Source organism: Chelonia mydas, chromosome 25 (assembly GCF_015237465.2).
Source record: "Chelonia mydas isolate rCheMyd1 chromosome 25, rCheMyd1.pri.v2, whole genome shotgun sequence".
NCBI classification, from domain to species: domain Eukaryota; kingdom Metazoa; phylum Chordata; order Testudines; family Cheloniidae; genus Chelonia; species Chelonia mydas.
This window is the reverse complement of record NC_057858.1, coordinates 236,655-525,012: the sequence shown is the minus strand read 5'-3', so window position 1 is coordinate 525,012 and position 288,358 is coordinate 236,655. Positions and strand designations below refer to the sequence as shown.

The 288,358-nt window shown below is 47.3% G+C and overlaps 3 protein-coding genes and 1 long non-coding RNA gene across 10 annotated transcripts; 2 read left to right on the top strand and 2 right to left on the bottom strand.

The window, feature by feature from the left end:
• Positions 1-79,218: 79,218 nt before the first annotated feature.
• On the top strand, positions 79,219-177,320 carry LMNB2 (lamin B2). 3 transcript variants are annotated; one of them, XM_037886006.2, is made up of 12 exons: positions 79,219-79,543; positions 104,071-104,207; positions 142,610-142,766; positions 143,405-143,530; positions 145,506-145,676; positions 160,437-160,562; positions 161,279-161,499; positions 161,967-162,264; positions 162,843-162,950; positions 163,695-163,814; positions 165,580-165,678; positions 169,783-177,320. In XM_037886006.2, exons 1-12 carry the CDS (start codon positions 79,343-79,345, stop codon positions 169,822-169,824), a joined length of 1,806 nt encoding a protein of 601 aa, XP_037741934.1. In that variant the 5' UTR covers positions 79,219-79,342; the 3' UTR covers positions 169,825-177,320. The 3 variants fall into 3 exon arrangements, with proteins under 3 accessions (XP_037741934.1, XP_037741935.1, XP_043391886.1); XM_043535951.1 differs by lacking the exons at positions 79,219-79,543; positions 104,071-104,207 and adding an exon at positions 132,082-132,427; XM_037886007.2 differs by lacking the exons at positions 165,580-165,678; positions 169,783-177,320 and having other exon boundaries at positions 162,843-163,001; positions 163,695-163,821.
• LOC119564481 lies at positions 111,413-177,870 on the bottom strand. Of its 5 annotated transcripts, none has more exons than XR_005223384.2 (6): positions 174,872-174,997; positions 161,766-162,222; positions 161,201-161,479; positions 153,996-154,074; positions 121,343-121,424; positions 111,413-115,894 (listed from the first exon to the last, which is right to left on the bottom strand). It is a non-coding gene; the product is annotated as an uncharacterized LOC119564481 (long non-coding RNA). The 5 variants fall into 5 exon arrangements; XR_005223383.2 differs by lacking the exons at positions 111,413-115,894; positions 121,343-121,424 and adding exons at positions 143,530-144,007; positions 177,329-177,870; XR_005223386.2 differs by lacking the exons at positions 111,413-115,894; positions 121,343-121,424 and adding exons at positions 143,530-144,007; positions 163,669-163,828 and having other exon boundaries at positions 174,872-175,008.
• A 2,626-nt stretch (positions 177,871-180,496) lies between these two features.
• TIMM13 (translocase of inner mitochondrial membrane 13) lies at positions 180,497-183,676 on the top strand. The gene is made up of 3 exons (XM_037886008.2): positions 180,497-180,779; positions 181,483-181,551; positions 183,390-183,676. Exons 1-3 carry the CDS (start codon positions 180,522-180,524, stop codon positions 183,486-183,488), a joined length of 426 nt encoding a protein of 141 aa, XP_037741936.2. The 5' UTR covers positions 180,497-180,521; the 3' UTR covers positions 183,489-183,676.
• Positions 183,677-186,843: 3,167 nt separating this feature from the next.
• Positions 186,844-260,707, bottom strand: TMPRSS9 (transmembrane serine protease 9). The gene is made up of 19 exons (XM_043535950.1): positions 260,628-260,707; positions 227,796-227,966; positions 226,223-226,350; positions 225,332-225,399; positions 224,554-224,765; positions 221,977-222,018; positions 221,325-221,438; positions 205,823-205,994; positions 204,851-205,125; positions 203,301-203,437; positions 200,814-201,136; positions 199,670-199,873; positions 197,808-198,079; positions 195,525-195,661; positions 193,790-194,159; positions 191,997-192,168; positions 191,352-191,617; positions 188,336-188,472; positions 186,844-187,848 (listed from the first exon to the last, which is right to left on the bottom strand). Exons 2-19 carry the CDS (start codon positions 227,938-227,940, stop codon positions 187,687-187,689), a joined length of 3,336 nt encoding a protein of 1,111 aa, XP_043391885.1. The 5' UTR covers positions 227,941-227,966; positions 260,628-260,707; the 3' UTR covers positions 186,844-187,686.
• Between the last annotated feature and the right edge of the window lie 27,651 nt (positions 260,708-288,358).

The following is a 288,358-nucleotide window of genomic DNA, read 5'->3' as shown; positions in this document are numbered from 1 at the left end:
TGGTTAGTCTCTAAGGTGCCACTAGCACTCCTTTTCTTTTAGTCTGAAAGATGTTTCTTTTATTTGCATTAGTCACTTTAGTTAGTGGATTAAGGACATCATGAAGAGATGAATGGGATCAGCAGATCTGAAATGAATTAAAAACAAATTTCACTCAAGGAAACTGAATCAACATCCAGTGAAGACAATGTACCAAGTTTTTCTTTCAATGATACATGTGCAGCTCCTATTAACGTCCCTGGGATTGCATGAGTGTGAGAAGAATTTTTCCCAATAAGCAATAGATCTTGGGAAAATGAAATTTCTCCCTCATATATCAGGCTTCCGAGGAATCATCTTGGTATATAAAAACATACCATTTAAAGGGTCAAATTGTGATATCCTTACTCAAGTTCTAAGTTAGGCAAAACTCCCATTGACATCAATGAGAATTTTCTCTAAAGGGTTGTCTGTATGGGGACACTTAGGAAAGTTAATCTGAATTAACTAAAGGTGTAAATTTAAAGTGGATTAGTTAAACTGCATTAAACCTACACGGGGAACAAATATTTAACAATGAGCTTTTCAGTCTAGCAGAGAAAGGTATAACATGGTGTGATGGGATCCCTGGAGTACAACCTGGAACTAGGGTACCACTGCGCCCCCTTAACTCTCCAGCCTGGACTGCCTCTCATAATGCTTTGCTAGTGACAAAGCAGCAAACCCCTCCAGATGCTCTTATCACTTAGCCGCCAGCATACAGAGACACACCTAGCCAAATTGCATGAATGCTCTCTAAGCCACTCATGAACTATATAGAGGCAAATACCAGCAAATCCCCCCAGCCGCCAGCCTTGCACCCCAGCAATGTACCATTTTACACTGCTCAAGACCATTACAAGCTCATTAATTAGTTCACCACTTCATCAAAGGGTAGCGGACATGCACCTGCGTTTGTACTCTGAGCAGATTCCCCAGGAACTTTAGACAAACTCACCGATAAGGATAAAACATTAAAATAAGTTTATTAGCTACAGAAAGATCGATATTAAGTGATTATAAGTGGTAGGCATAAAGGTTAGAGATACATACCAAAGAAAATAAAAAGTAAACACACATTCTAAATCCTAAACTTTCAGACTAAGCACAATTTGAATCGAACAGCTTTTCTCACCCCACTGGACATTGCTGGCAGGTTACAGTTCTTAATACACAGGCTGAATTTCCTTCTCAGCCCGGGACCAGTCTCCTCAGTTCAAAGCCTTTGTCTTTCCAGCATTCTTGTTGCATTCAGGGGAGGAGAGAGGTGGTCTCACGCTGTCCCTTATTTTATATTCTCAATTCATGTCTCAGGAAAGATACTGGCCCAGCCACGTCCTGGTGGGCCTTGCTGAGTCACAGAGTTGAACAATTCCCATTGTGTGGTGCTTGCACAACTGCCTCTTACGGAATTGTAAATCTCTTGTTTGTGTCACCCTTCTGCCCACCAGAGTTGGCAGCAACAAGGGCCGGGTTCAATATCTAGGGGATCCATTCCAATAACACAATGCAAAACCGGCTCGAGCCCCCACCCAGTGACCTGGAACAAATATATACCACCCCCGCTGGGCGCCTCCAAAAGGCAATACTTCCCCTCTCACAAGCACCTAGTCTGAGTGTAGCAAAAAGCCTTTTAATAACAGAGAGAAACCATGTGGCATTATGTTGGGGAAACACCACCAACAGGATTCATAACACAACCCATGAGCAAAAAACCCATCCCAAGCAAATTGGGGCATGCCCTTTCCCTTTGGTTCTTGAGTCCAGCAACCCCAAATCACCTAAAGTCCCAAAAGTCCAGTGGCCCAAAAGTCTCTGTCCCTGGTCAGGGCAGCCCCAGAGTTCAAAAGTTTATCTGCAGAGCTTTACCTCCCAACCTGGGTGGAGATGGGGGGGGGAGGGGGAGAAGAGGTAAGGGGGCACCTTACATGATCTGAAACTGACTACCCCACAGCTCCATAGGGCTCCGCTCCGCCAGCCAGTCCACAAACTGCTCCGCTCAGCGTTCCACAGGCAGCTCCTGCTGTCCCATGAACTGTTCCACCAGCCGGTCCACAAGCCGCTCCAGCCGTCCCGCAAACTGCTCCACAATATATCGTCAGGCTCCCCCACTACTTAACACAGCACTCAGTGATTTCAGCTCTTAGTCAGTTTTTAGCTCTTTTGTGATTTCAGCTTGTAGTAGGGGAGCCTTAGCGCTGGTGCACCTTAGCCCAAAGTGAACTCAGCTCAGCAGCCTGTAACTAGACTCCTAATGGAATCAACATTAGCTCTGATATGCCACAGTGGAGAAAGGAAGAAGTGCAATGAGCATGTAAAGCCCTCACCAGGAGGCCCATGCCACCAAGTATAAATACCTGTCCCCAACCACTCTCAATTCACAGAGTTTTGGAACCCATGACCCTTGCCTAGCGAGTGCTACTTAGTTGATGGCGAGTCCCTCCATCATAACAAAAGGCCCAGTACCGTTCCAAGCACAGTTCCCATAATCAGGGTAATAACAATTTATTCTTCCTGCCCCAATAACAGAGACACTGGGGATCCCACAGCAGCCAAAGTGCCATGTTTGTCTTTCTTCCACAGGACAGAAGTGACTTTGTCTGTACAAAGTGCAAGCTGGTCTCCATATTGGAAGAGAAGATTGAAGGTCTGGAGCAACAGATAACAACCCTGCGTTGCATACGAGAAACTGAGGATTTTCTGGACAAAAGTCAGGATATGCTTCTACGGGCACAAAGCTCTAAAAATTTAGAGCAGGTTGCACAGCGGAGCCAAGAGGCCAGTGAAGAGGCTTGGCAACATGTGACCTCCAGAAGAAGAAGGGGGGATGTCCGGGTTTCAGCAACGCAGACACAGGTAACTAACCGCTTTCATGTTCTCTCCACAGGTACTAATGCGGAGAGTGGACCAGATGATACGTCTGAGGGAAGGGAGCAGAAGGAGACTCCGCTGGTTGGAAGGCATGAGATGCACTGTCCTGAGATGGGGGGTTCCACGACCACCACTCCCAAGAGAAGGAGGCGGGTGGTGGTGGTCGGGGACTCTCTCCTCCGGGGGATTGAGTCATCTATCTGCCACCCTGACCGGGAAAACCGAGAAGTCTGCTGCTTGCCAGGGGCTAAGATTCGTGATGTGACGGAGAGACTGCTGAGACTCATCAAGCCCTCGGATCGCTACCCCTTCCTGCTTCTCCACGTGGGCACCAATGATACTGCCAAGAATGACCTTGAGCGGATCACTGCGGACTACATGGCTCTGGGAAGAAGGATAAAGGAGTTTGAGGCGCAAGTGGTGTTCTCGTCCATCCTCCCCGTGGAAGGAAAAGGACGGGGCAGGGACAGTCGGATCGTGGAAGTCAACGAATGGCTACGCAGGTGGTGTCGGAGAGAAGGCTTTGGATTCTTTGACCATGGGATGGTGTTCCATGAAGGAGGAGTGCTGGGGAGAGACGGGCTCCATCTTACGAAGAGAGGGAAGAGCATCTTTGCGAGCAGGCTGGCTAACCTAGTGAGGAGGGCTTTAAACTAGGTTCACCGGGGGAAGGAGACCAAAGCCCTGAGGTAAGTGGGAAAGCGGGATACCGGGAGGAAACACAGGCAGGAACGTCTGTGAGGGGCGGGCTCCTGCCTCATACTGAGAAGGAGGGGCGATCAGCAGGTTATCTCAAGTGCTTGTATACAAATGCACAAAGCCTTGGAAACAAGCAGGGAGAACTGGAGGTCCTGGTGATGTCAAGGAATTATGACGTGATTGGAATAACAGAGACTTGGTGGGATAACTCACATGACTGGAGTACTGTCATGGATGGTTATAAACTGTTCAGGAAGGACAGGCAGGGCAGAAAAGGTGGGGGAGTAGCACTGTATGTAAGGGAGCAGTATGACTGCTCAGAGCTCCGGTACGAAACTGCAGAAAAACCTGAGTGTCTATGGATTAAGTTTAGAAGTGTGAGCAACAAGAGTGATGTAGTGGTGGGAGTCTGCTATAGACCACCGGACCAGGGGGATGAGGTGGATGAGGCTTTCTTCCGGCAACTCGCAGAAGCTACTAGATCGCACGCCCTGGTTCTCATGGGTGACTTTAATTTTCCTGATATTTGCTGGGAGAGCAATACAGCGGTGCATAGACAATCCAGGAAGTTTTTGGAAAGCGTAGGGGACAATTTCCTGGTGCAAGTGCTAGACGAGCCAACTGGGGGGAGCTTTTCTTGACCTGCTGCTCACAAACAGGGAAGAATTAGTGGGGGAAGCAAAAGTGGACGGGAATCTGGGAGGCAGTGACCATGAGTTGGTTGAGTTCAGGATCCTGACGCAGGGAAGAAAGGTAAGCAGCAGGATACGGACCCTGGACTTCAGGAAAGCAGACTGTGACTCCCTCAGGGAGCGTATGGGTAGGATCCCCTGGGGGACTAACATGAAGGGGAAAGGAGTCCAGGAGAGCTGGCTGTATTTCAAGGAATCCCTGTTGAGGTTACAGGGACAAACCATCCCGATGAGTCGAAAGAATAGTAAATATGGCAGGCGACCAGCTTGGCTTAACGGTGAAATCCTAGCGGATCTTAAACATAAAAAAGAAGCTTACAAGAAGTGGAAGGTTGGACATATGACCAGGGAAGAGTATAAAAATATTGCTCGGGCATGTAGGAATGAAGCCAAATCGCACCTGGAGCTGCAGCTAGCAAGAGATGTCAAGAGTAACAAGAAGGGTTTCTTCAGGTATGTTGGCAACGAGAAGAAAGCCAAGGAAAGTTTGGGCCCCTTACTGAATGAGGGAGGCAACCTAGTGACAGAGGATGTGGAAAAAGCTAATGTACTCAATGCTTTTTTTGCCTCTGTTTTCACTAACAAGGACAGCTCCCAGACTGCTGCGCTGGGCATCACAACATGGGGAGTAGATGGCCAGCCCTCTGTGGAGAAAGTGGTGGTTAGGGACTATTTAGAAAAGCTGGACGTGCACAAGTCCATGGGGCCGGACGAGTTGCATCCGAGAGTGCTAAAGGAATTGTCGGATGTGATTGCAGAGCCATTGGCCATTATCTTTGAAAACTCGTGGCGAACGGGGAAAGTCTCAGATGACTGGAAAAAGGCTAATGTAGTGCCAATCTTTAAAAAAGGGAAGAAGGAGGATCCTGGGAACTACAGGCCAGTCAGCCTCACCTCAGTCCCTGGAAAAATCATGGAGCAGGTCCTCAAGGAATCAATCCTGAAGCACTTACACGAGAGGAAAGTGATCAGGAACAGTCAGCATGGATTCACCAAGGGTAGGTCATGCCTAACTAATCTAATAGCCTTCTATGATGAGATTACTGATTCTGTGGATGAAGGGAAAGCAGTGGATGTATTGTTTCTTGACTTTAGCAAAGCTTTTGACACGGTCTCCCACAGTATTCTTGTCAGCAAGTTAAAGAAGTATGGGCTGGTTGAATGCACTATAAGGTGGGTAGAAAGTTGGCTAGATTGTCGGGCTCAACGGGTAGTGATCAATGGCTCCATGTCTAGTTGGCAGCCGGTGTCAAGTGGAGTGCCCCAGGGGTCGGTCCTGGGGCCGGTTTTGTTCAATATCTTCATAAATGATCTGGAGGATGGTGTGGATTGCACTCTCAGCAAATTTGCAGATGATACTAAACTGGGAGGAGTGGTAGATACGCTGGAGGGCAGGGATAGGATACAGAGGGACCTAGACAAATTGGAGGATTGGGCCAAAAGAAACCTGATGCGGTTCAATAAGGATAAGTGCAGGGTCCTGCACTTAGGACGGAAGAACCCAATGCACAGCTACAGACTAGGGACCGAATGGCTAGGCAGCAGTTCTGCGGAAAAGGACCTAGGGGTTACAGTGGACGAGAAGCTGGATATGAGTCAGCAGTGTGCCCTTGTTGCCAAGAAAGCCAATGGCATTTTGGGATGTATAAGTAGGGGCATAGCGAGCAGATCGAGGGACGTGATCGTTCCCCTCTATTCGACATTGGTGAGGCCTCATCTGGAGTACTGTGTCCAGTTTTGGGCCCCACACTACAAGAAGGACGTGGATAAATTGGAGAGAGTCCAGCGAAGGGCAACAAAAATGATTAGGGGTCTGGAACACATGACTTATGAGGAGAGGCTGAGGGAACTGGGATTGTTTAGTCTGCGGAAGAGAAGAATGAGGGGGGATTTGATAGCTGCTTTCAACTACCTGAGAGGTGGTTCCAGAGAGGATGGTTCTAGACTATTCTCAGTGGTAGAAGAGGACAGGACAAGGAGTAATGGTCTCAAGTTGCAGTGGGGGAGGTTTAGGTTGGATATTAGGAAAAACTTTTTCACTAGGAGGGTGGTGAAACACTGGAATGCGTTACCTAGGGAGGTGGTAGAATCTCCTTCCTTGGAAGTTTTTAAGGTCAGGCTTGACAAAGCCCTGGCTGGGATGATTTGATTGGGGACTGGTCCTGCTTTGAGCAGGGGGTTGGACTAGATGACCTCCTGAGGTCCCTTCCAACCCTGATATTCTATGATTCAAAGTGACCATTTGGGCAGCTATGGCCTCATTCTAGGCGGGGTGGGTGTGCCTATGCAAATGAGATCAGCCCCTGAAGTTCTTTTCCACAACTTGCCACACCTCACCACCAGATGTCAGGGTGGAGCTCATCCTGACTCTGCTTACATCTACAATTTCCCTGGGACCTTGTATGGTAACAGTGAAAGGTGACACAGAAACAGCACTCATAGTGAGGTTCCCCCCTACCTGCTGAAATCACTAAGAGCTGGGTTAAGTGAGGGAACTCGGAATGTGATCTTGTTTTAGCAGAGAGTGGTGGCAGCAGGATGGCAGCCAGTAGCAGCAGAAAGAGAGAGGCCACAACAGCAGAGACATGGATCAATGCCTCCCCAGGGGTGAGAGGTGAAGCCCCTGAATGCACCTCTGAATTCTGGGTCTTTGCTAACCAAGGACAGTCAACTATGAGTAGTGTGCAGCAGGAGGGGAGTGATGTGTTAAAGGGACATTCATTCCTCCCACTGCAAGGTGGGAAACTGAGGCAAAGGACTCTGCCCAGCACACTGTGAGATCTGGTGTGCTTATGCTCACATGCTTGTGAATGTGGTTATGGTGTTTTCCCAAGTTAATGCTGGGTTCCCTTCCCCTTTTAATAAAAGTTCTCTTTTGTTATACACAGACTCAGTGCTTGTGAGTGGGGAAGTATTGCCTCTTAGAGGCACCCAGGGGTGGTAGTTAGTTTTCCCAGATTAGTGAGTGGGGGCTCAAGCCAGTTCTCTTTCTATGGGGACTGAGCAAACCTTGGCTGAGTGTTGCAGGGTCCCTGGGCTGGAACCCAGAGTAGCGGGTGGGCTCGGGTTCCCCTACCAGCCACTGATGGAGTGGCATTGCCTAGACAGTGGATCCAGTGAGACTCTATACCCCGAAAGGGTAAACCACACAGTGACCTGGCTGGAGGGCCAGGTCATGAAGAGGAGGCTGCAGAGAGAGCACAAGAAAAAAGCTGAACCTGGAAAAGAGCTAATCCCCAGCGCAGAGAGGAGGAGACACCACCTGTGGTGAGTACCCCATGACAGAGTCATTCTTCTTTCTTAGATCTCACCCTGCACTCTAGTCCTGGCTGCATCCACACTTGCTTCTTTGAAAAACTGCCATTGTTCTGCTATGCTCTCCATCAGTGATGCATCCGATGAAGTGAGCTGTAGTTCATGAAAGCTTATGCTCAAATAAATTGGTTAGTCTCTAAGGTGCCACAAGTCCACCTTTTCTTTTTGCGAATACAGACTAACACGGCTGCTACTCTGAAATCGGTGTCTCTAACTCTTCAGATCTATTGAAATCGGGCTTCAAGCTTTGGCTGCGCAGCAGTGGGCTCCATCCCCCAGCCAAAGGGCTACGGGTTTACCAGCCCCATCATCGCCCCGGCCCCTGCTGCTTCCCCCGGCCCTTCACCCATCCACCCCATCACACCAGACCCCCGCTGCCTCCCTACCCACTTCCCCATCCAAGGCTTAATATGTTCCCTCAGGTTACCAGGGCTGAGTAAGTCTGCTGTGAAAAGTGATATTTGTACGTCTGTTAATATCACTTTTCACTGCCTCCCGGCCAGCTAACAAGTCTGCTGCTGTGAAAAGTGATATTAGAAGATTAGGGTTGAAGAGACCTCAGGAGGTCATCCAGTCCAGCCCCCTGTAACGATGTAACGATGCTGCCCTTGGTGGGACCCAACGGAGAGTGCCAATTCAGGACAAATTGCTTCAAGCAGGGCAGTTACAGCCCCAGGCTGGGGTTCCTTTGCACACCAAGGCAAACAAAATGGGCCAATCAGAGAAGACTTCGGTTTTACCCCGCTGGCTTCAAGCAATTCCCTTAGACACCCCAGTTCCCCAGTATCTCCACCAGCGCCACTCGTTATGGGGACGAATGGTTATGAAAACCAATGCCCCAGTAAAAGAAAAAGGTTCTCTCGATCCTAGAGGACCAAGCCCCAGACCCAGGTCACTATACAAATCAGATCTTACTCACAAATCACACTGTTGCCCATCCTTTAGAATCTAAAATCTACAGGTTTATTCATAAAAAGAAAGAAATAGAACTGAGAGCTGGAATTGGTTAAATGGAATCAATTACACACAGTAATGGCAAAGTTCTTGGTTCAGGCTTGTAGCATTGGTGGAATAAACTGGAGGTTCAAATCAAGTCTCTGGAGTACATCCACAGCTAGGATGGGTCATTCAATCCTATGTTCAGAGCTTCAGTTTGCAGCAAGGTTCCTCCAGAGGCAAGAAGCAGGATTGAAGACAAAATGGAGGAGATACAGCAGCTTTTTATATTCTTTCTCTTGTGGGTGGAAACCCCTTGGTTCTCCTGTGCAAGATCATAGCAAAATGGAGTTTGGAGCCACATGGGCAAGTCACATGTCCATGCATGACTCAGTTCTTTACAGGCCGACGCCATTGTTTACATGTTAGTTTGAACGTTCCCAGGAAATCTCAGATGTGGATTGGCATCCCCCAGGTCCATTGTCCATTAAGTGTTTCCTGATTGGGCACTTACTGAGAATAGTCCCTTCTCAAGAAGCTGACCAGATGCTTTGCTGAGGCTACTTAGAATCAAAACATATTAAGATACAAGTACGTAGCCAATATTCATAACTTCAACTACAAAATGATACACACATACAGATAGCATAATTATAATCAGCAAATCATAATCTTTCCATAGACACCTTACACGACAACCTTTGTACAATATTTGCTGCAAATATATAACAGTGGTTGCAATAATGATCTATACGGTTACAGTTTATGTCAATAACATCACACCTGCTCAAAGCAGGACCAACTTCAACTAAATCATCCCCGCCAAGGCTTTGTCAAGCCAGGCCTTAAAAACTTCTAAAGATGGAGATTCCAGCACCTCCCTAGGGAACCCATTCCAGTGCTTCACCACCCTTCAAGTGAAATAGTTTTTCCTAATATCCAACTTAGACCTCCCCCACTGCAACTTAAGACCACTGCTTCTTGTTCTGTCATCTGCCACCACTGAGAACAGCCAAGCTTCATCCTCTTTGGAACCCCCCTTCAGGTAGTTGAAGGCTGCTATCAAATCCCCCCTCACTCTTCTCTTCTGCGGACGAAATAAGCCCAGTTCCCTCAGCCTCTCCTCATAAGTCATGTGCCCCAGCCCCCTGATCATTTTTGTTGCCCTCTGCTGGACTCTCTCCAATTTGTCCACATCCTTTCTGGAGAGGGGGGCTCAAAACTGGACGCAATACCACACTACAAGAAGGATGTGGAAAAATTGGAAAACATCCAGTGGAGGGCAACAAAAATGATTAGGGGACTGGAACACATGAGTTATGTGGAGAGGCTGAGGGAACTGGGATTATTTAGTCTGCGGAAGAGAAGAATGAGCGGGGATTTGATAGCTGGTTTCAACTACCTGAAAGGGGGTTCCAGAGAGGATGGATCTAGACTGTTCTCAGTGGTAGCAGATGACAAAACAAGGAGTAATGGTCTCAAGTTGCAGTGGGGGAGGTTTAGGTTGGATATTAGGAAAAACTTTTTCACTAGGAGGGTGGTGAAACACTGGAATGCGTTACCTAGGGAGGTGGTGGAATCTCCTTCCTTAGAAGTTTTTAAGGTCAGGCTTGACAAAGCCCTGGCTGGGATGATTTAGTTGGGGATTGGTCCTGCTTTGAGCACGGGGTTGGACTAGATGACCTTCTGAGGTCCCTTCCAACCCTGATATTCTATGATTCACCAGTGCCGAATAGAAGGGAATAATCACTTCCCTCGATCTGCTGGCAATGCTCCTACTAATGCAGCCCAATATGCTGTTAGCCTTCTTGGCAACAAGGGCACACTGTTGACTCATATCCAGCTTCTCATCCACTGTAATCCCCAGGTCCTTTTCTGCGGAAATGCCGCTTAGCCAGTCGGTCCCCAGCCTGTAGCGGTGCATGGGATTCTTCTGTCCTAAGTGCAGGACTCTGCACTTGTCCTTGTTGAACCTCATCAGATTTCTTTTGGCCCAATCCTCCAATTTGTCTATGTCACTCTGGACCCTATCCCTACCCTCCTGTGTATCTACCTCTCCCGCCAGCTTAGTGTCATCTGCGAACTTGCTGAGGGTGCAATTCATCCCATCATTCAGATCATTAATGAAGATGTTGAACAAAACCGGCCCCAGGACTGACCCCAGGGCGCTCCGCTTGATACAGGCTGCCAACTAGACATCGAGCCGTTGAGCACTACCTGTTGATCCTGACGATCTAGCCAGCTTTCTATCCACTTTATAGTCCATTCATCCAACCCTTCTTCCCATTTTTAAAGATGGGAAATATATTTGTCTTTTTCCAATCATCTGGGACCTTCCCCGATTGCCATGAGTTTTCAAAGATAATGGCCAATGGCTCTGCAATCACATCAGCCAACTCCCTCAGCACCCTCGGATGCATTAGATCTAGACCCATGGACTTATGCATGACCAGCTTTTCTAAATAGTCCTTAACCTGTTCTTTCACCACAGAGGGCTGCTCACCTCCTCCCCATTCTGTGCTGCCCAGTGCAGCAGTCTGGGAGCTGACCTTGTCTGACAATTCTTCTTTTTGTGGCCAATTTTCTCACAGGATCAGCATTTCACTGAACTGGTTCCTTTGTTTTTTTAATTTTTTGCCAATTTGCTTTGTTTCACAAACCAAATTTCTCAGTTTGTCTAATTGTTCAATATGGTCATAAACCTGATTGAAACACCGCCCCGGCCCCAAACTTTCATCCTACGGATTAGCCACAGAGCTGCACTTACCGTGCTCATGGTGATCATCTTCCATCTTCCTCACTGGCAGCAGCTGCTTCCCCTTTTGGTGCACTGCCGCAAGAAAAGATTCAAGCCCTCTGTAGCAAATACCACAGACTCTCGGAGTGTCTCTAGCCTCCTTTCTTCTGATCTTGAGTTGCAAGTCCAAGTCCAGCTGAGCATCCATAAATTGGGGCATTGCCAGTGTAGCCTGGATGGCCTCAGTGGTCTCTGGATATGGCAGGCACACTTCTTTCCCTCTCTGTCTAGCTCTCAACTGTGCCTAGTCAGCTCAGATTGATGACTAGCTGCAAATTGCATGTCAAGGGCTTGTACCAGGTCTAGATAACTTAGTCTCTTTTCTGGGAGTAAGTTCTGCAGCACTGCCAGAGCTGGACCACCCGAACTTGCTGCTAGTAACACCCCTTTCTGTCCATCTTCCCAACCATTCATTTGAGCTATAACATTAAAAACTGAGCCAAATAAGCCTCCCAGGGAGTTTTTGCATAACTGGAGCTGGAACAGCCCAACCTCTCCCCTCTGCACTGGGATACAAGCAGGGTAGAAAACTTGTAAATGTCTAGTTTACCCAAGTCCTTTGGCTGGCTCAGTTTCTCATGCAGGTGGCTACCTTCCATTGTGATCTGTGACCCTTTGATTTCCTTCTGGAGATGAATTTTCAGCTCCTTAAACCCTTGCTGTAACTCACGTCAGTAAGCTAGTTCCAAGTTGGCTAACGCTTGCCTGGTCTTTGTTAGGGGTTTATTCCTTCACCCGCTTCCTTCCCTGGTCCTTCTCGCATGAACAGAGAGCAACAATACCCGAAGTCCAAAGGTGCAAACAATTCGATGTTTATTGGGGTGAACTTCCAGCAAGCATGATTCCAGTTTCCTTCCTTAGTGTCCTCCTTCCCAGCTGTGACACCACAGAGCCTTACACCTGTGTCCTTGTTCCCATTCCTGCCCTTAGCCAAACATGATTCCAATTTCCTTACCCACATTCCCTGTTCCCATTTTCCCCACACCCACCCATCCACCCACTTCCTGATTGACTGCAGGCTATATAGTAAAACTTGAGTTCTGCTTTGCTATACCTTAACCAATCATTTTCCTGAAATTTAACTAACCAATCCTAACATATTGTAACATGATTATGTAACCAATTATATCCCACCACCTTAATTAGTTTACACCCAGCAAAATTAATTATATAGCAGACAGGAACAATCACAGAACCAGACAGAGATTATACAGACAAACAATAGCAAAGTGGGAACTATAATGACAAGACAATACAGAAGTGAGGATTTCACATCCCAGCTATTGATAAGTGAGTTCTTGCCAGACAAGATGCTATCAAACTAAGTTTCCTTTTACTAGGCACTAGTACTAGTTTCTAGGCACTTCCCTTTCTCTGGAGGTGATAGGAATACAATCCTGTCCCGATAGTGCCTAACAGCCCAATAGCACCTTCTTTCAATGTGACTAGTTTGGAATGTGAGGATCTGACCGTTCGCTTCCTAGCTTATGGCTGCCTCTGCTGCTTAGCCAAAGGCCTTAGCCTAAGAACAGGGCCTCAGACTGTCACAGTAAGAGAAGGCCCTTACACCAGCAGACAGTGATTCTGATTCTTTCTTTTATACCTCTAGAACTAGCCAAGTGATAAGAATACACCTAAATTCTTAAAGTACAGGCCTTTGCAGACAGGCCTGAATATCTATATCCTAACACTCCACCCCTTTTTTTTTCTTTTGGGATCCTCCTGCCCAGGTATCCCTGGAAAAGCTTAGGACATATGGCGACACATTTCCTGATAGGGCCAGGCATCAAGATGGAAGGTGTCGATATTCCATTTGTCCCACTGCCCCTTATGTAGTATAGTGTGATAAGAATACACCTAAATTCTTAAAGTACAGGCCTTTGCAGACAGGCCTGAATATCTATATCCTAACAGTCTTCACTGGTTCAAGGGAAAACTTCTGCTCTATGGCAGTTAAGTTGCCAGTCATCTCTTTGTTCTGTCTTACCCTTCCAGCCTAGAAGCTTTGCAGCTGGGCCTCCCAGCGTGTATGAACTTCGTAGTTTGTTGCTCCAAAGGAGATTTGACCTCCACCTTCAGCCCTTTCTGAGAATCCTCCAGATGCTTCTTGATTTCCTTTCAGGTCTTGTTTTAAATTATTTTGTCCATCTTTGATTTCTGCAAGCCTCGCCATCACTGCACATCTCGGTTCATGAGGAATGCCAGCTCACCATTGCTCTCCTTAGAAGCTGGATCCTGCTCCTGACGCCAGCGTTGCCCCTTTCTGACCAGAGTGGCCAATCAAATTTCAGGGCCCTGGGGATGTTCCACTTGGAAGTAAAAAATGATGGCGACTGGGATTTTCTTTGATGCAATTATGATGAATGTGGGAATTTTGCTAATGTTTTTAAGATTCCTGTGTGCATCTCAGTTTCTCTCTAGGCTTTGCATTGCTGTGTACTAGAGGCAAAGAGAAGGGATGCGGCGTTTGACTCATGTAGCCGGCTGGCTGGGGACGAGAGTCAATAATTAAAGGCTCGTTTACACTTGAAATACGACAGCAGTATGGCCGCAGCACAGAAGCAGCACCACTGCAGTGCTTCCGTGTGGACACTACCCGTGCTGCTGGGAGGGGCTCTCCCACCTCCCCAAGAGTCGACAGCTCGGTCAAGGGGAGAATTCTTCCCCTGACCTAGCGCTGTCTGCACAGGGCCTTAGGGCAGCTTAGTTACACAGCTCAGAGGTGGTATCCCAGGAAGCAAACCGCCACCGTTCCACCTACTGCCTGGGTGTGGTTTTTGCAATGCAGGGTGGGGCAGAAAATAGTCGCGCAGGGGTTACTGGGAGAAAGGGATCAACTTCCCATCATGCAATTTCTCCTTCCCAAAATACCAGGGCCGTCCTTAGGCATACGCAGCATACGTGGCTGCGTAGAGCACCCTCGCTGGCTGCAGCTGGAATCCTCTCCTCTCTGGCCCTCCCCCACGCTGGGCCGGCGGGCTTCCCCCGACCTCAGCCCTGCCCCCTCCCTCCCTCCCCGCTCAGCCGCCTGGCGGAGGGCCCAGTCTCTGGTTCTGCTGCCCCAGCCCCGGGGAGCCCAGACCGACGTGGCCGGTCACTGGCGGCGTGGCGGCCCGGCCCACCGCGGCCCAGCCCCTGCCTGCCTGTCCCACTTCTTCTCTGGTGGGGGCTGGGCCAGAGCCAGGACAGGAGGAACAAAACTTCCCGTGAGTCAGTGGGGGATGGGAGCCAGGCCAAGCGGGAAGGGAGGGAGATGGGGACTTAAAGTGACAGTGTGCTCACTGTCTCTCACACTTCCCTAACACACACACAGAGTCTCTCTCACACACAGACTGGGTCTCACACCCACATACACTCCTTCTCTTGTCTGCCAGAAGCAAGGAGTCTGCACAGCTCTGCACTGCTGTCATGACCATTGCAAGCACAGGATACACTTTCCTCCGGTATTTGCAGAGCCACAAGAAGAACCACGGGGCACATGACGATTTCCTGGTGGTGAGTTTGCTGTGGGACACGAATCAATTCAAGGTTGTTGGTGGCATTCACAGAGCAGCTGCAGAGGGTGGAGCGCTGCATCTGGGCCGGAGAAGCAAGCACCGGCCGGAGGGAGCGCCGGGTAAGGGGCCGGCCGGAGGGAGCGCCGGGTAAGGCGGGTCTGGGATGACGAGCAGCAGCTACAGAACTTTCAGAGGCACCAGGCCACGCTCCTGGAGCCGTGCGCAGAGCTCGCTCAGCCCCCCAGTGCAGAGACACCGGAACGAGAGCTGCAGCGACAGTGAAGAAGCGAGTGACGATCACAGGGTGGAAACTTGCAATGCCGGATTGCTACCGGTCAGTGGGAAGTAATTTTGGAGTGGGAAAATCCACTGTGTGGGTGGTTGTCATGCAAGTGTGCAGGGCCATTAATTGTCTCCTGACACTCAGGACTGTGACTCTTGGCAACATGCAGGACCATAGATGGATTTGCACCTCTGGGATTCCTGAACTGCGGTGGAGCAATAGATCGTGCTATGACAGACCCAGAGCAGTGGGGTGCGGGAGTCTGGCCACTGGATGAACAGGTTTCTGTTCCCTGAGTGACCAGAGCAGGGGCTGCCCTAGAGCAATCAGGAACCTGCCAGAACCAATTCAGACAGGCAAGCTCATCAAGACACCTGGAGCCAATTAAGAACTTTCTAGATTTAATTATGGCAGGCAGGCTAATCAGGACACCTGGTTTAAAAAGGACCTCCCATAAGTTAGTAGGGGGGTGTGCCAGGAGTAGGAAGTGAGAAGGTGATCACTACCTTTTGTAGTGATAATCAAGGTGGGCCATTTCCAGCAGTTAACAGGAACGTCCGAGGAGCCGGGGGGAGGGGGGGGAATAGTTTTACTTTGTGTAATGACACATCCACTCCCAGTCTCTATTCAAGCCTAAGTTAATTGTATCCAGTTTGCAAATTAATTCCAATTCAGCAGTCTCTCGTTGGAGTCTGTTTTTGAAGCCTTTTTGTTCTAATATTGCGACCTTTAGGTCTGAAATCGAGTGACCAGAGAGATAGAAGTGTTCTCCGACTGGTTTATGAATGTTATAATTCTTGACATCTGATTTGTGTCCATTTATTCTTTTATGTAGAGACTGTCCAGTTTGCCCAATGTACATGGCAGAGGGGCATTGCTGGCACATGATGGCATATATCACATTGGTGGATGTGCAGGTGAACGAGCCTCTGATAGTGTGGCTGATCTTATTAGGCCCTGTGATGGTGTCCCCTGAATAGATATGTGGGCACAGTTGGCAACGGGCTTTGTTGCAAGGATAGGTTCCTGGGTTAGTGGTTCTGTTGTGTGGTATGTGGTTGCTGGTGAGTATTTGCTTCAGGTTGGGGGGCTGTCTGTAGGCAAGGACTGGCCTGTCTCCCAAGATTTCTGAGAGTGATGGGTCGTCCTTCAGGATAGGTTGTAGATCCTTGATGATGCGTTGGAGAGGTTTTAGTTGGGGGCTGAAGGTGACGGCTAGTGGCGTTCTGTTATTATCTTTATTGGACCTGTCCCGTAGTAGGTGACTTCTGGGTACTTTTCTGGTTCTGTCAATTTGTTTCTTCACTTCAGCAGGTGGGTATTGTAGTTGTAAGAATGCTTGATAGAGATCTTGTAGGTGTTTGTCTCTGTCTGAGGGGTTGGAGCAAATGCGGTTGTATCACAGAGCTTGGCTGTAGACAATGGATCGTGTGGTGTGGTCTGGGTGAAAGCTGGAGGCATGTAAGTAGGAATAGTGGTCAGTAGGTTTCCGGTATAGGGTGGTGTTTATGTGACCATCGCTTATTAGCACCGTAGTGTCCAGGAAGTGGATCTCTTGTGTGGACTGGTCCAGGCTGAGGTTGATGGTGGGATGGAAATTGTTGAAATCATGGTGGAATTCCTCAAGGGCTTCTTTTCCATGGGTCCAGATGATGAAAATGTCATCAATGTAGCGCAAGTAGAGTAGGGGCGTTAGGGGACGAGAGCTGAGGAAGCGTTGTTCTAAGTCAGCCATAAAAATGTTGACATACTGTGGGGCCATGCGAGTACCCATAGCTGTGCCGCTGATTTGAAGGTATACATTGTCCCCAAATGTGAAATAGTTATGGGTGAGGACAAAGTCACAAAGTTCAGCCACCAGATTTGCCGTGACATTATCGGGGATACTGTTCCTGAAGGCTTGTAGTCCATCTTTGTGTGGAATGTTGGTGTAGAGGGCTTCTACATCCATAGTGGCCAAGATGGTGTTATCAGGAAGATCACCGATGGATTATAGTTTCCTCAGGAAGTCAGTGGTGTCTCGAAGACATCTGGGAGTGCTGGTAGCGTAGGGCCTGAGGAGGGAGTCTACATAGCCAGACAATCCTGCTGTCAGGGTGCCAATGCCTGAGATGATGGGGCGTCCAGGATTTCCAGGTTTATGGATCTTGGGTAGCAGATAGAATACCCCAGGTTGGGGTTCCAGGGGTGTGTCTGTGCGGATTTGTTCTTGTGCTTTTTCAGGGAGTTTCTTGAGCAAATGCTGTAGTTTCTTTTGGTAACCCTCAGTGGGATCAGAGGGTAATGGCTTGTAGAAAGTGGTGTTGGAGAACTGCCGAGCAGCCTTTTGTTCATATTCCGACCTATTCATGATGACAACAGCACCTCCTTTGTCAGCCTTTTTGATTATGATGTCAGAGTTGTTTCTGAGGCTGTGGATGGCATTGTGTTCTGCACGGCTGAGGTTGTGGGGCAAGAGATGCTGCTTTTCCACAATTTCAGCCCGTGCACGTCGGCAGAAGCACTCTATGTAGAGGTCCAGTCTGTTGTTTTGACCTTCAGGAGGAGTCCACCTAGAATCCTTCTTTTTGTAGTGTTGATAGGAAGGTCTCTGTGGATTAGTATGTTGTTCAGAGGTGTGTTGGAAATATTCCTTGAGTCGGAGACGTTGAAAATAGGATTCTAGGTCACCACAGAACTGTATCACGTTCGTGGGGGTGGAGGGGCAGAAGGAGAGGCCCGGAGATAGGACAGATTCTTCTGCTGGGCTAAGAGTATAGTTGGATAGATTGACAATATTGCTGGGTGGGTTAAGGGAACCATTGCTGTGGCCCCTTGTGGCATGTAGTAGTTTAGATAGTTTAGTGTCCTTTTCTTTTGTAGAGAAGCAAAGTGTGTGTTGTAAATGGCTTGTCTAGTTTTTGTAAAGTCCAGCCACGAGGAAGTTTGTGTGGAAGGTTGTTTTTTTATGAGAGTATCCAGTTTTGAGAGCTCATTCTTAATCTTTCCCTGTTTGCTGTAAAGGAGGTTGATCAGGTGGTTCCACAGTTTCTTTGAGAGCGTGTGGCACAAGCTGTCAGCACAGTCTGTGTGGTATGTAGATTGTAATGGATTTTTTATCTTCAGTCCTTTGGTACGATGTCCATCTGTTTGCATTTGGAAAGGAAGATGATGTCTGTCTATATCTGTACAAGTTTTTTCATGAAGTTGATAGATTTCCACTCCATACGGCTAAATGCAGTGCCTTGCATAACGACATAGGGGCATAGGGGCCCTGATCCACAAAGGTACTTAGGTGCCTAAACCCAGGACTTCAAGATGGCTAAGTCCCAGTTTTAAGCTCCTCTGTAATCCACAAAACTGCCGAACACTATGGGCACCGAACCTCACTCCGCACCTAAGTGGTAAAGGTAAACTTAGGTATACTATTTATCTAGAGTGGAACAGTCACAGAGGGGGAGGTGGGAGCGAGAGAGTCTGTAGTCCAGTTGTTAGGGCACGCACTGGGGAGGTGGGAGACCCAGGGTCCAGTACCTTGCTCCAGTCCAGAGTGAAACAGCTTCAGCATGAGAGACTGAGGGTCCCCCATCAGAATAGCCCAGTGGCTAGAGCAGCCTGCTGAGCTGTGGGAGGCCCCTGTTGAAAGCCTTTTGTTAGGGGGCTTATTCCTTCACCCACTTACTTCCCTGGTCCTTCTCGCATGAACAGAGAGCAACAATACCCGAAGTCCAAAGGTGTAAACAATTCGATGTTTATTGGGGTGAACTTCCAGCAAGCATGATTCCAGTTTCCTTCCTTAGTGTCCCCCTTCCCAGCTCTGACACCACAGGGCCTTACACCTGTGTCCCTGTTCCCATTCCTGCCCTCAGCCAAACATGATTCCAATTTCCGCCCACACACACTCACTCACTTCCTGATTGACTGCAGACTATATAGTAAAACTTGAGTTCTGCTTAGCTATACCTTAACCAGTCATTTTCCTGAAATTTAATTAACCAATCCTAACATATTGTAACATGATTATTTAACCAATTATATCCCACCACCTTAATTAGTTTACACCCAGCAAAATTAATTATACAGCAGACAGAAACAATCAGAGAACCAGACAGAGATTATACAGACAAACAATGGGGAAATAGGGACTACAGTGATAGAACAAACACAGAAATGAGGATTTCACATCCCAGCTATTGATAAGTGAGTTCTTGCCAGACAGGATGCTATCAAACTAAGTTTCCTTTTACATTTTCTAGGCACTTCCCTTTTTCTGGAGGAGACAGGTATTATCAGGACAGGATTGTATTCCTAACAGCCCAATAGCACCTTCTTTCAATGTGACTAGTTTGGAATGTGAGGAGGTGACCGGTGGCTTCCCAGTTTATGGCTGCCTCTGCTGCTTAGCCAAAGGCCTTAGCCTAAGCACAGGGCCTCAGACTATCACAGTAAGAGAAGGACCTTACACTGGCAGACAGTGATTTTGATTCTCTCTTTTATACCTCTAACGAGCCAAGTGATAAGAATACACCTAAATTCTTAGAGTATAGGCCTTTACAGACAGGCCTGAATAGCTATATCCTTACACTCCACCCCTTTTTTTTTTTCTTTTGGGATCCTCCTGCCGAGGTATCCCTGGAAAAGCATAGGACATATGGCAAGACATTTCCTGATAGGGCCAGGCATCAAGGTGGAAGGTGTCGATATTCCATTTGTCCCACTGCCCCTTGTTTAGTATAGTGCCCTGCACCTTCTCTCGTACGGGGATACCACACCTATTCCAATTAATGTTCCAGGCTTCCCATTAGAGTGGGCCCGAGAAGGTTGGGTCTGGGTTGTCTAATACACTGCAGGGTTTGGAAGGCTTATTACTTATAGGTTATCTCCATATGCAACGTAACACAAGTACAGTTAACAATAGAAAATCCACAGCAACACTGAGTCCTGACCACTGCAGTATGGTCCAACATCCGAGACACCCCCAAAACACTGCCTCTCCTCCATTGACAGGGTCACGATCTTATGTGTCCAGTTGCTAGCAGTTGCAACAAGCTGCCCCTGCAGGTTTTGCTTGCTTTTGTCCATATCGTAAGTCCATTGAACGTTCACAGAGAAATGGGATATTGTCCAAACCAACGTGACCACTTGGTATGGAATCAGGCAGCATGCCCTGGTTTGATTATTCACAGCAATAAGATTCACAGATCCATTTGTGCACCAAAGTCCAGATAGCAGCATGTAGATGTGTGTAGTTTGGTTATGGGCTGGTGTAATTGTGCCCCCAGTAATATGTACATTCTCAGCAAAACCCCTCATACACAGTACACACAATTGTCCACCCCTTGCATAGGCCATTGATCCTGCTCCTCTATTGTCATAGGAGAGGGGCACATCCAAACATCTGCTGTTGATTTACACTATTTTACACACCCCTCCATTGATTCCCAGTGAGCTCCTCCCCTTCTCATTATTTCCATAGGGCTTATGGGGACCACCTTAATTGCCATTCCATTTCCAGGTACCACGGTAGCTATTACACAGGTGCTGGCCTCCTAGTTGAGTATTTTGCATTCCCATACACATCTCCCCGCCAAGGTCAGCCTTTTGAAGCCATCCCCCACCCACATCATGAGATTTTCTGTTCATTAAAACACAACAGTGCTAACAACACGGCAAACACCACAGACAAACACAAAACACAGATCCATGGTATTGTGGGTTATTTTTCCGCTGGCGCCAGCTTGCTTGTAGAGTGTTTGAAAAACAAAAGAAACAATTTCCACCCCCCTGGTGGGGACAGATTATTTCTTAATAAATAATAATAATATCACTTTCTTTTACAAATTTCCTTGCTAATTGCAGGAAAAACAGAAGAATTACCTCCAGGCTATCCTTATTTTGTTCTATAGTCAGGCTAGTGAATTATCCCACTCACTGGTCATTTATGAAATTCATGAGGTGGTGTACCTCAGTTTACCCTCTTGTTCAATAGACCATGTTTGCAATAGTTTCTCTGCTGTACCAAGCTTTAAGTTTATTCTCAGGTAATAGCTGAGACACAGTTTCAGATTTTAGCACTGTACACATCCTGGGAAAATGCACATTCCTTCCATATAGTTTAACCTCCATAACATTATATTAGCCATATTAATTTTACACAAGGTGTAACTGCCTCCCCCATGCCCACAAAGTTTTCATGCACACCCACCAAAGCAACAATCTGATCCCCCAGAGCCACCCCAAGGCTCAGTGTTCCCATCATTCCTCCCCTTTTCCTTTTCTTTTACCTGTGCACACACACAAAATTCTCTTTTGCCTAACATCCCTCGCACTGTGATTACTCTTTTACACAACTGTACCCCGATTACACTTCCATCTTGTACAACTAGACACAACCAGGGGCAGCCAAGTTAAGTTCCAATAGAAACCCCTTACATCCTTTAGTGATTTTGATTACATTACCCAATAGTCAAATAATTTTGATCAGATTCTCTCTCCGCCTGCTGCCTGCAGCAGTCCCCTATAGACCATTTCTGTGGGAAAAGGGCCCATTTTCCCTCAGAATAGCTGTAAAGGCTTCTGGGGACAGAAGCATAGTGGTGGTATGACCCCCTTGGATAATTTAATTACCAAGCTTCCATCCAATGTGACTGCACAGAGTTGCACACACAGTTACATTGATATAACTGGGTTTTATCATTAAACAAAAACTTCCATCTTGTAATACCACAACGGTTACCTTTTACCATTTCCACAACTCCCAAGTGTTCACTTTCCTGCAAACCCTGTATTATCAATTTTTGCAAAAGCTATTTGTAACTTTTCACTCACTTACTTACTCCTACATTTAGTTCCTTAAGGTGGTGCAATTTGTCTGTAACAACTTAGCCACCAACTACAATTATTGCCACACAGCTGCCGTAACCTGTGCTGCCTCGACCTTGAGACTGCTCAAAGAGGCCGTAAAACATTTGTCTCCATGGATGCCCATGGAACTTTTACTCCAAACATTCCAGTGGAATACAGCAGACCTCCATCATACTTTGTCCAAAATAACCAAAAACATCTCACATAAAGTATCCAAAGTACCCTCCATTAAAACTTCAGAAAAACAAAAGTGTGTGGAAAGGCAGGGGGGGAGGTGGAAAGAAACCAATTAAGCCTGTCAGGTCAGTTTAAAGTATAGGCTACCAGCAGCAAATTAAGTAAACCGAGAAAAAGAAGAAGGAAAAGAAGAAAAGGACATAGTTAGCTCTGAGCCAAGAGTAGGCTCCCTGGGTTGAAACAGTTGGGAACCCTTATCCTCAGGTTCTCATTCTGGCTCTGGAAGAAGAGTGGGGATTGTTACCTGCTCCTACAAACACTGCCATTTTGCACTTTGAAAATTTTTTTTTCCTCTCCACTCCCACAGGACCAAGTCCCAGCTCCAGTCTCTAAAGGTAGTCTGTTAACTCTGCTTTTGACTTTAAACCCTGTTGTGCCAAATCATCTTAAACTACCCCTAACTGATTTACAACCCTTCAGCAGCCCTTGCTGAAGCAGCACCAAACTTGAAAGATTCCTGGCAGCTTCCCATAATGCTGCCCTTACTTCAAACCTCTCACAAGCAGACTGAAATGCCTCCTTTCCCTGGAAGGCATCCAGTCCCCATGGGCAGGGACCTTCTTCCACTACCCATATACCAAGGAGGGTGGGCTCCTCAGCCACCCCCATCCCTCTGTGTCCCCTAACACTTCCTCCATTTCCTTTTTAATCTCATCCCAGGTTGACCCCAGCACCTGGTATGGGCCCTGGTTCTTCCTTATCCATTTAATCAAAAAATCCTTTACCCTGGCTTGCCAGAACCCACAACTACCATCACGAGAGTTCGCGATACCCCCTCCAAGCAGCTGCACGGACTGTTGGGGAGAGGGACTTACAGGCTGCCACTCACCTATCTGATGCGATGCATCCGAGTCACGGCACTAAGATGTTAGGGGGCTTATTCCTTCACCCACTTACTTCCCTGGTCCTTCTCGCATGAACAGAGAGCAACAATACCCGAAGTCCAAAGGTGCAAACAATTCGATGTTTACTGGGGTGAACTTCCAGCAAGTATGATTCCAGTTTCCTTCCTTAGTGTCCCCCTTCCCAGCTCTGACACCACAGGGCCTTACACCTGTGTCCCTGTTCCCATTCCTGCCCTTAGCCAAACATGATTCCAATTTCCCCACCCCCATTCACTGTTCCCATTCCCCACCCCCACTCCCTAATTGACTACAGACTATATAGTAAAACTTGAGTTCTGCTTAGCTATACCTTAACCAGTCATTTTCCTGAAATTTAACTAACCAGTCCTAACATATTCTAATGTGATTAGTTAACCAATTATATCCCACCACCTTAATTAGTTTACACCCAGCAAAATTAATTATACAGCAGACAGAAACAATCAGAGAACCAGACAGAGATTATACAGGCAAACAATGGGGAAATAGGGACTACAGTGATAGAACAAACACAGAAATGAGGATTTCACATCCCAGCTATTGATGAGTGAGTTCTTGCCAGACAGGATGCTATCAAACTAAGTTTCCTTTTACATTTTCTAGGCACTTCCCTTTCCCTGGAGGTGATAGGCACTATCAGGACAGGATTGTATTCCTAACAGCCCAATAGCACCTTCTTTCAATGAGACTAGTTTGGAATGTGAGGAGGTGACTGGTCGCTTCCCAGCTTATGGCTGCCTCTGCTGCTTAGCCAAAGGTCTTAGCCTAAGCACAGGGCCTCAGACTGTCACAGTAAGAGAAGGACCTTACGCTGGCAGAAAGTGATTTTGATTTTCTTTTATACCTCTATAACTAGCCAAGTGATAAGAATACACCTAAATTCTTAGAGTACAGGCCTTTACAGACAGGCCTGAATATCTATATCCTAACACCTTTCCCCCACTCAGCTCGAGGCAGGAATTGAACGTGGGTCTCCCACAGCCCAGGTGAGCCTTCTAACCACTGGGCTAAAAGCTATAAGATGGGTGGTGGCTCTTCCTCTGTCCACTCTTCAGAAATCTAAGTACAGTAGAACCCTGTTTATCCAACCCTCCATTATTTGTAGGGCCCAACCAAATTCAGTCCATTTTGATCAATTTCATGGTCATAGGATTTTTAAAAAATCATAAATTTCATGATTTCAGCTATTTAAATATGAAATTGAATGGTGTTGTAATCGTAGGGGTCCTGACCCAAAAAGGAGTTGTGGGTGGCCACAGGGTTATTGTAGGGGGGGTTGCCGCACTGCTACCCTTCTGGCTGCTGCTGGCGGCGGCGCTGCCTTCGGAGCTGGGCGGCTGGAGAGCGGCGGCTGCTGGTCGGGAGCCCGGCTCTGAAGGCAGAGCCGCCGCCAGCAGCAGCGCAGATATAGGGATGGCCTGGGATGGTCTGGTATTGCCACCCTTGCTTCTGCGCTGCTGCCCGCAGAGCTGGACCCTCGGTCAGCAGCCGCCACTCTCTGGCCGCCCAGCTCTGGGGGCAGCGCAGAAGTAGGCGTGGAAATACCGTGACCTCCCCTACGGCTACCTTTTGGGTCAGGAACGCCATTTGAGAAACACTGGTCTCCCCCATGAAATCTGATCTTTTGTATGCTTTTACCCTATACTATCAGATTTCATGGGGGAAGACCAGATTTCACAGTCCGTGACATGTTTTTCATGGCCGTGAATTTGTTAGGGCCCTAATTATTTGGCTCTCCTTATTAACTGAATAACCAGAGCACAGAAGTCCAGAAGAAGGCAGTCCCTCCTGTGACTGCTAGATGGCACTGCAGCCTCACACTTTCCCATTATCTGGATAATCAGAATTTTTGACTATCCGATCTGGCCCCAGTCCCAATTAGATCAGATAAATGGGGTTCTGCTATATATTACATCAACGGTTTACCTTTGTCAACCAAATTCGTAATCCTGAAAAAAGATATTAAGCTAGTTTGACATGATCTGTTTTTTGTTTTTTTGTTTTTTTCCTCCTCTGTCCATTTTATGTGGAGGGAGGCAGGCACCTAACTCGTTCTCATAAGAAACAGGCACCTAAGCTGCTGGACTCCTGGACAGGAGTTTGCATTTGGGGATTGCTAAGCAGACGTTGGTCTCTATCTCCATGGGGGTGCAGGGCTTAGCACACCCCTCCTGCTTGCTGGCATCTTCCATTGGCTACCTTAGGTGGCTCCCCACCTCGCATGCTGTGGATCGCATTCTAAAGCACCTATTCACTGTATCAGAAACCTGCCTGCCAACTCAGGCTTTATGGATCACAGTGGTGTGCTGGTGATTTGCTAGGTACCTAAAAGTTAGGCACCGAGACACTGAGCCTTGCGGCTCCTATGTCCTTTTGTGGAGTTGGGCCAGAACTCATTTGCAAGTACAAAAAAGCAGGCTCATTGGTGGGTACAGAGTGCACCTCCAACACGAAGGACAGGCTTCAGCCCATCTGAATACATACCCCTTAGATATCTGCAAGGGCAATACAGTCCTCACAATGAGCATTCACAAAAATGTACACCAGTGTCTGAACCTGACTGTACTCCCCTGCTCAAAGTCCAGAAAGCTTGTGGGACAAGTGACCCACAGATTTTGTCAGGATTTGAAAGCCTAGCAGCTGAGCCCAGTATTCATGATTATGCTATTGAGAACAGCATCACTTGCAAGCAAACCTAGGCCAGATATGTTCCATTTGGCAGCTTAAAAATAGAAGCAGCCAGACAAACTCACTGTGAAGGTAATATGGGAGTCTCAGGAAGTTAGTGCAGATCCTCATGTTATAAATTACACATTTGAAGATTATTCTGATCACCTAGGAAATGTTACACAGAGAACTACACCATAAGCAATTCAACACATCAGCTTATCACTTGGAGGGTTGAAGAGGACTTTTCTGCTCCCTATCTGAATCCCTCATGTGCCCAGTCAGGGGCATTATGTGGATTTAACCTTCACCTGAAGCACTGGGTACTGGCTATTGCCAAGGCAGACTAGCAGACCAGGGAAACTCAATCCTGCTATCCTTAGCCGAAGAAAACTTCCCCTGACTTTGATGAGAGTTGCTTGAATAAGCACAGCAAAGATCTGGCTCTAGGTGGTCCAGTGATTTGATCTGGTATGGAATGAAGCTCTCAGCCTAGCACCTCTGCTGAATATTTACGGTTACATTGTGTCAAGTATTGGGGGGGGGGCGGGGGAGAGGGGTAGCCATGTTAGTCTGTATCCACAAAAACAAGGAGAAGTCCGGTGGCACCTTTAAAGACTAACAGATTTATTTGGGCATAAGCTTTCGTGGGTAAAAACCCCACTTCTTCAGATGCATGGAGTGAAAATTACAGATGCAGACATAAATATACTGACACACGAAGAGAAGGGAGTTACCTTACAAGTGGAGAACCGGTATTGACAGGGCCAATTCAATCAGGGTGGATGTGGTCCACTCCCAATAATTCATGCATCTGAAGAAGTGGGTTTTTTACCCATGAAAGTTTATGCCCAAATAAATCTGTTAGTCTTTAAGGTGCCACCGGACTCCTCGTTGTTTTTACGATTACATTCTGTATCACGTAGGTTGTAAGCTCTCTGACCCGAGGTAGGTGCTGTTTTCTTCATTACCAGTTTGTTCAGTGCCTAGAACAGTGGGGCCCCAATCCTTGACTGGGGTTCCTGTGTGCTACCAAAATAGATCTAATAAATAATGATTAAAAGTAAAGCAGCGGGAGTCCAGACTGCAGACCAGTGGTCTGATACAGCCCTGCAGTTATTGATGCAAGGGTCTCAGAAGTTCATTTGTAGGTGCTCAGCGTGCTATATATGTAATCCTGTATTACTGTTCTCAATCAACCACAGAAAAGGGGACTCGGTCGCTCCTATATAATGCCACCTGTATGAAGTGTGACTGCAGGATGTAACATGAGCTGTTTGAAGACAGAGAAGCTGTCTGCGTGCGTATATATGTTTATACAAACGTCATGTTGGGGATTTTTCCTGAATATTGGCCTTTTATCTACCCTACACCCATGTGGATGATTTCAAAGCTGCCCTTAACCTCCTTGCAAGCTCCTCAGTGTATGAGTAGACTCAGCAATACACAACAAAAGGGAATTTTTACATGCTGACAGACACTATTACTGTTTTATTACACCACTTTCTCCAACTCAGATCTCACATGCTAAGCAGGGTCAAGCAGAGATTTACTTTAGATAGAACTTTTCACATGCAGAGCTCTAAGCACTCTGAAAAAGGTAAGTGTAATTACACCCATTTTACAGGTGCAGAAAATGGAAGCACAGAAGGATTAAGGTTCAAATATTCTAAAGATGCTTCTAATTTTACATCACAGCATCTCATCAGAGCACCCGAATCCTCGCTGCCTTTGAAACCGCTGAGTGACTTAGCCACAGGTATCAGAGTAACAGCCGTGTTAGTCTGTATTCGCAAAAAGAAAAGGAGGACTTGTGGCACCTTAGAGACTAACCAATTTATTTGAGCATGAGCTTTCGTGAGCTACAGCTCACTTCATCGGATGCATACTGTATGAATCCTATGAAGTGAGCTGTAGCTCACGAAAGCTCATGCTCAAATAAATTGGTTAGTCTCTAAGGTGCCACAAGTCCTCCTTTTCTTTTAGCCACAGGTAGTTAGCAAATCTCTGGCTGGGTTATTGATGCCCAGAGCAGTGCTCTAGCCACCGCACCAGCTTTCCAAGGAAAAGCAATAATGTCCAGGAAGTGGTGTTGGTGATTCAGTAGGAGACATCACTCATATACAGCCACTGATCCAGCATGGGGGTGAGGTGGGGGGGAGGCTGAGGAAGGCTGTGCTGCTCTTTTGGATGAGCCATACACATGAAGTCTGAGCCATTTGTGGCCACTGAAGATCCCATGCCACTTTGTATAAAGGCCTGTCCTCTCTGCAGTTACCGCTGGTGATCAGCACCCAGCTTAGCCTAGCCTGGCGTGAGGCAGCGCACTGCTGCGCCCTACCAACCAGACTTACTGCAGCCCAGATCCTTCAAGCTACTTGGGTGTCTCTGTAGAAGTTTTGGTGCTTACAACCACCCATTAGGCGCTGCTGACATTTTCAAAGCTGCCACTCAGCTGCCACCTGCCCCCAGTGCCCAAGTCCCCTGGGCACCTATGTTCCTGTTGCTCAGCTTTGCAGAGCTGCTAATCCTTGATGCCCCCCGGCCATGACTCACAAGCTGCTAGGAGCCCTAGCTTAAGCCAAAGCCCTGGTGGCCCCAGGTGGGGTTCTTACACTTGGCAGGGTGACACCGATCTTGGCAGCAGAGCTAATCCTAAGGTGTGCTCATTGATGGGTGGAGAGGGTGTGTGGGGTCAGAAAAGCACCTGCAGAAAAGACACCTGAGGGCACAGGGGAACATAGGTTGATATGAGAGAGGTAGCGAGCGTCACCAGGTAACCTGCAGAAGAGCTCTGTGGAGCTCAAAAGCTTGTCTCTATCACCAACAGAAGCTGGTCCAATAAAAGATATTCCTGTCTCTCTAATAGCCGGAGACCAACATGGCTACAATACTGCCAGCAGGAGATGGTTTTGTCTGGGGGGACTTCCTAACTAGCTGCCTTGGTTTGGTGCCTAACTCCAGAAAAGGGTTTGCTGCTGAGGGACACAAGTGACAGGAGGTGCCTGTCTCCGGCCCAGCAGCTGCTTAGGCACCTGTGCCCCCCACTTCTCCTTAGCATCTCCCATGAGCTAGCCTAGGTAGCTCCCTGCTCAGCATGCTGGCTCCTGCACAGCTCTTCCTTAGGCACCTATCTCTCCTGCTGCATTGTATAAGGAACCTGGCCACCTACCGTGGGGCTGAGAATTGCACTGGGCAGCAGGGCACCTAGGGGTTAGGCAGTGCAATACTCAACAGAACAACGCCTCGCTATCCTTAAGGCTTCGGACCTGCATCTTCACTGGCACTGCATCCCCCATGTGCGTCACGAGGATTGCTGGGGGAACTCCTAGATGCCTTTGTGCTGCAGTGAGATGACCCTGAGGATGGATCTAGACCAGGGGTCTCAAACTCCCAGCCCGCGGGACATCTGCGGTCCGAGAACCTCCCCAATATGACCCGCGGGGCTCCAGCAATTTTGGGGCCGGGTCTCTCCCTTGGCCCTGCCTACTGCCCCCGGGCGCTCCCCCCACACCTCCCAATGGTGATTTACAATGGCCCGGGGCCCCGTCCACCACTGGCAGCGCAGCAGAGCTGACCGGCTTCTGCCTGCTCGCTCCACATGGCTACCAGCCCCTCCCTGCAGCCCCGGGGTGGGGTGGAGCTGTGCCTCCGTGCGCCGCCCCCGCCCCGAATGCCCCTGTGGCCAATGGGAAGCTGCGGGGGCAGTGCCTGGGGACAGTAGCGCGTGGGGGCCCCAGGTAAGCACTGCATCCCCCACCACCTTCCAGAGCCTGCACCCCCACCCCCTCCCCACATACCCCCTCCCACCCCCAAACTCCCTCCCAGAGCCTGCACCCCCTCCCCACAGCCCCCAAACTCCCTCCCAGAGCCTGCACCCCCTCCCCACACACCCCAGCCCCCAAACTCCCTCCCAGAACCTACAACCCAACCCCCTTCTCCTGCATCCCCACCCCCTGCCCCAGCCCAGAGCCTGCAGCCAGCACCCAAACTCCATCCCAGAGCCTGCACCCTCAGACCCCCTCCCCCACCCAAACTCCCTCCCAAAGCCCAACCTCTCACCCCTTCTGCACCCAAACTCCCTCCCAGAGCCTTAGGCAAGTGGGGGGTGGAGTTTTGGGGCAGAGTTTTGGGCGGGCAGGTTCTGGGTGGCATGAGTGACATTATTGGCCTGCTGGGAGGATTTGAGGATTGGCACTGGCCCTAAGGTAAATAGAGTTTGAGACCCCTGATCTAGACTGTTCTCAGTGGGAGCAGATGACAGAACAAGGAGTAATGGTCTCAAGTTGCAGTGGGGGAGGTTTAGGTTGGATATTAGGAAAAACATTTTCACTAGGAGGATGGTGAAGTGGTGGAATGGGTTACCTAGGGAGGTGGTGGAATCTGCATCCTTAGACGTTTTTAAGGTCAGACTTGACAAAGCCCTGGCTGGGATGATTGAGTTGGGGATTGGTCCTGCTTTGAGCAGGGGGTTGGAGTAGGTGACCTCCTGAGGTCCCTTCCAACCCTGATATTCTATGATTCTATGACCTGCTCTAGGATGTGTTTTACAGTGTGTTGTGGGAGAACTTGTCTGTCCTTCTGGGCACAAGGGGGAATTGAGGGAAAGTGTGATGTTTGGGGGACACCCAGACTGGAAAGGGGTTCTGTAACTTCGGGGTGCCTTGGAGCTATGTGGCTCTGGCTCAGAGCTCTGATACCGGTAGCCAGCCCACAAGCACAAGGTCTCACCCTGGCTCTCACCAGCCTAGTTACTCCTGGCAGGGTGACCCCAACAGCCCTTTCAGACCCAAGTCTTCCTAAATCTGTCCTCCCTGAGCTCTGAACAGCCAGACACCAGGCCTGGTCCCCTCTGGTTCATCACCCAGAAGGAGTGAAACCTGTCTCCAGTTCTCAGCTCACTGCATCACACACCTTCTCCTTAGGCTGCCACCTTGACGTGGTGGAGAAATTTGCATATACGATGCTTAAGAGCGATGCCTTCTGGAGTCCTGTACTCCTGGTAGGGTCCCCCATGGTGGTAAGGTCAAGGGCAAGGTACCAGACAAAGTGCAGCCCAGCACAACACAACTCATTATAAGGGATAGTGCTTGGGGTGTGCTATAGACCGCCGGGATCTAATTTGGATATGGATAGAGCCCTTTTTAATGTTTTTAATAAAGTAAATACTAATGGAAACTGTGTGATCATGGGAGACTTTAACTTTCCAGATATAGACTGGAGGACGAGTGCTAGTAATTATAATAGGGCTCAGATTTTCCTAGATGTGATAGCTGATGGATTCCTTCATCAAGTAGTTGATGAACCAACTAGAGGGGATGCCATTTTAGATTTGGTTTTGGTGAGTAGTGAGGACCTCATAGAAGACATGGTCGTAGGGGATAATCTTGGTTCAAGTGACCATGAGCTAATTCAGTTCAAACTGAACGGAAGGATTAACAAAAATAAATCTGCAACTAGGGTTTTTGATTTCAAAAAGGCTGACTTTCAAAAATTAAGGAAATTAGTTAGGCAAGTGGATTGGTCTGAAGAACTTATGGATCTAAAGGCAGAGGAGGCCTGGGATTACTTTAAATCAAAGCTGCAGAAGCTATCGGAAGCCTGCATCCCAAGAAAGGGGAAAAAATTCATAGGCAGGAGTTGTAGACCAAGCTGGATGAGCAAGCATCTCAGAGAGGTGATTAAGAAAAAGCAGAAAGCATACAGGGAGTGGAAGATGGGAGGGATCAGCAAGAAAAGCTACCTTATTGAGGTCAGAACATGTAGGGATAAAGTGAGACAGGCTAAAAGTCAAGTAGAGTTGGACCTTGCAAAGGGAATTAAAACCAATAGTAAAAGGTTCTATAGCCATATAAATAAGAAGAAAACAAAGAAAGAAGAAGTGGGACCGCTAAACACTGAGGATGGAGTGGAGGTTAACGATAATCTAGGCATGGCCCAATATCTAAACAAATACTTTGCCTCAGTCTTTACTAAGGCTAAAGAGGATCTTAGGGATAATGGTAGCATGACAAATGGGAATGAGGATATGGAGGTAGATAATACCATATCTGAGGTAGAAGCGAAACTCGAACAGCTTCATGGGACTAAATCAGGGGGCCCAGATAATCTTCATCCAAGAATATTAAAGGAATTGGCACCCAAAATTGCAAGCCCATTAGCAAGAATTTGTAATGAATCTGTCAACTCAGGGGTTGTACCGTTTGATTGGAGAATTGCTAACATAGTTCCTATTTTTAAGAAAGGGAAAAAAAGTGATCCGGATAACTACTGGCCTGTTAGCTTGACATCTGTAGTATGCAAGGTCTTGGAAAAAATTTTGAAGGAGAAAGTAGTTAAGGACATTGAAGTCAATGGTAAATGGGACAAAATACAACATGGTTTTACAAAAGGTAGATCGTGCCAAACCAACCTGCTCTCCTTCTTTGAGAAAAGAAAAGGAGTACTTGTGGCACCTTAGAGACTAACCAGTTTATTTGAGCATGAGCTTTCGTGAGCTACAGCTCACTTCATCGGATGTGAGCTGTAGCTCACGAAAGCTCATGCTCAAATAAACTGGTTAGTCTCTAAGGTGCCACAAGTACTCCTTTTCTTTTTACGAATACAGACTAACACGGCTGTTACTCTGAAACCGTTCTTTGAGAAAGTAACAGATTTTTTAGACAAAGGAAACGCAGTGGATCTAATTTACCTAGATTTCAGTAAGGCATTTCATACCGTGCCACATGGGGAATTATTAATTAAATTGGAAAAGATGGGGATCAATATGAACATTGAAAGGTGGATAAGGAATTGGTTGAAGGGGAGACTACAATGGGTCCTACTGAAAGGTGAACTGTCAGGCTGGAGGGAGGTTAGCAGTGGAGTTCCTCAAGGATCAGTTTTGGGACCAATCTTATTTAATCTTTTTATTACTGACCTCGGCACAAAAAGTGGGAGTGTGCTAATAAAGTTTGCGGGTGATACAAAGCTGGGAGATATTGCCAATTTAGAGAAGAACTGGGATATCATACAGGAGGATCTGGATGACCTTGTAAACTGGAGTAATAGTAATAGGATAAAATTTAATAGTGAGAAGTGTAAGGTTATGCATTTAGGGATTAATAACAAGAATTTTAGTTATAAGCTGGGGACGCATCAATTAGAAGTAACAGAGGAGGAAAAGGACCTTGGAGTACTGGTTAATCATAGGATGACTATGAGCTGCCAATGTGATGTGGCTGTGAAAAAAGCTAATGCGGTCTTGGGATGCATCAGGGGAGGTATTTCCAGTAGGGATAAGGAGGTTTTAGTATCGTTATACAAGGCACTGGTGAGACCTCACCTGGAATACTGTGTGCAGTTCTGGTCTCCCATGTTTAAGAAGGATGAATTCAAACTGGAACAGGTATAGAGAAGGGCTACTAGGATGATCCGAGGAATGGAAAACTTGTCTTATGAAAGGAGACTCAAGGAGCTTGGCTTGTTTAGCCTAACTAAAAGAAGGTTGAGGGGAGATATGATTGCTCTCTATAAATATATCAGAGGGATAAATACTGGAGAGGGAGAGGAAATATTTAAACTCAGTCCCAATGTGGACACAAGAACAAATGGATATAAACTGGCCACCAGGAAGTTTAGACTTGAAATTAGACGAAGGTTTCTAACCATCAGAGGAGTGAAGTTTTGGAATAGCCTTCCAAGGGAAGCAGTGGGGGCAAAAGATCTGGCTTTAAGATTAAACTCTATAAGTTTATGGAGGAGATGGTATCATGGGATAATATGATTTTGGTAATTAATTGATCTTTAAATATTCATCGTAAATAGGCCTAATGGCCTGTGATGGGATATTAGATGGGGTGGGATCTGAGTTACCTAGGAAAGAATTTTCTGTAGTATCTGGCTGGTGAACCTTGCCCATATGCTCAGGGTTCAGCTGATCGCCGTATTTGGGGTCGGGAAGGAATTTTCCTCCAGGGCAGATTGGAAGAGGCTCTGGAGGTTTTTCGCCTTCCTCTGTAGCATGGGGCACAGGTCACTTGCCGGAGGATTCTCTGCTCCTTGAAGTCTTTAAACCACGATTTGAGGACTTCAGTAGCTCAGACATAGGTGAGGTTTTTCGCAGGAGTGGGTGGGTGAGATTCCGTGACCTGCGTTGTGCAGGAGGTCGGACTAGATGATCACAATGGTCCCTTCTGACCTAAATATCTATGAATCTAAGACCTCAACGGCAGAAAGGGCAGATGAAGCAGAAGCTTCGGCTGCGAAGGCGGACGAGGGCTGAATTGAGGAGAAACCGCCCGGTCATCTTGGACCTTCTTGCCACCAGGCACAGGGGTCTCTTCTGCCAAGATTTGTGTGGCTGCTGCTGTGCATCATCTCCCCCACATTAAACTACTCATGCGCAGGCTTCTTTCACAGGAAGAACTTTTTCCCCACTCCTGCCCATAAAAGTCCTGTGGCGATGGGCGAATGGCAACAGGGATAGGTGAAGTGATCACCAGGAGTCCCTAGTTACAGACCCACATGCAGGCAATGATTGCAAGATGGTCATCATGTGCCCCTGGACTGGGATGGGGGGCATTTTCGGCAGCACCGGTCACAACTGAGCAGGCCTTTATAGGAACCCCTCTGCTCACCCCATACAGGGAAGAGGCTAGAAAAGGTGTCCCAAACATAGGCTATCCCACCGTACCTGACTGGAGAACCGTGTCCAGTGGGATGACTCCCAATGTGGTCGAAAAACAAAAAATGTTTCCTGCAACTTGGAATGTCCATACCCTGCTAGATGGATCAAAAAGTGAAAGACCCAAATGCAGAACAGCAATTGTTGCCTGAGAACTCTCAAGGTACAACATCAACATTGCTGCTCTCAGCAAAACAAGATGTGCAGATGAAGGCCACTTGAGGGAAGAGGGCAGCGGTTACACTTTCTTCTGGAAAGGAAAACCAGCAAGCAACAGGCGAATACACAGTGTTGGCTTTGCAATCAAAAACCTTCTAGTCAACCGCCTGACTGAGCTCCCCGTCGGCATCAACGAGCGCCTTATGACCCTCCACATCCAACTGGTCAATAAGTCATTTGCCACAGTGCTTATACACCAACTCTTGATGCTGAAGAAGAACAGAAAGAATCCTTCTACACTGACCTTGATAAAATTTTGTCATCCATTCCAAAAACAGATAAGATAATCCTTTAAGGGGATTTCAACGCAAGAGTTAGCTGAGATTCTAATGTAAGGAGTAGCACCGTTGGAAAGGAAGGAGTGGGCAAGACCAATTCCAATGGCCTCCTTCTACTCAGCCAATGTGCAGAGCATGACCTTGTGATCACAATCTTCAGACAAAGCAACAAGTACAAAACAACTTGGCAACACTCCCCCTCAAAACAGTGGCACCTCCTAGACTACCCCAATGTAAGAACACAGGGTCGTAGAGATGTCCAAATCACCCGTGTCATGAGAGGAGCTGATGACTGCTGGACTGACCACCGCCTCGTGAGGTCCGTCATGTCCATCAGGATTGCACCGAAACACAGAAAGCAATACAGATCACACAGATGGCAACACAACATCCAAATACTTCAATCCTCGGTGCACCAAGAGAACTTTCAAACACTCCCCAGTGAAAAACTGGCCATATGCACACCTGGAAATGACAACACAAGTGTCAAAGAAGTCTGTGAAGCCCTAAAACAGACCATCCATGTGGTTTGCGAGGAATCCATTGACCTTGCTACCTGCTGCCATCAGGACTGTTTGACAACAACAACATTGACATTACAGCCCTTTTGGACCAGAAGAGAAAAGCTTTCTGTGACTGGCAAAACCAACCACTATCCAGTCAGAAGCAGAGCTCTTTCCATCCCCTAAAAGCTGAAGTTCAAAGGAGGATCTGAGAAATCAAAAACAAATGGTGGGACAAAGCAAAAGAAATCCAAACATTCGCTGACAGACATGATATGCGGAGCTTTTTTTGTGAGACAAAGACCCTGTATGGCAGGGGTCTCAAACTCCCAGCCCGTGGGCCATCTGTGGCCCGAGACATCGCCAATGTGGCCCATGGGGCTCCAGCAATTTTGGGACTGGGTCTCTCCCTTGGCCCCGCCTGCCACCCACGGGCGCCCCCCCCCCCCCCCCCCCGCGCGTCCGGCAGCACAGCAGAGCTGACCGGCTTCTGCCTGCTCCACGTGGCTGCCGGCCCCTCCCTGCGGCCCCGGGGTGGGGTGGAGCTGTGCCTCCGTGCACTGCCCCCACACCGAGCACCCCTGAGGCCAATGGGAAGCTGTGGGGGAGGTGCCTGGGGGCAGCAGCACGCGAAGGTCCCCTGGCCCACCCCGCCTTGGAGCCCCAGGTAAGCGCCGCGCTCCCCCACCCCCTCCCAGAGTCTGCACCCTCACCCTCTCCCCACATACCCCTCCCACCCCCAAACTCTCTCCCAGAGCCTGCACCCCCTTCCCACAGCCCCCAAACTCCCTCCCAGAGTCTGCACCCCCTCCCCACACACCCCCATTCCCCAAACTCCACCCAGAGCCTGCACCCCAATCCCCTACCCCAGACCTCCTCCCCCACCCAAACTCCCTCCCAGAGCCTTAGCCAGCTGGGGGGCGGAGTTTTGGGGGGCGGAGTTTTGAGGGCATGAGTGACATTATTGGCCCGCTGGGAGGATTAGAGGACTGGCACTGGTTCTAAGGTAAAATGAGTTTGAGACCCCTGCTGTATGGACTAAGCTCATGTGGCCTCACACCTCTGAGCTCCGAAGATGGTAGTGCCCTTCTTAAAGATAACGAATCCACCGAAGAGCACCGTGGAAGGAACATGACCAGGGCCGGATTAAGACCTTTAGCGGCCCTAAGCACTGAAAAGATTATGGTGCCACCCCATATGCAATTCAAAATAAAAACAATACTATACTGTAACATAAAATTTTATTTTTCGAAATGACACAAAACTTACATGTATGCTGAAATTAAAATAGCTTCTTTCTAGATTTTCTGATTGCAGAATTCTGGATAAGTTCATTGATGAAGTATGTCCGCTTCCATACACAATAGAATCAAGTCTGTCCTGACACATTGTTGTTCTCGGAGGGTTTTTTATTCTTTTCAGCTGAGAAAAAGAGCGTTCTGCGGAGCAGTTAGTAATCATCAGTGTTAGAAAAATATGTAGTGCGATCTGTACATTTGGAGATACACATTGTATTCCATCTTTCAATATTGTGTCATGAAGATCAATGTGACTGAATTTCATTTTTTCTGTTTCATTAAACTTTGCGCACATATAACAGTGGAACTGCCATGCTTCTCCACAGAGATTCATGTTCAAGTCAACAGGGTATGAGTCAACTAGCTTTTGGGAACCTTGTGAATGTTGTTCGTCAGATAAGTGGTCTGCTAATGATTGACAGAGGTCTGCACATGTTTTTGAATCCAATTCTTTTTCTTGGAGAGCTTGACTTGTGTGGTAAAAGTGTTATAAAATTTCATTCCACATGGTCAACATTACTACAAACTCTAGTTCTTGCATCTTGTTTGCAATGTATTCTGTCTCTCGTATAGTTTCTCCCTTTTGTGATTGGTCTTCTGCTATACTTTCTAATGCATCCAGAATCTTTGAGTAGGACTCCAGAATTGCACTTTTTGCCACTGCATGTGCCTCCCAGCGAGTATTAGAAAGAGATTTCAACACACGATCATTGCCCAAATATGTTTTAAGAACTGCCCATCCGTGTGCTGAGACAGAGAAAAATGTATAAAGTAACTGGACTGTTGAGAAAAAACTTACTTGCCACAGCACCCAGATGTCCACCCCCCCTTGGAGTACAAACCCAAAATTGTATGAAATTTGCCTCTTCCCTCAATGTGGAGGAGGGTGTTCACAACTTCTTGCCCCTTAGTTAGAAATCACATAAACTGGGTTATATTGTAAACCAGAAATAAATTTATTAACTATAACAGGTGTATTTTAAGTAGTTAAGGAGGTAGCATACAGAACAAGGCAGATTACTAAGAAAATAAAACAGAGCACAAAAACTAAACTTAATACACTAAAGAAACTGATTCCATGTAAGTTCTCACCCTAAATGTGGTTCTAAAAATCTTCTTCACAGGCCAGACGCCCTTCCAGCCTGGATTCAGTTCTTTCCTGCAGTTCAGTCTTGGCTATTTCCAGCAGTCATCTTGGGTGGGGTAGTAGGGGAGAACTCATGATCAGGATTACCTCACTCCCCCCCCTTAAATAGGATTTGCATAACGTGGGAGTCCTTTGTTTCCCTAGTTTGACCCCCCTTCCCTTACAGTGGAAAGTTACAAGAAGTCCCAGGTAATGTTTTAGAATCAGGTGACCAGACCACCGGATTCTGTAGGGCCCCTGTAGCCATTCTTCACAAGCTGACTGTAACAAATCGCTGACTCACTGGCACGGCACCTCCTGATGGTTGTCCGGGAATTAGCTCTGTCCTAGCCGTGGAGCGCCCTCTGCAGTTGGTGTCCCGCCCGTTGCTCTGCTCTTCGGTGCTGTCTGGGACCCGTGTTGCTCCCTGGCTTGCGGCATCCTCTTCTGGACAAGCCCTTCGGCTGTGCCCCTGTGCTGTTCTCCCCCATTCCGGGGGTGTATCAGCAGTCCTCAGTCTGCACCTGCCTTCGTGGCCAACCGCAGCCCCAAAATCTAGCCCCTTGCCTCAGTGGCAAGCCAGTCTGTATCGGGCCATGCTCTTCCATGGCCAGGTGCAGTGTAAGGGGGGAGGGAGGGACCCAGGCCCCCCCACTACTCTGGGTCCTGGCTCAGGGACTCTCTGGCAGCAGCCATGTCCCGCCCTCCTTCTCTCCCCTCTACTGTTTGCGCTCCCTGGGCCACTTCCGTTTGGCCCTAGCACCTTCTCGGCCCTTTCTTTCAGGGGCCTCAGCCTGGCGGGTGTCAGGCTGGAGCTTTCCCTCTGCTCCCCTGAGCCTGCCCAGCACTGCTCTATCTAAGGTGCTATGCCTGGGAGCCAGTCCTCCTCCCTTGATTGTCATGGAGAGACTCCTGTCTCCTCTGCTTTGCAGCCTTTATATAAAGCCCAGGCTGGCCCTGACCGGCTGCTTCTGAGCCTTCTCTGATTGGCTGGGTTCTGCACAGCCGCTCCAAGGGCTGCTATTAACCCTTTGTCTGCCAAAGTGGGGCAACTGCCCCACTACACTGACCCACAGGTTCACAGGAAGACTAAGCTCTTTTACAGTCCATTGTCTCTTGCTGATGGGCCATCAGCACTGTCGGCCTTTTTCATTGTTGTACCTGAAGTGTTAGCAGGGGGCGTCACACAAAGTAGCATAGTTGAAATACAGATACATAGTCAATATTTCTAATTTCAGATACAGAAATGATAGAGGCATACAGATAGGATAATCGCATTCAGTAAATCATAACCTTTTCAATGATATCTCACATGAGCCATCTTATATAAAGTATATCTCAGTTTATGTCATATTCATATCATAAGCATATTTTCATAAAGAATATGGAATGATAGATCACACTTTTGTCATCCGAACTGGTGTAAAACAAGGATGTATACTGGCACCCACCCTTTTCTCCATTTTCTTAGCAGCCATGAAAACATTAACCCAAGACCGTCTACCACAGGGCATTGGCATCCAATATTGGATTGACGGCAACCTCTTCAACCTTTCTCATCTCCGTGCCAGAACTAAAATAATAGCAGCAACAATAACTCGAACTCCAGTATGCAGATGATTGTGCTGTAGTCGCACATTCAAAGGAGGATCTTCAAACAGCCCTTAATTGCTTCTCTGAAGCTTACAAAAGCCTAGGGTTAACTCTGAACATTGGCAAAACAAAAGTTCTCCACCAGCCATCCCTCGGTCAATCATCAGAACTAGCGAGGAAGATCTACATCGACAAAAAAGAACTGGAAAATGTAGAATACTTTGCCTACCTTGGCATCCATCTCTCATGGAGGGCAGACATAGACATCAAGATTCAGCACGGAATTTGCTATGCCAGCCTTGCCTTTGGCAGACTGTCTCGTCGGGTGTTCAACAATCACAACATCAGAACACATAGTAGACTTTTAGTTTATAAAACAGTGGTAATCCCAACTCTCTTCTATGGCTGTGAGACTTGGGTGACCTACAGAAAACATCTGAAAAACCTGGAACGCCAGCACCAACACTTTCTCTGAAAGATCCTCAACATAAAGAGGGAGGATCATCGCACTAATGTTAGTGTCCTCACAGAGGCCAGCATCTTCAGCGTTGAGGCCCTGATTATCCAGGACCAGCTGAGGTGGAGCAGGAACTGTGTGTGCATATCTGATATACAACTGCTGTACACCCAACTCACCAAGGGAGAAAGGAAATGGGGAGGCCAAAAGAAACGCTTTAAAGATACCCTCAAGATAACCATCAAGAGATGTGGCATTGACACCACACACTGGGAGACAGCAGTCCAGGAGAGGGATAACTGGCCAAGACTTGTCAGGGAGGGAACGTCCACTTCTGAGGAAAATCACCTTGCCCTGGTCACAGAAAAACTTCAGAAAAGAAAGGAAAGACAACTGTCACACAGCAATCATGGTACAACCCTGTCTTCCAACACCACCTGCAACATCTGCTAACAAGCCTGTGGCTCAAGGATCGGACTCCTCAGTCACCAAAGGACCCTGAAAAATAAAACCTGTGAAAGAGATCATCCTCGACCTCGAGGGATTGCCGACAACACAGCACACACCATTTGCACAATAGAGACCTGCTTGGGGTAAAAATAAACAAAAAATGTATTTAATAGAAAAGCCCCAGATTCAAGGATAGTGAGGGAAAGCCACCCAGACAAGTTACACAGAAAAGAAAAAGATGTAACCTCAATTCCGTACATTCAGCAAGGTCCTGTAAGCCAGGGCTGCATTGAACCTCCCTGCAAACAAAGGGCCTGGCAGATGGCATGGAGAGGGACAGAGACAGCAGGAGAAAATGAAGAAAGGCCCAGGAGTCCCAGCAGAAAAAGGAGAGGGAGATGCACCAGGACACAATGGGGCTTCTCAGGAAGCAAACACAGATGCTGCAGACTCTAGTTGACTGACAGGTCCAACAGTCACGGATTCACCACCTTTTGCAGTCCTCAGAGAACTTTATGGGGGCATTTCCCTACACTCCCCAACATTCACTGGGACATCATGGATTGCATCCTTACCCTGTCCCTCCACCCTGGGGGACAGCCACAGCTTCACCTACACTGACCTGTTGGAGCCATGGTTGGTGTCTGTGTAGCCAAAATACAGAGAAATGTTATTTTGTTATTAGCTGCCTTTCTCATTTTAAAGTTTTGTTCCATTAAATTATGTTAGAAATTAGTACTGTAATGTCCTTTGTTATTTGCACATTGAGTTCTTTTGCACTGTTGTCTCACTCAATAAAGTACTATTGTTTGAAAATAAACGCATCTTTATTAGTTCCTCATACATATTGCAGAATGTATAGTGGTACTCAAAACACCCAGTACATGTAAATGTACTGCACCACAGAACTCATATGTTCAACAAAACACCCAGTTATAGACTCATAGATTTTAAAGCGAGAAGGGGCCATTGTGATTATCTAGTCTGACCTCCTGCACATTGCAGGCTCCAGAATCTCACCCATCCACTCCTGAAATAGACCCCTAACCTCTGGCTCTGTTACTGAAGTCCTCAAATCATGATTTAAAGACGTCAAATTACAGAGAATCCACCATGCACACTAGTTTAGATCTGCAAGAGACCCATGCCCCATGCTGCAGACAAAGGCAAAAAGCCCCCAGGGTCTCTGCCAACCTGACCTGGGGAAAATTCCTTCCCAACCCCAATTGCATGTGGGTAAGACCCAGTCAGACACCTGGAAAAGAATTCTCTGTAGTAACTCAGAGCGCACCCCATCTAGTGTCCCATCTCTAGGAGTTGGAGACTTTTGCTACTAGCAGTCACCGATGGGCCACATGCTACTGTAGGCAGAATCCCATCTTACCATCCCCTCCATAAACTTATCAAGCTCAGTATTGAAGCCAGTTAGGGTTTTTGCCTCCACTTCTTCCCTTGGGAGGCTGTTCCAGAACTTCACTCCTCTGATGGTTAGAAACCATCATCTAATTTCAAGCCTAAACAGGTTGATGGCCAGTTTATATCCATTTGTTCTTGTGTCAAAACTGGTGCTTAACTTAAATAACTCCTCTCCCTCCCTGATATTTATCCCTCTGATGTATTTATACAGAGCGATCATATCTCCCCTCAGCCTGGACCCTGTGATCGACCAATACACGCAGGTTTTTCTCCTTCTCTGTCACTTCAAACTGATACATCCCCAGCTTATAGCTAAAATTCTGGTTGTTAGTCCCTAAGTGCATGACCTTGCACTTTGCACTATTAAATTTCATTCCATTTCTATTACTCTAATTTTCAAGGTCATTCAGATCTTCTTGTATGATATTCCGAGCCTCCTCTGTATTGGCAATATCTCTCAACTTCGTGTCATCTGCAAATTTTATTAGCACACTCCCACTTTTTGTGCCAAGGTTGTTAATGAAAATGTTAAATAAGATTGGTTCCAAGGCCGATCCCCGAGGAATTCCACCATTAACCTCCCTCCAGCCTGACAGTTCAACTTTCAGAATGATGTGTTGTAGTCTCCCCTTTAACCAGTTCCTTATCCATCTTTCAGTTCTCATATTAATCCCTACCTTCTCCAATTTAACTAATAATTTCACATGTGGAACTGTATCAAATCCCTTATTGAAAACCAGATAGATTAGATCTACTGCATTTCCTATGTAAAAAAAAACAGTTATCTTCTCAAAGGAGATCAGGTTGATCCGGCATGATTTACATTTTGTAAAACCATGTTGTATTTTATCCCAGTTTACTATGTCCTTAAATACTTTCTCTTTCAAAATTTGTTTCAAGACCTTGTATATTACTGAGGTCAAATTAACTGACCTGTAGTTTCCTGGATCACTTTTTTTCCCTTTCTTAAAAATAGGAACTATATTAGCAATTCTGCAGTGATAGGGTACAACTCCTGAGTTTAAAGATTCATTAAAAATCTTTGTTATTGGGCTTACCATTTCATGAATAGGCGCCGACTCAGTGGATGCTCTGGGGCACCCACAGGGAAAAATTGGTACTGGCAGCCAAGCTCCCCACCCCAGCTCACCTCACCTCCGCCTCCTCCCCTGAGTGTGTTGCGTCCCTGCTTCTCCTCCCAGTGCTTGCCGCCACAAAACAGCTGTTTTGAGGCGTAATAAGCTCTGGGAGGGAAGGGGAGGAGCGGGAATGCGGCGCGCTCAGGGGAGAAGGTGGGGAAGAGGCGGGGCCGGGGTGGGGATTTGGGGAAGGGGTGGGAATAGGAGCAGGGAGGGGGCAGAGTTGGGACGGGGACTTTGGGGAAGGGGTTGGAATTGGGGGGCGCAGGGGTGGGAGGGGGCAGGGCAGAGCACCCACCAGCACCCGCAGAAGTCGGCACCTATGATTTCGTATACCAGTTCCTTTAATATTCTTGGATGGAGTTTATCCGGTTTCATCCCAATAAGTTGTCTGAGTTTGAATTCCACCTAAGATGTGGTAATTTCTACTTTCATATCCTCATTTCTATTAGCCACACTGCCACTGCCATAGACTCATAGAATCATAGAATATCAGGATTGGAAGGGACCTCTGGAGGTCATCTAGTCCAACCCCCTGCTCAAAGCAGGACCGATCCCCAATTAAATCATCCCAGCCAGGGCTTTGTCAAGCCTGACCTTAAAAACTTCAAAGGAAGGAGATTCCACCACCCTCCTAGTGAAAAAGTTTTTCCTAATATCCAACCTACACCTCCCCCACTGCAACTTGAGACCATTACTCCTTGTCCTGTCCCTCAGCTCCTCATTACTTTTATTAAAAAGTGAGGCAAAGTATTTATTTAGGTGTTGGGCCATGCCTAGATTATCTATAATCTTCGCCCCATCTTCAGTCTCTAGGAGTCCAACTTCTTCTTTCCTTGTTTTCGTTTTATTTATATCAGTATAGAACATTTTACTGTTGGTTTTAATCTCCTTTGCAAGGTCCAACTCTGCTCGGCTTTTGGCAGTTCTCACTTTTTCCCTACACGTTCTGACTTCCAAGTGGTAGCTTTCCTTCCTGATCCATCCCATCGTCCACTCTTGTAGGCTTTCTGCTTTCTCTTAATCACCTGTTTAAAATGCTTGCTCATCAAATTTGGTTTGCAACCCTTCCTTATGAATGTTTTCCTCTTGCTTGGGAGGCAGGCTCTAGCTAGCTTCTGCAAGTTTGACTTAAAGTAATTCCAAGTCTCCTCCACATTCAGATCCTTGAGTTCTTCTATCCTGTTCACTTCCCTAAGTGATTTATGAAAGTTTGCCCCTAGTTGCAGATCTATTTTTGTCTATCCTTCAATTTAGTTTAAATTGAATTAGCTCATGCCCTTTAGGATCAGTTCTTCTATGAAGTCCTCACTACTCACTAATACCAAATCTAAAATGGCATCACCTCATGTTGATTCAGTGACTATTTGGTGAAGAAATCTGTCCGTTTTCTCATCCAGGAATATCTGGACCCTACCATTATTAATAGCATTTGTCCTCCAATCTATACCTGGGAAATTAAAGTCTCCCATAATCACACAATTCCCAGTAGTATTTATTTAATTAAAAACATTAAAGAGGTCTCTATCCATACCAGATTGGATCCTGGTGGTCTGTAGCATACCCCAAGCACTAGCCCACTGGAGCCTCTGTTGGCTTTCTTCCTCAAAGTGATTTTGACCAAAAACAGATTCTGTTTTATCCATTCCATCACTTCTAATTTCTTTACAGTTTACCTCCTCATTAATATACAGAGCTTCTCCACCACCTTTACTTCTGTCTTTCCCAAATAGCACATACCTTCAATATCTGTACTCCAGCCATGACTACTATTCCACCATGTTTCTGTTATCCCTCTAATATCTGGTTTCATTTCCTACATCAGTGATTCTAATTGCTCCATTTTGCATTGGTGTACAGACATCTTAGTTGCTTCTGCTTGGCTTCACCCAGATTCCTCACCCAGTCATTTTACTGCCAGTATCGCCTACCTGACTGTTAGTGTCTTTGGTATCAGCACTATATTTCCTCTTAATGTCCATTCTCGCACCCACTGCTGTTACTTTCCCCATTGCTGTATCCTCTTTTACTTGATTTTCCTCCCTCTCAATATTACAGTCAGGCGAGGAGATTACATGAGCATCTCCCAAACGTTTTCCCTGAATTCCTAATTTAAAGCTCTTTTAATCAGTTCTGCCAATCTGCACTGCTGAATTCTATTTCCTTCCCTACTCAGGTGAAGTCCATCCCATGAGGTTCTGTCCGTGAATGCCTCCCAGTGGTCAAACATAGAATCATAGAGTATCAGGGTTGGAAGGGACATCAGGAGGTCATCTAGTCCAACCCCCTGCTCAAACCAGGACCAATCCCCAGTTTTTGCCCCCGATCCCTAAATGGCCCCTTCAAGGATTGGACTCACAACCCTGGGTTTAGCAGGCTAATCCTCCCAAAAGCCCGCTTTATAGTGTTGGATCATATTAAAGAAGTTCTGTATTAAAATCACAAATGAGTTTGATTCCCCATAGTTTCAATTCCAGGGTATTACTAATTAAGAGGTCTCTTGGTTTTTGGTACTGTTTCTCTCCCTCTATGTGTGAAACTTGCAAGCTGCTAATTGTGTTAGTACATTCTAAGACAGAGTCTGTTCTCAAAGCAATTCTTTGTAATAACAACTACTCACACAGAGAGAGTCAAAGCAATACTCTGTAACAGCAGAAACAGCACCCAGAGAGTCCCCGCCCTTTTGTTGTATTCATCTTGCTTTGTTAAGAATTGTGATTTAAAATAGAGATAGAGGATGTATGTGGATGGATGCTTGGTGTGGATAATAACTGAATGATCAGGGAGGTGCCAGCCTAAGAATCTAGTGTCCATCGGCTGAAGAAGGCGTCAAGTGGAAATAACCAGAGGACCCCCGGAGGGCAGACTGGAATCCATCCAACAGCCTCAAGAATGGGAGAACCAAAGAACAAGATAACATCTAGCAGCACGGAGCCGTCAGGAATGTGCCATCTGCTGATTGATTCAGCAACAGCATGATGAAGCAATTCCCATAGACTGGCATAGGAAGAAATTCCTATAAAAATGGATTCTAGAAAGTGAGAACTTTGGGGTCTGATTCTGCAAACCAACTTCCAGGAGCATCAGATGTGCATCTGACAAGGCCCTGCTCCCTCCTCATGTCCAGGCCACCTGGCCAGTGGCTTGCCATGAGCAGCTTTAAGGCTGGTAACTATGATAACAACCTTGCAGAACCTGTGTGTGTGTGTGTGTGTGTGTGTGTGTGAATAAATATGAGATTGAATGGAATGTTATAGCTATAACTAACAGCTTACTATGATTCTTTCTGTATTCACAATAAATGTGGCATTTTGCCTTTTCCCCTTTAATAAGATCCTGCTGGTTTTTATTTTATTGGTATAACAATAGCACCACTGCCTGAGCTATCTATTGATTATCATAATCTTGTTTTGCCTTCATTCTCCTCCTCCAGGGACAGGTAGAATCCCACTGAAGATCACCTGAGCCTCCATTTCCTTAAGCATCTTCTCTAGCCTGGCATAGTCTTCCTGGATGTGTTCCAGTGAGAATCTAGCTGTGTCATTTGTTCCCATGTGAAGAACAATCAGTGGATTCTTTCCTGCTCCCATTAGGACCCTCTTCAGTCTCAGGTCCAGATCCTGTATCTTAGCTCCTGGTAGATAGCTCACCCCTCTGTTCTCTGGATCAGCTCTGGTGACAGACCTTTCAGTTTTTCTTAGTAGGGAGTCCCCAGTCATATAGACCTGCCTCTTCCTGGTGGTGATGAGATTCTCCAGCCTTCTTCCTGTCCGTTCAGGCTGCAAGTCCTCTTGTCTTTTGTTCTCACTTGCAATCTTCTGTGAGTCATCCTCTATCCTCCTGGGGCTCCAAACTCTGGCTATCTCCATTGACTCTTCCCCTCTTCTTGTAGAGATAGCCGCTCTTCTCTTCCTCCTGGCCCTCCCACCTTCTGTTAGTGGCTGCTGTGCCACTTCTTCATTTTCCAACTCAGCAAACCTGCTCCTGAGCTCTGTTTCTCCTTCACTAGCCAGTCTTTTCCTCTGCCTGGTTCTTGTAGTCACGGGATTCCAGTGGCCCCTTTCCTCACCCAGAAACATATGTACATATGTGTAAACATACAGCAAGCACCACATAATTCAGACGTTAATTAAAAGACACAGTTACATTTCTAAAGGTACACCAAGCACTACCCAATTCCTAACAGCCCACAAACCTTCAGGGCCAGATTGCAGTCGAGCACAGCAGATTACTGTGGCTGACGGTTAAAGTGCAGTTTCAAAGACTCCCTCACACTGCGTTCTTGTAATGGCCTTTATATCTAGCTTTTAAAACCCAGCAGACAGCTGCTCCACCTCTGCCCTGCACCCCAGTAGCAACTTTTTCTCCTTTGCCTCACAGAAATTCTGCGGGACACAACAGGCAGCTATAATGATTGGGATATTTTTCTCATAGAGATCCAGTCTAGTGAGTAAGCATCTCCAGCATCCCTTCAATCGACCAAAAGTACATTCAACTGTCATTCTGCACCTGCTGAGCCAGTAGGTGAATCCTTCCGTTTTGCTGTTATGGTGACTAGTGTACAGTTTCATGAGTCAGGGGAGCAAGGTGTAGGCTGGGTCCCCCAGAATACTACTGGCATTTCAATATCACCAATGATCATAGAACCATAGAAGATTAGGGCTGGAGGAGACCTCAAGTGGTCATCTAGTCCAACCCCCTGCTCAAAGCAGGACCAACCCCAACTAAATCATCCCAGCCAGGGCTTTGTCAAGCCGGGCTTTAAAAACCTCTAAGGATGGAGATTCTACCACCTTCCTAGGGAACCCATTCCAGTGCTTCACCACCCTCCTAGTGAAATAGTTTTTCCGAATATCCAACCTAGACCTCCCGTACCTGCAACTGGAGACCATTGCTCCTTGTTCTGTCATCTGCCCCCACGGAGAATAGCCTAGCTCCATCCTCTTTGGAACCCCCCTTTGGGTAGTTGAAGGCTGCTATCAAATCATCCCTCACTCTTCTCTTCTGCAGACAAATGAAGGCCAGTTCCCTCAGCCTCTCCTCGTAAGTCATGTGCCCCAGCCCCCTGATCATTTTCGTTGCCCTCCACTGGACTATCCCCAATTTGTCCACATCCTTTCTGTACTGGGAGGGAAGGGGCTGGGGGGGGGCAAAAACTGGACGCAATACTCCAGATGTGGCCTCACCAGTGCCAAATAGAGGGGAATAATCACTCCCCTCTATCTGCTGGCAATGCTCCTACTAATGCAGCCCAATATGCTGTGAGCCTTCGGGGCAATAAGGGCACACTGTTGACTCATATCCAGCTTCTCGTCCACTGTAACCCCTAGGTCCTTTTCTGCAGAACTGCTGCCGAGCCATTCGGTCCTTAGTCTGTAGCGGTGCATGGGATTCTTCCTTCCTAAGTGCAGAACTCTGCACTTGTCCTTGTTGAACCTCATCAGATTTCTTTTGGCTCAATCCTCCAATTTGTCTAGGTCACTCTGGACCCTATCCCTATCCTCCAGCTTATCTAACTCTCCCCCACCTTAGTGTCATCCGCAAACTTGCTAAGGATGCAATCCATCCCATCCTCGGATCATTAATGAAGATGTTGAACAAAACCGGCTCCAGGACCGATCCCTGGGGCACTCCGCTTGATACTGCTTCAGGTCCAGTAAAGAATAGAGACAATTGTATGTTATTATTATTGAGTCTGCAAAAAAACCCCTACATAAATAAATTACTATGATTTGGACATGTATATGTGCATATTTAGTTGTTTTTCCTAAAGTTAATTAAGTATTTTAGGAAAAATTGTCATAGCGGCCACCAACCACTTAGAGGAAATGTCCGGGATTTTTGCAGAGCAGATGTTGCAGCTCAGAAAGAGCTGTCTTCACGTCCAGAATGGTCCCTCCACTGCAGCCACAGCTGCCAGATCCTGCCCACCCAGGCCCCAGCTCCCAGCCCTGGAGAGGGGGAGAGGCAGGGAGGCGTTGATGGATGGATGACGCTGCGTCCAGGGCCTGCACCAGCTGCCCTGCCACCGTTATAGGGAGCAACACTGCTCCCCATCTCAAGATTGAAGTTGCAGGTTCCCCTTCCAGCACCCCCAGGTACCTCTCCCAGTACACACACATTCCTCCAGCCCCCCTCAAATACCCCTTTCAGCATCCCCCAAATACCCCCCTCAAGCACCCCTCAAATATCCCCTCCTAGAACACACACTCCTCCAGCACCCCACCAAATATCCCCACACAGTACACATACACCCTTCCAGCACCATATCCTATCCAACATTCCCCAACTGTGCCCCCCTTCCAACTCGCCCCTCCCTTCCGGCAGTATCCTCTTTTTGGGAACCTGAAAGATGGTAACTCTACCTTAGGCACTTTTGAAAATTGCAATATGCACCTATCTTTATCTTAGGCACCTAAATACCTTTGAAAATCTCACCTGAAACCACTGCATAGGAGCCCAAAACTCATTCCAGCAATGATGGAAGTAATGAGCATTAAGACCCAGGTCCATAAATGCGCTTAGGTGCCTACACCTCAGATTTAGGCACCTAAATCCCAGTTTTAGGCACCACTGCAATCCATAAAACTCCTGCAGCTGAATCCTGTAGGTGTCTAAACTCACTTGGTGCCTAAGTTTTCAAGGTAAAAGTTCCCTAAGTGCCTACGTTTCTGCCTCTAGGCATATGCACTTCTGCCTTATTGTAGGCGTCCAGATGCCTATCTCCTGCCTAGGGACAATCCATGAGCCAGGAGATGCTAGGTGGAGGAGCATCTATCTCACCAGCAGGCCCTGATCAAGCAGGCATGCTTACAGGCTGCCTGCTGGATCAGGCCCCATTCAAAAGCTGGCTCGAGGAGGACAAGAGAGAGGTAATAGTGCCCCTGTTATAGCTTGTAACCTACTGTTAGCACCCCCCACCCCACACACACACACGTGGAAGACCAGGTTCAAGTCCCCCTTCAGCTGAGCTCTAACCACTAGGCTAAAAGTTATAAGGTGTGCAGCACCACCAGCTCCGGCTGTTTCATGTGCAGTGTGTCAGGCACGTAACTCATTCTCCCAAGAAATGACTTAGGTACTGCAGCTGCCTGACTCTAGGAGAGGGGATCACAAGCAGAGATTGGTGCCTTGCTGCAGCCCAGATTTAGGTACATATCTCTGTGACAGAGGCATGGCTTGGAAACACCCTTCTTATCAGCATCTCCCATTGGCTAGTTTAGGTGGGTCCCCAGCTAGTGTGTTGGCTTTTGTGGATCTCATTCATAGGAGCTAACCTTCCCTATTTATTGCATAGGGAGCCTAGGCACCTAGCTCAGGCTTTAGGGACTGCTGTGCTATTCCTGTGATTTTCTAGGTACCTAAAACTTGACATTGTGACTCCTAAGTTCCTTTGTGGATCCAGGCCTAATCCTGTATTTTATTACCTCATTTCAAATACAGTTATACTTAACCTAAATGCACAGGAATAAGCTTGCATCACCTGTATATTCAGCTGCAGTATGATGCTGTGATAAAGTGATACCATGATATTCTCAAGGCTGGGTAGTTTGATCTTTTCTGAAATTCTAGATGACAATTTAAAACAATGGGAAGTTCAAGCAAAGGACATGAACGTATTGTAATCACACAGTACCATTAAATGCGTTTTCTTATTTGGAAACTTTCAGTATCGTCAATATAAAAATAATTTGTGGGGAAAAAGGCAAATTCACTAAAATCCTAAAGTGCTAATTAAATTTAACTGCACAATTTCAATTAAAGCTCTATTAAAATAATGCTATCAACACCATCACCTCATTGAAATCTTCAGATTAGGGAGGTAAAAATGCCTCACAGAAAACAAGGAAAGACATTTTATCTGAAAGGAATTTTGCAGTCCATACAGTATGTAATTTTACAGGGAGGTTTCACCTCTCAATAATTTCCATAAAACCAGGATCATTGTTGCTCAGACGTGGTCCACGCGAGGAACTTACGTTGGTATAACTATGTTGCTCAAGGGTATGGAAAATCGACACCCCTGAGTAAGGTAGTTATACCGACCTAACCCACAGTGTGGACAGCACTCTGTCAATGGGAGGGCTTCTCCCGTCGACATAGCTGCGGCCTGTCAGGAGGTGGAGTACCTACGCTGGCAAAGGAAGTTCACCCATTGGTGTAGGCAATGTCTTCACTAAGAGCTACAGCAGCACAGCTACACAGGTGCAGCTGCAGGGCTATAAGTGTAGACAAGCTTTCAGAGCTCTCTCCTGCCAACAAACAGTGGCTACACTGCACAGTGTAGACATAGCCTGAAAGCACTACGGCATACTCACCCACGCCCAACCCCTGAACTGAACCCAAGATTCCTGCATCTCAACATTGCTTTGTTGTCCAGCAAATAGCTGTGAATCCCCATAGCAAGGTTTGTGTTTTACGGTACCTGCCTTTAGTGGCTGGTCCACAAAGAAGATAACAGCCTACTGCTGCTACTTGTTACTCAGTGAGCTCAAGTGATAGAGGTCTGTGCTGTGAATCTAAAATTTCCAGCCTTGGTGACACCCTATCTGGGTGTCAATGTGACTGATGGAATGGAATTTCTGTTTTTTTTTAGTTTGTGCTTTTAAAAACTTAGGAAATTGGGCAGCCTGAATTCTGGCGTTTCCTAACTTTTGTGTGCTTGACTGTGCAAGTCTAATGTTTTAGAGTAGTTTTTGCCCAATGTAATATCTATCTACCCTAGGTACTTATCTGTCCCCCCTCACTGTGTATCTGTGCACCTCACAGTCTCAAATGTGTTTATCCTCACAACACCCCGTGAAGTGGAAAAGTGCCGTGATCCCCATTTTAGAGATGGGGAACTGAGGCACAGTGATGCTATGTGAATTACCTAAAGTGACACACAAAGTCTGTGGCAGAGCAGGGAACTGCACGCAGGTCTCAGACTAGCGCTATATGTTTCTCAAATGTGGCCACCAGGGGCTTTTCTTGCAGCCACAGCCTCCTGCGCGGTGACTGAGGGGTGGGAGCAAAGCAGCGGCTCCATCCCTGGAGCTGCAAGAAGGGGTTGGGCCCTGCCATCCTCTGCAGCCAGAAACACCGGAGGAGCAAGCAGCCAGTGAGCTCTCCACCTTCCCTGGGACAGTGGGGCTCTGGCTTCTGGCTTCAGCCCTAGGGTGGCGGGTGGGAGGCTCCAGCTGGGGAGCAGCAGGTCCTGGTCATGGACTCTGACCATGGGGCCTTTGGCTTCGGCTGCACATCAGTGGGCTCCATCTCCCAGCCAATGGGCTTCGGGTTCACCAGCCCCATCATCGCCCCTGCCCCCGCTGCCGCCCCCGGCCCTTCACACATTGTGTAAGCTGGGGTCTGAATGAGCTCTCCCCTGACATCCACTGATGAACTGGGGGAAAACACGTCAGGAACAGACCATATTTGCATAGAGACGCGACTCTGCCTATGTGATAAGCAGACAGAGCTGCTTTGCCAGAGTGATAAATTTTGGCTGTTTTGGGTTAAAATTCACTTTAATCTTGAATGCAGAGGTAATGATATGTTATTACCCTTCTTGTAGGATTAAAGGACAGCAGAAATGTACTTAATATGCCCTACCGGAGGGGGTAATCCTAACTTTAACTTCACTCACTAAGCAGGGGGTACCGATGCCAAATCCAAGTAAAATTCAGAGGGACTGGGGACACGCATTCCTTCCTGCTGTTGTGGATGCTATTTGACACTCTTTTGATCTAGGGATAGTGCTGCAGTAAAAGACAAGGCAGAGGCTGCAGCCATAGTAGAGATTCCCTACTACCTGGTAAAATCATTAAGAGCTGGACTAAGTGGTAGTACCTCAGAACATGGTATTACAGCTAGATGCACCCAGGAGAACCAATGGCCTGGTGTTTCAGATACTCACCTAGGCAGTGGGAGATGCAGGGTCTAAATCCAGCAGGGCAGGGATTTGAAAACAAGTCTCTCACGTCACAGGTGAGTGCCTGAATGGCTGGGCCATTCGGTGCCCTGAGATGGACAGACCCAGCCAGCTCCCAGAATTCCTGTTCTGATCACCCCCTTGGCCAGCTTTTGTGCTCCTACCACACCTACCAGACCCGGCTCACAGACGAGCTGGAGAGATGGCTAGTTTGCAAATCCTGCCAGAGTTTAGCTGACAGCTAGGGGCGGAGCAGCTTGGCGGGGCCAGGACTGAGGCAGTTTTGGGCATGTCAGCTGGCTGAAGCTTAGGCACCTCCAGGGTTAGATGGCAGCTGATGTCCTCAGAATTTACTTGTGGCCTGGGCTCAATGGCCCCTCCTGCTTGGTTGATGGCAGTGAGCAGCGGCAAAGGAGGCAATGATGGTGGCAAGCAGCAGCAGAGTCATTGCTTGACCCCACCCCTAAAGGAGTGGGTGTTGAACCCACATAAATACCCCGCTGGTACTTCGCTGACTTCAGGCAACCAGCTATGGGTGCAGCGGAGCAGAGTGAAAGGGCAGTGGCGTATTAAAGGGACATGTGTCCATCGGACTTTCACACCGGAAGGTGGGAAATTAAGGCAAGGGATGCTGCCCAAGATACTGTGGGGCAGGTGATTACTTCTCACATGCATACTTTCAAATCGTATTTGTGCTGTTTTCCCAAATTAATGCTGGGTTCCCTATCCCTTTTAATAAAAGTTTTCCTTTTTTACACACAGACTCAGCACTTGCAAGTAGGAGGTATAGCCTCTTAGAGGTGGCTACGGGTGGTGGTTAGTTTTCCGAGACTTATTGGTGGGAGCTGTTTTGTAATGTTAAGAGGAACCCCTAGCTATTGAACCTTGCACTTGTTGCTGCCAACACCACCTGGCAGAAGGGTTAAAATTGCCTTTGAACGCAGAACCCTTCTGTAATGGTGACATTCCTTTTGCATGTTCCTATATGACCACAAGCACTCTTTTCAGTTCGGTGTTGACTTTTAATATTCTAACCAAGCCAGTTCAAAAGATATGGCTCCGCTGTGACTCTTGTCCCAGGATGAAATCATAAGCAGCTCGGTTGGGCTTGGATTTGTTAGAAAGAGGTGAAGGAAAAGGCAGACTACAAATCCCACAGTGCTTTGGGCTCTTCACTCAAGTGGAGGCTTGCCCATACACCATCTGTCAGCCCAAGGCGGCGAGCCACACCAGGGGAGGGCCCATTGGCTGCTGGAAGCCACTTCCTTCCACATTGTTTTCAGCTGATCCTTTGGATTTGAAGCACAATGCAGTTTTTGAATTTTGGCGCCTGTCTGAATCTGCAAACTAACAGCTGCTGGCCCAGCTCCAGAGCCCAGCCACACCCCTCTCGCTGGGGTGAGTCAGTGTCTGCGTGCAAGTATTGTTTCAAGTCTGCCTTTGCCTTCACCAGTTAAAGCAGTGAACTCTTGTCAGCACCAAGCTGTGCACTTATGATGTACTTCTTGTCTCTGCCAGCATTCGTGGTTCCCAACACCAGCAACACACCAGCAAATAGTTGGAAGATCGGTACCAAGACAGTTTTAGAATCAACTACAATATGATTTTTAGGAATGCAGAAAAGCCCCCGTCTAACACTTTTTCTTCTGTTTATCTTATATCCTCCTTCCTGCTCTGCCATTAAACCCCTCATGCATGGTGTCTTGTGAACTCATTTAAACCCTTCCCTCCATCATTTTTACTGGTAACTTAATCCTAATGTTCATCCCCTTTGCTTGAAGCACCTCAGCCCCAGCTCCCCTACTCTGACTTGCCCCAGTTTTAGATGATGTCCCTAGTGTATCACAATGTCAGAGTTCTGGAAGATTTTTCCTTGACAGTTTAATCAATCCCCTTCAATATACAGAAAACTTCTACTATATCGCCACAAAACCTCCCCTTGTCCCACATCAACTTCCTTCAACCTTCCTCACAACGTATAGATTCATAGCAACCATGGTGATCACCTAGTCTGACCTCCTGTATGACACAGGCCAGAGACCTGCCCCAAAATAGTTCCTAGAGCAGAGCTTTTAGGAAAAAAAATCCAATCTTGGTTTTAAAATTGTCCGGGAAGGAAAATCCACTACGACCCTTGGTCAATTGTTCCAGTGGTTACTCTCTCTCAGCATTAAAAGTTTACGCCCCTATTTCCAGTCTTAATTTGTCTAGCTTCAACTTCCAGACGTTGGATCGTGTTAGACCTTTTTCTGCTAGAGTGAAGAGCCCATATTCAAATATATATTCCCCCGTAGATACTTACAGACGGTAACCAAGTCACTCCTTAACCTTCTCTTTGTTAACTAGATTGAGCTCTTTGAGGCTCTCACTGTAAGTATGGATATGATTTAGTAAAATTAGGCAAAATTCATGGAGCAGTCATGTTAAAAATATACAAAATCGGGATACGGTCACAGTGGAGTCCAAGCTCCGCCGTGGGGGGGCCCAAGCCGAAGAAGTAATGGAAATCTTTGACTCCCATGCCCAAATCATATCCTTAACTATAAGGCATGTTTTCTAATCTTTTAATCCTTCTCATGGCTCTTCTCTGAACCCTCTCCAGTTTATCATCATCCTTCTTGAACTGTGGACACCAGAACTGGACACGGTATTCCACCAGTGGTCACACCAGTGCCCAATATAACATTTCTACTCCTAATCGAGATCCTGCCCTTTATGCATCCCAGGATTGCATTAGCTCTTGTGGCCACAGCGTTGCAGTGGGAGCTCATACACCATGTTCGAGGTTGGGGCTCCCCTGAGTCCTTCCTAGACCTACTTCAGGTTGTTTATAATGTCCTCTGGCAGTTTGTAGCATATGAGGTGTTCACCAAACAAACAAAAGAAAGGTCCTTTTCTCTCACTTTCCCTTACGAGAGAGGGGAATCAGAGTGAAAGAAAAGAAAGGCAAAGGTGGCCTGTCTCTGAGGCAGTCTGTTTTGGAGTCAGCCCTTTGGGGCTTGGCTTATCAGCTGGTCTGTTGTCTTTAAGAAGGGTCTACCTCCAGCCCCTCCTCTTGTGGCACCCTGCTTTACAGCTGGTCCATTCAGTTTCAGGATCATGAGGCCTGCGACTGTCTCCCTCTTGGCTGATCTGTCTCCGTAGTCAGCAGCCTCTGAGGTGTATCAGTCACTGTCTTCTTCCTGGTTCACCGCCCCTTCCAGTGGCAGGTTTTCCCTTTTTAAGCTCCGCTCCCCCGTTCCAGGCAGCACAGGCCTTACAGATGAACCTTGTTAGTGCTGAACGAGCCCAGAAGAGCTCATTAGTCTCTTCGCTACCAGAATGTGGGTGTGCCCCTTCACACACCATGACCCCATTGGTGGCAGGTGTAAAAGGCCAGGACAGGCTGAGCCTCCCCTGGCAGAGCTGCCGCCGACTCTGCTGCCGGACTTGTGGGCCGTGGTGGTCCCGCCTCTTTCCCTCCCTGCTGGAAATGGGCTTCCGTGGGAAGTTTTTGCTTATTTATTATGTGCCATGCAGGTTCCCAGGCGGCTGAAGAGGCGGTATCTGCTACTCAGCTTCCCGGGTCCCTTGGACTCCCCAGGGAGATTACTGATGAACCCAGGAAGCTGAGTTGCAGACACCACCTCCTCAGCTGCCCGGCGAGGGGGGCCGAGGAGCCTGGGGCGGGGTGGGGCCTGGGGCGGAGTGGGCATGCAATGTGGGCGGGGCCAGGGGCGGAACAGGCGGGATGGGGAGCTAGCCTCCTCCGGGGGAAGCTTCACCCGCTGCCCATACACGACCCCCAAACCTTTTTCAAAGGCACTGCTTCCCGGGATAGTTCCCCACCCTATAAGTATGGCCAATGTTCTTTGTTCTTAGATGGATACATTTACATGTAGCTGTATTAAAACATATATTGTTTGCTTGCGCCCAGTTTCCCCAGTGATCCAGATCGCTCTCTAGCAGTGACCTGTCCTCTTCATTATTTGCCACCCCCCAATTGTTGGGTCATCTGCAAACTTTATCAATGATGATTTTCTGTTTTCTTCCAGATCATTGATAAGACTGTTAACTAGCAAAGGGCCAAGGAATAATCTCTGCAAGACCCCACTGGAAACTCAGCTCCATGATGATTCCCCATTTATAATTACATTTTGAGACCCATCTGTTAGCCAGTTTTTAATCCATTTAAAGTATTCCATGATAATTGTATAGACTCTGATGGTCTTAATATAGACTTTAAGATCTGATATTGTCTACATTATCTTACACAGCCCTGTGACAGGGCAGGGTCACACGTCTGTCTCTTCTCAAGCAACATATGTCTCGGAGACCTTCTTCTGGTCAAATACCTCATGATTTATTTCACTGTGTTCTCCCAGCCCACATACAAACCTGTGCAGCTCTGTATTTACAGTATCATGCATTCCTGAGCTCAATCAGCCAAGAAGAGGGAGACGGATAGTACTTTGCCCCTGAAAGATCTCTCCTGACTCTGAAAAGCTTACCAGTCTCTCGTTTCCCCCCTGAGCACTTACTTCCTCTGCCTTTCCGACTTCTTGAGTAATGGGAAAATTAGCCTTTTGGGCTCTTGTCAGCCCATCCCAATCATAGGATGATAGAAGACTAGGAAGAGACCTCAGGAGGTCATCTACTCCAACCCCCCTGCTCAAAGCACGACAAACTAAATCATCCCATCCAGGGCTCTGTCAAGCTGGGCCTTAAAAACTTCTAAGGATGGAGATTCCACCACCTCCTGAGGATACCCATTCCAGTGCTCCACCACCCTCCTAGTGAAATATATTTCCTAATATCCAACCTAGACCTCCCCCACTGCAACTTGAGACCGTTGTTCCTTGTTCTGTCAACTGCCCCCACTGAGAACAGCCTAGCTCCATCATTTTTGGAACCCCCCTTCAGGTAGTTGAAGGCTGCTATCAAATCCCCCCTCACTCTTCTCTTTTGCAGACTAAATAAGCCCAGTTCCCTCAGCCGCTCCTCGTAAGTCATGTGCCCCAGCCCCCTAATCATTTTCGTTGTCCTCCGCTGGACTCGCTCCAATTTGTCCACATCCTTTCTGGAGTGGGGGCCCCAAAACTGGACGCAGTACTCCAGATGTGGCCTCACCAGGGCCACATAGAGGGGAATAATCACTTCCCTTGATCCACTGGCAATGCTCCTTCTAATGCAGCCCAATATGCCGTGAGCCTTCGGGGCAATAAGGGCACACTGTTGACTCATATCCAGCTTTTCATCCACTGTAATCTCCAGGTCCTTTTCTGCCAAACTGCCGCTTAGTCAGTTGGTCCCCAGCCTGTAGCAGTGCATGGGATTCTTCTATCCTAAGTGCAGGACTCTGCACTTGGCCTTCTTGAACATCATCAGATTTCTTTTGGCCCAATTCTCCAATCAGTCGAAGTCACTCTGGATCCTATCCCTATCCTCCAGAGTATCTACCTCTCCAGTTTAGTGTCATCTGCGAACTTGCTGAGGGTGCAATCCATAGAATCATAGACTATCAGGGTTGGAAGGGACCTCAGGAGGTCATCTAGTCCAACCCCCTGCTCAAAGCAGGACCAATCCCCAGTTTTTGCCCCAGATCCCTAAATGGCCCCCTCAGGGATTGAACTCAGAACCCTGGGTTTAGCAGGCCAATGCTCAAACCACTGAGCTATGCCTCCATCCCATCATCCAGATCATTAATGAAGATGTTGAACAAAACAGGCCCCAGGACCGACCCCTGGGGCACTCCACTTGATACTGCCTGCCAACTAGACATCAAGCCATTGATCATTACCCGTTGAGCCCGATGATCTAGCCAGCTTTCTATCCACCTTATAATCCATTCATCCAATCCATACTTCTTTAACTTGCTGGCAAGAATACTGTGGGAGACCATATCAAAAGCTTTGCTAAAGTTAAGGCACATCATGTCCACCGCTTTCCCCATATCCACAGGGCCAGTTGTCTCATCATAGAAGGCAATCAGGTTGGTCAGGCATGACTTGCCCTTGGTGAATCCATGTTGACTGTTCCTGATTACCTTCCTCTCCTCCAAGTGCTTCAAAATGGATTCCTTGAGGACCTGCTCCATGATTTTGCCGGGGTCTGAAGTGAGGCTGTAGTTCCCCGGGTTCTCTTTCTTCCCTTTTTTAAATATGAGCACTATATTAGCCTTTTTCCAATCATCTGGGACCTCCCCCGACCACCATGAATTTTCAGAGATAATGGCCAATGGCTCTGCAATCACATCAGCCAACTCCCTCAGCACCCTCGGATGCATTGCATCCGGCCCCATGGACTTGTGCTTGCCCAGCTTTTCTAAATAGTCCTTAACCTGTTCTTTCACCACTGAGGGCTGCTTACCCCTGATAATCCGCTGGTCAGGAAAGAATGTCCCTGCTTGCAGCTTTCTGAGCAGTCCTGTGTTCTTAGTGATGCAAGCATCATGCACCTTGTCTGACCAGCCCGTGTTGATACTGGTGAAACTTCTCCTCACCTGTGATCCACCAATGTGTGCATAATCATAGAAAAGTCGCCCTTTCTGTTGATGTATTCAGTGGCAAGGTGCTCTGGTGCCAATATAGGTTTGTGTGTGTTGCCTCTTGCTCCACCACAGTTCAGAGATCCTATTGCTGCAAGTCCATCCACTATGTCCTGCACATTGCCAAGAGTGACAGTCCTGTGTAGCAGGGGATGAGTAATGGCTCTACACACTTGCTGTCAGGGAGCACAGGTCTTGAACTTTGCCCCAGGGCTCTTTGGAGCTAGAACGTTCCCACCTGCCAACTAGTGATCCACTAACAGTTGTCAGAATAGGAGCTCGCCTCCTGGGCACCTGTGCTCTCCTGCCCAGCCCCAACTGCAGCATTCCCATGCTGACCCGCCTCTGAGCACCACCCTGTGCCAGCTCGGAGGATGCTTTTCAGCCGGGAGGGGAAAGGACTGCCTGGCAGGTGCTCCTGTGCTTCCAGCGCTGGTAGCTACGCCCCTTGTGGAGGTGGTTTTTGAGAGCGCTGGGAGAGCTCTCCCCCAGCTCCGTGCTGCGACCACACAAGGCACGTTAAAGCACTGCCGCAGTAGCGGTTTAGCATTGCCAGTGCAGACTAACCCTGAGTAACAATGACCACTGCAAGCTTCCAGAATGTGGTTGTGACTTGCTTCTCAGCTGTCAGGGCAGCTCGCATTCTGGTGTCCCTGCGCGGAGAGCTGGGGCGAGCACAATGCACAGATCCAGGAACGTGGTCTTGCGCATCCAAGAGTTCTGCAGCCACTGCTTGATATCCCAGACCTGCATGACAATGAGATCCCACCAGCCAGTGCTCCTTTCTCAGACCCAGAAGTGCTGCTCCACCATTTGTAGCTGCTCTGTGAACACCACCAATGTTTTTTTCACTATCTCTCTCAGCAAACTGTCCTCCAAGAAATCATCATATCCCCCACTGTTACAGTTCTTCCTATGGGTCTGCTAATACTGGAGGATCATTTGTCCTGTATTTGCAATGTTCATGAGAACAGAGCAGAGCTCTGAGGACTCCAGGGTTCTGTCAGAGACGGCAGATACTGAAAAGTGTTGCATACGTTTGTGGGGTTTAAAAAAAGGCACAAAAAATCTGGGATCAGAATGGCATTATTGGATGGAGAATGATGCATTCAGGGAACTTGATCCCTAGCTCATTTCTACCCTCCAACACATTGTGAAAACTTTCCCAAAGGCTTTGCACTGGATGTTGCCATATGCCACAGTGGTGCACTGCACATTGCATTGACACCAGCGCTCCTGGTGTGTACGAGCTGTGCTGATCCAAACAGCCAAGTGTGCGTGCCCCGTGCGATCTACTAACAGTGGCAGCTGTACACTGACAAAACTTGCATCAACCAAAACTTGTAGTATAGACGTGGCCATAGCTGTGTTTGCACTGTATACTCTACACTAGACAGCTGGTAGGAGAAGAACGTTCCTGCCTTTAGGAACTCCAGCACTTCCAGTTTCTCTCAGTAAAAATACATTTTCTGTAAAACAAATTCTGGTTTGAGCCTCCTTTACCTTTCAGAGTGGTGCTCTTTGCCAAAGGCTTCTGCTGACCCCTCAATCAGCACCTCGTGGAGTCGGCTTTTCTTTAACAGAATAAACTGAACTCTTTCCTCTTCCTCTGGTGAAACGTTGACAGAGACCTTAGGTCAGCCTGGGCAGGCACAAGGTGCATAACAGGCCACTGCAGCTGCTGAAGAAAAAATGTAAACAGCTCCATGGTGATGGGCATTGTGCCAACAGCACTTGGTCTGCAGATTTGAAAATAAGGCGCCAAATGTGTTTTTGAAAGAATACAGAGTTTGTTTGCACTGCTGTTGGGACCACTGCCAAAGTTTTATGTAGTATTAGTATGGGACTATGTTCAAGACAGCTCCCCTCCAAAACACTGCAGCTAGGCAGCAATGATCTCAGTGATTGCTACAGCAGGCTCTAAAGCTTGGACTAGGGAGGACTAATAAAGGGAGCTTCATGAATTCAGAGATTTAATCAGCAATCCCCTTCCTCTACTAATACTGAACATGTGGCCGTCAGAGTCCAACAAATACCAAACAGATTATTAGTTCTGCTGGGGTGCACCCTACTGAAGATTGGTGAAACCTGAAACTCTGCACGTTATTAAGAACTCAACAATGATCATTCAGTCATGTTTGTACTAGGGGGTATGAACCCAGAAGCCAAGTGTGCAGACTATTCCTCTAATGGGCCAAACTGGAACAGCCAGTCTCAAAGCCCAGAATTATGGAGAAAGTTTGGATCTGGATTCTGAACCCTCAAATTCGAGAGAGTGCAGAGCTGGGGTTTGGTTCTGCCCACTATAGAGATAGGTCATTTGGATTCAGATCTGGAGTATGAGTTGAGGATTCTGCCCATTATATTAATTTAGTTCGATTAAACACACCCCAAATACACCAGTCTCAGATTCCTTATGGTCCTCTGTGGATTAAAGACACAAGGCTGGATTTTCTCATCAGCTACAGCCCCTTTGCGCCACTCAGCAGCACAAAGGGGCTGGATTCTGGCCATAAATGCACACTGGAAAATGCCCCTTGTGCAGGGAAACTCCCCATTGGCATAAGGCATCAAAAGTAGCAAAGACAACTCCTGTGCCACCTCCCTACAGCTCCCTCTCTCCTTTGTATCCAAGTGCAGCGGAGAGTGGGCGCACAAGCTATAACCAATATACCCATTGCAAACCAATCCTACCTCGCTACAGACAGGCACTAATATGCACATTCAATTACAGCACCAAATCCCCTCCCAGGAAGACCTGCGCCACCCACCATCTCCCTCCACAAAAGCCCACTCACAAAGGTAGAGGAGCTGGCGACTGAAATAAGGTGAGTGTGATTCACATTTAAAAACAATCCGAATTTTTTTTTCAAAATACTGAAACCCCAAAAAGCTTCAGTTTTTGTTTTCCCCTTTTTTAGATGCAACATGGAAAAAAAGAAAAGAAAGAGAAAAAACCCAGACCCAGACCCAGAATTTGAATGTTGGGTTTGGTTTAGGCCCCTCTCATTTACAAAGTCTCACTTGCTGCCACAGCCCCCTGCAAGGGCTTTTTGAACTTTGGGGCGCTATCAATATAACTAGAATGAAACACTGCCCTGTGTCAGAATTTCAAACGGCACAAATTCTGGGTTTGTTGGGAGCAGAAGTGCTGGCTTTTAATTAAAACTTACATGAAGAACCATGCCACCTCCCTACAGCTCTCCCTCTCCTTTGTATCCAAGTGCAGTGGAGAGTTGGGCGCACAAGCTATAACCAGTATACCCCTTGCAAACCGTATGGAGTGGAAATCTATCAACTTCATGAAAAAACTCGTACAGATACAGACAGACATCATCTTCCTTTCCAAATGCAAACAGATGGACATCATACCAAAAGGACTGAAGGTAAAAAATCCATTACAATCTACATACCACACAGACTATGCTGACAGCTTGTGCTACACGCTCTCAAAGAAACTGTGGAACCACCTGATCAACCTCCTCTACAGCAAACAGGGAAAGATTAAGAATGAGCTCTCAAAACTGGATCCTCTCATAAAAAACCAACCTTCCACACAAACTTCCTCGTGGCTGGACTTTACTAAAACTAGACAAGCCATTTACAACGCACACTTTGCTTCTCTACAAAAGAAAAAGGACACTAAATTATCTAAACTACTACATGCCACAAGGGGCCACAGCAATTGTTCCCTTAACCCACCCAGCAATATTGTTAATCTATCCAACTATACTCTTAGCCCAGCAGAAGAATCTGTCCTATCTCGGGGCCTCTCCTTCTGCCCCTTCACCCCCACGAACATGATACAGTTCTGTGGTGACCTAGAATCCTATTTTCAACGTCTCCGACTCAAGGAATATTTCCAACACACCTCTGAACAACATACTAATCCACAGAGACCTTCCTACCAACACTACAAAAAGAAGGATTCTAGGTGGACTCCTCCTGAAGGTCGAAACAGCAGACTGGACTTCTACATAGAGTACTTCCGCCGACGTGCACGGGCTGAAATTGTGGAAAAGCAGCATCACTTGCTCCATAACCTCAGACGTGCAGAACACAATACCATCCACGGCCTCAGAAACAACTCTGACATCATAATCAAAAAGGCTGACAAAGGAGGTGCTGTTGTCATCATGAATAGGTCGGAATATGAACAAAAGGCTGCTCGGCAGTTCTCCAACACCACTTTCTACAAGCCATTACCCTCTGATCCCACTGAGGGTTACCAAAAGAAACTACAGCATTTGCTCAAGAAACTCCCTGAAAAAGCACAAGAACAAATCCGCACAGACACACCCCTGGAACCCCAACCTGGGGTATTCTATCTGCTACCCAAGATCCATAAACCTGGAAATCCTGGGCGCCCCATCATCTCAGGCATTGGCACCCTGACAGCAGGATTGTCTGGTTATGTAGATTCCCTCCTCAGGCCCTACGCTACCAGCACTCCCAGCTATCTTCGAGACACCACTGACTTCCTGAGGAAACGACAATCCATCGGTGATCTTCCTGAAAACACCATCCTGGCCACTATGGATGTAGAAGCCCTCTACACCAACATTCCACACAGAGATGGACTACAAGCCATCAGGAACTGTATCCCCGATAATGTCACAGCAAACCTAGTGGCTGAACTTTGTGACTTTGTCCTCACCCATAACTATTTTACATTTGGAGACAAATTATACCTTCAAATCAGCGGCACTGCTATGGGTACCCGCATGGCCCCACAGTATGCCAACATTTTTATGGCTGACTTAGAACAACGCTTCCTCAGCTCTCGTCCCCTAACGCCCCTACTCTACTTGCGCTACATTGATGACATCTTAATCATCTGGACCCATGGAAAAGAAGCCCTTGAGGAATTCCAACATGATTTCAACAATTTCCATCCCACCATCAACCTCAGCCTGGACCAGTCCACACAAGAGATCCACTTCCTGGACACTACAGTGCTAATAAGCGATGGTCACATAAACGCCACCCTATACCAGAAACCTACTGACCGCTATTCCTACCTACATGCCTCCAGCTTTCACCCAGACCACACCACACGATCCATTGTCTACAGCCAAGCTCTACGATACAACTGCATTTGCTCCAACCCCTCAGACAGAGACAAACACCTACAAGATCTCTATCAAGCATTCTTACAACTACAGTACCCACCTGCTGAAGTGAAGAAACAGATTGACAGAGCCAGAAGAGTACCCAGAAGTCACCTACTACAGGACTGGCCCAACAAAGAAAATAACAGAACGCAACTAGCGGTCACCTTCAGCCCCCAACTAAAACCTCTCCAACGCGTTATCAAGGATCTACAACCTATCCTGAAGGACAACCCATCACTCTCAGAAATCTTGGGAGACAGGCCAGTCCTTGCCTACAGACAGCCCCCCAACCTGAAGCAAATATTCACCAGCAACCACACACCACACAACAGAACCACTAACCCAGGAACCTATCCTTGCAACAAAGCCCGTTGCCAACTGTGTCCACGTATCTATTCAGGGGACACCATCACAGGGCCTAATAACATCAGCCACACTATCAGAGGCTCGTTCACCTCCACATCTACCAATGTGATATATGCCATCATGTGCCAGCAATGCCCCTCTGCCATGTACATTGGTCAAACTGGACAGTCTCTACGTATAATAAGAATAAATGGACACAAATCAGATGTCAAGAATTATAACATTCATAAACCAGTCGGAGAACACTTCAATCTCTCTGGTCACTCGATTTCTGATCTAAAAGTGACTATTCTTCAACAAAAAAACTTCGAAAACAGATTCCAATGAGAGACTGCTGAATTGGAATTAATTTGCAAATTGGATAAAATTAACTTAGGCTTGAATAGAGACTGGGAGTGGTTGAGTCATTATACAAAGTAAAACTATTTCCCCTTGTTTATTCCTCCCCTCCCTCACCCCACTGTTCCTCAGACGTTCTTGTTAACTCCTGGAAATGTGCTGGAAATGGCCCACCTTGATTATCACTTCAAAAGATTTTCTCTCCCCCCACCCCACTCTCTTGCTGGTAATAGCTCATCTTAAGTGATCACTCTCCTTACAATGTGTATGATAAACACCCATTTTTTCATGGTCTGTGTGTATATAAATCTCCTCACTGTATTTTCCACTTTATGCATCCGAAGAAGTGAGCTGTAGCTCACGAAAGCTTATGCTCCAATAAATTGGTTAGTCTCTAAGGTGCCACAAGTACTCCTTTTCTTCATGCCAGTGAAGTCAGTTTAGATTTTCCCGGACCCCGTCATAGTCCTGTTGTTATGCAGTGTGTCTGCGCTTAATGAGCCTATGATGGCAAAATCCAGCCATTTATATTCCACTCAAACCTGCTGTACCCTGCATACTAGCTGCCTTTTGGTTTAGATGGGAAGGCATTTCATTTCTATGGCAGATGAGGACTAATTACTGGGACCCAGGAAAGTTCCTTCCTTTCTGCAGTACTGTTGAGATAGCTCGTTTTGGCACACAGTTCTCTGATGTTTGTGACTGCACCTTCTGAGTGACTCACTCAGCAGGCAAGTGCAGCCAATTCAAATTCTGGCCAAGACACTGACTGGTGTGTGCTGTGTTGAACCCACAGCTCCACCTTCCTCTGTTTCTCTGTGGCCGGATGTGGAATTCAGTTCCTGACAGAAATGTTTTTATAGAATTCTAATTTCTTTCAGCTGGTACCAGGCTAGAACCAGAGGCCTCTCCAATTTCAGAACAAAAGGATCCCAATACCCTGCTAATGGGAAGCACTTGCTTTTGTGCTGGAAGAAGCCAGGAATTCCAAACACAGATTAAAATTCTCCTCTCCAGTCAGCTCTTCCCCCCCACCCCACATGGATCTATTGTGTATTCTGCCCTCATCCTGTACAAAATTCCCATGAACTGCGTGCTGATTCTGCAATAGAGAGATATTAACCCTTCTGCTTCAGGGTACCAGCCAACCCAGTGATAGAAAGAAACATTTCCTGTAGGCAGGGTATTCCACAATGTCCACCACTGGGTTTCTTGTACCTTCCTCTGAAACGTTTGGTACTGGCCATGGTCAGACACAGGATTCTGGACAGGATGGACCACTCTGGTATGGCAATTCCTGTGTTCCACAGGCCACCTTGCAGATATGAGATCTGTAGTTCTGTGATGATATAGACTCATAGAATCATAGAATATCAGGGTTGGAAGAGACCTCAGGAGGTCATCTAGTCCAACCCCCTGCTCAAAGCAGGACCAATCCCCAACTAAACTTTGCCATAAGTTTCAAGAAGCCCCAGGCATGAAGAGTCTGGTTAGAGTACTGAGGGAAAGCCACTTGGCAAAGAATTCGTGGGTCTGACACACATCTCATCCTGTCCCAAACAGGCCCTTGTTTTACAGACAGTATCCAACCTGTATTGGTCTATTCCCCCAAATATGCACTGCGTTCCCCTCTGTTCCTTGGCTCTAGGCCTCCCCACAGCATCCAAGGAAAAGCTAGTCCAGTGGTCCCCAACCTTTCTGTTGCTACAGTATATTCATGCTCCCAGAAGAGTGTGGCAGGCGCCGGATGACCAGCCACCGAAAAGCAGCGTCATCAGGAAGCGTCGCCACTGAAATGCCACCAAGAAGCAGTGGCATTTCAGCAGCGACGCTTCTTGCCGTTGCCGCTTCTGGGCGCATTTCAGCAGTTGGTTGTCGGGCGGCCATGCTCCTTGGCGGCAGGTTGTCTGGCGGAAGCGCTCCCTTGTCAGTAGGCAGGCACATATAAATGCCCCGGAGGGTGCCATGGCGCCTGCGGGCACCGCGTTGGGGATCACTGAGCTAGTCCATGGTGCTTGGTACCTTACTCAGCTTCCTCCCCTCACATTTATTTACAGGGACATTCTCACCCCTCTTGATGCTGGGTCCCAGGAGCTTTGGGTTCTATTCTGTCCTTTGTTATTTAGAGTCCCAAGACAAAGCCTGCTCCCACTTCCTCATGTGAGTGCAGAAGTCCCAAACACTGAAGAACTTATGGGAACAGGATATAGGGAGTCCACAAAGGGGGTCTGCAACTCCTGCATTGCCTAGTGCTGCCCGCTGCAGGCTGGCTGTGTGCTGTGTGGTGCTGTGTGCTGCAGGCTGGGTTTGTGTAATGTGCTCTACACTGTGTGCTGCAGGCTGGGTTTGTGCAGTGTGGTGCTGTGTGCTGCAGGCTGGGTTTGTGTAATGTGGTGCTGTACACTGTGTGTTGCACTGTTCTGCAGGCTGGGTTTATGCAGTGGGGTGCAGTGTGGTGGTGTGCACTGCTGGCTGGGTTTGTGCAGTGTGGTGCTGTACACTGCTGGCTGGGTTTGTGAAATGTGGTACAGTGTGTTGCCGCTGGGTTTGTGCACTGTGGTACTATGCGCTGCAGGCTGGCTGTGTGCAGCATAAGAACGGCCGTACTGGGTCAGACCAATGGTCCATCCAGCCCAGTCTCCTGTCTTCTGACAGTGGCCAATACCAGGTGCCCCAGAGGGAATGAACAGAACAGGTAATCACCAAGTGATCCATCCTCTGTCGCCCATTCCCAGCTTTTGGCAAACAGAGGCTATGGACATCATCACTGCCCATCCTGGCTAATAGTCATTGATGGACCTATCCTCCGTGAACTTATCTAGTTCTTTTTTGAACCCTGTTATAGTCTTGGCCTTCACAACATCCTCTGGCAAGGAGTTCCACAGGTTGACTGTGTGTTGTGTGAAGAAATACTTCCTTTGTTTGTTTCACACCTGCTGTCTATTAATTTCATTTCGTGACCCCTGGTTCTTGTGTTATGAGGAGGAGTAAATAACACTTCCTTATTACTTTCTCCACTCCCAACATGATTTTATAGACCTCAATCATATCCCCCTTTAGTCGTCTTTTTCCAAGCTGAAAAGTCCCAGTCTTATTAATTTCCTCATATGACAGTCGTTCCATACCCCACATCATTTTGTTCTCCTTTACTGAACCTTTTCCAATTCCAATTTATCTTTTTTTGAGATGGGGCGATCACATCTGCATGCAGTATTCAAAATGTGGGGCGTACCATGGATTTATCTAGAGGCAATATGATATTTTCTGTCTTATTATCTATCCTTTTCTTAATGATTCCCAACATTCTGTTTGCTTTTTTGACTGCCGCTGCACACTGAGTGGATGTTTTCAGAGAGGAGGGTGCAACAGGGGAGGCCTCCTGATTCTTACTGAGAAAGTAGGGCAATCAGCTAGTTATCTTAGCTGCCTGTTCACGAACGCAAGAAGCCTGGGAAACAAGCAGGAAGAATTGGAAGTCCTGGCACAGTCAAGGAACTATGATATGATTGGAATAACAGAGACTTGGTGCGGTAACTCACATGACTGGAACACTATCATGGTTGGGTATAAACTGTTAAGGAAGAACAGGCAAGGGAGGAAAGGTGTAGGAGTTGCGCTGTATGTAAGAGAGCAGTATGATTGCTCAGAGCTCCAGTATGAAACTGGGGAAAAGCCTGTTGAGAGTCTTGGGTTAAGTTTAGAGGTGAGAGCAACCAGAGTGATGTCATGGTGGGTGTTTGCTATAGACCACCAGACCAGGAGGATGAGGTAGACGAGGCTTTCTTCGGACAGCTAACAGAGGTTTCCAGATCAAATGCCCTCGTTCTCATGGGGGACTTCAATTACCCTGACATCTGCTGGGAGAGCAATACAGCAGTGCACAGTCCAGGAAGTTTTTGGAGATCATTGGGGACAACTTCCTGGTCCAAGTGCTGGAGGAACCAACTAGGGGCCATGCTCCTCTTTTGACCTGCTGATCACAAATAGGGAAGAATTGGTAGGGGAAGTAGAAGAGGGTGGCAACCTGGGTAGCGGTGACCATGGAGATGGTTGAGTTCAGGATCCTGACAAAAGGAAGAAAGGAGAGCAGCAGAATATGGATCCTGGACTTCAGAAAAGCAGACTTTGACTCCCTTAGGGAACTGATGGACAGAATCCCCTGGGAGGCTAATATGAGGGGGAAAGGAGTCCAGGAGAGCTGGCTCTATTTTAAAGACGCCTTATTAAGGGCACAGGAACAAACCATCCCGATGTGCAGAAAGAATAGCAAATATGGCAGGCAACCAGCTTGGCTTCACAGAGAAATCTTCGGTGAGCTTAAACAAAAAAAGGAAGCTTACATAAAGTGGAAACTTGGACAGATGCCTAGGAAGGAGTATAAAAATATTGTTTGAGCATGCAGGGGTGTAATCAATAAGGCCAAAGTACAAATGGAGTTGCAGATAGCAAGGTATGTGAAGGGTAACAAGAAGGGTTTCCAAAGGTATGTTAGCAACAAGAAGAAGGTCAGAGAAAGTATGGGACCCTTACTGAATGAGGGAGGCAACCTAGTGACAGATGATGTGGAAAAAGCTGAAGTACTCAATGATTTTTTTGCCTCGGTCTTCACAGAGAAGGTCACCTCCCAGACTGCTGCACTGGGCAGCATGGTATGGGGAGTAGGTAAGCAGCCCTCAGTGGTGAAAGAACAGGTTAAGGACTATTTAGAAAAGCTGGGCAAGCACAAGTCCATGGGGCCGGATGCAATGCATCCAAGGGTGCTGAGGGAGTTGGCTGATGTGATTGCAGAGCCATTGGCCATTATCTCTGAAAATCCATGGCGGTCGGGGGAGGTCCCAGACGATAGGAAAAAGGCAAATATAGTGCTCATATTTAAAAAAGGGAAGAAAGAAAACCCGGGGAACTACAGCCTCACTTCAGACCCCGGCAAAATCATGGAGCAGGTCCTCAAGGAATCCATTTTGAAGCACTTGGAGGAGAGGAAGGTAATCAGGAACAGTCAACATGGATTCACCAAGGGCAAGTCATGCCTGACCAACCTGATTGCCTTCTATGATGAGATAATTGGCCCTGTGGATATGGGGAAAGCGGTGGACATGATGTGCCTTAACTTTAGCAAAGCTTTTGATATGGTCTCCCACAGTATTCTTGCCAGCAAGTTAAAGAAGTATGGATTGGATGAATGGATTATAAGGTGGATAGAAAGGTGGCTAGATCATCGGGCTCAACGGGTAATGATCAATGGCTTGATGTCTAGTTGGCAGGCAGTATCAAGTGGAGTGCCCCAGGGGTCGGTCCTGGGGCCGGTTTTGTTCAACATCTTCATTAATGATCTGGATGATGGGATGGAGGCATAGCTCAGTGGTTTGAGCACTGGCCTGCTAAACCCAGGGTTGTGAGTTCAATCCCTGAGGGGGCCATTTAGGGATCTGGGGCAAAAATTGGGGATTGGTCCTGCTTTGAGCAGGGGGTTGGACTAGATGACCTCCTGAGGTCCCTTCCAACCCTGATAGTCTATGATTCTATGGGTTGCACCCTCAGCAAGTTCGTGGATGACACTAAACTGGAGAGGTAGATACTTTGGAGGATAGGGATAGGGTCCAGAGTGACTTTGACTGATTGGAGAATTGGGCCAAAAGAAATCTGATGAGGTTCAAGAAGGCCAAGTGCAGAGTCCTGCACTTAGGATAGAAGAATCCCATGCACTGCTACAGGCTGGGGACCAACTGACTAAGCGGCAGTTTGGCAGAAAAGGACCTGGAGATTACAGTGGATGAAAAGCTGGATATGAGTCAACAGTGTGCCCTTATTGCCTCGAAGGCTCACGGCATATTGGGCTGCATTAGAAGGAGCATTGCCAGTGGATCAAGGGAAGTGATTATTCCCCTCTATGTGGCCCTGGTGAGGCCACATCTGGAATACTGCATCCAGTTTTGGGGCCCCCACTCCAGAAAGGATGTGGACAAATTGGAGCGAGTCCAGCGGAGGACAACAAAAATGATTAGAGGGCTAGGGCACATGACTTACGAGGAGTGGCTGAGGGAACTGGGCTTATTTAGTCTGCAAAAGAGAAGAGTGAGGGGGGATTTGATAGCAGCCTTCAACTACCTGAAGGGGGGGTTCCAAAAATGATGGAGCTAGGCTGTTCTCAGTGGGGGCAGATGACAGAACAAGGAACAACGGTCTCAAGTTGCAGTGGGGGAGGTCTAGGTTGGATATTAGGAAATATATTTCACTAGGAGGGTGGTGGAGCACTGGAATGGATATCCTCAGGAGGCTGTGGAATCTCCATCCTTAGAAGTTTTTAAGGCCCAGCTTGACAGAGCCCTGGATGGGATGATTTAGTTTGTCGTGCTTTGAGCAGGGGGTTGGAGTAGATGACCTCCTGAGGTCTCTTCCTAGTCTTCTATCATCCTATGATTGGGATGGGCTGACGAGAGCCCAAAAGGCTAATTTTCCCATTACTCAAGAAGTCGGAAAGGCAGAGGAAGTAAGTGCTCAGGGAGGAAACGAGAGACTGGTAAGCTTTTCAGAATCAGGTGAGATCTTTCAGGGGCGAAGTACTATCCGTCTCCCTCTTCTTGGCTGATTGAGCTCAGGAATGCATGATACTGTAAATACAGAGCTGCACAGGTTTGTATGTGGGCTGGGAGAACACAGTGAAATAAATCATGAGGTATTTGACCAGAAGAAGGTCTCCGAGAGATTTGTTGCTTGAGAAGAGACAGATCTGTGACTCTGCCCTGTCACAGGGCTGTGTAAGATAATGTAGACAATATCAGATCTTAAAGTCTATATTAAGACCATCAGAGTCTATACAATTATCATGGAATACTTTAAATGGATTAAAAACAGGCTAACAGATGGGTCTCAAAATGTAATCATAAATGGGGAATCATCATGGAGCCGAGTTTCCAGTGGGGTCTTGCAGAGATTATTCCTTGGCCCTTTGCTAGTTAACAGTCTTATCAATGATCTGGAAGTAAACAGAAAATCATCATTGATAAAGTTTGCAGATGACCCAACAATTGGGGGGTGGCAAATAATGAAGAGGACAGGTCACTGCTAGAGAGCGATCTGGATCACTGGGGAAACTGGGCGCAAGCAAACAATATATGTTTTAATACAGCTACATGTAAATGTATCCATCTAGGAACAAAGAACATTGGCCATACTTATAGGGTGGGGAACTATCCCGGGAAGCAGTGCCTTTGAAAAAGGTTTGGGGGTCGTGTATGGGCAGCGGGTGAAGCTTCCCCCGGAGGAGGCTAGCTCCCCATCCCGCCTGTTCCGCCTCTGGCCTCGCCCACATTGCATGCCCACTCCGCCCCAGGCCCCGCTCCTCCCCAGGCTCCTCGGCCCCCCTCGCCGGGCGGCTGAGGAGGTGGTGTCTGCAACTCAGCTTCCTGGGTTCATCAGTAATCTCCCTGGGGAGTCCAAGGGACCCGGGAAGCTGAGTAGCAGATACCGCCTCTTCAGCCGCCTGGGAACCTGCATGGCACATAATAAATAAGCAAAAACTTCCCACGGAAGCCCATTTCCAGCAGGGAGGGAAAGAGGTGGGACCACCACGGCCCACAAGTCCGGCAGCAGAGTCGGCGGCAGCTCTGCCAGGGGAGGCTCAGCCTGTCCTGGCCTTTTACACCTGCCACCAATGGGGTCATGGTGTGTGAAGGGGCACACTCACATTCTGGTAGCGAAGAGACTAATGAGCTCTTCTGGGCTCGTTCAGCACTAACAAGGTTCATCTGTAAGGCCTGTGCTGCCTGGAACGGGGGAGCGGAGCTTAGAAAGGGAAAACCTGCCACAGGAAGGGACGGTGAACCAAGAAGAAGACAGTGACTGATACACCTCAGAGGCTGCTGACTACGGAGACAGATCAGCCAAGAGGGAGACAGTCGCAAGCCTCATGATCCTGAAACTGAACGGACCAGCTGTAAAGCAGGGTGACACAAGAGGAGCGGCTGGAGGTAGACCCTTCTTAAAGACAACAGACCAGCTGATAAGCCAAGCCCCAAAGGGCTGACTCCAAAACAGACTGCCTCAGAGACAGGCCACCTTTGCCTTTCTTTTCTTTCACTCTGATTCCCCTCTCTCGTAAGGGAAAGTGAGAGAAAAGGACCTTTCTTTTGTTTGTTTGGTGAACCCCTCATATGCTACAAATTGCCGGAGGACATTATAAACAACCTGAAGTAGGTCTAGGAAGGACTCAGGGGAGCCCCAACCTCGAACATGGTGTATGAGCTCCCACTGCAATGCTGTGGCCACAAGAGCTAATGCAATCCTGGGATGCATAAAGGGCAGGATCTCGATTAGGAGTAGAAATGTTATATTGGGCACTGGTGTGACCACTGGTGGAATACCGTGTCCAGTTCTGGTGTCCACAGTTCAAGAAGGATGATGATAAACTGGAGAGGGTTCAGAGAAGAGCCATGAGAAGGATTAAAAGATTAGAAAACATGCCTTATAGTTAAGGATATGATTTGGGCACGGGAGTCAAAGATTTCCATTACTTCTTCGGCTTGGCCCCCCCCACGGCGGAGCTTGGACTCCACTGTGCCAGCACCCCGATTTTGTATATTTTTAACATGACTGCTCCGTGAATTTTGCCTAATTTTACTAAATCATATCCATACTTACAGTGAGAGCCTCAAAGAGCTCAATCTAGTTAACAAAGAGAAGGTTAAGGAGTGACTTGGTTACCGTCTGTAAGTATCTACGGGGGAATATATATTTGAATATGGGCTCTTCACTCTAGCAGAAAAAGGTCTAACACGATCCAACGTCTGGAAGTTGAAGCTAGACAAATTAAGACTGGAAATAGGGGTGTAAACTTTTAATGCTGAGAGAGAGTAACCACTGGAACAACTGACCAAGGGTCATAGTGGATTTTCCTTCCCTGACAATTTTAAAACCAAGATTGGATTTTTTTTCCTAAAAGCTCTGCTCTAGGAACTATTTTGGGGCAGGTCTCTGGCCTGTGTCATACAGGAGGTCAGACTAGGTGATCACCATGGTTGCTATGAATCTATACGTTGTGAGGAAGGTTGAAGGAAGTTGATGTGGGACAAGGGGAGGTTTTGTGGCGATATAGTAGAAGTTTTCTGTATTTTGAAGGGGATTGATTAAACTGTCAAAGAAAAATCTTCCAGAACTCTGACATTGTGATACACTAGGGACATCATCTAAAACTGGGGCAAGTCAGAGTAGGGGAGCTGGGGCTGAGGTGCTTCAAGCAAAGGGGATGAACATTAGGATTAAGTTACCAGTAAAAATGATGGAGGGAAGGGTTTAAATGAGTTCACAAGACACCATGCATGAGGGGTTTAATGGCAGAGCAGGAAGGAGGATATAAGATAAACAGAAGAAAAAGTGTTAGACGGGGGCTTTTCTGCATTCCTAAAAATCATATTGTAGTTGATTCTAAAACTGTCTTGGTACCGATCTTCCAACTATTTGCTGGTGTGTTGCTGGTGTTGGGAACCACGAATGCTGGCAGAGACAAGAAGTACATCATAAGTGCACAGCTTGGTGCTGACAAGAGTTCACTGCTTTAACTGGTGAAGGCAAAGGCAGACTTGAAACAATACTTGCACGCAGACACTGACTCACCCCAGCGAGAGAGGTGTGGCTGGGCTCTGGAGCTGGGCCAGCAGCTGTTAGTTTGCAGATTCAGACAGGCGCCAAAATTCAAAAACTGCATTGTGCTTCAAATCCAAAGGATCAGCTGAAAACAATGTGGAAGGAAGTGGCTTCCAGCAGCCAATGGGCCCTCCCCTGGTGTGGCTCACCGCCTTGGGCTGACAGATGGTGTATGGGCAAGCCTCCACTTGAGTGAAGAGCCCAAAGCACTGTGGGATTTGTAGTCTGCCTTTTCCTTCACCTCTTTCTAACAAATCCAAGCCCAACCGAGCTGCTTATGATTTCATCCTGGGACAAGAGTCACAGCGGAGCCATATCTTTTGAACTGGCTTGGTTAGAATATTAAAAGTCAACACCGAACTGAAAAGAGTGCTTGTGGTCATATAGGAACATGCAAAAGGAATGTCACCATTACAGAAGGGTTCTGCGTTCAAAGGCAATTTTAACCCTTCTGCCAGGTGGTGTTGGCAGCAACAAGTGTAAGGTTCAATAGCTAGGGGTTCCTCTTAACATTAGAAAACAGCTCCCACCAATAAGTCTCGGAAAACTAACCACCACCCGTAGCCACCTCTGAGAGTCTATACTTCCTACTTGCAAGTGCTGAGTCTGTGTATAAAAAAGGAAACCTTTTATTAAAAGGGATAGGGAATCCAGCATTAATTTGGGAAAACAGCACAAATACGATTCGAAAGTAAGCATGTGAGAAGTAATCACCTGCCCCACAGTATCTTGGGCAGCGTCCCTTGCCTTAATTTCCCACCTTCCGGTGTGAAAGTCCGATGGACACATGTTCCTTTAATACGCCACTGCCCTTTCACTCTGCTCCGCTGCACCCACAGCTGGTTGCCTGAAGTCAGCGAAGTACCAGCGGGGTATTTATGTGGGTTCAACACCCACTCCTTTAGGGGTGGGGTCAAGCAATGACTCTGCTGCTGCTTGCCACCATCATTGCCTCCTTTGCCGCTGCTCACTGCCATCAACCAAGCAGGAGGGGCCATTGAGCCCAGGCCACAAGTAAATTCTGAGGACATCAGCTGCCATCTAACCCTGGAGGTGCCTAAGCTTCAGCCAGCTGACATGCCCAAAACTGCCTCAGTCCTGGCCCCGCCAAGCTGCTCCGCCCCTAGCTGTCAGCTAAACTCTGGCAGGATTTGCAAACTAGCCATCTCTCCAGCTCGTCTGTGAGCCGGGTCTGGTAGGTGTGGTAGGAGCACAAAAGCTGGCCAAGGGGGTGATCAGAACAGGAATTCTGGGAGCTGGCTGGGTCTGTCCATCTCAGAGCACCGAATGGCCCAGCCATTCAGGCACTCACCTGTGACGTGAGAGACTTGTTTTCAAATCCCTGCCCTGCTGGATTTAGACCCTGCATCTCCCACTTCCTAGGTGAGTATCTGAAACACCAGGCCATTGGTTCTCCTCGGTGCGTCTAGCTGTAATACCATGTTCTGAGGTACTACCACTTAGTCCAGCTCTTAATGATTTTACCAGGTAGTAGGGAATCTCTACTGTGGCTGCAGCCTCTGCTTTGTCTTTTACTGCAGCACTATCCCTAGATCAAAAGAGTGTCAAATAGCATCCACAACAGCAGGAAGGAACGCGTGTCCCCAGTCCCTCTGAATTTTACTTGGATTTGGCATCGGTACCCCCTGCTTAGTGAGTGAAGTTAAAGTTAGGATTACCCCCTCCGGTAGGGCATATTAAGTACATTTCTGCTGTCCTTTAATCCTACAAGAAGGGTAATAACATATCATTACCTCTGCATTCAAGATTAAAGTGAATTTTAACCCAAAACAGCCAAAATTTATCACTCTGGCAAAGCAGCTCTGTCTGCTTATCACATAGGCAGAGTCGCGTCTCTATGCAAATATGGTCTGTTCCTGACGTGTTTTCCCCCAGTTCATCAGTGGATGTCAGGGGAGAGCTCATTCAGACCCCAGCTTACACAATGTGTGAAGGGCCGGGGGCGGCAGCGGGGGCAGGGGCGATGATGGGGCTGGTGAACCCGAAGCCCATTGGCTGGGAGATGGAGCCCACTGATGTGCAGCCGAAGCCAAAGGCCCCATGGTCAGAGTCCATGACCAGGACCTGCTGCTCCCCGGCTGGAGCCTCCCACCCGCCACCCTAGGGCTGAAGCCAGAAGCCAGAGCCCCACTGTCCCAGGGAAGGTGGAGAGCTCACTGGCTGCTTGCTCCTCCGGTGTTTCTGGCTGCAGAGGATGGCAGGGCCCAACCCCTTCTTGCAGCTCCAGGGATGGAGCCGCTGCTTTGCCCCCACCCCTCAGTCACCGCGCAGGAGGCTGTGGCTGCAAGAAAAGCCCCTGGTGGCCACATTTGAGAAACATATAGCGCTAGTCTGAGACCTGCGTGCAGTTCCCTGCTCTGTCACAGACTTTGTGTGTCACTTTGGGTAATTCACATAGCATCACTGTGCCTCAGTTCCCCATCTCTAAAATGGGGATCACGGCACTTTTCCACTTCACGGGGTGTTGTGAGGATAAACACATTTGAGACTGTGAGGTGCACAGATACACAGTGAGGGGGGACAGATAAGTACCTAGGGTAGATGGATATTACATTGGGCAAAAACTACTCTAAAACATTAGACTTGCACAGTCAAGCACACAACAGTTAGGAAACGCCAGAATTCAGGCTGCCCAATTTCCTAAGTTTTTAAAAGCACAAACTAAAAAAAACAGAAATTCCATTCCATCAGTCACATTGACACCCAGATAGGGTGTCACCAAGGCTGGAAATTTTAGATTCACAGCACAGACCTCTATCACTCGAGCTCACTGAGTAATGAGTAGCAGCAGTAGGCTGTTATCCTCTTTGTGGACCAGCCACTAAAGGCAGGTACCGTAAGACACAAACCTTGCTATGGGGATTCATAGCTATTTGCTGGACAACAAAGCAATGTTGAGATGCAGGAATCCTGGGTTCAGTTCAGGGGTTTGGCGTGGGTGAGTACGCTGTAGTGCTTTCAGGCTATGTCTACACTGTGCAGTGTAGCCACTGTTTGTTGGCAGGAGAGAGCTCTCTTGAGGACACAAAACTTCCACCCCCAACGAACGGCGTTAGGGTTGTAAAGCACTGTTCACACAGGCACTTGTTATGGACAAAACTTTTGTCTTTTGGGGTGTGTGTTTTTTTTAATACCTCTGAATAACTAAAGTTTTGTCTTTCACTTGCCAGTGTAGACAAAGCCTTAGAGGCTAGACCTTTATAGGGGTTCCCAGAACTGTCAGCCACTCTGTTACCCCACTCAGCCTAGGAAGTGAGAACTTTGCTGTTCAGATAGTTTATTCAGACAGTTAAAGTTTGGCAAAGTTATAAGCAACTGAAAACAGGGCCTTATAATGGAACTTTTTAGGCACCCTTAACCATAGGTTCACTACCTATAAATGACATATTGTGAGACTTGAAATAAAATCATGAGAATTGGCAGCACTATACCATCTTTAACGGATTTGTTCTACAGAGTGTGTAGGGTGTTTGAGTATTGAATTATTTGTATATGAGATCTCTCTTCTCCATCTCCCTCTCTCAAGCCCTGGTCAAACAGGGCTGAATTTACAAAAAATGCTTAATTGACATACACTCTGTGCTGTGGTGGCTGCTCACCTATTTGGTAGCTATTGGTGAATCTTCAGATACAAAAACAGAGAGTTCGCATTTCAGAAGAAGCCCAGCATGGATGGTTCCAAGCACAGCGAAGTGCTTCAGTTTTGCCAGGTGAAAAACAATGGATGCCTCCTGGAAATGTTTGATAGACATTTGATTTGGCTAAATCTGCTTATTTGTATCTTTATTTTTCTTCCAGTTTTTTACTACATGCAAACAAGGAGCCTGACTACGCCGCTGACTCTGCGGCCAGGCTTTTAGCAGCCCCACCGTGGTTCTGAGGCTAACCGCGGCAAAGCTGTGAGCAGCACAAGGAGAGTGGTTTTCGGTTGTGGGACCCATGGCTGGAAAGCCGCAGTATGGTGCACGCTGTCAGGCTTGCAGCCCCCTCGCGTCCCTCTTGTAGCCTAAGGGGGACTCCTGGACTCCCTAGCCCTAGGCTGCTAAGGCGGCCTCAGAGGGGTCAGCCTGCCTCATGAAGCGGCTTTTCACTTTTAGTCGGGTAAAAGGACACTCCACGGTGCACCCCCGCCGACTCCTGTCCGGGCCTGAGGAGCTGTGTGGGTGGGGACAGGAGGCTCCGCCCCTTGGCCAGGGCCAGGGCACCTCCCCTCGCAGCCTTGTACGCGGGAAATAAGGGCTGACAGATCCTGCGCGGAGTCGGACGCAGGGTTGTTGGCATCGGGCCACAAAATGGAGGCCAGGTTGTGACTACAATCCCCAGCATGCTCTGCGGTAGGGGTTCCCGCCATCCTCGATTCCCCGCCCCCTTCGGCCGCTCCCAGAGCCCAGCCGCCGGCGGCCATCTTGGTGCGGAGACTTCATTTCCCAGGTGGCGCCGCGCAGCGGGGAGGCGGTGGCCTCCGCCATCTTGCTGTTCCCTCCCTCAGTGCGGCTGGATTGAATGAGCCCGCCGCTTGCTCGTCCCGCGAAGCGAGAGCCATGTCGGGCACCCCGAGCCGCGCCGCCCCCGGCGGGACCCCGCTCTCCCCCGCCCGCATCTCCCGGTTGCAGGAGAAGGAGGATCTGCGGCAGCTCAATGACCGCCTGGCCGTCTACATCGACCGGGTGCGGGCGCTGGAGCTGGAGAACGACCGTTTACTGCTGAAGATCTCCGAGAAGGAGGAGGTCACCACCCGGGAGGTAGCGTGAGGAGTGGGACGTGGGGGCCGCCGGGACCCGCCCGCCCTCCTTGGAGCCCGGCTGGCGGGGGCTTACCGGAGTGAGGGGCCGGGGGTCTCTGATCTGTCATCCCGCTGGACTGGGGTGGCCCGCCGGGGACACTGGGCGCTGGGGGTGGTCTCGAAAGACGGATACGAGAGAGAGATTGCGGCAGTTCTGGGCGCCGCTTGCCTCAGTGAGGGGTAGGCTGCACCCCGCCTGTGGGGGTCTCGCCTGGCGCGGCATCGCGGGGGGGGTGTGGCTGTGGCGGGGCTGCCCGGAGGGGTCTCGCCTGGCGCGGCATCGCGGGGGGAGTGGGGGGGCTGTGGCGGGGCTGCCCGGAGGGGTCTCGCCTGGCGCGGCATCGCGGGGGGGGTGGGGGGGCTGTGGCGGGGCTGCCCGGAGGGGTCTCGCCGGGCGCGGCATCGCGGGGGGGGAGTGGGGGGGGCTGTGGCGGGGCTGCCCGGAGGGGTCTCGCCTGGCGCGGCATCGCGAGGGGGGGGGGGGGGCCGGCTGTGGCGGGACTGTGTATTGCCTGTTACCCTAGCCTTACATGTTGCATTTGTTTGATGGAGTTGATGAGAAAGTTCATTCCCTCTTGCTTGTTGAAGTCTTTCAAATACCTTTAAATTGTAGTAATAGAGATTTGGGCTCTAGTTATGCGATGGTCCTATTTGTGATCTCAATAGGGAAGATTTTTGTTAACAGAATGGGAGCCGTGTTAGTTTGTATCAGCAAAAACTATGAGGAGTCCTTGTGGCACCTTAGAGCCTAATAAATTTATTTGAGCATAAGTTTTTGTGGGCTAAAACCCACTTGTTTTTGTTAACAGAAGTGTCTCTAAAACTACTTATGGGAGCTGATCAGATACAATGGTCATGGGTGTGACTAAGAACCCAGCTAGATCAGTGAATAATTGCAAAGTACTCTGTAGTGTGTAACTCGTGAGACAGGGTCGGGCCAGATGGCTATAGGAGAGTAATTTTTTTTTGAAGTAAAAAAGGTATTTTTTTATTTGCATAACACACTTACACATTGCATATGCTGTTTTGTTTTGTAACACAGCAACCAATCACAATTGTTTTCTCATTAGCTTCTGGGGAGGGAAGTGTTCAAGCTTGCCTGGGCCCAGAGCGGGGGGCTTCCTCGACTCTCATGGTCTTCCACCTTCCGAGTTACCTGGTGGTCCAGAGCGAGGGGGCTTCATCGACTCTCAAGGTCTGCCACCCCCTCGAGTTACCTGGTGTCACGCCCGAGTGTCACCAACAATTTCCTCCTCTGAAAGCACCCAACAAAAGGGGCAGGCTGTGGGGTGGACAACCCGGGGGGGGGGGGGGGCATGTGCACCCAGGTGTGAAAAGACCCCTCTAAGGTGGTGGTTTCTGCAGCAGCAATGGCTGGGGCTGGGGTCCCTTACTCTCTTCCCCCAATCAAAGGGTCAAAACAAAGGGAGCCGGACGGGGACACCGAGCAGAGAGCTTCGGACAGCGCCCACCGCTCCTCAAGCATCAAGGGAGTTGGTGGACTCCGCCCGGATACGTGAACGGACTGAGGATCAGAAAACGGCCCCACAGTCACAGGAAACTCCATCGGCCAACCTTCTCTCTCTGGTTTTATAGATGGCCGTTTTAGCCAGGGCCAGGAGGAGGTTAACTAGGAGATCCCGCGACTTTGTGAGGCCACGGATGGGGAGTGCATAAATGCAACCAAAAACGTAATAAAAGATTTGTGAAGAGCCAGAACAGGGGCTGCAGCCTGGCACACTCCAGATATATGTGCGCCAGGGTTTCCCTCACACTGCAAAAGGGACAAGTATCTGGGATGGAGTTGAACCGTGCCAAGTACGTGCCCGTGCTCTCAGCTCCGTGAAGGAACCGCTAACTAATGTCCCCAACGGGCCTCGGAACCAAGGTGGAATATAGGCTGGCCCACCGGGGCTGCTCACCCTCCAAAGGTGGCAGAAGGTCTCGCCACTTTGTGTTGGGGCGGGACACTAGGGTGAGGGCGTGAAGGGTGTGGAGCATGAGCGTGTATAGATGTTTCCTTGGCGTGGTTTGGAGGCATACCGGCCGTAGTTCATGCAGCTGGCTCGCCGTAAAGGAATGGGGGGGTCGATTGGGTCTACGGGGCAGGGGTCCAATTAAAAGGTCCGGTGGGCCTGGGGTAGAGGGTGGGCGGGGCGTGCTCTTGAGCAGGACCCAATCGAGGTAAGCTCTAGCAGCGGGCGGCAATGCGGCCTTCACCTCCTGAAGTATGCGCCGGGGGATATGAGGTCTGGAGAGCTCCATGCGCCGAGCGAGCGTCAGGGGATCCAGCCAGTCTCCCCGGTCGTAGTCCAGGAGGTCTCTGACTCTCGTGACTTCTGCCAGGACCAAGCTCTGGCGCATTGAGCGGGACTCTGCCACCTGCACACGGAGCTGGGGGTTGTGTAGCAGGGGCTCCGTGAGGAGATCTGCTCCCTCGGTGGCCGCCACGGACCTGGTCGTTAAAAACAGTTTCCAAGTCCGGAGGAGGTCCTGGTAGAAGACCGGCAGCCCAGAGAGGTCTTGCGGAAGACCTCCCGGACAGAGATAAAAGAGCTGCCGGTCATATCGGAGCCCTCGGATGCAGCGCAGGATGGCGTGCGCCAGTGTGCTCCACGGCGAACTGCCTGCACCATGAAGCAGCCTCTGTCGGGCCTGGAGGCGGAAGACGCGGACCTGAGTGTGCAGACACTTCAGGCCCTGTCCTCCTTCCTTCAGGGGTAGATGAAGAATCCCTACAGGGGCCCAGTGCGTTCCTGACCAAAAGAACCCCAGAATCGATGTCTGGAGGTTGGTCAGGAAACCCGGGGCCGGGACCAGGGTGTTCAGCCGGTACCAGAGCATGGACAGGAATAGTTGATTAAGCACCAGTGCTCTCCCTCGGAGGGAGAGACATCGGAGTAGTCCCGTCCATTTCCGGAGCCGCTCTATCACCCCGCCTCTAAATTTTCCCAGTTCTCCGGCGGAGAGGGATGCGTGGCAGAAAGGTAAACGCCAAGGTAGAGCAGCAGACCCGCGCTCCACCGGACGGTCTGAAGCATGGGTGGGAGGGAGCTCGCCTGCCGCCAGTCTCCTACCGCCAAGACAGAGCTCTTGACCCAGTTGACCCGGGCGGAGGAGGCTGCCGAATAGATGGCCAAGTCGCCCGGGTCCTGGACCATGAGGAGCACATCATCAGCGTACGCAGACAGGACCAGCCGCAGCTCCGGCTCCCGCAGCACTAACCCTGTCAACCTCCTGCGGAGGAGACAGAGGAAGGGCTCAATCGCCTGAGCGTACAGCTGGCCCGAGAGGGGGCACCCCTGCCGTACTACTCGCCCGAAGTTGACCGGTTCAGTCAGGGTCCAGTTGAGCTTAACCAGATGCTCTGCAGAAGCGTACATCACCCGGAGAAAACCCACAAACTGGGGTCCGAAGCCAAACGGCTGCAGAGTGCTCAGGAGGTACCCGTGGTCCACCCTATCGAAAGCCTTCTCCTGATCTAGGGACAGGAGGGCGAACGACGGGTGTAGAGACGGTCTGAGTTCCAAAAGGTCCTGAACCAGAAATAGGTTATCAAAGATACTGCGGTCCAGGACGGTGTAGGTCTGGTCTGGGTGGATCACGTCCACCATCACGGACCCTAGCCGCAGCGAGATTGCTTTCTCTACGATTTTGTAGTCCGCGCTGAGGAGCAAGACGGGACACCAATTTCGTAAATCGCGGAGGTCCCCCTTCTACGGCAGTAAGGCGAGCACAGGTCGCCTGCGCGAAAGAGGGAGGACCCCGCTCTGCAGAGACTCAGCCCAGATGGTGACTAGATCTGGGCCGAGGACGTCCCAAAACACGCGGTAGAGCTCCACGGTCAGCCCGTCCATGCCTGGAGACTTATTAGTGGGCATACGACGGAGGGCTTCCCAGAACTCGGCCAGGGTGAGAGGCAACTCTAGCCTGTCTGGGTTGCTCACTCTGACCGTAGGGAGCTGCTCCCAGAGCACTCTGCAAGCACCAGGGTTGATCGGATCCGGGGAGAAAAAACTTGCGTAGAAGGCTCGGGCCCTCCCGCACATCTCCACCAGTTCCGTGAGGGGGGTGCCATCTTCTCCCAGGAGGCAGGTGACGTATTTCTTGGTCCCGCTCGTTTTCTCCAGGGCATAGAAGAAGCAGGAGCTGCGATCCATCTCCCGAAGGAGGCGGATGCGGGATCGAACAAAGGTGCCCCGGGCCCGATGGGCTTCTCCCGGCACGCTCCGCAGAGGAGCGGGTCCTCGGGGTTGGCGGCCAGACATCTCTCCAGCTCTAAGACCTCCCGTTCCAACTGATCTATCACCGCATTTCTCCGTCGGCTGGTGCCCCGGGTGTAGTCGCGGCAGAAAAGCCTGGCACGCACCTTCCCCCGGTCCCACCACCGCCGCGCCGAGGGAAAGGCACGCTGCTGCCCTCGCCAGGCCGGCCAGAATTCCCGGAAGGACTCCACGAAGCCCTCATCCTCCAACAGGCTGTTGTTAAAATGCCAATAGGCTGGCCCTGGCCTCTCCGCACAGAGGGAGGCTGTCACGGTGGCTAGATGATGGTCAGAAAATGAGGCCAGCCGAATGCTGGAGGTGTGGGCTCGTGAGAGATGGAAGCGTGATAAATAAATGCGGTCCAACCGGAAGTGGCTCGACCGATGGGCTTCCACCTGGACAAAGGTGAACGTGGAAGTGTCATCCAGGTGGTGGTCGTGCCAGATGTCTACTAGGGAGTGATGTTCGACTGTCTCCCGGAGGGTGTCCGCGGCGGCCGGGCTCCGCTCGGTCCCCAAGCGGTCCTGTTCCTTGAGGGTGGTATTAAAGTCCCCTCCTAGGACCAGGCACTCGTGAGAATCTAAGGCGCCGAGGAAGGCGGACACCTGCTGATAGAATCGTAGCTGCTCTGGGCCCAATGTCGGGGCATAGACGTTAACGAGGTTAACCATGAGCCCCTCCATACGGACCCGGAGATGCAGCAGGCAACCCGGCACGGCCTCGGCGACCCCTAGCACCTCGGGCCGTAGGTCAGGGGAGAACAGGGTCGCCACTCCAGCTTGTCGAACCATGGCATGGCTAAGGTAGACCCTGTCCCCCCACTCCAGCCGTCAACTGTCTTCGGCGGTCGGGTCCGTATGGGTCTCCTGCAGGAAAACCACAGAGTACCCTCCCTCCCGAAGGAAGGAGAGCACCTGAGACCTGCGGAGAGCCATCCTACAACCCTGGGTATTCAACTTTGCGATGGTGAGAGGTGTCATGGGAAGGGTAGGGGGGCTCCTCACTGGCAGGGACGCTCACATCTCCCAGCAGGCTGCGCAGCAGTCCGTGACCCATCCCGTAGGTGAGTAATTGTTCACGGAAGATGTGGACCCACCAGTAGGCCGCGGCATCCTGCTTCCCCGTCCCTTTACCTTCCCCCATGAGGGCCCTTGTGGCCCGGAGGATTTAAGAAAAGTCCCCCCATCGCTGGAGAGCAAGTTGTACCTTGTTGCGGGAGCCACGGACATCCTCTAAAAACTTCCGCATCTCTCCTCGCAGCTCATGGGGGGTGGGGTTACGGTTTCCCGGTTTTTCCCCGGGGGGCCCTTGGTGCAGCCCTGTGGTCCACTAAAATGGACAAGCAGGGTGCGGACCCCTGATGGGGTGCCTAATAGGCTGGAGCTTCTAGGCCCGCCTCAAGCTCTGGAGCGATAGGGGGCAGTGGAGGGAAAATAGCAGCTCCTAATGGGTCGGGGCAGGAGAACACAAAGGCCGCTCCCTGGGGGTCATCAGTTGGGAAAGGGAAGGAGACAGCCCCGGGGGCGGCAATGACATTGCAGGAGGTAAATTGGATAGGGGCAGGGGCAGGGGCGAGGTTCTGGGTTTCGGGAGGCAAGCAGCTGGATGGTGGCGCCTCCCGATCAGGCTCAAGGGTTAAGGGGGTGGGGAGGGATCTCTGTGACGCTCCCTGTGGTGCATTTAGTGGCCACAGCATCAGGAGGTGGATTATCTTCTGTAGGGCCCCCGCCCGGGAAGGAAGTAGATTGCGCCGCACCAACGGGGGGTGCCCCTGGCGACTCGTGTCCCGGCCGCATGGCGCCGGCTGTCACCTGAGCAGGCTCGGTGGTCATCAGCGGGGTGCCATCAGCGGCTGGGTCGGTGGAGCAGTCCAGGGGCTCCTCGGAAGTGGGAGTGGAAGCAGCAGTTAAGGGGAGGGAGCATGGGGAAAAGAAGGGTGGAGTGAGGTCGCCCGGATCAAGATTTGCTGGCAAAAGTTTATCCTCCCCCTGGGCGACCGGGGTCAGATCTAAGGCCTCGATCTCCTCGAACATGGAGGAGAGGACACTTTCTGCTGCCCTGGGGTTCTCCCCGCCAGCACCTGCCACGACGGGTTGCCTCTGGTTTCACGGGGGCTTCGGGTAGTGTCAGGACAGAAGGGGCTTCCTCAAGGGTCTCGGAGGGGAGGGTCGTCTGGCCCCGATGTTGTGTATATGTAAATGATAGCAGTTATGAAATCTATGAAAAGGTGGTACAGGCTGAGGCCCATGCCCGAGCCGGAGCACAGGTTGCCTATACTGCCCCCGAGAGCAATTGGTTACAAACCTTGTTTTCAGGCTGGGGTTTGTCGTTTTGGCTTGGTGGTTTATTTAGCCTGTTATTGAAATTTCTCTTTCCTGTATTGCTTGTATTAATGGTATTATGCTGTGCAGTATCATGTGTCAGGAGTCCTTTTGCAAAAGTTAATAAGTCATTCTCTTCAGGGCTTTCACAAAGTGCTTATGCAAAGTCCTATTGTAAAGAAATAAGTAGCCCAAGTGAGAAGACTCAGAGCCAAGGCTGTTGAGTGTTTTCAAAGAAGGGAGTAGTTGTTGGGGACGCTGGGCATGGCCACTAGGTAACTCGAGGGGATGGAAGACCACGAGTGTCGATGAAGCCCCCTCGCACTAGGCCCAAATGTCCTTGGTCCCCCGCCCCGCCTGGAGGCACTCGCAGCAGTTATGCTGAGGATCTGCAACGATATGTTGCAGAGTCAGACTGCCTGAAACTAAACAAGGCCAAACAGGGCAGATATGGAAGAACAATGCTGAATAAAGCAGCTTTATGTATGGTTTAACAGATGGTACAGAGACCAAGGGAACTAGCTGGTAACTGGATTGGCTGGCTATATGGATACTTAGGGCAGCTTGCTATTGGATAAGCATGCTGAAGAAAGGATGTGTAAAAGCCTGTGTAACTTCCTGCTCTGTGTGCAGGATTTGAGATTCTATTCTCCCTGTACCTTGTTTGCAGCTGCAAATAAACTTTTCTGTTTCTCCACCCCGTTGTGATTATTGGGTGACGCACACCGGGTAACGAACCCCTGCTGTTGTTTGCCTCTGGCACTGGGTGCCGGTAACAATTTGAAAACTCAGTCTGCTGAATATTATCCTGTTGAAATGGGTGTAACAACACTACATGTTTCAGAGTAGCAGCCGTGTTAGTCTGTATTCGCAAAAAGAAAAGGAGTACTTGTGGCACCTTAGAAACTAACCAATTTATTTGAGCATGAGCTTTCGTGAGCTACAGCTCACTTCATCGGATGCATGTGTAATTATGAGATTTTGTTGTTTGATTGTTACTGAAATGTTATAATTCTGGGTAGTACCCATGAGCCATTTCCTCAGAGACAAAGATGCACTAGCACACCAGTGAAGTGCTAAAGTGCCATTACCTGCTTAAACAGAGATTTTCCAGCAGGGGAGATGTAAACAGGAAATTTACAATTTGTCTGGAGGACAGTTTGGTTCTTGCATATGCCGTGGAACTGCCTGCCCACGTGACCCAGCAAGGATTTTTCCAGTACACAAGGTTTGGAGTATAAGAAGGGGGAGGAAAACACCTCTAGCTACCTCTCCTTCTCTACACCTTATATCGCTCTTCAGGCATTCACTGATGTTATGAGCAGAACACTGAACTACTTATTCCTAGCGTATGTGCAACTTCCCTCAGGTGGCGCATGACCAGGATTCATCACTGAATTTGGACCGCTGATTGGATCATTACCTTCCTGGGCTGTGTACTGATAAGGAGTGCAATGTACTCAGCTGGGAGTGACTTTGCATGCTGGTGGCTGTGAGTGAGCAGTATCTGGAGGGGTTTGCTGTTCCCTAGCAAAGCAGCGTAAAAGGCATCCCAGGCTGGAGAGCTAAGGGGACTCTGCAGTTCAGGTTGCGGCCTGGGGAATGTCGCAGCAAGAGATCAAAGAATATGTGGTTCTACCTCCTGCAGCACATACAGAAACCACTACAATCTCCCTGTGCATTGGTAAGCTAACCATCATCATTATATATAAACCACCTGATGAACAGTGGCCTCGGCCAGCTCTGCAAATTGCACAGTATCTTGCTGTATTTGTGGGTGACTTTAATAGTCACCACACAATGGGGCTATGCAAACAACATTGCAGGTGAAGAACAGACCAACTGGGTGTTGGCAAAGGGTATGCTCCTCCTTTGTGATTCTAAACAGCACGTCACTTTCCATTCCACAGGGTGGGGCAGAGGATACTTTACTGACCTGAGGTTCATCTCTAAAGATGATACAGGGGCACACATGCCTGCATTGTGGATTGTCCTTAATGACTTTCCGAACAGCCAGCAGAGACCAGTACTGACCCGTATTGGCATCCTAATCCCAGTTCTCTACTCAAAACCAGCATTGTGCTGGAACTTCAAAAAAGCAGACTAGACCACATTCACAATGACTGCGGACAGTACAGTCTCCCACGTTCTCTCCTCTCCCACCCTCCAATGCCAAAGACTTGACTGTTTTGCTGCACTCCTAATCTCAGTCACAAAGAACATCCCCTGGGGAGACAGGTCACCATACGTTCCTTGCTGGGCTGCAGAGAGCCAGGAGCTCCTCCACAAATATGATGTGTAGAGACCCAGAAATTGGCAAAGCCCTCCTGGTGTCGCTGCATGCAGCGAGGCAGAAATGGTGGTTTGAATGTATAGAAGGTCTAAACTTCACACACTGGAGCAGACTCACTTGAACCTGCTGAGACAGTTGCGGGCTACAAATACCACACATGCCACCACGCTGCAGGTGAAAATCGGTGCTATCGCTGCTAAACTTTTGTGGCTGTCAAAACAATTAGTGGACAAACAGTATAACAGCATCAACTTGGGCAGGTGATGTCCATATGTATTCCAGTGTCCCAAAGAACCATTCACAGGTGAGGAGATTGATGCAGCCACTGTAGCCACAAAATTGGGAAAAGCAGCAGGAAAAGATGTCTGTTCTGAGTTCCTATATAATCTGGGTCTGCTGGTATGGAAATGTATGAAGCAGATTTTCACCAACATTCTGCAGACTGGTGAAATCCCTGGTGTGTGGCGAGAAGCCACTGTCATTGCACTTCTAAAGCCTGGAAAACCTGCAGATCACCCTTCTAGTTACAGGCTAATCTCCCTTTTGAGCACAAAGTGATGGAGTGTATGATTCTGAACCGAATGGGGCCCACTGTGGATGCCAGCCACCTCAAGAAAAAAGCCTCTAAAGTGAAGACTTGCATCAACATGATTCAGAAGTTAACTGGAACCAGCTGGGAATCAACAGGCCTGGTGCTACAAACATTGGCCTTGGCCATGGTGTACTTAGTTGCAGAGTACTGTGCATTTTTGTGGACAAGAAGATGCCATACCGAACTTGTCCAATTCAGCTGTCTTTACACATGTGAATCATCATGGGAACTTTTAAAATCAACACTTCTATTATGGCTTTCTGTATTAGCTGAAGGTTCAGTGTTTTGCTATCTGTCAAGATATAGCCATAGCATGAGAACTTAAACGTGCTGAAGACTGCCTAGACCTCTCTATCTGGCTAGCTATGGATAACATACCCCAACAATGCCTGAAATCACAAAAACAGTTATGGACCACATGTGACGACTTCATGTCTCTGGATCCAGCCAGGGAATGGGAAAGTGTGTGGGCATCATCTACTGACACAGTAATCCCAGGATACAAAATATATAGGAATGACAGAGTAGGTCATGAAAGCATAGAGTCAAAGTGAAAATCAAACTACCATAGAATCCAGATATGGATAGAAAATACATGCTTGAATAAGACTGTAACAGTAGGAATATACTACTGAGGACCTGACCAGGATGGTGATTGTGAAATGCTCCAGGAAATTAGTGGCTATAAAAATAGAAAACGCAATTGAAATCCCCCATTATTACTATCCCCATATTGACTGGGTACATGTCACATCAGGAAGGGATGCAGAGACAAAATTTCTAGGTACTATAAATGACTGTTGCTTGGAACAGCTAGTCCCAGAACCGACAAGGGGAGAGGCAATTCTTTATTTAGTCCTAAGTGATGCAGAGAATCCTGATCCAATGGGTGAATGTAACTGAACCACTCGGTAATAGCGACCATAATAGAATTAGATGTAAAATCCATGTGTGTGGGAAATTACCACAGTAGCATTTAACTTCAGAAAGAGGAACTACACGAAAATGAGGAAGCTAGTTAAAAGGAACAGTCATAAAAATGCCTGCAAGCTGCATGGAAACTTCTTAACACCATAATAGAGGCTCAAATGAAACACGTCCCAAATTTAAAAACCTAGCAAAAGGACCAAAAGGTGCCACCATGGCTAATCAAAGTAAAAGAAGCAGAGGCAAAAAGACATCTTTTTTTTAAAACCTGGAAGTTAAATCCTACTCAATTTTTTTTTTTTTTTTTTTAATTTAAGATCAGAAGAGACTATCAGTACTGCCACCAGGGGTTTTTCCTGCAACCATGACAGCCTCCTGGGCAGAGATGGGGGCGGGGGAGCAAAGCAGCGGCCCTCCCTGCAGCAACCAGGGGCTCTGGTGGCAGCAGGCTTTATTCCCTCCTCCCCACCCCCCGCAGCTTCAGGCTGTGGGCTCCAGCCCCCTGGAATGGTGGAACTCCAGGTTTCAGCCCTCTCTGTGCGTGCCGCCCTCCCCTCCCCCTTCCAGCTGTGGAGCTCCCGCTCTGGGCTTCAGGAGGGCTGGCCTTACTGGGTGCTGTCATCAAGAGGCAAGGAGCGGGGTGAGCCTGGGGTTTGAGGCTGCGGAAGGAAGTTGGGGCAATGGCGGGGTGGGGGGGGGCAATGGGGAGCCTTGGAGACCAGGGGCAATGGGTGGTGGGCCGGGGGAGGCAGCAGGGACCAGGGGCACCAAAATATAACTTTACATTTTTATTATTGAGTCTACTAAAAAAAACCAATGATTTGGACATGTATATGTGCATATTAATTTGTTTTTCCTAAAGTTAATCAAACGTATTAGGAAAATATCTGTCCACCAGCAAAAATTGGTGGCTGCACTCTGAGGCCACCAAAAATTTTGTGAGAACCTGACCTCCTGCACATGACAGGCCACAGAACCTCACCCACACATTACTGTAATAGACCCCAACCTCTGGCTGAGTTACTGAAGTTCTCAAATCATGGTTTAAAGACATCAGGTTAAAGCGAATCCACTACTTATACTAGTTTAAACATGCAAGTGACCTGTGTCCCATGCTGCAGAAGATGGCAGAGAATCTGGGGTTTTTTGCCTCTCTGATCTGGGGAAAATTCTTTCCCAACTCCAAATATGGCGATCAGTTAAATCCCGAGGATGTGAGGAAGATAGAAAGGAGCATAAACTTTGGCAAGTCAAGTGTAAAAGTATAATTAGGTAGGCCAAAAGAGAATTTGAAGAGTAGCTAGCAAAAGATTCAAACCTACAGCAAAAAAAATTTAGTATATCTGAAGCAGGAAGCCTACCAAACAATCAGTGGGGCCACTTGACATTCAAGGTGCTAAAGGAGCAATGAAGGAAGACAAGGCTGTTGGGGAGAATCTAAAAATTCTTTGCATTGGTCTTCACAGTAGAGAATGTGAGAGAGTTTTATAGCTGAACCATTCTTTTTAAGTGTAGGCTCTTTAGGGCCAGGCTGAGGTGTCAATACAGGAGATTTTTGAAACAAATTGATAAAATAAACAGTAATAAATCACCAGGATCAGATGGTATTCACCCAAGCGTTCTGAAGGAACTCAGATATGAAATTGGGTAACTACTAAGTGTGGTATATAACATATCAGTTAAATCAACTTCTGTACCAGAAGACTGGAGCATAGCTAATAAGACACCAGTTTTTTAAAAAGGCTTCAGAGGTGATCCTGGCAATTACAGGCTGGTAAGCCAAACTTTAGTACCAGGAAAATTAGTAGAAACTATGGTAAAGAACAGAATTCAGACACCTAGATTAATACAATTTATTGGAGAAATGTCAACATGGCTTTTGTAAAGGTAAATCATACCTTACCAATCTATGATGATTCTTTGAAGGGGGTCAACAATCATGTAGACAAGGGTGATCCAGTAGATATAGTGTACTTGGACTTGCAGAAAGCCTTTGAGAAGGTCCCTCACCAAAGGCTCTTAAGGAAAGTAAGCAGTCATGGTAAAAGAGGGGAAGATCCTCTGATGGATCAGCAACTAGTTAAAAGACAGGAAACAAAGGAGAGGAATAAATGGTCAGTTTTCAGAATGGAGAGAGGTTTTAATATAAACATAACTGATCTGGAAAAGGGGGTAAACTGAAGTGGCAAAATTTGCAGACTATACAAGACTACTCAAGATAGTGAAATCCAAAGCAGACTGAAGAATTACTAAGGGATCTCACAAAACTGGGTGAGTGGACAAGAAAATGGCAGATAAAATTCAATGTTGATAAATGCAAAGTAATACACATTTAAAAGCATACATACAAAATGGTGTCTATATTAGCTGTTACCACTCAAGAAAGAGATCTTGAAGTTCTTGTGGATAATTCTCTGAAAACACCTGTCGTGTTGTCAAAAAAGCTAAAGAATGTTAGGAACCATTAGGAAAACAATAGATAAAAAGAGAGAAAATATCATGCTGCTATATAAATCCCTGGGATGCCCACACCTTGAATACTGAATGCGATTCTGGTTACCCTATTTCAAAAAAGATATACAGTAGAATCTCAGAGTTATGGACACTGCGGGAATGGAGGTTGTCCATAACTCTGAAATGTTCATAACTCTGAACAAAACGCAGCTCTGGCTCCAGCAGTTCACGCTCTGGGCCAGGTTTCAGAGGCAGCTAAGCAGCTTCCTTGTAGGCAGCTTCTTTCCCTGGCCTGGGCAAGCTTGTTTCCCTCCCGGCTGGGAGGGGTGGTGGTGAAAACAGCACGTCACCCTCCCGGTGGTGTGGGGGGTGAAAACAGCACCCATGGCTTACAAGAAAGTAGTGCATACCCCAGTGCTGCTCTTGCTGTGGTTGCCTTGGGCTGGCACAGCTTTGTCTGCAAATCTCAGCAACCTCCTAGCTGTAAGTGAGTGCCCCATGCATGGAGGTGGAGGTAGGGTGGGGATAGGCAGCCCAGATGTGCTTATCTTTAAGGTGCAATACAAGCACAGTACAGTATTTGCTGGGTTTTTTTTGTCTCCGCTCCTGCCTGATCGGTTACTTCTGGTTTCACATGGTGTCCGGTTGACCGGTCGGTCCTTAACTCATGTTCGTATTTTTGAGGTTCTGTTAGAATTGGAAAAGGTACAAAGAAGGGCAACAAAGATGACTCAGGCTATAGAGCAGCTTCCATATTAGGAGAGATTAAAAAGACGGACTGGTCACCTTGGAAAAGAGATGACTAAGGGGGGAATATGATAGAGATCTATAAAATCATGACTGTTGTGGAGAAAATGAATAGGGAAGTGTTATTTACTACTTCCCATAACACAAGAACTAGGGATCAGCCAATGAAGTTAATGTGGAGCAAGTTTAAAACAAAGGGAAGTTCTACTTCACACAATACACAGTCAACCCTTGGAACTTGTCAGTGAATGTTTTGAAGTCCACAACTATATAACAGGGTTCAAAAAGAATTAGGTAAGCTTGTGGAGAATAGGTCCATCAGTGGCTACTAGCCAAGATGGTTAGGGCCCCACACTCTGGGTGTCCCTAGTTTGTGACTGCCAGAAGTTGGGAGTGGACAACAGGGGATGGATCACTTGATAATTTGCCTGTTCTGTTCATTCCCTTTGAAGCACCTGGCCTTGGCTACTGTCGGAAGACAGGATATTGGGCTAGATGGACCATTGGTCTGATCCAGTATTGCTGTTATGTCCCAAACAAGTACATTTTTACTGATGTGACAAACTTCCCTCCCAGTTCCAACTTGCCATGCAGACTTTGGACCACGTTGAACCACATCCAAACAAACCATGGAAGATGCAGCTACTTGATGCACAAGTGGAAAATCAGACTCCTCTTCATGGAACTGTGGGGAGAACATGGAAACCATTGAACACATCATAATGCAGATTCAAAGATGAACTGAATGATGTCCACTGTGTTATAGAGGAGGCCTTGAAATGGCTTATGGACCTACAACTGCATCTACAGAATGTTGTTCTGTAGATGCCATATGTGAGAGAGAGGGACTATTAACTTGTGTCTGTGCAGTCACTGGAAGTGCACCATGGCCTTGTTCCCCATACCTAAAATGTGTGTTCCTCCTCACTTCATCTTCAAAGTTAATAAAAACTGATTTCTGATAACACATTTAAGCTATAAATTACCAATCCTGGTGAATGAGACAAAGCTCATCTTCAGGTCTGGGAAAGGTACTCCCAGCTTCACAGCAAAATGCAAGGTGGAACAGATTGTTTAGCATAAGTAATTAGCGCACATTGTAATTGACCATTCAAGATGAACAATTATTTATTATATATAATTTTCTCACCCACCATGTCTCTCTAACACAGTGGTTCTCAAACTTTTGCATTGGTGACCCCTTTCACACAGCAAACCTGAGTGCGACCCACTCCCCCCTTATAAATTAAAAACTCTTTTTATATTTAACACTATTATAAATGCTGGAGGCCAAGTGGGATTTGGGGGTGGAGGCGGATAGCTCATGACCCTCTGAGGGGTCATGACCCCTGGTTTGAAAACCCCTGCTCTAATATCCTGGGACTGACACAGCTACAGTTACGCTGTATACAGTCCTGGTGAAAACTTCCTGGTATAATACATGGTTGTGCACAGACTATATAAAGGCCTTACTCAAATTTTGGAGTATGTCTGTGCTTCGTTCCTTCTTTGTGTGGTGTCTAGAAAATGAACTTGAACACCTTAATATCCGTATTCTGCTTGATTTGTCCCTGAGTTGGTCCACCTCCCTCTTGTTATTCCTCTTCTATGACATCTTGATCCTAAAGCATGCTTTGACATTGGCTGGGATCTCTCCAGCTGTTCTGTGGCCTTTCAACTGTCAATGAATACGAAGACACGGTAATTAACCTCATTTGAAACTGGTTAAATAGGCATTTGTTTCTTATGAGACATACTGTTAAAGCTGATGCTGCCTGCAGCTCTTGTTGAAGTAAGTCTTAACTAAAATAATGTAGCTACCATGAGTGAAGTCCCAAGCACAAGACTCTTCAGGAGAATGTGAAATAAAATTAATTATACAGCTACAGGTTTGTCATGGCAGGGGGGAAAAGCTCCCAAAGCATAATTTTCCTGTTTTGTCTGTGGCACTCTTGTATCGGTCACTCAGCCGCAATGGTGACAGGTTTCAGAGTGGTAGCCGTGTTAGTCTGTATCAGCAAAAAGAACAAGGAGTACTTGTAACACCTTAGACTAACAAATTTATTTGGGCATAAGTTTATGCCCAATGTGACAAAGTTCCTGCTCTACCTTGGTGGGTCTTGCGCTTATTGGCGGATTTGCTCGCCTTGGAGCTTCACGGCAGCCCTCAGCTTGCCTGTTTTTCTGAATTCACAGTCCAGGTCGACTCCTCCTGTGTCTGATCAGGAGTTGGGAGGATTTGGAGGGAACCCGGGCCCGCCCTCTACTCCGGGTTCCAGCCCAGGGCCCTGTGGAATGCAGCTGTCTAGACTGCCTCCTGGAACAGCTGTGCGACAGCTACAACTCCCTGGGCTACTTCCCCATGGCCTCCTCCAACACCTTCTTTATCCTCACCATAGGACCTTCCTCCTGGTGTCTGATAATGTTTGTACGCCTCAGTCCTCCAACAGTCCGCGTTCTCACTCTCAGCTCCTAGTGCCTCTTGCTCCCAGCTCCTCACACGCACACCACGAACTGAAGAGAGCTCCTTTTTAAAACCCAGGTGCCCTGATTAGCCTTCCTTAATTGATTCTAGCAGCTTCTTGATTGGCTGCAGGTGTTCTAATCAGCCTGTCTTAATTGTCTCCAGAAGGTTCCTGATTGTTCTGGAACCTTCCCTGTTACCTTACCCAGGGAAAAGGGACCTACTTAGCCTGGGGCTAATATATCTGCCTTCTGTTACTCTCCTATAGCCATCTGGCCTGACCCTGTCACACCAAATAAATTTTAGTCTCTAAGGTGCTACAAGTACTACTTTCTTTCAACCGCAATGGTGACTCCTGTCCGATGGGGTTGGGCCTGGATGTTGCAGCTCAGGTTTGACTCTCCTGCCCCTTTCTCATGATGGGGAAATAGAGAGCCATGTCGGCCCTGTTTGACACAGGAGCTGCAGCTGCCCGTGACTGGGGTCAGTGAAAGATGGGCTCCTTTTCAAACCTGGGATCCAGGCTTGTGGTTTACAGAAGCCACCCATGAATGTGGGGCAGGTTTGCTCTCTAGCTACAGTTCCGCTCTGCATTGGGCTGGGATTAGGGATACAATGCTGCCGGGTTGGAGGGTGCTGCTGCTGTGGGTGCCCCCGTATTTTGTCAAGGTATTTTTTTTTATCAAATGTCACAGAGCAGTCACTAAACCTGTGACTTTTACTAAAGTTACCATCATTGCAGTGTAATTTGTGATTTTAAAAGAAGCCATAACAAATCTGTTGCCCTAATTGTGGCTGATGTATTTGTCCAAGGAACAAGTCTGTGACAGGAGAGATGACTGCTTTTACTTGAAGTCATGTCAGTATTTGGCTGCAGGACATCAGTCAGGGCTTTATAGTCCCTCCATGACTGCATGAATAGCACAATTTTATAGTGGCCCTTATATTTCTTGTTTCCAAAAGTGGAAGAATCCATTGAGTCTGCAGGGGGAGGATTGTCCCATTCAGCCTGTGCACTGCAGAACTGAGGCAAGGAAGTAGCTTTAGACCTTCTCTCGTATCATGTAGAAGGAGGTGAAGGAGTCTAAGCTGAGTGGATGGCCTTTGTTTCACCTCTGAGTACAGCGTTGTGATGCATCTGAACATAGATTGATATGTGGCAAAAAGATGCACACCATGGAAATGAGGACATTGAAGAAAAAATAGAAGTGAATTCCTTAATTTTGGGGTTAGAAGTGGTTTCTTTTGGCTGCCCAGAAAATGTGGGTTAATTGGATTGGCAGTTGAAAACTCAATCTTGCATCTTTTGTGCTGATAAGTGGGGTCTCGGGTCCACCAAAGAATGAGATCTTACCAAAACCCTTGCTTACCGTTACAACACTGAGCGGTTAACTCTAGTCCGGAGTTCTGTAAATCTGCCACTGGCTTTCACTCATTCTAACTCTACTGTTGTGCATGTGTGCGCACACACAAATAGGTAAAGCATTTAAAACCCAGATTTAAGGCTTTTTAAAACAAATTTTCTGTACTCCTTTCCCTTTAATTTGTGTGGACTTTTATAGTTTGGAAATCTGGCAGTCTTTTCAGGTGACAATAGAATTTTAATGCTCTTTTGTTTCTGATTTTTTTAAAAAGTTCTTCCTTACTGTCCTTATCAGTATGTGCTCCCAGTATGATTACCATTTCCTTCTCTTATCAATTGCCTACATCCTCCAACTATCATCTGTTAAAAGAAAAGGAATACTTGTGGCACCTTAGAGACTAACAAATTTATTTGAGCATAAGCTTTCGTGAGCTACAGCTCACTTCATCAGATGTATTCAGTGGAAAATACAGCAGGGAGATTTATATACATAGAGAACATGAAACAGAGGGTGTTACCATACACACTGTAAGGGGAGTGATCACTTAAGATGAGCTAATACCAGCGGGGGGGCGGGGGGGAGAAAACCTTTTGTAGCGATAATCAAGGTGGGCCATTTCCAGCAGTTCACAAGAAGGTCTGAGGAACAGTGGGGTGGGGGGGGAATAAACATGGGGAAATAGTTTTACTTTGTGTAATGACCCATCCGCTCCCAGTCTTTATTCAAAGCTAAGTTAATTGTATCCAGTTTGCAAATTAATTCCAATTCAGCAGTCGCTCCTTGGAGTCTGTTTTTGAAGTTTTTTTTGTTGAAGAATTGCAACTTTTAGGTCTGTAATCGAGTGACCAAAGAGATTGAAGAGTTCTCCAACTGGTTTTTGAATGTTACAATTCTTGACGTCTGATTTGTGTCCATTTATTCTTTTACGTAGAGACTGTCCAGTTTGACCAATGTACATCTGTTGTCTCTTTTCCATTTGATTTCTCATTTTTGTGTTATGGTCAAATAAATTTGTTAGTCTCTAAGGTGCCACAAGTACTCCTTTTTTTATTTTTGTGTTGTTGCTTAATGTCCCCACTTAACCAAGATGGCTTTCTAACCAAAGTAGCCTCTCTTGCAACAGAAGAACCGTACATAAGAATGGCCAGACTGGGTCAGGTTTTTAAGATCAGGCTTGACAAAGCCCTGGCTGGGATGATTTAGTTGGGGATCGGTCCTGCTTTTTGAGCAGGGGGTTGGACTAGATGACCTCCTGAGATCCCTTCCAACCCTGATATTTTGTGATTCAGACCAAAGGTCCATCAAGCCCAGTATCCTGTCCTCTGACAGTGGCCAATGGCAGGTGCCGCAAAGGGAATGAACAGACAGGTGATCATCAAGTGATCCATGCCCTGTCACCGAATCCCAGCTTCTGGCAAACGGAGGCTAGGGACACCATTTCTGCCCATCCTGGCTAATAGCCATTGATGGACCTATCTTCCATGAATCTATCTAGCTCCCTTTTGAACCCCATTATAGTATTGGTCTTCACAACACCCTCTGGGAAGGAGTTCTAGAGGTTGACAGTGTGTTGCATGAAAAAATACTTTCTTGTGTTTGTTTTAAACCTGCTACCTAATTAATTTGGTGGCCCCTTGTTCTTGTATTATGAGAAGGAGTAAATAACACTTCCTTATTTACTTTCTCTATACCAGTCTTATTAATCTCTCCTCATACGGAAGCTGTTCTATACCTCTAATAATATTTGTTGCCCTTTTCTGAACCTTTTTCAATTCCAATATATCTTTTTGGAGATGTGGCGACCACATCTGCACGCAGTATTCAAGGTGTGAGCGTACCATGGATTTATATGGGGGCACTGTGATATTTTCTGTCTTTTATTATCTATTACTTTCTTGATTCCCAACATTCTGTTCGCTTTTTTGACTGCCACTGCACATTGAGTGGATGAATTTAGAGAACTATCCACAATGACTCCAAGATCTCTTTCTTGAGTGGTAACAGCTAATTTAGACCTCGTCATTGTATCACTGTAGTTTTTTGGTCATCAGACATTTTGTTGAATAATATAACTTTAAACAAAGTGAACAAAAACTTCTTTCCAATAAATTTCTCAGTTATTTAGCTTTGAGAATTTGACCCCCTTTAAATAGTGTTTTTTAACAAAAAACAACCCCCCCCCCAACATTTTATTGGGACTGTGGTCTGTTTGCCCAAAGTGTATCCCAAGATAATGCCGTTTTTCTTTCTATACATGATAGAAAGATGCTTAAGGAATGTCTTGTCATTGTCTGTAACATTGGTGCCCCTCCTCTTGCTTCATCAGTTAGAACATTGATCTAGAAGACTTCCAAATCCTGTTTCTGAATTAATAAGTTTAAAATAGGGAATGGAATCTCCGATATAGAATGTTACATCTTCTCTTACCCATTCTGTCCTTCCTAAATAGTTAAAATGAACCTGAAAGTATGTGGGAGAAATGTCTTTTATCTCTAGACAGATATGACGTTAAAGCTCTGATCGCCGTTTCCTTTACTGAATTGCTGCTGCTTTGTTTTCTTGTACTTATGTTGTACTGTGGCATGAGTGCTTCATAATTATACGTTCCTTGGTGCCCATTACACCCTGAACACTCGCAATACATGTGGGTGGTATAATGCACAGAAAAATAGGAAATGGGGTTCTCTTCCTTTCTCTTAGAGTATAATGTGGAGCCAAATACTAAAGTACATAGACAAGAATCTTGTCCCCAAGCCTTGCACCTTGGTTTAGTGTTCGTCTTTGAGTCTGCAACTGCACAGACTTTTGATCTTATCAAGTTTCACAGGCTAAGCAGTTAGGCACATTCAGTCCTTGGATGTGAGACTACCTAAAGAAGATGGAGTTGCTGGGGAGAAGTATAGCTGGGGATGCAGTGAATCATTACTGAACCAGTGGTGAATAAGTGTATTTGGATTTCTTAAGGGTCTATCCTTGGTCTTAGACGCATTATTAAAGAGCGCACACTATTCAGTATCAGATCTAAGAATGACCATTTCGTTCACTCACTTTGTGCTGTTCTGGAACAGTTGCTAACTGGCTTAACGTATCCAGTAACTCCATCTCTAAAGTAGGACAAGGAGTCCTGCTGTAGACTGCCTCTTCTGACATGGTCTGTCAGCACTGCTCTGAACAGGGTTGCATAACACGGTGGTAAACATTGCCATTGGCCTGTGTATAATGTGAATATCAGTTTATCTCTACTGGTTTTAGCAAGAGTGGGAAACTTAAAAAAAAAAAACCCCACCCACAACAAACCCCTAGTATAGATGGAGCCTCTGTGCAGGTGCTAGGGTAGCAGATCTGTAACAGTGCCAGAAATGGCAGTCTCTCCAACCCTACATCTCCAAATCCTCGTTAGTTGACATAATTTGCTGAAAAAAATGAGCAGGGTGTAACAGACTGTGTATTGGAGTTCACATCTTTCTCTCATTGCATTACTGCAGGCTGTCTGAGGCACATAGGATCCGAAGCCACTCTCCCATTTATATATGGCCTTGTCTGTTCTAGGAGGGTTTTTCCAACATAGCTTACCAGCAAAACGAGTTTAGTGTAGATGCAGTTGTGTTATAACTGTTTTCCAAGTATAAGCATGATTATACCAGTTCATCTGTATCCACACTAGGGCATATTTCAGTATAGCTATGCTGGCAAAAGATCACAACCCCAGCTGACGTAGTTATAATGTTACTACTTTTGTGTGGACCAGGCCTAAGGCTCCTGGAATGCTGAATGGGGATGGAGCAGAAGCCTTTGCTCGGCAAGAACTCCACTCAGTCATATTGTACTGGAGGAACAGACACCCCAGTAGCTTCTGAAAACCTTCAGCAAACTTTATGATTCCACAAGTTTTGAACAGTTATCTCTAGCTCTGCATGCATCTTCCGCTTTGAGGGTTGCTCCTTTTTCTGGCTGATGGAACTAAGGAATCAAATTCTCTCTTTGTATACTGTGTGCTGTTCCCAACATAAGAATGGCCATACTGGGTCAGACCAAAGGTCCATCTAGCCCAGTATCCTGTCTTCTGACGATAGCTAATGCCAGGTGCCCCCAAGGGAGTGAACAGAACAGGTAATCACCAAGTGATCTATCCCCTGTTGCCCATTCCCAGCTTCAGGCAAACGGAGGCTAGGGACACCATAGAATCATAGAATATCAGGGTTGGAAGGGACCTCAGGACGTCATCTAGTCCAACCCCCTGCTCAAAGCAGGACCAATCCCCAACTAAATCATCCCAGCGAGGGCTTTGTCAAGCTTGACCTTAAACTTCTAAGGAAGGAGATTCCACCACCTCCCTGTCCCATGTTGTTGAGCGATGTACGAGCTAGATGGAAGAACACACTGGGTGTGGCACAGAGGAATTTATCCCTGATATAGCCTGGGAAAGATTTGAAATTCCAATTTCCTAAGTCTAATTTGTTCATTTTCAATTGACGAGAACATGTGGGAGATTCTCCTTGTGAAACTGAAATTAAACCCTTTGGGAAGTTCCATCCAAATAATGTGTGATTCCAGTGTACACTTACATATGGCACTGATGTGTCACCCAGAATGAAAGGTCCTCTGGATGTGAAAACTGCTACATTTCTATTGGTGTCACTGGCAAGTGCTGTGTGCAGAAGCAATAGTATAGCCATACTGAATCTCTGAAGAGACCTTCCTAAATTTTGCTATTTCCATACTGAGTTAAGCTCCTATGTGTTACATACAACCTCCATGGTTATCAGCTGTGTAAACTAAACTTCTGGTGACTAGACCTTCAAATACTAGGCAGTGAGTTAAAGGAAATGAGTAAGAATGCATATGCAGCAAGTAAACTAAGGTTATGTCACTGAAAAATGACTCTTGTGTGAAGTAATTTCTCAAGTTTTGCTTGGCAGAAACAACAAGGCTTACTTCAGAAATTTAACAGGGTGAGCATCGTAGTTGTACCCCATTTTTTCTTTAGATCAGGTGTAACTCCTCACTTAAAGTTGTCCCGGTTAAGTTGCTTATCAATTAGAGAACATGCTGTTTAAAGTTGTGCAGTGCTCCCTTATAATGTTGTTTGGCAGCCACCTGCCTTGTCCACTGCTTGCAGAAAGAGCAGCCCGTTGGAGCTAGCTGGTGGGGGCTTGGAATCAGCTCACTGCTCCTCTAAGTTCCCTGTGCGGCAGCCACCCAGCAAACTATCAGTTGCTGGCAGTTCAGCTGTCCTTCCCCCCACTGCCATGTGCTGCTCCTGCCCTCTGCCTTGGAGCTGCTCCTTGGAGCTGCTCCCAGGAGCCTCTTGCTTGCTGTGCGGGGGGCGGGGAGGGGAGGAAAGAAGAAGAGGGGTGCTAATGTCAGAGTATCCCTCTCCCTCCTGCTCCTGTGCACCTTGCCCCCCACTTACCCCATCTCCATAGAGCTGGGGTGGGGGGGGGGGGGATGGGGACGACAGGGCTCAGGACGGAGGGAGCTTGCTGGCAGCAGCTTCCGTCTCAACTTGCTGATCTACTTAAAAAGGCAATGTAGTTAGTGGGGTCAGCATACCTAAAGGGGCAATAAGCATCACACACACACACACGGTGCGTGTCTGTCTCCCATGCTGTCTCCCCTTCCCCCCATTTGTGCTGCCTTGTAGAGTGAGGCTACATTAACAACACTGTGTTAATCCTTGAGGGCTCAGCCAAGTGCTAGTTCCTCATTTAGCAGTAAGGCATTCCCTGGGAAATATCCCACCCTCTGACTTGACCACCTCAACCAAGCTTCACAATCATCATTGCTGTGTACTGTATTAAATTGTTTGTTTAAAACTTTGGGCGCATGTGTGTGTTTGTGTGTAGAAATTTTTTTTCACCAGACAAGGACTATATAATTAATATATATAAATAAATACAAAAATAGTCCTTTGTCTGGTGAAAAAAATTTCCCTTGAACCTAACCCCCCCCCCCCCCCCCCATTTTCATTAATTCTTATGGGGAAATGGGATTCACTTAACATCGTTTCGCCTAAAGTTGCATTTTTTGGGAACATAACTATGTTAAGCGAGGAGTTACTGTATCTGAGTTCATTCTTACTGCTGCTGCCACTTTCTGATCTAAATTGGCCTTTCTGGAGATAGTGCAGCACGCTTTATTTTTCCTTATCTCTCTCTCCTGCTTTGTCATCAAGTTTCTCTTCCTTTTCACCACTGTCTTCTTGGTATTTCTCCTGCCTCTGGATCTTTCCACTATCGTTAATCTCCTTCATGCTTCTGAAGTTAGATGCTAGTAACTTTTCCTGTAATCGTTCATAGATCACCTGCTGTGATCCTGGTTGGACCTAAATTCTTGCACCTGCTATACCTGGCTTGTAGTCTCATTGTGTCCTAAAAGTAGAAAAAGCTTGGCAACTTAAAAACAAAAGCATAAGGAGAGATGGCTATTAGGTAGAGAAAGGGAATGAATGGGTGGCTGGAGGCAGCGTGGAGGTGGCTTACATTTTCTAGGATTTCAGGGGGAAAACCCATACTACATAGTAGGAACAGCAGGAGAGGAAGCACACATCTTTGTAGGTGTTACTGGAAATAAACTGTTGGCCAGACTAACCGTTGGATTCTAAATTTAAAGATGTGAAACTGGGTTAAAATATCAAATCTTAATTTGCTCAATCCAAAGTCACTTGTGGCTTATATCTAAGGGATTATAGTACCTCAAGTAACCCTATAAAGCAGTAGTATTCTAAGTAAATGGAAATAGATAGTATCTGATCCTAGGGCTTAATCCACTTCAGTTTGGTTCTTAGACTTGGTGTTGTAAACCTGAGTGTTCATTTCTCTATTTTTGTTCTTTAAATAAATCCTTAATTAAAGGAATGGATCACTTCTAAACAGTAGGTCCATGCTTTCTGTTCAGAGTAGCATGGTGTATCTTTCTTGTCTTAAAACAAGAATCAAGAAACCCATTGGTCACTTTCATAAATAGAGATTTCATTTAAATAAAACTTAAATTTTTTACTTTCTCTCTGAAATTCAGTCTTCAGGACAATCACTGTATCTATTTCTTTCATTATCTTAGGTGAGTGGAGTCAAGACCCTCTATGAATCTGAGCTGGCTGATGCCCGAAGAGTTCTGGATGAGACTGCAAGAGAGAGGGCCAAACTACAGATTGAAATAGGAAAGCTAAGAGCAGAACTTGATGAAGTCAATAAGAAGTAAGGAAACTGAACTTCAGTATGATTTTACTCCCATTCAGAATAATGGGTAACATTAGCGCATTTTAGATTGGGATTGATGGATGTCTTTCTAAAGTGTGCTATAGCTCTACAAAAAGTTACGGGCTTGATGCAGGAATCACTTGGTGAAATTCTCTGTCCTGCTTTGTGCAGTATTCTGACCAGATGACCATAATTGTCTCTCATGGCATTAAAATCTGACCACCTTCTTTGAGTGTTTGCACATATCCATTTCAATGTAAGTGTGTGCACCCCAAGCCCAGTTGCTGGAAATTTTTCCCTCAGCAGTATCTGTTGGATCAGCTTTAATGCATTCTGGTGTCGCATGCTCATAGCACCAGTATAAGGGGCCCTGCTGGACCCTACTCTCCTTCAGTTCCTTCTTACTGCTCGTGACGATTGCTGGAAATGCCCTCCCTTAGTGGTTTTCTAATCTTTAAGAACATAAGAATGGCCATACTGGGTCAGACCAAAGGTCCATCCAGCCCAGTATCCTGTCTGCTGACAGTGGCCAATGCCAGGTGCCCCAGAGGGAGTGAACCTAACAGGAAATGATCAAGTGATCTCTCCCCTGCCATCCATCTCCACCCTCTGACAAACAGAGGCTAGGGACACCGTTCCTTACCCATCCTGGCTGATAGCCATTAATGGACTTAACCTAAATGAATTTAACCTTCATGAATTTAAACCCTGTTATAGTCCTAGCCTTCACAACCTCCTCAGGCAAGGAGTTCCACTTGTTGGCTATGCGCTGAGTGAAGAAGAACTTTCTTTTATTTGTTTTAAACCTGCTACCCATTAATTTCATTTGGTGGCCCCTAGTTCTTATATTATGGGAACAAGTAAATAACTTTTCCTTATTCACTTTCTCCATACCACTCATGATTTTATATACATCTATCATATCCCCTCTTAATCTCCTCTTTTCCAAGCTGAAAAGTCCTAGCCTCTTTAATCTCTCCTTATAGGGGACCTGTTCCAAACCCCTAATCATTTTAGTTGCCCTTTTCTAAACCTTTTCTAATACCAGTATATCTTTTTTGAGATGAGGACCACATCTGTATGCAGTATTCAAGATGTGGTGTACCATGGATGTAGATAAGGGCAATAAGATATTCTCCATCTTATTCTCTATCCCTTTTTTAATGATTCCTAACATCCCGTTTGGTTTTTTGACTGCCGCCGCACACTGCGTGGATGACTTCAGAGAACTATCCACAATGACTCCAAGATCTTTCTCCTGATTAGTTGTAGCTAAATTAGCCCCCATCATATTGTATGTATAATTGGAGGTATTTTTTTCCAATATGCATTACTTTACATTTATCCACATTAAATTTCATTTGGCATTTTGTTGCCCAATCACTTAATTTTGTGAGATCTTTTTTGAAGTTCTTCAGTCTGTAAATAGTTCTCATAGTTTTTAGTTATTTAGTAGTTTTAGTTCTCATAGTTTTTAGTAGTAAGGGTAGGTTAAGATAGTTTGGATGCCTCCATTCATAGATAGCAGAGTTGTCCTTCGTCTTGGTGCCAAGACTTGCCTTTGAATGATCCGCACTCGAGCAAGTGTTTAGGGGAAGCTCGTAGGAAGGACCTCTGCCAAATCTGTAAAGAATTCAAGCCCTGGACCTTGAAGGACCACACTGCTCATTTGAAGGTCCTCTGCATGGAGGCAGCCTTCAGACTGGCCTTGGACCCGCAGCTTCAGCTTCTGTGCAGAGTGCTCCTCCATCAACACAAGTCCCTCGGCACTCATCGTCTTCGCCAGTGCCTAAGAAGCAGCACCAGGAGAAGAGCTGGTCTCCGGTGCCAAAGGACAAAGACTGAGAGAGTGAGACCCATGCCAGGCTGCTCTTCATCCCCGGTACCACATCACCAGGTGCCCATAGCCCTGGTTCCGCAGCATCCTATGATGTCCACTCAAGACTATTGTACTGGCCAATTTGTGGTCCCATCGATCCCTGAAGCATTTGCGGCTGCAAGGGTTCTTTTGACCCTACCGGTACCAGACTCCACAGTCAGGGCTTGGCACCGCCAGTGTCCCAAAGTGGCAGGGAATTGATGCCAGTACCTAGACAGTCAGTGCATCAGCTGTCCAAGAGGAAACCCTTGTTGACAGCCTCAAGGTCCCCCAGGCAGCCTTCTCCGGCACCCAGTGGCACAACACTCCAATTTACCTCTTCTTCCTCATTGGACTCGGAGGAGGATTAGTATTCCCCCGCTCCCTGGGCTGTTCCTACTCCATTATGGCACTGAGTTCGTCAGGACCCCTGGGTGCCTGGCCACCGTACCCATAGGGCCCAACCATCATGCAGTGGCCTTTTTGGAACCCGTGAGGGTTTCGTCCACCACAAAGGGACTCGTTAGAGATTATCTTATTTGATTGTGTTGGAGGCTACAGCATCCCTAATACCGCAGCATCCCTAGACACCCTGGAACCGGACTCCGGTACCAACCATGGTACCAAACCCCGAGAGGAAGCCCCTTCGTGCTCCCCATCTGGGTTTAGCTTCCTCTTCATCCACTCTGGATGAAGCCACAGTGGCACCCGGGGTCTCTCCACCTCCAGATGACTACAAGACATACCAAGACCTACTGAAATGGGTAGCCTCAAGCCTAGGGGTCCAGGCAGAGGTGGTTAAGGAGGTGACACAGCCTCATGGATATTCTGTGGTCAGTGGTCCTGTCCAGAGTTGCTTTGCTTCTATACAAGGCCATCATGGACCCTTTCAAGGCGCTATGGCAAACCCCTGCCTCCCTTCCATCAACAGCAAAACACTTGGCGTGTAAATACTTTGTTCTGGCCAAGGGGTATAAGTTCCTCTTTTCCTCTGGGTTCATTGGTGGTTGCAGTGGCCAATGAGCAAGACTTCCAGTGAGGGCCAAGGTCTGTGCCCAAGGCAAAGGACCCTAAGAAGCTGGATCTCCTTGGGCGCAAGGCTTACTCTCCAGGGGGCCTGCAACTTCATATAGCAAACCAGCAGACCATGCTGGGGTGCTACCACTTCAGTGCATGGGAGTCTTTGCTTAAATTCATGGAGCCCCGTGTGAATGCGGATATCCGAGGAGCTGCAAGGCTCTACTGGGAACAGCAGTGGCGAAAGCAGCTGTACGTCAGGCCACTGCATTCAGGACCCAGCGCCCCACGTGGGCAGCTCCTCCTGCATGGCTGTACCGCTCCCAGCCCTGCTCAGTGGCAGCTGTCTGGAAATATGCAAGCTATGACTCAGACCTCTGCAAGCTTGGTTAGCTATTGTCTACTCCCGCCTATCACCATCTCTTGGACTCAGTTCTCAGTCCTGGCCCAGGTCCTAGGCTCGCTGCAGTGGTGGCTGGACAGACAACGCACAGTCAACCTGTGGAACTCCTTGCCTGAGGAGGTTGTGAAGGCTAGGACTAAACAGGGTTTAAAAGAGAACTGGATAAATTCATAAAGTCCATTAATGGCTATTAGCCAGGATGGATAAGGAATGGTGTCCCTGGCCTCTGTTTATCAGGGGGTGGAGATGGATGGCAGGGGAGAGATCACTTGATCATTACTTGTTAGGTTCACTCCCTCTGGGGCACCTGGCATTGGCCACTGTCGGTAGACAGGATACTGGGCTGGATGGACCTTTGGTCTGACCCAGTATGGCCATTCTTATGTTCGTACTGAATCCAGAGGAGCAAGTTTGCTTGGAGCAAGTCTATGAGATCCTAATGGGCAGTAGCTTGGCTGGATGGCTGTCTATCTACTGGCAAAATGGAAACGGTTCTGCATCTGGCGTTCACAATGACCAGTCCTGTCTCTGCAGTCTTCTCTGCAGTTCATTCTAGACAAGTGGTTCCCTAACTTTAACAGCCTGTGAACCCTTTTCAATAAAATGTCAAGTCTCGCGAACCCCCTCCTAAAAATGAATATTTCCAGGGATTTTCTCCTTTACCTGAGTATAAATTTAAAAAGCAGTGATCTTGGAAATATAAAATTTGTTTTTATGACATGCTTATTACACACTATTATTAATAATTTTACTATATAGTAATTATAGTATTTTTTTTACATTATGAAAATGGCAGCACTCTTCCAAGATCTCACTTTTGTAGCTTATATCACTTTGAATGAGCCTGTTATAAGACAAGGCTCCTATGTTTCATCAAGGAGTATCAGATGTGAAACAGCATGAAGATGTTTAAGCAGCCAACTCAGAGTTCCTCCTATACGAGCATTCAGGTCTTGAGCAGTCCAGGCAAACAATGTACGTTACAACAAAGCTTTAACTTGTTCTTTATAATAATTTTAAAAACAATACTAGCTGCCTATTTAATTTTAAAAACAGCAAAAAAAATATTCACCTCCCTTTCCATTTCTTATAAGGAGTCTTGAAGTTTAAATCTCCTCAGCGTGATAGATATGCTTTCTTTGATCTGCTTAGCTCTTGGAAGTCCAGGGGCTCTGGGCTGCTGGCTCTGTGCTGCCTGGGCTCCTTAGGGACAGCTGTCTGCCATTAGAGAATTTTTTCCTGTAACTTTTCACAAACCCCAGTTTGGGAACCACTGTTCTAGACTACCTGCTTTTGTTAAGACCGCAAGGGCTAGCCCTTTCCTCAGTTAAGGTCCATCTAGCAGCCAGCTTGGCCTTCATCCCATGATTAACAACCGTTCTGTCTTTTCACATGACATGGTAGTTCGTTTTCTCACAGGCCTAGCAAAGGTATACCCTCACGTTAGGAATCCATCTCTCCCCTCCTTCCTTGGGACCTAAACCTGGACCCCTATTTGGACCACTGTCAACCTGCTTGCTGTTATGCCTCTCTTGAAAAGTAGCCTTCCTGGTGACAGTCACCTTGCCCAGATGGCTTTGAGATCTGAGCTCTCACTTCGGAATCCCCATACATGGTCTTTTTCAAGGACAAGGTCCAGCTGTGACCACACCTGTTGTTCCTTCTGAAATCTGTATTAGTTCCATTGCAGTCAAGCACTTTTTCTGCCAGTGTTCTACTCTAAACTGAACAGGGAAGATGTTAGATTAGATGTCCATCATTAGATGTCCAGTGTGCCCTGGCCTTCTACATACACAGGACCAAGCCATTCCACAGATCACTCAGTTGTTCCTAGTGATAGCAGAAAGAATGAAAGGTCTCCCACTTTCACCAGAGAATCTCATTGTGGATCACTTCATGTATCAAGGCATGTTACATCCTTGCGAACATATCATCCCGGCTAACCTAACAGCTCTACCATGTCTCAAGCTTCTTCCACAGCTATTTTAGCACAGATTCCAATTCAGGACTTCTGCAGGGTGAGAACCTGGTTGTCAGTTCATATGTTCACCATGCTATACGCCATTACACAACAGGTCAGAGACTGTTTCAGTTGGGCTGTATTACAGTCAGCTTGCCCTTGATCTCTGAACCCACCTCTGGGGCAGCTGCTTGTGAGTCACCTACATTGGAAGGGACATGTGCAAGCACTCAAAGAAATGGTTACTAACCTTTCTCTAACTGTTCTTTGCAATGTGTTGCACATGTCTGTTCCAAAACCCACCTTCCGTCCTCTCTTTGGAGGCGGTCGATCAGAAGAAACGGAAGGAGGGTAGGGTCTGCAAGGCCCCTTATACTGGTGCTATGAGCATGTGACACCAGTGGGCGCTAGAGCCGACACAATGGATGCAACTACGAGAAAATTTCTGGCAGCTGTGCTTGGGGACTCTCACACCTACATTGGAGTGGACATGTGCAGCACATTTTGAACAATGGTTACAGAAAGGTTAGTAACCGTTTTTTGTCTGTGTCCAGATATGTTTTATTTCTGTAGTTTAACAGGAGTGTGTGTCGGTGGCCTGGCTTTGGTTTAGTATACCCAGGGCTTGAAAAACCTTTCTCCTAGGTGAAAACAAGACCTTGCCTACTGAGGTATTGGGCGTCTACATCAGCTATACTGCCTCTGTGGAATCTATGGTCTGTTCCAGCTCCAAGCAACAGCAGGGTGGTGGTAAAAAGACTTGCCAGGTTCAGTGCTTGTTGTATTCAGTACCATGTTGGCAGCAGTAAAACTGAGAATATCAAGTTAATTAAGATGCTGCTTGGTAAAGAAATGAGCAGCAGAGGAAGATATTGGAGTTACATAGGACAACGACCCCCAAACAAACTGTTGGAGGAGTAGACTAGCAGATCCTGCTTCATCTTCCCTTCTTCCAAACAGACCTGACTGCTGCAGGTGTGTGTGTAGGGGAGGCAGGAATTCATTCTCTTTAAGCAGCTAGAGGGGGTTGAACTTTACGTTTTTCAACTACCTACTAGACTGTGGGAAAGAGCCCCTAAAATGTGTCCAGAAACAGCACCTTGGTAAATCCCAGCTCATTTCCCTTCTAAACAGCTGGTTGCATAGGAGCAGGATTTGTACTGCGGGATTGAGGGTGGTTTCTCCTGTGCCTTGCTGGTGGGTTTTAGTCCTTTACTTCGGCCTCAAAATAGATTATGAAAGATTTTCAAGTGGGGAGGAGAAAATCCACCAAAAGGGTCCAGGAGAAACCCCCTGATACTTGCCCACCACCAGCTGTCAGGAAAAGGAAGGAGGCTGGGATATAAATCTCTAGATGATAGGGGCCTGGCAGACTTCAAGTCCTGCATATGCTTGTCTTGTTCCTCGTTGAGCAGTTAATGAATGCTTATGGCTAAATGTTTCACATTACACAATAGTGAGAGTCAGTATGACAAGTGAAATCAGTTTTTGTAAATTTTGGTGTGAAACATAGCTATAACTGAGGGAAATTATTATGAATCCCGTAGTTCACATTTATATTCTGGAAGCTGAATAGTATAGAATGAAGAATCAAAGCCTCTTCTCTTCATTAGTGTTCAGACACCAGAGCACATACATAGCCAACAATTCTGTAAATGTACCAGGGATAACATTTCTTGTAGTAACTGGATTTGTTCAATTCCAGTGTCTAAATTTCTGATTTAGTTGTGTATCAAATAGAACCGGCTTTAAAAAAAGGGTATTTAATTGAGCAAAACTTAATCATTCCGTGAAGGCTACTTTTTCCTGGTGAAGAGGCAGGTCTGGCTTGAAATGGGGAGAGGTTTCTGTTCCTTTCAAATAAAGATTTCTTTGAATGCTGTTGTGCAAGTTATAAGATCTAAAAGTGTGGCTTTAAAAAAACCTGTGTGGTCAGAATGTAGTTTTGCTTTAACTTTATTTTAACTCCATAAGCAAATGAGGCATTGGATTTGTACATGTGAATGGATCTCTCACACACAATTTAATCTGAGAATTTGTACCTGTCATCCTTTCTCCACACTTGTAGAATAAATGTGTAACCAAATGCAGTGGCTACTATTCAAACTGAATGTGTCAGTCTTATTCCAACCGTTTTATTTTAACTCCCAAGTAAGGTGGAAACTAGTCAACAAGGAAGAAAATAATACTGTAAACAACTGGAGTGTAATGAAAAATAGGGTTGGTACATCCTGTTGTAAATTCAGGCCTCAATCCTGCAGTTGGATGTGTCTGAGAACCCATTGTGTCCAAAGTAAGCCACATTTAAAAAAATTCACTATTTACTTCAAAGACAGCTTAGAATGAAATGTTGTAAAGATTGTGTGGCTTCTCAGATGTTTGCAATAGTTTCTTACCACTTATTTGGAGTTGAACTTCCACTTTATTACGAGATCTGTTTCTATGCTATGAGATCTTACACCTCATAGTTACAAAGAATGCCTCTTATAGGCACTGTGCTTTTTACACACACACGTTCTGGCCTCAAGCAATACGGAATCCAGAGGGATTTCGTATTTTTATTCACTTTCTGTGAACTATCTGCTAGAAATAGGAATGCCTACTTGAATTTCTCTCATGAGTAAGAGTACTTTTTCCATATTTTACAATAGATCCCTGTTTTTGGAAGTAATGTTGCTCTTCTCTCTGGCTTATCCATTTCCAGTTCTTGCTATTTTCTGGTTTCTGAAGTGGTTAAGGACAGACACAGATTGTGAAACTAATCCATAAATGTTGATATGGCACCCTTAAACCAGTGTTCCCCACCTTAAAAGTTCTGGGTTTCCTGTTGACCTGAGGATGTTGAATTGCAGGAAAATACTAAAATCCCTTTTTATTTAAGCTGTTTTTCAGCTGGTGTCTTTCCAAAGGGTTAATAAAGAAGGGGCAAAAGTGAGGGCTGGATCATCAAGGGGAATTGATTCAAGGAAGGTCTGTGGCCTGTATTACACAGGAGGCTAGACTAGATAAGTGGTCTCTTCTGGCCTTATCTATAAAAGGGTGTCCTTATTTCACATGTGAAGGTCGGTTAAAACTTTCTGAGAACGACTACAGATAAGGTGTTCTCAATAACGCTGGCCTGCACTTTCAAAGCGAACTGATTTTGAATGTGGGGCTCCCAGCTTGAGATACTAGAAAGGGGGCCTGATGTTCACAAGTGCTGCATATCTGATCATTGAAAATCAAAACCCTTTGCAGTTTCAAGTTGCACACACAATATTACTAATTACGCTTGAAAACTTAAGCTTGCTTTCTTATAAACCTGTGCAAATAACTCTTGTTTGCAGTGTAACTTTACTTAATAGAATTTGGTTAATATGTGGTAATTGTTAATTAGAACTTAGAATTTACAACTGGGTTGTATCAGTTTTGTGTTTTAATACTTGGCACTAAGTATTTTTCAGAGACTCTCAAATGACTTTCTTCAGCAATAAAGCATCTTGAGTTATGTACGTTATTTTACAGGTGAGCAAACTGAGTCACAGAAGTGTAAAGCTTTTTGACCAAGGTGACGAGTGAGTCAGCACCAAAAAAATATTTGAATAAACATGAATCTCTTTATTATGGGAAAGCTGTTTGTACAGAAACAGTTCTGACTGTTAAAGCTAACACACAGCTCAAGTTTGTGGTCACTTATCCACTAATGTTGGGTCTCTTGAATTTCTAGTAATCAATATAGTGACTCACTATCTAATCATCATCACTCCCTGTGACTCCTTGTGTGATGATGACACTTAGCACTCTTTGTATGTCTCAAAGTGCATCCAAAAGCTAGTTAGGCATCACCCCCATTTTACCATCAGGAAAACTGAGCATCAAAGAGGGGAAGTGACTTGTGCCAAGTTCACCCAAGTTGTCTTACTCTCAGCATAGCGTCTATGTCTGGGGCCATGCTGTCTTTAAATTGGTTTGCAGGAGGATTCCAGCCTTTATCAGCTTCAGCAGAGTCCTAGGATTGCTATTGACCCATAATCCCACAGTGTACCTGTGTTGAGATCCACTGGGTTAATACGCATCTTTCTGGCATTTCAGTATAGAGTTTTAAATTAGAAAGTGATGTCTTCCACTAAAAGATCACTTATTGGCTTCTAATTAAACTGGTACAATTAGTTATCTTTTGAGTATTACAGTTAGTATTAGAGCATCTAACTTTGCCTCTGGATGCAAACATGCTAATAGCAATCTTTCTGCTTCTGAATCCTGTTTATATAAAGGAGGTGACAGTCTTGGAAGGAAGTTTTCTGTGAAGTAAGAAAATTTCTTTGCATTGTGAGGTGTATGATTTCTTCAAACTTAAAGAAACAGAACTCATTTTCCCCAATATTTTGAGAAGTGTTCCTGAATGTCTTGCTTTTCTTCCCCTTTCTCCTCTGATCCTGCATGATTTGCATGATGATTTATCTCCTAGTGCTTACATAAGGATGACTGAGTTATCCCTTTTTCAGACAATCTTTATCCTCCTTCTCTGCAGTCATTAAAACAGTCAGGCAGAAATGACCTGGGCTTAAACTTATCCAAAAGACAGGGCATCAACGATGCAAAATAGTGTCTCTTCTCTTCTATCCATAGTCCCTGGCCAAAGAATGCTATATGCTCAATATTGAGTATGTTAAATCACTCCTATTGCAAGATCCCGACAGACAGTTTGAGCATTCTGCCATCAGCAAGATTAGTATATTTAAATTACTGTAAACGACGATCTCAGTTAAACTAAAATATTTCAATGGCAAGGAGATCAGCTTATTTAGTAGGGCTTGAAATTTCAGTGATGAAGTTTTTCACTTAGCTTATATTTCAGAACTCTGCATGGTGGTACCTGAACTGTTATAACATGGTTTTTTTTCCCCCTGTGTACACTAGTCATCTAACCGTGTTAGTGAGTTTTTAGCCTAGGTTTTAGCCTACTTGGGTTAAACATGGCTATAATACATTTTTATGTCCACACAGACAAGACTGTTTTAGGGAATATGTATATGCATCTGTAAATGAGACAATTCTCTTTTAGGGAATGTGTATGCATATACATTTTAAATCCAAACAGAAAAAAAGAAACCACGTTTTAACAATGCCTTCCCCATCCTGTTTTTCAGTTATTTTGCAGACAGATCCTTATTCTGGGAGCACTGTCTAGCATGTGAAACAAGTTTGATGTTCAAGATATTACATGCCTATGTTAAAATTACCTCTGACTGTAGGTGATACCTATTATATATATTTAGTTTAGGGAGCTACTGTGGAGAAAGCACTTACAGCAAATTGGCTTTAGTAATATTTCTCTTTCAAATGTATGTACTTTTAGTAAATGTGGGCAAGCACACTCATACCAAGTGGTTCTCACTGGGTGATTTAAAACTGCATGTTGTGAATAAATGCCAAATGTTTAGCATCTTTTTCTGTTTTAACTTCTGCAAAATTATTTGAAATACTTTACAGTTCGCTTTGCACTGACTGGATCATTGCTGATGCCAAAAGGGAGGGTTTTCCAAATAAATCAGTCTGTTTGATCTGAAACTCTGCTGCTAGTTCAACGTTATTGATAAACAATTGCTAAAATTTGATTCCTCTGCATGTTAGCATTGTGGGAATGCTAATTTACACATGTGGCAATTGTGTAAATAGTCTCACTTTTATAATTTCCCTAAAAGGAAATTTATATCAGGATGAAACTTGATGGTCTTGGTCTGAGTCCATTAATTAGTTCCTCTGTGTGTGTGTGTGTGTGTGTGTTTAAAAAAAAAAAAAAAAAAAAAATACATCACTGCTGAAAAGGCTTGTATTCTGGTTTTATAACTTTTGGCCATGCTCCAAATTTGATGTCCTCCCCTCTTGAGTCAAGTAACTTGTTACATACTGGAGACTTTTAAAAGTATCTGTGCTGAGTGGCAATCCATTATCCTATTTCAGCTGCAGGTTTCATGGCAGAACCTGCCTTTCTACATAAGGCAACTGAATTATGAAAAAACTATTGTCAGCAATTGATGCAATGTATGGTTTCTCTGTGATGCGACGTTTGAGGAACCCTGTTGAGTCTGGTATTTAATATTGTTGCTAAACAGGCTTAATCTGGTGACTTTTTATTCCCCCGCTTTCCTGATAATGGTGTGCAAATCAAGCATGTGTGTGGATACATGCAAAGGTGAACTGGCAGCAGTAGAAGAGCAGAAGTAAGTATTCTTCTTTGAGTGTTTTCCCTGTGGATCCTCCACTGTAGGCGTCGGTGCATCCCTGCGCCAGAGATCGGAGATTTCTCGCAGCAGTACTTGGTTGGGGGAAGGGAGCACACAGTAGTAGTCTCGTGCAGCCGTTGGCACCTCCTGCAGCTCACGCTCCCCCCACTGTCCCCTCAGTTCCTTCTCAACCATCCTCGGCTGCAGACGGAGCTCCGTGGCAGTGCTCTTTGATATTTTCTGGGGAAGAGGGGAAAAAAAAAAAAGTTACAAGTTATATAGGAACTTCTTTTTGGTCTACACTTAGTTACATTGTTTAGGTTTCAGAGTAGCAGCCTTGTTAGTCTGTATCTGCAAAAAGAAAAGGAGGACTTGTGGCACCTTAGAGACTAACAAATTTATCTGAGCATAAGCTTTTGTGAGCTACAGCTCACTTCATCAGATGCATCTGATGAAGTGAGCTGTAGTCAGATAAATTTGTTAGTCTCTAAGGTGCCACAAGTACTCCTTTTCTTTTTACATTGTTTAGTTAGTCTTAGTCTATACATAGTTTCCTCAGTTCCTCTTAGGTTTTTCTCCCCCCCCCCCCCCAAAAAAAAAAAAAAAAAAAGAAAGAAAAGACTTTCTCTCCTTAACTCCGCGTTTTGGGAACAGTTTCTACAGTTTATCATTAAATTAACTCCCACCCTTATCTCTTGAGAGACGGGAGAGGCTTAACTGCAGTCATGCTGGGCTCAACAGGATTTAAAAAGTGTGACTACTGACGGCCACACATCCTGCATTCAACTCATATCTCCCAGAAACGCATACATTGCACCAACTTAACAACAAGAGCAAGATGTGACGGGGATCTCCGCTTGAAAATGCTGCTGCTGGAGAAATCCCCTTCAACTTCCACAAGAGATGTCCTCCAGGGAGTCTCATAAACCGAGATCCCTGAGCTGTGATAAGGCTCCAACTTCCAAAACTGTCAGGAAGCGAGCCTCGACCTCTCCAGCAAGAGGGTCTCAGAAAAAGAGAGCTTCCCCAGTGAGATCTTTACCCACAGTGCTCCACTCATCCGGAGTGAGCACTTACGAGGCACCATGCTCCTCCGGCACCGTCCCTCAGCGGACCCCTGCTGAGCCCCGACATGTGGCACCGGAGCTGAGACATCAAGTTTCCTCCATGGCACCGGCAGTAGCACCGCAATCAATGCTGCTGCCACCGGCACCAGCCCAAGACTTGCTGCCGCCTAACAAGCCGAATCCAGCACCAGTCAGCTCTCCAATGCTCGACCGCAACCCCAAGGCGGGACCAGCACAACTCCTGCGTCCTGCTGACATAGCAGTTTCTTTGGCACCACAGTCACCACTGCTCAGCACCAAACACTCCCCGAGCTACATAGCACGGTACCATCCTTCATCTCCTGAACCATTCTCCATGCATAGTGATGAGGAAGGAGATGTGCAGGACAACTGCTTCTCTTAATGTTCATCCCCATCACAGATGAGACCTACATGGAATGCTGTGAAGCCTAAGCCTCATCCCTCCGAGTATTCACAGCCCTGGTATGCACAGCACTGGCCTTACCCATTACCACCTTACCCCATGCAATGGCCACAATGGGGTCATTGGCCCACATACCAGAACCCCTATTCTGGTCCTCTTTCCCCAGCAACAAGAGGTTCCAGAGTACACCCATCATTACCACATAGAGAAACCTCTAACCCCCCTGAGACAGAGATAGAAGAAGAAGAAGAGATACGATCTCAGGCAGACCTGGATGATTCACCACCTGCCCCACACTCATCTTCTCATGCACCAGACAAAGCAGTGACACTGTCTACCCCTACGACACCAGATCTGAAACAGTTCCAAGAGCTCTTCAAAAGAGTAGCAAACAGCCAAGAAATTGCCTTACATGAGGTGCAGGAGAAACAACATAAGTTGTTAAAAATCTTACAACCGGCATCATTGACCAAGATTGCCCTCCCCATGGATAAGGCTATAATAGAGCCTGCGGAGGTAATATGGCAAACACCGGCATCGGCACCACCCACCAACAAAAGGACTGACAGAAAATACTTCGTTCCAGCTAAAGGCATGGAGTTTTTGTTTTCACACCCGCAATCCTGTTCTCTGGTGGTAGAGGCTGCTAATCAGCGCAGTAAACAGCCTCATTTCTGCTCCTCACTGCAAGATAAAGAACACAAGAGACTGGACCTCTTTGGGCGGAAAGTTTACTTGTCAGCCACCCTTCTGCTTAGACTTGCCAACTATTCTGGTCTACTAGCAAATTACGACTACTCTAACTATAGTAAAATACAAGAGCTTGTGGAGGACCTCCCTGAGCATAAACGTCCTCAACTCAATGCCGTTATCAGCAAGGGTCAGTTAATAGCCCGCACAGTGCTGCAAGCCTCAATGGATGTAGCGGGGACAGCTGGCCAAACAACTGCAGCAGCTGTGGTTATGAGAACATCGTAGTTGCCAGCTTCAGGAATTCCAAAAGAACTACAGCTAAAAGTGGAGGACCTTCCCTTCAATGGGGATAAACTATTCTAGTCTCAAACAGACGACCTCTCCCATACCATGAAGGCCTCCCGAGCGACGCTGCGTACACTAGGCATACACCCACCGCTTGACAAACGCCCTTGCTTTACACCATAGAGGTCACGAGGCACCTCGTTTAACCATCAACAACCACGATACTTCACTCAGAACAGACCCAAACAATGGGCTCAGACAACAAACTCCACAGAACCAGGCCTCATCCATCTACATCTAAGCCACAATTTTGAAGTCTTGGTCAAGGGTATGCATGACCTCCCCACACCTCTAGCGCCAACAGATACCCCATCCCACTATTTTGGTCACCGCCTACGCCCATTTTACCATGCCTGGGCTGCGATAACCACAGATCAATGGGTTTTGGAGATCATAGAATCTGGCCACACCATTCCTTTCACAGCCATCCTCCCCTACCCTTCCCCGTTCCTCTTCAGGGACCCCTCTCACAAGCACCTTCTGCAACAGGAAGTAATCATCTCCTACTCCTGGGTGCTGTAGAACTAGTACCACATCAATACCGAGGGAGGAGTTTTTATTCCAAATATTTCCTGACAGAGAAGAAAGGAGGGGGATGGAGACCAATCTTAGATCTCTGAAAACTCAGCAGGTTTGTACGCAACCAGAGGTTCAAAATGGTCACTCTGGCCACAATAATTGCAGCGCGAGGTGGGGGGGACTGGTTTGCAACCCTCGACCTCCAAGATGTATACTTCCATATTACAATACATCCTGCCCACAGATGGTTCATAGAATCATAGAATATCAGGGTTGGAAGGGACCTCAGGAGGTCATCTAGTCCAACCCCCTGCTCAAAGCAGGACCAGTCCCCAATTAAATCATCCCAGCCTGGGCTCTGTCAAGCCTGACCTTAAAAACTTCTAAGGAAGGAGATTCCACCACCTCCCTAGGTAACGCATTCCAGTGTTTCACCACCCTCCTAGTGAAAAAGTTTTTCCTAATATCCAACCTAAACCTCCCCCACTGCAACTTGAGACCATTACTCCTTGTCCTATCATCTTCTACCACTGAGAATAGTCTAGAACCATCCTCTTTGGAACCACCTCTCAAGTAGTTGAAAGCAGCTATCAAATCCCCCCCCCATTCTTCTCTTCTGCAGACTAAACAATCCCAGTTCCCTCAGCCTCTCCTCATAAGTCATGTGTTCCAGACCCCTAATAATTTTTGTTGCCCTTTGCTGGACTCTCTCCAGTTTTTCCACATCCTTCTTGTAGTGTGGGGCCCAAAACTGGACCCAGTACTCCAGATGAGGCCTCACCAGTGTCGAATAGAGGGGAACGATCACGTCCCTCGATCTGCTCGCTATGCCCCTACTTACACATCCCAAAATGCCACTGGCCTTCTTGGCAACAAGGGCACGCTGTTGACTCATATGCAGCTTCTCGTCCACTGTCACCCCTAGGTCCTTTTCCGCAGAACTGCTGCCTAGCCATTCGGTCCCTAGTCTGTAGCGGTGCATGGGATTCTTCCATCCTAAGTGCAGGACCCTGCACTTATCCATATTGAACCTCATCGGATTTCTTTTGGCCCAATCCTCCAATTTGTCTAGGTCCCTCTGTATCCTATCCCTACCTGCCACCGTATCTACCACTCCTTGTTTAGTATCATCCGCAAATTTGCTGAGAGTGCAATCCACACCATCCTCCAGATCATTTGTGATTCCTGAGCTTCACAGTAGGACCCAAACATTGCCAATACAGGGTCCTTCCCTTCGGACTGTCCACTGTTTCCCCCGTATTCTCAAACGCTTGCGGTAGTAGCAGCACATTTACGACGCAAACGAGTCCTAATCTTCCCCTATTTGGACGATTGCCTTCTCAAGGGTGCCAACCGACAAGAAATGGCAGGCATGTTAAAGACCACAATAGACCTGTTTCATCAGCTGGGTTTACAGATAAACTCCAATCGTTGGGTTGGTTCCAGGGTGGATTTCTTTTAGTTTATCAGAGCCGACCTAGACTCCATACAAGCCAAGGCAATTTTGCCAAACCACAGATTCACTACATTGACCAATCTTATTTCCACTGTGACCATCAGCCCACAAACTTCAGTGAGGACATGCCTTCAGATTTTGGGACATATGGCACCTTACTATGAAAGTTGTAACTATGCCAGACTCCATATGTGCTGTCTGCAGCCCTGGTCTGTGCACCCAGCAAACACTCTCTCAACAGACGTGTGACACTACCACCAAGGGTTATCCTCTCCTTAAAATGGTGGACACAGCCAGGGAATGTATGCTCTGGGATTCCCTTTCAACAAGACCTCCCATCAGTGACTATTACAACAGATGCCTCCCTGATAGGTTGGGGCGCCCACTTGGGTCAACACAGTGTACAAGGCAAGTGGTCTGCGACTACATATCAATCTCCTGGAACGCCGCGTGGTACACAATGCATGCCGACACTTCCTCCCACTCATATGAGACACCTCAATCTCTATTCTCACCGACAATGTGGCATGCATGTTTTACATCAATCACCAAGGAGGAGCCAGGTCTCACTTGCTGTGCGTAGAAGCCAGGAATTTATGGAACTTCTGCATCTGCAACAGTATAAACATCACAGCATCATACCTACCAGGGTGCCAAAACACTACAGCAGGCACTTCTCACAGGAACACAAGTGGGAAATCCACAACAGTGTTCTCGACATAATATTCCAAAAATGGGGTCACCCAGTAATCGACCTTTTGGCCTCAGCAACAAATCACAAATGTCCACTATTTTGCTCCAAGGCAGGCCTGGCACCGGGATCGTTACCTTCCTCATCCCGTGGAACGAGTCACTCGTATGCCTTCCCATCGATACCACTGATCCAATGGGTCATCCGCTAGATATGACTCAACAGAACATACAACATTCTCATTGTCCCCACATGGCCCAGACAGACTTGGTTTCCATAATTTTCACGTCTAGCAGTCTGTGCCCCACAACAGCTGCCTTTCCAGATGGACCTCCTGTCCGAGAACAAGGGCCTGACAACTCCATCTAGACCCAGCGAAACTCCATCTCAAAGCGTATCTCCTCTCTGGTTCCAACATGGGGAATTGAACCGTTTGGAGAAAGTAAAACGGCTGTTATTAAATAGCCATCGCCTCACCATTAGAAATACTTACCACCACAAGTGGAGAAGATTCTCCCTTGGGGTCAGCAAAAACAGCTAGCTGCGACCAAGGCGCCTCTGTGATCCTAGACTACCTACAAGAACAGAAGGACAAGGGATTAGCCATAAGCTCTATTAAAGTACACCTCCCTGCCATTACGACTCGCCACGAACAGACAGAAGGGGCTTCAATATTTGCTCACCCGATTACACAGCGCTTTCTAGCAGGCATACAGAACATTTACCCAGAAGTACACCAACGTGCACCACCATGGGATCTCAATCTTGTGCTCAGATGTCTCACAAGGCTACCCTTCGAGCCTCTAGCAACCTGCTCGCTCCTTCATATGTCAATGAAGGTCACATTCCTAGTGGCAATCACGTCTGCCAGATGTGTCAGCGAAATAGGAGCATTGATGACTGAACCACAGTACGCTGTATTTACCAAAGACAACATCATGTTATGTCCTCACCCAAAATTCTTGCCCAAAGTGGCTACAAATTTTCATATTAACCAAACTGTGCACTTACCTGCCTTCTATCCCAAGTCACATAACGACTCTCGAGAAGCAATGTTGCACATGCTAGATGTCAGACGGGCTGTAGCCTTTTACTTGGACAGAACTAAACCATTTCGCAAGTCACCAAGACTATTTGTCTCTATAGCAGAGCGCGCCAAGGACTCTACAATATTGACCCAGAGACTCTCCAAATGGGTCTCTACCTATATTCAAACTTGCTACCATCTGCATCACAAAGAACCACCAGCCCGCCGCCGCCCCCACCCCCATCCCCCACCGGTGGACATCAGATCCCACTCAACGTGAGCCATGGTGAAATTTGTGCAAGAATACAACCAGTGTCCCCCTAATAGATATTTGTAGAGCTGCAACCTGGACATCGGAGCACACTTTTGCAAAGCATTATGCTATCACCCAAGGCCTTGTCTCAGACTCTATTGTTGGCCTTACAGTGCTCTCATCACACACTTGTACATAACTCCGAACCCCTACCACCTTGGTGGGGTACTGTCCTACGAGCACCTAGAGTGGAGCACCCACAGGGACACCACTCGAAGAAGTAGTAGTTACTTACCTTTTGCAGTAATGATGGTTCTTCGAGTTGTGTCCCCCTATGGGTGCTCCACTACCCACCCTCCTTCCCTCTGCTTGTCAGGGGAGCGCGCTACAGGAGGCGCCAACAGTTGCACGAGACGACTCCTGTGCACGCCCTTCCCCCGACCAAGTACTGCTGCGAGAAATCTTCGGCGCAGGGACGCACCGACACCTAGAGTGGAGCACCCACAGGGGGAGACATCTCGAAGAACCATCGTTACTGCACAAGGTGAGTAACTTCTTCCCATCTTTAATTTGAAAGAGGCCTGATCAATAGAGCTTTAGAGTGGGCTTTGTTTTCACTAGGTAAAAAGGGGAGTTAACTCAAGTTAGCTAACATGAGGTAAACTCCTAGTGAAGACAAGTCAGTTTAGTTTTCATGTGAATTAGCAGGTCAACCCAGGGTAACCTTAGGCTTCCCTCTAGTCTTTAACTTGGTCTGTTAACACACGTGAAGCTACAGACTGCTTGTCTTAACTAGGATTTTAACTCAAGTTAGCTAACTTGAGTTAAGAACACACTTTTTTTTTTTCAAAGTGAAACACCTTTAGCCTCCTCCCCATCCATCATATTAATAGATTCCAAGGCCCAAAGGGACCACTGTGATCATCTAGTGTGACCTCCTATATAACCTTCCCCAAAATGAAATAAAGCATTCAGGAAATGCATGGGATACCAGAGTCTTAGAGGAAGTAGTATAATTTTTCTACCAAAGTGAACATTTTAAGCAAAGGAAGCTAGGAAGTTTCATCCTTTAAATTTAAACTGCTGACTCAGTGACCTATAGCAACTTATGTCCACTAATTTGCCAGACAATTCTTAATCAAAGATTAGCTGGTGGCACTTTGATTTTATTTTATATTGCAGCAGCTGTACATAAACTCTTCATTGAAGGATGTAATCAGCCAGAAAACTGTACCTCCTGATGAAGGTTTTATGGGCCGTGCCCTCTCCTCCTCCCCCCACCTTCCGCCCCCATCAGTCAGGTTTGAAAACAGTGTATACTCTTATGTGAATAATGGCTAATATCCTAAATCCAACACCCTTTTTTTTTTTTTTTTTTAAATTTACTCATTGCACCACCAAAGTTGTGTAGATAGACAATGTTTCTTCAAAAAGAAAAGGAGTACTTGTGGCACCTTAGAGACTAACAAATTTATTTGAGCATAAGCTTTCGTGAGCTACAGCTCACTTCAGTGGAAAATACAGTGGGGAGATTTATATACACAGAATATGAAACAGTGGGTGTTAGCATACACACTGTAAGGGGAGTGATCACTTAAGATGAGCTAATACCGGCGGGGCGGGGAGGGGAGAAAACCTTTTGTAGTGATAATCAAGGTGGGCCATTTCCAGCAGTTCACAAGAAGGTCTGAGGAACAGTGGGGGGAGGGGGGGTGTGTGGATAAACATGGGGAAATAGTTTTACTTTGTGTAATGACCCATCCACTCCCAGTGTCTATTCAAGCCTAAGTTAATTGTATCCAGTTTGCAAATTAATTCCAATTCAGCAGTCTCTCCTTGGAGTCTGTTTTTGAAGTTTTTTTGTTGAGGAATTGTCACTTTTAGGTCTGTAATCGAGTGACCAGAGAGATTGAAGTGTTCTCCGACGGGTTTTTGAATGTTATAATTCTTGACGTCTGATTTGTGTCCATTTATTCTTTTACGTAGAGACTGTCCAGTTTGACCAATGTACATGGCAGAGGGGCATTGCTAGTACATGATGGCATATATCACATTGGTAGATGTGTAGGTGAACGAGCCTCTGATAGTGTGGCTGATCTTATTAGGCCCTGTGATGGTGTCCCCTGAATAGATATGTGGACACAGTTGGCAACGGGCTTTGTTGCAAGGATAGGTTCCTGGGTTAGTGGTTCTGTTGTGTGGTGTGTGGTTGCTGGTGAGTATTTGCTTCAGGTTGCGGGGGCTGTCTGTAAGCAAGGACTGGCCTGTCTCCCAAGATTTGTGAGAGTGATGGGTCGTCCTTCAGGATAGGTTGTAGATGTGTTGGAGAGGTTTTAGTTGGGGGCTGAAGGTGACGGCTAGTGGCGTTCTGTTATTTTCTTTGTTGGGCCTGTCCTGTAGTAGGTGACTTCTGGGTACTCTTCTGGCTCTGTTAATCTGTTTCTTCACTTCAGCAGGTGGGTACTGTAGTTGTAAGAATGCTTGATAGAGATCTTGTAGGTGTTTGTCTCTGTCTGAGGGGTTGGAGCAAATGCAGTTGTATCGTAGAGCTTGGCTGTAGACAATGGATCGTGTGGTGTGATCTGGGTGAAAGCTGGAGGCATGTAAGTAGGAATAGCGGTCAGTAGGTTTCCAGTATAGGGTGGTGGTTATGTGACCGTCGCTTATTAGCACCATAGTGTCTAGTAAGTGGATCTCTTGTGTGGACTGGTCCAGGCTGAGGTTGATGGTGGGATGGAAATTGTTGAAATCATGGTGGAATTCCTCAAGGGCTTCTTTTCCATGGGTCCAGATGATGAAGATGTCATCCATGTAGCGCAAGTAGAGTAGGGGCATTAGGGGACGAGAGCTGAGGAATCTAGCCCAGTCTGAAATTGAATACTGCCCACTACTTTCAGAAACAAAAGAAGACTTTATAGTTGGTCTGCTAAACCCAGGGTTGTGAGTTCAATCCTTGAGGGGACCATTTAGGGATCTGGGGCAAAAATTGGGGATTGGTCCTGCTTTGAGCAGGGGTTTGGACTAGATGACCACCTGAGGTCCCTTCCAACCCTGATATTCTATGATTCTGAAGTCCCTCATCAAAGGCTCTTAAGCAGAGTAAGCTGTCCTGGGATAAGAGGGGAAGGTCCTCTCATGGATCAGTATCTGGTTAAAAGATAGGAAACAAAAGGTAGGAATAAATGGTCAGTCCCCAGGGGTCTGTACTGGGAACAATACTAATCAATATATTCATAAATGATCTGGAAAAAGAGGTAAACAGTGAGGTGGCAAAATTTGCAGATGATACAAAACTACTCAAGATAGTGAAGTCCAGAGCAGACTGTGAAGAGCTACAAAGGGATCTCTCAAAACTGGGTGACTGGGCAACAACATGGCAGATGAAATGCAAAGTAATGCACATTAGAAAACATTATCCCCACTATAGATATAAAATGATGGGGTCTAAATTAGCTGTTACCACTCAAGGAAGAGATCTTGACATCGCGGATAGTTCTCTGAAAACATCCACTCAATGTGCAGTGGCAGTCAAAAAAGCTAACAAAATGTTGGGAATCATTAAGAAAGAAAATATATTGCCTCTATATAAATCCATGGTACGCCCACATCTTGAATACTGCATGCACATGTGGTCACCCATCTCAAAAAAGTTTAAACTGGAATTGGAAAAAGGTTCAGAAAAGGGCAACAAAAATGAGGAGGGGTGTGGAACAGCTTCCATATGAGGAAAAATGAATAAGACTGGGAATTTTCAGCTTGGAAAAGGGATGACTAAGGGAGGATGTGAATAGAGGTCTATAAAATCATGACTGTTGTGGAGAAAGTAAATAAGGAATTATTTACTTCTCATAACATAAGAACTAGGCGTCACCAAATGAAATTAGTAGGCAGTAGGTTTAAAACAAACAAAAGGAAATATTTCTTTGCAGAATGCACAGTCAATCTGTGGTACTCTGGCAGAGGATGTTGTGAAGGCCAAGACTGTAACAGGGTTCAAAAAAGAACTAGATAAATTCATGGAGGATAGGTCCATCAATGGCTATTAGCCAGGATGGAGAGGAAGGGTGTCCCTAGCCTCTGTTTGCCAGAAGCTGGGAATGGGCGACAGAGGATGGATCACTTGATTACCTGTTCTGTTCATTCCCTCTGGGGCACCTGGCATTGTCAACTGTCATAAGACAGGATACTGGGCTAGATGAATCGTTTGATCTGATCCAGTATGGCTGTTCTTATGATCTAAAAAAATGCATAAGGTGGTAAGGAATGTAGAGAATCCATCATAAGGATGGATGAGACAAACAGCATGGATCTGTTATGGAAACAAATTCACTGATTTCCTTTAGACTTGCATTGAAATGGGTCTTGGAGGCTTCTCTTTCCTTAGCGGCAGAAATATAAGAGCTTCATGTCCCATTTAGAATTAGTAAACTTCAGTGGCATGTTACTTGAAATGTATGTAAAACAGATGTATGCAAATGTCATATGGTCAGAGTCAGGGGCCATATGTTAAAATGTGTTTAGGCACCTAAAGATGCAGATAGGTCCCTAGTGGTATTTTCAAAAGTGTCTAGATTCCTAATTCCCATTGGTTTAAATGAGTTAGATGCCTACATGCTTTTGAAAATCCCATTACGCACCTGTCTGCATTTTAGGTGCCTTTAAAACTCTGGCCCCTGGTGTTTAGAGTGGTCCCTCTGAGTCTTGTCACTACAGTATCATGATCAGTGGCACTACAGCCAGCTATGAATAGCAACAGTGAGTTGGTTGAAGTGCTGCCAAGACACATCCATCTGGTGGTATTTTGAAGATATATTGCACGTTTTATACAAATCTGTTGTTGGTACTCCTGATGCATATAACTACATAAGGTTTGTTTATTGTTTCATCGTTTTCCCAGGTAACAGGCAAAACAAGAACTGCCAGAACACAGCTCATAATGCATGACATCACGTTTTAATGAAGAAAAATAAATAAACCATGCAAAAGCTATGGTGCTAAATTCGTATGTAACCAAACTAATTGCATTAGACCTGCTCTATTCAATTTGTTGAAAGACACGGCTTTGTGCTGACCAAAGCTGAGGTACACTTGGCTCCTGTGTACATATTTGTGTACTCAAGCTAGAATAGCCTGACAAAATTGCCATGGAAGTTTACCATTTGAGACACAAAAGCTGCTCTTCCACTCTTGACCAAGATGAGTAATGAAAGTCAAAAAACTAAGGATGTTTTACCGCTCAGTCAAACTCAATTGTGATGAACATGTGGGTAATAGGATTTTGCATATGGATGCTACTTAGTATTTACATAGCACTTTCCATCTCAAAGTCTTGTGCAAATGTGAGTTTGAATCCTCCTAGTACCACTGCATGATGAGGCGGAGGCCTGTGTTAGGAGTTGTATCCCCATTGTGTAGATGGTGTGACAGGGTCGGGCCAGATGGCTATAGGAGAGTAATAGAAGGCAGATATATTAGCCCCAGGCTAAGTAGGTCCCTTTTCCCTGGGTAAGGTAACAGGGAAGGTTCCAGAACAATCAGGAACCTTCTGGAGACAATTAAGACTGGCAGCAGGTGTTCTAATCAGCCTATCAAGAAGCTGCTAGAATCAATTAAGGAAGGCTAATCAGGGCACCTGGGTTTTAAAAAAGAGCTCTCTTCAGTTTGTGGTGTGTGTGTGAGGAGCTGGGAGCAAGAGGCACTAAGAGCTGAGAGTGAGAACGCGGACTGTTGGAGGACTGAGGTGTATAAGCATTATCAGACACCAGGAGGAAGGTCCTCTGGTGAGGATAAAGAAGGTGTTGGGAGGAGGCCATGGGGAAGTAGCCCAGTGAGTTGTAGCTGTCGCACAGCTGTTCCAGGAGGCAGTCTAGACAGCTGCATTCCACAGGGCCCTGGGCTGGAACCCGGAGTAGAGGGTGGGCCCGGGTTCCCCCCAAATCCTCCCAACTCCTGGTCAGACACAGGAGGAGTCGACCTGGACTGTGAATTCAGAAAAACGGCCAAGCTGAGGGCTGCCGTGAAGCTCCAAGGCGAGCAAATTCGCCAATAAGCGCAAGACCCACCAAGGTAGAGCAGGAACTTTGTCACAGTGGATAAATTAAGCCAGAGATGTTTAAGTGACTTGTTTAAAGTCAAAGAGCTTCTATTCCTGAACCTAGATACCTCTGTACAAACATGGAGAAATTTATTGGAAACAGAGTTTTTGTCTATGTTCAGAAATTTTTTTCTAGGTTAGCTACATTGCTGTAGTTACGCGCCGTGGTGCAGCTCCTTATATAGACATGCTGCACTGACACACAGTGGGGCTTACGCAGGTGTAGGTTAATTCAAGCCCCAGTTTGTGCTGCTGCAGAGAGTCTAGAGATAAGGAGTTTGCACCAGTACAATGATGATATTAGGGCTAAGTTTCTGACTGTTGAGAAATCCTTTGTTTCTAAGAAACTTCTCTTCGTGGGGCACACAGGTGTGTACCTACAGTGATACAGATTTCCTTAATGTAGACAAGTGCAGTGCAGGGCAGAGTTGCACATCTCTTTTCAGACATGGAAGCCAGTGAATTGATTTAACAAATTTCCTTAGCTGTCCACTGCTGCTTCTCTTCCAGAACATAACCAAGTTCCCAGAAAATGAAAACAAAGTGTGTTTAAGATCTCTGGTAAAATCCACAGTGCTGTAAGTTTACTGCTAGAGGGGATGCCATTTTAGATTTGGTCTTGGTGAGTGGTGAGTAATGAGGACCTCATAGAGGAAATGGTTGTAGGGGATAATCTTGGCTCAAGTGATCATGAGCTAATTCAGTTCAAACTGAATGGAAGGATTAACAAAAATAAATCTGCAACTAGGGTTTTTGATTTCAAAAGGGCTGACTTTCAAAAATTAAGGAAATTAGTTAGGGAAGTGGATTGGACTGAAGAATTTATGGGTTTAAAGGTAGAGGAGGCCTGGGATTATTTTAAATTAAAGCTGCAGAAGCTATCGGAAGCCTGCATCCCAAGAAAGGGGAAAAAATTCATAGGCAGGAGTTGTAGACCAAGCTGGATGAGCAAGCATCTTAGAGAGGTAATTAAGAAAAAGCAGAAAGCATATAGGGAGTGGAAGAAGGGAGGGATCAGTAAGGCAAGCTACCTTATTGAGGTCAGAATATGTAGGGATAAAGTGAGACAGGCTAAAAGTCAAGTAGAGTTGGACCTTGCAAAGGGAATTAAAACCAATAGTAAAAGGTTCTATAGTCATATAAATAGGAAGAAAACAAAGAAAGAAGAAGTGGGACCGCTAAAAACTGAGGATGGAGTGGAGGTCAAGGATAATCTAGGCATGGCCCAATATCTAAACAAATACTTTGCCTCAGTCTTTAATAAGACTAAAGAGGATCTTAGGGATAATGGTAGCATGATAAATGGGAATGAGGATATGGAGGTAGACATCACCATATCTGAGGTAGAAGCGAAACTCAAACAGCTTAATGGGACTAAATCGGGGGGCCCAGATAATCTTCATCCAAGAATATTAAAAGAATTGGCACAAGAAATTGCAAGCCCATTAGCAAGAATTTTTAATGAATCTGTAAACTCAGGGGTTGTACCGTATGATTGGAGAATTGCTAACATAGTTCCTATTTTTAAGAAAGGGAAAAAAAGTGATCCAAGTAATTATAGGCCTGTTAGTTTGACATCTGTAGTATGCAAGATCTTGGAAAAAATTTTGAAGGAGAAGGTAGTTAAGGACATTGAAGTCAATGGTAAATGGGACAAAATACAACATGGTTTTACAAAAGGTAGATCGTGCCAAACCAACCTGATCTCCTTCTTTGAGAAAGTAACAGATTTTTTAGATAAAGGAAACGCAGTGGATCTAATTTACTTAGATTTTAGTAAGGCGTTTGATACGGTGCCACATGGGGAATTATTAGTTAAATTGGATAAGATGGGCATCAATAGGAAAATTGAAAGGTGGATAGGGAATTGGTTAAAGGGGAGACTACAACGGGTCCTACTGAAAGGTGAACTGTCAAGTTGGAGGGAGGTTACCAGTGGAGTTCCTCAGGGATCGGTTTTGGGACCAATCTTATTTAATCTTTTTATTACTGACCTGGGCACAAAAAGTGGGAGTGTGCTAATAAAGTTTGCAGATGATACAAAGCTGGGAGGTATTGCTAATTTAGAGAAGGACAGGGATACCCTACAGGAGGATCTGGATGACCTTGTAAACTGGAGTAATAGGAATAGGATGAAATTTAATAGTGAGAAGTGTAAGGTCATGCATTTAGGGATTAATAACAAGAATTTTAGTTATAAGCTAGGGACGCATCAACTAGAAGTAACGGAGGAGGAAAAGGACCTTGGAGTATTGGTTGATCATAGGATGACTATGAGCCGCCAATGTGATATGGCTGTGAAAAAAGCTAATGTCGTCTTGGGATGCATCAGGAGAGGTATTTCCAGTAGGGATAAGGAGGTTTTAGTACCGTTATATAAGGCACTGGTGAGACCTCACCTGGAGTACTGTGTGCAGTTCTGGTCTCCCATGTTTAAGAAGGATGAATTCAAACTGGAACAGGTACAGAGAAGGGCTACTAGGATGATCCGAGGAATGGAAAACTTGTCTTATGAAAGGAGACTCAGGGAGCTTGGCTTGTTTAGCCTAACTAAAAGAAGGTTGAGGGGAGATATGATTGCTCTCTATAAATATATCAGAGGGATAAATACCAGAGAGGGAGAGGAATTATTTAAACTCAGTACCAATGTGGACACAAGAACAAATGGATATAAACTGGCCACTAGGAAATTTAGATTAGAAATTAGACGAAGGTTTCTAACCATCAGAGGAGTCAAGTTTTGGAATAGCCTTCCGAGGGAAGTAGTGGGGGCAAAAGATCTATCTTGCTTTAAGATTAAACTCGATAAGTTTATGGAGGAGATGGTATGATGGGATAACATGGTTTTGGTAATTAAATATTCATGGTAAATAGGCCCAATGGCCTGTGATGGGTTTTAGATGGGGTAAGATCCAAGTTACCCGGGAAAGAATTTTCTGTAGTATCTGGCTGATGAATCTTGCCCATATGCTCAGGGTTTAGCTGATCGCCATATTTGGGGTCGGGAAGGAATTTTCCTCCAGGGCAGATTGGAAGGCCCTGGAGGTTTTTCGCCTTCCTCTGTAGCATGGGGCATGGGTCACTTGCTGGAGGATTCTCTGCTCCTTGAGGTCTTTAAACTACAATTTGAGGACTTCAATAGCACAGATATAGGTGTGAGGTTTTTTTGTAGGAGTGGTGGGTGAAATTCTGTGGCCTGCGTTGTGCAGGAGGTCAGACTAGATGATCATAATGGTCCCTTCTGACCTAAATATCTATGAAAAAAAATTGAGGTATAAACACATTCTTTAGGTGATAGTCCTTATATATATTCCAAACATGGGTGTGTATGCGCTGGAGTCAGAAGGTTTTCTTAGCAGTGTCCGTTGACCCGCACTTGCATTGTGTGTCCCCCTTGTGTTCCCAGCCGAGGTTATAACAGACTGTGCGGGTCGATGCCTCTCCAGTTCCCTCTTACCGCCACATGGCCAGAGTCCGAACCCCTGTTTCTTTGCGCTCTTAGTCTTCTAGCTAAGAAAGTAACATACTCCGTTTGCAGGTAACCAGATTAGCTAACACACATGAACTAGTATTAATGGGGGATTTGAACTTCCGTGATATGTGTTGGAAGACTATTGCAGCAAAACACAATATATCCTGCAAATTCTTAGCGTGTGTAGGGGACAGCTTTCAAATTCAGAAAGTTGAGGAAACAGCTTGCATATTGTCCATTTTGGATCTGGTTTTGACCAACCGGGATGAATTGCTTGTGAAATTGAAGATGGTCGGGAACTTGGGAGAAAGTGATCGTGATCTGATAGCATTCAAGATCCTATAGAAAGGAGGACATTAGAACAGAAAAAGGACAGTGGACTTCAGAAAGGCAGTTTTCAACCGGCTTAGAGAAATAGTAGGCAATGTCCCATGGAAAGACCAACTAGGAAGAAAAGGAGTCAAAAAGGGCTGGCAGTTCTTAAAAGATGTAATACTACAGGCTCAACATCAAGCTGTTCTGACACAGGAGAAAGATAACAGCCACAGGCGGCCAGTGTGGCTGCACAAGGAACTTTTTAACTGTCTAAAAACAAAAGGGATACATGCAGGAAATGGAAGGAGGGGCACGTCACCAAGGAAGTATACATGGACAAGTGTGTAGGGACAAAATCAGGAAAGCCAAGGCAAAGAATGAGTTACAGCTGGTAAGGAATGTTAGAGGCAATAAGAAGTGGTTCTTCAAATATGTCAGACAAAAAGAAAGATCAAGGACTGTATGGGTCTGCTGCTCAGGTGAGCTGGTAACGGAAGATGATAGGAAGGCAGAGCTGCTCAATGCCTACTTTGCTTGTCTTCTCACAAAAAATAACACGTGACTGGATGACTACCTAAGTTACCATAGACAATAAAGGGGAAGGGAAGCAGATCGGGATAAGTAAAGAACACGTCACGGATCTTCTGACCAACTTGAATGAATTCAGATCAGTCGTGCTGGATGCTATTCACCTGAGGATATTGAAGGAATTAGCTGAAGAAATATCAGAGCCACTAGCAATAATATTTACAAACTCATGGATGACCGGAAAGGTCCCAGAAGATTGGAGAAGGGCTAACATAGTGCCCATCTTTAAAAAGGGGGGAAAAGAGGCTGAACGAGAGACAGTCAGCTTGACTTTGATACCTGAGACACTAGAGACAAGAGCAATATATAAAATGTTCAGTTTACAAATACCTGGAGGACGAAGTGGTAATAACTAGCAGCCAGCATGGATTTGCCAAGAACAAATTGATTTTTACTCTTTGACAAGGTAACTGATTTGGCGGATGGGGGGAATGCAGTAGACAGAATATACCTGGACTTCAGGAAGGCTTTTGACACAGTCCCACATGACATTCTGATAGGTAAGATGGAGAAAAACAACTGCAAACAAAGAGTAACTACTAATGGAATGATGTTGGGTTGGAGGGAGGTCACAAGTGGATTCCACAGGGATCTGTTCTGGTTCCGGTGTTTAACATCTTTATTACCTACCTGGATGTAGGTATAGACAGCATAGTGATCAAGTTTGCAGATGACACAAAGCTAGGGGAGGTTGCCAATACTTTGGAAGATAGAGCTAAAAATCAGAAGGATCTTCATAAATTGGAGAACTGGTCTATGGGTGACAAAATGAAATTCAACAAAGACAAATGTAAGGTGCTACACTTAAGGAAGAAAAACCAAATATAGAATTGGGGCTAACTGGCTTGGCGGCAGCACTGCTAAGAATGATCTGTGAATTGTGGTGGATCACAACCTCATGATGAGTCAGCAATGTGATGCTGTTGCGCAAAAAAAAAAAAAAGCAATTGCAATTTTAGGTTGCATGAACAGAGGCATAGCATGCAAGTCACGGGAGGTGATAGTACTGCTCTGCTTGAGGCCTAACCAGTGACAGCTGGAGTAATGTCCAATTGTGGTCACCAATGTATAGAAAGGATGTAGAGAAACTGGACAGGATCCAGAGATGAGCGACAAAAATGATCAAAGGGATGGAATGCAAGCCATATGAGCAAAGGCTGAAGGAACTGGGTATGTTTAGTTTGGAAGAGAAGCGATTAAGAGAAGATATGGTAGTGGTCTTCAGATACTTGAAAGGCTGCCATGAAAAAGATGGAGAAAAGTTGTTCTCTTTTGCCACAGACGGTAGGACAAGAGGCAATGGGTTTAAACTACAGCATAGCAGATTTCAATTAAATCTCAGGAAAAGCTTCCTAACTGTAAGAACAGTAGGACAGTGGAACAGACTGCCTCGGGAGGTTATGGAAGCTTCTTCACTGGAGTTTTTCAAAAGGAAGCTGGATAGCCATCTGTCTTGGATGTTTGAGACAGAATGAATCCTGCATCTTGGCAGGGGGTTAGACTAGATGACCCTTGCTGTCCCTTCTAACCCTATGGTTCTGTATAGTTCTTCTTGTTTTTCTTGTATGTAGTAGTAGTTAGTTAGTGTTAGTCTATCCTGAGTGGGGTATGCTTCCTTTGTTTTTCACCTCCCCCCGGGGGACTGTGCCCCGCATTCCAGGGTTTAAAAATTGTTTCTTGCCCACACTCATTCTCTCTGAACAACAAGCACCAACAGTGTCTTTTACTGCCTCAGGGAGGCTCACATCGCCACTCGTCGTGCAATTTGCAAGTCTTCCCTGTCCTGGTCTCGGGAAGTGTGGGAGCTCCGCTTCTGAAAATACCTCATGGAGGAAGCCATGAGACCGCACACGCAGTTGGATCTGGGGCCCTTGGAACGATCAGTGCAGCATCCATCACCAGCTCCTCCCAGCACTTCTCACACCTTGGATCCAGCAGTACCGACGGTGAAGGACAAACCCAGATATGAGGATAGGAAGCACTCATGGGCACAGGAGGAAGTCACTGTCGATGACTTCTTCTAAGCACAGTGAAGGAGTACTTGTGGCACCTTAGAGACTAACCAATTTATTTGAGCATGAGCTTTCGTGAGCTACAGCTCACTTCATCGGATGCATACTGTGGAAATCGCAGAAGACATTATATACACAGACACCATGAAACAATACCTCCTCCCACCCCGCTCTCCTGCTGGTAATAGCTTATCTAAAGTGATCATCAAGTTGGGCCATTTCCAGCACAAATCCAGGTTTTCTCACCCTCCGCCCTCCCACAAACAAACTCACTCTCTTGCTGGTAATAGCCCATCCAAAGTGACCACTGTCTTCACAATGCGTATGATAATCAAGGTGGGCCATTTCCTGCAGAAATCCAGGTTTTCTCACCCCCTCCAAAAACCACACACACAAACTCACTCTCCTGCTGGTAATAGCCTATCCAAAGTGACCACTCTCCTTACAACCTGCATGAAAATCAAAGTGGGCCATTTCCAGCACAAATCCAGGTTTTCTCACTCCCCCACCCCCATACTCTCACAAACTCACTCTCCTGCTGGTAATAGCTCATCCGAAGTGATCACTCCCCCTACAATGTGCATGGTAATCAAGGTGGGCCATTTCCAGCACAAATCCAGGTTTTCTCACCCCCCCCCCCCCCCACACACACACAAACTCACTCTCCTGCTGGCAATAGCTCATCCAAACTGACCACTCTCCCCACACTGTGCATGACAATCAAGGTGGGCCACTTCCAGCATAAATCCAAGTTTAACCAGAACGTCGGGGGGGGGGGGGGGGGGGGGGGGGGGAAACAAGGGGAAATAGGCTACCTTGCATAATGACTTAGCCACTCCCAGTCTCTATTTAAGCCTAAATTAATAGTATCCAATTTGCAAATGAATTCCAATTCAGGATTTCCAGGTTTATGGATCTTGGGTAGTAAGATCAAATCCGCACAGACACACCCCTGGAACCCTGACCTGGGATATTCTATCTACTACCCAAGATCCATAAACCTGGAAATCCTGGGCGCCCCATCATCTCAGGCATTGGCACCCTGACAGCAGGATTGTCTGGCTATGTAGACTCCCTCCTCAGGCCCTACGCTACCAGCACTCCCAGCTACCTTCGAGATACCACTGACTTCCTGAGGAAACTACAATCCATCGGTGATCTTCCTGATAACACCATCCTGGCCACAATGGATGTAGAAGCCCTCTACACCAACATTCCACACAAAGATGGACTACAAGCCGTCAAGAACACTATCCCCGATAATGTCACGGCTAACCTGGTGGCTGAACTTTGTGACTTTGTCCTTACCCATAACTATTTTACATTTGGGGACAATGTATACCTTCAAATCAGCGGCACTGCTATGGGTACCCGCATGGCCCCACAGTATGCCAACGTTTTTATGGCTGATTTAGAACAACGCTTCCTCAGCTCTCGTCCCCCAACGCCCCTACTCTACTTGCGCTATATTGATGACATCTTCATCATCTGGACCCATGGAAAAGAAGCCCTTGAGGAATTCCACCATGACTTCAACAATTTCCATCCCACCATCAACCTCAGCCTGGTCCAGTCCACACAAGAGATCCACTTCCTGGACACTACAGTGCTAATAAACAATGGTCACATAAACACCACCCTATACCGGAAACCTACTGACCGCTATTCCTACCTACATGCCTCCAGCTTTCACCCTGACCACACCACACGATCCATCGTCTAGAGCCAAGCTCTGCGATACAACCGCATTTGCTCCAATCCCTCAGACAGAGACAAACACCTACAAGATCTCTATCAAGCATTCTTACAACTACAATACCCACCTGCGGAAGTGAAGAAACAGATTGATAGAGCCAGAAGAGTTCCCAGAAGTCACCTACTACAGGACAGGCCTAACAAAGAAAATAACAGAACGCCACTAGCTGTCACCTTCAGCCCCCAACTAAAACCCCTCCAACGCATTATTAAGGATCTACAACCTATCCTGAAGGATGACCCAACACTCTCACAAATCTTGGGAGACAGGCCAGTCCTTGCCTACAGACAACCCCCCAACCTGAAGCGAATACTCACCAACAACCACATACCACACAACAGAACCACTAACCCAGGAACCTATCCTTGCAACAAAGCCCGTTGCCAACTGTGCCCACGTATCTATTCAGGGGACACCATCACAGGGCCTAATAAGATCAGCCACACTATCAGAGGCTCGTTCACCTGCACATCCACCAATGTGATATATGCCATCATGTGCCAGCAATGCCAATGTACATTGGGCAAACTGGACAGTCTCTACGTAAAAGAATAAATGGACACAAATCAGATGTCAAGAATTATAACATTCATAAACCAGTCAGAGAACACTTCAATCTCTCTGGTCACGCAATCAGAGACATGAAGGTCGCTATCTTACAACAAAAAAACTTCAAATCCAGAGTCCAGCGAGAAACTGCTGAATTGGAATTCATTTGCAAATTGGATACTATTAATTTAGGCTTAAATAGAGACTGGGACTTTAGATAAGCTATTACCAGCAGGAGAGTGGGGTGGGAGGAGGTATTGTTTCATGGTGTCTGTGTATATAACGTCTTCTGCGATTTCCACAGTATGCATCCGATGAAGTGAGCTGTAGCTCACGAAAGCTCATGCTCAAATAAATTGGTTAGTCTCTAAGGTGCCACAAGTACTCCTTCACTGTGCTTAGAAGAAGTCATCGACAGTGACTTCCTCCTGTGCCCATGAGTGCTTCCTATCCTCATATCTAAGGTGCCACAAGTACTCCTTTTCTTTTTGCGAATACAGACTAACACGGCTGTTACTCTGAAACCTGTCTCTAAGCACAGTGTTTCCTCCCCAAGCTGAGTTGAGTCACGTCAGGTGAGATGTTACGTGCCGCCACCAGTACCCAAGCTTCCCTGCATCAAAGGTAAAGCAAAGCACAAGAAGGATCCGGCGGCACCACTGGTCACCCCAGTATCCTGCCCGTCTGGAGCAGTCCCTAGCACACCCACCACCCATCCCACCTTCACGCCCTTCAGTCCAGCCTCTCCCATGGATGCTGCTGTGGTCTTCTGGCATCTCCAAGGGCACTCCCCAGACTCCTTCCATTTGGAGCTCCTTCTCTCGCCAGAGGAACTGGAGATACCTTACCTGCCTTCTCCGCTTCTCTCTGGTCCCCCAGTCACCCACGAGGTTCTCACTCCAGCCAAGCGCTTAGACCCTTTGGGGAGGAAGGTCTGTTCCTCAGCGGTGCTGCAATTTTGAATAGCAGATTACCAGGTTCTGCTAGCCAAATATGATTTTAATAACTATGCCAGGCTAGCAGAGTTCAAGGACAAACTGCCATCTGACCAGCAGCAGCAATTTCAGGCACCTGGTTACCAGTGTGGTCCTCCAAGTGGCAGTCGACGCAAATAACATGTCCTTGCGCTCACTTGCAATGGGCATTGTCATGCACTGCAACTCATGCAACTCAGTCCTCTGGCTTTCCTCAGGAGGCCCAGACCACTATAGAGGACCTCTCCTTTGACCAGGACAAGTGCTTTTGCTGAAAGACGGATGAGTCCCTTCATTCCTTCAAGGATTCTTGAGCCACAGTATGATCCCTGGAGATCTATACTCCGACTCCACATCGCAAGAAACAGCACCAGAAGTTCTGCCCCCGGACATATGTGCACTACCCAGCCTACTCCCAGTGGCAGCAGGAACACCCACGCAGGTGCCGCCAGTTCCAGTGGCGGTGACCCTCTGCCATGGCCACTTCCTCATCCCTTGCCCACCAATAACCTAAACAGTTTTGACTTGTTGCTCGAGAACTGCGAACCCTCCCTGTTGCCATCCATGGCACCCCATGTCATCTTCGGGGGCCGTCTTGTCCTGTTTGCCCAAAATTGGGGCCAGATCACGACAGGCTGTTGAGTACTGGAGATTATCTATCACGGTTACTCCATAGAATTTATTTCTTTCCCCTACACTGCCCCCTCAGATCTCTCCTTCTTATCAATGCCTTGTCTAGCAAGAGGCAGATGCCCTTCTCACAAAGGGCGCCACAGAGCATGTGGCACCTCTGTATGAGAGGAGGGTCTTTTACTCCCCATATTTCATCATCCTGAAGAAGGGCAGAGGGCTCCACCCTGTTCTCAATCTTTGGCTACTAAACATCTTTATCAGGGAACCCAAGTTCCATATGGTGACGCTGGCATCTATTATCCCCTCCCTTCCCCATGGGGCCTGGTTCGTGGCTCTTGATGTGAAGAACGCCTGCTTTTATGTGAGCATCCACCCAGCCCACTGGAAATTTCTCCATTTCCAGATGGGACAGCCCCACTACCAAGTCTGAATCCTCCCTTTCTCCACAGCTCCGAATGTCTTCATGAAGGTCTTCATTGTCATGGCAGCACAAATATGCTGTCTTGGCTACTCAGTGTACCTCTACCTGGACGCTGGCTTCTGGTTGCGCTATCCCAACCAGAGCTTCCCTCCACTATCCTCTCCCTTCGCAGTCTCCTGACCTTTCTGGGTGTCTAAATCAACTAGGAGAAATCGGTGCTTGTACTACACAATCAACTTCATTGGGATGCGGCTCAACTCAGTTGTGGCATGGACCTTCTTTCCAGCAGACCACTTCGCAACGCTGACGGCCATAGCTGTGGACCTCCATCACAATTCTTGCACTACGATCCACCTGGGACATATGGGAGCCTGCATCTCTGTGACCCCACAAGCTTGTCTACACGTGCGCTGCCGCCATCAGTGGCTCTTCTCCATCTACAGGCCCCATACGGACTATTTGGAGTCCAGAGTCATTGTCCCCCAGACAGTTCTGGCCTCTCACCTGGTGGACCGACCCTTCCAAGGTCATGGTCGGAACCCCTTTCACTACCTCCACTCCGCAGGCCCCTTCCTCTTGGGGTGAGAGGCCCACCTAGACTGTCACACAGGCCAGGGCATCTGGTTGTTGCTGGAGGCCAGAATGCATATAAATGTTCTAGAACTGCAGGCAGTTTGAAGAAGAAACGCCAGCCATACTAAACAGAGTCAATCATGCCATGTTCAACTACTTTCCGACAATGTTGCAGCGGTTGTGTACATCAATAAACAAATCTCCATCCAGCTCTCCATCCCTCTGTTCAGAGTCAATCCACCTTTAGAACTGGTGCATCAGCCATCATGTGATGCTCCAAGCCACGTACCTCCCGGGCTCCCAAAATTCCACAGGCAATGTGCTCAGCAGGACTCTGTACCTCAACCACGAGTGGGAACTGCACAATGCCACTCTCTTCTACCTCTTCCGCAGTTGCTCTGGGGAGCCATGGGGGAGAACTCACATTGTGACGCTCTTTTACTATCTTGGACAGGTGATCTCCACTATGCCTTTCCCTCCATTCCCCTATTCCCAAAAGTCCTAATCAAGATTTGCTGGGACCGAGGTACCGTAATACTCATAGCCCTGTTCTGGCCATGTCAGTTTTGGTTCACAGACCTCCTTGGACACTTCACCCGAACACTTCTAGATCTCTTCATGCAAGATCAGGGCCGAGTCCAGCATCCCAAACCAGGCCTTCTTGACATCACCTTTGGATGAGGCTTGAGGGTAGACAAAGCGTGTTCCAGTGTGACACATCCTTACTCAAAGCTGGAGGACATGCAGAAGGGCCTCTGCTGGGCTAAATGGAAACGTTTCACCTCATGGGCTCACTGCCATCACCACCAACTGAGTGCAATATCCATACCTATCATCCTTGATTACCACCTTGGGCTCAAAATGGTGGGCTTTCCCCTCAGTTTTGTACAGGTTCACCTGGTAGCACTTGCCCTGCTCCGTCCGCCTACCCAGCACCCCTGCAGGGGAGTGGAGTTGGGACGTGGGGGCTTGCCCCACTCTGCCTGTCCATGGGGAGCAGGGCAAGCCCCAACCCTGTTTCCCCGGCAGGAGTATGGGGGTGACGTGGCTGACTGCAGGCAGAAGGGGTGGGGGAGGGCACCACTTGTCCTGGCCCAGGGCCCCACAAAAGCTTAATCCGCCTCTGATAGCAAGGTGGCATTCCATTCACACGTTCATAGCCCACTACGCTATCACCCAAGAGCGGCTGCGGACGCTGCAGTGTGCCACGCCATGCTACAGATACTGCACTTCCACTTTATCCTCGCACCCAACTCTGCGCTGCTCACTCATATTTGGAGTACATGTAGGGACCATCACTCGAAGAAGAGGTAACTTACCTGTATTCCAAAACCTGCCTTCCACGCCTCTACCACAGACTGGACTACTCAGCGGTATCAGGGTCACTGGAGAGGTGATGACACACACGGCTGCTTATAACCTTGTCTGGGAGCACGAGGGGATGCATGACAGACATGGGTCAACAGACACTTAAGAAAACCTTGTGGCACATCCGCACCCGCCTTTGGAATACCAATAGGGACCACACATTTCAAAGAACCTCCAGTTACAGGTAAGTAACCGCCTCTTTCTTTGTTTAGGATAGACTTGTTTAACAACTTCTTGCTGACTTTTCAGTGCCACCTTTCTTGACACTGAGCGTATGTGTATCCATCACATTGGTATTGACACCACACCACACCACACCACACCACACCACACCACACCACACCACACCACACCACACCACACCACACCCACACCCACACCACACCACACCACACCCACACACACACACACCGCTTCTTCCTGCTCCCCCATACTGGTTAGATTGCTTTCACCTTATGGCAGGTTAGTCAGTTATCTAGGTCAGCTAGTGCAGTCACAGAATCTAGAGACTAGAGGTGGAGTGAGGAAGATCAGCGTGCAGAAGTGGACGAGCAATTAATTTCAGCTCCAGTATCCTCCTCCTGATGACACTGTTTTAATCCATCCATGCCACCCATCAGATAATCTCAGAATCTTCCACGACTTTGTGAAACATGTAGCTGAGACCCTTTACACGGGAGGTTCAAGAGAAGCCTAAAATTATTTGGTATTCTGCACCACACTATGCCTGGAAATCTTGTAATGCTGATCAACAAGGAATTATTGGAGCCAGCTAAGGACCTGTGGCAGACCCTAGCCTCTGATATTGTATAATCTAAAAGAGCTGATAGATGATACCAATGCTTCCTAAGAGCTTTGAGTATTTCTACTCACATCAGGTGCCAGGATCTCTTGCAAGAAAAGTCTGAACAACAGGGATTTCCTAAGATGACACCAAGGGACAAGGACTCTCTAAAAAGCTTGACCTTTTCAGTAGGAAAGCCTGTTCTTTTATCAGTCTACAAATTCACATTGCCAACTATCAAGCGTTCCTGGCTATCTGCATTGGGGAAAAATGATCTGTCATAGTTTGTGGTGTATTGTACTGGGTACTGTTAAATGGTTGCTACTTTGCCTCCAAGAAGTGACTGCATTTCAGTGGTGGGTGAAACGATTTTTTGGTTTGTGAATGAGTACATTATGTGGAATGGTCCTGATCCTTAGAAGTACTGAACACCTGCAACACGCATCGACTTCAGTGGAAGTTGCAGGTGCTCTGCTACTCTAAGTATGAGGTGCAAGGTTTGTAAGGCTCCTGGGGATGAAATGTGCTATCCAGCTTTTAAGTTAATTGATTAATGGAATTTTTATTCAGCACTGGACATTGTGCAGTGTGTATGTAATGCTGACTTTATCACTGTTTCGGAGACAGTTTAATGTAACTTTTCCCGCCACAAGTGGCTAAAGTTGCTAAAGTTTCTTTTCAGTAATCTACAGATTTGCAACAGCTCAATGGAAACAAGTTTTTTCAGAGTGGTTTGTTACTTTTAATAACTTCAAATAGATATTAGTCTGGGGCCACCTAGTGGTACACAATGGGTAATAATTGCTAGAGGTCAGTTTGGGATATGGAACCTCAATGTAACAAAACCTTTCGAAAGAAATAAAAGTAGCAGCCAACTTGTGGAAATAAGATATATATATATATAGATAGATAGATAGATAGATAATATATTTCTTTTTTAGCTACAAAAAGAAAGATGCAGATTTGTCCGTGGCTCAGAGTCGCATTAAGGATCTTGAAGCCCTGTTCCATAGAAGTGAAGTAGAACTCAGTACTACTCTTAATGAGAAGCGCAGTTTGGAAGCAGAGATTGCTGACCTGCGGGCCCAGCTTGCTAAGGTATGTAAATGAACATTTTAGAGTTTACCTACATACATAGAAATACTCTATCCTGTTGTATTTGTTACTTTAGTTACGTTACAGCCATCTGTACTAGAGATTGATATGTGAAATATAGAGATTAAATTTGTATGTGTGTGGCTCTTGCTCCATAGAGCAACTCCGGTATGCAGATGCCTGTCTTTCTCAACTGGTTTATGAAACCCACAAATGTTTGTTCATAAGCAAGGGCAACCTAACATTGTCTTGAGTAAAGTCCGGCATCTCAGCACTGCTTCAGCACCATCCTTTTACATCATCAAGTACATGCAGAAATAATACCCAGGCTGTCCCAATGGAAAATATTTAAAGTCTACTCCACGTATAAAGTGTGGGGAGCTAACAATTCCCAGTTATGTTATCAGATGGTACTGAGATAAACATGAACTGTAGTAGGTGATACTAGCATATGAAAGTTGTTTTAAATGTAGTCACTGGTATTCTTTTGGGAAACTCATTAACTCTGTCATGGGAACAGACAAATAGGTGGGAACAGGCAGTTAAATTAAGGGCACTGTGTAGGGTTTCATAAATAGAGAACAAGGATGCAGTTGAACTTAAATGCAGCTTTAAAATTTGGATTCTGAATTTATCACTAGGCAGAAGATGGTCATGCTGTGGCTAAGAAGCAATTGGAGAAGGAGACGTTGATGCGGGTGGACTTGGAGAATCGCTGCCAGAGCTTACAAGAGGACCTGGATTTCCGGAAGAACATATTTGAGGAGGTAAGATCAATCTGACAACTTAATCTTAATACAGAGTTTATGTAGCCTTGGCTCAAAGTGCTCTACAAACATTGACTAATCTTGTGAGTTAGGGAAATGATCATCATTGTCCCCATTTTATAAATAGAGAAACTGAGGCACAAAGCTGTTAAATGACTTTCATAAAGTCACGTGTAAAATCAGTGGCAGAGCTGGGGTAAACACCCAGAACCACCTGGCTCTGCACTTCTAGTTATCTTTGCATATAAAGTACACCACAAGATGAAACTCTCTCTGTATCAGATGAAGGCATATCACATTGAGTGGAAAGGCATTTTTTTCATAGTTTGAGAGTCTCTCTTCTGTTTGCAGCTGTAGGGTATTCCTCTAAGACAATTTGTAAAGTCGTTCTGAATTCCTGTTAGCCTTCTGTGTATGTTGCCCATGCATGCAAACATGTTGAAAGGTTAATTTAGCGCATCAAGAGACCACAGTTCTCTGGAGGGAGAGAGAATGTTTGAGTGAAAACAATAACATTCAAGAGGATCGCATTTTATGTCCTTGTTATACTTCAGGGAAAGAAGATATATGTAGGGTTTTTTACTGTTAATTCAAAGTCTTAAATGAATAGGGCTTATCCAGATTGAACTCTTAAGTGCACACCCATATGAATTCATTATTTTCACCTCATTGTAACTGTTTCACAGTGTACCCATTTGTCAAGGTTCCTTCCCCACTCTGAACTCTAGGGTACAGATGTGGGGACCTGCATGCAAGACCCCCTAAACTTATTCTTACCAGCTTAGGTTAAAACTTTTCCAAGGTACAAACTTTGCCTTGTCCTTGAACCATATGCTGCCACCACCAAGCGTTTTAAACAAAGAACAGGGAAAGAGCCCACTTGGAGACATCTTCCCCCAAAATATCCCCCCAAGCCCTACACCCCCTTTTCTGGGGAAGGCTTGATAAGAATCCTCACCAGTTTGTACAGGTGAACACAGATCCAAACCCTTGGATCTTAAGAACAATGAAAAATCAAGCAGGTTCTTAAAAGAAGAATTTTAATTAAAGAAAAGGTAACAGAATCACCTCTGTAAAATCAGGATGGTAAATACCTTAGAGGGTAATCAGATTCAAAACATAGAGAATCCCTCTAGGCAAAACCTTAAGTTACAAAAAGACACACAAACAGGAATATACATTCCATCCAGCACAGCTTATTTTACGAGCCATTAAACAAAAGGAAATCTAATGCATTTCTAGCTAGATTACTTACTAATTTATAGGGGTTGTGAGGCTGCATTCCTGATCTGTTCCTGGCAAAAGCGTCACACAGACCAGAAAAACCCTTTGTTTTCCCTCCCACCCCCTCCAGATTTGAAAGTATCTTGTCCTCTCATTGGTCATTTTGGTCAGGTGCCAGCTAGGTTATCTTAGCTTCTTAACCCTTTACATGTGAAAGGGTTTTGCCTCTGGCCAGGAGGGATTTTATAGCACAGTATACAGCAAGGTGGTTACTCTTCCCTTTATATTTATGACACCATTTTTACAGAATAATATATGAATCTCTACAGAGTGTCGTCTACCAGTGGGTTTAGAGAGTGTGTGTGTGTGTGTTGAGGGGGGAAGGTTTTGTGCTGCGCTTGTTCTGCTGTTAAAACTGATATTTGATCCTGCTCTCTCATTTGGTTAATGCAGCACAGAGTAGCCCCTTATTTTAGAATCTCTTTGCATTTTTTAAGTGAAGACAATTAATGTTTGAACATATTTATAAATTAGCTCCTGTAGAAAGGGACCAGATAACTTTGTATCTGTTAAAACATTGAGCTCACCTTTACATCTCTAAAGTTTGTGTTTTTAACTATGTTGCACTTTGTGAGATGCTTTCAGTGCCCTGGCAGCTAAATAACATAGAAATAATTAATTGTGGTGTAAAAGAAATTGATCATGTTGTTTACCCTAACTTGGACCTTTGCCTGCATTTTTGTTTATGTAGGAAGTAAGAGAGACAAGGAAACTGCATGAGCACCGTTTAGTTGAGATAGACAGCAGTCACCAGCAGGAGTATGAATCCAAAATGGCCCAGGCCCTGCAGGATCTGCGCAATCAACATGACGAACAGATCAAACTGTACAAAATGGAGCTGGAACAGACCTATCAGACCAAGGTAGATATTACCAGTATCTTAGTGTTCTACTGGCTGTCTCACAATCAAAGGGAGAACTCTATCCCTACCTCAGGGAGCTTTCATGCTACTATGGAAGCACTCTGAGTGGCCCCATAGTTAAGGTAACACCAGGATGTTCTTTGTAATGGGACCTTCGCAATTTTCTAATTCCATCTTGAATATTTTTTGAAAAATGTATCTAAGTACACTTGTTTCTCTGGGTTTCTCTAAGAGGAGGCAAGGTCACAATAATGCGCCTTGCCCTTGAAGTGGAAAATGGGGAGGTTTATTATGGTTCGTAGTTCCTGGGGGAATTAATTCTGCAGTCTTGGTCAGGCCTTCTAGAAAGCTCTGTCTCCTGCACAAACAAGCTTTATCCTTCTTGTAGAGAGTCTCATTGTGTGAGGATCATAGTCTTCATCCCAGAGCTTTAGATAGTCTTTCAGATACCCTGGGCCCAGGCTCCTGAACACCTTGAAGGTAAGGACTGAGACCTTGAACTTGATTCAGTGTTCTGTGGGAAGTCAGTCTCGGGAGTGGATGACAGATTTGATGTTCTTGCAGGAGCCAGTGTTGCTGAGGTGTTGCAGCATTCTGTGCTAGTTGGAGTTTCCTAAATGCTGATGGCATCAGACCCAGGTGCTCATAGAATCATAGACTTTAAGGTCAGAAGGGGCCATTATGATTGTCTAGTCTGACCTCCTCAACAATGCAGGCCACAGAATCTCACCCACCCACTCCTGTAACAAACCCCTAACCTATGTCTGAGCTATTGAAGTCCTCAAATCGTGGCTTAAAGACTTCAAGGTGCAGAGAATCCTTCAGCAAGACCCATGCCCCATGCTGCACAGGAATGTGAAAAACCCCCAGGGCCTCTGCCAATCTGCCCTGGAGGAAAATTCCTTCCCGACCCCAAATATGGCGATCAGCTAAACCCTGAGCACGTAGGCAAGACTCACCAGCCAGATACCCAGGAAAGAATTCTCTGTAGTAACTCAGATCCCACCCCATCTAACATTCTACCACAGGCCATTGGGCATATTTACCGCATATTTACCGCTAATAGTCAAAGATCAATTAATTGCCAAAATTAGGCTATCCCATCATACCATCCCCTCCATAAACTTATCAAGCTTAGTCTTGAAGCCAGATATGTCTTTTGCCCCCATTGCTCCCCTTGGAAGGCTGTTCCAGAACTTCACTCCTCTGAGCAGGCTGGCTAACCTAGTGAGGAGGGCTTTAAACTAGGTTCACCGGGGGAAGGAGACCAAAGCCCTGAGGTATACCGGGAGGAAACACAGGCAGGAACGTCTGTGAGGGGCGGGCTCCTGCCTCATACTGAGAAGGAGGGGCGATCAGCAGGTTATCTCAAGTGCTTATATACAAATGCACAAAGCCTTGGAAACAAGCAGGGAGAACTGGAGGTCCTGGTGATGTCAAGGAATTATGACGTGATTGGAATAACAGAGACTTGGTGGGATAACTCACATGACTGGAGTACTGTCATGGATGGTTATAAACTGTTCAGGAAGGACAGGCAGGGCAGAAAAGGTGGTGGAGTAGCACTGTAAGTAAGGGAGCAGTATGACTGCTCAGAGCTCCGGTACGAAACTGCAGAAAAACCTGAGTGTCTATGGATTAAGTTTAGAAGTGTGAGCAACAAGAGTGATGTAGTGGTGGGAGTCTGCTATAGACCACCGGACCAGGGGGATGTGGTGGATGAGGCTTTCTTCTGGCAACTTGCAGAAGCTACTAGATCGCACGCCCTGGTTCTCATGGGTGACTTTAATTTTCCTGATATTTGCTGGGAGAGCAATACAGCGGTGCATAGACAATCCAGGAAGTTTTTGGAAAGCGTAGGGGACAATTTCCTGGTGCAAGTGCTAGACGAGCCAACTGGGGGGAGCTTTTCTTGACCTGCTGCTCACAAACAGGGAAGAATTAGTGGGGGAAGCAAAAGTGGACGGGAATCTGGGAGGCAGTGACCATGAGTTGGTTGAGTTCGGGATCCTGACGCAGGGAAGAAAGGTAAGCAGCAGGATACGGACCCTGGACTTCAGGAAAGCAGACTTCGACTCCCCCAGGGAGCAGATGGGTAGGATCCCCTGGGGGACTAACATGAAGGGGAAAGGAGTCCAGGAGAGCTGGCTGTATTTCAAGGAATCCCTGTTGAGGATACAGGGACAAACCATCCCGATGAGTCGAAAGAATAGTAAATATGGCAGGCGACCAGCTTGGCTTAACGGTGAAATCCTAGCGGATCTTAAACATAAAAAAGAAGCTTACAAGAAGTGGAAGGTTGGACATATGACCAGGGAAGAGTATAAAAATATTGCTCGGGCATGTAGGAATGAAGCCAAATCGCACCTGGAGCTGCAGCTAGCAAGAGATGTCAAGAGTAACAAGAAGGGTTTCTTCAGGTATGTTGGCAACGAGAAGAAAGCCAAGGAAAGTGTGGGCCCCTTACTGAATGAGGGAGGCAACCTAGTGACAGAGGATGTGGAAAAAGCTAATGTACTCAATGCTTTTTTTGCCTCTGTCTTCACTAACAAGGACAGCTCCCAGACTGCTGCGCTGAGCATCACAACATGGGGAGCAGATGGCCAGCCCTCTGTGGAGAAAGAGGTGGTTAGGGACTATTTAGAAAAGCTGGACGTGCACAAGTCCATGGGCCCGGACGAGTTGCATCCGAGAGTGTTAAAGGAATTGGCGGATGTGATTGCAGAGCCATTGGCCATTATCTTTGAAAACTCGTGGCGAACGAGGGAAGTCCCAGATGACTGGAAAAAGGCTAATGTAGTGCCAATCTTTAAAAAAGGGAAGAAGGAGGATCCTGGGAACTACAGACCAGTCAGCCTCACCTCAGTCCCCGGAAAAATCATGGAGCAGGTCCTCAAGGAATCAATCCTGAAGCACTTACACGAGAGGAAAGTGATCAGGAACAGTCAGCATGGATTCACCAAGGGTAGGTCATGCCTGACTAATCTAATAGCCTTCTATGATGAGATTACTGATTCTGTGGATGAAGGGAAAGCAGTGGATGTATTGTTTCTTGACTTTAGCAAAGCTTTTGACACGGTCTCCCACAGTATTCTTGTCAGCAAGTTAAAGAAGTATGGGCTGGATGAATGCACTATAAGGTGGGTAGAAAGTTGGCTAGATTGTCGGGCTCAACGGGTAGTGATCAATGGCTCCATGTCTAGTTGGCAGCCGGTGTCAAGTGGAGTGCCCCGGGGTCGGTCCTGGGGCCGGTTTTGTTCAATATCTTCATAAATGATCTGGAGGATGGTGTGGATTGCACTCTCAGCAAATTTGCGGATGATACTAAACTGGGAGGAGTGGTAGATACGCTGGAGGGCAGGGATAGGATACAGAGGGACCTAGAAAAATTGGAGGATTGGGCCAAAAGAAACCTGATGCGGTTCAATAAGGATAAGTGCAGGGTCCTGCACTTAGGACGGAAGAACCCAATGCACAGCTACAGACTAGGGACCGAATGGCTAGGCAGCAGTTCTGCGGAAAAGGACCTAGGGGTTACAGTGGACGAGAAGCTGGATATGAGTCAGTAGTGTGCCCTTGTTGCCAAGAAGGCCAATGGCATTTTGGGATGTATAAGTAGGGGCATAGCGAGCAGATCGAGGGACGTGATCGTTCCCCTCTATTCGACATTGGTGAGGCCTCATCTGGAGTACTGTGTCCAGTTTTGGGCCCCACACTACAAGAAGGACGTGGATAAATTGGAGAGAGTCCAGCGAAGGGCAACAAAAATGATTAGGGGTCTGAAACACATGACTTATGAGGAGAGGCTGAGGGAACTGGGATTGTTTAGTCTGCGGAAGAGAAGAATGAGGGGGGATTTGATAGCTGCTTTCAACTACCTGAGAGGTGGTTCCAGAGAGGATGGTTCTAGACTATTCTCAGTGGTAGAAGAGGACAGGACAAGGAGTAATGGTCTCAAGTTGCAGTGGGGGAGGTTTAGGTTGGATATTAGGAAAAACTTGTTCACTAGGAGGGTGGTGAAACACTGGAATGCGTTACCTAGGGAGGTGGTAGAATCTCCTTCCTTGGAAGTTTTTAAGGTCAGGCTTGACAAAGCCTTGGCTGGGATGATTTGATTGGGGATTGGTCCTGCTTTGAGCAGGGGGTTGGACTAGATGACCTCCTGAGGTCCCTTCCAACCCTGATATTCTATGATTCTATGATGGTTAGAAACCTTTGTCTAATTTCAAGTCTAAACTTCCTGATGGCCAGTTTATATCCATTTGTTCTTGTGTCCACATTGGTACTGAGCTTAAATAATTCCTCTCCCTCCCTGGTATTTATCCCTCTAATATATTTATAGAGAGCAATCGTATCTCCCCTCAGCCTTCTTTTGGTTAGGCTAAACAAGCCAAGCTATTTGAGTCTCCTTTCATAAGACAGGTTTTCCATTCCTCGGATCATCCTAGTAGCCCTTCTCTGTACCTGTTCCAGTTTGAATTCATCCTTCTTAAACGTGGGAGACCAGAACTGCACACAGTATTCCAGATGTGGTCTCACCAGTGCCTTGTATAACGGTACTAACACCTCCTTATCTCTACTGGAAATACCTCGCCTGATGCATCCCAAGACCGCATTAGCTTTTTTCACGGCCATATCACATTGGCGGCTCATAGTCATCCTGTGATCAACCAATACTCCGAGGTCCTTCTCCTCCTCTGTTACTTCCAAGTGATGCGTCCGCAGCTTATAACAAAAATTCTGGTTGTTAATCCCTAAATGCATGACCTTGCACTTTTCACTATTAAATTTCTATTACTATTACTCCAGTTTACAAGGTCATCCAGATCTTTCTGTATGAGATCCCGGGCCTTCTCTGTATTGGCAATACCTCCCAGCTTTGTATCATCCACAAACTTTATTAGCACACTCCCACTTTTTGTGCCGAGGTCAGTAATAAAAAGATTGGTCCCAAACCGATCCCTGAGGAACTCCACTAGTAACCTCCTTTCAGTATGACTCGTTGTAGTCTCCCCTTTAACCAGTTCCTTATCCACCTTTCAAGTTTCATATTGATCCCCATCTTTTCCAATTTAGCTAATAATTCCCCATGTGGAACTGTATCAAATGCCTTCCTGAAATCAAGGTAAATTAGATCCACTGCGTTTCCTTTGTCTAAAAAATCTGTTACCTTTTCAAAGAAGGAGATCAGGTTGGTTTGGCACGATCTACCTTTTGTAAAACCATGTTGTATTTTGTCCCAATTACCTCAATGTCCTTAACTATTTTCTCCTTCAAATTTTTTTCCAAGACCTTGCATACTACAGATGTCAAACTAACAGGCCTGTAGTTACCCCGATCACTTTTTTTTCCTTTCTTAAAATTAGGAACTCTGTTAGCAATTCTCCAGTCATACGGTACAACCCCTGAATTTACAGATTCATTAAAAATTCTTGCTAATGGGCTTGCAATTTCGGGTGTCAGTTCCTTTAATATTCTTGGATTAAGATTATCTGAGCCCCCCGATTTAGTCCCATTAAACTGTTTGAGTTTGGCTTCTACCTTGGATGTGGTAATATCTACCACCATATCCTCATTCCCATTTATCATCCTACCATTATCCAGAAGCTCCTTATTAAAGACTGAGGTAAAGTATTTGTTTAGATATTGGGCCATGCCTAGATTATCCTTTACCTCCCCTTCATCCTCAGTGTTTAGCGGTCCCACTTCTTCTTTCCTTGTTTTCTTCTTATATATATGGTTATAGAACCTTTTACAGTACAGACCTGCTTAACGCACGAATCCGCTTAACGCACGGTAGTGCCATGCCTCCCAGTGCTACCTATTTAACGCGAGACTCGTTAACACGCGGTACAGGAACTTGCTATATAGCGCTACAGATTTGCTCACTAACTCACTGACATAGAAATCGACAGGAAGTGTGGAGCAGAAACGTGTTGTACGTCTTTACCGATATTAGAAAAGATGTATCACGCACGCTTAGTCATTGTCACACTAGAGAAATATATAATATATAGTAGTTATATAGTTATATATATACACACTACATTAGAAAATTTTAACTGTAGGCCTAATATAATGGCAGAGGGCAAGCGTCAGAGTTCCTACGCTGTAGAAGAAAAGCTAGCTGCAATAGATCGAGTAAATAGCGGAGAAACCCAGGCCAAGGTTTCAAAAGATATTGGGATTGCCGAATCTACTCTCAGAGGATGGCTAAAAAACGAATCTAAATTGAACGGCTTTGTACAAAATATCGATTCTGCCGCGGGGCTTAAGCGAAAATGTGTGCGCTATTCAGCAAAACCCACAACAGACAAAGCCACGTGCATGGGGTTTGCTCGGGAAAGGCTGAAAGGAATGCCGCTCAGTGGGCCAATTCTTCAAGCCCAAGCGACAAAATTTGGAAATTTGACGGGGGATGAATCATTCCTAGCCAGCAAGGGGTTTATAAATTTGTTTTAAAAAGCATCATGGCATAGCGCAGGTATCGATTTCTGGAGAAAGCCTATCAGCTGATGAATCGGCCGTGAACGCATTTCATCTGCGGTGAATGACAGACTTCGTAAGAAAGGGAAAAAAAAATGTGAGCCAGAAAGAGCAGAAAATAACGGCATTTTTTCCTAAGTGAATCATAAACACTTTTTTCAGCATGGCCCTCTTAACCTGCAGTCCGTTAATGGCTTGACTCCCGACATTCACGCATAAACAGGTCTGTACTGTACTATTGGTTTTAATTCCCTTTGCAAGGTCCAACTCTACATGGCTTTTGGCCTTTCTCACTTTATCCCTACACGTTCTGACCTCAATGAGTTAGCTTTTCTTGCTGATCCATCCCATCCTCTACTCCTTGTAGGCTTTCTGCTTTGTCTTAATCACCTCCTTGAGATGCTTGCTCATCCAGCTTGGTCTACAACTCCTGCCTATGAGCTTTTTCCCCTTTCTTGGGATGCAGGCTTCTGATAGTTTCTGCAACTTCGAATTGAAGTAATTCCATGTCTCCTCCGCCTTTAGATCCACAAGTTCTTCAGTCCAATCCACTTCCCTAACTAATTTCCTTAATTTTTTAAAGTTAGCCCTTTGGAAATCAAAAACCCTAGTCACAGATCTATTTTTATTTATCCTTCCATTTAGTTTGAACTGACTTAGCTCGTGATCACTCGAACCAAGGTTGTGCCCTAGAACCATTTCTTCTATGAGATCCTCACTGCTCACCAAAACCAAATCTAAAATGGAAACCCCTCTTGTTGGTTCAGCAACTACTTGGTGAAGGAATCCATCAGCTATTGCATCCAATAAAATCTGAGCCCCTGTTATTATTACTAGCACTTTAACTTCCCAGATATAAACTGAAGGACAAGTCTCCCATGACCACACAATTCCCATTAGTATTTACTTCATTATAAGCATTAAAGAGGTCTCTATCCATATCCAGATCAGATCCCGGTGGTCTATAGTACACCTCAAGCACTATCCCAGGGGAGGCTCTAGTAGCTTTGTTCCCCAATGTGATTTTTGTCCAGACTGACTGTCTTATCCATTCCATCACTTCTTTACAGCCTTTACATATAGAACACCTACCAAATAAAAGTATTTAAAAATGCTCTTATCTATTAGAAACCCCGCCCCTGAGTAACATAGTTCACAGTACTATTAATTATAAACCAATGGACACATTTGTTGTAAATGGTGAAAGTGAATTAACATGAGATTCAAAACCACAAACAGTGGGAAATAAAAGATTAATCCCATGAGAACAATGGCATCAAACAGAGGGCCAGGTTAAGGTTGTATGGATGGCAGATGAAGTTCGATATTGATAAATTAAAGTAATGCACATTGGAGAGGAAAAGGTAAACTACTCCTACACCTTACAGGATTCTAATTAACTGTGTCAACTCCCACACCTGAAGAAAAGCTCTGTGTAAGCTTGAAAACTTGTTGCTCTCACCAACAGAAGTTGGTCTAATAAAAGATATTCCCTCGCCTACCTTGTCTCTCTAATATCCTGGGACCAACATGGCTACAACAACACTGCATGTATCAACTCAGCAATGCAACCTGGGCATCATTGTAGACAGCTCTATGAAGACTTGCTCGATAATCAGCTGCCATTAAAAAAGCTATCAAAATGTTTGGATGTTTAAGAAAAGGGATAGAGAATAGATTATAATAACATTATAAAAATCTGTACTGTATTGTCTCCCTCCTCACAAAAAAGATACTATGGAATTAAAGGGGGTTCAGACAAGGACATTGAAAATTATTAGAGAGCTGGAAAAACTTTCACATGAAGAGAGACTGAAAAAATGTATTGTTTACCTGGGATTGGGGGAGGCTTGATAAAAGTATATAAAATAATATCTGGTTTGAGGTGGTGTATCAGGAGTTTCTGTTCTCCCTGTGTCAAAACACAAGAACAAGGGGAGTTTCAATGAAATTAGAAGGGGTGACAAATTCATAATAAACAAAAACAAACAAACAAAAAAAACTTTTTCACACAGCAAATAATTAGACTGTGAAACTCACAGGATGTCACTGAGACCAAGAATTTAGCAAGATTCAGAAAGGGATTGGACATTTGTAAGGATAACAGATATCCAGTGTTATAGTTAATGCTAACAAAAATTTTGGAAGGGTTAATAAATCTTGTGTGTCAGGGCTACAACCAATCTTTGAACTGCTAGAGATCACCATGAGACCTAATGAGGGAAGCGGATTATCTGCCAGCTGCAGGGCTTTTACTCCTTCCTCTGAAGTATCTGGCACTGATGGACCTCCACTGGACAAGATGGACCTTGTTTCAGATATCAGTACTGCAGGATTTCCTGGTGCCTATGGCAGGGCCCACTCACTCCTACCTCTGCTCAAGTCCACAAACCGCTGAGAAACCTTTATGCTAGTAAAACCCCCAGTGCAGTTTATTTACAATGTCGGTTCCCACCACACTTGTACAATATACAGCCGTACTCCTAACGTCTTAGGGAGCCCTCAGCTCCTGAGGTAAGCAGGAAAGAGCAATCTCTCTCTCCGTCTCACTGCCTGCTTTCCCCCTTCCTACTTCCTTCCTGTGCCTTCTTGTATCTTGGCTGAATGGCTTAATTAGCCTTCCAACTCTCCTCCACCCACCGGTTAGGCACAGCTCTTCTTAACCAGGTCTGTTCTGGAGTGTTTAATTGGAGCTGCAGTGACCGGTGCTGGCTCAGCTGTTGTTGCCCAGCATTCTATCACAGTGCCGTTTATGCCCAAGGCTTATGCGGCAGCTTGGGAGTTATTCAGCTTGTCAGTACCGGTTTTCCTGGCTGTTCAGGATTCTCACCCAGCTCCGGTGTCTAAAGTATCAACGTTGACTGTTTCTCTGATGCCTCATATGGTACCTTCGGGCCCACCCTTTAACATACATCTCAGATCAGTAGCAAGTAGGGAGGAACCAGCCATGATTTCGCAGTACTTCCAACCTCCAGGCTTTTAATCTGTCTCCCCAGTACCGATGGTGTCAGCTCTCTCCTGGTGGGAGGATGAGGACTTGTCATTGGATTCCGAGGTTCTTACATGTCACTACCTGAATACATACAGCCTATCCACCATGGTACCAGATGCAGTCACACGAAGACCAATGGCCTGGTCATAATTGGGGTCCAGGAGCCATATCAGTGGCCTTTCATGAACCTTGGGGATCCTCCTCAATCTAGGGCATGCCTGCATGCCTCACAACTTGCCTTTGCAAGTGTCTGTACCAGAGTCACATCAAGCCACCCTCGGTACCAGACCTGTACATGCAGAGGTTTGCTCTCAGGAGTTTCCCGTAGAGGAATCAGAGGATGGTCCACCTCACCAGCCCTTGGCCACCTCCTCTTCATCCACCAATGAGGCAGTGGTAAGTAGAGACACTTTCTCCTGCACCTGATGATTACAAAGGCCATCGGGAGATGCTGAAGAGGATGGCTGCACCTCTGAATGTCCAGCCAGAGGAGGTCCAGGAAAAGTCGCACATGCTTGTGGACACTTTAGCCTCCATGAGACCCTGTAAGGTAGCTCTCCCTATTAAGGAGGCTATCCTTGAGCCTGAAAGTGTTCTGTTGCAGACGCCATCTTCCCTGCCCACCACCGCAAAAAGAGCGGAGTAGTTATTACATCCCCTCACAGGGCTCGAAACATTTCTAAAATCATCCCTCTCTGGGCTCCCTGTTAGTCTCTGTAGCCAATGAAAAAGAGGAGACAGGGTCACTAGGCGTTAATGCTGAAAAGCAAAGAAGTAAAGAAATTGGCCTTATTTGGAAGGAAGCTTTATTCCACTGGAGGTTCATAGCTTTGAATTGCAAACCAGCAGGCTCTGCTCGGTCATTACAATATTATCTCACAGGGTAAAATGTAAAATTTAAGGACAGGCTTCTAGACAAGCTGAAACAGGGATTTACTGTGATGGTGGATGAGGGGAAATTAGTTGCCAGAACGTCTTTGCAGGCTGGTCTAGATGCAGCTGACTCTGCAGCTTGACACATGATCTCTGCCAACAATAGGTGGTGGTGTTCATGGCTGCAGTCATTTTGGGTCATCCCTGCCCACTCCTCCCCTGCCCTGTGCCCCCTGAGGTTCACGAGACTATTCAAGACCTCCAAAAGGGTACTTACTATAGGGGGTGGTGCCAATAGACCATTCAAGATCCCTTTTGAGGGTCCTTCACTCTTTTCTGGAAAGACTGACAAGAGGCTGCGTAGTCTCAAGGAATCAAAAGCAACCCTTAAGTCTCTGGGTATTTATATGTTGGCAACAAAAAGAAACTCCTTTTGCCCATAGCACTCCCACTATCCAAATTTCATGACCTGTACCAAGGACGTGTCCAGGAAGGGCAGAAGTTACAAGAGACGTCCTCCACCTCTTTCTGCCTCTGCAGTGCTGGTTCATCTAGGCAAGCTGGGTCCTCCAAACAAACAGTTTGATGCATTGGTCAAGGACAGACTGCCAGTCTGCAGAGTACCATCTTTTCACATCCCCCATTTGCTAATCGCCTATCCCACTTCCTAAATTCTTGGTCTGGCATCACCACAGATCTTAAGCATAGTGGAATTGGGATATACCCTTGAGTTTGTTTCCATCCCCCCCTCCCACTCCTGTTCCTTGTCCTTGTTCAGGGAGCTCTGTCATGAGGCTGTTGTACTATAGGAGGTCCAATCTCTTTGTCTCATGGGAGCCATAGAGGAAGTTCCTCTGTTACTCGCAGGAAAGAGGTTTTATTCCTGCTATTTTCTAATCCCAAAAGCAAAAGGAGGTCTCAGGCCTATTTTAGATCTGAAAGAACTCAAGTTCCTGAAAAAACTCTAGCTTCCATTATTCCTTCTCTGGATCCCAGGCACTGGTATGCTGTCATCAACTTAAAAGATGTGTTTGACCCTAAGCACCTCTATATTTACATTTTACACACTACTGCAATGAGGTTTGAACAAAATATGCCCTCTAAGGCATTTGAAACTAACACCACACTGGTCATTAATATCATTGTAAAATGCATATGTTAAATTTATATGTGAAGTTATTAATTCCCTTTGTATAATGTTATTAAAACATGTTTAAAACAGAAAAGGAGTACTTGTGGCACCTTAGAGACTAACCAGTTTATTTGAGCATGAGCTTTCGTGAGCTACAGCTCACTTCATCGGATGCATAGCATATCGTGGAAACTGCAGAAGACATTATATACACACAGAGACCATGAAACAAAACTTCCTCCCACCCCACTCTCCTGCTGGTAACAGCTTATCTAAAGTGATCATCAAGTAGAGCCATTTCCAGCCACTCCCAGTCTCTATTCAAGCCCAAATTAATAGTATCCAATTTGCAAATGAATTCCAATTCAGCAGTTTCTCGCTGGAGTCTGGTTTTGAAGTTTTTTTGCTTTAAGATAGTGACCCTCATGTCTGTGATTGCGTGACCAGAGAGATTGAAGTGTTCTCCGACTGGTTTATGAATGTTATAATTCTTGACATCTGATTTGTGTCCATTTATTCTTTTACGTAGAGACTGTCCAGTTTGACCAATGTACATGGCAGAGGGGCATTGCTGGCACATGATGGCATATATCACATTGGTGGATGTGCAGGTGAACGAGCCTCTGATAGTGTCTCTGATGGACACAAATCAGATGTCAAGAATTATAACATTCATAAACCAGTCGGAGAACACTTCAATCTCTCTGGTCACGCAATCACACTATCAGAGGCTCGTTCACCTGCACATCCACCAATGTGGTATATGCCATCATGTGCCAGCAATGCCCCTCTGCCATGTACATTGGTCAAACTGGACAGTCTCTACGTAAAAGAATAAATGGACACAAATCAGATGTCAAGAATTATAACATTCATAAACCAGTCGGAGAACACTTCAATCTCTCTGGTCACGCAATCACAGACATGAGGGTCGCTATCTTAAAGCAAAAAAACTTCAAAACCAGACTCCAGCGAGAAACTGCTGAATTGGAATTCATTTGCAAATTGGATACTATTAATTTGGGCTTGAATAGAGACTGGGAGTGGCTAAGTCATTATGCAAGGTAGCCTATCTCCCCTTGTTTTTTTCCTACAAACCCCCCCCCAAGACGTTCTGGTTAAACTTGGATTATTGCTGTGCACATTGTAAGATGAGTTATTGCCAGCAGGAGAGTGAGTTTGTGTGTGTGGTTTTTGGAGGGGGGTGTGGGGGGGGGTGAGAGAACCTGGATTAGTGCTGGAAATGACCCACCTTGATTATCACGCGCATTATAAAGAGAGGTTTCAAAGAGGGATGGGCTGGGATTTGTGCTGGAAATGGCTCTACTTGATGATCACTTTAGATAAGCTGTTACCAGCAGGAGAGTGGGGTGGGAGGAAGTTTTGTTTCATGGTCTCTGTGTGTATATAATGTCTTCTGCAGTTTCCACGATATGCTATGCATCCGATGAAGTGAGCTGTAGCTCACGAAAGCTCATGCTCAAATAAACTGGTTAGTCTCTAAGGTGCCACAAGTACTCCTTTTCTTTTTACGAATACAGACTAACACGGCTGTTACTCTGAAACCTGTTTAAAACAGACATCCTAGCCTAGGTAAAAGTGATAAACAGGTCTGTCTTAGACAAAGAAATGTGGGTTAACCTAAGTTTACATATTAGCCACAAACAAAGCTATCAGGGAAACAAGCAGGGATTGTCTTAACCTGAACTTGAGAGAGAGAGAGAAGAGGGAATTAACATGGCTTCTGCACCCCAGAGGGACACTGGAGGCTGAATCTCCAGGAGGCTTTCCTAACTTAGAATAATGGCAATTCTTTCGGAATATAATTTACTCCTGAGGGAATTCTGCACCCAAAAAAAAAAAAAAATTATATCCACAGATACAGTATCCTGACACACCCACACCCATGGAACTTGAATCTAATTTCAGCAAAGCTGACTGGTTCCCCCTTTGGGTTTCTGGCAATCTGTTCACTGCTACACCTTTCAATTAAAGTGCCTTTTTTTGGCTGCTGTTACATTGGTCAGAAAAGTTGGGAAAATGCAAGTGCTAGTGTGTCAGAGCCTCCCTATATTGTCTTCTGTAGTAACAGTTTGCCTTTGTCCTCACCCAAAGTTTCTTTCTAAAGCGGTTTCCAGTTTTCACCTTAATTAAGCAATCTGATGACTGGTCTTCTTTCCAAAGCCTCATATGCATAAAGACAGGGAAAAGCTTCTCACTCTAGATGTTAGAAGAGCTTTGGCTTTTTACCTGAATCAGACTAAATCGTTTAGGTCTTCAGTACCACTGTTCATCACAATTGCAGACAGAATGAAAGCCTGTCCAGTGTCCACTCCAAGAATCTTTTCTTGGATATCCAGTTATATTCGGTTATGCTATCAGTTTGATAATGTGACGCCCCTGAGTAGAGCGTCAGCCTGTTCAGCAAGGTCTCAGGCAGCTTTTGCGGTTTTTCTGGCTCACGTGCCCATCTTGGACATTTGTAAGGCAGCAACCTCGTCATCATTCCGTACATTTGCCTCTCACTTTGCTACCTCTCAGCAATCCAGAGACAATTCCAGATTTGGATGAGTAATCAAATCCCTATTAAAGTAAACACTGAAACCACCTCCAGTTCGAACTGCTTGTGAGTCACCTACAGCGGAATGGACATGTGCAGTCACTCGAAGTAGAAACTGTTACTGGTTTTTTTGGTAACTTCACGATGTGTTGCACGTTTCTGTTTCCACTCTGTTTACTCCTTCTCTCTATTGGAATTGTTCTGGTAAGAAGAGACTGAGGGGGGTCAGGGCAGTTCCACCTTGTATACCTGCATGCAGTAGTGCAAGGCAGCAGAGGGCATTCAAGTCGCCCCAACAGGGACTGCCATGGGAAAAATTTCTGACAGCTGTGCAGTGGGTGTGCACACACCTACAGTGGAATGGAGATGTGCAACACATCTTGAAGAACGACAGCTACAGAAAAATAGGTGAGTAACCATTTCTTATTAATGGAATGGCTATAACGTGGTTGTACAGCTGACATTTAACTTTGCAGAAAGTTAATGAAAGCAGTTAATTTTAAATTTGACTTATTTGAAATTCTCTATTAAACTGTTGTTTCTAGATACAGACTGTATTTCTTAGCCAGTTTTGCAGTCATATTAAAATTGTGTGTGTGTAAAATGGAAAAGATGATGGACTTTCTGTTCTAGTAGCACAAGCAGGTTTAGCCAATGCAACCCTAAGCCTGTGAAGCCTAGTCTAATGTGAGTATCCTGTGCCAAACTCTCTTCCAGTTGGAGAATGCCAAAATGTCCTCTGACCAAAATGACAAAGCTGCCAGCGCTGCCCGGGAGGAGCTGAAGGAAGCTCGCATGAGGATAGAGTCTCTCAGCTACCAGCTTTCTGGCTTGCAAAAACAGGTGAAGGGACTACATTTCCGTACATCTAAAACTCTGTGAACGGTTGGTCAAATAAAACTTTAATTCCTTTCCCTTTGTTCACGCTCCATGAATGCTCTGGAGAATGAGTTGACTAGCAGGTATGTTTGTAGAAAACAGTACATTTTATACATATTTTTATGGAAGGTGAATTTTAAACTTGTAATTGTGAGTATTTGCACTGAAAATATTATTCTAAAGTTACTTATCAGACCATGTGACCTGTATCCCATTTTACACTAATTATTAAACTGCCATTATAGCCCCAATCCTACCAACTGTTCCTGGTACAGTAACCCCTGTTGCATATATTCCATCTCAAAACTCAACTTTTTCCCTACATTTCAGGGGATGAAAGGGGTTTCCCGAAAGATTAATTAGTCTGGATTTCAGTAGACAAGGGGCCTAGTGAATATCTAAGTTGCAGGAGCATACCCTGCCAAGAGTTCCCTAAAGCCCTGTTGCTTATGCCATTTAAAGCTAGAGTGAATAATACACTGCCCTTTCCCTGTGGGCTGGGCTAGATGGGGACCCATATGTCTGTTCTGCCTCTGGAAATGCATGGCTGTAATTGAATTCCTGAGTCTAGCTGCCTGGTTTTGTTTCCCCATTTGCAATACCTGTCATAGGGAAATCACGTATCCTCCTCTGTCTCCATACACATGCCAAGTTGATTTCTTGTTTTACTGTGACCATAGGCTAGTGTTGCAGAAGATCGCATTCGGGAACTGGAGGATATGATGGCTGGTGAGCAGGACAAGTTCAGGAAGATGCTAGATGCCAAGGAGAGGGAAATGATGGAAATGAGGGACCAGATGCAGCAGCAGCTTGCAGAATACCAGGAACTGCTTGATGTCAAATTAGCGCTGGACATGGAGATCAGTGCTTACCGAAAACTTCTGGAGGGTGAGGAAAAGAGGTAGGTATAGGTTTCACATGCTTCACACTCTGCACTGGTGGGAATTTTTCCCAGCTTTGACATTGTTTTGTCCTATTTGAACAGCAGTGCCCAAACTTTGCCTAATTGAGGGCCACGCTGGCCTCTTGGAACCTGGGGCCACTATATATATAATGCTCATAAAGTGAGGCAGTTGCAGCTGCTCTCATCTGAACACCTACCTATTCAAATGTTTAGAAATACTGTGGATGAACATGTGCTTGACATTCAGCTCCTTTTGTACTTACCTGCCAAAGGTTGCAGGGCTCTGTGTTTCTCCTGCTTCTGTCGTCATGCCTTAAAGCAGTTCATGTAAAAGCCTAGGGTATTGGTGTACTGTGGCATGTTATTGTATAGATTAATTCTCTCAAATAATCCCCTGGACTAGTCCTGAGAATCTAACTTCAGCCTTCTTCATCTGGTTAAAATGTCTGTCTGATTGCGTTAAGGTTGAAGCTCTCTCCAAGCCCGTCCTCCCGTGTTACGGTCTCCAAGGCTACCTCCAGCAGCAGTAGCACCAGCACTTCGGTTGTTCGCTCTTCCCGAGGCAAGAGAAAACGGGTTGAAGCAGAGGAACTTTCAGGCAGTGGTACAAGTGGAATTGGCACTGGGAGTAGTAGTGGTAGTACCAGCGGTAGCAGTAGTAGTTTCCAAATGTCCCAGCAAGCCTCAGCCACAGGAGGCATCAGCATAGAAGAGACAGACCTGGAGGGAAAATATGTTCAACTTAAGAACAACTCTGAGAAGGTGAGTATCAGCAGAACCTTTAGAAAGGCTGCAGTGAGCTAGCACCCAGATGTGACATGGCCTTTTGTAACCCAAACATACTGCTCCCCCGGAGAGAGATGATGGCCAGTCTCCCTTGGGCACTGCTCCTTCGAAGTGACAAAGTGGTACTTAAATGCTGATAGTATTGTTTCAGCACCAATACTGAGGTCAGCGCTATACAAGACACAGAAGAGGGAGATAGTTAGTTAGTGTTCCAGGAAGCTTACCATTTAGTAGCCTGATCCTGCAAACATGCCTCTAGGTAAGTTTACTCATTTGAGAGTCTCATTGACTCTCATGGGATTAGTGGATGAGTGAAGTTACTTGTGTTTTTGCAGGATTGGGCCTTAAATAAGAAGCTTGCAATCTAAACTATTCACTGGATTAAAAAAAAAAATACTCCCAGAATCTACGGTGCATGTGACCCAATAACAAGCCGTGGGAAAAGCTAGTGACTCTGTATCTGTAGCATTTTAATAAATACAAAGGCATTAGAGATGCCATCTGTCTGGCTCTGGATATCTGTTCCTAAATAAACTTTTATATCTTTCCATTAGGACCAGTCTCTGGGTAACTGGAGACTGAAGAGACAAATTGGAGATGCAGAAGAAATTGCTTATAAATTTACTCCAAAGTATGTCCTCAGGGCTGGGCAAACTGTTACAGTAAGTCACTGAAGAGACACTTTTGTTGCTGCTGTGGCACCTGGTATGAATGTGAGTGTTTAACTGGGCTTGATATAGGGCTTGCCCCTGCTCCCATTGAGCTCACTTGTTTGGCGTAAGATCAGGCTCCTAAAGAATACCATATGGGAATTGAATTTCTGCAGTACTAGCTCAATGGATTAAGAACTGTAGGGTTAGGCCTGGTATCTGGTATTTTATATGCATTTTTGTGTTCACCAAATGATCGTTACTAAATTAGATCTTTTGTCTGCAGTCTGCATTAAAAGTCCCTCCATAGGAAAGGAGCTGCTTTCCTTGTATTATTGCTTAAATATTTGCCATAGCAAGTGGGAACTTATAGCCTCTTAAAAGGTTAACGGGATGTGCATGCAGCTGTATTTTGTTTCTGGGCTCTATCATGATAGTAAATGCACTGAGTCCAGGAGGGCTAATTGCTGTATGTAGAAAAGAAATGACAACTGAACTATTAAACTCCATTTATTTTCTCTTCTCTGTAACTGTGGTTGCTGTTAACTTACAGCCTCTTAACGTTGTGTAGGGGAAAAAAACATTTTCCTGCAAATAGTATAGCTCTAGTTTCATCTACTTCACTGTCACTGGGAAATGAGAAGGAGCAAGTGGGGTGGCAAGAAAAGGGTAATGAGAAAAGGAAAAATATAGGGTTTTTTAAATATATAAAAATAAAAAGGGTACAAACATCTGCTTATAGAATTTCTTTCTTAGATCTGGGCTGCAGATGCAGGTGTGACTCATAGCCCCCCTTCTGTCCTTGTGTGGAAGAATCAGAGCAGCTGGGGCACTGGAGGAGACATCCGCACATATCTGGTGAACTCTGATGGAGAGGTAAGCTTTGTCTCCTGGAAAAAGATGTGGGCTGCATTACCTCCCAAACCCGTCTATGCATTTTTGACAAAATCGCAATTTCATTTGTCTGTAACGTTTAAGGGATAGGTTTCAGAGTAGCAGCTGTGTTAGTCTGTATCCGCAAAAAGAAAAGGAGTACTTGTGGCACATTCGAGACGAACAAATTTATTTGAGCATAAGCTTTTGTGAGCTACAACTCACTTCATCAGATGTATGCAGTGGAAAATACAGTGGAGAGATTTTATATACACAGAAAGAAAAGGAGTACTTGTGGCACCTTAGAGACTAACAAATTTATTTGAGCATACGCTTTCGTGAGCTACCGCTCACTTCGGCTGTAGCTCACCAAAGCTTATGCTCAAATAAATTTGTTAGTCTCTAAGGTGCCACAAGTACTCCTTTTCTTTTTGTTTAAAGGATAAACATCTATGAGCTCATCTGTAGTTTTAGGAAACATGCCATTCAACATACTGATCACTTTAGTTGATCTTTTTAGTGAACTGTTCTGGAGAGAGAGGATTTGAGTATATATTTCCAGTAGAGAAAGCAAATGTGCACTGCTCATTATTTCAACTGATGATACTTAGCATGTAAATAATAATAAATAGCATGTAAATCATAGCATGTAAATAATAATAATGCAAAAAAATAGAGATTTCTTCAGTGCTGCAACCATTTCAGGAGTTTCCACTGGGCACAGGTTCCTGAGTATTCTTCATTGTCCTGCATCATCCCACAACTGTTTTTGAAAACTGTCCCTGCAGAAGAATCTTGCAAGGGAGGATCATGCTTTTGCTGCTATTGGTAAACATGCATTGCTTCAACTGTCCAGTAGCCACAGCAAAATAAAACTGACCAGCATTGTATCAGTTTTCATGCCTTTCTTGCTGACAGTTCTGTGAAGGTACTGCAGGAACAGCAGCACAGGACACAGAGGTAGGAAAAGAGGTCACTGATATACACAGGGAAGGGAACTGGCTCAGTATTCAAATGGGACACATTTATTCAGTTAGTAGCTGAAGGATCCTCAAAAATAAAATAACCTCTCTCCACAACCTGAAATTTGTCAGTCCCTCCACTTGGAAATGTCTGTATCTAGGAAGATTTCCCCAGATATTCAGGTGTACCCCCAACATACAATTCCAATGTGCAACTGCTGAGAGGACCAACAGCTTCTTATTCCTAATCTTTGCTACAATAAATTAGGAAGGGTTCCTGAGTTTTAAAATAATCCTGGTAGTAGTTTAGTGAAGACAATAATTCCAAATAATTGGTACATGCAACTGACATAGAATATGAGTGGAAATTAGATAGGGGTTTCTCGGTGTTCAGTTTAGCTATGTAATAGATCAGAGAAATAAAGTAGATGTTAGCACATTCCGCAGTCTTTTATGACACAGTTCCCAGTTAGGCCCATTAGTAGGTTGTTTAAAAAGAGTAAACCCCACATGAGAGGTAGAAAGGCATCTTACCTGCTCCCTCTCAAACTTCTTGGAATAAGAGAAAATAGCTAAAGATAAGGATGATTGAAAACAAAAATTACATCACTACAGTTAGAGATGAGCAGAAATAAGGGAGGGCCTGTAGTTTGCAGAACTTTATTGGCTAGGATTTGGTTTCATAAAAACCCCAAACCAGGGTGATGGTTCAAATATGCGGCCAACTGCTTTGAATTCCCCAAAGTTTGGGTGAGAGGGGAAGAGTTAATGGCAAAGCAAACACCTGTGTCTGTCCCCTTGTCTAGGAAGTTGCAGTAAGAAGCATCACAAAATCAGTTGTGGTGCGGGAGAACGAGGAGGATGATGAAGCAGAGTTTGGAGAAGAGGATCTCTTTCACCAGCAGGTAATATGATGTGAACCATTTGTTTAAACTCAGGCTATCCTCCCACTTCTCCTCACTTGTGCCTGGTGAATTGGGTTAGATTCAAGCATGGAATGGTGTGTCTTCCAACAGCTTTTGCGAGCTGTGACCCTTCTGATCCCAGCTTTTGGAATAGGTTCCTGTAAACGATGTGCCCAAGAGAGCATTCTGCAATCCCTGCTCCTGAGCTCTTAACTTCAGGAACTGATGTATCCTGTTGGGCCCCATGAGATGCACTGTAGGCAGTGACTGCTGGCAGGTCAGGGTGCCATAGACTTTGGGACATAATCCTGGTGCTAATGGATTTGCAACAGCAGAGTGTTTCTGAGAGAAGCTGTGAGCAGAGCGATAAAAATCAATGATTTTAAAAAAAATGGATTTTTTTATTTAAATCAGATATTTTTGATAAAATGCTTTTTGAGTAAAAAACCAATCTAAAGATAGTTTTAATTAAGATACATTATAGCTCAAAGATATTTCATTATGGAATAGGGATTATAAATTCTAATTCTATAGTATGAGACAATATATTCATGTAATGTTTAAGAAAAGTTTTGTAAATGAGTTCCAATAGTTCATGGATTAGGGTCCCAATCTTATGAGGTTCCACAGACTTCTTTCTATCTACCCAATGGGACTCAGTGCTCAGTCTAGAAGATACCATCAGAGATGCTTAGTTTTGCAGTTCTCAAACTGTGGATTTGTGTCTCCAGAGGTAACATTTATATCAATTTGATTTAAATCATAAGAACATAAGAATGGCTATACTGGGTCAGACCAAAGGTCCATCCAGCCCCGTATCCTGTCTACTGACAGTGGCCAATGCCAGGTGCCCCAGAGGTAGTGAACCTAACAGGCAATGATCTAGTGATCTCTCTCCGGCCATCCATCTCCACCCTCTGACAGACAGAGGCTAGGGACACCATTCCTTACCCATCCTGGCTAATAGCCATTAATGGACTTAACCTCCATGAATTTATCCAGTTCTCTTTTAAACCCTGTTATAGTCCTAGCCTTCACAACCTCCTCAGGCAAGGAGTTCCACAGGTTGACTGCGCTGAGTGAAGAAGAACTTTATTTGTTTTAAACCTGCTACCCATTAATTTCATTTGGTGGCCCCTAGTTCTTACATTATGGGAACAAGTAAATAACTTTTCCTTATTCACTTTCTCCATACCACTCGTGATTTTATATACCTCTATCATATCCCCCCTTAGTCTCCTCTTTTCCAAGCTGAAAAGTCCTAGCCTCTTTAATCTCTCCTCATATGGGACTCGTTCCAAACCCCTAATCACTTTAGTTGCCCTTTTCTGAACCTTTTCTAATGCCAGTATCTTTTTTGAAATGAGGGGACCACATCTGTATGTAGTATTCAAGATGTGGGCGTACCATGGATTTATATAAGGGCAATAAAATCTTTTCCGTCTTAGTCTCTATCCCTTTTTTAATGATTCTTAACATCCCGTTTGGTTTTTTGACTGCCGCTGCACACTGCATGGACGTCTTCAGAGAACTATCTCCTGATTAGTTGTAGCTAAATTAGCCCGCATCATATTGTGTATATATATAGTTGGGGTTATTTTTTCCAATGTGCATTACTTTACATTTATCCACATTAAATTTCATTTGCCATTTTGTTGCCCAATCACTTAATTTTGTGAGATCTTTTTGAAGTTTTTCACAGTCTGCTTTGGTCTCAACTATCTTGAGCAGTTTAATATCGTCTGCAAACTTTTCCACCTCACTGTTTACCCCTTTCTCCAGATCACTTATGAATAAGTTGAATAGGATTGGTCCTAGGACTGACCCTTTGATCCCTGTCTTTTAACCAGTTCTCAATCCATGAAAGGATCTTCCCTCTTATCCCTTGACAACTTAATTTACATAAGAGCCATCAGTGAGGGACCTTGTCAAAGGCTTTCTGGAAATCTAAGTACACTATGTCCACTGGATCCCCCTTGTCCACATGTTTGTTGACCCCCTCAAAGAACTCTAATAGATTAGTAAGACATGATCTCCCTTTACAGAAACCATGTTGACTTTTGCGCAACAATTTATGCTCTTCTATGTGTCTGACAATTTTATTCTTTACTATTGTTTCAACTAATTTGCCCGGTATTGACATTAGACTGTAATTGTCAGGATCACCTCTAGAGCCCTTCTTAAATATTGGCGTTACATTAGCTATCTTCCAGTCATTGGGTATAGAAGCTGATTTAAAGGACAGGTTACAAACCATAGTTAATAGTTCCGCAATTTCACATTTGAGTTCTTTCAGAACTCTTGGGTGAATGCCATCTGGTCCCGGTGACATGTTACCGTTAAGTTTCTCAATTAATTCCAAAACTTCCTCTTGTGACAATTCCTCAGATTTGTCACCTACAAAGGATGGCTCAGGTTTGGGAATCTCCCTAACATCCTCAGCTGTGAAGACTGAAGCAAAGAATTCATTTAGATCTCCACAATGACTTTATCGTCTTTAAGTGCTCCTTTTGTATCTCGATCGTCGAGGGGCCCCACTGGTTGTTTAGCAGGCTTCCTGCTTCTGATGTACTTAAAAAACATTTTGTTATTACCTTTTGAGTTTTTGGCTAGCTGTTCTTCAAACTCCTCTTTGGCTTTTCTTATTAAATTTTTACATTTAATTTGGCTGTGTTTATGCTCCTTTCTGTTCTGTCCTTCCGATATATATCGGATCGCATTGATTGTCCTCACTCCACCAGGTTTCTGTGATGTCTGTTATATCAATATCCTCCTTTAACATGAGGCACTCTAGTTCACCCATCTTATTATTTAGACTTCTAGTATTTGTGTACAAGCACTTTAAAAACTTGTCACTGCTTATTTGTCTGCCCTTTTCTGAAGTGTCAGCTTCTTTATGTGAATATTTCTTGTCTGATCTGGCCCATACTTTATCCTCTTCCATCCCCTCCTCCTGACTAAAACCTAATCAAATCCACCCTGGCCGTGAGGGTTGGTGATAGCGTAAACTCCATAGAACAAAGAAACATCTTTATTGCCCTGTAGATTCCTATTGCTGCTCTTCGGCAGCTGGATGAAATAAGAGCTGGGAAATTGTGTGATCAGTGATTCCCACCAGCGTGTGCTGCCTTCCCTACTAGCAGGGGTAGCACTAATGTCTGTAGCATCCTTGCTCTAAAGAGATGGAAAATATTCTGAGAAATATGGCAGTTAATTACAGGGAAATGGATAGTCCTGTTCCCACTATGGCAGCTGGGCTTTGCTGGTGTGTTTTCCTGCAAGATACAAATGTTATGCATTACATAAACCTGGCTGACCTTGTTAATGTCACCTTAAAATTCCAAGGCTTTAGAATGAGCATGGGAGAATGAATGGCCAGCAGCTAATGGGGCTGACAGAAGAGAAAAATTTTGTGCATGTTATACTAGAGGGCACTTTCAGACTACTGTAAAATGTTGCCATATATTCAGATTTGATCAGTGGCCATTAGTAGCCTCTTTCACAATGAACTCAGCAGGCTGGGCCAGTGCAATTTTAAAATCAACTTCTGGACACTTCTTGGTTTCAAGGAGATTGAATTCAGAGAGTGGAAGAATCTGAAAACAAATGTACGGTGTTGTGTGTTTTGTATTCATAGAAGCATGGTGCCAGGATACAGCTCTGTGCCAGAAACCTGGTCGAGCTTCATTGGTGTGTGTTTGTGCATTATTAGACTGCATTTAGGGGAAGGATAATACAGTTCTAAAGATGGCTCAATATCATACTTCTTCCCTCTTCTCTGCCAGTGTGGGTTAATAGCAGGGAACTTTGCCAGCACTGCTTCTTGCCATACTCCCAACATGTTTAGTGATAGCCCCCACTGAGAGTCTATCTGGATTAGGAGAAAGATGCTTTTTAAACCAGTGTGATACCTGAGCCTAGGTTACAACATGACCAACTAACAAGTTTGTAAAGGTGTTAAACTGTCTGCACTAGGTGCCAAATGGTGTTTCAAGTCACGTTAGCTAACTTGAGTTATCTTTTGTACTAGTCAAGATAGGACATGAGGTGCTCGTGGCCTGCTATCATTCTACTGTGCACTAACTAATTTCTTTGTTCTCCTAGGGGGATCCCAGGACAACGTCTAGAGGATGTTCAGTGATGTGAAAAAAAACATTATTATTTGCTATTTTTTCCTTTCTTTCCTTTTATTTTTGCTATTTTTTTCCTCCAGAGCCACTGAAAACTATTTTTATATGTATCATCTGATTTCTTTAAAAGTTTACTCCTTGGTACATTTTTATAGAAAATTTTAATCAAGCAAAACTGCCAAGATTTTTAAACAGATTTCTTTATCCTCCCCCCTATCCACTATTGGAATATTGGATTATTTCCCCACCATTAAAACTTTTGTCATATATTCAAACCTGCAGCAGAATGAATTTCAAGCTAAAATGGGACAGGACTCCTTGAGTGTAGGGTAAATATTAGGGCTGTCGATTAATCACAGTTAACTCATGTGATTAACTAAAAAAAATTAATCGCGATTAATCGCACTGTTAAACAAAAGAGTACCAACTGTAATTTATGAAATATTTTTGGATGTTTTTTATGCATTTTCAAATATATTGATTTCTATAACAACACAGAATACAAAATATACAGTGCTCACTTTATATTATTGATTACAAATATTTGCACTGTAAAAATGAACAAAAGCAATAGTATTTTTCATTTCACCTCATACAAGTACTGTAGTGCAATCTCTTTGTTGTGAAAGTGTAACTTACAAATGCAAATTTTTTTGGTTACAAAACTGCACTCAAAAACAAAAAAATCTAAAACTTTAGAGCCTACAAGTCCACTCAGTCCTACTTCTTGTTCAGCCAATCGCTAAGACAAACAGGTTTGTTTACATTTGTGGGAGATATTGCTGTCTGCTTCTTATTTGCAGTGTCTCCCGAAAGTGAGAACAGACATTCGCATGACACTTTTGTAGTGGGCATTGCAAGGTATTTACATGCCAGATATGCTAAACATTTGTTTGCCCCTTCATGCTTCAGCTACCATTCCAGAAGACGTGCTTCCATGCTGATAATGCTCGTTAAACAAATAATACATTAATTAAATTTGTGACTGAACTCCTTGGGGGAGAATTGTATGTCTCTTGCTCTGTTTTCCCCACGTTCTGCCATATATTTCATGTTATAGCAGTCTTGGATGATGACCCAGTACATGTTGTTTTAAGAACACTTTTTCACAGCAGATTTGACAAAACACAAAGAAGGTACCAATGTGAGATTTCTAAAAATAGCTACAGCACTAGAGTCCAAGGTTTAAGAATCTGAAATACCATCCAGAATCTGAGAGGGATGAGGTGTGGAGCATGCTTTCAGAAGTCTTAAAAGAGCAACACTCTGATGCAGAAACTACAAAACCTGAACCACCAAAAAAGAAAATCCACCTTCTGCTGGTGGCATTTGACTCAGATGCTGAAAATGAACTTGCGTTGGTCTGCTCTGCTTTGGATCATTATCGAGCAGAACCCGTCATCAGCATGGAAGCTTGTCCTCTGGAATGGTGGTTAAAGCATGAAAGGACATATGAATCTTTAGTGCATTTGGCACGTAAATACCTTACAGTGGCATGTGAACGCCTGTTCTCACTTTCAGGTGACATTGTAAACAAGAAGTCGGCAGCATTATCTCCTGCAAATTGTAATCAAACTTGTTTGTCTGAGGAATTGGCTGAAGTAGGACTGAGTGGACTTGTAGGCTCGTTTTACATTGTTTTATTTTTGATTGCACTACAGTACTTGTATTAGGTGAATTGAAAAATACTGTTTCTTTTGTTTTTTACAGTGCAAATATTTGTAATAAAAATAAATACAAAATGAAGAGTGTACACTTTGTATTCTGTGTTGTAACTGAAATCAATATATTTGAAAATGTAGAAAACATCCAAAAATATTTAAATAAATGGTATTCTATTATTGTTAAACCATGCGATTAACCACAACTAATTTTTTTAATCGCTTGAAAGCCCTAGTAAATATGTCATTCTTTAACCTCAAACTGGTTTTTAAAGAACAGATTTAAGGCAGTGTGAACCTGTACAGGGCTTTCGGAGTGCTTCCCACAATACTGGAGTCATGTAAGAAAATGGTAATATCCTTTTGATATACCGAGTCTTGTATACACTTGGAAAACTATAACCCAGAATTTACCACAGATGCTTCTCCACTAGTGGAAGCAATGAAAGAAGCTGCAGTGTAGAAAGAGGAGGCAAGAATACCGTGGCATTTAAGCCTGTTCCAAGTAGGACTAGATAACGTGGTAGTAAAAACATCTGCACCCTGTCTGCATTATCACTCGGTCATTGTTAACACTGGTGGAAAATGATGGGTTCCAGTTATTCTAGGGCAGGCATAGTCTGAATGTAAGGCGGGACCAAAGCTGAAATTTTTCAGTTTTATTTATTGGGACTTTCAGTCATGATTGAGACCCTAATAAGTAGTGGCTGCAAGGCTGAAATTGTGATGTACAGTAGCTATGATGATATGAATCATGATCTAACGGATCTGAAATATTTGGCATTAAACAGAACTTTTGGTTTTAATATTTCAGATTTTAGATGTTAAATATTTTATTTTTGGCTATGATAAATATTTGATGGTTAAAAAGCAATCGTAAAAAAAATCACTGCTACATTCAGTTTATTAATAGTTCTGTTGTATGTAAAGAGACATTGTCAAATAGTTTAGGCAACAAAGTATTTGCAAAATGTCTTAGAAGTGTTTTCATGACACTTGCATTTACAAAAACAAAAGTGAGAAGTTTTTGGTTTGGGGGTAAGCAGTTTCTTGCATTGTTTGCAGCAGAAGGTTGTCCAGCCTGACTGAAATGCTTTAAGTAAACAAACACAAATAATGTAAGTATAATACATATTACAACAGAAGTAAGACATTACTAAAAAAAAAAATTATTTTATCTGGTAATGTCTCTTTAAGCTCAGGTTTCCTCTCCTGTGTTTTTACCAGAGGTAACTTTTGACTACCAGAAGCATTAGGATTCAAGTGGTAGTGAACCTCTATACACTATGAAGTATAATTGACTGCTCCAAAGACTATATTGACTGCAATGTAAGCAGACATTTTTTCCCAATAGTTGGTCATTTGGATCCTATTTGATGCCAGCATAGAACTCTTGTATTACGTGCACTCTTGAACTCTGATCTTGTTGTTCAAGTAGTTTAGATTCCTCACACAAGCTAGAAGGTTTGGATGTTTTCGGTGGCTTTTGGACATTATGTTCTCTGAACAATATTTAGACTGACAGATATAACTTAGAAGGCCAGGTTAGTGGCTTTAATTGATGGCTTTGTTGCAATGCAAGCAGGGTGGGAAAGAAACTGATTTTAAAAAAGGTTATGAACTTTTTCTCATTTAAAAAATGTCAGAGGTGCTAATTTTCTGCAGGTGTTCACAAAATGTTCACCTCAGTAAGGTGATTTAATTATCACAATTAAATACGAGTAAAAGTATTTAGAATTATATTTTAGTCCATTATCAACAGTTCATTGTGAAAAAGCAGTAAAAAGAAATGGATTTTTGGAATAATGTTTCTCTTTGTCCTTGTATTTGGTCATTTTTCTTATATTCCCACTCTGCTGAGTAGGTGGTTGAATATGTAGTAAATCATACCTATCGCTGTAAAATATATATAGCTGAAATTGTGTTTCTCAACCATACCACTACCAATTACCTTTTCTAAATTATTGTTATGCAAATGAATGCAATCAGAGTGAAACTGTTTTTGCAATATACCTTCTAGCCACTGGACTCTGTTTCCCTTTCCAACTCTGTTTTCATGATTTACCTTATATAGAAGATACTTGGTTGTTTTTTTGTTTTTGTTTTTTTTTTTAAGCTCTTTCTCTCTATATATATATTTTTTTTATGTTGGCCAGTATTCAGAGTGCTCATTCTGCTTTGTGGTAGACTTATTCTTTTAATATTTTAAATTATATAGAATAATATGTAGTTCATTGAAGAATCAGTTGGCTTTATTTAGTGAATTTCCTTGTAAAGTCTGGGCTAGAAGGGCAGCTTGTATCAGAAAAGACCTCATGTGATCTGAGCCATAGTTTTTGCAACACCTACTGAATATGAGACTATGCCTTGCTTTAGAGTCTGATGCTTGCAGATCTTTACTACTGACTGTAGTGCCCTTTACCCTGAACTGGCTCACAGAAGTCAGTGGGACTGGCCAAGGTAGTGAGCTCAACATCCCCTAGTAAGTGTCCACAGAATTGGGCCCTGAGTTTGGATTTGTTTCCTATGAAACTTCCTAGAAGCTTGTTCAAATGTCAGTGCTGGTACAGGGTTCAGAGTAGCAGCCGTGTTAGTCTGTATTCGCAAAAAGAAAAGGAGTACTTGTGGCACCTTAGAGACTACCCAATTTATTTGAGCATAAGCTTTCGTGAGCTACAGCTCACTTCATCCGATGCATTTATTTGAGCATAAGCTCACGAAAGCGTATGCTCAAATAAATTGGTTAGTCTCTAAGGTGCCACAAGTACTCCTTTTCTTAGTGCTGGTACAGATTAACTTATTTTGAGTTCTGCACATGCAAGGTTGAAGAGCTTGATGTTTTATGGCCTTTGTTAACTGTAATAATCCTGCCTGAAACTGACACACAAGCTTACACCATTAAGAAGGGCAAAAAAGGCTGCAACAGTGATTTCTGGATGTAAATTGCTTCTTTGCCATGCCATGTTTATGTAACATATGTGCTTAGGGATGGTGGTGATGTGGGACAGTATAAGACTAACCTCCTAAAAGCATCTTTGCTTTGGTGATTGTTACCTCTGCATTTTTCAGAAGGCTACTTAAAATGTAAGAAGCAATTCCTGATTGTAAAGTGCAAGACACAGTGTAAAACTGCTGTATTCTCCTTCTTGTTTGCATTAATGTGTCTATTCTGAAAACACCACCTTTCCCATTTATGTTTGACTTGCTGAACATTCAATCTGATTCTTCCATCAGATTAAAGTAGGCACTTCAAACTGGGAGCATTTTCTGCTATACCAGATCTAAAGCAGCACTGTTGGGTTTTGTGGGGTTTTTTGGGGTATTTATTTTTCTACTTTTTTTTGGCCAATCCCAGTAGTTAGTTAAAGCTTTGTGTTCAGACCAACTGTAGCTTCTCCCTACCTGGTCATCTTTTTCTGTTAGATCCTGCAGGTGAGCCATTCATGTTGTATGTGGAAGTTCATCAGAATTTCCATAGCAATAGACTAATATTACAAATGCAGGTTTCCTGAAGAAGGCAGATTTGGCCTGTGAAGGAGAATTGGCCAGTCTAATTATCACAAAATAATTATTTTGTTCTAGCTTTGCCAATATAACTCATTGGTGTGGACATTCTATTCATAGAATCATAGAATATCGGGGTTGGAAGGGACCTCAGGAGGTCGAGTCCAACCCCCTGCTCAAAGCAGGACCAATCCCCAACTAAATAATCCCAGCCAGGGCTTTGTTCTGGAAATTCTATTCTGGAATTCAAGTCATTTTATTCTAAATAGAGTGTCCACTTAAGGGAGTTACACCGGAATAGTTATAGCTGGTCAGTTTTCCCATGCAGGCAAGCCGTTATTCACTAATAGCAAAGGGAACAGCACCGAAGAGCTGTGTAAAAAGCATGCTATAAATGCCCCCTCTCCCAGGTTTGCATATTGTGAAGGTACTTGCAGCGGGGGAGGAGAGCAAATCCAGCCCCCTCCTGCATGGCATGGCCATAGAGGAATCTTAGCTCCTGGTGTGACAACATGCAGCAGGAGAGGCATGGCTGCACAGATCCTCCTGTCCCTCTCCTTCCTGACAATCTGCTTCAGGTCACACTTCAGATATTGTGCTGCAATAGCTTCTGGGAAATGACAGCTCTGCCCAGGCAATGGAACAGCCATGATTCCTCTCTCCCTGCACATGCCTAGTACCCAGTCTGGCTACCTGGGCTGGTACAGGACTCTGGATTTGCCCCTGGAAGCATAAAAGAGTTAGAAATGATTTGTAGGTCTTTGATCAGTATTGCTGTGCCAATGTCTGGGGGTTGGCCAGCATATAGCATGCATTCATAGTAAGAACCAAAAATAGTCTCAGGAAAGGGGGGAGAGAAAAGTCAGCTTCCCACAGCCTGAAATGTAGAGGCTAGGTTAGTTTGACTCCGCTGAATGTAATTGCTGTTGGTTACATTACAATGTGAACCAGAACGTACTGTGAAGGGAAATGAATTCAGTATACATGTTTTTTGTTGAGCAACAGGGCACACACAACCCACAGCATGTACCCAGAGGGGTTTAATGTTCTTTATACACTTTAAAATACTTGCTTTTTAAACACCCCATGTAAAAATCCTTAATCTGAAACCGGTTAGACATAGTGTAGGGGTCAGAAAGTGGCTCCTAGCAATTACTTTGCACCCTCATCCCATCTGAAAGATGAATCCTTCCTTTCGTAGTCCCCTGTATTAATAGGAGAAGGATAGATAGTACAAGTCGCAGTCTTTTAACAATATAATGCATGCCCTGTAGCCACTTACCTCACTTTCTCAGTCTTAAGCCATTTGATAATTATTCTTTCTATATCTAGTTTTGAAAAGCTAACCTCTGAACAGAAGGCATGTCCATATTGGACACTGGCCTTTACCATCACTGTTGGGCCCAATTCCAAACCCCTAAGTTGGAAGGAAACAGCCTTATAGGGACCAGTGAGTGGAAGGATGGTTGGTGATTGCATTTCAAAGCATTGCATTAGCTGAATGTGGAGACAAATTGTTAGATTTTTTTTTTTTTTTTTTTTTTACTGTCAAACTTAAAATGGTCTGGGAAACACAATTTCTATTTGCCCTTAAATATGCTTAGCTTTAAAATAATTTAAAGGTGATTTTTATATAAGCCCATATTTACATTCAATTATTATTTGTAAACATAATGCCTTTCTTGAAATGCTAACGTCTAGAGGAAAAAAAAGATGCTTACTTTTGAGAGAATTAGTTCAAAGAAGCACAATGCACTGTATTGACTTTGGGTATAGTAAAAGAAAAATGTCTTCTATTGAATTTCGAAGAATTTATAGTCATGAGTTCATGTAGATTTGATGTAGTCTACATGATGTAGTCTGCTGGGTCGGACAGACATTCTGCTGTTTTTCAGATACCCAGATTGTTACACTAATATTGCAAGCAATAAGCTATTTTAAACAAAGTTTAAGCCAAGAGGCTTTACATTTGGACAAAATGATACTGTCTTGTTTGAACTCTATTTTCGTAACAGTGATGAATTGTAATTTTTTACCAAAGCCTTTTCAGTAGCTCCAGGTCTAGGCCACTGCTCACCTTGATTGACATTTCCTTGGGAAAGTTGCTGCAAAAGAGCTCTTTGATAATGGCTTATTGATTTTTTAAATCTGCTAATTGAAGAAGAGAGAAATAGAAAATGATGGTGTGGAGCATATGAAAACTACACAAAGATCTAGACTTTATCATTTCACAATTTTTTGATTTAAGAATATGCATGCCAAATGTCTCTTTCCATGATTTGTAATATACATTTTCTGACTGGAAACTTTTTTGTACAACACACTCCAATAAATGTTTTGAATTTTATCTCTTACCTTCTTTTGTTTAAAACAAACCCCATGCAAAGGCTGCCTTGTGTGTCATAACTGGGTGTTATCCTCACGTAAACAAACAGTGAAGAGAGGATATCAGTGCAATATGTTATCCTCTACGGTGTGGTGCAGGGATAAATGAGCCCTTTTCTACTCTGGCATCTGGCTTCCATTTTCTTTTACTTTGAGTAAATTTAGCACTTATGAAGTGGCATTATAACCCTGATAGCTGTATTCTGCTAAGGAAAGCAAAGGAAGAGCCTGGGCAATAGTAGAAGTGCAAACTTCCACCTCCCTTTCCCTCATTTCAGGAAATCCTGACCCCACTGGATTTTGTGCAGTGTCTCCACCCTGTTCTGGAGGGATTGTTTCTATTGGCTTCCTGTGATGACCAAAAAGGGGGGAATCATTGGCAGCTCATGTTTTAATTAGGGCTGTCAAACTATTAAAAAAATTCATTGTGAGATTTTTTTTAAAAGTGATAATCAATTTTAATTGCACTGTTAATAATAGAATACCATTTATTTAAATATTTTTGGATGTTTTCTACATTTTGAAAAGTGCTGTGTGAATGCCTTTTCTCACTTTCAAGTGACATTGTAAATAAGCGAGCAGCATTATCTCCCTTAAATGTAAACAAACTTGTTTGTTCTAGAGATTGGCTGAACAAAAGGTAGGACTGAGTGGACTTGCAGGCTCTAAAGTTTTACATTGTTTTGTTTTTAAGTGCAGTTATGTAACAAAAAAATCTTCATTTGTAAGTTGCACTACAGTACTGGTATGAGGTGAATTGAAAAATACCATTTCCTTTGATTACATATATTTGCACTATAAAAAAATAATCAAAAGTAATAATATAAAGTGAACACTGTACATTTTCATAGAATATCAGGGTTGGAAGGGACCTCAGGTGGTCATCTAGTCCAACCCCCTTCTCAAAGCAGGACCAATCCCCACTTTTTGCCCCAGATCCCTAAATGGCCCCCTCAAGGATTGAGCTCTCAACCCTGGGTTTAGCAGGCCAATGCTCAAACCATTGAGCTATCCCTCCCTTCCTTCCTTCCATGCTTTGTATTCTGTGTTGTAATTGAAATCAATATATTTGAAAATGTAGATAAACATGCAAAAATGATAATAAATTTAAATTGGTATTCTATTAACAGTGCAATTAAAACTGGAATTAATTGTAATTTTTAAAAATCAAATTAATTTGTTTTGAGTTAATTGCTTGAATTAAATGCAGTTAATTGACAGCCCTAGTTCTAATGCAGCCTTTGGTCACTACCAACCTGAGTTAGATTTCCAGCCGGTGATTGAGACCACCCGAGCCAGCTGGTTTTACACATTGGTTTACAGTTCTATTGGCTGCTTTCTCTACTCAATGTCACTATTGTTTACTGGCAGTGTGGGCCCTTTAGAGGACCTCTGCCTGTACAATTAGCCCAGCTTTTCTCACCATTACCATTTACTATTTATAGTAAACACTTAGTACTTGGCACCCCCAAAGCATTTTATGAGCATTACCTGATCAACTATTCTTCCTCCGGGAGTTAGAAAAATCTCTCTCATTTATAAGTGGGAAGACTGACAAATCACAACTCCTATCTGAATTAGTGTAGTTTCTGTTCAGAGCAACATTTCCTAGTTGTTGGATCATGGGACATGGGAGACCTGGGTCTATTCTCAGCTCTGCCGCTGGCCTGCAAGATATTTTTTCTGTGCCTCAGTTTCCCATGTGCCTCAGTTTCCCATCTGTAAAATGGGGATGATGACAAAACTGGGCTACTTTGTTCCCTGTCTCAAATCTTTGACACAGGTGGGATGCTCCCCTAGCCTGATCTGGAGGACAGGAGACAACAGTTTTAGTGCCTTTCATCTCCCTAGGGTTGCTAATCCTCCAGGATTGTCCTGGATAGGGTTGCAACTTTTTACTTGCACAAAATTGAACACCCTTTCCCCACCTCTGAGGCCCCACCCCCACTCGCTCCATACCCCCTCCCTCTGTTACTCACTTTCCACACCCTCACACACTTGCTTGTTTTCAGCAGGCTGGCTCAGGGGTTTGGTGTGTGGGAGGGGCTGAGGGCTCTGGCTGGAGGTGGGGGTTCTGGGGTGGGGCCAGAAATGAGGAGTTCAGGATGTTGGAGGGGGGCTCTAGGCTAGGGGGTGGAGCTAGCGGATTCAGATTATGGGCGGGGGCTCTGGGCTGAGACAGAGGGTTGGAGTGTGTGAGGCAGTACAGGCTCTGGGCTGGGGGTGTGGGTTCAGGGTGGGGCCAGAAATGAGGGGTTCAAGATGTGGGAGGGGGCTCTGGGCTGGGGCAGGAGGGTGGAGTGGGAGTGAGGGCTCCGGTGTGGGGCTGGGGCTCAGGATGCAGAAGGGCTGGGGCAGGGGGTTGGAGTGTGTGGGGGGGGTTAGGACTCTGCCGGAGGGTGAAGACTGGCTGAGGCTGAAGGGTTTGGGGTGCAGGAGGGGGCTTTGGGCTGGGGCAGGAGGCTGGCGTGGGGGGGGGGGGGTGAGGACTGGCTGAGGCTGAAGTGTTTGGGGTGCAGGAGGGGGCTCCGGGTTGGGGGGTCAGAGGAGGATCGGGTGGGGCAGAGATGCAGACTCAGGGTGGTACTTATCCCAAGCTGCTCCCCAAATCAGTGGCATATCCCCCACCCCCCCGACTCCTACACTGAGGGGCAACCAGGTGGGTCTGCGCTGCCCTGTCTGCAGAGGCTGTTCCCATGGGAGCCGCAGAGTTGGGGCGGGGCCCATGCCGCTGCTGCCGGGAGCCCTGCGGACGCAGAGCAGGCAGCGCCCTGCCTAGCCCTGCAGCGCGGCTGACAAGAAGACGCCATGGACCCACAGGACTAGAAGGGACCTGCAGAGGTCATCTGGCCCCGCCCCGCCTCATGGCGGCCTGAGCATTACGCGTTACGTCCCCCGATGAACCCTCCAAATCGCCCCCTCCCCCCGCTCCCGCCGGGGCGGCGCCCCGAACCCCCGGCTGGGAGCGCGGAGCCGCCTCTCGCCGCCCTTTGCTACTGGCGGCGCCTGCCCGCTTCGCCGTCCGGCGGGGCGACCCTGGGGCTGCCAGGGGGCGCTGTGGCGCGGGGACTGAGGGGCGCCGGCCCCGCGCCCGGCGAAGTTCTCGGGGTCGCGCGACCTCTGGCCCGCCGAGCACAGCGTAGGCCACGCCCTCTGTCCCGTGATGCCTCGGGCGGCAGCCGTAGCGCGGTGCATGCTGGGAGTTGTAGGCCCGGCGGCCTGCTCGTCCCGTGGTGCCCGGCGCGGGCTCTTCAGTTCCGGGCGGGCGCGGCGGGCAGGCCGCGGTGCGGGGATGGAGGGCGGGTTCGGCTCCGAGTTCGGGGCCTCGGGGGGCGGCGCGGGGGGGAAGCTGGACCCGGGGCTCATCATGGAGCAGGTGAAGGTGCAGATCGCCGTGGCCAACGCGCAGGAGCTGCTGCAGGTGGGGCGGAGCCGGGCCGGGCGGCGGGCTGAGGGGCTGGGCTGGGGCCAGGCTCGGGCGCTCTGGGGGGCGGGGTTGGGGCGGTGGGCTGGGGCGCGGGGCCGGGCTGGGCGCTCTGGGGGGCCGGGCTGAGGTGCGGGGCTGGGGCTCTCTGGGGGGCGGGGCTGGGGGGGCGGCGGGCTGAGGGGTTGGGCTGGGGCGCCCTGGGGGGCGGGGCTGGGGTGGTGTGCTGGGGGGTGGTGCTCGGGCAGTGGGCTGGGGAGCCCTGGGGGGAGGGGCCGGGCTGGGGCGCCCTGGGGGGCGGGGCTGGGGCGGTGGGCTGGGAGCTCGAGCGCCCTGGGGGGAGGGGCCGGGCTGGGGCGCCCTGGGGGGGCGGGGCTGGGGTGGTGTGTTGGGGGGTGGTGCTCGGGCAGTGGGCTGGGGAGCCCTGGGGGGAGGGGCCGGGCTGGGGCGGTGGGCTGGGAGCTCGAGCGCCCTGGGGGGAGGGGCCGGGCTGGGGCGCCCTGGGGGGCGGGGCTGGGGTGGTGTGCTGGGGGGTGGTGCTCGGGCAGTGGGCTGGGGAGCCCTGGGGGGAGGGGCCGGGCTGGGGCGCCCTGGGGGTTGGGCTCGAGCGGTGGGCTGGGGGCCGGGGCGGGGCTCGGGCGCGCCGGGAGCCGCGGGCCGGGGCTGGGGCCCGGGCTCTGACGCTCTCCGCTCTCCCCAGAGGATGACCGACAAGTGTTTCCGGAAGTGCATCGGGAAGCCGGGGAGCTCGCTGGATAACTCGGAGCAGGTGAGGGGCCGCGCCCCGGGGCTGGTTCCCCGCACTCAGGCCGCATCGGGCTGAGACCCTCCCACCTCACCAGGCCACAGAGCCCGAGCTCCAGCCCGAGCCTGAACATCCGCGCCTTCCAGCCCCGCAGCCTGGGCCCCGTGCGCCTGAGCCGGTGGCGGGGCTCTCGGTGCCCTGTGGACGTGCTCAGAGGCCCCGCGCTGCCTGCGCGCGTCCCCCAAGGCTGCCTGAAGGCCCAGCTCGGTGGGAACGTGGCCGCTGTGCCCTGGAGCCTGCGGTTCTCCGCTGCACGGGCGCAGCCCCCAGGAGATGCCTGCCCAGCCCTTGCTGGGCGCCAGGCCTGGCCATGCCTGCAGCTGCACGGCTCGCTAGGTCACACCCTCACTGTGATAAAACTGCGGCCCACCTCACTTCAGCGGGGGAAGTGTCTAATTTAAACATGCCAGCAAGCACTGGGATGGTGTAATCCAGTGGTTTTCAAACTTTTTTCTGGCGACCCAGTGGAGCTGGGGGTTTGCAGTGTGAGAGGGGCTCAGGGCTGGGGCATAGGATTGGGATGCAGGGGTGAGGGCTGTGGGGTTGGGCTGGGTCAGGGCTGGGGGTGCAGGCTCTGGGGTGGAGCTGGGGATGAGGGGTGCAGGAAGGTGCTCTGGGTTTTTGCGGGAGTGGGGCTCAGGTCTGGGGCAGGGGATTTGGGGCACAGGTTTATCTTGGGTGGCTCCTGGTCAGCGGCGGTCCTGAGGCAGGCTTCCTGACTGTCCTGGCACCACAGAACGTGCTGTGTCCTGGAAGCAGCTAGCAGTAGGTCCGGCTCCTAAGCGGAGGCGTGCAAGTGGCGCCGCGGGGCTCTCGTCTGCAAGCACTGTGTCTCCGTCTCCCCACCCCACCCCCCCGCTCCCATTGGTCAGTTCCTGGCAGTGCGTGAGGGGATGCGAGGGCAGCGCACGGAACCCCATGGCCACCCAGCTAGGAGCCAGACCTGCTGCTGGCCGCTTCCAGGGCACAGTGCGGTGTCAGAACAGGTAGGGACTAGTCTCCCTTAGCCGGGCAGCACTGCTGACCAGACTTTTAACAGCCTAGTCGGCGGGGCTGACCAGAGCCACCGTGACCCAGTGCCTTACATTCCATGACCCAGTATTGGGTTGCAACCCACAGTTTGAAAACCACTGGTGTAATGCCACGTGTCTCATAAGAACAGAAGAGCCTTCATACTGGGTCAGACCAAAGGTCCATCAAGCCCAATATCCTGGCTTCCAACAGTGGCCAATGCCAGGTGCCCTAGAGGCAATGAACAGAACAGTTAATCATCAAGTGATCCCATCCCCTGCTGCCCATTCCCAGCTGCTGGCAAACAGAAGTCTCTGTAGCGTGCCTGGGGGAGGGGGAACTGCTGATCTTTGCAGTGTTGCCCAGAGTGGATTCTCAGAGTTGGACTGCTTTGTGCCATCTCCCTGAGGCTCTCAAAGCACTTTACAAGGTGAATATTCTCATCTGTATGATGGGAAAAGCTGCTGAGAAAGGAAATGATTTCTCCAAGGTTACTTGGAGAGAGGGAAGGCCAGGGACTCCCTGTAACCTGCTTTAGCCAGCTGCCCTGGCACTTGCAATGTTCTGTTGCCTGAGCTTTGTGCTTGCTTTGGTGTGGCAGATAGTGCACTGGATCTGGCCTCTGTTCCTAGCTCTGTCACTTGCCTGCTCGGCGACCTTGGGCAAGTCATCTACTCTGTGCATGACTCAGATTCCCCATCTCTAACTTGGGGATAATGAGCCCTGCCCTCCTTGCTAAAGCGCTTTGGGTCTGGGGTGAAGAGTGAAAAAGCATTATTATTCTATTTCAGAAGTGTATTGCTATGTGTATGGACCGGTACATGGACGCCTGGAACACAGTCTCACGAGCATACAACTCCCGGCTGCAGAGGGAGAGAGCCAACATGTGACCGGCTTCCAGCAGCCCTGACAACATGCTTCAGTACTGCCCCCTGCTCTGGGAGAGTGACTTGATTCCTGGACTAGCCAGAGTGGCCCCGTGAGAATGAAAGGAAAGGTGGTGGGAGTGAAATCCCTGTGATTTGGTAAATTTGGCATTTTCATCATGGTAGAGCAATAAAGCCACGTATGGAGCCTCTCCCCGTTATTAGCCTGCATGAGCTCAGTGTCTGAATAGTGCAGAATGCAGGCTCAAAGCAGGGAGGGGTGATGGTGCCTGGCCAGAGGGGTGGCTGCTGCCCCATTCTGTCAGTGCCGTCACCTGCTAAGTAGGCTTTGCTTAGTGCCCTGGGTGGAGTCTGAGGCCCAGGGTAGGGGACTGAGAGACTGGCTAGGGAATATTTTCATTGACGGGTGCCCTATGAAAGGGCTATGGGGGCAGGGAACCTTTCCCGAAAGGATGCTGATCAATCCACTTGCCCTACTCCCCAAGGAAGTGAACATGAGCCTTATCGGCAGTGCACATCCACCCCTGGACTGCGGGTTTGGTGTCTCTGGTAGGAAGGTTGGTCTCTGAGCTGGGCCGGCAGGTTTGGTGGATTCACAAGGAAATTGTTAGGCAAAGGTGTGGGGCTCACTGCTTGCTGCCAAGTATCCACGGGTGGGAGGGTTTCAATACATGGGGACATTGGATTGTTACAAGAAATAGTCTGGCCTGCCTTGGCTTGCAGAGCTGGGTGCTGGTAGTGCATCAGCCCCAGCCCCTGCAGCAGCACTGTGCCATACAACTGCGTGGGCTGCAACCCCAAAAGTTGCTGCCAAATGAGAGATCTGGAATTAAAAATCTCCACCTTTGTCCCAGCATAGAGCTCAGCTGCAGGCCCCCAGCAGCCTGTCCTGGCCAGCCTGTGCTGGCCTTTCCTGTGTCACCAGTGCACCTTGTCCTGGCTCTGTGGCCTCTGTTGGCTTCGTTCCATTATTAAGGTGCCTGACAAGAAATCTGCAAGGAAATGAGTGCCAGGATTGGTGGGGGTGTAGAGAGGGGCTGCGTGGAATTGCGAAGAGCAAAGGTTAAAGGAGCTGACTCCGCCAGCTGGCCTCTTGCTGTTTGTTTTCCCTCTCATGCCCCTTCACTTTCAGTCTTTGCCCTTTGCTTTTCGGGGCCATGAAGATGTCCCTTCCCCACTTGGGATGTGATGAATCTCTGCTCCAGGTATTGGATTAAATACTGTGACCAGCTAATGGCTGCTGGCCCCCTCAGGGCCATCTCTGGGGTTTAGACAACTTGACCAAGGGTTGGATGGTTTCATAGGGGCCCTAAGCCAGAAGCCCCAGAGGGCAGGACCAACAGCTGCCCTAGTCCTTTCAACTCCTACAGTGCCCCCTTTTTGCTCTTACCCAGTCAGTGGGTCCCCTGAGACTGGTTATTCCTTGAGTCATTGAGAACCTGTGGACCAGGAGAAGGGACCAAACGCCCAGCAACTGTCTGTTAAAATGTCAGTTGTTTTGTTCAGCTTTTTGGCTTCTGGCCCCAGCTCAGTTGAGGGGGAAGTTAAATAACAACAGAGTGAGGGGAACTGAGTGCTGTGGCTCTGCAGCGCAGTGCTCGCGGAGGTGCTACTCCGTGCGCTGCTGTGATCCAGAGCCAGGCGGTGTTAGAGCTCTGCGCCACTCCTGGGATTTTATCATCAGCTCAGCCTAACACCCTGTGGGCTCTTTCTTGATCACAGCTGTGCATGGAGCAGATGCCTCCCTGAGCCCTATGCTGAATAGGACCAGAATCACATCTGGGCCTTCACTGGGCCTCAGGGCAGTCGTCCTGCTCTCTGGTCCTGCACAGGTGCATTATGGAGTTGTGCGCAGCCTGGGGCTTGTCACTGTCTTGTGCTTAGGAACACAGGGTTTGCCAGAACAAAGCAGGATTTGTGGGCAGGTGGAGTCTGCCTCCAGGAATGTTTAATAGCTGCTGGGGCCAGCAGAGCCCAACCCACTCTGCTAGGAGACAGCATTGCAGTCCCAGAATCCTAGGGCGGGTCCAAGCCAAGAGGACGTTGGATTGTGACCTGGGGAATCATTGCTGCATAAACAACTCAGCAAGGGCTTGAAGTTGCCTTCTAAGCTGCACTAAGGTTAGAACATAACATCTAACGGCAGAAAGGGTTGGAACCAGTCTCACAACCTCCCTGACACCACGGCAGGGCAGTGGGCACTTATAGTAGATCAACAGCCTGGAGGCCTTTTTAAATCAATGGGCCTAGCCAGGAGCCTGTCCAGGAGCCCCTAAGCAGGGGCAATGCCTGGACCACCCACCCAGTGGCTGCATTAGCTCATACTGTGCTCACCTGAAAGGACTCTGGGCCCAGCCTGTGTTGTAATGCAGCACAGTGGTACCTACTGGGAGCTCTATGGGCAGGGCTGCGCTTTGGCCATGGTAGGCTGAAGGATTGTCTGTGCACCAGATGTTCACCGTGGATTGCATCCTGAAATCCTCAAACCCCTCTTCCCCCTCCCTGCCCCACTCAGCTGCTGCCTCACCTTGGAGGCGCCTAAATTTCCAGCCGCTGATATGCACAGAACTACCTCAGTCCTGACACCGCCAAGCTGCTCTGCCCCTCGCTCACACCTAGGCGTCCCCCCATCCCCTGTGGGCCTGATCTGGTAGGTGTGCTCAGAGCACAAAAGCTGGCCAAGGGGGTGACCATCTCAGGAATTTTTGGGACTGGCTGAATCTGTTGATCCCAAGACACCAAATAGCCCAGGTGTTTGGGCACTCCTCTGTGATATGGGCCAGCTGTTTTCAAATCCTTGCTGTGCTGGATTTAGAACCGGGGTCACCTGCCTTCCAGGCGAGTTCCCTAATCGCCCGGCAATGATTCTCCTGGGTGGGAGTCTCTCAACCTCTTGCTGAAGCTGTTTCCCTTTGTATAACTAACTCTTGGCAGCCAGAAAGAACCCAGCAAGAGCTGTGTGGTGAGGGCACTCCCCAGGGAGGTGGGAGACAAGTCCTTGCTCCACCTCAGGAAGAGCAGGGATTTGAAAACTGGTTTCCCACCCCAGCTGAGTGCCCAAAGACCAGGGCATTGGGCTATAAGGGAGGTGTGGGCTGCTTTGCCATGGGGCTTTTCCTGGGAAAGGGCTGACATGGCATTCTCAGCTGAGTGCCCTGTCTGGCTAAGGACAAGTGAAGACAGGTGCCACGTTACCTTGGAGGGGCTGGGCTTATCCTGGGGGGGAGGGATAGCTCAGTGGTTTGAGCATTGGCCTGCTAAACCTAGGGTTGTGAGTTCAATCCTTGAGGGGGCCATTTAGGGATTTGAGGCAAAAATTGGGGATTGGTCCTGCTTTGAGCGGGGGCTGACCTCCTGAGGTCCCTTCCAACCCTGATATTCTATGATTCACTCAGTATTACCCACTGGCTGACATAGGCAGCTCCCCACTCAGTGCACCGGTGGTTGAACATCTCTGTCTTAGGTGAGTGACTTTCCCCTAAGGGCGCCTGTGAGTTAGGCACTGCAAGACTGAACATTGTGATACCAAAGTCCTGCCATCCCTGGCTAGGTGCTTGAGGCTGGCTGGGGCATGGGCAGGGGTACAGATCTGGGGTGGGGCTTCTGCCAGTGAGGGGCATCCAAGGAATTGGGTCTTGGGTGGTCAAGCTGTGGTACAGTAGGGGGGTTTGGTTTGGTTTCTTGTCGCTAGCAGCCCAGCCCTGAAACACAGGGGCAGAGGGTCTGCAGAGCCGCCTCCTGGAGCGTGTGTGCAAGCACCAGTCATGGGCCCCTCTGGAAGGGCCTTGTTGCGTTAGCACCAGGGTATAAATCACCTGCTCGGAGCTGGTGATCCCGCAGCCACTGTGGTGATAGTGTGTGGTTTTTACTCTGTGCAGCCTGGGTTTCCAGCAGTTTGGGGCCCATCTAGCCCTCACACACACTGCGCTGCAGGGGCTTGGGTGAAACAGGCCATATTTATTTACAGGAGCCACTGTCTAGAATTGCACCATTCTAGGCAAGCAAGCTCTGATTAGTGCATGCCCTGGTGCTGAACCATAGCTGGTGCAGAGCATCAGCTGCACCTGCCTTTGGCATTGGGCCATCTTCACCCCTCGGCAGTACGAAGGAGTGTATGTGGGCTAAGGAAGTAGTGCCCCAGGCACTCTGGTAACCATTCCATCCCACGCTTCTTTCCTTCCCTGAGTACAAAAATGCAGCTTCACAGCTTGAGGTTCTGCCTGATCCAGCCCCGGACGGCGGTGACTTTGGTGTAAACGCCAGGGAAGTAAGGCCTTGCACAGCCATAGCCCCAGCTTGTGATTCCAGCTAGAAACCAGCGCCCTGAGGGTTCCTTGCAGGCCAAGGGGCCACCTGCATCGCCCTGCGGAAAGAGGGAGACCAGCCTGTGTCAGGGCAAGAGACCCCAGCCGTCCTCGACATGTGCTCTTGCTCCCAGCAGCCGATTCCTGAGAGTCACCTCAGGGGCCCAGCCCAGCTCCATGGGGACCTGCTCCCCTCAACTCCCTGCTTCCGGGGTGGCTCTGCACATGAGCTTGCGTACACAGGCTGTGGCCTGAGATTAGGGATCTCTTGTGGGGAGAGAGGCACTGGGAATGGTGACTGTCAATGAAACACAGAGCTGTTAGCAGGGGGAGAACAGCAGCTGCCCAATGCCCCTTGGCTGCCGGGTGTTCCCCTGACTCTTGCTGCTAGGGGCCAGCCAAGGGACACTAGACGGTTGGGGAGAGGAGATCCCAAGCAGTCAGTGAGGGATCAGGGCAGGGGCCCAACAAGGGAAAGGTTGGGCTGAGGGAAGTTTCTGCCCTGTGGGCCCAGCTCCAGGGCTCCCTTGGCCAGTCTGTGCTCACCAAGCAGCTGTCGATGGTGCCCTGCGGGAAGCCGGCACACACCATCCTGCTGCTGATCTGGATGGGGTAGAATTTCTTGCAGGCCTGGTCGCCAATTACATTTACTGCGGCCTTTTGCAGGTGCTTGGACATGATGCCTACAAAGACAAAGATCGCTGTCAGCCTGTGCACTGGAACCTGGGGAGAGAGGGGCATGGAGTTTAGGGAGTGGGGTGTCCTGTGGTGCTTGGCTGCAGCATGCGGCACCCAGGCTATGGGCTGGCTCTTGTGGCATGCGGGTGAGGCCCCTGTTGGGGAAGGCTGGGCTCTTCCTGCCAGAGCAGGCATGCACTGGGCAACTGGATTTGTTAGTCAGGGGTTGTGTTGATAGGAATGGTGCAGGTGTTCGCGGGCAGATGATTTAGCTGGAGTGTGGAAATCAGGGATGGCACAGGCGACAGCCAAATGGGGGTGGTGCACGCATCAGAGCAGGGTGAGTGGGAGCACAGAGGTCAGGGACAGGCATGGATGTTGGCTGCACTGTGTGGGTGTATGTATCATATGAGAGGAACAAGCTAGAGGGGGTGTTGGTGTTGGCTGGAGGGTATGGCATGGTGGGGGCAGCGCGGGTGTTGGCTGGAGGGGTGCGGTGTGGGTGTTGGCTGGAGGGATATGGCATGGAGGGCAGCATGGCTGTTGGCTGGAGGGGTACGGTGCGGTATGGGTGTTGGCTGGAGGGGTACGGTGCGGTGGGGGCAGCACGGGTGTTGGCTGGAGGGGTACGGCATGGTTTGGGTGTTGGCTGGAGGGGTATGGCATGGTGGGGGCAGCGCAGGTGTTGGCTGGAGGGGTACGGCGTGGTGGGGGCAGCGTGGGTGTTGGCTGGAGGGGTACGGCGTGGGTGTTGGCTGGAGGGGTACGGCGCGGTGTGGGTGTTGGCTGGAGGGGTACGGCGCGGTGGGGGCAGTGCGGGTGTTGGCTGGAGATGTGGGGGCAGCGCGGGTGTTGGCTGGAGGGGTACGGTGCGGTGGGGGCAGCGCGGGTGTTGGCTGGAGATGTGGGGGCAGCGCGGGTGTTGGCTGGAGGGGTACGGCACGGTGTGGGTGTTGGCTGGAGGGGTACGGCGCGGTGGGGGCAGCGCGGGTGTTGGCTGGAGGGGTACGGTGCGGTGGGAGCAGCGCGGGTGTTGGCTGGAGATGTGGGGTCAGCGCGGGTGTGGCTGGAAGGGTACGGCGCGGTGTGGGTGTTGGCTGGAGGGGTACGGTGCGGTGGGGGCAGCGCGGGTGTTGGCTGGAGATGTGGGGGCAGCGCGGGTGTTGGCTGGAGGGGTACGGCACGGTGTGGGTGTTGGCTGGAGGGGTACGGCGCGGTGGGGGCAGCGCGGGTGTTGGCTGGAGGGGTACGGTGCGGTGGGAGCAGCGCGGGTGTTGGCTGGAGATGTGGGGGCAGCGCGGGTGTGGCTGGAAGGGTACGGCGCGGTGTGGGTGTTGGCTGGAGGGGTACGGTGCGGTGGGGGCAGCGCGGGTGTTGGCTGGAGGGGTACGGTGCGGTGGGGGCAGCGCGGGTGTTGGCTGGAGAGGTGGGGGCAGCGCGGGTGTTGGTTGGACGGGTATGGCGCGGTGTGGGTGTTGGCTGGAGGGGTACGGTGTGGTGTGGGTGTTGGCTGGAGGGGTATGGCGCGGTGGGGGTAGCGTGGGTGTTGGCTGGAGATCTGGGGGTAGCGTGGGTGTTGGCTGGAGATGTGGGGGTAGCGCGGGTGTTGGCTGGAGGGGTACGGTGCGGTGGGGGCAGCGCGGGTGTTGGCTGGAGATGTGGGGGCAGCGCGGGTGTTGGCTGGAGGGGTACGGTGCGGTGGGGGCAGCGCGGGTGTTGGCTGGAGATGTGGGGGCAGCGCGGGTGTTGGCTGGAGGGGTACGGTGCGGTGGGGGCAGCGTGGGTGTTGGCTGGAGATGTGGGGGTAGCGCGGGTGTTGGCTGGAGGGGTACGGTGCGGTGGGGGCAGCGCGGGTGTTGGCTGGAGATGTGGGGGCAGCGCGGGTGTTGGCTAGAGGGGTATGGCGCGGTGGGGGCAGCACGGGTGTTGGCTGGAGGGGTACGGCGCGGTGGGGGCAGCACGGGTGTTGGCTGGAGGGGTACGGCGCGGTGGGGGCAGCGCGGGTGTTGGCTGGAGATCTGGGGGCAGCGCAGGTGTTGGCTGGAAGGGTACGGCGCGGTGTGGGTGTTGGCTGGAGGGGTACGGCGCGGTTGGGGCAGCGCGGGTGTTGGCTGGAGGGGTACGGCGCGCTGGGGGCAGCGCGGGTGTTGGCTGGAGGGGTACGGTGTGGTGTGGGTGTTGGCTGGAGGGGTATGGCTCGGTGGGGGCAGCGCGGGTGTTGGCTGGAGGGGTATGGCGCGGTGGGGGCAGCGCGGGTGTTGGCTGGAGGGGTATGGCGCGGTGGGGGCAGCGCGGGTGTTGGCTGGAGAGGTGGGGGCAGCGTGGGTGTTGGCTGGAAGGGTACAGCGCGGTGTGGGTGTTGGCTGGAGGGGTACGGGCGCGGTGGGGGCAGCGCGGGTGTTGGCTGGAGGGGTACAGGCGCGGTGGGGGCAGCGCGGGTGTTGGTTGGAGGGGTACGGGCGCGGTGGGGGCAGCGCGGGTGTTGGTTGGAGGGGTACGGGCGCGGTGGGGGCAGCGCGGGTGTTGGCTGGAGAGGTGGGGGCAGCGCGGGTGTTGGCTGGAGGGGTACAGCACGGTGTGGGTGTTGGCTGGAGGGGTACGGCGTGGTGGGGGCAGTGCGGGTGTTGGCTGGAGATGTGGGGGCAGTGTGGGTGTTGGCTGGAGGGGTACGGCGCGGTGTGGGTGTTGGCTGGAGGGGTACGGCGTGGTGGGGGCAGCGCCGGTGTTGGCTGGAGATGTGGGGGCAGCGTGGGTGTTGGCTGGAGGGGTAGGGCGCAAACAGTGGCCAGTTTGGAGCAGTGTGACGTATGTATTGGCTGGATGCACAGGTGGCCATGGCTACACTGTGTACAGCACAGTACCATCTGGGTCCCCGGGACCATACCTCCTTCCTTGGTGGCACCCCAACCTGTGATGAAACAGCGTGCCCCATCCCTGAAGATGTGGGAATTGTCCGGGAGGCAGATGGGCTTGATGGCACCGGTGAACCGCACAGCTGTGGCCAGCTCCAGCAGTGCCACGTCGTAGTCCAGTGTGTAGCCGTTGTAGAACGGGTGCTTGTAGATGCGGAAGATTTTCTCCAACCTCCCGTCCGTGCCACTCAGGAAGGGTGTCCCCAGAATGCCCACCCACATCTTGGGGTCACTGTAGCTGCAAGGTGGGAGAGAGCAGAGGGGCTGTTTAGGAGGGGGCTCAGCACAGCCAGCAAGGGGTCGCCTTCCTGCAGGCATACGCCATGGCAGCACTTGCTGAGCCATGTGAGGAAGCGTTTGCTCCGGCCCTGAGCTCAGTGAAGGCCCAGCAGCGGGCAGTGCTGGCAGGAGCCCTCCCCTTGCCCATGGTTTCAGTGGCAGTGCCCCCATGACTGGTTCTCCATGGTCTCTGCCCCTGGGCAGAAGCTGTGTGGTGGGTCTCTGACACGGGGCAGGAGTGCTGGCTTGGCAGCCTAGGACATGTGGAGGAAGAGCTGAGCAGACAGCCCCAAGGAGGGCCCGGCTGGGCCAGGCCACAGTGACCCTGTCTCACTTACATGTCGAAGCAATGAGCTGCTGAGAGCAGCCATTTGTCAGCAATGAGGACGGCCCCACACTTGTGCTCCTTCCGCCGCAGCCAGAGGCTGACCTGCCAGGGCCACTCGCCCTTGGCTGCTCCGCTGCCACCCACTATCTTGCTGAAGGCCACGGCAGGGGTCGTGCCGCAATCTGAGACAGAGGAGGAAGGCAGCTGCTGGTTAAGCAGACATGAGTGTCTGAGCTCCCTCCCTGCCCCAAAACAAGCAGGCTCCTGGGAGAGGCGTGGGCGAAGTCCTCGGGGGTAGCCCACTCTGGGGGATGTGGGGAAGGAAGGAGCTGGGTTTGGCAGATACGGAGTTAACAGGCCTTGCTGGGACCCCGGTGCGAAGAACCCAATGGCTGTCACAGAGGGATTGGGTTGGATGATCAGGGGGTACTTCCTGCCCAGGCAGGCTGGGCCATCGGGCTCTATGGAGCTGCTGGACCAGATCATGATCAGACTGGGGTTGAGTGGCAGGCAGCAGGGAGAGGCCTGTGGGTAAGCGACAGGATAGGAGGGGGACAAGCGGCAGGCCATGGGTGCTTACTTCCTGTCACAGATTTGTACATTTTGGGTGGGTCTGGGCCTGCAGCTCCCCTCAGGAGCAGAGACTGACTCAGAGGAATGGGATGGAAGCCTGGGGACCCCAAGGCTCAGGCTGGGTGGCAGGGGCAGGAGCAGCGTGCGGCCAGGTGGCAGAACTGGGAGAGAAGAGCTTGGTAGGGCTTGCGGGGGGGCAGGGAGAATGGAGCATTCAGGGCTGGGCAGAGGGAACCAGGTGGGGCTTGGCTCAGGGGCAAGACAGTAGGGAGGGCCGGGCAGTGGGGAGGGCCGGGCAGGACAGCCAGGCAAGGGGGCCAGGCGGGGCTGGGCAGTATGGAGGACTGGTCAGGAATGGCAGGAGGGCCAAGTGGGGCCGGGCTGTGGTGAGGGCCAGGCAAGGCTGGGCAGTGGGGAGGGCTGGACAGGAAGGCCAGGCAGGGCTGAGCAGTGGGGAGGGCTGGGCAGGAATGCCGGGCAGGGCAGTGGGGAGGGCCAGGCAGGGCCGGGAAGCAGGGCGGGCAGGAAGGCCTGGTGAGGCCAGTCAGTGGGGACAGCCAGGCAAGAGGTCCAGGTGGGGCCAGGCAGTGGGGAGGGCCAGGCAGGGCTGGGCAGGAAGGCCAAGCAAGGTCGGGCAGTAGGGAGGGCCAGGCAGGAAGGCTGGGCCGGGCAGTGCAGATGTCTTGGCAGGGGGGACCGGGCAGGAAGGCTGGGCAATATGGAGGGTTGGGCAGGAATGCCAGGCAGGGTGGGTCAGTGGTGAGGGCCATGCAAGGCCAGGCAGTGGGGAGGGCGGACAGGAAGTCCAGGTGGGGCCAGGCTGGCCAGTACTCACTGCAGTTGCGCTCATCAGAGCCGTTGCTGCAGTCAGTGACGCCGTCGCACTCGGGGTTCGCTTTTCCAATGCAGATCTTGCTGGAGCACTTGAAGGTGAAGCTGGTACAGGTCACCACTGGAAGGTGACAACCCACAGCCAACTCAGCGTGTGGCCCGCGGTGCCAGGCCTGTCTGATATGGGGCTGGATTGTTCCCTGCGATGGAAGGTGCTTGCTGCATGGCAAGGGTGCTTGTCCCCCCCCACCCCAAACTCCAGTGGTGCAATGGAGGTCCCCCCTCCACTGGTGCCTGCCATGCGGTTTGGGTGCCTCCCCCCTCCTCTGGTGGCTGATGTGTGGTGGGGGCTCTCCCTCCCCCTTCACAGGCGCCCCAAGCCTGGCTCAAGTCTGGTACCTGGGAGCTGGTTGGGCCTGGCAACCCCTGTGGTCTTTGGAGCAGCAGTGGTGGTTTTCCTGGGGGTAGTAGCTGGCTTGCTGGTAATTTGGCTGACTGGGCTGGTGGCTGCCTCGTTGCTGCTGGGCTGGGCTGGGGAGCTGCTTGTGGTGGAGGTTCTGGCAGTTACCGTGCTGGGCGAGGTGCCTGCTCCAGAGCTGGGGTTGGGCTTGGATGAGATGGCATCTATGATCCACTCCTTGAGTTTGGTTATTCTAGAGTACACCCCCGGCCTCTTAGCCTGAGCACAGCCAATCCCCCAGCTTACAACACCGGCCAGGTAGAATAAGCCCGGGGTCTCCTCACAGGCCAGCGGGCCGCCCGAGTCCCCCTGGGGAGAAGCCAGGTAGTGACAGCTCAGTATACTCTTCCCAGAGCCCCTGAGGGAACTCCTCAAACAGAGGAACCGCCAGGTGCTACAGAGAAATGGACAAGAAACTGTGCATTGCACATTTGTGGAATATCCTGCATGTAGGGGGAATTTCACCCAGCCTTTCAAGGTCAGCTCATGCCCTGAAGCTCCCATACCCTCTCACCCCATCTAGTGTGACTGTGCACACTTTCTTTAGCTAATCAGTGGCCAGCTGTGTTTAGACTCTGGGCCTCACTGATATCCTGTGGCATTGAGTTCCACAGGGTAACTATGTTCTCCTTGTTCTCCAGTCAGGAGGATTTGGGGTCAACAAGTGTAGCTCACTGACCTGCCTTATGGCACTCAGCATTTCTACAGGCCTCCAGGAAGCAGTCACAGTCTCTCTAGACAATCCTATGGCCAGCTATTAGGGGCAGGGGCAGCAATTTGTACCTGGGGTCTTGAATATTCCTATGGTGTAGCAGAATTGTGGTTTAGAAGGTCACTCACTAAACTGCGTGGGGCTTCATTTACCTTCCCTAAGACAGCGAAGAGCCAAGCTGCCCCAGCCGATCCTGGCAGATGGACTGTCCTTCTCATCTGTCCATGTCAGGGGTGGGCAAACTTTTTGGCCCAAGGGCCACATCTGGGTATGGAAATTGTATGGTGGGCCATGAATGCTCACAAAATTGGGGGTTGGAGTGTGGGAGGGGGTGAGGGCTTCGGCTGGGGGTGTGGGTTCTGGGGTGGGTCTGGGGATGAGGGCTTCGGAGGTGGGCAGGGGAATCAGGGCTGGGGCAGGGGGTTGGGGCACAGGAGGGACATCAGGGGTGCAGGCTCGGGGTGGCGTTTACCTCAAGCAGCTCCTGGAAGCAGCAGCATGTCCCCCCTCCGACTCCCAAGCAGAGGCACAGCCAGGAACCTCTGTGTGCTGCGCCGCCCCTACAGCTCCCATTGGCCATGGTTGCCAGCCAATGGGAGCTGGGGAGCAGTGTGCAGATCCCCCTGGCTGCCCCTATGCATAGGAAGCGGAGGGGGAACATGCTGCTGCTTCCGGGAGCCAAGCGGGGCAAGCCCCCAACCCCACTCCCTGGCTGGAGCTTGAGGACCAGATTAAAACATCTGAAGGGCTGGATGCAGCTGCCGGGCCGTAGTTTGCCCACCTCTGGTCCATGTAGATCTTGCTTATGGCAGCACATGGACAAAACCTCTGGAAATGCCACAGTCGCTGCGCAGTTTGTCCCCACCTTCCCCCAAGGCAGATGCTGAGCCCACGAGCTCCCAGCAGCTCTCTGGGTCTTTCCGGGGTGGCCTGGAGTGAGTAAAGAACCCCAAGGTTCTTACCTGGCACGAGTCAACCCTCCCCTCCAGGAAGCCTGCACAGATCATCCGGTCAGTGAGGGAGAAGTTGTAGAGAACACTGCAGGTCTTCTGGTCAATGATGCTGACAGAAGCTTTCTGCAGGCTCTCGGGCTTCGTGACTGCATGAAAACAAAGGGATTAGCAAGCACGGGGATGCGAGGAGAAGGGGAGCTGACGCCCTCTTGCTCAGGACAGTCAAAGTCCAGGTGACAGCCTGCAGCTCTGACACAAGCGGCAGCCCAGATTCCAGGGGGCCACGCACCACACGGAGTACAGCAGTGGCCACTCTGATCCTGCTGGGACTCCGCCTTGGCAGACGGTATTTCCTTCCACTCCGTGTAAGCTACAGCTGTGCGGCCCTTGGGCTTCCGTTACGCTGCCAGGCTGGCTCTTGGGGGCTGGAGCCAGGCACTGCTACTCTTCGGGCTCAGTAGCTGTGTAAGCAGGACCTGAACGAGTTCTCCCCTGACATCTAGTGATAGGCAGGGGGACAAGCTGTCGGGAGCAGGCCGGGTTTGCATAGACACCTGCTCTGCCCAGGCGTGCAGCAGGCGGCTGCTTTGCCACAGGGATCAGTTTGGGCGGTTTCGGGTCACAAACCCTCGTGTATTGAATGCTGTTTTCCTGAAGGACCAGTAAAAGGGCAGCAGAACTGTGCTCAGTCAGGGCATGCTGCAGCCTCAGCTGAGCTCACTTGCTAAGCAGGGAGGGCTGCCAAAAGCCAGTGAAGAGCAGAGGGGGTGGAGCCAGATGTTCTTAGCTCCATGGGAGCCTCCCTTCTCTGGGGTTTAAGGATGGAGCCAGTTGGGTTCCAAGGAGAGTCCTGAGTGCTGGTCAGTGATTGCTGGGGCTGAGCTCACTGAGGGGCCGCTGACCCTTCGAGCTGGAGCGGGGCCAGTGCTGCAGCAGAGCGGCTCCCTGCTACCCAGCGAGGTCACGGAGAGCTGGACTCAGAATGTGGCATCACACAGGTGGCCAGCAGCAGCAGGGGAGGCATTGCTGGACACCGGGGTGGGGCTGGACCCATGGGAATGCACCTTTGCTGACTAAAGGCAGCCAGCCACCTATGAGGGGGTGCAGTGCAGGGACATTGGTTTGGACTTTCATACCGCAAGGCAAATGACACTGTGGGTAGATGTTTGCTTTTGGTCAGGTGCTTTTGAACATAGTGTTTTCCCAATTGAATGCTGGGTTCCCTTGGGGGGTGATGGATTCTGCCTGAAGGGGGGGAGGCATGAGGCCCTGCCCCCTCCATGGCCACGCCCCTGCCCCCCTCTTCCCCCAAAGCCCTACCTCCTGGCCAAGCCAGAAGCCAGAGCCAGGCCAGGGAGCCTAGGTCCCTCCATCTTCCCAGGATGCGGGGGGAGGGGGGCCCGAGAGGAGCCCCTGGCCTGTGTCCCCGTCCCTGAGCCCCCCCGCCCAGGGCAGGTGGAGGGTTCACTGTTCCCCACAGCTGCCTGTGTGACTCTTACCCTGACCTGGCTCCGGCCTGGACAAGAGGCGGCCAGGCCTGGGTGAAAAGTGGACAGGCCAGTCCCTTTACCCCCTGTCCCGGCACCCCTGGTTCCTTTTCCCTTTTAGTATAAGTTTTACGCACCGACTCAGTGCTTGTGAGGGGGGAAGTCTTGCCTCTCAGAGGCACCCAGGGGTGGTGTTTGGTTTTCCCAAGTTGCTGGGTGGGTCTGTTTTGTCTTGTTAAGAGGATCCCCTAGATACTGAACCTGGCCCTTGTTGCTGCTGCCACCGCTGCTTGGCAGAAGGGTTCCAGATGTTTAACTTTTTCTAGTGCCCAGGATCTCGGAAGCTTCCTAGTGGTCTCTGTCCCCTGCCTAACGGCAATACGCTCCCTTTGCTAGTGCATGTGCCTTAACCCAGTCCCTGTCCCATCCCTAGTGTCTATCCCCCTGTCTAGTGATATCCGGTCCAGTCTTATCTGTGAGCTTGAGCTCTCTGAAGCAAGGACCTTGTCAATGTCACTTGGACAGTTGTAGACAGGCAATGCTCCACCACACTCTGCCCCAGGCTCTGACCAGCTGCCAGCTCCCTTGTCTTGCTCCCTGATGGCAGAGGGTACTTCCTTGGCCCTGGTTCTCTCCTTGGGGGTCCTGGAGCGCTTGTTGATTTCTGGCTCTCTTTGCTGGACACCCCACTTCTTCAACCTCCTTCCTATTCCCCTGGCCTGTTCAGCTTGGGTGGCTGCAGCCGTTTTGCTGCTTGGTCTCTCCCTAGCTCACAGTAAATCAATAGATAAATCACATTACTCACCGTTGCCTTCTCTGATGTTTCCCCATCCAGAAATCATGCACTTTTTGCCAACGGGAAACTTCTGCACAGCTAACGGGAGGCACACAGGTTGGATGTACTTGTTGAAATGAAGGGGGCTAGCCAGTTCTAGCACAGCCACGTCGAAGTCCAGGATGATGGGGTTGTAGGAGGGGTGCTGCACCACTTTCTTTATACTGACTTTCACCGCGTTGCCATCTGCACCAGTTAAGGATGTGGTGCCCAGGTAGGCTTTCAGATATTCCAGCTTTGTCCTGCAAGTGCACAGGACACCCCCCCACCACCCCCAGGACACCCGCTGTGAATTCTGAACAGCTAAAGCTTAAGCATCTTATGAATGTCAATAGGTTTCAGGGCCTGCAATGCGCCGTTAGGCATGGACAGAACCTTGCTGGTTAATGTGCTCTTGTGAAAGGAGGCTCTTGCTTTTAGGTGACCTCACCTTGGCTAGAGAGAACTATCACCATTCACAACAGCAATTCCATTACAAGGCTAATGCTCATCCGCCAAGACCGACCATGCGGGTTCCTGCGGCTTCACTCCCCTGACAGCCGGGGCCTGTGGGGCGGGCTCAGGGTCAGCAGTCACCTTTCAGAACTGACACTCTGCCAAGGACTTGCTCTAGTGGAGGAGAAAACTGGAGCTAACTGGTTACAAGCCGTACAAGTCCTTTTCTAAAGCAGCTTGTGGGGCACAGGCACAGAGGAAGGGCTGGCCTGGGTCGGGCCCGAAGACTGTTCAGCCCAGTGTCCTGTCTCTGACTGGCCAGCACCAGGTGCTTCAGAGGAAGGTGCAAGAAACCCACAGTGGCAGACATAGGGTAATCTGCCCCCCATGAGGGTCCCAGCCTAAACCCTGACAGAGACTGGTTTAAACCCTGAAGCACAAGGTTTCATTTCTCTCCAATATTCTTGTTGTTTGCATTAACTATTGTAACTCTGCCTATTCTTGTTGTCCATGATATAAAAGTCCAGTCCCACTTTAAATCTTACTCAGTTCTAGACCTCAATGACATCCAGAGGCACTGTTGCACAGTCTAATTATGTGTATATAGGGGTAAAAGCATTTCCCTTCATCGGGTTTTAATTTGTACTTTTCAGTGGCAAGGAGACTGCTCTTGTCCTTGTGCTGTGAGACAGGGAGAACAGATGCTCCTGACCTATTTCTACACCATTCGTTATTTTTATAGATTTTTATCAGGTCCCTTCTTCTAGCCTCCTCTCTAAGGCACAGTCTGTCTCTTCAACCTCTGATCCGAGGAGAATTTTTCCAGAGCCCTAAATGGTTTTGTTGCTGTTGGCTGAACCCTTTCTAATCCTGCCCTGCCCTGCACTTCCTGAGATGGGGTGACAGTGCAGCACAGGTTCCAGATGGGGCTCTCTCACTGATTTTTATAGTGGCATTATAATCGTTTCTGTAGGATCTTCCATCTCATTCCTTATGCACCCTAACATTATGTTGCCCTTTCCTCTAGCTTGGTTCGAGCACTCTGAAGTTCCTCACGTCCTCTCTGGTCCTGACTCACGTTAATTACTTTGTGTCATCTGCAAATTTTAATTCCTCACTGCTCAACCCCCTTCCTGCATCATTAGTAAATGTATTGAAACACCCTGGGACCTAGTACGGTACCTTGAAGCACCTGCTGTTCACCTTCTGTCATGGTGAACGTTGGTGATGGATTCCTACTCCTTGTTTCTGATCCATGACAATACTTTGTCTCTCACCTCATGACCACTTGGTAACAAAAGCTCTCAGCAGCCCCAGATGATGCAGTGTGACCGGGGCTGGGGAAACTGGAACAACAACACAATATACAGAGCTTTCAAGAGGAGATGGGCTCTTACTGATTGAAGCAGTGAGCTGCCGACAGCAACCAGCGCTCCCCAATGACAGTGGCCCCACAGAAGTGCCTCGACCCCTCCTTCAGGCTGACCTGCCAGGGGATTTCTCCTTTGGAAGCCTCAATTCCTCCCACGATCTTGCTGGGTTTTGAAAGCCCAGGTTGCCCACCGCACTCTAAATAGAAGCCAAAACACAGCCCATCAGTGCTTTCACTGCCTCTGGGGATGGGCAAGGAGGGAGCCCTGAGCCCTGCTGGCTGGTGATGGCTCAGGGCCAAGTCAGGGAGATATTATTTAAGTCCTTCCTGCCAAGCTTGCTGTTTCCACCAATAGGTGCCCCACTCCCCCAGGAGGTGCCCAGGTATAGCCACCCATGGTCCTCTCCAGGGCTTCCGCCTGCTTTCATCAGGACCCTCAAGCCCCTCCGTTCTCAGTGGCAGTGTGCTGGGATGGGGCTCAGAGTCACTAGAGCCTGCACTCCAGTGACCCTTCATCCCCATGAGCCTCCACCAAAGGCCCGAAACTGGAGGAACACCCAAAATCTACCTCCTCCCTCAGAGGAGGGGTGACCGAGAACCAGGTGCCATGAGCTGACAAACACAGGCTGGCTTCCGGAGCTTGCCCTGCCCCCTGGCCTGTGTGGGGGTGCAGGACTCTCCTTGGGTGCAGAAGTAGGCTTTGAACTGCCAGGAGATCTTTGAGTGGCAAAGGACAGCAAGGGCCTTGGGAGCAAGCACAGCTGTGTGCAATTCTGCTCCCTCAGCCACTGCACTCAGGGCATGGAGAGAATTCCTGGTGTTTCCCCAGGGTAAGGGCTGGCAGTAACACTGCCAAGATCCCAACACACCTGCAGCTTGATTTATTTGGGGATTGGTCCTGCTTTGAGCAGGGGGTTGAACTAGGTGACCTCCTGAGGTCCCTTTCAACCCTGATATTCCATGATTTAAGCTATGAAGCACCTGATCTTCAGAGTGCAAAATGTGCACAAAACTTCCCAGCAGAGGCTGTGCTTTGTGTTTGAGGCTCATGTGGCCCATGCTGGACACAATAGAAAAGGCTGTTTCATTTCAGTGGAAAGGCAGAGCCCTGAACTTCAGGCCTGGGAAGCTCATTGTAACTAGACAGCCCAACCCTCCCAGCACCTTGCGGCCAAGAAGCAGTAGCTGGCTTGCTGGCAGTGGGTGCTGATAAGGTGGAGGACACAGGTCTGTGTTTGCTCATGGTGCTGTTGCTGATCCCCTCCATGGTGGCAGCATCACCGTTTGTGCTGGAAAGTGTCATTGGGACGGTGAGGGCTGCAGGTGTGGGGAAGGTGGAGATAGCATCAAGGATCCAGTCTCGGAGTTGGGTCACTTGGGCATAGACCCCAGGCCGCTTCGCTTCAGCACAGCCAATTCCCCAGCTCACGATACCAGCCAGGAAAAACTTGCCAGATGGCTCTTCACAAACCAAGGGGCTGCCAGAGTCACCCTGCAAGAGACAAAAAGCATGCATCACCAGAGTCAGGGGCCAACTCCAGCCTGGGCACCATGCACTTCGCCTCCCTACGCTTCGCTCTGTGTCCTAACCTGGTGTGCAGCATTGCTGTGTGCTGCTAAAGAGTTGCTGTGTCCCAACCCACAGCTGGCTGCATTTCAGGTGTGGGTGAAGGATCCCAAATCTGTAATGTCTTTTGGGATCTGCCTGGATGAAACACGTTAAGTGAATGTAACTAGTGGAGACACTTAGCTGCGGAGTGGCCTCTCAGATGGCCAGCCTTAAATCTGAGCCCTTGCTGCACATCAAGGGGGAAATCACCTTTCCAGTGACCTAGCCAATAGCCTCCAGCTCTTAATAGTCTCCTTATTAATGAGACTGACCACCAAGTCTTAGGTCAACCTTCATTTTCCTCTCTGGGCCCAGTGCTCCTCCTGGGCTACTGGCTGTTACTCATCTGGGCTGTGTACAGAGCGCTTGTTTGAGGCTTTCCTGAGCACCGACATTTCATCAGTTTGCGCTAAGCTTGCAGAGTTGGTCTTTGACTTTGTTCTCATAAAGCCTGAACAATGGCCCTGCTGTGTGATTGCTCCGTGCATCTGCCCAGCAGTCAAGCTACTAAATTACAAAGATTACATTCCAACCTCAAGCCTTTTGCAGCCCATCTGGGCTCTGACACTGCACCTATCCCCAAGGTATCCGGTGCTGCAAAAATCTATCTTCCTCTAGGCTGTTCCTAGGAGGGCAGGGATGGTTGTGGGCTTGCGGGTGGGCTGTGACTGTGGGCGGGCCAGGCTGCAGGAGTGGGCTGGGCAGTTTGCTGTGCCCAGGCTGAGGGGTTTGCTGCAGAATTAAAGGGCATTTTCCCTTAATGGATTTTCATGTTTTGTTACATTTCCTGGTTGGTTTTCTCTCTTTGCCTTCCACGTGGCACATGGTGATATTTCCCTCGTGCCTGTGGTCCTAGCACTGAGCAAGGAGCATTTAGGCTACTTCTTTGTAGGTCTCCCAGCAACGCCCCTGATGCCAGTCCTGCTTCCAGGAGAGGCAGAGCAAAAGCCCCTGAAGAGTGGCTTTGGTTTGATTTGCACCATCTCGACAGCAAATGTGTGTTTCCCAAGCATGGAGACTTAGAATTGGCAGGTTGAGTCTTTGCAGTTAGTAGCTCTTTGCCCTGACATATGGGCTTCCATCCAGAGGCCTCTGAACCATTCACTAACAGGAATGAATTAATCCTGGCAACCGGCCCCTCCCACAGCAAGGCAGCTCAGTGCCAGGATTCTAGTTTCAGACATGGGGAAATGGGCACAGAGACGTTAGCTGATTTGCTCAAGGACATGTAGCAAAAATCAGTCACAGAGCCAGGAGCAAAACACAGGAGTCCTGACTCCACGTGACCTGCTCCAGCCACTGCCTGATAAATCCCTGCCTTAATTTGGTTTTAAAGAAGCAAGATCTCCCTTGGCCCATCCTGTGCAGCTGTAGACAGGGCTGGATTAAACCACTGCTGGGCACTAGGCAGACACTGGGCCCCACCTTCTCAGAGAAATAACAACAAACAGCTGATCGAAACAATCATTTGCACTTGCTCCAACGTAGCCAGGGGCTGCTCAAGACAACCTACCACCTTAGGTAAAACTTCTCTCTGTCGTGCCCTGGTGCCCCCAGAACAGAGGTTCTCAGTCACTGGGGTGTGCCCCCCTGGCAGGGACACGGACTTTCTGAGGGGCACAGCAAGCCTTCTGATGGTATGGTGCTTTTGGTGGAAGGGGAGGGGCTGGTGCTCAGGTCTGGCCTGGCCACCCCCCATGTGGACTGAAGGGCTGCTGAGCCACATTTGTATGAGTGGCATGGCAACTCTTTGAGGCTTCGCCCAGGAATGTGGACCCTAAGCACACACCTAGTTTGCCTGTGTGTTCATCCAGCCCTTGCAAAGGAGGGCGCCCGTGGCTGCTCAGAGCTCAGCCCATCGGGGCAGACAGATGCAGCTGGCTAGTGTAACAAGTGCCAGAGCCTTTAGCTGGGCAGGGGGCTGTAATGGGCCACTTGCAGGGGCTGTGAGTGTAACTGGAAGGGAACAAGCCCCTGCCCTGGCAGCATCTCTGGGAGTGGATGCCCGCAACACTGCTGCCCAGTGCTGAGAGAGGCCCCTCCTCACCTGGCAGGAGTCGATCTTCCCCTCCAGGTAGCCGGCACACATCATCCTGTCGGTCAGGGTGTGGCTGTACAGACTGGCACACAGGGCCTGGTCCAGCAGCTCCACTGTCGCCTTCTGCAAGGTCTCTGGTTTCACCACTCGTGGGAAGAGACAAGGCAATAAACTTGATCCACCCGTTGGGCCAACGGCCCCGAGCCCATGGGCCCCTCCTCCCTGCAGAATCAGCCACACGCCGAGCGGCTGGATTGGGAGCTGCCAGCACAGTCGCCAAACACCACAACCCCGTGGTTGGGCAGAGTGTGGAACCCGCCCTTGCTTCTACACAATCAAACGCCCCCCAGGCCCTTCTTGGGTGTGCCCCTCCCGCCCTTCACAGGATCTCACCCCGCTCTTCTCAGGGTGTGCCCCTCCCTACCCCCCTTCTCAGGGTTCCCCGCCCCCGCCCTTCACAGGGTGTGTACCTAGGGTTTCCAGGCGTCCAGTTTTCAACCAGAATGCCCAGTCGAAAAGGGACCCTGGCGGCTCCGGTCGACGCCGCTGACTGGGCCATTAACAATCCGGTCGGCAGCACAGCGAGGGTCTGGGGCTAAGGCAGGCTCCCAGGCTCCACTCGCTGCCCACGCCCCTTGTGCTGGCTCTGCAGCTCGCACTGGCTGAGAACTGTGACCAGTGGAAGCTGCAGGGATGGCATCTGCAGGCATGAGGGCTGCGCATGGAGCCTCCCTGGCCGCCCATGCGCCTAGCGGCTGCAGGGACCTGACGGCCAATTCCTGGGAGCCGTGGTAAGCACCACCAGGACCCCGCACCCTGAATCCTCTCCCACACCCCAACCTCTTGCCCCAGCCTGGAGTCCCCTCCTGTACCCCAAGCCCCTCATCCCCAGCCCCACCCCCAGGCAGAGCCCTCATCCTCCTGCACCCCCTGCCCCAGCCCTGAGCCCCCTCCTGCACCCCAACCCCCTCATCCTCAGCCCCACCCAGAGCCTGCACCTCCTCCTGCACTCCGAACCCCTCGGCCCCAGTCTGGAGCTCCCTCCTGCACCCCAAGCCACTCACCCCCAGCCAGAGTCCTCACACACACACACCCCACACCAACCTCTGCCCCAGCCTGGTGAAAGTGAGTGAGGGTGGGGGAGAGCAATCAGGGGTGGGGCCTCAGGGAAGGGGTGTTCTGTTTAGTGCAATTAGAAAGTTAGCAACCCTATGTGCACCCTCTCTCCCCTGGCCCTTCTTGGGGTGTGCCTCCTCCCTCCATCCCCCCTTCCTTCTTAAGGTCACTCCCCACCCACAGCCCTTCTCAGGGTGTTCCCCAACCCTTCTTGGGCTGTGCCCCGCCCCCTCCCTGACCCTTCACAGGGTGTACATCCTCCTCCCTCACCCCTCAGGATTCCCCCATACCCACAGCCCTTCTCAGGGTCCCTCCAGCCCTTCTTGGGGTGTGCCCCCTTGCTTTTCTTGGGTTCCCCCTACCCCTGGCCCTTCTCAGGATTCCCCACCCTCTCCTCTCCCCTCCCGTTCTTGGGTGCCCCACCCCAGGGAGGCACTGCTTACAGAAGTCTTCCTTGAGATAACCCCAGCCAGAGATGAGGCACTTCCTGCCAGCTGGGAAGCGGTGCCCAGGGCCTGGCAGGCACGCAGGCTGGATATACTTGTTAAAGGGCACGGGGCTGTCGAGCTCCAGCACAGCCACATCGAAGTCCGCAGTGTCGGTGTTGTAGGAGGGATGTGGGATAATGCGGCCCACGCTGGCTTTCACGGTGCTGCTGTCTGAGCCGCTGAGGGAGATGGTTCCCATGTAGGCTGCCCAGACCGCTGGGTCCTGAAACCTGAAATGCACAGACATGTGTGATCCCTTCCAGGCCGCCCCTGCACAGCCGCTGTGTGTGTCACAGATGAGGCCTGGTAGCAGAGGAGGCTGCTGGGCCTGGACCTCAGCTGAGCCACCGCCATCGTGACACAGGCCCCGCCACGTGTCCTGGTGCCCTGCCCTCATGGCACAGTGTGTCCCAGGGTGCTGACGTGCCAGGCTGCATGGGCTTAGAATGGCTGGAGTTGGGCTGCGGCCCTAGGGCCAGGGCCAGACTTACACCTTACGCACCCCGAGGCTCAGCGTCTTGCGCGCCCCCCTGACGACAGCTGACCTTCCTGTTGGGCACAGGTTTAGAGAGGTGAGGCGCCCCTAGAAGGCTGGCGCCTGTAGGCGTGTGCCTGCTGGGCCAAACAGGAAATCCGCCCTGCCGAGCCAGTGCAGCAGGACGCAGGATCCCAGCTGAGATGTGGCAAGAGGCTGAATACGAGGCTAGGGCAACCCGCGGGCTGCTTGCGGCCCAATCCCATGAGACATCCTCAGGGCCCTACAGGTAGTACATATAGTGTGTGGATGCAGCCTCCATAACACAGAGAGAGCCACGTATGTGACCCACGATGGTGAACAGGTTGAGAAGCACTGGGCTAGAGGGTGCCCCGATCCTGGCTCTGCCCATGGGAAGGGGGTCAGGGAAGGTGCCATGGCCGGGGCCATACTCGTTGAAGCAGTGAGCCGCAGACACCAGCCACTTCTCAGTGAGGATAGTTGCACCACAGAAGTGTTCGTTGTTCTCCCTCAGGCTGACTTGCCACGGGAACTCCCCTCTGGAAGCCTCGGTGCCACCCACGATTCTGTGGGCTGTCTGCATGGTGGGGCGGCTCCCACAGTCTGAAAGGCAGAAGAGACCTTGTGTGAGCCCTGCAAACTCCTTCATTCCAGCCACAGGTACAGACAGAGGCAGGTGGCTGCTGCAAACCTGCCCCAGCAGCCTTCGCTGGGGTTGGGGATGGATTAATTTCAGCAGAGCATATACCCATGGCCCAGCCTGCTGAATGCCCCGGAGAGCGAGGCCACTGCCTGGAATACCACAAATGGAGCAGATTTTAAATTATTCTTGGAGTAGATCTAGGAGGCCATGGGACTGGTGAGGACCCATGTAGTGAGGACTTGCGAACACCCACAGAATGAGGATGGATGATGACCTACACAGCGGGGACGGGGTTGCCAGGTGCCTGATTTTTGACTGGAAAGCCCAGTTGAAAAGGGGACTTGGCAGTGTCCGATCAGATGTACTGACTAGACACAAAAATTCGGTTGCCACGGGCATGGGCTGGGGGAGGTGCCAGGTCATCAGCCCAGCCCAGACCCTGGTCAGCTGGGGCCACCTCCTACCTGCATCTCCTGGACAGGCAGACTCTGCACCAGGCTGCAGCTCCGGATCAGAGGGAGCCCAGCTCGGGGTGGGGAGGGAGGTGGACAGGATTCAGCTACAAGGAATGGGTGTGGGGAGAGTAGCAAGTGAAGGAGGAGCGGGGAGAGAAGCAAATGGGGGCAAGGCCGGGGGAGGAGTCTCAAGGGAAGAGGTGGGGCAGGGGAGTCTGGTTGTCGGCCGTTAGAACGTTGGCAACCCCAGCAGGAACAGGCAAGGGCCCATGCAGGGGAACATATGATTTTTGAACAGTTTCCTCACCAGAAACCAGTGTTCATTACGGTCATCCAATCAGGGAATGGAATCATATCACAGGATCTGTGTCCAGTAAAAACCAACCAAAAAAAGCTTGAATATCCTTCAGTGACCACATGGGAAATGAGCCTAGCCCAAGGTGCCATGGCAGGGAAGAACTTGGAATGAGTTTCAACTCCATTGCCTGTGATTTCACAAGAACAACCATACTGTGTCAGACCAGTAGAGTCCAGTAGCCTGTCTTCCAACAGTGGCCAGTTCCAGAGAGTTGGGAGGAAATGAACGGAACAGGGCAATTATCAAGTGATCCATCCTCTGCTGTCCAGTCCAAGCGTCTAGCAGTTGGAGGTTTAGGGACACAGATCACAGAATCATAGCCTATCAGGGTTGGAAGGGACCTCAGGAGGTCATTGAGTCCAACCCCCTGCTCAAAGCAGGACCAATCCCCAGGTAAATCATCCCAGCCAGGGCTTTGTCAAGCCTGACCTTAAAAACTTCTAAGGAAGGAGATTCCACCACCTCCCTAGGTAACTCATTCCTGTGCTTCACCACCCTCCTAGTGAAAAAGTTTTTCCTAATATCCAACCTAAACCTCCCCCACTGCAATGACCATTACTCCTCGTTCTGTCATCTGCTCCCACTGAGAACAGTCTAGATCCATCCTCTTTGGAACCCCCTTTCAGGTAGTTGAAAGCAGCTATCAAATCCCCCCTCATTCTTCTCTTCCGCAGACTAAACAATCCCAGTTCCCTCAGCCTCTCTTCATAAGTCATGTGTTCTAGTCTCCTAATCATTTTTGTTGCACTTCTCCCAATTCTAATATATTCTTTTTGAGATGGGACAATCAGAACTGTGTGAAGTGTTCAACGGGTAGGTGTCCCATGGATTTATATAGTGGCATTATGATATTTTCTGTTTTATTATCTATCCCTCTCCTAATGTTCCCTAACATTGTTAACTTTTTTACTTGTTGCTGCACATTGAATAGATGTTTTTAGAGAACTATCCATGATGAGTCTAAGAGCTCTTTCTAGAGTGGTAGCAGCTAATTTAGACCCCCATCATTGTGTATGTATAGTTGGGATTACATTTTCCAATATGCTTTACTCTGTATTTATCAACACTGCATTTCATCTATCATTTTGTCACTCAGTCACCTAGTTTACTGAGATCCCTTTGTAACTCTTTGCAGTCAGCTTTGGGCTTAACTATCTTGAGTAATTTTGTACTGTCTGCAAGTTTTGCCACCTCACTATTCACATCCTTTTCCAGATCATATATAAATATGTTGAGCAGCACAGGTCCCATTACAGATTTTTGGGGGACCCCACTGTTTATCTCTCTCCATTGTGAAAACTGACCATTTATTCCTACTCTTTGTTTCCTGTCTTTTAACCAGTTACAGATCCAGGAGAGGACCTTTCCTTTTATCCCATTACTATTTACTTTGCTTAAGAATCTTTGGTATGGGACCTTATCAAAGTCAAGTACACTATATTGACTGGATCACCTTTGTCCACATGTTTTTTGACACTCTCAGAGAATTTAATAGATTGGTGAAACATGATTTCCCATTACAAAAAGCTGTGTTGACTCTTCCCCAATAAATTGTATCCATCAGTATTTCTGATAATTCTGTTCTTTACTAGAGTTTCAACTAGTTTTCCTGATACTGAAGAGAAGGTTACTTACCTATAACTGGAGGTTCTTCCAGAGGTATGGTCCCTATCTGTATTCCACTGTGGGATGCACACCTTGCACCCAGAGTTGGAAAATTCAAAAGTAGTGTCTGTTGGTTCGCGCATTCGCCCTGACTTGCCTCAAGATCCTGTCCAAGGCAATAAAGGGTGGGGCAGTCTGACCGCAGCTCCAGTTCCTTGTTCATTGTGATTCTGACAGATCCAGAGCAGAGGGGAAAGAGGGTGGGAAGTAGAATACAGATAGGGACCACACATCTCAAAGAGCCTCCAGTTTCACGTAAGTAACCTCCTCTTTGAGTGGTAGTCCCTATCGTATTCCCGTGGGTGACTGGCAAGCAGCATCTACGTTGGAGGAGGCTGAGGTCGGAAGCATCGGTGTAAAACTGCTGTGCAAAAGGAGTCACCCACCGCCAAGTCTGGCACTAAGGGGTAGTGTGGTGTGAACGTGTGAGCACAAGTCCACATGCGTGCTCTACATTTGTCTGTGAGAGACACTTCCTGAAGGGATGCCGTGGCTGTTGCTTGAGCTCTAGTGAAGTGAGCCTCTACCCCGTGCGGGGAAGTAGATTCAACAGCTGGTAGCAGAGTTTAATACAACTGGAAATCTACTTGGAGAGTCTCTGGGTGGAAATGGTCTGACCCCTGATTCTTCTGCCACTGCAATAAACAATCTAGGGGACTTCCTGATTATTTTTGTTCTCTGTAGGTAAAAGGCCAAAGCTCTTCAGACATTGAGGGCATGGAGTCTACATTCTTCTGCAGATACGTGTGGTTTCGGAAAGAAAACGCATAAGTGAATGGATTGGTTACTATGAAACTGGGAGACCACCTCTGGTAGAAATTTTAGATGTAGCTGTAAGGAGACTTTATTCTTGTAGAATATGGTGAATTGTGGATCCACCATCATAACTCCGAGTTTACTGATTTTTCTCACTAAAGTGATAACAACAAGGAAGGCGACCTTCATGGAGAGGAGGGACATGGAGCAAGATGCCAGTGGTTCATTGGCTTTGTGTGTTAATACGGATAGTATTAGATTCAGGCCCCATTGAGGTGTGATGGTTTGGAAAGGTGGAATGGTTCTTAGAATCAAAGAACCACAGAATCGTAGGACTGGCAAAGACATAAAGAGGATGTCTAGTCCAGTCCCCTGCACTTATGGCAGGGTTAAGTATTATCTAGACCATCCCTGACAGGTATTTGTCAAACCTGCTCTTAAAAATCTCCAGTGATGGAGATTCCACAACCTCCCTAGGTAATTTGTTCCAGTGCTTAGCCACCCTGACAGTTAGGAAGTTTTTCCTAATGTCCAACCTAAACCTCCCTTGCTGCAGTTTAAGCCCATTGCTTCTTGTCCTGTCCACAGATGTTAAGAACAACATTTTTTCTCCCTCCTTGTAACAACCTTTTATGTACTTGAAAACTGTTATGTCCCCGCTCAGTCTTCTCTTTTCTCTTTTCCAGACTAAACAAACCCAGTTTTTTTTTCAATCTTCCCTCATAGGTCATGTTTTCTAAAACTTTAATCATTTTTGTTGCTCTTCTCTGGACTTTCTCCAATTTGTCCACATCTTTCCTGAAATGTGATGCCCAGAACTGGACACAATACTCCCGTTGAGGCCTAGTCATCGCGGAGTACAGCGGAAGAATTACTTCCTGTGTCTTGCTTACAATACTCCTGCTAATACATCCCAGAATGATGTTTGCTTTTTTTGCAACAGTGTTACGCTGTTGACACATACTTAGCTTATGGTCCACTATGACCCCCACATCCCTTGCCACAGTACTCCTTCCTAGGCAGTCATTTCCCATTTTATATGTATGCAACTGATTGTTCCTTCCTAAGTGGAGTACTTTGCATTTGTCCTTATTGAATTTCATCCTACTGACTTCAGACCATTTCTCTAGTTTGTCCAGATCATTTTGAATTTTAATCCTATCCTCCAAAGCACTTGCAACCCCTCCCAGCTTGGTATCATCCACAAACTTTGTAAGTGTACTCGTTATAGCATTATCTAAATCACTGATGAAGATATTGAATAGAACCGGAACCCGAACTGATCCCTGCAGGACCCCATTTGTTATGCCGTTCCAGCATGACTGTGAACCACTGATAACTACTCTCTGGGAACGGTTTTCCAACCAGTTTCGCACCCACCATATAGTAGCTCCATCAAGGTTGCATTTCCCTAGTTTGTTTACAAGAAGATCATGCAAAACAGTATCAAAAGCTTTACTAAATTCAAGATATATCACGTCTACTACTTCCCCCCCATCCAGAAGGCTTGTTACCCTGTCAAAGAAAGCTATTAGATTGGTGTGACATGATTCGTTCTTGACAAATCCATGCTGACCATGACTTACCTTATTATCTTCTAGATGTTTGCAAATTGATTGCTTAATTATTTACTCCATTATCTTTCCAGGTACAGAAGTTAAGCTGACTGCTCTGTAATTCCCAGGGTTGTCCTTATTTCTCTTTTTATAGATGGACATTATATTTGCCTTTTTCCAGTGTTTTGGAATGTCTCCCATCTTCCATGACTTTTGAAAGATCATTGCTAATGGCTCAACCTCAGTCAGCTCCTTGAGTATTTTAGGATGCATTTCATCAGGTCCTGGTGACTTGAAGATATCTAACAGGTGTATAAATAATTTTTAACTTGTTCTTTTCCTATTTTAGCCTCTTCCGACCCTATCTCATTTTCACTGGTATTCACTATGTTAGACTTCCAATCACCACCAACCTTCTGGTGAAACCCAAAACAAAGAAGTCATTAAGCACCTCTACCATTTCCACATTTTCTGTTATTTCCCACCCCCCCCCCCCAAACCACACATGGGTCTACCCTGTCCTTGGTCTTCCTCTTGCTTCTAATGTATTTGTAGAATGTTTGCTTTTTATCCTTTATATCTCTAATTAGTTTGACCTCATTTTGTGCCTTAGCCTTTCTAATTTTGTCCCTACATACTTGTGTTATTTGTTTATATTCATCCTTTGTAATTTGACCTAGTTTCCACTTTTTGTAGGACTCTTTTTTATTTTTAGATGATTGAAGACTTCCTGGTTAAACGAGGATGGTCTCTTGCCATACTTCCTATCTCTCCTACGCAGTGCCCTTTGTGTCTCTTTGAAAAACAGCCAACTGTCTTCTATTGTTTTTCCCCTTAGACTTGCTTAACATAGGATCTTACCTACCAACTTCCTCAGTTTGCTAGTCTGCCTTCTTGAAATCCATTGTCTTTATTTTGCTCTTCTTCCTCCTACCATTCCTTAGAATCATGAACTCTACCATTTCATGATCACTTTCAGCCAAGCTGCCTTCCACTTTTAAATTCTCAACCAGCTCCTCCCTATTTGTCAAAATCTAATCTAGAACTGCCTCTCCCCTAGTAGCTTTCTCCATCTTCTGAAATAAAAATTTTTCTCCAATACATTCCGAGAACTTGTTGGATAATCTGTGCCCTGCTGTGTTATTTTCCCAACAGATGTCTGAGTTGTTGAAGTCCCCCATCACCAGCAAGTCCTGTGGTTTGGATGATTTTGTTAATTGTTTTAAAAAAGCCTCATCCACCTCTTCTTCCTGGTTAGGTGGTCTGTAGTGGACCCCACCCCACAAGGGTGTTATCATCAGCCTTGTTTTTACCCCTTTTATCCTTACCCAGAGACTTTCAACAAGTCTTTCTCTTATTTCTATCTCAACCTCAGTCCAGGGGTAGACATTTTTAATATATAAGGCAACACCAGCTCCCTTTTTTCCTGCCTGTCCTTCCTGAGCAAGCTGTACACTTCTATACCAATATTCCAGTCATGCGTATTATCCCACCAAGTCTCTGTGGTGCCAACTCTGTCATAATTTATTTACTAGCATTTCAAGTTTTTCCTGCTTATTCCCCATAAGAATACAGACATCTAAGATACTGACTTGATTCTCCTGCATAGTTCTGTCTTGTCTCTCCCTTATCCTTGCTATAACAGCCCATGCTCCCCGCCCAAATTCCAACCCTTCTCCCAGGTCTCCGTGTTTTTGACTTACCTGTGGGCTTTGGTCACCTGACCCCTTCGAACCTAGTTTAAAGCCCTCCTCCCGAGGTTAGCCAGTCTGTATCCAAATATGCTCTTCCCCTTCCTCGATATGTGGACCCCATCTCTTCTTAGCAGTCCTTCTTCCTGGAAAAGCATCCCATGCTTCAGGACGCTGAAGCCCTCCTGGCAACACTTAGAATGCCTTTCCAAAATCTAGCGGTTAGCAGGTGTGTAAAAACAGAGTAACCCTCTGTAGGAGGATGGAACACGCTAATCACTACTAAGTGGACTTGCAAAGTGCTGAGGATGAGATCCAATGTCTTTAAGGATAGAATGTAGTCCAGGATTAGGGTAATCTTTGCAGTTTCTGGTATAACACCTTTCTGTTGTGCCCAAGATGAAAAGCGTTTCTTCTTAGTCTGGTAATATTGTCAAGTTGAATCTTTCCTACTGTTCGAGAGAATGACTTGTACTGCCAAGGAACATGCCCATTCTATGGCTGATGCCCATCCAAATACCATGCCCTGGGGCGTAGAAGTTGCAGATCAGGATGCTTGATCCTGCCATTGTACTGAGTGAGAAGGTTGGGGGAATTCAGGATGGTGATCCGTGAATGGGATGACATGCACAGGAAATTGGGGAACTAGAAGTGGCTGGGCCAGAAGGGGGCAATCAGAATGACTGTGACTTTTTTTGTTGGATCTTGTGTGGCACCCACTGTAGTGGAGGGAAGGAGTAGTTGTTGAATTGGCCAGACCAGGAGAGAAGGAGAGCATTGCCCTGGGAGCTGTAACTGAGGGATCCCCTGGAGCAATACCTGGTGCATTTGTTTCTCTGAGAGGTGAATAGATCTCTGGTTGGGGTCTCCCATTGTGCGAAGATGTTGAATAACACTTTATTGTTAAATTCTCACTCGTGGTTGATTGCAAAGTGTCTGCTGAGTGAGTCCGTGAGTAGATTCTGTGTCCCCAGAAGACAGGCTGCGGATAGGGTGATCTGATTGCTGAGAGATTGACTGTTTCTGCACGTAGAGCGGTGGATTTCACTCCTTGTTTGTTGATGTAGAAAACAGTGGCAGTGTTGTCTGACATGATCAGGAAATTATGAGCGTGAATGAGTAGAAGGAAGAATTCACATGCCCTCATTACTGCTCAAAGTTCCAGAATATTGATGTACTTCCTGGATTCTTGAGATGTCCATGTCCCTTGTCATGTGGTCATCCATAGGGGTTCCCTAGCCTAGTAAGGACATGTCGGTGATAGTTTTGTCTGGGGATGAGGGAAGAAAGGGGACTCTCCTGCATTCATGATATGGGTCTGTCCACCACGGGAGGGAGGACAGTACCTTGGCTGGGACTGTCACCATGAGGTTCATAGAATGGCGGTTCAGTGATTATACGGACTGCAGCCATGTCTGAAGTCAACAAAGGTGAAATCTCTCAAAGGGGACCACGTAAGTGCATGAGGCCATGTGGCCAAGTAGAGTCAGACAAGTCTTGGCCATGATGTGAGCTATCATGTCACGCATCTCCTGAACTCTGTCTGTGGGCAGGTATGCCTGTAGAGTTTAGGGTAGCCCTAATGAAGTCCAAATATTGCGTGGGGTTGAGGAGCAACTTTTTGACATTTGACGCTGACTACCAGAGAAGAAAGGTTGAGTATCATAGAGGTTGATGTGTGGGTTTCCTGGTTGGGCCTGGTGGCTAGAAGCCAGTGCTCAAGGTATGCAAAAACAAGGAGATAATAACATCTGATATGACCTGCTACTATGGAAAATAATTTGATGATGACTCTGGAAGAGGTAGCTATCCCAAAGGGTAGTACTCTCTATTGGAATCCTCTTTGGAACCCCCCTTCAGGTAGTTGAAGGCATAGGCTCCAACTCCATGGGTGCTCCAGGGTTGGAGCACCCACAGGGAAAAATTGGTGGGTGCTGTGCACACATCGGCAGCCAAGATCTCTACCCCTCCCCAGTTCACCTCTGCCTCCGCTCCACCTCCGTCTCCACCTCCTTCCCAAGCGCTCTGTGTCCCCACTTTTCCCCCTAGCTCCCAGCGCTTCCCACTGCGAAACAGCTGTTTCATGGCGGCAAGCACTGGGAGGGAGGGGGAACGTGGTGCGCTTGGGGAAGAGGTGGGGCTGGGGCAGGGATTTGGGGAAGGAGTCCAATAGGGGCAGGGAGGGGGAAGAGTTGAGGGGGATTTTGGGGAAGGGGTTGGATGGGGGTGGGGCAGGGGTGGAGTCTGGGCAGGGCCAGGGGCGGGTCAAGCATCCACCAGCGCCAGGAAAAGTTAGAGCCTATGGTGGAAGGCTGCTATCAAATCCCCCCTCATCCTTCTCTTCTGCAGACAAAAGAACTGTGATGTGTTAGGCTCGGTGGTTGGAGCTCTCAAGCTCACATAAAAAATACCTCTTTGCTTGTGGCTGGGTTTGAGATGTTGAAGCCTGATGGGGGGCCTGGGGACTTTTTGTCAAGTGCATGGAGGTTCCTAGGGTCTCTGCTGGTAAAAGAGGTCTCTGCTGGAGACCTGTATCTCAGTGTGGACTACTGGTGGTGGAAGTTTCGTTTTGGTGCAGGTGTTTAGATGCCCGAAGAGCAAAGGATAACTCTGGAGTATTTTAGGGTATGTAGAGACTCATCTGTCTTCTGGTTGAAGAGTTGGTACTCATCAAAGGAAGGTCCTCGATGGTGTTCTGGACCTCCCTACAAAACCAGATGCATGAAGCCAAGACTCTCTTTTCATCAGCCATGCCCTGGAGGAAGTATCAGCCACATCCGCTGTGGATTGGAGGTCAGTTCTGGCTATTTGCTTTCCTTCCTTGACAAGGGCCTGAAAGACTGTTAGCAAAGTCCTTGCACTCACTGTAATTCAGGAAGTCATATTTAGCCAGCAGTGCTTCATAATTGGCTGTCATAAATTGCAAACTGGAGGAAGAGAAAACTTTTCTCCCTAGGAGATCTGGATGCTTCCTTTCCTTATCCACAGGCGCAGATCAAGGGTTTTGTTGTTTAGCCCTCTCTGCGGCAGCTGAACCACCAGAGAGTTCAGGAGCTGGGTGGGAGAATAGGAATTCTGAGCCTTTAGCTGGGACTTAGTAACATCTCTCCACTCCTTTAGCGGTAACAATACATGTAGTGGGGTCTGCCAGACAGTCCTGGCTACCTCCAGTATGGTTTCATTGATTGGCATGGATCTTCTCATCAGTCCCAAAGTGTGGAGAATGTCCAGAAGCTTAAGCTGGGAGTCTTGGATCTCTTCCAGTAGGATCTGGCGTTCCCCCATGACTCTCCATAAAAGATCTTGACAAAGTCTGAAATCATCTGGTGGAGAAGAGAATGATGCAGTAAAAGCTTTGTTCAGCGATGAGGATGGAAATCTAGCCAGCTCCAGCAGAACCAACAGAACTGGTGTATAAAATTCTTCCTATGCCATCGGATTCGGGGACATGCTTGGTGGGCCCCGTGGGGAAAGCAGGTGGCAATTCCCCCGTGGATCAGGTAGGCTTTGAAGGAGGATACTGACCCCAGGTCACCCCATATGACCAATAGGCAGGATCAACTGGAGGTTTCAGGGCTTCCCACAGCATGGTGGCTCTGGGGAGGGTGAGGATGCTCCCATGGGTGTCGGTGTATGTGGTGGGATCTTGGAGAGTCAAAGGAAAGGTGGTTCTTCCCCAGGGTCTGATTCATTGGAAGAGGAAAAGGCAGACTCCAGTTACAACGGCAGTACCGTCGGAGTCGATGGAGAGATGTATAGCACATTCAAGGGAGTGATAGACCCTATTCCACAGGTATGTCTCGTGGCAGGGACATGAGTTCCCTGTAGCTGAAGGGACCTGATGGAGGAGCCGACTCTGAATCCAGCAAGGAGAAGACATCTTATGGTGTAGCCATAGATCCATATCTCACGCGTGTAAGGAGCACTCTCTTACTACAAGCCATCAGGAACAGTATCCCCGATAACGTCACGTCAAACCTGGTGGCTGAACTTTGTGACTTTGTCCTCACCCATAACTATTTCATATTTGGGGACAATGTATGCCTTCAAATCAGCAGCACTGCTATGGGTAGCCGCATAGCCCACAGTATGCCAACATTTTTATGGCGGACTTAGAACAACGCTTCCTCAGTTCTCGTCCCCTAATGCCCCTACTCTACTTGCGCTACATTGATGACATCTTCATCATCTGGACCCATGGAAAAGAAGCCCTTGAGGAATTCCACCACGATTTCAACAATTTCCATCCCACCATCAACCTCAGCCTGGACCAGTCCACACAAGAGATCCACTTCCTGGACACTACGGTGCTAATAAGCGATGGTCACATAAACACCACCCTATACCAGAAACCTACTGACCGCTATGTCTACCTACATGCCTCCAGCTTTCATCTAGACCACACCACACGATCCATTGTCTACAGCCAAGCTCTACGATACAACCGCATTTGCTCCAACCCCTCAGACAGAGACAAACACCTACAAGATCTCTATCAAGCGTTCTTACAATTACAATACCCACCTGCTGAAGTGAAGAAACAGATTGACAGAGCCAGAAGAGTACCCAGAAGTCACCTACTACAGGACAGGCCCAACAAAGAAAATAACAGAACGCCACTAGCCGTCACCTTCAGCCCCCAACTAAAACCTCTCCAACGCGTTATCAAGGATCTACTATCCTGAAGGACGACCCATCACTCTCACAGATCCTGGGAGACAGGCCAGTCCTTGCCTACAGACAGCCCCCAACCTGAAGCAAATACTCACCAACAACCACATACCACACAACAGAACCACTAACCCAGGAACCTATCCTTGCAACAAAGCCCGTTGCCAACTGTGCCCACATATCTATTCAGGGGACACCATCACAGGGCCTAATCACATCAGCCACACTATCAGAGGCTCGTTCACCTGCACATCCACCAATGTGATATATGCCATCATGTGCCAGCAATGCCCCTCTGCCATGTACATTGGTCAAACTGGACAGTTGCTACATAAAAAAATTAATGGACACAAATCAGACGTCAAGAATTATAACATTCATAAACCAGTCGGAGAATACTTCAATCTCTTTGGTCACTCGATTGCAGACCTAAAAGTTGCAATTCTTCAACAAAAAAACTTCAAAAACAGGCTTGAATAGAGACTGGGAGTGGATGGGTCATTATACAATGTAAAACTATTTTCCCATTTTTATTTCCACCTCCCACACCGTTCCTCAGACGTTCTTGTCAGCTGCTGGAAATGGCCCACCTTGATTATCACTACAAAAGGTTCCCCCCAGCTCGCCTGCTTGTAATATCTCACCTTAAGTGATCACTCTCATTACAGTTTGTATGGTAAGACCCATTATTTCATGTTCTCTATGTATATAAATCTCCCCACTGTATTTTTCACTGAATGCATCCGATGAAGTGAGCTGTAGCTCAGGAAAGCTTATGCTCAAATAAATTTGTTAGTCTCTTGTGTTCTCCAAGCACATGGGACTGAGGATATTAAACAGAACACAGGGGCCCTATGCTTGGCCTTTTTTCGTACCCAAGCAACAAAGGCACTCAGAGGAGACTGGCCCAGGTTTAAGGGACAAACTTGTATATTAAGGACTGCAATATCCAGTGAGGTGAAAAAACTCCTTAATCTAGATGTTGCCCAGTCTAACAGGGTTTAGAGTTTAGACTACGTGCTAATATTTTATTTTGGTAACTGACTTTTTGCCTATCACTTATAATCACTTAAAATATACCTTTTGTAGTCAATACATTTGTTTAACTGCTTATCTTTACCAGTGAGTTTGCCTGAAGTGTTTGGTAAGGGTGCTTGCTCAGGTTTACAAAGGCTGATGTATATCCACTTTCCATTGATGAAGTGGTGAACCAATTAATACATTTTCACTGCTCATCTTGAGCAGTGCAAGGCAGTATATTCCTGAGGTACAAGGCTGGGAGCTGAGGGGATTTGTCTGGTGCCTTTCTCTGTGTGATTTGTGAGTGGCTCTGGGAGCATTCATGCAATCTAGCTGGGTGTGCGTCTCCACATGCTGTTGTGCTGAGTGATAAGAGCATCTTGGAAAGGTTTGCTTCTTGTCACTAGCAAAACTTGTGAGACAGCTCAGGCTGGAAAGATAAGGGGGCACAGTAGTCCCACAGTCGCAGGCTGTCCCCCAGGGATCCCATGACACAGAGTCCCCCTTTTAACTCGTTCCCAAAGGATGGCACCTCCTGAGCCGTGTGCGGCTCAGCACTTGTTGGGTTTCCTCACCCTTAGTTCAAAAAGTCCTCTACAACCATTTTAATTTTACATGCCAGCAATCTGGTTCTGTTTTGGTTTAGGTGGAGCCCATCCTTCCTGTAAAGATTCCTCCTTTCAACAAAGGTTCTCCAGTTCCCAATAAACCTAAATCCCTCTTCACAACACCATCATCTCATCCATGAGACTCTGCAGTTCTGCCTGTCTAACTGGAGCTGTGTGTGGAACTGGAAGCATTTAGAGAATGCTACCATGGAGGTCCTGAACTTAAATCTCTTATCTAGCGGTCTAATATTGTCCTTCAGGACTGCTCTCCTGCCTTTCCGTATGTCGGCGTCTCCCCAGTACGGCACATAAGTCTGTCTGGATGTCTCATGAGCTCCACAAACTTCATACCCAGCAGACAATTCGCCCTGTAGTTCTCCTAGTCATCGCAAAACCAGCTATCTATTTTTCTAACAACTGAATCTCACATTGCTATTACCTGGCTCTTCCTAGTAACTGGGGTTCGCCAGAGGGGTGTCCTCAGTGCGAGAGGATACCACAACATCATCAGGAAGGAGGGTCCCAACTATGGGATTCAGAGTAACAGCCATGTTAGTCTGTATTCGCAAAAAGAAAAGGAGTAGTTGTGGCACCTTAGAGACTAACCAATTTATTTGAGCATGAGCTTTCGTGAGGTACAGCTCACTTCATCGGATGCATTCAGTGGAAACTGCAGAAGACATTATATACACAGAGACCATGAAACAATACCTCCTCCCACCCCACTCTCCTGCTGGTAATAGCTTATCTAAAGTGATCATCAAGTTGGGCCATTTCCAGCAGAAATCCAGGTTTTCTCATCCTCTACCCCCCCCACCCCCACAAACTCACTCTCCTGCTGGTAATAGCCTATCCAAAGTGACCACTCTCCATACTATGTGCATGAAAATCAAGGTGGGCCATTTCCAGCATAAATCCAAGTTTAACCAGAACGTCTGGGGGGGGGGGTAGGAAAAAACAAGGGGAAATAGGTTACCTTGCATAATGACTTAGCCACTCTCAGTCTCTATTTAAGCCTAAATTAATAGTATCCAATTTGCAAATGAATTCCAATTCAGCAGTTTCTCGCTGGAGTCTGGATTTGAAGTTTTTTTGTTGTAAGATAGCGACCTTCATGTCTGTGATTGCGTGACCAGAGAGATTGAAGTGTTCTCCGACTGGTTTATGAATGTTATAATTCTTGACATCTGATTTGTGTCCATTTATTCTTTTACGTTGAGACTGTCCAGTTTGACCAATGTACATGGCAGAGGGGCATTGCTGGCACATGATGGCATATATCACATTGGTGGATGTGCAGGTGAACGAGCCTCTGATAGTGTGGCTGATGTTATTAGGCCCTGTGATGGTGTCCCCTGAGTAGATATGTGGACACAGTTGGCAACGGGCTTTGTTGCAAGGATAGGTTCCTGGGTTAGTGGTTCTGTTGTGTGGTATGTGGTTGTTGGTGAGTATTTGCTTCAGGTTGGGGGGCTGTCTGTAGGCAAGGACTGGCCTGTCTCCCAAGATTTGTGAGAGTGTTGGGTCATCCTTCAGGATAGGTTGTAGATCCTTAATAATGCGTTGGAGGGGTTTTAGTTGGGGGCTGAAACTATGGGATTGTTTCCCTCTGTCTGAAGCTGATATTCTTCTTCCGCAAGACTTTCTCACTCCTCAACAGCACAGAGGTTGCCAGACTGGGGGTGGGCCCAACTCTGCTGTGTCCTGAAAGTCTCCCTTAGCTCCTCCAGTTCAGCCACTCTGGCCTCAAGAGCCTGTACTGTGTCTCTGAGGTCAGAAGCTCCTTGCACTAAGTGCACACACACGCAAGGCAGGTAATTGTACATAAACTGGATAACCCCACTCTGCTGCTGGACTTCTACCTGCGTTCTTTTTACTTTTGCAGAATTCTCTGAATGAATCACTAGCTGTGAACTTGCTGCCGTAATTAGTGAGTCATTGTGTTTGTAATGACCGTCAGCCCCAGTGAAGGACGCTGGGTGACCTCTGGAGATGGACTTGGTTAACAAGCCCTAGAGTAGAGATAGCGTGAGTACTGTATCCTGTAACACTGCCTGCCAGAGTGCATCAGCCCTTCCTGCAGGCGCCACCTCTGGGCTAAGAGGTGCATTCACGCTCCATGGCTCCCTGCTGACACTGCCAACAAAGGCCCAAAATGCTAGTGGGCCAGGTGGTGTTTGTGCTGGGGACACAGGGAGCTGGGCCATCTATATGAATGTTGGTGAAAGACAACAGTGGGGCATGGATTCTCCTTGTGCTCTGCCTGCAACTGCCCTTGGCCTGCCAGGCCTCTGCCCTTAGCACCTTCAGACAGTACTAGGCTACAAACGATCCACTCATCAACTGCTTCAAAGCAGCTTCCTCCAAGGAGGAACAGTTAGTAAGTCCTCTTAATTAGACAGCAAGTCCATATCTCCCCAGGCATGCTGGTCCACTATCAGCCTCCCAAACACATGTCCCACTGGCCATGTGTGCCCCCAGCAGATACAACCCCAGTTCGAGAGACCTACCGCAGCCTGCCTCGTCAGAGCCGTCGGAGCAGTCGACTCGGCCGTCACACTCAGGATTCTCTTTCCAAACACACTGGCTGTTCTGACAAGTAAATACATTTCCAGGGCAACTGCCTGAAGGAACAGGAAGGTGGTGGTTAACCTGGCCCCTTCACACTCTACAGTCTTCCAGAGCTCCCGACCAGAAAGGGGCCTGCTGATCCAGAGCCTCCCCGTGCAGGGAACCATCCCCTGGTGCCGGACTCATTCTAAGTTTGTTCTGCAGAGAACAAAGTCTGGAGCTGGTGTCAGAGGCTGGGCGCATCCCCAAATGGATGATGAGAAAGTCCAGGACTGGACCCTCATGGAGAAAAGAGAGAAAGTGTCTTTGAGCAAACTGGCCTCCCAGTCCTTCCGCGTTGCTAATGTTAACTACATAAAACGTCCATCCCCAACCTCTTCCCCAGTATCCACAGGAGACATTGTACCAACACAAGCAGGTGTGAACCCCACTGGGGCTGAAAGGAGCAGTTGTTACACCAGGGCTGCCCTTTGCCCATTATCAGCCTGTTGTGATTGCAGGTGCATTTTGGTAGGTCAATCAGGCCTGGGTCTGTGCCAATACCCCGGAGCCACCCCATCCTCTGGGAAAGTTCAGACTTCAGACCCAGACCTGACTGGAACATCACAGTCAGATCCATCTCTGTAACAGGACCTGGGATCCCCTGGCTCAGGGACCAGAGGAAAGGGGAGGCACTGCTGTACTATGCATGGACATGAGTTATGTCCATGCATAGTACATATGCGGTAGGTCAAGGCATGTTACGAATTTAGAACAAAGCTACAGCGTCGTCTTCAGAGCTCCAACCTCCAGAGCAGAAGGGAGCAGGGGGTGGCTCTGCTAGCCCTCACTGTGAGCATGGCTGGATCCTCCTGGGTGATCCAGCTGGCATGGGCTAACCCTGGGAGGGTTCTACTCCTTTGGAGGATGCAGGCTTCTGGGTATGAGCAGGCAAGGCACTGATTCAGGGAGAACCCCTACCTGATTTTAATCCGATTCCGTACAGAAACTCCCCACTTGGCCCTGTAACACAATGGAGAGATGGGGAGGGTGAGAGGATGCAGTAATTCTAGGGTCACAGGTCCAGGTATCTTTCAGAATGGGGTTGGCGACTGGCAAAAGATGCTGGGATGTAATATTGAGATGCTCATCCTTTCAGTTCTCACAAGTGTAGCATCCACCATCCTGGCCACCTGGGCCTTCCAGCTCTGAATGCCTGAGCCTCCATGGATTGAGCTAAAGAACCAGGGTCTGCAGCTGGCAGCTCTAACAGACTTTTGTCCTCTGTGGATCAGACACGGGGGGCTCACAACAGACATTGACCAGTGGGTCACCAGCTCACCAGGGCAGCGATGAGGAACTCTGACATCTTAGGGCGAGTCCAGTGACTCTCCATGGCTATTTTTCCAGTCAGTGACAGCCAAAAACTAACACCTCTCAGCCCTGAGCCTGGTGAGAGGGGCTTCCAGCTCTGACAGTAACTGGAGATGGTCTCACTGAGCACAGCCAGGTGTGCTCCAGCACGCCCCATATTTTCCTCTTCAGACACCCCCAGGCCAGCGTGGGAAGCAGCAGAGGAGCAGTGAAAATACTGAAAGGAATCTTTTCTAGAAATCTTTCTAGGAGGCTGGAGGTCACCTGCAGCCAACCCCCAGCTGGGAGACATACTATTACACAGGGGAAAGCATGTTATACTTGCTATACTATAGTATACTTTTTGGCCACTAGGTGGTACTCGCTCTAACATCATTTATTTAAACTCACAACAGCCATTGTTGACAATATATTAAGGGATCAAACAACTCAGGTGTATCAGTATTTCATGGAAGCTCTGTAGCCAGTCGATATCTGGTACAGAAGCCTGACGTGCGAGATGTAGCCCAGCAACCTGTCATAGAATCAAAGAATATCTGTGTTGGAAGGGACCTCAGGAGGTCATCTAGTCCAACCCCAGGTTTGTATAATTTTTGGTGGTGCCCAGAATGTCCACAGGAGAGACCGGGGCAGCCACCCCGGGTCCCATGCTTTGGGGGGGCGGCTCTGCACTTCAGGAGGATGTGGGGTCCAGGGTGGCCTCGGGGGTCATTAGGGGGCCCGGTGCTGGCAGCAGTGAGTGACCTGGCCCCAGACCACCCCGCTCCAGTCCTCCCGACATCGCTCGGGGGAGGCGGTGGAAGCCGGAAAGAGGTGGGTGGAGACTTGGGGGAAGGGGTGGAATGGGAGTGGGGAGGGAATGGAGCAGGGTGAGCTGGGCCGGGTCACTTGCTGCCGCAGGCGCCAGACCCCCCGCTAACCCTCCAGGTCTCCCTGGACCCCGCATCCTCATGAAGCGAGGTGCCCCCCAAAACACGGGCCCTGAGGCGGTTGCCCCCGATTCGTCCTATGGACATTCTGGGCACCACCAAAAATTATACAAACCTGGCTCCGATGCTTGCTAGTCAATCCTTTGGAGCCTACCAGCGCTAGCGTCTCCCTGTTCTGTGTCTGATGCATTTGTATACGGTGTGGCAAATTGCCAGTACAATTATGATGGGTCCCGCGCTTCCTCTTCTTGGGTGGGGTTCGGGACACAGTTTCCTGCCCCTGAGCTCGGGTTTCTACTGTCCCAGTAGTAACGCAGAGAAGGGTAGTGGAGAGGGAGGGACCCAGGCTTGCCCTCTACTCCGGATCCCAGCCCAGGGGCCCAAGGGATAGTGGTAAAACACTTGAACTAGTGGTTCCTTCCCCTGGGCTACTTCACTCTCTGCACCTAGGCCACAGCACCCAGCCACAGCACTTCTCCAAACTCTCCTCTGCTCCAACTCCTCCAAACTGCTCTCTGCTCCAACTCCTTCCCTTGTCTGATTGAAGCAGGGGGTTTCTATCAGGTGACAGGCTTCAGGTGCTGTAATTGGCTTCAGGTGCTTTTAATTAATCTATAGAAACCGTTCTTCCCTCTACAGGGAATAAGGCTTCTCCTCATCCTGGGACTTACAAATCTCTCCTAGATCACTCTCCTGCTGCCTTCTGGCCATGCTATATCACAATGGCCATTGGGCAGGGAGATTGAATTGGGCTTTAAAAACCAAATTGAGATAAAGCTAAAGCTGAGGTGATTGTTTGTGGCTTTGCTAAGTGCAGCCCTTGCCTGTTATCAGCCTCTGCTCAGGTTACTTCTCTCTGGCGACAGGCCCTGCCTGAGGAGGGAACCTTTCGTGCCTCTTGGCAGGGACAGGAGATGCTTACCTATGAGTAAGGCCGAGGAGATGATCCCATAGCTGGCCAGCGGGATGCCCTCCTTCCTCAGTGCTGCAGCCAACCCATGTCTGAGGGCCTCTTCCTCCACACTGGCGCTTAAAGACCAGGAAGCCTGAGGGCTGAATTGCAGCCGGAAATGGACAATCACACTGGAGTTCCCATTCCTGCTGGACGAAAAGACTCACTGAGCACATTTCCTCACGATAGTACAAGGATGAGCTGTGATCACAGGCCTGTCCTCCCTCCACCCGCCCTTGGCCCAACACCACAGAGCTCCCATGGGAGCCTGTGGGTAGATGCCAACCTATTTGCTCAGTAATAAAACGTCGGGGTTTCCACACTGTCTCTGGTCTGGAGGGTTCAGAACGGGCCTGTCACTTGCTTTACAAAGATTAATGAAAAAATATGATAATTACAATTTTTATCAAAAATGTTATTGAAAATCTGAGCTACAAAATTAACCATATATTTTGTTTGACCAAAAAATTAAGTTTTTGTCAAAAAAAATCATGACAACCATTTTAATCACATTTTTATAAGGATTAAAAATACTCAACATTTTTTGAAGAAAAAAGAATCCCAGAGTTGGCAAAAGGCCACATTTTGACAAAAAATAAATAAATCATTTCCCCCGCCAAAAGAGAGCGACCAGAAGTGAATGCAGGCCAGACTCATGGAGCCGCAGTCTCCATGGCTGGCTGCAGGGAGCCACAGAGCAGCACACACTCACCTGTACTCCAGGACAGCACAGCCAACACAGCTCCCTTCCAGTGAAGAGCCTTGGAAGCTGGCTAGAAACTACAAGGCAAAGAAGAGTGAGGCCGGCAAACACTGGCTCAGATTTTCTTTAAGCAAAAAGCCCTGGGGAGAAGAGACCAAGGCGGCAGAACCTTGGGGAGCTGTGTCTGAGAAGTGATTCTGAGCTCTGAGTCCGCTGTCCCCCATGCCCTGGGCAATTTAACCTCCTTGCCAGCTAGCTCCAGAGACGTGCTTTCACAAAGCTGTTTTTCCATTTGAAAACCAGACTGTGCTGCATACGATAAGTGGAACCAGCCACGGGTGCCACCAGAAATGTTTCCCTGAAGAGAGATCCCCACTGCAGCTGCTGGTCCCAGTGTCTCGCTTGCCTTCCAGCATGGCCCATCCATGGGCAGTGTCTCTCCCCATCCCTGAGAAGGGACACAGGCTGCTGGAAGGAAGAGGAAGCTGGAGAGGCCCTTGGGGGAGCCGGCTCCATGGTAGTAGAAGAAGGAGCCACTATCACTCATTGGGTCACCTCAGACAGATTCTCGTGGCAGGGGGCTCTCTTGGACCCCTGGCCAATATCAGAGGAACACCTCACTCCTTGCACCATTTTTCTTTTACTTCTAATATTCCCATGACCCCATGTCATGGCACTGCATCAGGAGGGGGGCTGTCTTTGGAACTCCAGGTGTCTCTTTAAACAACCACAGGAGCCAGTGCTGTGCGATGAGAGAGTCCCAGCCTCCCCTTCCAGGGGCTGCTTCCTGCTGAGATGGGGCCACAGCCATGCAATGCACAGGCATCTGGGACTTTCACTGCAAGCTGAGTGCTTAGACCATTGGAAGGTTCTGGTTACCCATGGAAGAATCCAACTCACCAGCCTTTGCAGAGCGGGGGTCAAAGTCCTGTAGTAGTCCGAGTTCTCCCTTTTTAGACTGCTGTCATATGCAATTCCTCTCACTTCCACGGTGTGCTCAAAGCTGAGCTCTTGTGCAGAGCAATAAGCTGCAGACAGAGGGCAAGAGTTCCACAAGGGAGACAAGCAAAGGGGACTTGGAAGCTGACAACGTCTAGGGGTCTGGACCAGCTTCTAGACTTTGGAAATCACCCATTTTAAAAACAAGATTATCCGCCTCCCATCTTCCTGGTGCCTCTTTGATTTTGTGCTTCCTTACGCATCTCCCCTGATCTCCCTTTAGCATCCTGGAAGCTCTGTGCAGACTGGAAGAGCAAAATGACAGAGATGGGATTCCCCATGTGTATATAAGAAGAGATTTTTGCCTTGACTCTTTATCTAATTTGAATGTCGAAAGTGTGGAGTTTTATTAGTGCTGGAGGAGCTCTCAGTGTTCAAGGCAGCAAAACATTAGCGGAGACTCTTGGTAATCCCAGCTATAATCATGCAACAGGGTTTCAGCCAACTGGACTGCGCTTAGCGATTGGAATAAACATATTGCTATTGGGATAAGCAGAAAGCAGAAAAAGAAACCAAGAAGTAGCCATTAAGATTTTATTTTCATCGCCCTAGAGCTGCTTTTCGTTTCCTTTAGGGGCAGGAAATAGTGGAGTCTGGAGCCCTGCAACAATCTTGCGCACAGTCCCAGGGTCACAGCTGGTCGGAATACAGCAAACCATCCCACAGCTGCAGCCCTGGGACATGCTCACTGAGCACAGAACTTTGTTGGGTGATCAAGCCCTACTGTATGCGAGAGCATTGCAGTGAGCTCATCCACAACTCCAGTCTTGGGAATTAGCATCGAAAGGCCATGCAGAGGATGTGGCTTTGTGGCAGCATTTGAATGCAGAGGTGGGCTAGAAGGGGTCAGCTGGCAAAGGAGCAGAGGGAGGGAGTCCCAGGCTCAAGGGACGGCATGTCGAAGAGGGTGTGTAAAGGGCAGAGGGAGAGGAGAACCAAAGGACCATCTTGGGAGAGGCCACCCTAGACGACGGGAGAAAGAATAGGAGGAAAAGAGAGTGAGACAGAGTCGTGGTGGTGTTGTGCAGAACCTTGAAGGTAGAGATGAGAGATTGAAAGGATACATAAAGTGAGAGGAGGCCATACCCCCTCACAGAGGGGAGGGGAAGGGCATCACTGTTTGGTGTCCTCACCAGAAGACTTCCCCGATCTCCCTGCTTTTTCTTCTACCTCTCCTTGTGCTCCTGTGGTGGCAGCCATCCTTGGCCAGAGAGGACTGAGCAGGAGCTTACAAGTGCTTTGCTTTGCTGTTGAGAAACGGAAAGCTCTCTCCCATCCAGATCTCATGAGTTCAATGAATGTCTGGAAAAGCATCTAACTCCTGAGCTGAACCCAAACGTCCTGTCTTTTGAGGTTCGCCTGCCATAGGAGAATTGGCCTGGGACACTTGGACTGACTGCCCAGCCTGTTGTTCATAGACAGTTTTTCCTTTGTAGCTTATAAACAGTAAGAGCGGATCCAACTGCAAACTTACCCATTATAATGCCCAGGGAAAGGAGAAGAGAGCCACCCACGAGTGCAGTCGCGATGGTTACCTTACAGCAGCAGGTGCTGTGTGCCGCCAATCTCACCCTCTGTATGTCTGCCGTTGGCTTTAGAGCTAGGTCCGTTTGGTCCATGCTTTCAAAACAACTCTACAGGTGACCTAGATATTTGAAAAAAGGAGTGGGCATGTTGGGACAACATGCAAGAGCTCAGATACGTTCATTTCAAGAGGCCCAACACAGGTGTTACCAGCCAGGAAGAGCATCACACATGAGGTCCCAGCACTCATCACTTCCCCAGAACATGCGTCAGGTTATGAGTCAAGGGCTTTTTTACTAGATCAGGCGTACAGGATCTGAGACAACGATCACTCTGGTCACCTCACTGGCCAGGCACCAGTGGCCAGTACTGTCATTTCCCAATGCTGTTGCAGTGATTATTAGAGAGCTAGGATGGGAGACCCCTCGACACAACAAAACGCGGCCTGAATTTTCTCCCCAAACTCAAACTTGTGGGTAACTCCTTTGACCCATCACATTGTATTGGTATGTGCTTTGGGTTCCAGTATGGATGGTAAGTGAGTGGCTTCAACATCAAGCAAAAGCTCCTCTTGGATGCAATATTTCCAGACTGGCCGGAAAGTTCACGGCAACCAGTGCTGGGGAGGTTTCTAGATAGTTCAGCGATTGAATATGGTTCCGCTCAGAAACCACCTGTTTGGGTTCTTCATTGCACCAACCCCCCACTCCCAAGGATTTGGAGGTTCACTGCTTGCTATAAAGAACCCCTCGTGTTTTCAGCTGTGGAATTTCCGTTCCATCTTGTTACGTTCATGTTTTGGTCAGATCATTCCCTGAACAGGGCAATTATTGAGTGGGCCATCCCCTGTCATCCAGTCCCAGCTTCCAGCAGTCAGAGGCTAGGGATACCGAGAGCATGAGGCATCGTCCCTGACCATCTTGGCTAATAGCTACTGATGGACCTATCTGCCATGAACTTATCTAGTTCTTTTTTGAACACTGTTATAGTTTTGGCCTTTACAATATCCTCTGGCAATGAGTTCCACAGGCAGACTGTGCATTGTGTGAAGAATACTTCCTTAGGTTTGTTTTAAAGCTGATGCCTATTAATTTCATTGGGTGACCCCTGGGTCTTGTGTTATGGAAAGGAGTACATAACACGTCCTTATTCACGTTCTCCTCACCTGACCTGATTGTATAGACCTATCATATCCTCTACACTTTGTCATCTTTTTTCTAAGCTGAACAGTCCCAGTGTTTTTAATTTCTCCTCATAACAAAGCTGTTCCAGACCCCTCGTCATTTTTGTGGCCATTCTCTATACCTTTTCCAATTCTAATATATTTTTTGAGATAGGGGTGACCAAAACTGCATGCAGTACTCAAGGTGTGGGCGTACCATGGATTTATACTTTTTGTCTCATTATCTATCACTTTCCTAACGGTCCCTAACATTCTGTTCGCTTTTTTGACTGCCACTGCACATTGAGTGGATTTTTTCAGAGAACTATCCATGGTGACTCCAAGAGCCAAATACTTTGCATTTATCAACTTTGAATTTCATCTCTTCAATTGTATTTAAATAGTCCTGAGCAGCGTTCTAAAGCACAAGCCCTTGAGGGGGCCCAATCAGTCTTTTAGGTCATGTTCTCACTTCTGTTGACTTTCCATGTGGAGGTCCATGTGATGCCGAAAACGTCCATAGGATGAATCGGGGGCAACTGCCCCAGGGCCCGTGCTTTGGGGGGCACCGCGCTTCATGGGGACGCGGGGTCCAGGGAGACCAGGAGGGTTAGAGGGGGGTCTGGCGCCTGCGGCAGCAAGTGACCCGGCCCCAGCTCACCCTGCTCCATTCCCTCCCCACCCCCATTCCACCCCTTCCCCCAAGTCTCCACCCACCTCTTTCCGGCTTCCACCGCCTCCCCCGAGCGATGTCGGGAGGACTGGAGCGGGGTGGCCTGGGGCCAGGTCACTCACTGCTGCCAGCACCGGGCCCCCTGCTGACCCCCTAGGTCACCCTGGACCCCACATCCTCCTGAAGTGCAGAGCTGGCCCCCCAAAGCATGGAACCCAGGGCGGTTGCCCTGCTCTCTCCTATGGACATTCTGGGCACCACCGAAAATTATACAAACCTGGCACCCATGGCTCTGTTGATGACTTTCCCTTGCAACCCCCCAGGCTGCCCTGGACCCCGTATTCCCCCTGAAGCAAAATGCGGTAAGCCCAAACATTGGTGGAGCCCAAGTTCCTAAATATTGATGGAGCATGGGCACCATGGGCCCATATAACTCGCCGTCTATGCTAGCAAGGTTTCATGTACCCGTTATACACACTAGGTTGCAGGGCTGCTACTAGTAGCCGGATTTGGACTGGCTACAGAGCTTCCATTATATCGAGATACACCAGAGATGTGTTTGCTATGAGACCCTTTAACGTACTGCAAACAATGGTTGTTGTGAGCTTAAGGTACCATCTAGTGGCCAAACAGCACAATACAGTTTAACAGTCTATCACTCCTCCCCCTTTGAGTAAACATACATCTGTCTATCTGCTGGACTATGAATTTTTTGACATCTTGTGCATTTAGTCTCGAAAGAGTTGTCATTAACCAGGAACTCCGTCATAGCCTCAGGACTTTTAGAGTAATGACTTTTAGCACTCTGCTGTGTCTGTTTAGAACTTGTGCTTCTAAGTTAGTTTCAGGTTTTTTCAAGTTCCTCCTGCCTTTTCGTCTACTGTTCACAATGCTTTGCTTTCTGTATAGCTGTGGGCAGATTTAAGTCTGTCTTTAACTGTAGTTGCTGTGAGAAACTTTTGTCTGTTAACTCAATAAACAGCCTGTCTCTGATATTTTCATGTTCTGCAGTCCCAAAATCACAGTTTTCAGCCAACGCATGCAGGGTACTTATAAAACACTCAACATCTCCCCCTGCTTCTTCATTTCTCTGGTGAAAACATGCTCTTTCAGAAACCACTTTTCGCTGACGTCTAAAATATGCATCAAACGTACTTTATGCATCTAACAAAGCCAGAACCCTTTCACAATCATCTTTGTGACTGTCTTCAGTAAAGGTAAAATATTTAACAATACATTCTGCCTGCTTTCCCAAATAAATTAAAGAAGATATCTGAATATCGCCACTTTTTAGGGGAGTTTAGTAGTAATGAAAAAGCCATAAATCCAGCATCTCTGTTCAGACCATTATGTTTAGTTGTGAATTTAAGCTCTGAGGCTTGTCTTTTGAAAGTGGTGTGCAGGTTTCCTTTGAGGATGAGAATTGATTAGACACTAAAAATCAGGGTCTTAATAAAGACGCTGGATTTATGACTTATTACAGCAATCTGTAACCCACTGACCCTCCTTTTTGTTCTATGACTAAAGGGGTGTTAATGAGCAACGTCATCTCGAATGGTTACTTACAATATGTGCTAACTCCTTGTGCTAAACTGTCTGTGAGGTCTTCTATTTAGCTGTGACATTCTGAGTGCTCGTCCCAGGCTGGAGGAAGAGCTCGGTGTAGCTCCAAAGCTGGTCTCTCTCACCAACAGAAGTTGGTCCAATAAAAGATATTAGCTCCCGCACCATGTCTGTCTAAATAGTTTTAAGGAAGTTGAAGTTTATTTTGAATTGTTGTGTATCTACATTGGTTTACAATTTAAGCTTTATTTTTTTTACAAAGACACTGAGCTATGCAATGGTTATAGATTTCCTGGTCCTCCAGATTTACCAGAGGGGCCCAGAAGGAGCTTAATAAATGTGGGAACTTCCTGGTTACGAGTTCTCTATCTGCTGCTTTAAATTTGGCTCTTTGTGTCTATGTCCTCACACTCCACACAGAACATGGGATCCTGTTTAGCGATAAACATCTGCTTGCCCTTCTGCCCCAGCTGTCCATGCCTTCGGGTCTGTTTCTCTAGAGCCACATTGTCAGCTGGTTTGGGGTGACTGCTTGAAAGATCTACATAAAACTACCCTGAACAGGGAGCAAAGACAGACAGTTGATAGGACACTGAAGCAAAGCTCCAAAAAAATAAAAGGTAGTGGAAGAATCCCCATAATTACAGCCGAGTGTTCCAGCTGGAAAGAACATTTTAAATAACTGTCCTTTCCTTAGTCATCAGGTAGATGACTGGGTACAAAATAAATAACTAATTTGACCCCAGGATCTTAATGCACATGGTTCTTGCCTTTGATACAGAAACCACTGCAAGGCTTCAAAATTAAGGGATAGTCATATGATCTGTCATGCCATTGCTCTGGGCTAAGTAACTGTGAGCCAGGAGCACAGAGATTCTTGTCTTTTCAAAGCTGTTGTATATGTGAGATGCCCACTCAGGAAGCAAATTGGGGCATGGCTGAGGAGTCAGTTCCAGCTAAGTACAGTCATTAGAAAATTGTTCTTCTGTGTCGAAACTGGCACACATGGCCAGCTGCCACACGCCCCACGCCTCCTCTTCCATGATAGAGTCCTTTTATTTTAAAAGATTAAATATAAGGTCTCATCGGCATTAACAGCAAGATGTTCTCAGCATGTGGTCTGGGGACAAGAGAGAGACTCCAGGTCTCAGGATGAAAGCCGTTGGGCTAATGCTGCTCCACTTCTCATTTACAAACTTGGGGCCTGTTCCTGCTTGCTCTGAATCTATCGTGAGCTTCCTCTTGACTTCCACAGGGGCAGATCAATTAATTATGCCCCGGATTGTTCCCAATGTTTTGAAAACCAGGAATCACCATTAAAAATGAAGGAAACTTTTCAATCCCATTAAGCCCAAGGGAAACAACTCACCTTTTATTTATAGCCCCTCGCCCTGCCATTCTTCTGCATGCAAACCTGCCTTGACGCCAAAGGGCACAATGGACATGTAAGGTCAACAGGACCAGGGTATGTGAAAGTGCAGGTAGGGCCCTGTGACAGCCCTGTGACAACAGCACCAAATCCTGCGGCATCATTGGTTTCTTCTGTTGTCACAAGCTACCCTTCATGCCCCCCTCCCCATGAGCTGAGGCTCAGAGCTGAGATACACAACGATGCAAAACTTGAAAGTGATTATTCTTGAGGGATTATTATGAAGATGGGTTTTGCATTCTGCTCTCTGCAGCCCAGCTCAGAGCCTCCTTCCCCGTGTGAGCTGGGGAAGAGGGCAGCTGCCCATCTTCCTGGCCCCATGGCCCTTGGCTGCTACACTGTTCTCAAGACTGCTCACCAGCCACATTTCTGGCATTCGCTGTTTCCTAGCTGCAAGCTGGGTGCCCACCTCTTCCCAACCCTGCAGTCTGAGTCCAGAGAACAGTGCCGGGAGCTCTCTCTCTTACAGGGAAAGATGGAGACCACAGAGCAGGTGCAGGCAGAGCTCAACAGAGCAGGGAGACAGAAAACCAAATGCCAGGCATTTGGCTCCCACAAAATGACTAATTCCACTTGAAAAAGGCTGAATTCTGAGGCATCTTAGCAAAGAGGCATGTTTCTCAGTCACAGAACAGCACCCATGGAGCCGTGCCTGAGCTGAACGGGGCAGTTCAGACTCTCAGAAATGTTGTTTCAGGATCTCTGCAAATTCAGGCAGATGTCGCTGCATCAGTTACACCCCGTTTATTTTCAGTGATAGCGCTGCAGGCTGTCGCTGTCTCTGAACCTATCTCCTCGCTGGAAGCTGAGGTTCTGCAGCATATGCTGCAGAGAGGGACGAATACTGTGGCTGCAGAATGGTTTATTTATTAAATCCAGCAATTAAAGGGTTAATTCTCTCTGCTCTAGTTTGTGCGTTGAACAGGTTGGACGGTAAAGCAAAGCATCCAGGAGACGGGTCGCCAGGTTTGCAGATCATGGAACCACAGGTCAGGTGGACAGAATTGCATGCAGGAGACATTGGAGTAGAAATGAAAGCTGCCGGCAGTAGGTAGCTTTGGTGGCCAAGTTTGGGTCAGGACATAGATCTGATGAATATACAGCATAGCCCATTCTGTGGCTGCCACTGCATCCTGCCATCCCTGAGAAGGGATAGCAGAGAATTCAGCTTGCAGAAAAGGACTAGTTCCCAGAGGTTCCTTGCAGACACTGACACATGTTTGAGATGGCCAGATGAAATAGCCTGACCTTGTAGCAGCATGCACGAAAGCATGTGGAAGTCTGAGGAACTGGTTTGGTGCACACAGGTTTCCATAAGGGACAGCAGCTCTTGAGTGCTATGTGAGGAATTCCAGGCTCACATGTGCCACAGCAGTGAGAGAGGGTAAAACCTGATGGGCTAGATGTGGAACTTGAAGGCTCATGGGGAAATGGCGCATTGAGGAAGACAAACTAGCAGCAGTTAAAGGCAAATGTCTATAAAGACATTTAACCTTGATCCCCACAAGAGGGGCTCTGAGGCAGAAACCGAACTTGAGACAAGCCCAGGGAAGTCAGCAGCGGAACTCTTGACACAAACCAGGCCTGAGAAGAGAGCTACTCATGAAGAAGAGGAGCTGTGTGACCCTTCTCAGTGACGCCACGAGGAACCTACCCGAGCTCTGTGACCAGCCAGAGAAAACAGCCGGGTCTAACGCCTACCAGGAGGCAGGAGAAATGACGGGAACTGGCATATCCCTGGGGCCTACCCACTGTTTATAGCTCAGTGGGAGCAAGTGCCAGTGAAGGGCGGTTTGATATTAAGGATCATTTCATGGACTGATGAAACCTGAAGATGGGAAAACCTTGGAGACCTTCCAGGTGTGCAGGGAGTGAAGGGAAGACTGATTCTATAGGACAGGAAATGGGGCAAGGAGGGGTGTGAGTTCCCAGGGCACTGGAGCCCTTTGTAATGAGAGGAGTCTGTTGGGATTAGACAGTCTCCAGAAAAACAGCCTCTCAGGGTCAAACAGGCAGGGCTTGTCAGGTGAGCTTCAAGCTAGGTACGAAATGGGGAGACAGGGCCCATTCAACTAGACAACCTGATGGGCACTCCCCAGCCACAGGGGTGCTGCAGAACTGCTCAAGGTGCTTCCCACAATGTTCCCTCCTCCCAGCCTTCAGTGCTTTGCACTGGCTCAGCACTCCTGAGCAGAGCTATGTGGGGAGACGAAGCTTTTCCTTTTTCTGATTCTGCCCCGCAGAGACAGAGGCTACATTACCACCAGCCGCTTAGCTGCTGAGCTTGGAGCCCATTCAGGGCAGAGTGGATGTTGTCAGCAGCCAATCTGCCTTGGAGCCCAGCCAGGACGCTCTGTTCTGCCAGCCATTACCTGGGATGAGCAGGCACAGAGGAGAAAACCTTCTCTGGCATCAAAAGGTTACGAGACAGCAAGAGGATAAGCGCTGGGGAATGGTACGCAAACAAAGACAGAAGAAACACTCACTCCTTTATGCTCACATTTCAAAGGACACTTGTGCTCCAGGAGAGCTAACTGCAAACTGGGGAGGAATGACGGTTGTGCTGAGGAGGTGAAATAAATGCTCTCTGGGGCTGGACGATTAAAAAAAAATCAAGGGATTGTTGCGGTTTGCTTTAACTTAATAACACCCCCTCCTGCCATCAGTAAAGCAATTCTCAACTTTGATACATTTACCCAGCACTGCACCTTCACATAGTGCTTCATACAGCTTGGTGGGTATTGTACCATTTACAGAGCAGGGGCTCCCCCAAGCCCCACCAAGCTGGGCCCCACTGTACAGGGCCATGCACAAACACCCAGTCAATGAGGATGAGCCAGGCCTGCCCAGACCGCACTGTAGCTTGATTGGACTTTTCTGGCCCTCAGTACTATGGTGACCGTGGCACTGTGGAAGTATGTTCTCCAGGGTAGGTGACTGGAACGGCACACTGCACTGCACGGACCATTACAGAATGGAATTATCTGTCCCTTATTATTTTGTACCCATTTCTAGTATTCGATTCTCTTTTAAAGCTGTACCCAACTATCTTACATGCCCTTGCAGGTCCAGGGGAGACTCCAATGACTGTAACTCCAGTGGGAGTGTTCCCTGCACGAGGGTGGAGCAAGAACTGCAGGATTCCATCCAATGAAAGCAAGAATAAAGACCTAGGAGTGGAATCAAACTTTTATTCCCTCCATTAGTTGTATCTAACCAGGCCTAGAGCAGACAGCAACTCAGGATAGGGTGACCATATTTCCCTATGCTGAATATCGGATACCTGGTAAAATTACTCGTATTAAAGTGAGTTCAATGGCAATCAATCAGAACTACATAGTACAAACGTTCAAATTAACATCAAGTTGACTGAGCCCCCATTAAAAAGCAATATTGTGTAGTTGGATTCTTTTTATTTATCTTATTTTTAAGGCTTTAGGGTTCACACAGAGAGGGGTGACACACACATACCCCTGCGTCCCCCGACACACACAGGGGTGGGGGTGACACACACACACTCCCATACGCCTCTCTCAAATGGGGGGGACCAACCTACCCTACCCTCCCTGCTGGCACTCTCTACTCTCCATGCCTGGCTAGGCCCCCGGGACAGACCCGCTTCTCCTGGAACCTGACATCATGGTCCCAAGGCAACACATGGGCAGGGGGCACGCAGGGTCATGTGCCCCCCCCCAGATTTCTGCCAGGGTTCACACCAGAATGTGGCCAGCAGCAGCCTTTCAGCACTGTGTGTTAGGGAAGGTACGGGAGCTACTTCCAGCTGCAAGGGAGGAACGGGGGGAATGAGTGACCTGGCCCTGTCTCAGAACTCATCTCTTCCCTTCCTCCCACCCTGGCTGGAAGCAGCTTCTCCCTTCCTGCCCGCACAGTGTCGAAAGGCAGCGGCTAACACCTCCAGGCTGCTGTTAGCCACAGATATAATCTGTTCCCCAGCTACAGCATGGGCAGGAAGGGGTTAATCCCTAAGGCTGCATTGTGCACCAAGGTCCAGAGAACCTGACTGCAGGGGCTTCAGCGAACCTTACCAGTGTGGTGATTCAGCTGGGGAGGGTGCCTAGGGGCCGGAGCAGCCCCGTGCTCCCTGGGAGCAGGAGCCAGGGTGGGTGGGAAGAGGGTGCTAAGACCCTGCCCTCAGGGCTCCTGTGTAGCCTGCAGCCCCTGCCACTCCAGCACTCAGCTGAGGGGCGGAGAGGCTTCCTTGTGCCAGTGCTGTGCGGGGCTTTGACACATGCAGGGTTCGGCTCCTCCTGGCCAGCACCAGCCCGGCCCGAGGCAGTGGGGGAAGGAAGGAGCCTGCTGGCCAGGAGCAGGATCCACCAGTACTAATGAGGTGGAGAAAGAAAATACGGGACAATTCTCCTATTTTTAAGAAAAAGTTGGGACACCTCCAGGAGGGACTGTCCCTTTAAAAATGGGAGTTCTGGTCACCCTAGCTCAGGGAAACATGATGACAGGCACACAAGAGTATTAGGACGAGCTAGAGGAGCTGAAATTTTGCATAGAAAACCTGACTGATGAAATCAACCCCAGGAAGCCAGGGACCTGGCCACTCCCCAGGGGAATGGGAAGCAGCAGTGCAGTGTCGGGGGTGTAAGTGGTTGCTCTTACTGCTCTAGTGCCCTTTGCAATCTGCGTGCTGGTTGCAGGGGACTTCACCAGTAGAACTCCCTTGGTGTCTGCTTCCTTGGCTCCCGGCGGCCTGTCTGTCAGTCTGCCATGGCCTGGCCCTCCAGCCAGATCACTTGCTCAGGCCCCTTCCGGGCGCTAACAACTAGTCCAACTATAATCCAAACGAATATCTAACTCCTCATTCTTCTGCCTCCCTCGGGCTCCATTAAAGTGTTCTGCTCCGTAGCCCCTAATCCTTGGCGCAGAGCTTCTCATTGGCTGCCAGCCAGCTCCTCCCAAGGGACTCTGTCGGCTTCCCCCACAGTTCTCCCTGTTCTTTTACAGGTCCTAACACTGGGCACCCTGCTGGAACCTAACCTCCTCCCTGTGGACCTCTTCCAGCCTGACGTCACCGGGCTCTTCCCTTACTCCTCTGTTCTGGGTATCCTCCCTTAAGGAATGCACAGCCCTCTCTGCTCCCCTGGGGTCAATTATTATAATGATCTCCATCACACTCAGCTGGGCAAATTGCTGGCTGGTCACATTGAATAGTGAGGCTGATTTCTCTCCAGTACTGGCTGTTTCCAGGTATTTTAGTCTTTATCGTTCCTATTCCCGTATTCTTTCTGGCTCACTCAGGGGCATGCCATGTGTTCTGTTCCTTGTCTCTCCTCCTGGTCTCAGTGCCATTCGGAATAACTAAGCGACTTACTAAGCGAGGATGAAGTGAGCTGTACCTCACGAAAGTTTATGCTCAAATAAATTGGTTAGTCTCTAAGGTGCCACAAGTCCTCCTTTTCTTTAAGCGAGGAGTGGTAGCAGTAGCACTAGCAGTAGCAGCAGGTGCTGAGCCTTTGGCTGAACTGGACCCAGACTCCCACTGGGTGGGTGGAGCACTATAGGCACAAGAAGACCAAGAATAACTCAGCTGAGCACTAGACCTGTGAAAGACCGATCCCCCTGGGGTAACGCTGGCTGCTCCTGGGTGTTGGGAAGGAGGATCCCACAATCAAGCTTTGCAGTGGGTCCCAAAGGATAAACATTGCCATTGGCAGAAAGTAGTTCCCTGGGCAAGGGTACAGTGCAGCTGCTGGGCTGGGAGGAAGTCAGTTCAGAAAGCCTTGGTCCTGGCACAATGGGACAAGTGCCAGGTACATGGGAGAATCAGATGCCCAGATGAAGAATTTCACAGGCAGCTTGCAACACATTCTCAAAAAGAGCTGGCATTCTTCCCCTTGGCAAAGCCTCCCCATGCTGTCCCCTTGCTTCCACCTGGGCAAATCTGATAGGAAAGGCAAACCTCGACTCAGCTGCCAGGGCTGGGGTATATTCTAGTGGCAGCAGCTGCTGCTTTTCCGTGCTTGGATCTTTTTGATTTTTTACCTTTATTCTGTTCTTCCCCAATGCCCGCTATCGGGCGGCACACAGATCTTGGGGAGGGAGGGAAGTGCTGAAGTGGCCTCACCAGGTAACAACCACTCTGAAAAAGAGAAAAAAATCAGTCCCTTGGCTGCTTGGGAAGGACATGACCAATGGTCTGTGAGGCAAAGACCCATTTGTGGCTCTGTATACTCTGTGTGATGTCAACAGGGCTTATGCTTTCCTCTTGGGCTTTGCGCTCACTAGGCTCTTCGGCTTTGCTCAGATGTAACTCATCACAGCAGGAATTTCTTTGAGGAGGATGACAAACAATGGCTTTACATAGCCAACATTGAATCCAAGTTCTTAATTATTGCCACATCTAGACTGGCTGGTATGGACGGCTCAGGCAATAATTTTAGATCCGCCCACAGAACACAGTCAGCTGTTCCCTCCATTTAGCACCATGCTGTAGTTCTCAGAGGACGTCAGGGGAAGCCTGTGCCAAAAAGGGAGTCTCTCTCTCTCTTTCTCCTGCACTTTGGAAATACCGGTATGGCTTGTGCTGGCAGTCTGACCTCATGGTGGGATAATGGTTAATTTTTCTGTGCCCTGGCTGGGGTTTCCCAGGAACCTGATGGGTGTCATGGCTTGTTAGATTGGGGACCCAATGGAACTGACTGCATGTCCATGAGCTGCATGATTCATGGTGCTGCACGCCGTCTGTTCCCACTGCTTTCCATGGACTCAGCACCTCTCAGACTGCCCCTGTGCTCCTCAGTTCTAGGACTAGAAATGACACCATGAGGAGAAGGGACCAAGAGAAAATGGTGTGGGGAAGATCCTCAGCTGGTGTGGATTGTCATTGCCACAGACCCATTGATGTCAATGGAGCAATCTACAGAGCTGGGGGTTGCCCCAATGTGGCCTTAAAAATTAGTGTCACATAATCTGGGTCCACAAACACCAAATGCCTCACTCCTCATAGTGGCACCTTAGAGACTAACAAATTTATTTTGGCATAAACTTTTGTGGGCTAAAACCACTTCATCAGATGTATGGAGTGGAAAATACAGGAGCAGGTATAAATACATGAAAAGATGGGAGTTGCCTCTTTAGACTGACTTCACATTGGGTAAGGCAATTCCCATCTTTTCATGTATTTATACCTGCTCCTGTATTTTCCACTCCATACATCTGATGAAGTGGTTTTAGCCCACGAAAGTTTATGCCCAAATAAACTTAGTCTCTAAGGTGCCACAAGGACTTCTCATTGTGTTTGCTAATACAGACTAACATGGTTACCATTCTGAAACTCAACTCCAGTGCAGAGTCACTGTTTTGTGGGTGCCCTACATGTACATTTCCAGCCTGTGAAATGTTTGAATTACTTGTAAATCTAAACTTAGCCTTGAAGTTTCTGGGTTTGTAATGTGTGGGTTGGGGACAATGACAGCCCCCTTGTAATGTATTGTACCCCTAAATCATCAATTAGTAGTGTCAGCCCAACCCAGCTTAACATCTGGTTTGGCTGAAAACATACCATTGATGCATTAAAGCTTTCTCAAAGTTAAAAATAATTATGACCAACCGAAATTGTGAGGAAAAATGTAAAGAGATGTGTAAACAAAAATTGGGTGTTGTCCAAGCACTTGTTATACACTGTCCCAAAACCTGCAAATTCTCAGCTGGAAAAAAGGCAACTTCACTCAAAGTTTTTCTTTTTGTTTTTAAAATCTTGATTAAAGCAAGGACATGAAAACAGCAATAAAAAAATGAAAACCAGAAAGCATTATATAACAAATGGAAGGAAGAAGAAGAGGGCAATGAATAGAAATCAGAAGTTTGAAATGCAGGTAATTGATGAGAGAAGCTAAAGGTAACAACAAAATATCTATGGACAATAGGGTCAAGGACAACAAATTTTTTAAAAAAAAATATATCAAAGAACTAAAGGAATCCCAGTAGTAGTATAGATCCAATAGGGTTAGGGTTACCTGTTTTGGGCAGGGACTTTTTGTTCTGTGTTTTTGCAGTGCCCAGCACGATGGGGTCCTGGTCCATGATGGGGCTGCTTGGTACTACTGCAATACAAGTAATAAGTGCACGTGACGCACAGACGTAACATCTGCCAGGGCCAGTTCTCTGGCATTTAAAGTGTGACTGGGTGCGGGGTGGTACAGGTTAATGGTGTTGAGCAAATCCGCACACTGTATGCTTGCCCTCCTCATGGAGGCAAAGCTTCCCAGCTTCCATGTGACCTTGTGGGGGGACACACAGATTAACCGGTATTTAGGGAACTCTGGACTCACAGGCAGGATCAGAAGAACAGCTTGCACAGCAGACTCACTGCGGACACCGCACATGTGGCAGAGGTTTCTAGAACCTCTCACTCAGCATTTCCTCAACAGCTGTGGTTTGCTGACTCAGAATTCCGGGCTACCTCAGAAGACATCTCAGCCAGATCACTTCGACACCAGTTGACTAACCCTCTTCTGCTGCTGCATCTCCCTCTGTCCGTGACATCAAGCCGTGGCTGTGAAGATGATTGTGACGCTCTAAATGAGACTATGATTGTGGCTGGAAAGTGAGAAGGGGTGGCAGGGTCTGATAAGGAACAGAGTCTTTTGTCATCCAACGAAGTCTAGCCCTAAAAGGGGAAAAGGGAAGAAAGAGACCCAGAAAATAGAGCAGCAGAAATCGTCTCGGAAGAGTTTTCAGTGTTTTTTAGGAGGCGTCAGTGGCCCTTTTAAGTGAAGCTTCCCGATAAGAGACTTTAAAGGTCACCTCTTTGTGAGGAAAGACACCGAGAGAGGGCGGAGGGGGAGATCGTCTGTCCAAACTGCCTTTTTTATGAAGCTCAGCATATATTTTTCAACTGTAAATGAGTCTCTGTAGAGATAGGGCAAACACCGGCGCTTTCGGCCTCTGTGTTTTGTCTGCAGTGAGCGTGTTTGTTAGCAATCTCTTGATTTGATAATGCAGATGCTGCAAAGAGGAGAGAGGTAAGAAACATTTTTCCAGAGGCATCTGTCACCTAGATGCATGTGAATGAGCTCTCTCCCCCATTGTGTCGAGGGTCTTGGAGCCATCAGCTCTGTCACGGCATATTCAGATGCCAGAAAATGAAGGTCAGAGGCTGGTCTGGATTCAGTGACCAAATCAGCGAGCAACACTCACGGATGTTAACTTATTTCCGGCAGGACAACAACATCGAAGAAAGACTCAGGCAGCGAAGGTGAAATTGATGAGGAATGGATTTGTATTCGAAAACAGACATGTTTTAGAACAATTGTATCTTGGCTGCTGGTGAAGACTCTGGGCAAAAGTTGCTTGGAGTCCTAACAAGGAGTTCATATTATTGATTTCCTTAGTTAGTGGGTGGAAGAAATGTTCAGCGAAGGATGTTTCTTCTCTCCCAAAACAATCAGTACGCATCCTCTTTGCTCCACAATTTTGCTTAATAAAGCTGCTATTCGTTCAGAGAGCGTGTGTGGTGGGGGTTAAAACACAGGGACCAGGAAAATCTAACAATGAAAAGGAATTTAAAGTCCGCTCCGCTCTTTCTCCTCCAGTGCAGCCCTGGATTTGCATCTCAGCACAAGGGATTCTCTGGGTGCCTGAAGCTGTAGTGTGCCTCAGTGATGCTGGAGGTTTACAGTCCTAACACCAAGAGATGACGCAGTACTGATGGAGACGTTATCTGCACATGTCTAGCATCATCTCACTTGCCTTGATCATTCTCAGTCATGGTCAAACATAGCAACATTTCCTAGTGCAGATCAGGCTGATAGGTATTCTGTATTTGGAGGTGATTTGCTCAAGTTTCCCCAGCAGCTATAGGTAGCTACATTTCTGGTCTACACTAGACAGTTTTACTGGAAAAACTTCCCTTCTGTCAGCACAGCTGTATGTGCATCCATTCAAAACTGAGTCCTGCTTAAAAAAAAACCCTAAATTTTTGTAAGCAAATTTAAACCAGTTACCCAAGAAAAACAAGTAATCTGCTGGCATAGTTCTACTGGCAATATGCTTCTGTACAGGAAGAAGGATCTGTACTGGTACAACCAAGATTGGGGGTTCATGGTGGATAATTGGCTGGACATGAGCTTCCAGTATGACACTGCCACCAAAAGAGCGAATGCTACCCTGGGATGAACAAATGGGAATCTCAAGTAGGAGTAGAGAGGTTATTTTACCTCCGAGTGTGACCACTGCTGGAATCCTGTGTCCAGTTCTGGTGCCCACAATTCAAGAATAATGTTGATAAATAGCAGAGGGGTCAGAGAACAGCCACAAAATGATTAAAGGATTAGAAAACCTGCCTTATAGTGATTGAACAGCTTGAGTCTATTTAACTTAATATACTGATTACAAACTGTAAGTACTTTGTCACGCAGTGCGTCACTCACCACTGGACAGGCGCCTCCTCCAGGTCGCTCTGGGGATTAGCTCGATGTTGATGCCCCTGTCTACAGTCTGCACAATGTCAGTCCTTCCCTGCAGTCCCCTCTCACAGCATCAGGAACGGCATTGTCCTCTTCGTGGCTTGGCCCACCAGCTGTGTCACTGTCCGTGTTCCCCCCTTCCACGGGGGAGGTTTAGCTCCTCGGTAGTCCAGGCATTTCCCCCGTGGCGATTGCAGTCAGTAGTCCTGCCACTTCCCCAGTGGCGAGTGGGGGGGGCCCAGGCCCACCCATTACTCTGGATCCCACACCAGGGACCTTGTGGATTGCAGACTCCTGCTGCACCTCAGATTCTTCTCACTGCTGCTATGTCTCCCTGGGCCACTTCCCTATGGCTCTCGCACCTTCTTTGTCCTTCCTCAGGGCCTGCAACTTCCCCTTCTCTGGCAGTGTGAGGTGGACGCCCCATCACAATGGGGAACTAATATTTAATAATGAGTTTTTCAATATAACAGAGAAACATATAACATGGTACAATGGCTGAAAGCTGAAGCTAGACAAATTCACATTGGAAATAAAGATGTACAATTTTGATAGTGAGTGTAATTTATACAATGGGAACAATTTACCAGTTACCATTACTGTCACTATCTAAATCTAGATTGGATGTTTTTGTAACCAACCTGCTCTAGGTATTATTTTGGGGCAGTTCTCGGCCCTGTTTTATACAAGAGGTCAGACTAGATACGCAAACAATTTTCCTTTTTGGCCTTGGAATCTATTAATCAATCCTCTAGCAAAAAGCCAAATATTTTGAATTCTGTCTCCAAGGCGCCCTCAGGCCAGGCAGCCAGGTGTTGGTCACACCTGTATCTATAGGGCTCTGCAAAGAGCAAACAACCTTTCCCCTCACCTAGTTAACCATGCATCACTTAGGGGAAACTGAGGCACACACCATACTCATACAAAATATTATGAAAAATCCCAACTCCACCACCAAGAGACAATGAAGATGATTAGATGCGGAAGCTGTGGAGTGTACATTATTCTGGAGTGGGTACCCAAAAAGAGTGTTGTTTGTATGAAGTGCCACCTGATAGAGCTGATGGAAGAGAAGATCCAAGGCTTGCACATGCGGTGGAAACTATGGTTGACTTCGGAGGCAATGCATGGGGAGGAACATGGGGCCAACTTCCTTCCCAGATTTCTGTTTGGCCTCTCTGGGGGAAGGGAGAGGGGTTCAGTTCTTCTCCCACTGTGCCTGCCCCCAGCATGCTCGGCCCCTGTCCCTGTCAGCCAGGCCCGGGCAGGGAGCAGAAGTTGTGGAACCAGCCACTTCGCACGCCGGCTGTTCAGTGGCTGCCTGAGAAAGAGTCTGACCGGGGAGATGGTGGCAGGCTTCTCCCTGCCTGGGCCCAGCTGCCAGGGAGAGTGGCTGATCATGTTGCGGGAGGAGCACAGTCTGAGAAGGAGAGAGCTCCCTCTTCCAGCAGGTAACTCTGGTGGGGTGGGGAGAACATGGCAGGCGGGGTTGCTGGGCAGAGGAGACACATGTCCTCCCCTTTAGATTGTGTCGTCCCCCCCCGCCCAGTATGGGGAGGCAGAAGTCATCTATGGTTGAGTTTCAAAGGGGATTTGAGCAGATGATGGAGGGAAGGCTGAAGGGAAAGGTCAAGATTGCAGATACAAGCTGAATCGCAGAACTGTGAAGGGAGACTGCTGGGTGAGGAAAGTGGCCAGTGGAATCATGTGACTACAGGAGCCAGGCAGAGGAAAAGACGGGCTAGTAAAGGAGAAACAGAGCTCAGGAACAGGTTTGCTGAATTGAAGAATGAAGCAGGGGCACAACAGCCACTAACAGAAAGTGGGAGGAAAATTGCAAGTGAGAACAAAAGACAGGAGGAGTTGCAGCCTGAAAGAACAGGAGGAAGGCTGGAGAATTGCATCATCACCAGGAAGAGGCAGGTCTATGTGAATGGGGACTCCCTACTAAGAACAGACAGGCCTGTGAGCAGGGCTGATCCAGAGAACAGAGGGGTGAGCTATCTACCAGGAGCTAAGATACAGGATCTGGACCTGAGACTGAAGAGGGTCCTAATGGGAGCAGGAAAGAATCCACTGATTGTTCTTCACATGGGAACAAATGACACAGCTAGATTCTCACTGGAACACATCCAGCAAGATTATGCCAGGCTGGGGAAGATGCTTAAGGAAATGGAGGCTCAGGTGATCTTCTGTGGGATTTTACCTGTCCCTGGAGGAGGAGAACGAAGGCAAGACAAGATTATGATAATCAACAGATGGCTCAGGCAGTGGTGCTATAAGGAGGGCTTTGGGATGTTTGACCACTGGGAGGCATTCCCGGACAAACGACTGTTCTCATGGGATGGACTTCAGCTGAATAGGGAGGGAAATAGACTTCTGGGATGGAGGTTGGCACATCTGATTAAAAGAGCTTTAAACTAGGAACTTGGGAGATGCTCATGTAATCTCCACATCTGATTTTAACATTGAGTGGGAGGAAGATCAAGTAAGAGAAGATACGGCAATGGAGAAAAGAACAGCAGTGGGTGGGAGAATGGACATCAAGAGGAAAGATAGTGCTGATACCAATGAAGCTAACAGTCAGGTAGGCAATACTGTCTGAAGAATGACTGTACCCAAATGGGTGAGGAATGTGAGCGAAGTCAAGCAGCAACAACTAAGATGTCTGCACACAAGTGCAAGGAGACTGAGTAAAAAAATAGAGGAATTAGAACTACTGGTGCAGGAAGTGAAACCAGATATTGGAGGGATAACAGAAACATGGTGGAATAGTAGTCCTGGCTGTAGCCCAGGTACTGAAGGGTATGTGCTGTTCAGGAAAAACAGAATAAAAGTCAAGGTGGTGGAGAAGCTCTGTATATTAATGAGGAGATAGACTGTATAGAAATTAGAAATGATGGAATTGATAAAACAGAGTCTGTTTGGGCCAAAATCACTTTGGAGAAGAAAGCTACTAGAGGTTCCCCTGGGATATGCTTGGGGTGTGCTACAGACCCCCAGGATCTGATCTGGATCTGGATAGAGACCTCTTTAATGTTTTTAATGAAATAAATACTACTGGGAATTGTGTGATTATGGGAGACTTTAATTTCCCAGATATAGATTGGAGGATAAGTGCTATTAATAATGGTAGGGCCCAGATATCCCTGGATGTGATAACTGACAGATTTCTTCACCAAATAGTCACTGAATCAACAAGAGGAGATGCCATTTTAGATTTGGTATTGGTGAGTAGTGAGGACCTCACAGAAGAACTGGGGGCAACCTTGGTTCAAGTGATCATGAGCTAATTCAGTTTAAACTAAATAGAAGGCTAAACAAAACTACAGCTGCAACTAGGGGCCTTGGTTCTAATAAATTAAGAGAATTCTTAGGGAATTGGACTGGACAGAAGAACTCAAGGATCTGAATGTGGAGGAAGCTTGGAATTACTTTAAGTCAAAGTTGCAGAAGCAAGCTGAAGCCTGCATCCCAAGCAAGAAGAAAAATTCATAGGGAAGGGTTGCAGACCAAGCTGGTTGAACAAGCATCTTAAACAGGTGATTAAGAGAAAGCATAAAGCCTACAAGGAATGGAAGATGGGATAGATCAGCAAGGAAAGATACCACTTGGAAGTCAGAAAGTGTAGGGAAAAAGTGAGAACTCCCATAAGCCGAGCAGAGTTGGACCTTGCAAAGGAAATTAAAACCAACAGTAAAATGTTCTATACTCATAAAAATAAAATGAAAACAAGGAACGAAGAAGTGGGACTGCTAATCACTGAGGATGAGGTAGATATTAAAAATAATCTACTCATGACCCAACACCTAAACAAATACTTTGCCTCAGTTTTCCACAAGGGTAATGAGGAGCTGAGGGATAGTAGCAGGGTGGCTAATGGAAATGAAGAAATGGAAGTAGAAATGACCACATCAGAGATGAAATTCAAACTCAGACAACTTATTGGGATGAAACTGGATAAACTCCATCCAAGAATATTAAAGGAACCAGCACATGAAATGGCAAGCCCAATAGCAAGGATTTTTAATGAATCTGTAAACTCAGGGATCGTATCCCATGACTGCAGAATTGCTAATATATTCCTATTTTGAAGAAAGGGAAAAAAAGTGATCCAGGAAACTACAGGCCGGTTAGTTTGATCTCATAGTATACAAGGTCTTGGAACAAATTTTGAAAGAGTAAATAGTTAAGGACATAGAGGCAAACGGTAACTAGGATAAAATACAATGTGGTTTTACAAAAGGTAAATTGTGCCAGATCATCCTGATCTCTTTCTTTAAGAGGATAACAGATTTTTTCGACACAGGAAATGCAGTAGATCTTTACCTGGATTCAATAAGGCATCTGATACAGTTCCACGTGGGAAATTATTAATTAAATTGGAGAAGATGGGGATTAATATGAGAATTGAAAGGTGGATAAGGAACTGGTTAAAGGGAAGACTGGCTAAAGAGATCATACTGAAAGGTGAACTCTCAGGTTGGAGGGAGGTTATTAGTGGGATCGGTCTTGGAACCAATCTTATTTAACATTTTCATTAATGACCTCGGCACAAAAAGTGGAAGTGTGTGAATAAAATTTGCAAATGACACAAACTTGGGGGGGTATTGTCAATGCGGAGGAGGACCGGAATATCATACAAGAAGATCTGAATGATCTTGTAAATAGGAGTAATAGAAATGTGATGAAATTTAACAATGCAAAATGCAAGGTCATAAAATCATAGAATCAGAGAATATCAGGGTTAGAAGGGACCTCAGGAGGTCATCTAGTCCAACCACCTGTGTCCAACTCACCAATGTCGAATAGAGGGGAACGATCACGTCCCTCAATTTGCTGGCAATGCCCCTACTTATACATCCCAAAATGCCATTGGCCTTCTTGGCAACAAGGGCACACAGTTGACTCATATCCAGCTTCTCGTCCACTGTAACCCCTAGGTCCTTCTCTGCAAAACTGCTGCCGAGCCATTCGGTCCCAAATCTGTAGCCGTGCAAGGGATTCTTCCATCCTAAATGCAGGACTCTGCACTTGTCCTTGTTGAACCTCATCAGATTTCTTTTGGCCCAATCCTCTAATTTGTCTAGGTCACTCTGGACCCTATCCCTACCCTCCAGCTTATCTACCTCTCCCTCCAGCTTAGTTGTAGAGCTAGCTAGAGCCTGCATCCCAAGCAAGGGGAATAAATTGTAGGGAAGGGTTGCAGACCAAGCTGAATGAACAAACATCTCAAACAGGTGATTAAGAGAAAGCAGTAAGCCTACAAGGTATGGAAGGTGGGATTGATCAGAAAGGAAAGATACCACTTTGAGGTCATCAAGCACAGGGAAGGAGTGAGAACTGCCAAGTTTCCAGCAGAATGGACCTGGGAAAGGGAATTAAAACCAACAGTAAAAGGAAAGAAGTGGGACCGCTGAAACTCAAACTACTTAATGGGAGAAATCTCCCTCCTAGACTATTAAAGGAAGTGACACATGAAATTGCCAGCCCAATAACAAGGATTTTTAAGGAATCTCTAAACTCAGGGGTCGTATCGAATGACTGGAGAATTGCTAATATAGTTCCTAATTTTTAGAAAGAGGAAAAAGGTGATATGGGAAACTACAGCCCTGTTAGTTTGACCTCAAGTATATGGGAAGATCTTGGAACAAATTTTGAAAGAGAAAGTAGTTGACATAGTGGTAAACGGTAATTGATCTAGGTTGAGGTATCATTAGAGGAGGTTTTGCAACAAATTGATAAACTAAACAGTAATAACTCACCAGGACCAGATGGTATTCAGCGAAGAGTTCTGAAGGAACTCAAATATGAAATTGCAGAACTACTAACTGTGATATGTGTCCTAATATTTAAATCGGCTTCTGTGCCAGACGACTGGAGTATAGCCAATGTAATGCTAAGTTTTAAAAAAGGGTCTGGAGGTGATCCTGGCAATTACAGGCCAATAAGCCTAATTTCAGTAAGGGGCAAACTGGTTGAAACTATAGTAAAGAACAGAATTGTCAGACACATAGATGAACATAATTTGTTGGAATAGTCAATATGGTTTTTGTAAAGAGAAATCATGCCTCACGAATCTACTAGAATCCTTTGAGGGGCTCAACAAGTATGTGGACAAGGGGGATACACTGGATATAGTGTACTAAGATTTTCAGAAAGCATTTGACAAAGTCCCTCACCAAAGGTTCTTAAGGAAAGTAAGCTATCACTGGATAAGAGGGAAGGTCCTCTCATGGATCAGTAACTGGCTAAAAGACAGGAAACAAAGGGTAGGAATAGATGGTCAGTTTTCAGAATGGAGAGAGGTAAATAGTGGGGTCCCCCAGGAGTCTGTACTGGGACAAGTACTTTTCAACATAGTCATAAATGATCTGGAAAAAGGGGTAAAACTAAAGTGGCAAAATTTTCAGATAACACAAAAATACTCAAGATAGTTAAGGCCAAAGCGGACTGCGAATAGTTACAAAGGGATCACACAAAACTAGGTGACTGGGCAGCAAGAAGGCACATGAAAATCAATGTTGATAAGTGCAAAGTAATGCACATTGGAAAACATAATCCTAACTGTACATATACAATGATGGGGTCTAAATTAGCTGTTATCACTCAAGAAAGAGATCTTGGAGTCCTTGTGGATAGTTCTCTGTCATCCACTCAATGTGCAGCGGCAGTCAAAAAAGTGAACAGAATTTTGGGAATCATTAAGAAAGGGGTAGATAAGATAGCAAATATCATAATTGCCTCTAGAAAAATCCAAGCTACACCCACATCTTGAATACTGGGTGCAGATCTGGTTGCCCCATCTTAAAAAAGATAAATTGGAATTGGAATAGGTTCAGAAAAGGGCAACAAAAATGATTAGGGGTATGGAACAGCTGCCATATGAGGAGAGGTTACTAAAACTCAGACTTTTCAGCTTAGAAAAGGGATGACTAAGGGTCATTATAGAGGTGTATAAAATTATGGCTCATAACACAAGAACTAGGGGGTCACCAAATGAAATTAATAGGCAGCAGGTTTAAAACAAACAGAAGGAAGTATTTCTTCACACAAACACACAGTCAACCTATGGAACTCCTTGCCAGAAGATGTGAAGGCCAAGACTATAAGAGGGTTCAAAAAAGAACTAGATAAATTCATGGAGGACAGGTCCATCATGTGCAAGCAATGCCCCTCTGCCATGTACATTGGTCAAACTGGACATTCTCTACGTAAAAGAATAAATGGACACAAATCAGATATCAAGAATTATAACAGTCATAAACCAGTCGGAGAATACTTCAATCTCTTTGGTCACGCGATTACAGACAAGAAAGTTGCGATATTACAATAGAAAAACTTCAAAACCAGACTCTAGCGAGAGACAGCCGAATTGGAATTCATTTGCATATTGGATACAATTAACTTTGGCTTTAATAGAGACTGGGAGTGGTTAAGTCATTATGCAAGGTAACCTATTTCCCCTTGTTTCCCCCTCCCCCCACTGTTCCTCAGACCTTCTTGTTAAACCCTGGATTTGTGCTGGAAATGGCCCATCTTGATTATCATACACATTGTAAGGAGAGTGATTACTTTAGATTAGCTATTACCAGCAGGAGAGTGGGGTGGGGGGAGAGAAAACCTTTTGAAGTGATAAACACCCATTTTTTCATGGTCTGTGTGTATAAAACATCCTCAATGCATTTGCCACTTTATGCATCCGATAAAGTGAGCTGTAGCTCACGAAAGCTTATGCTGAAATAAATTGGTTAGTCTCTAAAGTGCCACAAGTACTCCTGTTCTTTTTGCGAATACAGACTAACACGGCTGCTACGCTGAAACAGGTCCATCAACGGCTATTAGCCAGGATGCACAGGAAGGGTGTCCCTAGCCTCTGTTTGCCAGAAACTGGGAATGGGCGACAGGGGATGGATCACTTGATTATTACCTATTCTGTTCATTCCCTCTGAAACACCTGGCATTGGCCACTGTCTGAAGACAAGATCTTGGGCTAGATGGACCTTTGATTTGACTCACTATGGCCGTTCTTAGGTTAAAATACAACATGGTTTTACAAAAGGTAGTTTGTGCCAGACCAACCTGATCGTCTTCTTGGAGAAGATAACTGATTTTTTTTAGACAAAGGAAATGCATTAGCTCTAATGTGCCTGGATTTCAGTAAGGCAATTGATAGAGTTCCACATGGAAAATTATTAGTTAAATTGGAGAAGATGGGGGTTAATATCACAATTGATAGATACGGAATTGGTTAAAGGGAAGATTGGCTAAAGGGGTCATACTGAAAGGTGAACGCTGAGGCTGGAGGGAGGTTACTAGTGGAGTTCCTCAGGTCTTGGGACCAATTTTGTTTAACTTTTTTATTAATGACATTGGCATAAAAAGTTGGAGTGTACTAATAAAATCTGTAGGTGACACAAAGTTGGAGGTATTGCCAATATAGTGGAGGACCGGAATGTCATACAAGAATATCTGGATGACCTTGAAAATTGGAGTAATAGAAAAGTGATTAAATTTAATAGTGAGAAATGCAATCAGGGCCTAACAGCAAGAATTCTTGCTATAAACTGGGGCCATATCAGTTAGATGTAATCAGTTAAATGTAATGTTTGGTCGATCACAGGTTGACGAAGAACCTCCCAATGTGATACAGCCATGAAAAAAGGCTAATGCAGTCCTAGGATGCATCAGACCCGGTATTTCCAGTAGAGAAAGGGAAGAGTTAATACCATAATATAAGGCACTGGTGAGACCTCATCTGGAATATTCTGATGACCTATGTTTAAGGAAGATGCATTCAAACTGGAACAGGTGCAGTGATGGCCTACTAGGATCATCAGAAGAATGGAAAACCTCCCTTATAAGACAAGACTCGAGGAGCTTGGCTTGTTTAGCCTAACGAAAGGCTGAGGGGAGACATCGCTCTCTATCAATAGATCAGAGGAATAAATAGTAGGGAAGAAGAGGAGTTATTTAAGTTAAGGGCCAATGCGGACACAAGAACAAATGCATATAGACTGGCCATCAACAAGTTTAGGCTTGAAATTAGATGAAGGTTTTTAACCATCAGAGGAATGAAGTTCTGGAACAGCCTTCCAAGGGGAGTAGCACAAGGAAAAACTGGCTTCAAGACTGAGCTTATGGAGGGGATGGTCTAATGAGACTGCTTACAATGGCATGGAACCCATCTGCAACTGCTAGCAGCAAATATCCCCAAAGGCCAGAGAGGGAACATGAGGGCGGGGGGCTGTGAGTTACTACAGAGAATTCTTTCTCTGCTGTCTGGTTTTTCCTTTCCCACATGCTCAGGGTCTAACTGATTGCCATATTTGGGGTCATTAAGGAATTTTTCCCCGGTTCAGACTGGCAGAGATCCTGGGATTTTTAGCCTTCCTCTGCGGCATGGGGCATGAGTCACTTGCTGGTTTAAATTAGTGTAAATGGTGGATTCTCTGTAACGAAGTCTTTAAACTATTATTTGAGGACTTCAGTAACACAACCAGAGGCTAGGGGTCTATTACAGGAAAGGGTGGGTGAGGTTCTGTGGCATGCAATGTGTAGGAGGTCAGACTAGAATACCATGATTGTTCCTTCTGGCCTTAAAATCTGAGAGTCTATTAGTAGCATTTAAAGCCTTTCTCCTTTCGAAGGAAAAATATCAGTCTCATATTTTCAGAATAACCTTTCTTTGATGAAAAGGGTTAATTTTATTCTCAGACCTGATGCGTACAGGGTATCTATTTATCCTGCTCTTAACAAACAGACAGACCAGATGGAGGAGACAGAGGGTAGAAAAAATGGGTGACATCTGGCTTTGGTTAATGCAGTGGATGCTCTTGTCTGGGAGTTAATCACACCAACTGCTGCTTGGATCCTGGTTTATGGTCTAGACAGGGACTTCATCTGATTGGATCTTTTCTTATGAGACAAGGCAGGCTTGGATGAATACAGCATAGTTGTCTTCAGGATTTGATGAAAAGCTGGGAGAGAGGGTAGAAGGAAAGAGAGCCGGGGACGGGGGTGGGGGGGGAAGAAAATACAAAAAGAGAAGGAAAAACAACACAGGATCTTTATGTGCCACTGCTGTGCTGGCAATTAGGCAGCCCCGCTGATGGGCTGAGGACTGGTTGTCATGATAACGTGTTGACTTTCAGCACTTACAGGTGAAAAAGTTGCTTAAACAAAATTCAGGCCAAGTGGCCGTCGTCTCGGGAAGAAAGGCCTTTCAAACAATCAAGATAGAAGAAGATGATTAGTGTTTGAGGAGATCTCAGGAGGTCATCTAGTCCAACCCCCTGCTCAAAGCAGGACCAACCCCAACTAAATCATCCTTGCCAGGGCTCTGTCAAGCCGGACCTTAAAAACCTGTAAGGATGAAGATTCCACCAAACCTCCTAAGCTTACTTTACCAGCTTAGGTTAAAACTTCCCCAAGGTACAAACTATTTTACCCTTTACCCTTGGACTTTTAATAGAAGAAACAGTAAAAAAGAAGTAACAATAAAAAGAATCACCTCTGTAAAATCAGGATGGTAAATACCTTACAGGGTAATTAGATTCAAAACATAGAGAATCCCTCTAGGCAAAAAGTTAAATTACAAAAAGACACACAGACAGTAATATCCATTCTATTCAGCACAGCTTAATTTCTCAGCCATTTAAAGAAATCATAATCTAACGCATATCTAGCTAGAGTACTTACTAAGTTCTAAGATTCCATTCCTGTTCTGTCCCTGGCAAAAGCAGCATACAGACAGACCCTTTGTTTTTCCCTCCCCACCAGCTTTTGAAAGTATCTTGTCTCCTCATTGGTCATTTTGGTCAGGTGCCAGCGAGGTTACCTTTAGCTTCTTAACCCTTTACAGGTGAGAGGATTTTTTCCTCTGGCCAGGAGGGATTTTAAAGGGGTTTACCCTTCCCTTTATATTTATGACAGATGGAGATTCCACCACCTCCCTAGGTAATCCATTCCAGGGCTTCACCACCCTCCTAGTGAAATAGTTTTTCCTAATATCCAACCTAGGCCTTCCCTACTACAACTTGAGACCATTGCTCCTTATTCTGTCATCTGCCACCACTGAGAAAAGCCGAGCTCTACAGGCTGGGGACCAACTGGCTAAGTAGCATTTTGGGCTGTATAAGTAGGAGCACTGCCAGCAGATCGAGGGAAGTGATTATTCCTCTCTATGCGACACTGGTGAGGTCACACCTGGAGTATTGCATCCAGTTTTGGTCCCCCCACCACAGAAGGGATGTGGACAAATTGGAGAGTGTCCAGTGGAGGGCAACAAAAATGATTAGGGGGCTGGAGCAAATGACTTACTAGGAGAGGCTGAGGGAACTGGGCTTATTTAGTCTGCAGAAGAGAAGAATGAGCAGGGATTTGATAGCAGCCTTCAACTATCTGAAGAGAGGTTCCAAAGAGGATGGATCTAGACTGTTCTCAGTGGTGGCAGATGACAGAACAAGGAGCAATGGTCTCACGTTGCAGTGTGGGAGGTCTGGGTTGGACATTAGGAAACTCTATTTCACTAGGAGGGTGGTGAAGCACTGGAATGGATTACCTAAGGAGGTGAGGGAATCTCCATCCTTAGAGGTTTTTTCAGGCCCAGCTTGACAAAGCCCTGGCTGGGATGATTTAGTTGGGCATTGGTCCTGCTTTGAGCAGGGGGTTGGACTAGATGACCTCCTCAGGTCCCTTCCAACCTTAATATTCTATGATTTTTCTAGGGACTGAGGTGAGCAGAGATGAACGGCAGTGTGGCAGCTCAGGGCTGAACTGGGATGTCAGGTGGACAGACGATGAGAGACAACTGAACTGACCTTGATTTTTTAGAGTCTCTCTTTGAGGTACCCAAAAAAGGAAAAGCGGCCATCCCAGTTCATCTCCCTCGTTATTTTGTCCACCAGTTAGCCCTAATATCCATCACACCAGTTTTGGTCTTTTAACTTCTGGTTCCACACGTTCTGTTTTTACTAAGCATAATTTCGAAAGTCCTTGGATTATATCAGTGTGACCTTTTTGGTTTAGACTAATCCAGTTTCTTTTTTTTTTTGCACTTGTTACAATATACGTATTGTACACAAAATTGACCTATTTTTCATGGTTATTGTAACATCCTATGAACTTTCACATACATTTTAGCTCACAAGAGGGGCACACCTTGCAGGCCTAATAGGTACAACAGAGCCAATCAAGTTAATCTCAGGTTGGATTAAATCTCACTCTGTGGTGGATGCACGACAGGACAACCCAGGGAATTGCTGCATGGATTTGGCACAAGGTGAGGATGTGTAGTGTTAGTATATGGGTCTGTTTGTTAGCCTGGGATAGAATTTTGGGCTTGACTTTCGATACTCCTATCTTATATTAATATGTGTAAACAAAGGACAAAGACTCTGATGTTGCTTCTGCCTAGTCAGCTGGATTTGTTAGTACAATGGAAACAGACAAGAGTGGTGAAAGTGTTACTGGAGAGCACTTTAAGATTGCCTCAATGTCAAGGCAAAGTCAAGTAACCAGTCGGGAGGGGCAAAGGGGGGGGGTCAGGGGGAAGGTATAAAACACAAAAAGACCAAAGAAAGGCCCACCCCTGACCATAGCACAACCTCACTCCTCACCTCTCCCATGAGGTGCAAAAGGGGTGGGACTGTTGGTGTGCATTGCAGGTATATTTGGGCCTGCTAAGGAGGAGGGAGGAATGGGACACAGGCAAGGCTCTGCAGCATCAGAGCTGGGAGGGGAACACTGGGAAACAGACCCTGCCGGCGTGTAGAGCTCTGGATATGCTTGCTTGGAACTAACCCCAATCAACATCGAATTGCCTGCACTTCGCACTTCTGCTTTCTGTCTGTGTGACAAGAACCAGGGAGAAGGTAAAGGGAAATTCCTCTAACTTATGGGCAGGAAGAAGAAGGGATAAAAATGGAAAATTAAAATAGTCAGAAGCACAATTCAGTGTGTGTTTATTAACGTTCTGAAACTGTAGAAGGCAGAAGGATAAAGCATATCTGTCCTGAACCCCACAGTAATGGGGTATAATTCTTTCGTGTGGCAGCAGAAAGCACAGGTTGATCCAGAGGAGTTGGAGGAACTCGGAAGGCGTGTATGCAGCCACGGGTGGAAATGGCCAGTGGTAATAGTTGAAAACAAATGTCTCAATTAAAGACAGTGCCCAGCCTTGTACTTTCACTCTCTGTGGCCAGGAATTTCTGGGTGTCAAGACATTATGCATCAGCAGCTGTCATAGGAGTTGCTGATGGACCAAACAAAGACTGAAGCATTTTGCAGACACTTTATAACCTATAGCACTGATCTTGGAGAACAGGTGGCATAGTGAGATAGAGAACAAGGCTGCCACTTTGGAGAGCTAGGTTTAATCCTAAAAACGAGTTTAGTGCTCACATCCCTGTCCCTATTCGTCACATCACAACCCTATCACATTATGGTGCAACAGAACAGTAGCGTTCAGAAACCAGGCTTGGAACACACAGAGGTTCTGCAGGTCAAGACTGAGGTGCATCAGCAGAGCTGGTGGGGAGCCCAGGTCTGGAATACATGAAATATGCTGTAATAATTGGGCCTACACATTTACCCTAACTGTGAGTTTAGCTGCAGGAAGTAAGGGAAAGTTTAGAGGATGTCCCAATAACCTGGAGTAATAAATGTTGATGAGAAAAGGCATGAAAGGGAGACAGAAAAACTGAATTTGTCCAAACAAAAAGGCCTCCCGGTAGAACTCAAGGACTGTGTTAAGATCATGCCTGGTAAACAAGAGAAATTGAGGACTGAAAATTAAACAAAAATTGGTATGTCAGAAATTAAGCCTAATTGGTGGTCAAAATAATGAGGGTTTAGGCTATTGCACCCATCATTCCCTGATGGGGTCCTTGAAAGGAGACTTTGAGGAGAACAATTAGCTACTGGAGAGAGCTTCACCCCCATGGCTGCTACCCCCACCATCTCCTGGGACCCCGGACCTTCTTCATCCTAACTCTGAGAGCTGTCCTGACCAAAGTGGGCTGGAGACAAGGAGCCTGATGACATTACCAGCCTGATGATATCATCAGCTGAATCCCAACCAGCACTTGGGATGTGAGACTTTGTCTCCTCGCACCCCAATGCGTCCTTTTCCTTCCCTCCCTTATTTCTTCTCTTTTCTAGCCCTCTCCTTTGGCCTCTGTCTGACAAGAGCCTGGCTTGGCCAGCCCAGGCTGCATAGTTTGCAACACTGCTGTAAGCCTGTGACCAGAGAGGCAGCTCAAAGCGATGCCCTAAACAGCCCGGTGCTGGTACAAGTTTGCCAGGTCTTGGAGTAGCTCATCACACCATGGGCTGGGCCTGTGTTTTTCCAGCAGGGAGGTGGCAGGTGGGAGTCAGCACCAGAGACAGAAGCTGCATTTTCGATCTATGTTTGCAGGGACTTTGACTCCTATGCTAGGGACTCTTTTTTACTGATAAAAAAATGAATTCCCAAACACTAACAGCTCAGTAGCTGCCATTGTGAGCAATCTACTAATAACCCCCATGTGCTGTGTGGAGTTAACAGTTCCTGGCTCTTTAGAATAAGTGCTTTGATTGTGATCCACAGCCATGCTGGGTCAAACCAAGCATGCATATTGCAGGTATATTCTGACAAATCCTTTTCCCTTAACAAAACTTACTGACGTGTGACTCTGAAAATGGCCTTGGAGGTCTCCTTGTTTACTGACCCTCTCAATCTCCAAATTTTGCTCAGTTTACAAGTAAAAAGATTTTTTCCCCTACGTGCCAGGCCTGCAACCTCAGCCCGGGATTGGAGAATCATGTTGGATTTGTCTCTGGCTCTCATATTGTCACCAGTAACAATGGTTCTGAGATCAATTACAACTGTCCAAATTCAGCGTCTTCAAATTCTCTACCTAGAGTGCAACTCTGATTTGGCACCTGCAGTTGCTATTTACATAATAATTCTGTTGAGTATGAGAGAGCTAGACTGTACTCTAGCTCCCTCTCCCATTGCTGTGTGGCTCCCTAGGGTGATATACACAATAAAGAGCTAGAACACTGAATACACACAGGGACCGCATCTGTAGAGTAAGACAATGCCATATTTACCGAGTAACTTTTCAAAATAGAACCACAATTTAAGCCTCTGCTTTCCAGCCCATGAACTAAACACATTAGTGTTGAAAATAGCTCATTTGCTTAAATAACTTCTAAGCCCACATGTCTGCTTTTGGTCACAGCCCCTTTCCCCCTCCGCTCAGGATGTCTGTCCTAATATAAAGAATGAGGAGCAAATTCTGACTCCATTGAAGTCAGTGTAAGTTTTAGAGTGGTAGCCATGTTAGTCTGTATCAGCAAAAATAACGAGGAGTCCTTGTGGCACCTTAGAGACTAACAAATTTATTTGGGCATAAGCTTTCATGGGTTAGAACCCACTTCATCAGACGCATTTGATGAAGTGGGTTCTAACTCACCAAAGCTTATGCTCAAATAAATTAGTTAGTCTCTAAGGTGCCACAAGGACTCCTCGTTATTTTTAGTGTAAGTTTTGTCACTGACATCAGTGGAGCCAGGACTTCACCCTAGAACATTAAGGGCTTAACCGGAGGTCTCCACCTTCTGGATAAACAGGAGAATTGACTGACATATAAATTAGCAGCAGTGTTTACGCTTCACCTTCACGTAGGCTCGTTTTCAAGTTTGATGATTTATTGATAGATGTTTATTAGCACAGAAATCCTGTATAGGCTGGGAAGTGTCCTTTGCAATGAATGCACCCACAAGGGTAGAGCTACCTAGAACCCAGGTGACTTCGCTTCAGGAACTGGACCCAAAATAGGAGTTAAATCGGGTGATTGGAATCAGCATCAGTTGTGCCAGTGGGAGTTTTTATCATTGACTTCTATGGTTGTAGGATCAGGCTCCAGATATTTTGATATTGCATAATGTCCATCTCACAGCCTGGAGAAAGGTTTGGCCTCGGCCCCTGAGAACTTAACGCTGGGACCAACCTTTGAACTGTCCAGTCAAACCCACCCCGGAATGATGTGATGCGGGCCTTGAGGATGATGCAGCTCTGAGGCCGGGCCATTCACACACAGGGCAAGACTGGCTCAAAGTCAAGCGATTCTGGGGAATGCTTGAAAATACAGAGTGCTTCAACTCTCAGCCAGTCCTCTTCTTCTGACAGGCTCTGCACCCTCACCCTAACAAAGCAGCTCATGTACTGACTCAGGTACTAGCTGTAAATACAGGAACTATGCACAGTGCTCGGTTGTTCTACTTCCCAGTTAATTATTGACTATACTCAATCCAATGCTCATGCTGTCCAGTACCCACATCACACCAGTACCCATACGAATGTCAACATGCTTTACAATCCCGAGTTTATCCCACATGTGCATGTTGAACATATTTAATACATTTATTGGTTTCCCCATTATCTATATTGACTGCTCTTAGCACTGTATTTTTATTTCCAATACAATTTGTATTTCCTCTGACTCTGAATGGTTATAATGCTGTGCACCTTTCAAGGGTTGTGTACCTTGATTTGTGGCTTCCAGCACTGCGACTACTGCCGTCCTTTCTTAACCAAGGCATTCCAAAAAGGGCTCAGAAACAGCATTTTCCAAAGAAACCAAGGCTCTTTTCTTGGCGGCCAGGCTCTGGCAATGCTGAAAAGTGACACCGCCTGCCAGGTTATCACCGAATTAAATTCCTGGGAAAGATCCATAGCTGCGGAGCTTGGCAACGAGATGCCTTATTTCCCTGGATCGTCAACGGGCGTTAAAATGCCATTCCTGCCTTTGCAAATCTCCCCAGCATTGCTAATATGCAAGTGAAGGATCCCATTAAAACTAGATGTGTATCCTCCTCCCAGTTACAGGTGTAACAAACACAGAAACCAACTCTTCTGATCCAGTAAGCGAACGGCTCTATGTTCTATTGTTAAGGAAAATTACTTATCCTTAAGTGACTGGGAAATATTGGCACCTTAGTACTAAGTTATCGACATGTAACACATTAAAACATTTTAAAATAAAATAAAATAAACCAAAATAAAAACAGCCTATTAATATGCAAGAACTTCAGCAACTAACGTCTGGTTCCCCAATTCCAGTCAAACAGCCAGGATCTCTCTGTGCATGTGGATTTATTCTCTAGAGAGGAGCTGCTCTTGGTACCCTGTCCAAGCAGGGGACCTGTTCCTAATCTTGAAATCTCTTGGCTCAGAGAGCAAGAAATTAGCGAGTTTTGTTGAGAAGGAGACAAGGCGTGAAGGATTCCAACCATCCAATCGCTCCAGTAGCTCCTGCAGACTCCTGCTGGGGGGGTCACCTGAAAAAGAGTCTGAGTTTACTTTTTCCTACTGCAGGTGCAGAGTGTGTACAGTTCAGAAACTGGGGCCGCAAGAAACCGGCAGGGTTAATGAGAACTCATCCAGGAATCACCAGCTTGGCTCCAGCAATGCAAGGATGCTAACCTGCAGGGAAATGAAGAGTGACTTTTAGAAAGTTGCAGTAACTCACCTGCTTTGCTCTGCCTCTCTCCACTGAGGTGCTTTCCCCTAGAAAAGCCCTTTCGTCCAGCGCCGGTGCCTCCCCATAGGCTCCGCTCACTCACTGCCCAGTCAGCTACAGGAGCGGAGGGAGGTTTGCTGGGGAGAGGGAGGAGCGCCGGGAGTTTGCATACGGAGCTTAAAGGCACAGGGCTCAGAGAGGCACAGGGGGTTTCCCCTTGGAATGCAGTTCTGCTCTGATGGGCCTGTGGCATGGTGCATGATTCTTCACGCTCCAGGCGCAGGGGTTCAGTTTAAAGCACAAAGACAGCGCCGGGGGCACTTAGTTCACAGCTCTCAGGCTGTTGGGCAAGCAGAACGGAACCCACCTGCTCCCCAGAGCTGGGCCGGCTTCGGTAAACTGTGCTGGTGAGAAAAAAAGGACTTGTGGCACCTTAGAGACTAACCATTTTATCTGAGCATAAGCTTTCATGAGCTACAGCTCACTTCATCAGCTGCATACTGTGGAAAGTGTAGAGGATCTTTTATACACACGAAGCATGAAAAAATGGGTGTTTACCACTACAAAAGGTTTTCTCTCCCCCCACCCCACTCTCCTGCTGGTAATAGCTTATCTAAAGTGATCACTCTCCTTGCAATGTGTATGATAATCAAGGTGGGCCATTTCCAGCACAAATCCAGGGCTTAACAAAAACGTCTGGGGGGGGGGGGAGGAAAAAACAAGGGGAAATAGGTTACCCTGCATAATGACTTAGCCACTCCCAGTCTCTAGTCAAGCCTAAGTTAATTGTATCCAATTTGCAAATGAATTCCAATTCAACAGTCTCTCCCTGGAGTCTGGTTTTGAAGTTTTTTTTGTTGTAATATCCAGCGAGAGACTGTTGAATTGGAATTCATTTGCAAATTGGATACAATTAACTTAGGCTTGACTAGAGACTGGGAGTGGCTAAGTCATTATGCAGGGTAACCTATTTCCCCTTGTTTTTTCCTCCCCCCCCCCCAGACGTTTTTGTTAAGCCCTGGATTTGTGCTGGAAATGGCCCACCTTGATTATCATACACATTGCAAGGAGAGTGATCACTTTAGATAAGCTATTACCAGCAGGAGAGTGGGGTGGGGGGAGAGAAAACCTTTTGTAGTGGTAAACACCCATTTTTTCATGCTTCGTGTGTATAAAAGATCTTCTATACTTTCCACAGTATGCAGCCGATGAAGTGAGCTGTAGCTCACGAAAGCTTATGCTCATATAAATTGGTTAGTCTCTAAGGTGCCACAAGTACTCCTTTTCTTTTTGCGAATACAGACTAACACGGCTGCTACTCTGAAACCTGTCATTATGCTGGTGAGGAAAGTCAGCAAAATGCAGGACCCTGAACACACAGGACACAATATGATAGGGCCATTTGACAGCCTCACTTTTCAAACCAAAAGCCTGTCTGTCTATCTGAAGTACTTCTATGGCTCTCTTCACAATCATTAATGAATTTACCTTCACAGTAGCTGTGTGTGGTAGGAAGCACCATTAGCCCCATATCCCAGGTGGACCTCTCCTAGGGTCACCCAGGAAATCCAGGTGTCCCTTAGCAGCAGCTAGCACCCTAGCCACTGGGCCAGCCTCCCTCTCTGCCCCATTGCGCTGGGAAGATGAAAATCAGCTGAAAATCCATGAGAAAGTGGCAGGTTCTTTTGCCCTAAATTCTTGCAGCCCAGCATGACACTGTTAGTAACTATAGCTCCCACTGAGCAGTGTTTTGAGCTGCGACCCTCCAGAACCCACCCTATAGCCAGAGACGAGAGAGCTTTGGTCCAGCTGATCAGACAGCTAAAAGTTTCAGAAAAGAGTGGAAGGAAAAATGCTTGATCCCTGACTCAGATTGGGTTAAGTGTAGGACTAGCACAGAGGGGATTTCAGAGCAATTTATCTTGCCTTTTTGTTGTTATTGTAAACCACTCATAGAGACGTAAAAACAGACCCAACTTGCTTCACATAGGAAAGCGTATATAGGGCTGTGGATTTATGTCCTGGGTGCTTATACTTCCACTTTTCCTCTATCAGCTCTTGCTAGGTCCAGCATTTCAGTGGTCCCAAGCCAGCAACCAGGACATTGGGGATTGATTACATTCATCCTTGTTTGAAAATCTCTGCAAGGTTGAAATTTCTACCCTACTAGGAAGAGCATAGAACTACAGACAATGCTAGATTAAGTCACAGATTAAAGTTTACCTGCAAAGTTAAATTCAAAGTTCAACTTCCCATCAAATCAATGCAAAGTTAAATTGAAATAACTGGAGAACATCTGATTTGTGAAGCTAAATATATTCGGCCATAAAAGCTACACTGAGTACCATTTACCATGTGAGTGCTGCCAACCTTACTGGCAGACTGTAGACAACATGCTGTTGGATGGGGCTGATACATCTTTGTAAACTACAGCTGCCATGCTATCCAGTGAGCCAGCTATAGGTTGATGTTCTCATGCAATCTTAATGGGTAAAGGTAATCCAGCACGTGCTATCAGGGACCAGCATAAAATAAAAAAGCAAAGAATTTGGGGTGGAGGGGGCAATCAGGGACATAAAGAACCACAAGCATCATTTGAGGCCTGAGAACCCTGCTTTACTGAGAGAGACACTACGGAAACTATTTACTTTATCCAAGAGAACGGAAAGAGGTGACCTGACCATGGTCTATAAATTCCTAAATGGGGAGAAGATTTATGGTGGTGGAGGACTCTCTATCAGTCAAAGCAGAAAGAGATCCAATCGCTGGAAGCTGAAGAGAGAAAAAAATTCAAACTAGAAATGAGTAGAATGTTGTAAAGTGAGGGTGAGTCACCATTGGAACAACTTACCTGAGGACTGTGTGTGTGGATTCTTGATCACTGTAAAATCAAGACTGTCTCTTTTAAAAGATTTGCTCTTGCTCAACCAGAAGTGATGGGCTTGATGCAGGAATCACTGGCTGAGATTCTATGGTCTGTGTTATGCAGCAGGTCAGACTGGATGATCATATTCTCTTCTGGGCTTGAAGTCGATTATTCAGTGGGGGAGGGGGAACCCTCTGGCATTTCAGACATGTCCAGGGCACCGTTTATACTATGTGTTTTTCGCTGAAATGAAACGCCTTCACAGTATAAGGACAATTAAGTGCTCATGCGCAACATTAAATGCTCTGGTTAATCACATATGCATTTCTAAATGTAGAAAGAAGACCAGTCTTCTCTGGGACAGGCTGGCCAGAGTGGTCAGAAGGGAGTTAAACTAATAACAAAAAGGGAGGGTAAAAAGAAGGAAGATATAAGTATTCATTTACCACAAAATCAAGATGGCGAGACCAAAATTGATCAAGGAACCAAAGGATATGAAAAGTAGTAATTATTTAACTGCCTATATACCAATACTAGGAGCCTGGGTAAGAAACAAGAGGAATTAGAATTGCTCTTTTATGAGCATACATTTCATCGAGTTGGTGTCATGTACACCTTATACACAGTAGTGTGGAGGGCTGCTACCCGCCAGTCAAGCTTCTGTACCAGCTATGGATTGGAGACAGAGCATCCTTCCAAGAGGGATACACCAGGGATATTAAAGGATCTTCACTAGAAGATCCTTTAATAACTAACAGGAATGGGCCATGTGAACTTAAGTAAGGGACTTAAGTAAGGTACTCACAGCACCACCTACTGGCTGAACAGTGTAATACAGTTTAACATTCTATTACATCTCTCCGGTTAAGTTCTACATTCCGACCACTGTCTTTAAAGTTCAGTGGGCATCAGTGTGTTAAGTGTCTCTGAACCATCCTGCTTTGCTGATTACATGACCCGGGCATGTAACGATTTGGTCAACTTGCTGTCCATTAGTTGAAACAACTGGCTGTGGTCTGCCTGGAATCTGAGTCTCCTTTTCGTTCTGCATCTGCCATCTGTAGGGTTTGCTCTGTTGATTGTTCTTTCTGAGGAACACTATAAGGCCTATATGGTGGATAGAAAGCTGGCTAGATCATTGGGCTCAACGGGTAGTGATCAATGGCTCCATGTCTACTTGGCAGCCAGTATCAAGCGGAGTGGCCCAAGCTTTGGTCCTGGGGCCGGTTTTATTCAATATCTTCATTAATGATCTGGAGGAGGGTGTGGATTGCACCCTCAGCAGTTTTGCAGATGACACTAAACTGGGAGGAGTGGTAGATATTCTGGAGGGTAGGGATAGGATACAGAAGGACCTAGACAAATGAGAGGATTGGGCCAAAAGAAATTTGATGAGGTTCAACAAGGACAAGTGCAGAGTCCTGCACTTAGGACGGAAGAATCCCATTCAGTGCTACAGACTAGGGACCGAGTGGCTAGGCAGCAGTTCTGCAGAAAAGAACCTAGGGGTTATAGTGGATGAGAATCTGGATTCAACAGTGTGCCCTTGTTGCCAAGAAGGCTAACAGCATTTTGGGCTGTATAAATAGGAGCATTTCCAGTAGATTGAGGGACGTGATCATGCCCCTCTATTTGACATTGGTGAGGCCTCATCTGGAGTACTGTGTCCAGTTTTGGGCCCCACACTACAAGAAGGATGTGGAAAAATTGGAAAGAGTCCAGCGGAGGGCAACAAAAATGATTAGGGGACTGGAACACATGACTTATGAGGTGAGGCTGAGGGAACTGGGATTGTTTAGTCTGCAGAAGAGAAGAATGAGGGGGGATTTGATAGCTGCTTTCTACTACCTGAAAGGGGGCTCCAAAGAGGATGGAGCTGGGCTGTTCTCAGTGGTAATAGATGACAGAACAAGGAGTAATGGTCTCAAGTTACAGTGGGGGAGATTTAGGTTGGATATTAGGAAAAACTTTTCATTGGGAGGGTGGTGAAGCAGTGGAATGGGTAACCATTTCCATTACTGGAGGTGGTGGAATCTCCTTCCTTAGAGGTTTTCATGGCCCAGCTTGACAAAGCCCTGGCTGGGATGATTTAGTTGGGGTTGGTCCTGCTTTGAGCAGTGGGTTGGACTAGATGACCTCCTGAAGTCCCTTCCAACCCTGCTATTCTATGGTTCTATGATTCTAAGAACACTGCTGATATCCATGGCTGCTGTATGCTTAAGACACATTACACACAGCACCACCTAGTGGCTGAAGTGCCTAATACAGTTTAACCTTGTGTTACAGGTGGTATTGCTGAAATCTGGACGGATGATATCTGTGACTGGACTGTTATAATTAACAAATATAATCTACTTAGGAAGGCTCGAGTGGGTAAAAGGGGGACTGGAGGGGCACTCTATGTAAAAATGGCATTGCTTGTTTCTGAGTCACTGATAACTCAGAAGAAAAGGATACCGAATGTGTATGGACCAATGTCCTCACAGATAAAGCACAAGCTGGGGTATTAGTTGGTGTCTTCTATGAACACACTATGGAACAGGGTGACCACCTGGTTATGTAGCTGTCTATAATATGTAGGGAAAAGCTGCGTGATCACGGGAGACTTCAATGTGAGTGAAGTCTCTATGACACTGGCAGACCAGGTGCCAGCTCATGCCAAGGTCCCCGTGTCTCAGCTGGACAAGGATATACAGAGCTGGACTCTACTTGGCTCACTTGTGGGCTAATGTTGATAAAATAGGCATTAGGATTATAAGCGTTTAGTGTCTGGACTCTGTTGAATGCTTGTGAGTTGCTGCCGTCATTAATCTTACTGGTAATAGATGTGTTCCATACTGCAATGTGATATTTGAGCAGGTGTATTGTGAGCCTTTGTGACTGCATGAATCATTATACAGGAGAGCGACATTAATTACTGTGAAGAGCTGCTTTTCTATAGAGATTGTTACGCCCTTCCAGGAAGAGGAGACCCATCGATACTATACGGGCTATGGGTGGATTTTACAACAGGAAACTCCCTACATCTGCATTGAGGAATAATCAACACAATGACTAAAGACTCTTATTGGTGTTTGGCTCTCCATAAAGAGGAGTAATTCAAGTGGACTCCTTCCATCAGCAGAGTCTGTAGCTCAGAGCACATGGCAGGCGGGGGATAAAAACCCCAGATAAAAAGAACTAGGTATCTCTACCCTGCTTGGACACTGGCGGGGACAAGGTGTTATTAGACATAAGCAAGAGGTCCCCAGCTGCTGGTTTAGCCCTAAAGGACTCAGAGAGCTTGCTGATAATAGAAGCCTATATTAGCTTTTGAACCCTACAACTATACCTCCATGGATCTATGTTTCCTGTTTTGACCTTTGAAATAACACTCCAATTTCCCTTGCCTATTAAATATATCTTTGTATACTTTGTTATAGGGTTGGCTACAAGCTTTCTCCTTGGTGTGAGACCTCAAGTGCGAATGACCTGGGGTAAATGACAGGTCCTTCAAAGATAAAGAGTAACCTGAATATTGCTATGATTATTGGTGTACAGGGCCCTCTATCACCGAGAGATGCTCACGTGGGTGGCCAGACAGACTCGAGAACCCCAGGGGACTGTCTGTGACGCCTTGTTAAGGCTGATAAAGTGCCTGAGGAGTTTGCACTTGGTGATACTTGGAGGCTGGTTGGTGAAATCTAAGTTTAGAACTCACAACCAACTTGCAATTTGTGCCCTGTTTTTTAACAGTCTGCCCTGAGGTTGGTACTCACTCTTCTGCATCACTGTTGGGAGCTTCACAGTCTCCTTCTGCCAGTACTGCAACATTCTGGAATTTCTAAATATTATAGATGAGAATTTCCCTAACTCATGATGTGTTGCATCCCACACAGGGCAATTCTGTATTAGACCTTGTCTTGATAGCTAAAGAGGAACTGAGCACAGAACTAAAAATGAATGGTAGCTTAGGCACAAGTGATCATGACTTATCACATTTAGAAGGTGCAAATAGAATAGAGTCCAGACCAGTGATATCAATACTTGGTCTTTTAAAAGGGCCAGTTTCAGAAAGCGGAAAACGATTATGAGCCAAGTCAACTGGGAGGAAGAATTGAATCAAAAAAAGGGAATGATAATTGGGAGTTGTTTAAGAACACTTCAGTAGATGCTCAAAAAGCCATAATCACACAAATGAGGAAGAAGGCAGTATTAGTTAAAAAACCAACCTGGTTTAGAGGGGAAGAGAAGGCAGCTATTAAAAAAATACAATATAATAAATGGATGAAAGGAGAAGTAATATAAATTAGAAGCTAGGAATTGTAATAAATTCATAAGGGAAACAGTGGGACACAAGGAGAAATCTATGGCCAGTAAAATAAAGGACAATAAGAATTTTTTGAAGTATATTAGGAACAAAAAGAATCTTCACAATGGTATTGGTCCATTATTAGGTGGAAATGATAGAATTATTAATCATAATGCAGAAAAGACAGAAACGATCACTAATTTTTTCTGACTATATTTGGGAAAAAACAGATAATGTGGTCATATCATATGATAACATTTTTTCCATTCCACTAGTATCTCAGGAAGATATTAAACTGCAGCTACTAAAGTTAAAAAAATTTAAATCAGCAGGTCTAGATAACTTGCATCCATGAATTTTAAAAGAGTGGGCTGAGTACTTGCTAGATCATTTGTGTTAATTTTCAATAAATCCTGGAACACCAGAGAAGTTCCAGAAGACAAGAAGAAAGATCTTAGCGCCAATATTTAAAAACGAGTAAATGGGATGACCGTAGGTAATTATAGGCCTGTCAGTCTGACATCTATTCCTGGAAAGATAATGGAGTGGCTGATATTGGACTTGATTAAGAAAGAATTAAAGGCAAATAATATAATTATTTCCAATCAACATGAGTTTAAGGAAAATAGATGCAGTCAAATTAACAATGTCTTTTTTCAATGAGATTTCAAGTTTGGTCAAAAAAGGAAATACTTAGTCTTTTGTAAGACATTTGACTGACCACATGACAGTTCGATTAAAAAACTTGAATAATATAAAATTAACATGGCACACACTAAATGGATAAAAAGCTGGCTAACCGATGGGTCTCAAAATGTAACTGCAAACGAGGAATCAGCATCTAACAGGTGTGTTTCTAACGGACTCCCACAAGCATCATTCTTGACATTATGCTCTTTAACATTTTTATTAATGACCTGAAAAAAATGTAAAATCATCACAAATAAAATGTGTAGATACACAGATATTGGGGTAATGGCAAATAATGAGAACAGGTCAGTGACACCGAGCAATCTGGATCACTTGGTAAGCTGGGCACAAGGAAACAATATGTGTTTTATTATCACTAACTATAAATATGTACATCTAGAAACAAAGAATGCAGGCTATACTAACAGGACGGGGACTCTATCCTGGGCAGCTGTGACTCTGAAAAAGTTTTGGAGGCTGTGGTGGATAATCAGCTGAATGCGAGCTCCCAATATGAAGCTGTGGTCAAAAGGGCTACGGTGATCCTTGGACGCATAAACAGGGGAATCTCAAGTAGGAGTAGAGAGGTTATTTTACCTCTGTAGTTGGCACTGGTGTGACTGCTGCTGGACTACGCTCTCCAGTTCTGGTGCCCCTCAGTTTAAAAAGGATGTTGATAAATTGGAGAGGGTTTAGATACGAACCATGAGAATGAGAGGATTAGAAAACATGCCTTGTAGTGATAGTCTCAGCCCTGGTCTACACTACGAGTTTAGGTCGGATTTAGCAGCGTTAGATCGGTTTAGCCCTGCAGCCATCCATACTACGAAGCCATTTTTTCCGACTTTAAAGGCTCTTAAATCCGACGAGTAGATTAGCGCTGAAATCGACCTTACTGGGTCCAATTTGGGGTAGTGTGGATGCAATTCAATGAGCTATCCCAGAGTGCTTCATTGTGACCACTCTGGACAGCAGTCTCAACTCAGATGCACTAGCCAGGTAGACAGGAAAAGCCCCGCAAACTTTTGAATTTCATTTCCTGTTTGGCCAGCGTGGTGAGCTGATCAGCACAGATGACCATGCAGAGCTCTTCAGCACAGGTGACCATGCAGTCCCAGAATCGCAAAAGAGTGCCAGCATGGACCGAATGGGAGGTTGGATCTGATCGCTGTATGGGGAGATGAATCTGTGGTATCAGAACTCCGTTCGAAAAGACAAACTGCCAAAATATTTGAAAAAATCTCCAAGGGCATGAAGGACAGAGGCTATAACAGGGACCCACAGCAATGAAACTTAAGGAGCTCAGGCAAACTTACCAAAGAACCAGAGAGGCAAATGGCCGCTCCGGGTCAGAGCCCCAGACATGCCGCATCTCTGATGAGCTGCATGCCATTCTAGGGGGTGCCCCTACAACTACCCCAGCCCTGTGCGTGGGCTCCATCAATGGACTCTCACGCAACAGGGATGTGCATTTTGGGGATGAGGAAGGAGGAGGAGGAGGTTGAACCACAGCAAGCAAGCAGAGAAACCGTTTTCCCCGACAGCTAGGAACTGTTTTTCACCCTGGATCTAGTACCCTCCCAACCCACCGAAGGCAGGCTCCCAGACCTAGAAGGCTGAGAAGGGACCTCTGGTGAGTGTACCTTTGTAAATATAATACATGGTTTAAAAGCAAGCGTGTTTAATGATTCATTTGCCCTGAAGACTTGGGATGCATTCGTGGCCAGTACAGCTATTGGAAAAGCATGTTAATGTGTATGGGGATGGGGCGGAAATCCTCCAGGGACATCTCAATTAACGTCGCCTGGAGGTACTACCAAAGCCTTTGCAAAAGGTTTCTGGGGAGCACAGCCTTATTCCGTCCTCCATGGTAGGACACTTTACCACGGCAGGCCAGCAGCACGTAGTCTGGAATCATTGCATAACAAAGCATGGCAGCGTATGGTCCTAGTGTTTGCTGGCATTCAAGCAACATCCGTTCTTTATCTCTCTGTGTTATCCTCAGGACAGTGATATCATTCATGGCCACCTGGTTGAAATAGGGGAATTTTATTAAGGGGACATTCAGAGATGGCCTTTCCTGCTGGGCTGTTTGCCTGTGGCTGAACAGAAATCATCCCCGCTGTTAGCCATGCGGTGGGGGGAGGAGTGAAGCGATCATCCCAGAGAATTGGGTGTGTGTGTGGGGGGGGTGGTTAGTTGGGTTTGTGCTGCACGTTAACCCGAAAACCGCAGCCCCTCCTCTTAAAGGGCCAATCCAACGGGTGCTTGGTATGGGAAATGGGGGTGCTGCTGTTTGAAAACATTCCCACATCTTAGGAAGTTTAAAGAAGCCAAAAGTTGGTGGCTTACCGTGGCTGCGTGAAAGCCAAAGTCTGTTGCCCAGCCCTGCGTATGTGATCTCTCATACCATACCAGCAGGCCCTCGATATAAGAGGCAAAATATGAGGGAACTGGGATTGTTTAGTCTGCGTAAGAGAAGAATGAGGGGGGATTTGATAGCTGCTTTCAACTACCTGAAAGGGGCTTCCAAAGAGGATGCATCTAGACTGTTCTCAGTGGTAGCTGATGACAGAACAAGGAGTAATGGTCTCAAGTTGCAGTGGCAGAGGTTTAGGTTGGATATTAGGAAAAACTTTTTCACTAGGAGGGTGGTGAAACACTGGAATGCGTTACCTAGGGAGGTGGTGGAATCTCCTTCCTTAGATATTTTTAAGGTCAGGCTTGACAAAGCCCTGGCTGGGATGATTTAGTTGGGGACTGGTCCTGCTTTGAGCAGGGGGTTGGACTAGATGACCTTCTGAGGTCCCTTCCAACCCTGATATTCTATGAAAATGCGACCTTGTAAACAAAGCACACATGCTATGTAATATTAACAGCTTGGCTCACTGTGAAAGAGTCTACCTATTGTTCTTTAAAATGTCTCTTTTTAAAGACTAATCTCCCTTTTTTCCCCTCCCACAGCTGCAAATGTTTCATCGTTCCACGTTTCATCTCTGTCCCAGAGGCTATCAAAGATTGGAAGCTGAAAAAAACGCACTGGCAATGAAATGTTCTCTGAACTCATGCAGGCCTCCCACGCTGAAAGAGCCCAGCACAATGCATGGAGGGAGACAATGTCAGAGTCCAGGAAAGCACAAAATGAATGCGAGGACAGGAGGGATGAACGAGAGGTGAGAAGGAACGAGAGAGAGGAGAGGTGGTGTCAGCATGATAAGAGGAGGCAGGATGCAATGCTGAGGCTACTGGAGGATCAAACTGATATTCTCTGGCATATGGTTGAGGTGCAGGAAAGGCAGCAGGAGCACAGACTGCTGCTGCAGCCCCTGTGTAACCAACTGCCCTGCTCCCCAAGTTCCATAGCCTCCTCACCCAGAAGCCCAAGAACGCAGCGGGGGGGCCTCCAGGCACCCAACCACTCCACTCCAGAGGACTGCCCAAGCAACAGAAAGCTGGCATTCAATAAGTTTTGAAGTGCAGTGTGGCCTTGTCCTTCCCTCCTCCCCCCCACTCCAACACCCCACCCGATGCTTCCCTCCTCCCCCACCCCTCCCAGGCTACCTTGGCATTTATCCCCCCATTTGTGTGATGAATTAATAAAGAATGCATGAATTTGAAACAACAATGACTTTATTGCCTCTGCAAGTGGTGATAAAAGTGGGGAGGGGAGGGCGGTTGGCTTACAGGGAAGTAGAATGAACCAATGGGATGGGTTTTCATCAAGGAGAAAGAAACATAACTTTCACACAGTAGCCTGGCCAGCCATGAAACTGGTTTTCAAAGCTTCTCTGATGCACAGCGCGAGTAGCTGTTCTCGTCTAACCGCCCTGGTGTCTGACTGCATGTAATCAGTGGCCAGGCGATTTGCCTCAATCTCCCACCCCACCATAAACATCTCCCCCTTACTCTCACAGATATTACTCTCAAGCAGTAATAAAGATGGGAATATTGGTTTTGCTGAGGTCTAACCATAGAATATCAGGGTTGGAAGGGACCTCAGGCCTGATCTTGAAAACTTTTAAAAAAGGAGATTCCACCACCTCCCTAGGTAACGCATTCCAGTGTTTCACCACCCCCCTCGTGAAAAAGTTTTTCCTAATATCCAACCTAAATCTCCCCCACTGCAAATTGAGACCATTACTCCTTGTTCTGTCATCTGCTACCACTGAGAACAGTCTAGATGCATCCTCTTTGGAACCCCCCTTTCGGGTAGTAGAAAGCAGCTATCAAATCCCCCCTCATTCTTCTCTTACGCAGACTAAACAATCCCAGTTCCCTCAGCCTCTCCTCATAAGTCATGTGTTTCAGTCCCCTAATCATTTTTGTTGCCCTCCGCTGGACTCTTTCCAATTTTTCCACATCCTTCTTGTAGTGTGGGGCCCAAAATTGGACACAGTACTCCAGATGAGGCCTCACCAATGTCGAATAGAGGGGAACGATCACGTCCCTCGATCTGCTGGCAATGCCCCTACTTATACAGCCCAAAATGCCATTGGCCTTCTTGGCAACAAGGGCACACAGTTGACTCATATCCAGCTTCTCGTCCACTGTAACCCCTAGGTCCTTTTCTGCAGAACTGCTGCCTAGCCGTTTGGTCCCTAGTCTGTAGCGGTGCATGGGATTCTTCCCTCCTAAGTGCAGGACTCTGCACTTGACCTTGTTGAACCTCATCAGATTTCTTTTGGCCCAATCCTCTCATTTGTCTAGGGCCCTCTGTATCCTATCCCTACTCTCCACCATATCTGCCACTCCTCCCAGTTTAGTGTCATCTGAAAACTTGCTGAGGGTGCAATCCACAGCATCCTCCAGATCATTTATGAAGCTATTGAACAAAACTGGCCCCAGGACCGAACCCTTGAGTCACTCCACTTGATACCAGCTGCCAACTAGACGTGGAGCCATTGATCACTACCCGTTGAGCCCGACAATCTAGCCAACTTTCTATCCACCTTATTGTCCATTCATCCAGCCCATACTTCTTTAACTTGCTGGCAAGAATACTGTGGGAGACTGTGTCAAAAGCTTTGCTAAAGTCAAGGAACAACACATCCACTGCTTTCCCCTCATCCACAGAGCCAGTTATCTCATCATAAAAGGCAATAGATTAGTCAGGCACGACTTGCCCTTGGTGAACCCATGCTGACTGTTCCTGATCACTTTCCTCTCCTCAGAATTGATTCCTTGAGGACCTGCTCCATGATTTTTCCAGGGACTGAGCTGAGGCTGACTGGCCTATAGTTCCCAGGATCCTCCTTCTTCCCTTTTTTAAAGATGGGCACTACATTAGCCTTTTTCCAGTCATCCGGGACCTCCCCCGATTGCCATGAGTTTTCAAAGATAATCTGCAATCACATCCGCCAACTCCTTTAGCACTCTCGGATGCAGCGCATCCGGCCCCATGGACTTGTGCTCGTCCAGCTTTTCTAAATAGTCCCGAACCACTTCTTTCTTCACAGAGGGCTGGTCACCTCCTCCCCATGCTGTGCTGCCCAGTGCAGCAGTCTGGGAGCTGACCTTGTTCGTGAAGATAGAGGCAAAAAAAGCATTGAGTACATTAGCTCTTTCCACATCATCTGTCACTAGGTTGCCTCCCTCATTCAGTAAGGGGACCACACTTTCCTGGACTTTCTTCTTGTTGTTAACATACCTGAAGAAACCCTTCTTGTTACTCTTAACATCTCTTGCTAGCTGCAACTCCAGGTATGATTTGGCCTTCCTGATTTCACTCCTGCATGCCCGAACAATATTTTTATACTCTTCCCTGGTCATTTGTCCAATCTTCCACTTCTTGTAAGCTTCTTTTTTGTGTTTAAGATCAGCAAGGATTTACTGTGAAGCCAAGCTGGTCGCCTGCCATATTTACTATTCTTTCTACACATCGGGATGGTTTGTCCCTGTAACCTCAATAAGATTTCTTTAAAATATAGCCAGCTCTCCTGGACTCCTTTCCCCCTCATGTTATTCTCCCAGGGGGATCCTGCCCATCCGTTCCCTGAGGGAGTCAAAGTCTGCCTTTCTGAAGTTCAGGGTCCATATTCTGCTGCTCTCCTTTCTTCCCTGTGTCAGGATCCTGAACTCGAGCATCTCATGGTCACTGCCTCTCAGGTTCCCATCCACTTTAGCTTCCCCTGCTAATTCTTCTTGGTTTGTGAGCAGCAGGTCAAGAAGAGCTCTGCCCCTAGTTGGTTCCTCCAGCACTTGCACCAGGAAATTGTCCCCTACACTTTCCAAAAACTTCCTGGATTGTCTGTGCACTGCTGTATTGCTCTCCCAGCAGATATCAGGGTGATTGAAGTCTCCCATGAGAACCAGGGCCTGCGATCCAGTAACTTCCGTGAGTTGCCGGAAGAAAGCCTCGTCCACCTCATCCCCCTGGTCCGGTGGTCTATAGCAGACTCCCACCACGACATCATCCTTGTTGCTCACACTTCTAATCTTATCCCAGAGACTCTCAGGTTTTTCTGCAGTTTCATACCGGAGCTCTGAGCAGTCATACTGCTCCCTTACATACAATGCAACTCCCCGACCTTTTCTGCCTTGCCTGTCCTTCCTGAACAGTTTATATCCATCCATGACAGTACTTCAGTCATGTGAGTTATCCCACCAAGTCTCTGTTGTTCCAATCAAATCATAATTCCTTGACTGTGCCAGGACTTCCAGTTCTCCCTGTTTGTTTCCCAGGCTTTTTGTATTTGTGTATAGGCATTTGAGATAACTCGCTCATTGTCCCTCTTTCTCAGTATGAGGCAGGATCCCTGCCCTCTCGCGCACTCCTGCTCCCTCCTGGCATCCCACTTCCCCACTTACCTCAGGGCTTTGGTCTCCTTCCCCTGGTGAACCTAGTTTAAAGTCCTCCTCACTAGGTTAGCCAGCCTGCTTGCGGAGATGCTCTTCCCTCTCTTCGTTAGGTGGAGCCCGTCTCTGCCTAGCACTCCTCCTTCTTGGAACACCATCCCATGGTCAAAGAATCCAAAGCCTTCTCTCCGACACCACCTGCATAGCCATTTGTTGACTTCCACGATTCGATGGTCTCTACCCAGGCCTTTTCCTTCCACGGGGAGGATGGACAAGAACACCACTTGCACCTCAAACTCCTTTATCCTCCTTCCCAGAGCCACGTAGTCTGCAGTGATCTGCTCAAGGTCATTCTTGGTAGTATCATTGGTGCCCACGTGGAGAAGCAGGAAGGGGTAGCGATCCGAGGGCTTGATGAGTCTTGGCAGTCTCTCCATCACATCGTGAATCCTAGCTCCTGGCAAGCAGCAGACTTCTCCGTTTTCCCAGTCGGGGCGGCAGATAGATGACTCAGTCATAGAATCATAGAATATCAGGGTTGGAAGGGACCTCATGAGGTCATCTAGTCCAACCCCCTGCTCAAAGCAGGACCAATCCCCGACTAAATCATCCCAGCCAGGGCTTTGTCAAGCCTGATCTTAAAAACTTCTAGGGAAGGAGATTCCACCACCTCCCTAGGTAACGCATTCCAGTGTTTCACCACCCTCCTAGTGAAAAAGTTTTTCCTAATATCCAACCTAAATCTCCCCCACTGCAAATTGAGACCATTACTCCTTGTTCTGTCATCTGCTACCACTGAGAACAGTCTAGATGCATCCTCTTTGGAACCCCCTTTCAGGTACTTGAAAGCAGCTATCAAATCCCCCTTATTCTTCTCTTCGGAAGACTAAACATCCCCAGTTCCCTCAGCCTCGCCTCATAAGTCATGTGTTCCAGTCCCCTAATCATTTTTGTTGCCCTCCACTGGACTCTTGGGAGAGGTGGTCGTGGAACCCGCAACCCTAGGACGGTACATCTCATGCCTTCCAACCGAGTCAGTAAACTGCGCCAGCAGACTTTTAAATGTCCAAATGCACATTCTACCACCATTCTGCATTTGCTCAGCCTATAGTTGAACAGCTCCTGACTACTGTCCATGGTGCCTCTGTATGGCTTCATAAGCCATGGCAATAAGGGGTAGGCTGGGTCCCCAAGGAGGCATTTCAACATCCCCAATGGTTATTTTCTGGTCTGGAAAGTAAGTTCCTTGATGCAGCCATTCCCACAGACCAGAGTTCCTAAAGATGCCAGTGTCATGTACCTTTCCCGACCATCACATGTTGATGTTGGTGAAACGTCCCTTGTGATCCATCAGTGCTTGCAGCACCATTGAAAAGTACCCCTTTCTGTTTATGTACTCGCTGCCTTGGTGGTCTGGTCCCAAGATAGGGATATGGGTTCCGTCTATCGCCCCACCACAGTTAGGGAATCCCATTGCAGCAAAGCCATCCACTATGACCTACACATTTCCCAGAATCACTACCCTTGATAGCAGCAGGTCAGTGATTGCATTGGATACTTGGATCACAGCAGCTCCCGGAGCAGATTTGCCCACTCCAAATTGATTCCCAACTGACCGGTAGCTGTCTGGCGTTGCAAACTTCCAGAGGGCTATCGCCATTCGCTTGTGAACTGTGAGGGCTGCTCTCATCTTGGTGTTCTGGTGCTTCAGGGCAGGGGAAAGCAAGCCACAAAGTTCCAGGAAAGTGCCCTTATGCATGCAAAAGTTTCGCAGCCATTGGGAATCATCCCAGACCTGCAACACTATGCGGTCCCGCTAGTCTGTGCTTGTTTCCTGGGCCCAGAATTGGCGTTCCACAGCATGAGCCTGCCCCATTTCCACCAGGATGTCCAAATTGCCGGGGCCCATACTTTGAGAGAAGTCTGTGTCCATGTCCTCATCACCCTCCTGTTGCCTCCTCGCCTGCTTTTGCAGGTTCTGGTTCTGGTTCATGTGAGTGGTGTTTAGAGTGGTCACAACTGCTGCGGTGATCTGAGTTGGCTCCATGCTTGCCGTGGTATGGCGTGAGCAGGAGACCAGAGTGGCAGCAGAAGCGGTGGGTGGATGACGATGCTGACAGCGATATGGCACCTGCATGGAAAAAGTTGCGAAACGATTGTCAGCCATTCCTTTCACAGAGGGAAGGGGGAGCAAGGGGTAGGCTGGCAGCAGATGGTGCAGTACGACTGCTAGCCGTCATTGTCTCCTGGGTGCTCGGGGTGCTGCTGGCTGGGAGACCAACCTGAGGCAGAATGGCCCCCTCAAGGATTGAACTCACAACCCTGGGTTTAGCAGGCCAATGCTCAAACCACCAAGCTATCCCTCTGCCAATATTCCAGGCAGGACTGAATCTCCATTAGACAAAACTTAAAGAAGAGAATGACCTGAGTCACTCCCATTTATGTCCAGGCGCCCCTGACAGACCTCACCGAGGTCTGCCAGGAGCACCCAGGAAACGACGAGGACGGCTACCAGTCATACTGCACCATCTGCTGCCCCAAGGCAATGAGCTGCTACTGTGTAGCAATGCAGTCCCGCGTCTGCCAGAACCCAGGAGACGTACGGTGACGGTGAGCTGAGCGGGCTCCATGCTTGCTGTGTATGGCGTCTGCCCGGGTAACCCAGGAAAAAAGGCGCAAAATGATTGTCTGCCGTTGCTTTCACGGAGGGAGTGAGGGGGCCTGATGACATGTACTTAGAACCACCCTCGACAATGTTTTTTGCCCCATCAGGCATTGGGATCTCAACCCAGAATTCCAATGGGTGGCGGAGACTGCAGGAACTGTGGGATAGCTAGCTACAGGGTAATGCTCTGGAAGTCGACGCTAGCCTCGGTACTGTGGACGCCCTCCGCCGACTTAATGGTCTTAATGGTCTTAAGTGGGGACACACACAATCGCCCACACAATCGACTGTATAAAATCACTTTCTAAAAAATGGACTTCTATAAATTCGACCTAATTTCGTAGTGTAGACATATCCTCAGAGAGCTCAATCTATTTAGCTTAACAAAGAGAAGGTTAAGACATGATCACAGTATGTAAGTACCTACTATTGGAACAAATGTTTAATAATGGGCTCTGCAATCTAGCAGGGAAAGGTCTAACATGATCCACTGGCTGGAGGTTGGAGCTAGATAATTTCAGACTGGAAATAAGGTGTAAATTTTTAACAGTGAGGGTAATTAAGAGAATGTTACTCACCTTGTGCAGTAATGGAGGTTCTTCGAGATGTGTGTCCTTGTGGGTGTGACACTTTAGGTGTCAGTACGCCCCTACGCTTGTAGCCGGAGATTTAAGTTAGCAGTGCCTGGTAATGGGTTGCACATGTGTGGTCCCTGTCTCCATGCTGCTTCAGGCAGTTAACTGGTGCTGGGTGATCAACTCATCCTCTGCTCCTTCTCTACTGCAGAGTAAAGTAATAAAACTCCAAAGCAGAGGGGAGGAGGGAGAGTAGTGGAGCACCCACACAGAGACACATCTTGAAGAACCTCCATTGCTGCATGAGTAACGTTCTCATCTTCTTCGAGTGATGTCCCTGTGGGGGCTTCATTTTAGGTGACTTCAGATCAGTGCCCTCCGGTGGAAGGAGGTAGCTTCGGAGTGGAAGTTGTAGCAGATGAAAGGACGGTTGCATAATGCTGGGTAAATGTGTGTGGAGAGGCCCAGTTTGTGGCTCTACAGATTTCCATGATGGGAACATTATTAAGACACGCTATGGAAGCTGATGGGCCTCTGGTAGAATGCGTGCGGATCCCCATAGGGGGTTGTCGTTCATGCTGGAGGTAACACATTTTTATGCAGTCTGATATCCATTTAGATAGACTGTTTGGCAACAGCATTACCTTTTGATTGTTCGGTGATTGAAATGAACAGTTTTGGAGACTTGAGAAAAGATTTTGTTCTATCAGCGAAGAAGATGATAGCCCTGCAGACATCCAGGGTGTGTAATGTGGACTGTTGTTTGTCCACATGTGGTTTAGGAAAAAAAAGTCAGTAAGTGAATTGGTTGGTTGAGGTGAAAGGATAAGACAACTTTAGGTAGGAACTTGGGATGCAGTCTGATGGATACTTTATCTTTGAAAAAGATTGTGTAAGGTGGGTCAGCCTTCTGATGGATGTAATGGCCACTAGGAACGTAACCGTCATGGAAAGATGTAGCACGGAGCTTGTAGCCATGGGCTCAAAGGGTGGGTCGGTGAGGGCATGGAAGACTAAGATGAGGTCCCATGGTGGTGTGGGATTCTGAACTTCCAGGTAGGAATTGGAGAGGCCCTTAAGAAAGCAATTAGTGAGTGGATGCATAAAAGTAGAGAATCTGTCTGCTTTATGATGGACCGCTATGATGGCTGATAGAGGCACACGAATGGAACTCATGGAGATGCCCATCTGTTTGAGTTCCAATGAGTAGTCTAGAATGAGAAGTAAAGGGGCTGAGAGAGGTGTAGTCTGTTTGTGTCGGCACCATGAATCGAATCCCCTCTACTTATGTATGTATGTGAGTCGGGTGGTTGTCCTATAGCTGTTTAACAAGATGTTTTGTACGTCTGTGGAACATGTCATTTCAGAGACTGAGAGCCCTACAGTAACCACGCTTTGAGATGGAGACTTTGGGGGATCCAGGTGGATGACACGTCTGGCGATAGCAGCCAAGGTAGAAGCGGCAGTGTGCGTGGTGGGCAGACCGCCATGTGGAGAAGGTAAGGGTACCATGTTTGTCATGACCATGTGGGGGGTATTAGGATCACTCTAGATCTGTCTCGTTTGATCTTGTGAAGCACACGGGCTAGGAAGGGGGTGGAAGGGAATGCGTATAGTAGGGGAGCACTCCATTTGATGAGGAAGGCATTGCCCAGAGAGTATGGACTGAGTCCTGCTCTGGAGCAGAACTGGGGTCACTTGGTGTTTTGTGCAGTTGCAAAAAGATCTACCATTGGAAACCCCCATGTTTGGAAAATATCTAGGATTACTGGTGTGGTCAGCTCCCACTTGTGGTCCTGATAAAACCTTCTGCTTAGGGTATCTGCCATGGTATTCAGGCAACCAGATAGGTATGAAGCCATAATATGGACGTTGTGCTTAATGCACCATTGCCAAAGGTGCATGGCTTCCACACAAAGGGAGTGTGATCATGCTCCCCCCTTGTCTGTTTATGAAGAACATACAAGCTACATTGTCTGTGAGAATTTGTACCATCTTGTTTCTGATTAGCAGTAGGAAGTGGGAACAAGCGTTCTGAACTGCTCGCAGTTCTAATAGGTTTATATGAAGATGGGACTCCATTGCGGACCATCGGCCCTTTATAGAGTGTGGATGCAGATGTGCTCCCCATCCTAGGAGGGAAGCATCTGTGGTGATAGTGATCAACAGTGGTTTCTGCAGGAAAGGCATCCCTCCTGCAGGGGTGGTCAACCACAAAAGAGAATCTTTGATTGTCTCTGGCATGGTGAAGCGCTTGTTTATACTGTGCTTGTGTGGGACATAATTTGTTTGGAGCCAGGCTTGTAGGCACCGCATATGTAATCTTGTGTGCTGGACGACGAAGGTTGTGGCAGCCATGTGGCCTAGAATTTGTAGGCAAGTTCTGGCAGACACTTGTTTTGTGCTGTGGAGATCAAATTGGTTAGAGTCAGAAATCATTTTGTTGATAGGAAGGCTGTTGCCTCGGGAGAGTTGAGGTCTGCTCCAATAAATTCCCCATGTTGATCTGGTGTTAGAGTGGATTTTTGCATGTTTATCTGAAGGCCTAATCTGGTAACCAGAGATATTGTGCATTCGGTGGACTTTATGGCTGCCTGTCTTGTTGGTGCTTTCAATAGACAGTTGTCCAGGTAGGGAAAAAATCACGATTCCCTCTCTGTGTAGATAGGCAGCTACTATGGCTAGTAACTTTGAGAATATCCAAGGTGCAGTGGAAAGGCCAAAGGGAAGCACTTTGTATTGGAAATGGTCCTGTCCTATTACAAATCATAGGGATTTTCAAAGTGAGGGATGGATGGATATATGAAAATTACATGTCTGCAGGTCAAGGACTGAGAACCAGTCCTCTCTTTCTATCGCTGGGATTATGGTGCTTTGTGTGACCATTTTGAATCACTGTGTTTTCACAAATTTTGTTGAGTTGCCGTAGGTCAAGGATAGGCCTCCAAACCTCTTGTTTCTGTGTGTGTGAGAAAAAGTGGGAATAGAACCCCTTCCCTGTGTACTCAGATGGTACAGGTTCTACTGCTCCTAGAGACATAGGTGGGTTACCTCTGCTCACAGCAGACGCTCATGAGAAGGGTTCCTGAAGAGGGATGGGGAAGGGGTGTGTGTAGGGGGTTTGGAGGTAAGAGGGATGGAGTAACCAGTTTTGATAATTTCTAATACCCATCTGTCTGTTGTAATACTCTGCCAGACCAGGTAAAATGGGATCAGGCGATCTCCAAAAGTCTCGAAAGTTGCAGCGTTAAAAGAGATTGGGTTCTCGGGCCCTTGACCAAGGCCTCAAATATGTAGTCTGGAAGTTATGGTTGAGAAGTAGTATTAGAGGAAGCAGATTGTCATCTCCTCAAGGTTTTTTGCTTCCAACCCTGAAGGTCATAGTATCTATTGTGTTGTTCATATGGAGAGGGTCGGAATCGTTGAGGGGCTTGATAACTGCCCTGTTGTCTTTTGAGCTTAGGTGTGTGGATGTCCAGAGATTTCAATGTCACCCTCGAGTCCTTAAGAGCGTGCAACAACGTGCCTATTTTGTCCGTGAAAAGTTTGGATCCCTCAAATGGCAAGTCCTGCACGGTCGACCGCCAGAAGGCTCGTCTCATAACAATTGCGGTTGCTATGGATCTCCCAGCTGAATCTCCTGAATCAATGGCAGCTTGTAATGCTGTTCTGGTTGTGAGCTGACCTTCTGTGATAAGATATTTGTATTGTTCTTGTTTGTCATCTGGAATAAAGGCAATAAATTCAGAGAGCCTCCTGAGTTATTATGATCATAATTTGCTAATAAGGCCGTGTAGTTGGCAATTCTCAATTGTAATGTCACAGCAGAATATGCTTTGTGCCCGAAAAGGTCAAGGCGTTTCCAGTCTTTGCCATATGAAGCGTTTCTGTAATATTGTTGCCTAACACGTTCATTGACAGCATTGATCACTAATTAATTCAGTGTTGGATGCAAAAAAAAGGAATTCAGAGCCCTTTGCAGGAGTGTAGTATTTTTTTGAATCAGACCTTGTACAGGTAGGTGGAATCATTGCAGGGGTTTGGCAGAGCAACTTCACAGGGTCCATAATTGCATCATCCATGGGAAGGGTGATTTTAGATGAGATCAATGGGTGCAGTATGTCAACTAGCTTGTGTCACAATTCTTGGACCTCTTTTTCTTCTCCTCCTCTTGAGGCCCCTGTTCAGAGGTGGCAGGTGGGCTTTGTGGCATCAATAAAGATGTGTGACATATATCAGCTGTAGGAAGTCTGACAGGTATGCCCTGTTGTTGTTGTGGGTACGTAGCCCATGGGTTCCAAAAAGGCCACTGTGGTTGGAAGGGCACAGTGGGCATCCAGGGTTGCCCGTACCATGGTTGGTTGGGAAGGTTTGTTGGGTAGCCCGTGCACGGAGGGGCATGCATGATAGGAGTAGCCAGAGGAGACGAATGTGGTGGATAGCACCCCGCATCCTCATCTCCATCTTCATCCTCACTGGAGAATTGTGGAGTGGACAGAGTTGGAGAACCGGGTTGACTAAGCACTGCAGGTACCGTGATAGCATTGGTGCCGAGGATGGGAGACTCCAGTACCGATGAAATGGAGAGCTCTTTTTGGTGGAGGAATTGCTGCGATGTGCCCAGTATCAGTACTGTTGGTGTGGTAGGAAATGGTACCGCATGTTGGAAACTGCTTGTCGGCACCGGTGTGTGACTGGAGTGCGCAATGGTCTCACTAGGTGGCAGCTAGTTAGTGGAGTTAATGAGGTGCTGAGTACTGACTGCTTGTTCGTGTCTGATGGTACGGTGGCATGGGGTTTCATTTTGCCCTTGGTGCCTGTGACTGAGCTTGGCTGCTTGGGAGCTGTCAGTTTCTTGGTATTGACGGTGCCAGAGGGGCCTGCTGTTTCGGCTGTTGACATGGCCGGTGTGGTTGGTACCAGGAGCATTTGCGTGTGAGCGGAGCACCTTTTCTTAGCCAACTCCAAAGTCGGGGATGTAACAAGGCTCCTGCCCCTTTTGCTGGCTATTCCACAGGCAAAAAGATTCTTCAGTCAGAGAATTTGCTCTGATGTTGTACCAACATTTTATTTGAATCAGTGTATTTCCATTCCTGTCTTGGACTGCCCTGAACAGCCCCTCCCACTCAGGCGCTTACCCCTCCAGGTACTTGTCAATGTCATTTCTTCCTCTTCAGAGCTTTTGAGCCAAGATCCACTGATTTCACCCTTTTCCTGTTGCTTCACAGGTCAGTCCCTCCAGCAGAGAGGCAGCTGCACTGAATGAGGCCAGTACAGGTCCCCAAGATTCTCAAACTTCATCTGAAGAACGCTTGGAGACCTCAGCTGCCCAGCCACACCACCATTTGAAACTGTGCAACATTCCTGTGGTTACCAGGGCAACTGAACCTCTGGGGAAGATAACTGATCACCCCGTCTTCTTTTGCTCCATATTCCATCAGCCCGGCCTGTCTGTTCTACTCTTCTCTCTCCCCCTGTACGTAGTTCCTGACTGTCTGGTCCTCGTCCACTCCTGCCCCTTCCCTCCCTACACTCTCCCATAAATGATCCTTCCTTCCACCCTCTACCGTGCACATGCTGCCCAGATGTCAGCTTGATTTCCTCATCTCCTGAATATTTCTCTGCCACTGGAAAGCTCCTTGCTCTGCTCCCACAGATGACTCCCAATCACACGCAGCAGCTCTAATTCCACTGGTAGCTTGTGTCTCTGTGGATGGCTCCCATTTCATCATCTCCTCTTATGAGCAACAGTCCCCAGTCAAGGCAGTTATTGTGGAGGCTCCTCTTGTTTACAGCTACTTTTACAGGACTCTGTGCTCTTGGAAACAAGGAGGAGGAACTAGCACCATGTGACTTGCCATCTCTGCATAGACCACCAGCAAGTGTTGCAGAGTTCATTGTCTTTGTTCCCAGAGTTCTCCCCTGTTCAATTCACCCCTCCCCCCCAACTGTATTTGTTTACAATGCTTAATTTTCACATGATTCTAGGCAGACAGCTAAATCAACATCCCTTTGTCTGGGAAATACTTGTTTGTCAACCCTGCCTGTGACACAGATCCTAAAATATATTTTCAGTACATACACACAACTTCTTAAATATCGCCCATACATACATGATGTGACGATTGTGAGGATCAGTACGACCTATGACAATTAGTGGTTCTTAGGGTCACACCACTGCAAGCTGTTCTTTCCAAATTCCTTTTCACGCAGTAGAGGAGAGGTGGTTATTAGTAAATAAATAAATGTCAGTTTCCAAGGGCCTAAGTACTAGAGAAGACAGAAAACAAGAGGCTGCAGGAACCTGACAAACGGAACGGAAGATAATAAAGGGACTCAGAACTGGGAGTGGGCACTGGAGGTCAGAGAAGTTACCCATGCCAAAGCAAAGACAGAGGATTACTGTAGATGAATCATATTTCTCATTACTGAAGAACAAAACAGAAAGCTGTAATTACACATGGCCTTTGATTCTCATAAGTTGAGCCATATTCAGGTTACCTGGCTCAGGTCATTGAGATGCGTCTGAACAAGGGAACCTGGTGTCTGCTCCCAGCGAATGGCTCAGTGCCAGGTTTGTGATTACACCCATTCCACTTCCATTTCATGGTCAGTATCATCACTTTAAAAAGCACCTCCAGCAAAGCTGGCAGGGAGCAGGAAGGCCTCCAACAGGCAGAACATATCTCATATTGGGAAGACTGAGAGGAAATCAATTATTTCCTTGCCACAAAGTTACATTTTGTCATGTGGATTTTGATAAATGTAAGGAAAGCTCCAGACTGCCACAACTTTGTTCCTGATGGAAGATTCTGTCTCTCCAGGGCAGAGAGCTCCTATAATCGAGGGAGTTAAGTGACTCAGTCTTCTCAGAAATAGGAATAATTCAAATTTTGATGACGTTATTGTACTCTCATTATGTCGCTCTTTTAAAGACCTACCGCTGTATACAGTGGCCTTGTCTCCATTGGAAATGTCCTATTGCTGACAATGGTTGTGAGCAATGGGCTGCTCTTGAGAATGGTTCAGGTGCAGTGCAAATGAGACACCAACACTTTCAGCACTGTTGCAGGAAGTGGAAAGTGACTTAATTATTATATTTGCATAATGACAGGTTTCAGAGTAGCAGCCATGTTAGTCTGTATTCGCAAAAAGAAAAGGAGTACTTGTGGCACCTTAGAGACTAACCAATCGAAAGCTAATGCTCAAATAAATTGGTTAGTCTCTAAGGTGCCACAAGTACTCCTTTTCTTTTTATTATATTTGAGAACTCAATTGAACCCTCAAGACAATTGCTTTACTTACACTGTATCACAAAGCTATGATCCTCGTTTGTCCTGGACCCGTCCCCTCTTCTTTGCTACCCTCTCTCCTAATGTTGCATATGATTTTTCACTGTGGATTCTTTGGAGCAGGGGCTTATTCTGTTTCTGTGAACTGCCTGACCCACTTTTGGGTGGCCTCTCTCAAACCTTCTCTAACAGTGTTACAGGTGTTTTTGTCTCATTTGCATTAGTGACTCAACCATTTTCAACAACAATTAGGAACAAAGGAACATGTGAATTGCCAGACTGTACCTACACAGGGGCCATCTAGTCCAACAGTCTGTTCCTGATAGTGGCCATTACCTGATCCTTCAGAGGAAGGTGCAACTGTGTGTGTAGTGGACAACTACAGAATATCTGCACTGTCCCCAGTAGCAGTCTCTAAGCTGATTAGTACCAAGTATCTGAGGAGCTAAGTATCCTGATCCCTTGGCCTATTTCTGGACAGCATCAGATCCAGCAGCATTCATAGTATCCAAATGGCTAGGCAGGAGGGGCAGGGTTGGTTCCCTTAACTGGCCTCCCTCAGCTGGTCTGGGTGTAGGTCTTATCCCGGGAATAAAGAGGTATCCCTTTACCAATTCCAACCCACAGCTAAAAGTATGAAAGAAGCTCCAGGCCTCAGCCAGGTCTTGCAGTCCTTTCTGGGCTTTGCTGGGATGGGGAGTAAACATGATTGGCAAGGAGTTAGCCAATGACACAATCTTCTCTCTCAAAGATTTCATCTGAGAACTGAGGCAGAGTGGATTTGCTTCAAATAATTATCTGCTGCCCAGGACTTCAGACAAAGTTAGGGCCTAGCCATTGGGGATTGGTCCTGCTTTGAGCAGGGGGTTGGACTAGATGACCTCCTGAGGTCCCTTCCAACCCTGATATTCTGTGATTCTATGATTGCAGTAGCTGCCAGGGCTATGTATTCAATGGACACAGCAAACATGAGTGCAATAGCCACAGAATATCAATTTGAATTTATTTTGGTTCTGGATTACAAAGCTCCAAGACACTGCCCCAGGACCTTGCAGTGTATGTTTGCCAGTGAGGCGCTAAAGAAGCTTTGTATTCCCTTCTAAGGGAGGCTACCTGCATGTTTGTGGGGACTTTTCAGGTCAAAAATTCTTGGAGAGAATTACTGTCCTTTATCAGGGATGCTCTAATGCATCAACTTTAGGAAGGATAGAAAGAAATCTTAGGCTTCTATGACCCCTACAGGGCTTGCCAACTAAGCAAAAGTCCACAGTTTGTTTTTACAAAAGATGTGCCTCCTGCGTGCTCAGATATTATGGTGATGGAGGCCATAGAAGCAACTAGATAGATGGCACCATGCTGGGCCCTTAGCTCAGTACTGACAGAGGAAAAAGGGCCACCTACTAACCATCAGAATTTCTTATGGTACCTTGGTTTTGCCTGGAGTTCTGCCCCCCAAGAACTGTCTATGTCTGTCTATGATCTGACCAAGTTTCAGTGGAATGTAGCACAGCAGCAGCTTACTGCTTTTCTCCATCACTGTCAGCGCTCCATCAATAAACTGACAATAAGTTCTGCATTTATGCACATTGAAAACACAACGGGGAAGATTCTGCCATGGGTTGGTTCAGGGGGATGCCTTGCACCTCCTAATTATAATGGGACTGCAATTGGGTTTGATGCCCAACATAAGCTAGACCAGCCCTGCAGGTTGCCTTCACTTATGCTACTGTTGCAATGGCTTCAGTGGCCAGCAGACACACACACAGGACACCCCCAGTCATGTCTCCTCCCACTCCCAATCTGCCTCTGAATTGGGGAGCTCCAGCAGAAATGGTGCAGAGCTAGCAAGATCACAGCACTGGACCCAATTCCTTTTAAGGCATTGGTACGTTAGAAGTGGCACCTAACGTTTGCCAAGCTATAAATGCTGAAGAGATTCACACAACAGAACAGAGATATAGGTTTGTGTTTGCAATTCAAAATAATTTAACATTATACAATCCACATTAATCCTTACTGTGCTAATCCTGCAATTTATACAACTGCAGAGATCCGGAGTTGGGCTTTGGGGACAGATTGCATCTTACTATTTACTATCCTTTATTTCCACAAAACCGGTCTTTCTGGTTTAGAGTCCTCTTTATGTGAATGGAAGCAGTTGTCTCTCAGTTCTCCTCAGTCTGAACAGAGCTGTTGCTTTGTGAATTTTTTTAAGAAGCAGGTAACCAGACGTTTCTGATTTTTTGACTTACTGTATTGCTTTGTATCTGTAAAAGGAAAGCACAGTGTGTACAGAAAAACAAGGGGCACAGAAACGGGTACATACTCTATTTAATAGCACTTGCACCCACTAGGAAACACCTAAGACAGCAGTGCACATTTCTTTTAGCTGCATCCAGGATTTCCCTTTGCTTTCAGTAAAGATTTAGTCCCTTCACAACTTTGCCTTTCAGAAAATAAAACAAAAAAGTCCATGATATGGCACATCACAAAATGGGCCAGAATTGCTATAGCTGATTATTTTGGTACTATTGTTACCAAAGTTTCAGGAGACAAAGGAAAAGAG

Excerpts from the sequence above, each read along its gene's own strand:
- TIMM13 (XM_037886008.2), top strand. The coding sequence starts at position 180,522 with ATGCCTCGGGCGGCAGCCGTAGCGCGGTGCATGCTGGGAGTTGTAGGC. Across the intron at positions 180,780-181,482 it reads ACGCGCAGGAGCTGCTGCAG|AGGATGACCGACAAGTGTTT; the intron begins GTGGGGCGGAGC and ends CGCTCTCCCCAG. Across the intron at positions 181,552-183,389 it reads CGCTGGATAACTCGGAGCAG|AAGTGTATTGCTATGTGTAT; the intron begins GTGAGGGGCCGC and ends ATTCTATTTCAG.
- TMPRSS9 (XM_043535950.1), bottom strand. The coding sequence starts at position 227,940 with ATGGACCAAACGGACCTAGCTCTAAAGCCAACGGCAGACATACAGAGG. Across the intron at positions 222,019-224,553 it reads CCTGCCAAGAGGCACGAAAG|GTCCTGTTACAGAGATGGAT; the intron begins GTTCCCTCCTCA and ends AGGGGATCCCAG. Across the intron at positions 191,618-191,996 it reads GCAGCTCATTGCTTCGACAT|CTACAGTGACCCCAAGATGT; the intron begins GTAAGTGAGACA and ends CCCACCTTGCAG.
- LMNB2 (XM_037886006.2), top strand. The coding sequence starts at position 79,343 with ATGTCGGGCACCCCGAGCCGCGCCGCCCCCGGCGGGACCCCGCTCTCC. Across the intron at positions 143,531-145,505 it reads GGAAGAACATATTTGAGGAG|GAAGTAAGAGAGACAAGGAA; the intron begins GTAAGATCAATC and ends TTGTTTATGTAG. Across the intron at positions 160,563-161,278 it reads TTTCTGGCTTGCAAAAACAG|GCTAGTGTTGCAGAAGATCG; the intron begins GTGAAGGGACTA and ends CTGTGACCATAG.